Genomic DNA, 244,099 nt, shown 5'->3' with positions numbered 1-244,099 from the left:
TTCACGGTAATTTAAGCCATTATATAAATGGTCCACATACCTTAAGAGCACTGAGAACCTCAACTGTAAAATGTCACGCTCATTAAGTTTTTTCGTAATTATTGCTTGAAAACCCAATTCAAGAAATTCAACGTGTTTATGTAGAAATAAGTAGTTTATGGGCCGTATCAAACTCATGGTCATAGTAAAATAGGAGTTAGAGCGTCTTTAGATCCTTACAGTGACTGGATTCCCCAGTGAAACGGACCATTTGAGCGGTGACACAGGACTGGTGGTGTCACAATATTATATTATTGGTTTAAGGTCGTTGGTACTTGCTTATGTAAGCACACAAATATATTTTTGGTGTTTCTCTGCATATATTGTTATATTGTATATATGGCATTTTTCCATTTAATCTCGAGTTTAAAATCAAGTATCTGTTGGCCCCTACTGGCCGCTGACAAATATACACATACATGGTGTGGTCTGAAAAATAAAAGCCCAAACCAAATTATTTATGAATACCAAGGATGAAACAAACAAAACACTTTACAAAACACTTTTGTTTGCTTTAAAAAAAAAAAAAGTCTTCAGACCAGGAAAAACATCAAGCCCACACAAGGTTGAGTCTTTGATACTGTTCTATATGGATTCATTACTTCAACACTGATGTATTACACTCACCTGGACCAACACACGCTTGCAGAGCCCAGCTTTCACCAGAGATTTGGCCACCCAGCGGGAAGCATAGGCAGCAGAGCGATCTACCTTTGTGTAATCCTTCCCAGAAAAGGCTCCTCCTCCGTGAGCACCCCAGCCCCCGTAAGTATCCACAATGATCTTACGCCCAGTCAGACCAGCGTCACCCTGCAGGAAGAAACACACGACTTTGCGGTTAATGTGCATTGAAGACAAACACATTTTGCATGATCTTAATCGTAGTGACTGAAGCATTAAAGGACAGCCACTTATGTACCATAATGTGGTTATAAGATTTTAAGATTTGGACAAAATGTGTTCACTTCTGTCAATCATCCCGGTGTGACTGTGCAGGAGAATTAAGGGGGTCTCACCTGTGGTCCTCCAATGACAAAGCGTCCACTGGGCTGCAGGTGGTATACGGTTTCATCATCAAGGAAGCCACTGGGCACCACCGCTTTCACCACATGCTCCTTCAGACATTTGCGCATCTGATCCAAACATATATCCTCGTCATGCTGCACAGAGACCACAATGGTGTGGACACGCAACGGCACCATGGCTCCACGATCCTGTCTGTACTGAACGGTCACCTGAGGCGAAAACAAACAATAAGGAATCATTATTTAAATAAACAGGAATTACCGGGGAGGAATTACCGGGGAGAAATTACCGGGGAGGGATTACCGGGGAGGAACTACCGTCTGATTGTTTTTCCTAAAAGGGATTCTAAAATGCCCCCAAGCCTTACAGTGGTATCATATTTGATGCAAGGAAGTCATTAGCTTTATTTTATAACCTAATCAATTGACATCAACATTAAGCCATGAAAATTCAAACTACCAAAAGAAGTCATTCTGGGCTTGACTTTTACCATTTTCAAAATTAGTGTATTACAATCAACTTAAAAGTATCAAGAGATAATAATTAAATTAATAATTGTTAGAGCTCATCTTCAAGCAAGCAATGTGAAGAAACAAGAAAGAGAGAAAAAAGCTGTTATTTCCATTTCTGTGCAAGTAAATCGATTGAGATAAGAATCATATCTTGTAATGCACATGGACTGTGTGGAAGAGGAGGCACCCTTCTCTTTGTCCTACCTGAGTTTTGGAATCGGGTCGGAGCCAAGGCAGCGTTCCATTTCGGCGCAATTCCGCCATCTTGGCATTCAGCTTGTGAGCCAGGACAATAGTGAGGGGCATACACTCCTCGGTCTCATCAGTGGCATATCCAAACATCAGACCCTTTGAGAGGGGCGGCCACAAATCACAGCATGAACAGGGGTCAAAATAAAAGTTATCCAGCTGTGGATCAAACATAAATAGATACACCCTCCAACCTGGTCACCAGCTCCCACATCCTCTTCTTTGCGATCCAGGTGAACACCCTGAGCAATATCGGGGGACTGCTGCTCCAACGCCACCAGCACATTGCAGGTTTTGTAGTCAAAGCCTGCAGAACAAGACAACTGGGTGTCAGTAAACTGTCAATCGTCCTCAAGCCCCCTTCAAATATGCATTTTTATTCAAAACTGGCTTTTCATCAGTGTACCTTTGGAGGAGTCATCATAACCTATGTGTTTGATTGTGTCCCTGACAATCTTCTGGTAGTCAACATTGGCCCTGGAGGTGATCTCCCCCGCCAGCAGGATCATCCCCGTCTTAGCAGCAGTCTCTGAGGACACAATGACATGCAGTGTGAGGGATGAGGGTAAGACTAAGTATAATAGATCATTAAGAACATGGAGGTGAAAGGGAATTAAGGACGCATCAATCATCAAACTAATTGGTGATTACATTTTCTTTATTTCTTTTGATTAACTGACTAATTGTTCCATCATCGACATCTATACCAACCGAATGCTCCATGATGTCCAACACAAAACAACACTGTCGTTGGTAAAAACAGGTTTTCATAGCCAAAAGCAAAGTTGCCCTACCTAAAAGCCTTTTCAGCTAACAGTAAATACTCAGTAAACAACAGCCTAATAGTCTGTCTGCTTTGCTTTTTTAGTTATTCCCAAAGACTTACCACATGCTACTTTGGCATTCGGGTCTTGTCTGAGGTGTGCATCCAACACTGCATCACTGATTTGGTCACAAATCTTATCTGTGGAATAAAACAAGTATTTTTCAGAACTCTTAACACACATGAAAGCATGACAATGTCTCAGTTTTTCATTATTGATAAATATGCACACATTGCAGAAGAGTTATTGGTTTAACAATAGTCAGAAGTTGGTCTAAACGTACTATTGGACACCAGTAAACCTAAGAGTGGTGAGCTCAACCACACTGAAAATGTGTGATACGTTTTTTTTCCATACAATTTTTTCCCCTCTCAGTTCAAGAGCTAAAAGTGTGAATGAGCCTTCATCTCCGTCATCTCTCAAGTAATTGGAGGGTCTCTCTCCCTGGAATGTATCAGGACAGCAATTCAAAGTGTAGTGAAGTTTTTGGGACACCAAAGTATCTGACTTTGTTACACCCACAATTGAGCAACAGCCCCTGCAATACCTATATTCAGGATTAGCGGTAAAGCCTATTATCTGTTGCAATGGAGCTGCCCCTGCTGTCCCAATGCGAGACTTAAAACAGCAGCATATTGTACGACAAGCTGCTGAAAAGTTCTCCAACTACATTTTATCTTACCGTTTATTAGGTACACCTAGCTAAGACAATTACATTCAATAAAAGAGACCTGTAGTAAATCCTGCCCTTCGTGAATGTTCAGTTTCTACTGTTTTAGTGAGGCGTTTAAGGCTGTTCAGTGTTATAACATCACTGACTGCGAAATTACCCTAAAAGTTAAATCTACTCTCTAAAAAAACTGTATAAACAATGACTGAACATTGTATGAGATTAGGATTTATTGTCATATCAGAACTATTATTTCTCGAATGTTTGGTCCTTTCTATGTCAAAGTGCAGTTAAACTGAGATTAAGCAAGGTTTATTACTCACTTATGAACAGACTTTAAGGCATGTGGATTAGAAATTTTGACAGCAAGATTAAAGTATCTCATACAGATTTGCAGTCTGTGGGGCCAAAAGTAACATTTTTTCTCCCGGATCGCACAATAACAAACCCGCCACTCCTACAGCCACAGCGCACATGTCACATCCATCAGGGGATACAGAAATGATGCAACGCATGCAATAAATACAACAAGCACAGGCCGTGTTTGTGGTTCCGTTTGGTTTGATTTTTGTAGCCAAAAAAAACACCCCACCCCCGTGTTGTAAGAAAACAACGTGGAGCTACACGTGAGTGACAGGCACCAACGGACCAAACGCTGACGGGAACGAGCGTGTTAGCTCTGACAGTTAGCAGCAGTGTTGTTAGCATGCATGCTGCGACGGTCCAACTTCATTTTAACAACCGCAGCATCAACGTTACCCCCTAGCTTGTAAATACTACGCTGTTGTTTTTTGGGGGGGATGTGGCTTGAGTGAATTACACGTAGCCGTGCCCTTTTTTACACCAGACGGACCCCCTTGTTTAACCTTGTGTAACGGAGGTACAGAGGGGATGAACGGGGGTACTTAGTGGACAGCTGACACACAGCAGGCTGAGCTAACACAGTGACATACAACATGACCTTGTTTGACAGGCTAACACAATTACTATGTGGACATGGAGGGACTACTTCGCAGAAAGAAAGACAGTTAGAAAAGTTGAACAGTTACCGGGGTGTCCCTCTCCCACTGATTCAGACGTGAAGAGGAAGCAGTCTTCGTCGATGAGCGAGTTGTTATGGAAACCGTTCTGATGTCCGTTCATTTTAGCCAATAAACACGCTGTTAGCTAACGAGCTAGCTGGTATATACACCTCGGTTAGAGAAGCCGGACAGGTTTTTTTTTAAAGTCTTTCCCACACACAAATATGTGAGCACGGTGCCTCAAATTGTCAGCTCACCGGTAGAAGAGTAGGCAGAGAGGACCGGGACAGCTGTATTTATTTGACTGAATAACTTCTTCGGAGTCTTTGAGTCGTTTCTGCGCAGCCAATGATCATGCTGAGCACACACCATGTGGTGCAAATGGGCGTGCTCTAGTGTGCCACGATAGACACACATGTACAAATTTTATATGATCTTTAAGATTCACCGGAGGCTTGAGAAGATGAAAGTATCAGGTATTTCCAGTGGTGTGGTGGTAGTTGATGAGGTGGGTGTACTGCTAGGTAGATGGGTAGGTTACAGAGGAGGAAGTGGGTATACTCTCCCATATATTCCAATGGCTTTCTGGCTGATAGGTGGGTATACTGTAAACCACCAGAAAAAGAGGTGGGTATAACCCGTATACCTGCGTATACCCTCCACTACACCAATGGGTATTTCCCTTGTTTGAGGAATCTCATGCAGGAGCCTGGAGGCAAGGCGAGGCAGCTTTATTAACGGCAAGGTGCTGTGCATAGGCAAAGAAAAGTATTAGGATGGCAATTAAAACAATTAAGCAATAAAAAAAAGGACACAACACAATTTGTACAGAATACAATTTGATTTAAAAAGTGAGGAATCAAATACTTAATAATGAAATAAAAATAAAAAACAACACAATACAACTACAGTGTTGTTGTAAGTTGCCCAAAAAGCAAACAAAATGAAGAGGAGGAATAATTCCGAATTTTAAGGATTTATAAGTTCTGATGAGGTGAGACTTGAGTATTTCCTTATCTGAATGATTTTTAGTGAGAGGTGCAAGTATCAAGTATTTTACAGGAAACTGTATTCGCCTGAAGGCAAGGTAAACACACAATTCAATTTGCTCTACATAAGCAAAGATAAGGGTTGGAATAAAGGGTTGAAATTGAAATTTTAAGATGCCTAAAGAGTGTTTCACTTAATAAGTGTTTCACTTATTTTAAAGACTTTAAAGGGCACATAGAGGTTTAAATGTCTAGTATTTTGCTCGTGTAATGGTGTTGGTACCTCAAGGTTCGTGTCTATGAAACAATTCATGGATGCAGATTGAATTGTTTCTGAACATTGTGATTGGAGAGTCCTGTGAAAACACAGCTACACATCTCCACATGGGGTCTTCTGTGTAAAACCAGTCACACACAGGCAGTTCCCCTCCCCCATCTACCTGCAGGCACTTACCTGTGAACTTTAGATTCCATTGTGATTGGTCAACTGCAGTAGAAGGCTGCTCTTCAACTCGTGATCCTTCTCTTTCTCCACGGACCTCGACCTGACCAGAGGTCTCCTCTTTCTCCTGGGATTCCGCCCGGACAAGCGGTCTCCCCACCTCCCTCTTTCTCCTGGGATTTGGACCACAGGTTCTCAAGTCCCCAAGCAGCGCTCTCAAAACAGCCAAACAAGCTGGCTGTTGGAGCCTGCTTCTGCAACAAAGACAAGAATTCCTAGTCGAGACGCATCTCACTAGAAATTCCTCCATCCACAACTCCAAGGACAGCAACTTTCCTTCACAGGAACCTGAAGACAGCAACCTTTCTTCAGAGAAACAGCCAACCCTTCTTCAAGGACTGATAACAATCTGGGCATAGCTTAGGACAGAAACTGAATGCGATGACATTCATTTTTCCACATGATTTTCTATTTGATGTATTGTTGAGTTCATGTGTAACCTTAGTTCAGTTGTTAGTGATCTAGAACAGACGGTTTGCATGCTCACTAATCCAACTTTCCTAACGGCTCCACATATATTACATTAATTGTACACATATAGAAATCTGGTCTCAGGTCAGAGGCCCCCCACAGAGAACCCCCACTCCACACAGCCGACCTACAGAATGAATGATGTCAACCTTTTCTCTGCAAAGAATTCACAGTTCCTTCAACTGTTTGTACTCATATGCTTATAGTTATGAATTATTGGCATTTGAGTATAAACCCCTTTATATATAGACTGAGTCTATAGTCCAGGTTCGTTTATCTTTCCCTGATTTCAGGGTGGTGCCCCAATTTTTTAAATAATATTAATAATCCTATTAATATCAAAAAATGCATTGATGTGAATTATGATCTATTAACAACCAAATCTGCTCCTGCTAGTTCCCCGACAAAGGGTTTCGAGGTCTGAAGACGTACAAATATTTCACAATACATTTTTTTTTAAAGAAAAGTTCAATAATTTTCAATACATTTTTTACTTTGGACTGCAGATCTATCTCTGGTCCTAACCCCCCATAATGTGAGCCACTGACTTACTTGACTTAATTGACTTCACCTACGTTAACGTTACTTTTTTTTTTTTTGCTGAATATGTGTAGAGGAAAAAAACACTCAATGGCAGTCATTTGCAGGGATCTATAATGATGATTTAGGGTTGACCCCTTAACTTTTTGCATATAATGTCCATAATGCCATTGGGGTCAGATGTCATATTTTTGGCTGCCCCTCAGACGGCATGTAACACTCAGTGGATGATTCCTCTCTGCGTGCGCAGCTTATTTGTCTATTTCATTCTGGTCCTTTGATTTTACATTGTTTACTAATCCAAAAGGTGATTACCTTGAAAACGAATATCAGGGTAAACTCTGAGCTGTGCACATTTATCCACGCCTCTGTAAAAACATCAAGATCTCCTCGTCTCAACTCAGTGTATCGAAATTCCAATATATTGACATTTTCTTTCCCTGGGTCTCCTGCTCACACACAAAAATGTGAGCACGATGCCTCAAATTGTCAGCTCACCAGCAGAAGAGAGGAAAGAGAGGACCGGACAGCTGTATTTATTTGACTGAATAACTTCTTCAGAGTCTTTGAGTCGTTTCTGTGCAGCCAATGATCATGCTGAGCACACACCACGCGGTGCAAATGGGGGTGCTCTAGTTAAGAAGGAGAAAATAAAAAACTCCGTCAGATGACCACCCTCTGCTTTACATATACACACATGTACAACTTTATATGACCTTTAAGATTCACCGGAGGCTTGAGAAGATACAAGTATCAGGTATTTCCCTTGTTTGAGGAATCTCATGCAGGAGCCTGGAGGCAAGGCGAGGCAGCTTTATTAACGGCAACGTGCCAAGCATAGGCAGAGAAAAGTATTAGGATGGCAATAAAAACCATTAAGCAATAAAAAAGGACACAACACAATTTGTATAGAATACAATTTGATGTAAAAAGTGAGATCGAGTGGAATCAAATACTTAATAATGAAATAAAAATAAAAACCAACACAATACAATTACAGTGTTGTTGTAAGTTGCCCAAAAAGCAAACAAAATGAAGAGGAGGAATAATTCAGAATTTTAAAAGTTCTGGTGAGGTGAGACTATTGAGTATTTCCTTATCTGAATGATTTTTAGTGAGAGGTGTAAGTATCAAGTATTTAACAGGAAACTGTATTCGCCTGAAGGCAAGGTAAACACACGATTCAATGTGCTCTACATAAGCAAAGATAAGGGTTGGATTAACGTTCAAAACCAATAAGAAATAGTAAGCAGAATAAAATTAGATTAAAGAAATAGAATTAAACAAAATCTTCAAACCTTTACGCAAATTAAATGCTGCTTACCTGCTTTGTTTTTTCCCCATTTGCTTGTTTGAATGTTTGTATGCGTGTTGTCATGTATGGATGTTTGTGTTGATTATATACACAGATTATAAGATTATAAACTGTAACATAAAATGTTTAATGATGACTTAAACTATGAATACCTGGTGTTGGAAATAAGCTTTGGCTACAAACGTACACTTCATTGAATGCTGCTTCTGCAACGTTTCTGTACTTGTCCCTTATAATAATACATATTTTAGATTTGAGATACAGAGGCTTGCAAACATTAAAGTATCAATACTTATTTAAGATATTTCAAGATGCCTAAAGAGGTGAATGCATCAAGTGTTTCACTTATTTTAAAGATTTTAAAGGGCCCCAAATTTTAAAGAGGTATAAGTGTCTAGTATTTTACTTATTTAAAGGGTTTCGAGGTTTGAAGATGTACCATTATTTTACAAGAAATGTGTAGAGGGAAAAAACACTCAATGGCAGTCATTTGCAGGGATCTATTATGATGATTTAGGGTTGACCCCTTAACTTTTTGCATATAATGTAAATAATGCCATTGGGGTCAGATGTCATATTTTTGGCTGCCCCTCAGATGGCATGTAACACTCAGTGGATGATTCCTCTCTGCTTCATTCTGGTCCTCTAATTTTAGATTATTGACTAATCCAAAGGGTGATTACCTTGAAAACGAATATCAGGGTAAACTCTGAGCTGTGCTCATTTATCCACGCCTCTGTAAAAACATCAAGATCTCCTCGTCTCAACTCAGTGTATAGAAATTCCAATATATTGACATTTTCTTTTATTGATCTTTCTCTTTGAAAATGGTCTTTCCTGGCATTTGTCTGTGTGAAGTTCCACCAGCATGAACTCATCAATAAGCTGTTTCCGTTTTTTGCTATCTTAAATCTTATATTAATCATGTGTCATTATGTACCTTACGGTATATTTTGTGTATATGTACCGAAAGTCCATATGTACACACAAATATATAATTTCTCTTAACAGCGTGAAGTAGTGTTTGTCCAATGAAATGAATTATTTTCTTTGTTCTTGTTTTATTTGCACACTCACACAACTATGCAGACAACTACATTAGCCGAAACACACACTCACTGATCTCTATAGAACAGCTGCTAAGAAAAAAGAGCATTGTTCTAAGGTTATTGTTCATTGTTCACACGGACACATGTACATTTCAGACTGACTGAGGTGGTCAAATGCTCTACTTCTGTTCTTGGATACACTATATTCACTTTATGAATACAGACCAAGAACTGCAGTTAAAAGTTCAAATCATCATCCGGTCCAAAATGCATGTTTTCACACATTTGTTTTTAACACAGTGACCTACACAAACCCACATACACACACTCTCCCTCTGTCGGATGTGAACTATGATACCATCAATACTTCCGGTCCAGGGTCCTTGATATGAGACTGTTTACATGGATCCATATTTGCCGTCAGTAACGACTGGCCGCGTCCATCACAGGTTTACTCCGTGACTTTGGTTTCACATTCAATATGTTTTGTTTACGTATGATATAGCTTATGAGTCTATAAAAGCACTTGGCGTCGGGAGTCTGGACACATCTTTGACTCCGAGAAATACACATAGTGTATTAGATGATGGTAGACTCAGAGAGCTGCAGGGAAACAATGTGGAATGTTTGCAAACTACATAAGGAGTCACTGAATGCACCGCTTCTACGAGCCCAGTGGCTGAATGGGATCAGATCTGCTGCTGAATGCATGGATGCTTATTTTTGTGTTCTATGCAGTGTCCGTTTCTCCCATCTTCTGTATCTGTTTGACCCCCGTGGGGCTAACCTGAGCTGGTCTATGTTCCCCTAAGATGGCAGCGATCAGGGCCTCCGGCGCAGTCACCCCGCCGCCTGGAGACACAGGGCTGCGGGGGCTGAGCGGGCTGATGGTGGGGGACATGACAGTGTCGGGGGAGACCAGTCGCTCCTTCTTAGCAGCAGAGCAGGGAGAGCGGCTGCGAGTCGGGCCTTCTTTGGAGCGAGGACAGAGACTGAGGCCCTGCAGGGAGGGGAGGGGGTTGGAGGAAAGAGCAGGGACGGCGGGGCTGCGGCTGCGACGATGCCGATGGTGGTGTTTTCCGGTTTTAGGGCTCGGGCTGCGGGAGCTCGGAGCGAGGAGAACCAGAGTGCTGTCATCTTCTGAGCTGACGTCTGAGCTGTCAGAGCGATGCGCCGTTGGACTGTAGACCGGAATCCTGATCTGTTTAAGACGGAGAATTCAAGAGGGGATAAAGGAATGAGTGACGTTTCTTAAAAGAAAACTATATGACCACCGCACCATATCCCTTACTTTGGTAAAAGAAACACCACAAAAATACTCCACTACAAGTAAAAGTGATGCATTCAAATGTTTACTTGAATAAATGTACAGAAGTATTTCTAGCAACATTTACTAACAGTACTAAAAGTTAAAGTAGACATTGTGTAACAGAATGGCGTTATGTTATTGAAATAATTGTTTTTATTTTTAAGCAGCAATTTAGTGTTTCAGATAGTTGAGGTGGAGCTAGTTTTAACAGCTTTATATACTGTTTACAGGTTAACGTATAGCAATGCATCATATAGTACACACTGATTAAAGGTTTTGTAAGTACAATGTGAATCTGTAGATATGCTGTAGCATAAATGGGAAATAAGTACAGGAAGGGCTGAAACTTCTCGATTAAGCTATTAATCGTTTAGCCCATAAAATGTCAGAATATAATAAAAAAAACTGCCCATCGCAATTTCCAACCTAAATTGCCCCAAATTGACTGATCCACACGTCTTGTTCTGCCCGACCAACGAAAATCTGTTATTCATTCATCAGTTTATGAGATCGAGAAAATATTCACATTTTAGGAGCTGGAATTATACATTGTTGTAACTTTTATAATGATTGAAAACAAGTAATCAATCTGATTTATTTTTTTTTCCACTGACTTCTTGATGAATTCACTTATCCTTTCACCTCAAAGTACAAGTATCTTAAAATTGTAAGGTATTCCAATGTTCTTCAGGATACCTTTCCTGTTTCAGCATGACAATGCATGTTGACACACTGTTTTTTCCAGTTTCCCAGAAGAACTACTGGAATGCCGACTGAGTGGAGGGAGACTTGGATACTTGGACCAAATTACTTAAATCGCTCATCTTCTAGATGGTAACCCTAACCTCAGCCATCACACGAGAGTTTGCCAAACGAGGGTTACCATCTAGACATAAAAACCTTCCCAGAAGATTGGAAGTCACTAGTTACATATGACTGGAATGCTTGGGTGTTTTTGTTACCTGAATTGGTGTTGACAGTCCAACAATGCTGTTCATATTATTACTGTAGTAACCCAGGATGTATACACAGTCATCTCTTGGCAAGTCCTCCTCTGAAAATGTCACCTGGTGACGAAAACAAAATTAGAAATTAATGAACCCTGAATGCAGCTGTGGCCCAAGATAAATGAATAAAGATGAATAAAACACCTGTGTTGCATGCTCTCCCTTGGCCCAAATGTATGCCTGGTAATCTTTGTGATGTCTGAATCCGACCTGTGCACAAGTGACAAATGGACATCGACATTTGGCATCAAATTGTAAGAATGTATCCTGTGCTTTTGAGCAAAAAACAACCAGAAAACTACCTTGTATATTGCTACCCAGTCCCATGAGCTGCGCTGAAAAGTCGAGGCAACGGTGAATCTAACTGTAGCATCTGAGACTTTACACCACTCCTTGTTTACCTGCAGCTCCACCAGAGGCATATCCACCTTGAATGGGAACTGGGAGGGAAAAAAAGAGCACATGGCAGTAATAAATAAATAAAATAAATAAGGGAGCAAGGTAAAAAGAGAGAGGTCATCTATAAAATTGGTTACAGTGTATTTGAGGAAATCTTGTCTCACATGCAGCGAAAACACAGCAGAAACAGGTTTGTGGTCGCTGATGGTGTAGCCCATGTGACTCCGGTACACGTGCTGGGTTACTTTAGTCGCCCCGCCCAACCACGAGGTCAGGCCCCGCTGCAGGGCCGCGTTGTGAGTAGGAACTGGGGAGCCGGTACGACGATGGCGCCAGAGGATGCGATCTGTCCAGGCAGGTTTCCTCTTCTTTGTACTGACAGAAAAGAAGCACGGGTTACAGTTTAACAGGTCCGACTTTGAGAAAAATACAACATGGTGGAGTAAGCCTGTGACGGAGGCGACCGGACGAACCTGGTGTCATACGTGTGGGTGCCTACGTCAAACTTATAAGTGGGTGGGAACTTCAGCGGTCCCTCAATGAAGCCTTCAAGGATGGACTCTGTGTTTTTAGCCATGTTGAGCTGTAGACAAATGATGGGAGAGGCAGAGCCGGTCACATGACTGGATGAATTTCATTCAGCCTTGTTCACTTTGTGCTACAGCGCCCTCTGCTGGTTAGAGTTGGCGATCAAGACAAAACCAAACGGGGGGCTTCGAAGCCTTCCAGAGAAGTCTGTGAAGGGGCGAATGTTTGAAAAACGCCTCACCTGATCTCGCTCCCACAGAAGAGGCAGCTTATTGCTGTCGATGGCACATTTCACCACGTGGATGTCATAGTCCTCAATGCGGAAATTTAAATCGCCAAACCAAAACACGACACTGGGAACAGAAAAGAAACCAGCACAGAAAATTACATTTTAATTAAAAAAAAGAAAAAAATGTAACTTCTACGACACAATTATAAAGGCCCGGTTGAATATTCTACTTATTGCTATCCCAAGAAAGTTAACATGATGTTATATGGCCCCCTATAATGTATTTATTACTGGTGAATAACTGCTATTTACAGCTCTGGTCAGATTTAAATAATTTTGGTACAAATAAAAACAGAAGAATTTATGATTCTTTTTAACGGATGGTGAATCCTAGCTGGATTAATTAAAGTCATATATTTAAAAAAAAAAAAGTGATGTCACCCACTCGTGGTCCAGTACACCAGTGGCAGTGCCTCCATCAAACTGCTGCTGCTGCAGGATGCTTTCAAAGTCCTCCATCCGTTGCTCCAGGTTCCTCATGTGGGCTGGAAGGTGGCAGTTGAGAAAGCACACCGGGTGGCCAAACACTGTCATCCTCGCACTGACACCCCCTTTATTTCCCTTAGAGTGAGGAAAAATAGAAAAAGGGCAAAGAGAGGACACAGTGTGAAACAGGTCCCTGTTGGGCGGCTCTGGCTCAGGAGGTACAGCGGGTCGTCCACATGTTGGAGTGTCCTTTGGAAAGATACTAAAAGCTGTTCCATCGGCTGAATGAAGATTTAGATCAGATCCTGAAGGGCAGGTTAGCACCTAGTAAGGCAGTCACTATACATCAGCGTATGAATGTGTGTGTGAACCTTGACATGTCGTTTAAAGGGCTGTGAGAATTCGAAAGACTAGAAAGGCGTTCTATTATTGAAAGTCCGTTTGCATTAATAATTAAATAATGTATCAACCGTATTTATGTTCAGTCAGGATGTGTTTTTTTTTTTTCTGCCTCTGAGTCACAAAACCAGAAAGCCAGACAGCCTGCTGCTGCACTGACCTCAAAGAGAAGGAGACTGCACCAGCAGCAGCCAGGGGTGATGCTGACATCAACATGCACAGGAAGGTCACACTCTGACATATGCACCCACTCGTCGACCGGAGGGAGCACGCGCACACACGCTATTCAACACCCCCGTCCCATGAATCCCACCGACACAAACCCATAACTTAGCAACGTGACGAATCTCAGAAATCAGAGCGGCGCTCTTCAATACGTAACACGTACCCAATATCCCCCGAGTCCCGTGCGCGTGCTCTCGGTCTGCACACCTCTGAGGAACGGAAGATGGCAGAATTTAGAGAAAACCAGCAGCAGCACTCCCTGCATACGTTGGGACGCCACCTAAACGTATAGGATGAAAAAAACACAATATCAATACAGCAAACTGGATTTTATGATGGCAAAAAAAAGGAACAAAAATCAACATTATTGAGACAGATTTAACTCCTCACTGACCAAAACATATCCAAAAGGACTGAGTGTGTCCATGCAACGCTCACTCCATTGGTCTGAGAACAGAACATCCTTCAGCCGCTTGTTTATCATGGAGTTGACCTCCTGGAGTCTGTGCGGTACCAGAAAAGGAATGACGTCATCAAGTGACAATGAAACATGAGTAAAAAGGACAGTGATGGGTAACAGGCGGGGATGCGTCAAAGTGAACACAGACGGCTGAGTGGGCCCTCGCGGCTGTCTCCCTGGCACTGCTGAGCCCGGAAAAAAAATACTTGCTTACCCGATGATGAACATGTCAACGCTCCCATCTGAAACATTTGGTCCGAACAGAGAAGTGAAGTCATCTGGCGGGACGGCTGATCCCACGTTCCATGTGACAATGTACACCCTGTCAGAGGACGGAAACGGTGGGAATGCAGCATTAGATGTAGTACAGATTGGATACTGTCGGGTGAAAGAGGACATAATGCTGTAAGCCTCAAAGCAACCGCTTTTATCAGTGTTGCTGTATGTGTGTGTGTGTATATATATATATATATATATATAGATATAAAGATATAAAGATATGCACAATTAAGCACCCCTTTGTACCTAGATGATAAATAATGTAGGTGTGTGTGTGTGTTTGTTTGAAATTAAACTACCAGACATACTGCTTCATTATAGAAGCAACAAACAAAACTCATTAGAGCTACAGCTAATATTTATATAACAAATTAATAATTTTGATGATAAAAGAAGTCTCCAAAATCAAGGCGATGTCTCCTACCATCTTTTTTTGTCCAAAACCCAAAGAGAGTCCATTTATTATTATAGAAGACAAATGAAAGCAACCGATTCTCACATTTGAGGACCCTGAAGCAACAATTATTAGGCATTTTGCGAGAAGTATGATTCAAACGATTAATCAGCCAATTCATTTTCTACCCTTTTAATGTCAAAAATGACCTGATTCACATTTCTCTTTTCAAAATGTTCTCTTGTTGTTGCACACAGCATAGCTCATCACTGTGCTGCTTGCTGTCTCGCAAGCTGTCGTAGTAAAACACAAACGTTCACCAGTGCGGTCTATTAGAAAACGATCTGTGCGTTTGTGTGTGACAGCAGGACATCTGAACATCTTTAGACTTATTTTCTGCCTCCTATAAACACAGATGTTAACTGGGTTTGTACAGGCAGTCGAGGTTTATGAGTGAGGAACACAACAAAAGTCAGCCTCTGGGAAGTCTGCCAAGAAAATGTGGCTGTGTCACTCCGTCAGCTTCACAGAGCTCTTAGTGGAATTTGCAGCTTTGATTCATGTGACATGGTCTGGCACATGTAAGCTTTCTTGCGGCCGCCGGCTACAGGACCGTGTTCAGACGTAACAGACCCACGTGGGAATCACACAGGCTCCTATAAAACTGTTTCATAAAGGTGGTCTCACCTGAAGTCACTGTTCTCTTCTCCTGCCTTCTCCGACTGCACATGGCTCTGCGTGGAGCTCCCGGGGGAGGGGGTCCTCTGTGGCTGAGGATTGAGGCTGGGTTTGGGGCTGAGGCTGGAGGGCAGGCTGGGATTAGGACTCAGGTAAGGCTGGCTGGCGTGAGACAGAGGGCTGCGGGGACTCTGAGGACTGTGGCGGCTGAAGGAGGAGTCCGTCGGGGAATGTGACAGGACGTTGGCACTCTGAGGTCCTGGGATACAAACTGGGATTAAATCTATTTCCCTCGAGGGGTCCACAGACATTCTGGTCGACTTTGGAGCAGGTTTTGTTCCGAGCGCAGTCGGTCTTGGGCGGCTTATGCTCGCCAGTGCCGCTGAAGTGGACCCGGGCTTTGGCGGCCCTGACTGCATTTGGTCTGTCACTTTCACAGGTGCAACTGCAGCCTGTATGGGACTCAATCCCGACTGTTTCTTGAGTGTCTCTGAGGGGCTGATGAGAGGCGGTTCCTGGACTGCGAGCTGCGGGGGGAAACCTGGACCGGCTCCGAACGACGCACAGGGTCCAGGTTGCATTTTGGGCCCAATAGGGTCAGCGATGACTCGTTTCTGCTGCATGTGATCCATGAACCTAGAACAGGCGGCATGTGGACAATTATCACACATTTATCTTGGTAGTGCTTGAAGGAAAAGACAATTTAACATAGATCTCTATTACAGGTGCATTTTCAATTAAAGTATTAACATACTCAAAATGCTGACTGTGCAGAATCGCCCATTTAAAAATAATATTTATGTAACTGGATTATAAAGGATGCATTACATTAAATGAGATATCTATATTACATCAAACTTGATGAGTAGATTCTGTTTTGTATTAGTAGTTAGTTGAAGCACAACCAAGGGACCACTGTAACTTTGCACCTCCATCCTGGATGTATTGTTGCCGAGCAACATCAATTAGCCTCCTGCCCCATTTACAAACCCAAAGACAGAATTATTGGTGATCATTATGGGATGGCATCACATTGTCACAGCTCGCCGTGCGTCTCGGGCTCCCCCCACACACACACAGCAGCGGATAGCGGAGCACATCAGACAATGTCAGCAGACAGTGTAGGTCACAGGGAAGAGGACGCCTGACACCAGAGGAGGACAGGGGCCTCTCCTCCCACCATCTTGTTTGTGTTCCCTCCCACACAGAAATGATACACCCCCTTTTTAATCATTCACGAAATATGCAAATTAGGATATCATTGTCACAGAGCATCTCGTGTGACAGTGGTGGGCTAACGTGCAAAAACCAGACAGGGTTGTGATGAATTCACTTTAAAAGTGGAAAAGGCAACTTTTCAGAGCAGCACAGCACAAGTGGGCCCTTTATTTTTTTTTAAATCTCTCCACAAAGTCCACGAGCCCGCAGGTCTGAATGACAGCTCCGTCACCTATACAACCCGTGCAAACACCACAACGCACAGTTTTTACGCGCACAAACGACACAAACGTGCAGCTGCAGTGAAAACATCCCCGTAAGATCATCCGTCTTACCTTGTCGCGCGTTTTGCACTGGTTTTATTTCCAAGGTGAACCGCAAAGGTGATCTCACGGATTCTCAGAGGGGAGCAGCATCAGTCGGGCTTCTGTCTCGCGCGCCAATCAACGCGACGGGGGCTCTCAAAAAGGCGAAGATCGATCGGCGATACGGACACGGACGGACCGACACCGACACCGACACAGTGTGTCCTGCCCTGCGCGACGGACGCGAGCCGTCGGTAGCTCGAGCACCGAGGACGGCGGGCGTCTTCGTCACGGTGCGGCTGTCAGGACAGGAGGCGGTCACGGTCCACGCGTCCGGACTCCCGCATGTTGACGTTCACACGAAGACACAGCTGATTAGAGCTCATCCTACTTATCACCGAGCGGCGGAGCAGGTGTGCACTCTTCAGTCAGCATCCCGCCTGCACCTCCTGCACGCCGGCCGCGCAGCGACCCATCACGCGCAATCTCAGTGGTCCTCTATCTCTCTCTCTCCCCTTCTATCTCTCTCTCTCTCTCTCTCTCTCTCTCCGCACCCTGGGTAAAACCTATGGGCACCTGAGAGGTCGGTCAGAGCAGGAAAGGCAAAACAGAAATCAGCTGCCAAAGTGCATCCGGCCAGAAATAACTGAGCAGCTGTCCTCTCGGTGACGCATTAATCTGGCATTAGTGCGTCACTAGTGGGGAGAATTGATCAGCATGCCAATATTTGAATTTCGGTCTGGCAAAGCCGCCCATCTGTGATATGCAATCAATGAAGGAACGCTGCAATTAAAACGACTTTTGTGCTATAGCTTATAATTACATTTGTGTAGAGATAGTAAAAAAAAAGTTGGTTGATTTAATGTAAAATCCTTATTAAGTTGACATTTTCCTCAGTGGAGTCAGTGGTGGTGATAATAATAATACAACGTAATACTAATGATGATAATAATAATAATAATAATAATAATAATAATAATAATAATAATAATAATAATGTATTATTACTATAATTATTATATAACTGTTGTTGTTGTTAATTAAGTGATTTATAATTGGAGGAGCCCTTGAGCAAGACACCACACCCCCAAACGGCTCCCTGGGCTCTGTAGCGTCTTTAATGATAGCATGATAGCATTTCACCACATTGTGCTGCATATGTGTGACAATAAAAGTTGATTAATTTGAAGTCTCGAGCCCAAGATGAACACAAATCTAAATTATTTACAACAAAAGTCCTGGCCGATACTTTTACATAGAACATGAATAATGTGTCAGGCAAATAAAACACGTTTTACTGTTTAATCAACACACATATAGTTGGAGAGCAACAGCGTATAATAGAAAGGATATTTATAAAATGTGTCTAAGACTCACACGCTCAGGCCCTCATGATAACATTTGGTCTCGATGGGTCTGAGTGAGATTAATGCAGATGTGTCATCTCAGTGGAATGTACCGATCTTAAGCACCAGCTGTCCACTAAGAGCACGGACACCCGTAAATCCCCGCTAATACACAAACCAATACAAATTCTGCACATTTGGCACATTTACATTAACATGACGCATCAGCCGGATGCATTAAGTACTTAATATCAAGTCTCAGATCAAAATTGCAAATATTTGCTTGAAAAAGGTGCATAATGGTAACTTCTCAGCTCATGCTTATGGGTGAATTAATTGTATATATATAAAAAAAAAAAAAAAAAATCACTGCCAACAATGAAAGCAGTCAAACTCTACGGTCTCTTTTTGGTTTTGACGAGGCCTTTCTCCACCAGGCAGCGGTAAAACTCCTGGATGTACGTGTACACACACTTCCAGTCGGGCTCATGCATCCGGACTAAGTCATCAGCGTCCAGCAGAGGGGGGCAGCCGGCCAGCCTCCTGCAGACAGACAGGAGGGTCACTGACAAACACACTTGAGCTAAATTGTGTGACACAGACCTGTGAAGTCACTGCGATGCACTGCTGGGATTCCAGACGAGATGCATCTCCTGCTTCATATAAGGAATGACCGCTCACTCTGCCGTGTTGAAAGCCAGCTGGAAGTTTTCCCTCGGCTTGTTGGGGTTGAGGATCGAGTACTCAAACGCGTCAGGGTAAAAGCGGTGGACCAAGGCGCAGAAGGCGATGCCGTCTTTCCAACTTGAGGAGAAGTTACGGATGTCCACCCCCTGTTTCATAGCAGGGAGGACTCTGTTTAGAAGTATATAGTGGCATAAGATTGCACCATAAGGGGCAGAGCTATGTATAGCACCACTGGACAATAACTCACGAGGAAAAAAAGGAGAGTCAGGGCATGTTTACCTCATATGGCTCTGTTTTGGCCCTGCACCAGTCCAGAAGCATCTGTTTGACATTTTTAACATTGGGTGCTGCAGCAGCAGGAGGACATTTCGGTGCCGAGGCTAGAGCAGGACTGGCCTTGCTGGGGAGAAGAAACAGACACAAGGAGATATACACAGACTCATCTCATCTTTTTAACGTGGCAAATGTTTTACAATAGGAAAGTGTTTTCATTTAATTTTGGGTGGACTTACTAGATCTTAGAGTTTTGCAGCGATTAGTCTTAAATGGATTGCTGATAGGGTTCAGCAGTGGGATCAAATTCAATTAGTTACCAATAATTGTCATAAAAAGGTAATTAAAATGCAAGAAGAAGCAAATTACGTGGGCATGTCTGAGATGTGAAAGTTTATTTTTTAATCCTGTTTTTGTGTAGTTAAGCATGCAAATCTGACCATCCACTCACCTGCCTGCTGATGGAGAGGGCTGGACGGATGCTTCTGTAGAGATACAGAGTATCAAATCAATATCAAGAAGATAATATAATTTGAATGAAATCTAAAAATATCACAGGATGTCTGAGAGCATACTGTTGGTTGGTGGCCGCTGGTTCATGGATGCTGTTGACCCGCCTTTGCTGAGGCCCTGCTGCCTCAAGTCCTGCTGCCTTGACCCTCGGTCCTGCTCCCGTTTATCTGATGAGATGATGGATTAGTTAGAAATCAAGCAAAGGATCAGAGGAATAATGGAAATAGTATATAATGGATCTTACCTCTCTTTTTCTTGAGCAGGTTCCTTAATGCGGCACGTAAGATTCGCCTTTCTTCAAAATCTGTTGCATTATCCAACTAAAAAGACAAACCGCTGGTTAAACTTAATTACTGGGTTAAAGGTCACCTGATGTTCAAAAATAAGAAGTGAAAAAAAGGTCTCAGTGTCAGTTTGAGTATATTGAAAATCTATCTTCGACACAGCAAATATAAAGTAGGATGTCCAAACTCACCATCTTGTTGAGAACCTCTTCATCCTCAATAGCAGCCAAGTCTCCGATGGTCGCTGATACTGATCCAACATCAGTTTTTGACTCCATGTTCGATGAGCAAATCTACTGGATGGGGCAGAAACACAGACACTTATTGAAGATACATATATTTCCTGAGAATATGGACAAAACAGGACAGAAACACACAAAAAAATACGCAATTTCCCACGTAAAAATGCAACAACTTAGCCTGAATAATCATATTTGTTAACATTCATATAGAATTGAATTTTAAAAATGATTTACACAGAGCACACACACTGGATACGTTTAGTATTTAACATTAAGCAATGTGCAAATGTCCCAAACAGAGCATAAAATTGCATTGCAGTAAATCAAATATAAACAGTCGTGTGAGTCTTAACAGACACAAACGGGGCTGCCGTGCAAAGATATGTTTGTCTTACTGGAGTGACCCTCAGTGTCTCAGCAGCTGGCTGAGTGCAGCACAGATGGGGCAAACAAGTACAAATATAGTAATGTAGTGGAACGGGACCAATGCTAAAAGAATCTGATAACAGCGTGAAACTATGTGCTCGGACACAGGGAAAAAGGAGTTGCAGTGAAGCCGAGAGGCACAGGACAGCAAGAATATAAAATTATGAAAGTGTGTGAAAAACACACTCATAATAGTGATCAACGGTCGTTGATTTGCAGCGTCACTCACCTGGTTTCAGGATGGGGTCTTGTGTGTCTCGTGGAAGTCTTTGGGGCGTCTTACAAGTTTCCAGCCTCTCCTTGAACCTCCTTTAGACCGATCTGGAGAGCTGAGAGAGCTCAGCATTGACATCACACCTCATCACACCGCAGCGCTCCATAAGGATGGATGTTTGGAGAACGAGCGGAGGTTGCTTACACGAACCACCCAAGAAGGGAATGAGGCGGAGGGTAGAAGTCTCTGTCACCCTCAGCAGAGTCTCTCTTCCTCTTGGCGCTGCATCCTGGATGATGTCATGTGAAACTTTATGGCATCAAACTCTACTTTTTTTTTTTTTCTTAAATCACAACTCTCACTTGGTTACTCTTCATTTGGAGTCATTGGTCATTTGGCTGGAAAACAAAGAGTTAACAAGGGGGGGAAAGTGTGTAGCACTGCCTTATTCAGGCAAAAGGCAAGAGTAGCACCCTGTTCACAGAAAGTTCACACACACACGTACACACACACACACACACACACACACACACACACACACACACACACACACACACACACACAGAGACTCTCGCACACACACACACCTGGAAGACACCATCAGCAAAACACACTCTTCAATTTCAGCAGGGATTATTTCGTTTTTAATAGTTTAGGCAGATTTAGAGAAACATCTAATATATCAGAAAGTAGACAAACGGCTCCACCAAGTGGTGAACATTCGCAAATGCTTTGAAAGAGCCTCAATGACAACATACTGCGATGTGTCAAAACCCTTAGACACCATTAGTGGATTCATTGATCAGTAGATTGATAGAAAAATCTATTTAAATGTGTAACTTGGAGATCTGGGACTATCCTACTGTTTCTATAAACATAATGCCTAATTAATATGAAAATGATGCCCCGAAAGCAACATTAGCTGCAACATTCTCACCATCTCACTGTGTTATATATTCCTGAATGTTATCAAATAGTTTCACATGTAATAGGAAAATTACTGTTAACAATTATGTCAACAAAAAGTAATTGAAAACAACTAGCAAAAAGGTAAAGTATCCTTTTATATAATCAAAAAGATACCGTAAACATTCACACATTTTATCAGAAGAAGAAATTAAAAGAAATAAATGAGAAAAAACATTATTAAATATGCAGGATGGCGGTGAGAGTTACTTGATGACGGCAACGATCCCGGCTCAGTAATGAGGTGGTTGGTTTCGTTTGTTGTAGCAGTCCATTTATTTTTATTCAAGCAATTGCAGATCATGTGTATATGAATCAGCCATATGTTTGCCCCTAAACAGAAGCACCTGCAGTTGTTGTTGGCATTCAAAGTATGAATAAAAACAATTGGATAAAATGATGAATCTAATCACTCTTTTTCTTATCTACAGTATGTCCAAATAAGGCATGAGGCGAATGTTTCATTCTTAAACCAGCCATATATGACTATAAAATACACAATTTTCATAAAACTACTATTTACACCAAACTAGCTTCGCAAACAAATAAAAACCATGATGTACACAGGAATTGCAGCGACTTCCTACCTCTTAAGTGCAACAGTTTCTTTGCCCCCCACTCATAATAATATCCACGAGAACAAGCAGCCAAACTTCCACAAGCTTGTGATCATTCAAATGAGATAAAAACAAACAAAAAAAAGCGGTGTTCTGATCGTAATGATCAACAATGCGTTTTTAAAAATATTTTGACATATGTGATCTACTCAACAACAAAATCCAGAATTCACATGCTGCAGTTTTATTGTGGTTATCAAATAGCTGCTTGATCTCAATCCAATAGTTATAATCAATGAACACAAGGGCATAACAAGTCCTATTTAACAGCTGAGGTATTCAGTAATGTGAAACCAGTGAAATGATCTGCTGTACATCATCTTTTAAAGTCTTTTTAGGAATGGCTGACATAACCAGTCCAACACAGCTATTTATAAAACTGAAAAATAAAACCGTTTCAAATCTTTCTTCCACCATCTTCAACCGACTAGGGATTTATGAAATACATCTTCATATATAAATCAGTGACAACTTAAGTAAAATGCAGTATTATGGCAAACTATGCAGATATTGTGGCAGGTGTCATTAAAAAAATGGCTTTGTTACAGTCATCTTATGAGAAATTATCATGTCTGGACAGAACCAGTATTTTGACACTGTGTGACCAAAAAAAAAAAAAGAAGCTTTGGCACACCACACATAGGAGGGAGTGCACGGTTACAGACATCCTGGATCCTTTAAAATCCTTTCAGGAGTGACATGCAGTCTTCTGCATGGTATATATGACTCTTCTCTAAAGAGAGAGGACAGGAGAGACGAGTGTGCTGTCTAGTATTACATGTATGCATGTGCACACGAGGAACAAAATCTACAGCATTACCAAGCCAATGGCTGCTATGGTCATTCAGGTTAGAGAGATGAATTATGCACACGTGTGGTGCTAGGATATCAGTACAGCATCATTTAGAACAAATAACGCCTGCACACCACTCCATGCCACAATTTATTCAGGGATGACGTTTTGATCCTGCTTGGATCTTCGTCAGGTGGGAATATTTCTGTGGGCATTCAAAAAATAAATAGTTTCTTCTACATGAATATTAAAAATGGGAATAGAGTGTTTTTTTTCTAAATAATGTCAGTAAAATGCTTTTCAAACACAAGACAAACTCAACATTATCCAGCAGGTCAGTTTTTCAAGATGTGCGGCTAACCAGCTTAATTTGTTCTTTTTAAATGTCACCCCACAGAAAGGGAAACATTCATTCTAAAATATGACATTGGTGGGATTTAAGTAGCAGACTGTAAAGGACATCTCAATCTTCTTTCCCCCCCCTCATCTCTTCCGCAGGGAAAAGACAGCTAAAGTTGAGTGACACTCCTTAGAGAACTTGTGAACCTAATTATCGCGGAAAGCTGCAGTGAGTGCACTGGCGGAAATAATTGGACTAATTTCTCAGAGACTGCTCGAGAAGAAAAGCTAGGCCTTAAGTGGGAAGCCACACTGAGGTTCATAGAGGAGGACAAAAACACAGAGCTCAGGCCTCTTATTTAAAAATGTGCTTCGGTAGAGGACAAGAGCCATCTCACCCTCTAAATAAAAGTTTCCTTATTTAACAAGCTTCACATACCAACAAAAATAAAAAAGCTGCCAAAAACCCAGTCCCTTACCATGACAGGGCCAGGAGAATGTCAGGTAACAGTGCCACTAATATATATTCTTAATACAAATTGTGCCTGTTCAGATTTGAGTGCTTTCTAAGCCTCAACGTCACACGAGGCTCCTCAGGCACCCTGCAATATCCACGACGGCCACCCAAAACATCAGTTAGAGCCCTCAGTCAATGAGAACATGTTCACAGTGTAGTATGAGCGACAGTGTGAATACCTTATGAGGTATCAAAGAGTTTAGTGTGCTCGTGCATGCATATACCGCTAAAAGGCTTTGTATGAGTGATTCGGAGATGAAGGAGAGAATTTAACCATCATTGTGACAAATAAAGGGAACCTTTTCCTCTCCGCTGACTCCATTTTTGCGTGACCAGAGGAGAGATAAACTGGCACAGTGAGGAAGTTAAAAAATGATAACATTTAAAATAAAAAGATCCGTCCCATCATCAGTGATAATGGCCTTATAAGGCCACACTCCTCCCCACTTACTGGCACAAAGAACAGAACTATAGCCAGGATTCTGATCATTTTATTCTCTCCTTCATCCCTTCAGTTTAGTCCATCTTGTCTTCCTGTTTTCCGTACGTTCTCTGCTGACATGTTGGTTCAGATGCTCTAGTTTTGTCCACGTCCTCTCCACTTGCAGTGTGAAAATCCTCCCGTCTGGACATTTCCGCTTTGGCCCTGCGAGCATCCAGGAATCCGACGATGAACTCCGAGTTCTGATAAATGAGCATGCCAGACAACGTCAGCACCGCGCCGACGCAGCTGAGGGCGGACAGCTCGCTGCCGAAAAGCAGCTGAGACAACAGCAGGTTTCCCACCACGCTCAGGTTGCCGAGGACATGCAGAGTGACGGCAGAGGTGAGCGTGATGACGCAGCAGCTGGCCAGGTTGTACATGACTGAGCCCAGGCAGCTGAGCAAGATGAAGACCCACAGGTGGCAGTCGTAATAGAGTGGCGACTCCATCAGAGCCCAGTTTTCTAAGGCCAGCGCCGCGACGGCCAGGATGCAGAAACTAGGAATGGACATCAGGTAGAGCAGGAACACAGAGTTGATCTTCTCCTCCTGAAGTAAGATGCCTGAGGAAACAGAGAAGTTATGGCGTGATATTATGCAAATCTCCTATTTGGAAACTTGATGCCTGGACATGTAGGACGCAAAAACACATCTATCAAAACTCTTGATGTTTGCATAAGAGGTAAGGCGGCTTGAACACCCTTCCCTCATTGGAAACACTTCATAGTGTTGACATTCAGTAACAAACCTGTGAAAATGCTTTGAGTCCAGGCCTTAAACCAAAAACACGTGACAGAGAAAAGTTTGACAACAACAACAACAGCAGCGTGTGAGAGAGAAGATAAAAAATAGCGTGTTGAAACTTAAGACAACATAGTACAACTAATTTGGCAACTCGGGATGGACTTAAATGTTGAGTCATGATTAAAAATAAAAGTAATGTGCAGCAGCTTCTACCTGCTGGATCTTGTTTACAAATTCTGAATAAAACGCAAAAGCGATTAAATTACATTTGAATTCCTGTATATGTATTCACTCTAATTTAACACAGAAAACTAACTTTCTAAACAGTCTAGTACTGTATTCCTGCTGTAGGTATACTGGGGTATTTGAACTGATGACCCAGTAGTCACAAGCCTGCCACTGTAACCACGAGGTTCCCCTGCGCTCCTCCTGGTACAAAGTATGTAGCGTTACTGTATGTCTACTTTAGTGTTATGTAACAATTAAACACAGGGCCTCTATATATATTCCTCTATATTTCTTAGAAGCCTTCTTTTTTCTTCTTCGACAACTACAATGTTGTGGAGACTAATGACGTTATAGGACCTAATCCTCTGCCCACTGAATCTGCTTTAAAGAAATTCCTTTCACAAATGCATCCATGAGAGCACAGAACATTAGATCAATGAGTACATTGTATAAATTTGTTATGGCACTACTCGGTACATGTGACATCAGTTCAAGAAAAGGAATCCGTCTCTTTCCCAGGACGTGTTCACATAAACTACCGTCACTATAAGAAATCTAAAAATGAAATGTTACTATTTACCTATCCATTACTATCTGTCTCTAGTATACGTGGCAAATAAGTAGTATACGTGGCAAATAAGAATAACTTTTACAAGATCACAAAATAAACAATCTTAACTGCTGATTAAGATCTGCCTTTCTCTTAAAAACAAACTTTACCAGGCACACATAACATGTAGCCCATTCTAACAGACTGTTTATGTTTGTATCACGTTCCCTAAGAAACCAGAAACGTTCCACCTCAATGTGTGGGTGTGTCACCGGACTGAGGAGTGAATCACTAAACGTTTCCAGGGCTGCAGACTGCGGTGTCTCGGGGTGGGGGGTGGGGGACACTAAAATAACCTCTGACGACTGTTGCACGAGATGATATTTCCGGTAACAAAAAGCAAGTGAAACCTACAACGTGTACTTTCTCTTGGAACAACAAAACAAAAATGTCAACAGACAGAGAAACGGATGAGGAAAACACAGAAGGGGTACTTACTCTGCTGAATGGACTTGACCCCCCTCAACATGGTCGCTGCAAACACAAAGAAGCAGCCAGTCTGATCGAATTGTACCTCTCCCATGATGCTGAAGGAGGCTCCCAGGCAGATGGGCATCATGGCGGTGTATTTGAGGATGTGATGCTGTTTCCCCATGACCAGCGTGGAGATGGCCAACGTAAAGAGCGGAGTGGTGGTGTAGATCATTTGTGCAAACGACAGCTGGACATAGTTGAGACCCATGTTGCCAAAAGCGATGCTGGCGCAAAAGGTCAAACTCAACAGGAAAACCTTACATTTGGCGCTGGGGGTCAGGTCCTGTTCTCCGGCCCCTCTGTGGCGCACCACCTGCAGTTTGATCAGCCCATAGTCCACCACTATGGCCGTCAGCATGTGGAGCGCCGACAGCAGCAGGGGGTACCTGAAGTTGTAAACGGCAAATATCCACTTGTTGAGGCTGGAGATGGTGGTCCCCGTCACCAGCCAGACAATAACAGCCGACAGCAGATGGAGCATCTCTGCGGGTGGCCTCCTCCGGCCTCTCTCTCGCAGAGTCGCCTCGCGTTTTGAGAAGCCATCGGGGCTGATCATGTTCGTATCATTGTCCTCTCTAAAGGGAAAACACATGTCGAGTCCGTTACCTTCACCTCCAGTTGATACATGATCAAACCTCCATGCTTGTGGTCATAAAATGGCGAAAAATAACCTTCAACGCGGCGTTTTTCTTTAACTCCTTTGCTTCGTGAGCCGGTCTTTGTTGTTCAATAAAACGTCTTTTTCGGCACCGCCTACAGACACGTGTTTCTATTTGCACTACGGGCCGGTTGCGTAACTTAACCCCGCGCAGTCAAAATGACATACCGGTATGCCAACACAGAAAAACACAGAAAGAAAGAGGGAGGACCGAGAACTGTTTCAGGGCGGACTGGAAAACGGTCTGACGCCGAAGACTTCAGTGTGATGCACCAAAAACCTCATCCCTGTAACTAAATCTGATAAATATCAGGCGTGCAGGCAGCTCACATGAGTCGTGTTTTCCCTCTCCATGCTGGTGTAAAAATAGCAGCTTATATCATCACCTGTGGGGGATCTTATGATCCCTTTTCCGAGCACTGGAGCAGAGAGGAAACCCTCCTAGCTCGTAAACCGCACAACATGTAAACAGCTTTAGCTAGTCGAGACAGCTCGGTAACCGTTAACTGGGGAGCACGACCGTTCCCTTTGTCCGACAAAATAAGCAAAGGTAAAAGTGAGTTAAATTAGACGACCTTTGCTACGGACTTGTCACTTGACACCATCTGAACCTCTGCTAGTACTGTCAGAGCTAACGTTAGCTAACCCCTCTGTAACTAACGGCCGGGGGGGAGGAGCTAGCGCGCTGGTTAGCTAATGTTATGTTATCTAACGTCACTATGGCTTCGCGATGTCCTAGCTCATCTGTAAAGTGACCGTTAGCGACACAGAGACTGCAGTCAGCGGCATTTTCTCAGGACGAGTTTCGTCGTTATTGTTTTACCTTGTTCTTCAACGAGTAGCACCTTGACAGCATCGGCAGCATCCCTGGCTAAATGTCCCGTCAGTCGTTCACCGCGCTGTCAGACAAGCGGTGGCGGACGAGATTTACAGTCACTGGATGTGTGTTTTTTTTTTTTAAAGGGCAATGACACTCATTTAAGAGTTGTGTAACCTCTCTGCTGTGCAGGTTTTTAAAGCGTTGGAGCCTGCAGCCTCTTGCTCTCCTGTCATCATACTACGTGTTACAGCAAGTAACAGCAGGGTTTAAAGTAATAAATAGTTACCTATAAAAGATAAACCAAATATTGCCATATCGCTCTCTTCAATATCACATTTCCTATTATTTTCTTTGCTTAAATTGACTACAGAGGAAAAATACATCTAAAATATAATATTGTTTGTGTATGTGAGGCTCTGGGAAAGAAGCTTCAGCATAATGTCAGTTTAAAGTTTTTGGAAGGTCCAGAGAATCCATGTTTCTTTTAGCATATCTTAAATATGAGTCTGCACACCTTGCAGTTATTGTCAAATGAGACATTACTGTTGTCCTTGAGGCCTGACGACAGACAAGGTTTCTCTGGACGTCTCCTGTATCATCTCGTGAGTTAAAACACACAAACGGCAGTGGTCCGACAGTAAACAACAGCACGCGATAGCTTTATGTTTTTAATCGAGCTCAAAAATATAACATTTTTGAGGTCGCTGGGCACAAAAGGTGAGTTCACATCATGTTTCAGTAAGAGTTCACAAAACTATTGGCTAGGTGAAGAGGCGTTCCACTACAGAAGTGCTTGAGCACTCTAAAACCATGCACAGCTATACCAGGCAAAACCTGATGAGTCATCACCAGTCATGTGTCCGTGTCATTACCTGCAGGGAAACATAACATTGTGCTTTATTTAAACAACACCTTATTTGCATCATGAATATTATATATCTAATGAACTTATATTTATAATTTGATTTCCCCAACATCTCGATAACTGGTATAGAATCTTGACTCCATTTAAGATTATGTATACACAGATAGAGTTTAAGTTCCGCCCACGATGTGAATGTTGAAGTAATGTGAAACAATACTTTCTTACAGGGATTATACATGAGGCAATTCTATTTCTATTATATTTATGCTATATACAGGCCAAAAGCAAGCAGGCAATTATACATGTGCATCAGGTCCTATTATAATACATAGTAAGCTAAAAAAACATAAATAAATGTGTTTATTGGTTATAGTATGTATATTTAATACTACAGCAACATGTAATGCCAAGCCTCCTTTAATTGTTTTCTGGTCCTTGACTGATGTGTATAAATGTGATTTATTTTAATAACTATCATTCAGCTAATGGGATACTGTTACTAGCACATATATTTTGGGCTGCATAAAAAAACATTTCTGACCTGGGGGTATTTTCTTCTCAAGTGCAATTGTGTTATTGCTGGCAATTAAGCAATAGAGCTAGCGATGTCTACTGTTTTTTACTAGGGGAAACACGTTTGTTGCTGCTCATAGTATCGGGATAAGGAAGCCTGATATCCATCCATCCATCCATTTTCTACCGCTTATCCTGTATTCAGGGTCGCGGGGGGGCTGGAGCCAATCCCAGCTGTCATTGGGCGAAGGCAGGGTACACCCTGGACAGGACGCCAGTCTATCACAGGGCCGAAGGAAGCCTGATATGTTGAGTAAAATTCAAACAAAATAAAAATCACCCTGAAATATACACGTAAATCCCCTCAAAAGAAAAATGCCCAGCCAGATGTCTACTCTGAGTCTCATAGTTTTGTTGTGGTTAGTACTTTACTTTATGGCATAATTAAGGCTACAATTGAGATGCAACATAATTCCTTGCTGATGTATATCCCCCAGGCTAAGCAGATTTGTACTCACTGTTAATTTTGGGGACTTGTTAGAGAGAAATGTAAAAGACAGTGGTCAAAATAGATGCAGTGGAGATCGAGATATCCTGATTTTTATTCCTCAGTATTGGTGAAGATCCAAAATGCTGCATACTATGTTTCCCACAATGCAACTAAACAGTGTCTTTAGTTAGAACCTCCAAGCTTGGTGAACTTTCCGAAGTGCACCCGAGGATAGTCAAGTGACATCACTTTCATAACTTTGACTCGACAAAGCTCTTCCATAGCTTGAAAACATTACACAACTGTTTTCACAGACTATGTAGTAATCCTCCGTACTAGGAAAAAAGTGCAGTGTCCTTTTGATGCAAATGGAGACAAAATTGCAAGATCATGTGTGAAGCAGCGGTTGACTATAAAACAGCATGGTGTTTTCAGTCAGTTGTCCATCCAAAGAGAATGAAATCTGCTCAGTCCTGCTACGATCCTTTAAAATCTCAGGGTCTCTGTCAGAGTGCAGCACGAGGAACATGTTGTTCCGACTTTAGAAGAGAACAAGACATTCCGTCATTTTTGCCAAAACCTCCACTGCACACCTTGTCCCCAGGTTATCCCCATACACACCCACTGAATCATGTATTTTAGTGCAGAAATCATTTCTTTTCCAAGCAAATGTCAATTTTTCAGCACCTTCCACGCCCCGCGCACACAAAGAACTATATGCATTCATGAAGCAGGTCTTTAGGGTGCTGAATGAGCATTCACACAACACACACTAAATGAGGCCGTGCATTCTGGTAACACAAGTTATAATTGAGCAGAAGAGACTAGACTAGTAAGTGCAAGCAGGAGCTTGTTTTGTATTTGAAATTCCTGGAGCGACGGCTACCCTCAATCCTGGTTTGCTCACTCACACACACGCAACTGTCCACATGTCAAAGAGTATCCTTACATCAGGGGGAACCACTCAGCTTGTTGTCCTATGCAACGGTGTAAGGGCAACTTTTGTCCTAGAAGATGTCAGGGCATTGGCTCCAGTCCTGTCTTTCTTTGGCCTCCCAGTAGCCGCCCCGGTAGATGTAGATGCTTTCTCCTGTTGAATCATCTGCCCTCTTCTCAAACCACAGTGGCTGGTAACACTCGATGTCTTGCCCTAATGAAACAGTATCGTATTTAAAATCAGAAAAAAAGATTGAAGAAGATTGGTAACATCTATTTTCTGTCAGATCTAATATCTAAATATAATCATTCAACACAGTGAAGCTCAAAGATTCAAGTGAAGTATCAATGTATTTCTGAATGGAAGGGAACTTGCCTTCCTCCAGAGCCTGATTGGCTTGTGCCTCCTTTCTTTTCCTCTCCAGCCTCTGACACTCCTCCAGACGCTGTTTGTGGGTGTTTGCTTCGTCCCACACGCCTGCTTCCATGAGCCGCTGGTCTGGCCGCAGACGACTGTCCGTGGGTGCAATACCATCTTCTGGCTCGTTGAGCGTCAGAGCCAAGGAGGAGAAAAAGTGCATGTTCTCTGCATTATCTCTGAAGAGTGAAAGATAGAAGAGGAAAAGAAATAGGACAGGGCAGATCACAGAGGGGAGCAGGCTGCCACATTCAATTTCAAAGTAAATGTGTTGGATAGATAAACGTACGGGAGAGGATATTTTTTCCACAACAGTTTGGGCTGGAGCGTCTGATAAACTGTCTTTTGTTTGCCTTCAGAGCCTCCGCATCCTTTGCTGCTGTCCACTATTTTGGCACTCTCCATCTTGTCATCCCAGGTTCCTGACAGGATGTAACGCGCCGTGCCCCCTCCGTCCTCTATCACACCTGTCACCTACAGACACCAGAGAAGATGACACACAGCAAGAGATCAGTTACATGTATGCTCTGACTGGCATATTCACAGTAGGTACTACTTTGGGATATTCCTCTGCTCATCGCAACTAGATTTTGAGTGTTTGAGTGTTGAGTGACTATATTAAAAAGTTTAAGAGATAATATGAACTCCTGCTTCTCACTAGCTGGTGAGTCGGTGACTTCTTTCTGGGTAGATGATGATATTATGACAAAACCATTTGTCGGGAATAAGACATCTCTTAAACAAGGTTTGGTACAAGGTTAAACATATTAAGAGGCAATATATAGGCAATAGCGATGCTAACAGTGTTTCTTGACACAGGCCTGTGTAGCAGCAGCAGTGGGAATGTACAACAGACTTACTTTACGTGGGACGTCTCTGGAGAAGTAGCTGTAGGGGGAGAATTTGAGACGGCAAGTGTCCTTGGTAGTGTTGTTTACAATGCCAATGTCTCCAGACTGCCAACAGCAACAGGAAAACAGCAAAAAAACAATAGATGTGACTTAAAAGTGTATTATGACCTAACGGACTTTCTTCAGTAACACACGGACACACACTATACAATTTATGTTTGTCAATTATATCTTTCTGAACAGCAACTGCCTCTCTGTTGCCTGATTGAGTAAATTCTTCATTATAGTATGATTTACTGGTCTAAGGGGCACACCTGATCAATCCAAAGTTTCCCCACAATAATGTTGTGGACAGTTGAAGTCACTTTGCTCCACACGTAGCGTTGTCCGCTTGAGTGGAACTGCAGGTGAATGTTTCCTATAGTGAAGAGAAGGAAGAGACCAAACCTAACAAATTATGAATAACATTACAGTTATATAATTATTTGCATTATAGTATAAAGTTTGCGTGTATTTACAGATCAAATATGGCTTGAAAATATAATACTGTATACTGATTGTCAGCATCAATTTACTTGTTTCTTACCTAATGGCATGACAGAAATATATTTCCCACGGAACTTGCTATCAATGGTAATGTGCTGCCACAGGGTCCATCCTCGCTGTGAGGTCACATGGTGGGCAGCAGCTGGTGGGTGATGACTGACCTGAGGGTGAATGATAGCAGTGAAGTTGTATCCGTGTGTTCAGACTACACCATTACAGTCCCATTCTCGCCCCTGCATCTTTGATTTTTCCTTGAGGGACTATCACAACAGTGTGAACGTTGAAAAAAGCTGACCAGTAATAGCAGAGGTACGTCAGCAACCCAGTGAGTCGGCTACTGTCATTAGCAAATCATTTTTCATAGTGAAGGCTTGGATAGACACACTGCTGACATCACACGTGTCGTGAAAGACAACCAGCGATGATCGTGCTGTTTGGATAACTGTTTGATGGTCTCCTCCAGATGGTGACGCTGCTCTCTCTCTCTCATACTGCAAGGTCTTTCATCCCCTCCAGCTGTGAGTTTCTAAAGCGATGTTGGGGACTGACGTCTAGTCCGTCATCTCTTTCCACCAAGCTACGACAAGACTTCACGACTCTGTAATTGCCAAATCTGACATAGCGACCATTGTACCCGACACAAACATTGTGTGGTCTGAATCAGGCATGAAGCCATGTGTTCGCCTTTGTCTCACCTGCTCCGAGATGGAGCGATAGCCATACTCCTCCAGTCGGTCCAGCTCGTAAGTCTCTCCCAGCAGAGGGTTGAAGGGCTTCGCTGTGCGATGGACTGTGGTGGAGTACGAGGAGACAGAAAAGGCCGCCACCAGGCACATCTGCTCCACGGAGGATTCGCAGCGAGCTGCCCGGTCCAGAAGCTCGCTGTACTCCAAATCCTCTGTCAGACGCTGCAGCATCGACAACGGCTCGTTGAAGTTTACCTCCAATCACACACAGACAGAACAGTTTTCTTGTAAGACACTCAAATTCAAAAAACTATATTGGAGCCAATTTGCACCGTATGATTTTCATTTACAGGCATGGGTATCTTGGACAGGTCTTTGCCGATACAGTTCTTCATGATGCTCCACAGGTTAAGGGAGTAATTTGGTTTGTCAGGAATACGGCTGCGTCTCGGTCTTCGAAGCTGCATGTGGTTTGTGCCCGAGGTGTCCTGAAAAAAATATGCGAAACATTTTGAAATTGAAAGTAAGTGCATATGCAGGGTGTATAGCAACAACTAGTAAGACAACTGATCATGCTTGGGGCCTACATCCTCATTGTGAGTCCAGTCATTGGCCATGCCTCCGCTCATCATACTCTGGTTACTCCCTGAGCGCCTGAGAGAAAGCAACATCATTAAAATACAGATCAAAGTAACTGAGAACACAGCTCTGAGATTGATATTAAGACGATGATATGAAGATGATGTCTCACTTGTGCTGAATGTTGCCACTGGCAGTCACAGTTATGAATGCAGGGGAGTCCTCCATGGCATCGAAGAACTCTGCCTCGTCATTCTCATCGCTTGCGTCCCCCTCTTGAGACCGCTCCACACCTACAGCAACAAATACAGGACAAAGGGATGGTTTATCTGTCTGTCTTCAATCTATAAGTATAAACATCACACATACTGCAGCGCTGTTTTACAAGAGGTGGGCAAATAACAGAGACACTTTACCATCAAACACAATGGCTGAAAGAATCATTGTTTGCCAATAAATTATGAGAATATGTGCCAAACAAAAAACTGTACAGACCAGTTGTTATAAGAAGACCATCCAAAACAGCAGTTTGAAGACAATTAATGGTATATTTGCATCACATGATAATAACTATGACCACTAAATTCATGTTCAATTATCACACATCTGAAAAAAAAAAAAAAAAAACATTATACTTCTCATTAACTGTGTGTAAATGCTATGCTAATGCTATTTTGTTGTTAGGTTTTTCTTTGACTTCCCATGTTGGTAAATAGTACTAAGAGTGATAGAGTAATAGTACTAAAACTTGAGATATGATAAGTTTTACTGAGCCACATCTCTGTGATAGACATGCATCACTACTACTGGCCAGGAGAGGGCCATATTCTCTCTTTGTGAGACCATACTCTGCCTTTTGCACTAAAAAGAATGATGTGTCTCACCTGTATATGAGGTGGGGTTCTCCTTCCAGGCTCGCTCTAAGCTATTGTGCTGTTTGGCTAACTGTTCGATGGTCTCCTCCAGGTGGTGACGCTGCTCTCTCTCATACTGCAAGGTCTTCTGCCACCTCCGGCTGTGAGATTCTGCTACATCCAGAAAGTCCCGACAAGCCTGAGGTGTGAACAAAAACACACATCGAAAAGATGAGCCCTCAAGCCACATTCCCTCATTAAAAGAGACAACTGATCATGTCTCGCATTTACAGTAGTTTTACTGGATGAAGTTCGCATGGCGAAAACTCACATTGATCATAGCATTGGAGGTGATGCGGAAAAGGGTGGCTCGCTCATTAACAGCTTTTACTCTGTCTGTGCTGTCAACGGATCCGCGCAGTTCCTCGAGTTCGCTGAGGGAGCGCTGGAGGGCGGCGCCGTGCTTTCCTATCAGCTCATTACAGGTGCTCAGGTCATCTAGCTTGCTGGCCAGAGTCTTGAGCACCCCTTGGGTTAGGGCTCGATCCTCCTGAGGTACGGGGCCTTCATCTCCTGAGTCATCTTCAAAGACAAAAAGGGGCACAAATTGCATAATTTACCAAAGAAAGGCTGGTTATTACTAGAGGTTTAACATCTGAATAAAGTGGGAGCTTATGGTGGTGAAACTGTAAACAGTACATGTCTCATCAGACATCGGAAAATCTATTTAAATAATTAATGTTTGTGGGGAACGGATGGAGGAAGATAATAACACTTCACACCCTGGTCCTCCACACCTCTTCCTCTACAAGATGGGAAAGCTGTGAATGAACACTGTTGCCCTGGAAACCCAGGCTCATGCAATCAGGAGGCTAGGCTATTTTTAGAAGAAGAGGGAGAAAAAAAGATGACGCACTACCCCTTTCCTCCTCTCTTTCTCACTCTCTACCTCTCTACCCCTCTAAGGCATGAGCTGAGCCATCAGTCTCAGATCTTTATGAAGGAGAGCAGGGAGTTATAAATTATGACATTAACTCAAAAAAGCATTCACTACTTGAACCCTAGAGTATTTCTCTCATATTGACTCTTTAAGCATAAACAATTTTTTACTACTTGGTCCACTTACTTATAGCAAAATCACTATTATATACCTTTCTTTGTATGGCTCCAGCATCACATCAAACAGAAACTCTAGATGTCAAGACACATTTGGTACTAAAGCTTGGGATTTTGACAAGATTTAACACATTCCGAGGCTTTGAATAATGCTTGTGATAATGGAGCAGGGAAAGAATCTAGGTATGAGAGGGTAATAGAGCAAAATGGGCTCTGTGAGTACCAAAGCTGGGAGACAAACTACTACTGCCCTATATGCAGGGAAAGGAAAGGGGGGGAAATCAGGGCAAACAGGAATTACAAAGTCTCAGGAGGAGAAGATTAAAAATTAGAGGGTAAAAAAACAAACCTTTAGGCATCTGTTATGGTTTCATGACCCATATGCAGGAGAGGAAAAGGATGTAATTTGACTTATCGTGCTCAAGCTATTAAAAAACTATATTGTGAATTTAATTTGTTTATATGGAAGTGAAATTCTTCTTGCAGCCATAAAACACAGCCCTGGAATAATACCAAACATGCAGGAGAGACGCTTACTGGTCTGCTCTGTGTACTAATGGGCTATTTTTCCACGCAGGACACAAATTGGTGACTCATCGTTGAACCATGAAAACACCCCCACAGGTGATAGAGAGAGCACCAGTATGAAAAGAGTCTGGGAAGAGAGGATATTATATTTTATATTTATGTGCCTCCTAAAACTGGTGCTCAAGTAGAGGTTATAGCTATTACAACTTCCACAACAACCACTTCATTTCAGCTATTCTAATCCACTTCTAGACAATTAATTAGCTCTGATATAATTGCCACTAAGCTAATAACCAAGGGCTCTTGTAATAATAATCTCTAATCACATCACATTACACACACACACACACACACACACACAAACTTCACCAAAACACACACACACACACACACACACAAAAACTTCCCCAAAACACACACACACACACACACACACACACACACACACACACACACACACACACACACACACACACACACACACACACACACACACACACACACACACACACACACACACACACACACACACACAAACTTCACCAAAACACACACACACACACACACACACACACACACAAAAACTTCCCCAAAACACACAAGGATCTGTGTGGGAATTTACACATGCATACAAATACATGTCCGAAATTATGTGAAGCATTCAGACAGTGTAACAAAGGTTTGTTCAAGAATATTATATTATATTCGCCGCATATTAATAAACACAGCTGTGGTCGGATTATAAATCTATGAGGAAAATAAATAATGGAACTACAATCAAGACAAAACAGTAATAACACTGTAAAACACAATTTCTGAACCGTGGGAAATCTCAGAGAGTAAGTAAGGGTGTGTGAAATCTCACTCTCAGTGATCCAATGTTATGCAACGGTAGATACAGCATTAACGCCTCACATTAACCCACATTAACACATCCTCCATGGTCTCCATAGGCTGATGTAGCCAGATAAACAGAAAACATTGATCTTGCTGGTGCAAAACCTTTTACTCAGCAGTAAAAAAGTGCTTAAATGCACACATCACTTATGAAGGAATCCTCTAGCAGCTGTCTTCTCTTTACAGTAATAATCTGAGGAAAAGTAGTAGGATTCAAGTCAGTCAAATACCACACATTTGACTGATTGTTAAATACTGTTGTCCTGCAGTGACTTTGAAAAATTACGGTGCCATTTGATCAACTTTAAAGCAAATTCAATCCTGTGAGAAATCCAATGGACATGTTTACACAGACATTTTCACAAAATACAGCTAAACTAGCCGGACTCCATAATCAGACACACAACAATTACAAGCCCACATGCAAGCAGAAAGCTTCTATCTTAATTCTTATACTGCTCTTGGTAAAATAATTAAAAGGTTACTTACAAGGTGACACTCATAGAAAAGGCTACACTCGTGTATCCCTATTGTCCACAGAGTGTACGGTGAAAAAATATTCTCAATGAAAATCCTCACACCATCTCTCTTTTTACTCCTCCTGCTACCAGAACAGGAGGAGGAGTCTCGAGGAAGGTCATTTCATTCAGCTCTGACTGTCGTCATACTGATGGAGACAGGGAGGGAAAAAGGGAGACGGAGTGGGAGGGAGCTGGTAGCTGCATGTGTGTTTGAGCACATTTGTGCAGGAGAACGAGAGAGGAAAAATCTGTGCATCCTGGTTCTCCATTCCTCCAATTTTGTTTCTTTCATACAAATAAGGCTAGACAGCAGCAAACTGAAAATGTCTCCAGAAACGTAGAATAGGATACATATCATATTACAAATTTGTCATAACATATTGTGTGCAGGTATCCCAAGGTAAAAAGTGATGAATTAGTATTTTGAAATGACATGATTAAATGGAGATTTTGTGTTAACAAACATGATAATTTACCCTGCTGAATGTGAACATGTGGAAAACATTGCCCTCTTGTGGCTTGATGTTTACATAACAAATAAATAAAAATATGCATTGAGGTTGGTTGTGTGAACCTGCGACATTAACCTTCAGCTAAAATTAGTTTGTCTGCCTTCGATTTTCCCAGGTTAACGTTGTTGTTTCTTTAAAGTGCACATTAGGGATATTCTGCAAGTTATTTATTACAAGGATACCAAATACCAATAAAAAAATAGACATTGGCTAGTTTGTCTGCATGGGCTGACCATTTAAAAAATCATATTTCTTTGCACACATTCTGAACACTGACACTCATATGGGTCTCAGGATATAAAACATCTCACCTGAGTGATGCATCAGCAGAGTGGAATTGGCCCTAGCTTGCTGCAGGGCTGAGACCCATCGCTGACACTCTCCGTCAGAGGTGGCCTTCAGGTGGTAGCTTCGACCTCCGCTGGTCAACACCAAGTGACAGGTGTCGCCCACCTCGATGTGTGCCGTTGCCATGGGAATGGTGCCCCTGCAGGTGTGTGCCATCTCTGCCTGAGTCCTGAGGGAAACAGAGGAGCAAAATGGGGCTTGTTCTGTGTCTGGTTGATTTCAAAGCAGTTTTCAGTTAGAATAGTAAAGCTTCTCACTTAGTCTGTCAAACATGATGCAACCTTTGATTTGATTCAATAGGAAGCCTATATTTCTCTGCAGGCCTTAGACAGTATGTAGGCCTACTGTAGCGTAACACTTTCACTTTCATATATTATTTTACTTGCACGGTAGATTAGCATTATCTTATACGGCATGTAACATACAATAAAAAAACGACATTTTATTTTTAGATTATAACTGTCAAAGAATATTTAGTTGTGTCCTCTTCTTACATGCCCCCCACAGTATTAATCACTGTCATAACAATATGTCACAGTTGATACTATGCAGTTTGTTTCTTTGTCGCTTGGTTTCTACTTGTACAAACAAATAACAACTCAAATTTGAGTAGGGTTAGCTTAAACTAGCTAGTTAGTTAGCTAGTTAACCTGGCTAACGTTATACATCTTGGAGCATCTTTTATGAAATCCGCATTTAACATACCGAAGGACACCGAGGTTAGCCGTTAATTTAACGTACGTATAATTCACAACTCATAAATCAACATTCTCCATCTGATGTCATTGACTTTTGTTAGTCAACGTTAACATGCAGGGTGCTCGTTCTTTGGCCAGGTAACGTTAACGTTAAAAAGTTGTATTCCGCATTTAAAAAAAAACGTTTTTACCACAAATCAACTCTGCCAGCAAATGTAATAATTATACATTTTTTTATTGTTCATCGAATAAATGCTAGCTATAAAACCGTGTGATGTGGAGATGAGGTTACGTCCGGCTACCTGTAGTAGGACAGCATGCCGTTACTGAGGACGAACCACCGCCGCTGGTAGCCCTTCAGGTAGTTGGTCCATTTATAGAGCCAGCCCTTGTAGGTGCCGGTATCCAAACACGGCAGCTGGAGCCCCGGGAGGGTCGGGGAGGGCATGCTCTTCACCAGCTCGTTCATTTGCTCCTCTCGGCCGGTTACGTTACCCCAGTGGGATGGACGAAGAGTCGGTGCCGTTTTTGGTCGCGTTGCCGGCCGCCTGTCAACAGCTGTACCGTTAGCTAGCTCAGTGAGCCAGCTGCACTGTACTGTAGCCTCCGCTAACGCTACTGTTAGCTTGCAGCTGTTTAGCGAAGCTACGAGTGCCCCCCCTCCCTCCTCCTCCTCCCTTTTACCTGTAATAGTTTGACAAAGATCTACGTAGTTACGCTGCATAACAACCACATTATTGTATGGAACTAACGCTGCAAACCGGCTGGGCCCTGCACTTTGACTGCGTGTATTAATAGAGCCAGTGGATGTGAGAGAGGGGAGATGATGACGTCCTTATCACAGGATTGTAGCATATGGGTGCAGGACCGCGTGTGTGCGCGCGCGTGTGTGCGCGCGTGTGTACGTGCGCGTGTGTGTGTGGGACACATGGCATCCACTGCAGCTTCCTACATCATATAAGGAGAGTACAGGGTAGGAGGATGAATACTGAAAACGGGTTTCAATATGCCATGACAAGATTAAATACTATAAATATATGAAAAAAATAATGATTTGCATTTTTTAAAATCTAGAAATAATTATATTATTATTATTATTATAGAAATAATATTTATTTCTGCCACCGTCAGAAATAAATAGAAGCTTTCTCAAAATAACGACTTATATTTAGTTATTTATATTTTTTTAATGGTTAATTCAGAATTTTCAAAGAAGTCATGATTCATAGATTATTGTTAGATATTCTAAGAATATGTGTAAGTAAGATTTTAGAAAACATAAACGTCAACAAAATATCACAAACTTAATTTATCAGCAAAAAATTAAATCAGGCTTAGGATGATGCCTCATCCAAACACAATATTGTCTGTGTAATTGCTCAGGATAAACACCAGAAATTAGGCCAATAAGAGTGATTATGATTATTGAAGTCATTTCTTGCCTTCAACTAACAACTTCCCTCCAAAGTCAATTAATAAAAAAAAAACACACTGAAAATGAATGGTGAATTTGCTTGCATTTCTTGAAACCTTTATTCAACACATCAAAATGGTAAAATATTAGACATTTGTACAGACAATAATTTAAATAAATACCTAGATTAATTATCATTAACAAACGCAACAAGCAGTATAATCAAAGAAAGGCCTAAGGCTTCTTGACTTTTTCTGGAATATTTGATTTTTTTTTCTCTATCGATTACAGGGGAGGTTACGCTTAAATAAATGCATTAATAAGTAAATGAGCAAACAGCGAACAGTTGAATATTATTTTCATTTGGCATCATCACAGTCATCAGTGAAATCTTTTCATTGTACAATCATTCCTGCAAAGTGCTTTGTGACAATATGCCTCACAAAAAAAGGGTTGTAATGTTTTACATTTTTTAGATGCCTACAGGTTTTCTCTCATCATGTGGAGGAGCAGTTCTAAAAGACCCGAAGGCATCCCCATATCATCATCGGAAATAAATCTCTATGGCACTACATCAGGATGCTTGATATGGTCTCGGATAGATATTTGCATTGCATTGTATAACTGTTTGTTTTAAATACCACCGATACAAACCAGTTTACACAGCACAATGTAAATAAATAATTTAAATTCCCCCGACAGGTGTGGCAAGTGTGAGCGTTATCTCACCAACAAAATTAAATCATTAACAGAAGAATTTCGAACCTCTGTATGTTCAGAGTTCTGCTGGGTACAGTAGTAAGGCAGTCAGCACAGCCGATAACATTTTAAAAATCGTCATGGTGAAAAAAGTTGCTACAAGAGTGAGTTTCAGTCCATTGTCTTGAATGTTTGTTGTCGTCACAGTGTGAATTGTTCCAGCTTCCTTCCCAATTGTAATGTCCACTTCCACTCATATGCAATACTTCAGAGTCCATATTTTTCAAAGCAAGCCATCTTGTTCAAAAACAGTGGGCAGCAGGGAGAAGTCAAAGGGCACGAACTTGACACCGGTCCCGTGGTAGAATTTGTTTTGAAACTCCACCCTGAAATCAAATATCCAAGTGAGCGATTTATAAATGAATTAAAAAAAGATGAATGCAAATAGGAAACTGAACAGAGCTATAGGTCACACTGAAATAATTAATAACAATCCAATCACATTTATAACTCCATGTCAAAAAGGGCATTCGGTCTATTTAATTAATCTAGAACAGTCAACTATATACTACCATTATATTATGATTAGAACTGGAATGATCAGTGAAGAGATGCTGTTGTGTTGTTGTGATGATCAATCAGTTGTTTGAGTAATTTTATTTATTTAAATATTAGGTTTTTTTGCTTTTCTGACATTGCACAGACCAAATGATTCATCAACTAATCAATAAAACAATCAGCAAATTACTATTGCTAAAATCTTATCCAAAGTTAAGTCTCATCTGGCGCAGCAAGACTCACCAGTGAAGTCGGAGAGCGTGGAGGAACGCTGATAAGCCCTCCATGACTAGTAGGATGGACACGGTGAGCACGGCGAAGAGGCCAAACACAGGAACTAAGAGCACCACCCCCACCCTCGTGGTGATCCTCAGACCCAGACGCATCACCATGCCCCACAACACCTCCGACAGCTCTGGAAACACAAACTAGAATCAGCGCCTCTGCACGCCTCCGCCAACCAAAAGGATACACAATATAAACAAAAGCACACAAAAATGAATTCATATCTAAGGTATAGTATGGAGATGCAATGTAACAGTTGGGCTGCACTTACGGGCGTGAGCCAAGCTGAGCGCCCAGAGACGCAGGTAGGATGCAGTGTTGGAAATGCAGCCCAGGCAGTACTCTATGGTGTGAATGGCCTGGTACAGCAGCACATCCCCAAAGTCAAACTGCAAAACAGGTCACATTATATATAAGAGAATACACTTCATTCATACACAATGTGGCCCTCCGTATTCTATGATTTACAAAAAGACATAGCTGGTGTTCACACTTTAAGTAGCGCCACAATTTTCTGAGAAATCACACAAAAGCACCACTTTTAATCTTGTGTTTACCAGAGATGTACTCATAAGTTTAATGGACATAAATCATCCAGCATGAAAAAAATGGCTAATCGACTAAATAAATCTTAAAGGACGACGGGGGCAGCCCGATTTGCAAAATGTTCTAAAACCAAAGACATGGCAGGTCAGGAAACACAAACATCATGACGCATGCCGAAGCACAGACGGAGACAGACCGACGGTGTTTAATGTCAGGCCATTTAAAGTTACATAACGCAGTATGAAATGTAACATTGGGTTCTGCCCTCTGACCTCTTTGGGGAGCGCTTCTCTGCTTGGCATTTCATCCAGGCCCTCCTCTTCCTCGTCTTCATAGGAGGGTGCGGTGGAATTGTCATCCTCACTTACACGCCTCACTCTCTCATAACCCTGAGGTGACACAACATTTTACTGACAAATTAACCAAAAATTCGATTGAACACATGAAAACCATATGATGTCCGATCACACATACTCTGCGTCTGCGCAGGCCTTTGCCTCCACGGTACAGCCAGTACAAGTAAAGGGGTTTTCCTAACAGCATCACCGGAACTGACAGCATAGCTATCACAACTAAGAAAATTTGCAGCCCAGTCTGTGGAGTAAAGACAACGATAAATATAATCATTAACAAGGATTAAAATACATCCAGAGCTGATAATGTCTCAGAGTCGACACATGCCTGTCCCGGGTAGAGGGGAGCGATATCCTTCCCCTGCATGACGAACATGTTGATGAAGTGGATGAGGATGCTGGGGGCCTGACTGGAGTCCCGCGCACCAAACGCCAACCACTTGTAGAGAATCATAAAGACCAGGTAGCCGAAGAGACAGAGCAGGAAGAGCAGCTCAGGAAGAAACAGCAGATAGACGTTAAACTTCTGTCCGAAGTGCCTGAAGGGAGAGAACAAAGTACGGCGATAAAGAAAGGGATATGAGAGTCGCTTCAGTGATTTGACCTCTAAATGTTTAAAACAATTTAAGCAGTAATTCATAAACAGTGTGGCTTCCTATGGTCCTCTTTACCTCCTAAATGCCTTTCTCTGAATTATTTGTTATTTAAGATTCATGTATTTATTATTTTCTACATTCTTTTATTTATTTTTTGGGTGCGTGGGCAAGATCAATGTGAAAAAAATATAAAATTAAAACATTTCTACCAGGGACTTATATCTCCAGCCACTCACAAGTGATTGAAGACGCTCAGCACCACTCCAAAGCTCATGTGGATGACCCCGATAACAACCGACATCTTCATCTTGTAGGAGTTGAGGAAGGACAGCCGGTTCACTGCCATGTTCCATATCTAATGGGATATTAAAAACACATCTCAGTGAAAAAATGAAAAGAAAATGAGTCGGTTACATCCCGACCGTAATGTCTGAGTGGATTTACTCACAGGATCAATGCCAAAGGGGTACGGCCCACTGAAAACGCCAGTGATGTTCGGGTCCAACGTAAGCAGAGCATTTGTTTGGAGGGTTTTATTTCTGCAATCCAAAAAAATGTATCAATTAGAAGAAATGCATTAAATCACATGTACTGACAGATTTCACTGCTCACTCACGTCCACTGTTGATTTGCGAACATAGCCTTGACGCTCCACCCAGAGCCAAATATATTGAGGGACTTGGAGAAACAGTCATTGTAAATCAGCCCGGTGTAGATCGAAAAAAGACCCATCATGAGGATGATGTAACGTCCATTGAAGAATGTCGTCCATATCTGACATCGACAGAAACACAGCGATCAGCTCAAAGTGATGTACGATCATCAGATTGTATTGAGTTAGGGTTATGGATGGGAGGAACGACTCATTCCTACCTCATTGCTGGATCGTTTCTTCTTCTGCTTTTTTTCCGTCAGCACCATCCACAAGGCAAAGAAGCTCATGACCATCCCGTGCCCGAGGTCGCCGAACATCACAGCAAACAGGAACGGGAAGGTGATGATGGTGTAGGGCGCTGCCAACGAGCCACACGATCTTTAATCTACTTACTTAGAACTTCGTCAAAGCAAATGCAGACACTTTAAAGTTGTTTTATTTTTTTTAAAGACGCAGTGCGAGTTCTTACCTGGGCTTACCTCGCGGTAGTCCCCCACCCCGTACGCCTCCACGATGCTCTGGAAGCCGGATGTGAACTTGTTGGTTCTCAACAAGGTGGGTGGGGTGTCGGTACTCGGGATGCGGTTCACGAAGGATGGAACGGTGGCGTCACCTTTTCTCTGTTTCATGGGAAAGAATCAAAAATGTAGTGCCGATTCCTATAAGCAAGGCCAAAACTGTGTTTGTTTCTTTTGGGCTTTATAAGTAGAATAGTAAACAAATTAAATTAATCTGTATTAAATATAATAATATATTAATATAATAATAATAATATGTTAAAGGTGTATTAAGCATTGTGGCAGTTTTCTGTCATCGTATCAGTCATAGTACTTCTTTTTCCTCACCGCGCCCTCCTCTAGCGCCCCCCGGAGGTTCGCCAGGTCACTGACGGGACACCACACCTCAGCAATGAGACACTTGTTGGTGACGTCAAAGCTGCAAAGGTTCAAGATGTGGTAGATTGCCTTCATCTTCTTCACGTGCACAACCCAGGTAAAGGCCGACTCCGAGGCCTTCTGCAGAACCTGCCTCAGGTAGTCCTCGGTGCGGTGCAGCACCTGGAGGACCACAGCGGTTACTACAACGCTAATGAAAATGCCTGTACGTGTTAAACGTTTGTCTTGATCAGTCCTACGTTGTTGAGGTCTTGGATGCGAGTCCTCAAGCTGTCCAACACATCCGCCCGCTCCTCGTCGTTCTCAGGGTGCGGGTAAAGGTGGCAGTGGTAACTAAGGACAACAGAGACAGACACGCTGATAAAGAAGCAGAATGCGACAGGAATTTGAAGTTAAAAGTCGCGCGATAACAGCATTCTTACCAATCGCAGATCTTTTGGACTTTCTGTCCGATCTGGTCGCCCCAGAAAGAGAGGAGAAACACAACACTTTTGCTGATCTCACCCTGAAACGACACCGGAACCAGGCAAATTATCACACCGGAAAAATGACTTTTACAATCTTTACTGTATATGTTTTCCATTTCTTTTAAGAATAAGGACATTTGTAGACCTTCTAAACTCCAAAATGAGACCAGCTCTTCAAACATATATCTCTAGTATGAATGTGATTTGATCAGATTTACATTCACAACATTAGCACAATAAGCCACCAACCCCACAACCATCATCTTATTTTGATAGAAATGATTCTAAGCTCTGATTGGTGCAACGAAATGTGACATCACCTTTTCGCCAACTGAGCCTCTCCGACTTCAAACCAGTGAGAAAAGCCTTGAGCAGATAATTGTTTTGCTCAGAGTTTGAGCCTTAAATAACAAATTCAAAATAGCAATTCCTGTTTGATTTTGACAGGCAAAACAAACGGAACAACATCTCTCTCGGCACGCCATTGTGAAATGTGCAATGTGACTCACAGTGTCGAGATCGGTGAGGTTCTCGTCCACTTCTGCATAGCTGAGGATGGTGTAACCTTTACACACTCTCCACAACATGCGCTCAAAGGCCTCTACCTTCACCCGCTGGATGAGACCGGACACAAACCTGCAGCCGGGAGACATCAGGTTACGTTTAGGGTTTCATTTCTTAGTGAAAGCGCACATTATGGCGACACGTATTGGCACTCACCCCAGCTTGGCTCCCAGTCTTTGCATACTGGTGCATCCTGTCACCGAGTCCGTCTCCATGGTGGGGAATTCTTCATACTGGGGACCAAGAGCCTCATGCTAATTATAAAAGGGAACACGTTTCATTCATGACAGCTTACGGTAACGGCTTGTGATCCTAATATACATAAAGCCTATGTGGCGTTCACACGCCGTCTGGGAAAGACACCATTGTTTTGCTGTATCCCTTTTTTTCAACACAGCAGCCGGGATGAGTCAGGGGCGCTGCTCGTAACGGCTGCGTTGTGACTACGTCTTTCATTAAAGTTGGCTCTAGCTCCACCTCCGTCACCCGGGGAAACAAAACATGTCAAGGACAAGATAACGAGACGCTGCTGGCGAGGCAGGGGAAGCGCTTTGCCTGATATGCAAACACTGGTTGGTCACACACTTACTCTGGAGCGGCTGTGTATGAAGGTGCGGGTGATCTTCAGCATGTGTGTGTACTCTGTGAGCTCCAGGAGGTTCCTCTGCAGCTTCTCTTTGTTTCGGGCCACCTCGCTGAGCTCCATCTCCAGCCTCTGGAGCTGCTCCTGCACACCACCAGATAGATATTGATTGATTGATTTACATAAAAAATCACTGCCAAAGATGGGTCATCTTTGGTGGAATCCCAATTCGTCATCTATCAATAACTTTTTAACATATACAGGGAGATGACAAATGCTGCGCATTGACATGTTACCTATATTACCTGGATTTTAAAACCGAATAACATTTTTCATTCTGTGTTTTTATATTATTTTGTCATCCCTCCATAGGGAGATGCCTCATAATCCTCGAATGACCAGTAGCCAGACTATAATAAAAGACTATACTGTAAAAACTATAATAATGTGAAATAAAATACAAAAGTGAATAGTAAAAAAAGGAGCAGTAAAACCAGGATATTGTAGCGCAGGTGAGTCATCAACTCTGGTTTTGTGGCAGTAAATCTAAAAATATGATGCAATGACATAAAGGTAGGCTACATGAAAATGAAAGTCTGACATCATCCGGATCAATTTTATTGTTTCATCTTCCCTTACTGACGATCACAGCCGGAGGTTTTATCTCGTAGAGATCCCAACGTTTGAGTGAGGCTTAATTTGGGGGGGAAATATGAAATATCCAACATATTTCCATTTGTTTGATTGGTGCAGAAGAGCAGAAACAAGATGCTACATATAAGCATGACTCTGCCACATAGTGTGGAATAATGCATGCTTTTTCCAACAATAAACCTACTTTTAAATGGAAAGTGGAGATTAACAGACCTATAGGATACGAGTATGCGTGTGAATATACTTAATTAAACTGGTTATTTTTTACAGTAAAATGATGTTTAAGTGACACTCACCATGATCTCAAGGACTTGTCTGGGGGGAGGTGCAAGCGGGCTCTCCTCCTCCTCTGGAACTGCTATGTTAGCCTTTTGAATCTCCCTCAGGAGGTAGCCTGCCCACAGAATAGGAAACAGTTTGTTTCATGGTAATTATCTCAGAAGCAAGCTTGCTAAATCTAAACCTCTGAGGGACTATTTTTTTTAATTTTTAACAAAACACAACCGGCCATGAGTTGCTGCCTATGCATCACCCAGGTGCATGCTCAAAGCTGCACCCACATCACACACACTGCAGGTGCTCTCTTACCCAGAATCCTCTCCATCTCCTCGCATCTCTTGATTTCGCTGACGAAGCGCCTCTGGAACGAGCTGACACTTGGGTTGAGCTGAAACCAGAGGAAGCATCGCGGGTCAGGTGAGCTGCAAGTTGCTGCTGCATCAGTCAGTGCTTGTGTGATGTAGCAGGGCATTGTCATTGCACCTTTACACTATTGTTTAAATACTGTAATAAGGTTCCTCTCCCAAAGTCAAGTGCAGTGTGGAGTCATTTGACTTATTAAAAAATGAAACACATTTTTACATGAAGTGTCATTCACATACAGATGGAGAGATGGACAGATAGACTGAACATTTGGGTCTATTTATAGGAGGCCGGGCACCCAGAGGAAAGGAGAGGTGAGGTAGAATTCATTTAAAGTCTGTATTAAAAAAGATGGGCTCACTAAAATAACACCGACACGCACAAAGACTTTGAAACTGCTTGGATGAGGTTCCATGAAAAATAAAAAAGAAGTGTCTTCATGTGCATTATTTCTACTTACATCTCGAAACTCGACCAGACCCAGCTCCCCGAGCTCACTGATGCAGTCATATTCAGAGCCGGACTGCAGGAACAATTGCGCCAAGCACATCTCCTCGCTCCGAAACACCATCTTTATCCGCCAGACAGACCACCTCCTCCTCCTCCGCCTCCGCCGCCGCTTTACGAGCCGTCTGTCGCCTACCGACGCTGGACAACGAGCCGTTTACAACAAGCGAATATAGGACATCACGAAACTCGACGAGTCGGATGCGAGGCTTTAAACCCCTGAACCAATTAACATCAACTCGAGGATTAATTATCGCCTATTAATAACGACTATTCTCACAAGGGGCCCGTTTTCTCATTGTGAGTCTGGGTTGTCGCGCCGTTTTATGCGTCGTCCTCCACAGCCGCCTGGCGTCTATAAAATAAACAACATGAAAACAAAGACGGAAACCTCGCTAATGCAAATGTCCCATCGAGCGCACCCGGAGAGAGGCGTCATCCTGTGGGCTCTTTACCTTGAACACCTGTCATCATCACGCGGCGCAGAAAACACGGCGACGACGACGCAGCGGCGGCCGCGCAGCAGCAGCAGCAACAGGCCGACTAGAAGACGGACCGACGACACGCCGAGCAGACAAACGGGGCCGGCGGCAGCGCCATCATCACACCTTATAAATAAAACGCCAGTCAGAAATAGGCTACGGCCGTTATTCCCGCTAGGTCGCGCGGCAATTGACACGGATTGCGTCTCCCGGGGTTGCCAGATAATGTCGAATCCGCTGAAATAATGGTCGTTTCTTGAATGCCAAAATGACAGGTGTTTAAGAGGTTTGACTTGACGGTTGACAGTAATGAATATATCTATAAATGTAGATTGACCGACACACATTTATACCGTCACATCACCCTTTTTCCGCAGCAGTGAATTTATGCACGCAAACCTATTTGCTTTACATAATGGAGACAAATGTGTCTGCGGCTCACATCAAATGATTTATTTCTTAGATATATATTAATTACTAAATATTTTGAGGGTAAAACTATGACCTAGATTATCCTTACTTTATCAAACTACATTTTCTCCTAGCCTATATATTTGTTATGTTGTAAATAAGGGGGTATTCTTGTAATTTATTCACATTTAGCTCTTTCTGGGCCACAGAATAAACCTTTGGTTGTATACAATTCAGTTTATTCTTTTGTCTTGTTTAAAAATGTGCTCGCAAATGGCATGTTTTATTAAGAAGGGGGTTAGGTCACAAACCTGGCAACCAGCGCATCTTCTTATTCTGTTCCATCACCGAAAGCGTACCGACCATCTGCTCTTCTTTATCTGTGAAATCCTTTATCTAGGGTGTTAGAGGATATGTTAATTTTTGCTTTTCTAGAGGAGATTTTCGCTTTCACATTAATTATGACGTCATAGTTGAACAGACCTGCTGATCGGGCATCTTTTCGTGCTTTAAGAGTTCAAAAATACGGTAGGATGCCCACACGACTCCACACAAATGACACAGGGTTAGAGGAAACTGAACGATGTTATATTTTATTTTCCTTCAAAATCAGGCTTATAACAGAAGCATGTTTATCCTCAGTGTTCAATCTGGGGCACCATTTATTCACAATAATAGGGGAGGCTTTTGTCTCCAGTTACTATTGAGCAATAGTCTGGTGAGACTGGATTGCACTGGGCAGGCTCCAGGTTCGTGTGAAATTTGAAACCATCTAAAATAGTCTTTGAATTTCCTTTAGGATCAATAAAGTATGTATCCATCTATCTATCTAAAATAGTCTTTGAATTTCCTTCAGGATCAATAAAGTATGTATGTATCCATCCATCCATCTATCTAAAATAGTCTTTGAATTTAGGATCAATAAAGTATCTATCTAAAATAGTCTTTGAATTTCCTTGAGGATCAACAAAGTATGTATCCATCTAAAATAGTCTTTGAATTTCCTTTACATTTAGCTCATTTAGCAGACGCTTTTGTCCAAAGCGACTTACAATAAGTAGCCTACATTTGTCAAAAGAAGGAAACAAAGAAACCACAACATATCATTGCTGATAAAGTAAGAGCTAAAAAATAGAACAAGTGTTCGGTCCTCATCTGAATAAACTAGTACTTCAAGAGCAACAGAGCTACGATCAGAGTGCTATAGGTAAGGTTTTTTTTAATTTTCTTTAGGATCAATAAAGTATGTATCCATCTATCTATCTAAAAAAGTCTTTGAATTTCCTTCAGAAATCAATAAAGTATCTACCTAGCTACTTAATTTGTATAAATGCTAAAAGGCAACCACCTAATTTGTGTTTTCCCTCCAGGCTTAACATTTACATCCTGGTGCTCTGTGTTAGTATGGATTTGATGAAAGCTTTTGGGGGTTTGCAGTCATAGAATCAGTTTGTTTTCCAGAAAAGCACAGAACATAAATGACATTATTTGCTACACTTTTAAGTCCTTAGACTCTGGGCCAGCCTGTTGAGCTCCTGCGACAGAGCGGTGACTGTATCCAGGATCCGCTTCTTGTCCTTCTCCTCTAACCGAGCTTCACATTGCTGAGCAAATTTATCGGGATGCCACAGCGCTTGCTGCTTCCGGAGCATTTTACGAAACACCGGCACGTCCTTCCTGTCCACGCCGTGCAGCATCACGTCCAGCATCTCCAGGACTGTACCTTGCGGAGCTGGCCAGGAGATGTCACTGTAGCTCAGCTTTGCGCCACCAGATGAAGAGGCGCAGGCGACGGTGGCGGCACACATTTCATCGTACATGCGCTTCCTACCCTGCAGGGTCTCTTCCTCTCTACGTGCAGCTCGTGCCAGAAACTCTTTACGCTCCCTCTGCAGCCTCGCGCGCTGCTCCTTGTTGCTTAGCGCGTTCAGCTCTCTCTCTAGCTTACTCTTCCATCCACGCTGTCTTCTAACACGATCAGCCGAGTCCCTAAAGTGTTTCTTGCATTCAGCTGTGAAACGAATACAGCAGTGTTGTTATGAAGTGTGACTTAAAATATAAATTCTTCATTAAAGAATTTACCAATTTAATTTACCATTGCGTTGTCCAAACGTGTCCAATAATTTATCCACGAGTTCACCAAACCGCTTTTCCATCAACTCCATCTCGGGGTCACTTTCAGATGACGAGCTCATGTCTCCTTCCGTCTGAAGAATATAAAAAGGAAATTATAAGTAAATTTGATCCAACACTTACATACAGAACAAACTGAGCTCTGCTGACACGTCACACACTTCTTAATAGTCTGGACCAGTCTTTCTACAAATCACAAACATGTTTTCCCACCTTCGAGGGAGTCATTGCTTTCAATGCATTTCTGTATGGTATGAAAATCAACGTGCATAGAAACAACACATGCTAAATCACTGGTAAGATAACCAATTATAAGGCCACCAATAAGACAAACGGAAGTCGTCAGATTCTGTGACGGTTGCAGGTTTACTGTGGGAAAAAGATAATGATAGAACAACCTAGGGCTGAACGATATGGACAATTTCATATCTCGATATTCATGCCAGATATCTCGATATCGATACGATATGACTACGGGTTCGGTGAAAACCAAATATTTTTCAGAAAAATAAAAACATCATAACACAAAAGAATGTGGAAACTGCATCGGGTTGAAAAGTTGAAGTCGAATCTACTTTATGCTAATCAGAGGCGCCGGGCTCGACTCGCAGCCTCGGGAACGCTCGCGAAAATCTTCTAAACTGAATGTTGTCGATCTAAAATAAAGACAGATCCAGCAACTGCATAGCTTATTTCTCGCTTAAAATGTTTTCAGAAACACCTTTCGGTGAACTATTTTCGTAAAATAAGAGAAAGTTTCCAAACGATCCGCCATGTTGGTCTGCGTGAACTCCGGAGCAGACAGGACAGCTGTGAAAGTGATAGTCCAATCAGGTGCAGCCATGAAGAGTGCGCGTGATTGTATGAAGGAGAGGATGCCACGAGAGGATGATTGACAGGTCGCTCTCCTTCATACAATCACGCGCACACTTCATGGCTGCACCTGATTGGACGAACGCTTTCACCGGTGGCCTGTCTGCTCCCGGATTTCAAATCCCAACATGGCGGCTCGTTTGGAAACTCTCTTATTTTACGAAAATACACCGAAATGTGTTTCTGAAAACATTTAAAGCGAGAAATAAGCTACGCAGCATCATTTGGTTTAGAAGATTTTCGCGAGCGCTCGCGAGCGTTCCTGAGGCGAGTCGAGCCCGGCGCCTCTGATTACTAGCATAAAGTAGATTCGCCTTCAACTTTATGCAAATGAGGAGCGGCCAACTCGCGCGCCGTCTCTCGACATTCGCCGCGACGCTACCAGAATGCATTGCGCGGCTTTTCACGAATGGGACGCGGGAAAACGCCGCTACCTGTGGACACGTACCGTTATACTATAAATTTCTATTTTGTAATCACAATACTAACCTTTTCCAGTATTTCCCCTCTTTACTTTCACCATGTTTATTGTGACCTTATGCACCAACATATGTATATTTTTCCAGTTTTGCTTGGACACAAAGTCAAACAATAAATCATTAATCCAAATATGATGCCGATGATTTTCCGACGGACTACCTGATTAATATAATACCCGATTCATTAACTGTTAGTTTCAGCTCTGTCACTGGAAATGATCATGAAAAAATGTTTGTTTAAAGCGAGCAAGTTGACACAGATTGCTCTTCAATGAAATTAGCTGCCATTAGTAGACATACTTTTTTTTAAATAACAGCTATCAAATTGCAGCATCTTTAAGCATTGCTTGTTATATTAATGTATAACCGACCTGTGTTTGTTTCCTCCCGTTCAGCAGGTCTTGAGGTGAGAGTCCAGCCCTGTTGGGAGCGTTCAAAGCTTCTGGGCAGGTCTTTGTGAGAGGCAAAACCAGGCCATTATACACTGAAGAAAACAAACAAATAAATAAACACCAGGATGTAAATAATGACGGTTAACGTTTCTAACTCAAAACCCCCGTCCGCCTCACCCTTTTTCCCGTGTTTAAGAGCCCTTTTGACCGCGATATGTAACGCCGTGTCTCCTTCCCGGTCCTTCTGGAGAACATCGGCTCCGTGTTGGAGCAGCAGCCACAGCGCGGCGTCGTCTCGCAGGGAGCAGGCCAGCTGCAGCGGGCTCCTCTCCCTCCTGCCCCGGGAGAAGTTCACATCCAGTTCCCGGTGCTTCCGCAGATACGACTTCAGTTTGAGAAAACTGCCCTCATCCACGTATTTCCACACACGTCTCTGTTTGCAAGACACCATGCTGACTAAAACCAGAGCAGGCTGTGGAAGAAAGAGCTTTGTTCTGAGACAAGCTTGTGTTGGATTCAAAAGACCACCGGCTTTTTAGTGCGGTCCTCCTTTTTATACAACTCCGGAGGGAGCATCAGCTCGGACAACAAAGTTCCGGGGCCAGAATGGTTCCGGCGTTGTCACTAGGTGTCAGTATTTACTAACTTTCCAAACCAAGTATTAATTGATAGAGTAAACAAGGACGAAATTTTGATTTCAGAGGTGGGGGGGACACAAGTATTTTTAATAAAACTCTAACTCTTTCAGTTCACTGTGTTTTCTAGTAGTTCTAGTTTTCTATTGCTACTTTTAAGTCTACTGTTCCCTTTTTTGGTTTGACTGGTTGCAAATCATGTAGCAAAACATCATCACCCAATTCTAATCCAATAGTAATATTAATAACAATAATAATAATAATAATAATAATACATTTTATATATCAGATTATTGAGAGCTTTGTAAATGATGAGGAGGATCTTGAAGTGGATATGCCGTTTATTGGGAGCCAGTGAATGTGTTGCAGGATGGGTGTAACGCATTTCTTTGAGTAACTTACACTTTGACTTCTAAAGAAGTCTCTTATGTCCACTTTTCTTTTTTTAGACATCCTGGCTGCGTCTAATTACCAAACACACATACGCACGCACATACGCACACGGACACCGATTCAAACGTAAATGTAAATGAAACCTCTGATATTACAATCCTTCTAGCTGACGTGAACCAGGCAGAACAAACTCCCAACTAGTAGCGGACTCCTGTAGGACTCCTGACCGCAGACTAGCAGACCGGTGTGCAAGCAAGATGGAGTGACAGCGGGGACGGCCAATCACAAGAAACGGCAGAGCCAATCGGTTAGAGGAAACTGAACGATGTTCAATTTTATTTTCCTTCAAAATCAGGCTTATAACAGAAGCATGTTTATGCTCAGTGTTCAATCCGGGGATGGGCCCTCTGTGGGGAGCATCTCTACTTTTTCCAATGATATTTCAGGAAAAAGTCCGCAGCAAATATTCACAATAATAGGAGAGGCTTTTGTCCCCAGTGACTTAGAATTTGCCCACATTTCAACGAGCACGGTGATGGTCTCTATTGCTCACTGGTGGGACTGGATTGTACTGGGCAGGCTCCAGGTGTGTGTGAAATTTGAAACCATCTGAAATCGTCTACTTAATTTGTATAAATGCTAAGAGGCAACCATCTAATTTGTGTTTTTCCTCCAGGCTTAACATTTACATCCTGGTGCTCTGTGTTAGTGTGGATTTGATGAAAGCTTTTTGGGGTTTGCAGTCATAGAATCAGTTTGTTTTCCAGAAAAGCACAGAACATAAATGACATTATTTGCTACGCTTTTAAGTCCTTAGACTCTGGGCCAGCCTGTTGAGCTCCTGCGACAAAGCGGTGACTGTATCCAGGATCCGCTTCTTGTCCTTCTCCTCTAACCGAGCTTCACATCGCTGAGCAAATTTATCAGGATGCCACAGCGCTTGCTGCTTCCGGAGCATTTTACGAAACACCGGCACGTCCTTCCTGTCCACGCCGTGCAGCATCACGTCCAGCATCTCCAGGACTGTACCTCGCGGAGCTGGCCAGGGGATGTCGCTGTAGCTCAGCTTTGAGCCACCAGATGAAGAGGCGCTGTCGAAGGTGGCGGCACACCTTTCGTCGTACATGCGCTTCCTACCCTGCCGGGTCTCTTCCTCTTTACGTGCAGCTCGTGCCAGATACTCTTCATGCTCCCTCTGCAGCCTCGCGTGCAGCTCCTTGTTGCTTTGCGCGTCCTGCTCTCTCTCTTGCTTACTCTTCTTGCTTTTCCATCCAGAAGACGACGCCGCCAGTCTTTGAGCTTCGGCGTGCTTTTGATCGAAATACTCTCTTCTAATACGATCAGCCCAGTCCCCGAAGTCTTCCTCGTCGTCATCGACGGGAAGGAAATCATCAGCTGTGAAACGAATACAGCAGTGTTGTTATGAAGTGTAAGTTAAAATATAAATTCTTCATTAAAGAATTGACCAATTTAATTTACCATCGTATACTCCAAACGTTTCAGAGAATTCATCCTCGCATTCACCAAACAGCTTTTCCAGCCACTCCTTCTCGGGGTCTCTATCAGATGGGCGGCTCATGTTTCCTGCCGTCTGAAGAATATAAAGGAAATTATATGTAAATTTGATCCAACACCAACATACAGAACATGATAGAATGATAATGATAGAACGTCCCACATTCATATTTTGCACACAAATAACATTTAGTCATTAACGTTGAGCTGAAACAGCATTTCAAGAGAATCTATCTTCTGAAACGTGGTGTATTTCTAAGTGAAACAGGATAGGTAGGGGGACATAACGTTTGGAAGGTTAGGAATTTGATTTGCGTGTTGAAAACATCAGCCTCTCTAGCTCTGATATGATTGGTTGAAATTAGGTCAACATTCTGACCTGAAGAAGATCTAAGCAGGATTGAAACATTGTCAATTAATAAATTGTGACACAGTGTGAGCCAAAACCATTCACCAAGTCGTCAATCGACAGCAAATAAATCTGCAATTCCTGCAAAACTGACAAACATCCCCCCCCCCCCCTTTCCAGCTTCTCACACGCAATCATTATTTTTCATTGTCGGTTAACCTGCCTCGATTGATCAAACAGTGCAATGAATTAACACACCTTTTTACAAATCTATTATTTCAACAAGATGAGAAATTGCACAGTCTTTAGTCAATATTTTGTAAAACATAATATTTTTTACCATAAATTTCTATTTTGTAATTACAATACTAACTTTTTGCAGTATTCCCTCCTTTACTTTTACCATGTTTATTGTGACCTTATGCACCAACATGTGTGTATTTTTAAGTAAGTTTTGCTTGGACACAAAGTGAAACAAATCATTAATCCAAATATGATGCCAATGATTTTTCCATCGACAGACTACCTGATTAATATAATACCTGATTAATGAACTAATAGTTTAAGCTCTGTCACTGTAAATTATCATGAAAAAATATCTGTGTTTGTTTAAAGCGAGCAATTTGAACCACATTTTCACTTCACAGTTGTACAGACATATTTACTCTTTAGGATCACAGATTGCGCTTCAATGAAATTAGCTGCCATTAGTAGACATACTTTTTTAAATAACCGCTATCAAAATGCAGCATCTTTAAGCATTGCTTGTTATATTAATGTATAACAGACCTGTGTTTGTTTCCTCCAGTTCAGCAGGTCTTGAGGTGAGACTCCAGCCCTGTTGGGAGCGTTCAGAGCTTCTGGGCAGCTCTTTCTGAGAGGCACAACCAGGTCATCATACACTGAAGAAAACAAAACAATAAACGCCAGGGTGTGAATAATGACGGTTAACGTTTCTAACTCAAAACCAGCTGCCTTTCCCCCGTCCTCCTCACCCGCTCTCCCGTGTTTAAGAGCCCTGTTGACCGCGATATGTAACGCCGTGTCTCCTTTCCGGTCCTTCTGGAGAACATCGGCTCCTCGTTGGAGCAGCAGCCGCAGCGAGGCGTCGTCTCGCAGGGAGCAGGCCAGCTGCAGCGGGCTCCTCTCCCTCTTGCCCCGGGAGAAGTTCACATCCAAGTCCCGGTGCTTCCGCAGATACGACTTCAGTTTGAGAAAACTGCCCTCTTCCACGTATTTCCATACACGTTTCTGTTTGCGAGACACCATGCGGACTAAAACCAGAGCAGGCTGTGAAAGAAAGGGGTTTGTTTTGAGGCTAGCTTGTGTTAGCTTCAAAAGGCCATCGGCTACTTCTTCTTCTTCTTCTTCTGTGGTTTCCGGCAGGCTGTGCGACAGAGCGCAATGCTGCCCTCCACCGGTCGCCGGGGTCACATTAAATCCTCACATACAGGCCCGTGGAACGGAGATAACCATCGGCTACTTAGTGCGGTCCTCCTTTTTATACATCTCCGGAGGGAGCATCGGCTCGGACAACAAAGTTCCGGGGACAGAATGCTTCCGGCGTTGTCACTAGGTGTCAGTATTTACTAACTTTCCAAACCAAGTATTAATTGATAGAGTAAACCAACGTTAACGCCACTTTTATTATTATCAACAGTACACTGCGCCCTGACATGCAACACATATTCCATCTTTCTCTTTATAATGGGAAAAAAGTGTAAAGAAGTTAACTGTGACAGTTCTCTTGAATCTGAATGACGATGTCTCACTGTTGACTAGGGCTTAAGGAATTAGCAAACCCACTGTGACCAGTTTAATTGTGCATATAGACGGGTCATAAGACTTTACCTGTGATTTTACTGTCGGCTACAGTTTGAAAAGTGTTTTTGAGAGTGTGTGTGTGTGTGTGTGTGTGTGTGAGAGAGAGAGATAGAGAGAGAGACTGGCTGTGGATTGTTGCTACAGAGACCTTCAAGATGCTGCTGCTATAACAGAGGACAGTTTGCGACATGTTTGCATCATTTAAGGCCCTGATTTGACATCGTCATCTGCGCTGCAGTACGTGCCTAAATCAGTGAAAAGTGGTGTTGTTCTTACATAATTACTGGCTTACTCATGCAGCCATCTTTACCTGTGATGCTTAATTCGGTGCAGCTGTTCTCTCTGGGTCCTGCAGCAGATGACAGGGCATCCATTTAGGAGGGAAGGGTGCACAATGGAGAGGATAGATGAGGGAATGAAGGGACACTTTGTGCCACGTGAAGAGGATGATCTTCCCTGAGACTCACATAGCCCAGGATCCGGAGTCACCCAAAGCTTGGCCACTTCCTCTCCTTTCTTCAGTCGGAAACGACGTGTCTCCACTAACGATGGCTGTCTTGTGTGTACGCCTTTGAAATGTCTGCCTCGCAGGAGAGACGGAGTGAGAGCAGAGAGTGAGGGAGACAGAAGAGACTTCTGATTTGTCACCTCAGGTGTTTGTGTCACGTTTGCCACTATGTGTGCTTTAAGCTTTATCGTCCGTTTTTCTACAGCTTCCCCTTGTCTTAATCAAGCACCCTTGTCCTCCAAGACCTCAGGAGGAGCATGCATCTTTATCTCACAGAGGGCCCTAAACGCAGAGGGATGCCTCTGAAAGACAGGATATCCCGGTCAGGAACCCCTACCTCTGCTTTCCTGCCTGGCCTGCTGAGTCCTATCCTGTCCGTGAGGTCTGTCGTCCTCCTGGGACGGTGCAAGGGAGGAGCACTGCAAGACTGGGTGGCAGGAAGCTGAGGGTACTCCAAGACGCTCCAGGGGTCAGCATCTCATCCTACCGCCTACTGTGGTTGGAACAGGGTCGAGGTCCGGTCTGCCGGCTCAGCGGCTCAGCCTCCATTGTTAGGACGGAGGAGAAATGAGTGCACACTTCCTCTGTCTATTTTCTGCATGACCTGGTTTATTGGTTCTGATTTATGACGGTTAAACGTGTGCTGCTGACTGCAGGGGGCCTGGCTGCAAGCCTGATTTAAAACAGGACAAAGGCTATTTGTCACTCATTGATATGACAATCGATGATTTAATGCGGGGGCCCCCCCCCCCCCATAGAAACTCTGTCCTCTTACTTTTGCTTCTGGTCAGCAAACATTGGCCCATCTGGTGAAGGTTTCGGGTTTGGCATCCTCACAGTCTGCATTGTTCTGTGTTTATACCTCCAAAGGCATAGGCCGACCCATCCGTCCAGACCTAAAGGGTCAGTTCAGGCAGTAAAAAACCCCATAAAAGCAAACATATTTAATAACATACCCCCTGATGTATCTGCCTCTTTGCATTACATTAACGTACATCTCTTAGATTATTATCCGTATACATTGGACATATTCTTTCACGTCACCCTCTTCCTTTTTAACACAGTGCAGCTCCTCACTCAAAAAAACATACATATTTTCCACATTTTGAACTGTTTTTTGTTGCAATATTTTCTAGTCTCTTGTTTTCTGATTATTTACTGGTGCAGTACTTGCTTTTTATTTTTAATTGTAGGCCAATTCCTTGTATATGAAAATATACTTAGCAATAAACCTAATTCCGATTTGGTTTTGTGCATTAATACATATGTCAATAGTTTGAATTAAACAATTCACACAGAAAAATACTGCTGTGAGTGTTATATTACGTAATATAACCGAAGTAGCTTTATTTGTAAGCATCACTTTATTGTTGTGTGTAAAGCATCCATGGGTTCCTTGAAAGTTATTATTATTGTTAAATGATTGAAATGAGGTACATTGTATTGTTTGAACTGATCAAATGTTTTGTTTGTAAAATCTTACTGTAACCTGAAAAGAAGCAACAAATGTTAATTACATGTAGTGAAATGAAAATAAGTGTATTTCCCTCTGTCGTGTGGTGGAGGGATCAAAGAGAAAATCCACTTGGTTACAGTTTCAGTTGAAACTCTAATACTTCTCATGGAAATGGTTGCCTGATGGTTGACCTTTTAACTGGTTTCTTGCCACTGGAGACGAAATAATGAGGCTTTAGGTCAGTATATTATATATGATATAATTAATAAACTTTTAGTTCAGAATAAGGCAAATTAATGTTGTGAGAAGCACTTAAAAAGACTCTTCTATCAGGTTTAAACTGTGGTGTATAAGATAATATGGATATAATTAGTGGTTTGAGTTTCTTTTTAATCTTTTGATGTTATGGATCTTTGATGTTTCTTCTTTCAGACAACAGTGGTACTCATCTTTTCCCAGTCAGAACCGCAACCTTTCAGTCACATTATTAATATATAGACAACAATGTTATTTTTTGAGTATTTGGCTGTAGGGGTTAAATAATTAACGATGAATACTGTTTTCAAGAAAGCTAGCTGCCATTTCTTAGAGAGGGAGAATGAAGGCTGTTTATACTCCTGGGATTCCCCGCGGCAGACCGGCCTGCAGTGGAGACACATTCAATTTTCACACTCTGTTATTACAAAGGAATGAAAACATTTGTGTAATAATTTCCCAACAGTCCTCTCAGACAAACACCCAGCCTATAGAGGATCAGAGGGCGTTAGTCCCTTTTTTAGCACTTTGTTTTCTAGCTTTGGCCAAGTTCGCGCCATGAAATCTTGGTAATATGATCACATTAGCGTCATAAAACTTAAAAACCCATGTCAATAATCTGTCAGGATTATCTTTCACTGGGGGGGCTTTGATTGTGATGCTGACAGGTGGAGGATAATGTGAAAAGTTGTCCTGTAAAAATAGCTGCTGCATGGAATTTAAAATTAAGAGATTGCATGGATTGTGCCACTATTTAATTTACTGTTCAATCAGTTTTGTTTCCAGCAAGTTGCTGAGTGCAACTAGTTTCCAGGAAAAATCCTTGTCTTCTGTATACTTAAAAATTCAGACATCTATTTAATAACGATTTTGTGTCTCGGCTCAGATGAGGTTATGGAGCTGAGACGGCGATGAAGGAGACGGAGTGAGTGTCGCTGCAGCTGTTGGATTTATTTTTCTCTTTCATTGACAAGGAACTTTTCACCTGTGAAACTCAAGACTCAGATTACTTTTTCCTTCAGCCTTTGTCCCTCTTAGTAAGACTTTACTCGCCCTAACTAAAAGGCACACTGTAGCGAACAGTAATTGGAGGTGATTTTCAACTAAGCCACTCTCCGCCACAGGTATTACACAGGAACAGATAGCCGAATCCCTCTACAAATCGGTAACCAAGGATTAGTTCAATCCTTCTGTCTCCCTGCTGTTACTGATTACATCCTGGAAAAAAGCTCTTTACCATCAAAATGGTTGAATTCTAATTTAAGGCTCAGCAACCTGTTGTGGTGCCTTTTTTTTTTGCATCAAACAATACAATCAACTCTACCTTATCATGATAAACTAACAACACTTTTAGGAGAGGAAAAGCACCCTGAAGTTAAGTAATCAACCATTTGGCTTTATCTGGGAAAAAGCCAAATGTCCTGCGGTTGATCCAATTTAGAGACTTTTGTACTCGCTGATTGTTTGCATGAGCAGATTGTAAGGAGGAGAAGAGGCAAACGTGCTGGAAGAGGGAAACAGAAGTCGAACTTGCATTTCCTGCAGACACATGCTTTGATTTCGGCCCAGTGAAACACAATGGGAGGGAGACTGCCTCCCCTCAGCAATGCACTAACAGGAAGACGCACATTCACTGGATGGGAGAAAAAACATTCCAGCAGGATTTAACAAGCTATCACAAGTGACATAGTGACTGAGACAGAACCTGTTTTTTTTTTTTTTGTCCAAAGCACTTTTGTTTTTGTTTTTATTACAAACCATAAACAATCAATTCCAAAAAAATAGTGTATTCACAAAATGCTTGTTTGTCAGGAACAAATTCATAGTCAACCTGAAGCTCAATAAACAAACTCATTCCTTCACTCACACACACACACACACACACACACACACACACACACACACACACACACACACACACACACACACACACACACACACACACACACACACACACACGTTACCGCAGACTGTCAAAGCAGTCACCTCCAGCAGCCTGAAAACATTTGTCAGCTGCCATCTGTCTGTCTGTCTGGGACTCCCTCCCCTCTCTCCCCGTATCCCCGTCTCTCCTTACAACACCCTTATCAGACTTCAACACCGATTATTACTGACTGGCACACCCATTCTAGACACACACACACACGCACACACACATACGTAACACTGCCGGCTGTGAGACAGATACTACAGTTTGAGATGGAGAGCGTGGCAGTCTGCTAGGTATCACACCTCAAGTGCTTACAAATTAAAACAAGGACAGCAGGGGCAAATGCATGGGTGATACATTTCACCGGGACTCTTCAGAATACAAAAGCTCATGTATTTCACATAAACATGAGCATGTGGTCCTTTTGAAATACATTCCTCTTTTAAAAAGTCGTTCAGGTTTGCTGCCCCTTGCTCCTGAAAGTGAGGCTGGAGGTTGAGCGCGGTCGGACCCTGAAACCACAAGCCTGACCGTCGTCTTCAGGCAAACGCGGTAGTCCTCAGAGTCAGAGAGGAGCAACGGTGTGTCTCTGAAGGACTGACCGTCAATCCGTGAGCAAGCACCCAGTGCTGTACAGTTTTTGATTTACCTGCAATGTTCTGCATTGTTCACCTCTTCCCCAGCATGCAACTGGGCCCTCAGCTGCCGTCACACCTTTGTGGCCAGGGACTGAGCCTCTGTCTTCTGAGAGGACAGGGAGCTGGCGGGGCTCGCGTGCAAGGCCTTCTTCAGGTTGAGCAGACACAGGCACTGGGATCTGAAGCGCAGGTCGAAGAAGGCGTAGAGAAAGGGGTTGAGGCAGCTGTTGAGGTAGGCCAGGCAGGTGGCGTAGGGGTGAGCCACCAGCAGGAAACGCAGGAAAGTGCAGGTGGCGGGAAACAGCTCCAGGTAGGAGAGGGCGTCAGCGCTCTTCACGATGTGGAAGGGCATCCAGCAGGCGGCGAACACCACCACCAGCAGGGTGATGATCTTCAGCAGCCGCCTCTTACGCTGGTCCTCTTTGCGCAGGGTGTTGAAGTGGCGGGTGACGGTGCAGCCGATGAAGCCGTAGCACACCATCATCGCCAAGAAAGGTAGGAGAAAGCCCAGAGTCGTGGAGGAGATGCTGAGGCCGGCGATCCACAGGTTCTCCTGCTCTTTCCTCGTCATCACCAGGCTGAAGTCCATGGCGCAGGACGTGCGGTTGCTGGTCGGCTCGTATATGGTGGTGCGGAAGAGCAGAGTCGGGGCGGCCAGGAGACCGGACAGCAGCCAGATGGCGGCCAGGCAGGCCTGCATGTGTCCACGGGTGCGCAGCTGGGTGCTGGACAAGGAGTGGACGATGGCCAGGTAGCGGTCGAAGCTCATGCAGGTGAGGCAGAAGACACTGGCGTACATGTTGAGCAGCACCATGTAGCTGCTGATCTTGCACAGGGCCACGCCGAAGGGCCAGTGGTAGCCCATGGCGGTGTAAACAGCCCACAGGGGCAGAGTGCCCACGAAGGCGAGGTCAGCCAGGGCCAGGTTGCAGATGTAGACGTCGGCAGCCCGCCGCTTACCCTGGGCCCTCCACACGGTGAAGATGACCACCCCGTTTCCAGAGAGGCCGAGGATGAAAATGAGCATGTACAGCACCGGGATGACGGAGTACGACGGCATCCACTCATCATAGTCACACATGGTGGCGTTTTCTGTCTCCTCGTAGTCGTAGTACTCATAAGGACCGTCGGTTGGCTCCATGTCCATTTCCTCTTCTTATTGTCTTTTAAAAAAGGAAAGATCTGTTTGGTGCAGATAAATCCCCAATAGCTATCAGCACTCTGACTGTTGCAGAATGTGGAATCTGCCCACCCTTATATACCCCTCCAGACTTGTACCCTCCCATGTCGCCCCTCCTCCCACCACCCTCCTCCTCCTCCTCCTCCAGAAGAACATGCTCTTTCTCTGCACACACGCCCACCTCTCTCTCCATTCATTGGATTTGTATACAACATAATGTATAGAGGAAACACTTTAATGCAATGCAAAACGTTTTGCTGGTAATTCCAGTAGTTAGTTAAGGATATCCTTGCTTTTCCCCTTACATTTCATACACATGTTTTTTGAAGGCGTTTGGCCTCTCATCCAAGAGGCTTCTTCAGTCCATCTGAATGTGAATGTGTTTACATCTCTATGTTTTTCTCAAGTCTATGTGCCCATACAAGTAAAACCCACAAACTGAAGACAAAATAAAGATGTGTTGAGCTTTAATGAACTGAAGAATCCTCTTGGATGAGAGGCCAAACATCTTTAAAAACAACCTAAAGCCAGTGCAGTTTCAGCCAAACTTCTATCGGAGTTAAATTCAAACAAAGTATAAATCACGAATCCACAGTTTTAATTGCAACAATTTGTTTTTCCTTTAGGGAATGAAAGTTAAGTAGACATGTTTGGACGGCAGCCCATGAGTCACGTCTGGGCATGACAAGTTTCATAGTAGTCAATTTCAATATCAATCGAGTCCTTGTGGCAGCTGAGCACTCTGCTGAAATCCCAATGGGCTGCACTATTTACATGTCTATGTCTGTTTTTCTAGTGTGTGTATGTGCCCATACAAGTGAAACCACAAACTGAAGCCAAAATACAGATGTGTTTAGCTTTAATTAATTGCAGGTTAAACAAAAACTTTAACCTCAGACCTTTAATTGAAAATATACGATGAAACCAAATGAGCACAAAGACACAATGCTTAGAAACCGATGAAGTCATTTATTTCCATTCTATTTAAACTTTTAAAAGACAAATTGGCGAGATTCAATAGTATTCAAATTTAGGTGAGACACATTGCCTCCTGAACAACTAAATTGATAAATGACAGCCAGTGTACTCAACAAAATGAGTATAAGTGCAGGGTCGCAATTGATAATAAACAAAGAAATACATCAATAGATACTATTTTTTTTGGGGGGGGGGGAGGATTGTTTTAATGTTGCAAAACTTTAAAATAAATTGTTTTCAAAGATGCTAAATATGCCTTGTCAATGATTGTCAATGTAGAGTTGTAACAAGTCGGTACAGAATATGTGTGATAATAAATGTGGAATAAAGTGATTTCCCCCCCAACTTTAAAGCAACTTAAGAGAAAACAAAAAGGGGGGGAGGCCATGTTAAGAGGTCATACTAGTCAAACTACTCTTCTTTGCCTTCTCTTGGTATTTGTGGGCCCAGGTGGGTCGGCTCAGTCTTCAGTCTGCTCCGTCTCTCAGCAGAGAGGCAGCGGTGGCGCCGGGGCACCGACCTTTAGACACAACTACTGTATCACTCAACAATCTTTTCCTCCACTGATCCCTTCCTCCGCCCCTCCATCCTCCTCCTCTCATCTCCGCCTTCCTCTGATTATGAAGATGAGGATTGATTCCCGCCTTCCCCTGCTTTCACCAGCGTCATTTACTCTCAGAGATCTGTTTGTTTTCGCCAATTATTGTGATGCGATCTTGTGTCATCTGTTTGTCCAACTGACGTGATTGTGTTTGTGTGCCTCCTCCCCAACCCTGTCCTCTCTCACTGCGCTTGATTGTCCATCCAGCCCTTTGTCCGTCTGGCTGAACAGGAAAAAAAGCATAAAGCAAGCTTCCTATCTGTGGCGCTGGTGGGGCCGAGGTCTGTTTTTAGCCGAGTCCGTTGACAGGGATGTGAGTGTACGGCTAAATAAAACATCAGGCCTTGATGAATGAAACAAGCCACCCACTCACTTTTTTCTTCTTTTAAAAATCCCCTCATTAGCCTCTTTGGATCATTTTACAATGATAAGAAAAGTAGAAAAACAATCTAAATCTTCCTCTTCTTGGCATTCAGGAGTGACAAGTTCCGAGTGGAGTTTAAATCTTGTCGCAGAGCCTCCATCTTTTTCTTCAGCGTGTCAGAGACCCTGTTTCCAGCTCATGTTTTTCCTCTTCAATAGTCCACCTGTGTCTCAAATTGATTGTTGTTGTTATTGTTGGTGTTGTCCTCTCATGTGTGGCCCCCTGTAAACCACACACCGTGAAGGCACCAGAACATTCCTCGTGTTTATGCACTCTTATTTAACCACACCGGTGGCGTTTCATCCATCCTCCATCTGTCATTCCAACATCATCCGTCAGCATCGAGTCAGTAACAGATATATCCGGGAATATGGAAAAAGGATGTTGTTTTCCAAATGTACACAAAGGCAGAGAGACGCACACTACAGTGTCTCTCTTTGATCTTTTTATTGTGACCTTGTGCGTTTGTCTGTTTTTCGGTGATACCCGCGGCGTCAAAAGGTGCGTGAGGTGTGTGTTCTTGTTGTTTAGGTGTGTGTGTGAGTTGGCGGGGGTCTCGCAGTTGTTTGATGTGTGTGTTAAGCTGTCACAGACCACATGCACGGACGCCCCCCCCCCCCCCCCCCCCCCCCCCCCCCTTAGCGCTGAGACAGCTGGTTCCTTGAGGCTTTGTTTGCAACTCTGACCAACTCTGACTCTTCTCAGGCTCTTCGGAAAATTCATGATATCACACGTCTGACCTGATAGCAGCTTGACAGCGCCGGTGATAGACAGAGCCCTCGGGCAAACACCTGAGCCATCAGCACCATTTACATTACCAATCACATCAACAGTCTGATCTGCTCTTTTAATTACCTGAATGCTGTCAAAGCTAACACCTCCAGCAGGCTGGCTGGAAAGCTCCAACATTTGGGCGTCATTACCGCCTGCTCAACTTTTCTCCCTTTACTTTTTTTTTTTTTTTTTTTTGCTTCAGCAGAGACGTCGAGGTGATTGACACCAGCTCGTTAAAAGGCACAAAGGCCACCAGGACGGGAGATGTTCGCGCCTTTTCCTTACCATTCCAGTAAAGACTAATGTGGCTTCGGCTCGAGTTTTACAGCCTTTTTGCACGGATGAAACACTTCTGAAATAGTCTTTGAAGCATCTGCAGCTGAAACGCCAGTAACTTACTGGCACGTCAGACAGAAATGTTGTGTGTCTGCTGAACGTGGTGCATGGATAGGATTGGGTATCATCGGGCATGACGGGACGGAAAACAATGCTATACGATACAGTACACCTTTTATTTATGGATGTACAAGGGCTGTTGTTACAGCTCCAGGTACTGCTAAGGCAATCTACCAGGCGAGTGCAGATTTTGTCATGTTTTGGGTGACAGAAAATGTGTTTTTCTGGAAGATTTTGCTGAAGCTCCTGCGTTGCCGACAGACTGAACTCATTCAAATGAGCCGGTTGTCTGGGTTTCAGTCATGGATTGATGCCAGATTGGATGAATGGTGCAACATAATTGTCCTGTGTTAACTAATTTCATTTTCTGGGTCCTGGAACTGGCCATGCACAGATTCTCAGTAGTCCAGTCCCGACATGTTGCTCCTTAGGAAACAGTCGCTGCAGTCTTCTTGCTGAGTTTGTATCTGTACGATAACACGCGACTTGACCTCATTCAGCAAACACACGAGATGTTTTCATGACCTCGCGGCCCCGGCGACCCCGCGGCACTCCCTCAGACTTCCAGGGCAGCGACAGTTACGCTGAATTAGCAGCTAACACACAAATGGATGTCCAATTTCTGTTTTTAGGTCAGGCTACCGGAGGACTCTGTTGATATGAATCTTCCTGTTTTCGAGACGCAGTTGTCTTCTTGTGCCAGTGCAGCAGCTGAGCAGAAATGTTTATCAAATATAAATGTGAGGACGGGAGAGGGAAATCACAAATAGGTATATATAGTTCAAACTTCAGGGTCATCGGTGAAAATATAACGAATAGATAAGACGGGACGCCTCCGCGTCTCTCACGCAGGACGTCAAGTCAAGAGGAACAAAAGTGAGAGGTTCATTTATCACGTAGAGAAGCGGCGAGGTAGCACTGCTGCTGCAAGTCATCATGACAACCGTGGTTTGTTTGTTAACATGGACAAAGTTGGATCAGTGTTTGCTTCCACTTCCTGTCTGACACAGGATAAGGACTGATAAGGTGGTTTGTTTGTTGGGTGATGGTCGCAGTTTAGAAAGATAAATACGGATTACATACAACATGTTTGACCACTACGGTTAAAGGGAAGCAAATGGATGTACAGTCAGCTAGTCGGCTAAACCAACTAGTGCCTTTTCATAAATTTCACAGTTATTATAAAACAGAACGCTGCAGTGAAACCTATACCCACATTTCCCCTTTCCTGTGAAAACCTTCCTGCACTGCTACTCCTGCATGTAAGACTGATATTGCTCAAAACAAAAAAACGTGTGAAACAGCGATGGGTCAGAGAACAAGAGGTAGTCTAGAAACGGTGTGAATTATTCTAAATGCACTGGAGGATTTACAAAGTCTTTTATCCTTCACATGTAACACGAACTGTTTTATAGATTTTTATGGCTGTCCGAACTTCACAGAGTTTTGAAACACAAGCCTGCAGTTTAGTTTCAAGGCTGAGAAATGTACACACCCACACACACACACACACACACACACATGCACAAAATGCACTCCACACACACACCATGTAAAACCCATGACTACACTGGACGCACTACAATAAGCTATTGTAACCTCAAACCAAAGGTCTTGAGGTCCATATGTTTTTGTCATTAGTCTCAATTATAACAGGTTATGAGGTCACTCGCTGATGTTAAAACATACATCCCTTAACTCTCCCTCTCTAGTGCGCACACACAAACACACACACACACACACAAACAAACACACACACACACACACTGCAAATACAAAAATTAATGCAAAAGTTAGTTTGGGTGCGGCTATTTTGTTGCAGCTTAAGCTCTAAGTTGTAATTACCCACATGATCCTATTTTTTTTTCTTTTTGATGGAAACTTTAATGTTCAGTATCTGTGGAGTTCTCCTCACACACACACACACACACACACACACACACACACACACACACACACACACACACACACACACACACACACACACACACACACACCCCTACTCCTGTGCATCCTTTCTCAGCTGCCAGCTTCCTTGATGGGGAAAGACGGGACTGGATGGATGGGAAGACACGAGACAGTGGGGATGTGACACAACAATGGCAGGAAGTGACTTCAGATCAATAGAGATTAGTGCAAACGCACCAATAGCAGGCTAACAAACATCCCCAAGTGAAGAGATAAACATGCACAACACAAACGGTGCCAAATAAATGTGGCAATGCCCCAAAAAAACCTTTAAGACAGCAGCATTAAGCGACATTTTTTTTTTTTTTTGGTTTAAATTCTGAGAACATTTGCTGGTTATCTGATTTACTTTGTACTATTGTTAAACATACACTTGGTAAATACCTTCAATTACAGAAAATGTAAATCCTTATTAAACACGAATTACCATGCTTCAATTAAACATTTAAAACATGCATCAACACAAAGTTGAATCAGGAATCCTCCAAAAAATAAAAGCAAAGAGTTTGCAGGTAGTTGAAAGAGTCAACAGTGGGTGCGGTTGGAGAGGGGGGGGGGGGGGGGGGGGGGGGTGTTCAGCAGTTCAGAGGTCACAACAAGGTCCCTAAAACAGAAAACCTGATAGGTCTGGAGGTTGTATAAGCCTAATGGAGCCTGCCCAACTTCAAACATAGTGAAATCAAGAGGAAAGAAGTTTATCTGGAGTATTCTGGATCAGAGACTTTGATATGATATTGTAAATAAATGCAACAGAAGTCGACCTTTAGTGACCAAAGTGACAAAGGTTCTTCACACAACATACAATGCACAAAACACACAATATTATATTGCAAAAACCAGCTATGCATGATTTATATTTTTCTTATTATATAAAAATGACTTCATTTCTAGCAGAAACAATGGAAATTGTGTTACTTTGCAGCCGAAAATTACCTTTTCCCAGACTACACAGGAACTTGGATGTGGATCTGAAGTTGCTAAGCAATAGCTACAAATCATGGAGCAGATCTGGGAGATCCCTGGCTGGAGCCAAACAGGTGTGCGTTATCATTTCCTATTACAAATCATAACCCAGTGTCAGAAACGCTGATGGATTTGAGATCATTAGTGCTGCGTGTCCAGCTACTGTTACTCTGAGGAGAACCATAAATGGAGAAACACACATCCTGCCCACTGTCCATTGAACGAGCATCTGTCTGACCCCCGACACCTCCCGTTCCCACTCCGCATCCTGTCCCACACGTGCAGGTCTGCTGCCTGAAACTTATCATCCAAACCTTTCCCCCAAAACATGGAAAATTCCAACACAGGAATGCTCATTAGGTCTCTGTTCACTCACATATAAAAGTGTATATTATGCTTTTACTAATTTGACCTAAAACCAAATTATTTGACAAAAATCACATCTTGCATTAGAGAGACACAAGCTGCAGATGAGGCATGGCAGCTGCAAACCAATTTACCAATTCAAACTATTATCAACAGCCACAGTTGCGTTTTTTTTTTGTTTTGTACCCATGACCTCTACCCTCTTCTAATCCTTCTTTGGGCAGAGTGCATGATGGGGGATGGCAGGCCGGGGATAAAGGTGCAGACCCTCGGTCCTTGTTACCAAAAAGCTTTAGAGGAGCTTTACAGCTCATGAAGCCAGACTTTAATCTCCCAGACGCTTCACACATATGTTCTCATGAGATCATCCACCTCACTATACCCAGCCACCCCCCATAAACAGCTACGGTGTATAAGCGGACATCATATGGGTGGGGTATCTGTTTACACACACATTCACTCTATGAGCATTGGATATAGTTTTACACTCAAACAAATAGAGGTACGCAATCAGAACTAGATCAACTTCTCAATATTTTTGGGGGTAAAACCAACCTTTAGCTGGACATTGCGGTTCATGGCCGGCTAACCCCTACACCGCTTCAGCTGCAGAATGCGATGTCACCTGACAACGGAGTGCATAGGTCAATCAAATATGTGCAGGGGCACTTTTTCCTGGCAGATTACTTTGTAATGTGAAGCGTGCAATCGGCGAGACGGAGGGATAAAATGATTGCTGCGTGACGATTTTCCAGAGTTGTAAAATCCTGTCTCACAGTATAATAAAGTGTTTCTGTGTCTGATGAGTCTTAAAGCTCGTGGTAGCGCTCGAGTATCACTCAAACTGGACTTCCTGGATCATATTTCATCTTCTCACCAGTACTCGCAGCAATACGTCCACACTGACATAGACCCTTGTGGGGGGCGGGGGAGACCTGTTCAGTCTGAACGTGGCTTCAGCAGTAACACAGCTGCTTCAAACTGGAAGAAAATGCACCAAAACATGAGCACACTCCATTTTTTTTTTATTTTGTGAGAATGCAGCATGGTGCTCTAGTATCCAACACCGCTCAAGTCACAAGTTACTGCGCTATGAAAGATGGCTCTTCCCTGAGAGTGCGGTTATGGGGGCCACGTCTGGGTCACGTCATGCAGACTAGCCATAAAGCCGGTCTCCCATTACACCCTCTCTGGTCTCGTCTCCACTCTACGAGCACAAGCACAGGGTGTAACGGACAGGGTGGGGTGGGGTCTGCTCGGGTGGGGTCGGATTGAGGTGAAGGGAGGAGTCGGGGTGAGAAGCGAGCATTGTTTACAGGCAGCGAAAGGCACAAAAGAGATGATGAGTGGAGGCTGAAATTCAAACACGCTTTAATGACAGGCATCGTCACGACAAGCGACACACAGCAAATCCTTCACAGAAATGTAAGAAGGCCACTGTGAGGGCGGACGACCATCATCTCATCTGATTGTTGGGTGCGATGAATTTAAATCTTTCATCTTTGCCATCGAGTATATTCTCAAATGACTCCATTCAAAAGTGAGGAGGCCAAAGAATTCCCCGATGGAACCCATCACACTTAAATAAATTGAGACAGTGTTTTCGTCGGTTCGGTAAATTGAAATGTAGAGGAGAGCGTTCTTAGCTGTCATGTTCTTGGACTGCAGCCGATAGTTGTCGAGGAGGAAGAAGAAGGAGGCCTGTATACACGCAGAAGACTCCTTTTCAGAGACCAAAGGCAAATGGCTGGGTGAGACCCTCTGGACGGTGCTATGGGAATTCGCCCTGTTTGAGATGCAAATTCCTCAAAGAGCTGAAAGAGCCGGAGAAACAGGTGTCCGAGGAAGTGTGCTGCGGCGTGGGTGAGGGCGGGCGGGTGGGTGTGAGGGCGCTGAATGATAACACAGGGTGTATTGAAATGGCGTTTGTTCAGACCGGTCTGTGTGGCAATCTCATTTTCTTTGTTCCATATTAAATGCAGTAAAAACAGAAGAAGGGGGGAATGTGACGAATAAAATAGAGAAGTGCACGATGGCTATGGATTTACAATTTTATTGATCTAAATGTATTTGGGTATAAAACAGCTTGATATGAGAAGTAAGCAGATCCAAAATAAAGTCCTATAAACTGATGCAAAAAACAGGCAGCACGTTTACAAGCCCAAGGCTGAAACAATGTTCTCTTTGATCACAATAACTGCAGTGATTAGGAACAAGGAGCTTCCTCATTTTATATATTTCTTTAATGGATATTGAAAAGAAAAAAATCAATCAAAATCAGTGTTTTTAAATGCCAAACCACCTCCTGTATATCCTGTATATCATCTGAATCCCTGGGTGAAGCTCAGTAGCATCGCTGTCTATGTGACCGAACAGAAAACTCCAGATAGAAACTCAACAGCTGGACTGCGTTGGTTCCATGAGATCTCCGCTCTCGCCGATTAGAACATTTGATCTGGATATTAAACGCATCAGATGACACGGCAGGTAAACAGTGCTTCCTAAAAAGACAGAAAACAAACCCGTAGCATATACTTACAAAAGATTCTCCACAGTGTTTAAAATAAAATCAACATACACCCACAATGATTTTACATTTTTGAAAACATTCATGGCAAAGATTCTGGCTTACAGTTACACATGTAACTGCTGATATAGGAATTTCCTCGACTGGGATTAAATGTCGATTAATCCTGACTTCATTCAGAGATTTTTCAAACACTTTCTTCATTTAAACATAAAAGAAGAAGAAAAAGTAGTATCAACTCATACTGTTTGGTCATTATCAAAGGTTTATGGGGTTCCTGATGTTGGAGAACAAATATCCTAATGCTGCCCTTTTTCAATTACAATCACATTAGAGACATTTAAGTCTGGACCCACAAACCTTTAAGCATGATTGTTTTTTGTATTAGAGTTCTTCAAAATGGCATTTTCCCATGTCTCATTCACGACATAAATATAAACCCGATCCTCTCCCAAATACTGTATCACAATACGATTGAATAAACTGCTTGGACAACATATATCTTAAAAATATTCATTACAAATCTTTGGCTTAGTGGCACAAAAATGTCCCTTCACACTTGTTCCTTCATTGTGTCAGTTTTCGCTCTCACAAACACTGCTGCCGGTCAGAGATAATCTCAGGACGCCCTCAAGTGTTCAACAACAGCAAAGACAACTTCCTGACTCCGGATGCAGCATAACAGTCAAGAGGACTGTGCTTCACAGGCACACTGATCAACTGTGTGTCTGCAGTTTAGTGCGAGTCTAGCAAAGCGGGATAAATAGGAATCCCTGCGTTGGCATTGGCAACGTAGCGACTAACATAGACAAAAGAGGAAGACTTTAAAGGCAAAAGTGCGCTACGATGGACCTCATCAATTAAGACAAAATCAGACTTCATTTACAACAAAAGGAAATAATCTAAATTTGTTAAAGTAAGAGGTAAATAGCAGCAGCTGTTAACAGTGAGTTAGCTTGTGTATCCCCACATGTTCAGTCATATGAAACGAATAGCTCCATAGCCACACAGGCTAAAACCAACAGGGCACATGGTCGCCATCTGTTGTTGCTCCCTGGCAATTACACATCGCTGAATTCAACATATTGTTATGCTAAATATCCACAACAGTATTTAATGGAAAGAAGCGTAAACAGCAACATGTTTAAGAGAAATAACACGGAGAATGTGTTGAGAATGACAGTGACTGCTTGGTAGTCTGAGCAACAGCATTGAAAATGTGATTACTTTTTTCTTCCTGGATTGTATCATGGAGAGGTTTGTCATGTCACTGTGATATGTGAGGATTTTTTTACAGAAAACTGATGAGCGTAAGTTTGGAAAGGCTTTAAGGAAGGATTTCCATGAGTGAACTGGTGACACTTACCCTGCTACAGGTACGTGTCATGCTCTGCACTGCTCAGACTCTCTTTGGACCCTTGTACAGTCATGTGTTTGAGGGGAGGTGAGGGGTCACGTGGAGGGAGGTAAGGATTAACAGTCTCTTGAGGCGGTAGGATGATTTTCTTCCGTTTTTCCTCTTTAGTTTTTCCACTTTCCTTGGCGTCCTGTGCTCTCTCCCCATCCGTCTGCGGCGCCAGGGGAGAGTGCACGATGATGGTGGGCCTCTGTCTCAGGTCCTGTCGGCTGGGCGGCTCGGCGGCCATGATGGCCTTAGCGCCGTGCATCCTGGGAGGGGACTTGCAGTGTAGATCCCCATGAGTCTCCTTCCAGCGTCGCAGCTGAGCGTGGTGTTCTTTCTCAATGTCTTTCTCAGACACCACTAACTCAATAATCTGAAATGCGAGGCGAGAATGAGTGTGGATGCCATGAGAGGAACGCTTGTCTTTTGTGGTTCAAGTATTCCTGCACATTATAAGTTAAGCATTTTTTATAGTGCTCTTTGCACAATCGCAGGAGGGCAAAGTCACAGAGAAGTGGTGTAGTAGCTGCCGGGTCAGGACAATAAAATGGATAACACAGACAACCATGTGAGAGTTTAACTTTACCTCATGCACCAGGAAGCCTTCTTGCATGTATTGTGGCTGTATGGCTCGGAGCAGCTCCATTGTTTCATAGAGACCTTGACGGGCCTTCAGTTTCTCTTGGGACCCCAACATGCATTTAAGGAGAACCAGGCCCACTCGAAACAGGATCTTCACTCCTGAGAACAGTATCACATCAGACAACATGCAGGAGAGCACACTATTTATCCCAAACTAAACAACAGATACGCATCATTTATTCAACATTTGCCTTGCTGATATATTATGATTTAAAAAGTGATCATGCTCTGGTGTTTTACAGGCCAAATTAAACAGGATGATTATAAGCACAAGACAGGACCTGGTGGAAAAAGTCAATACTGCTATTGTTTATTTAACCCTGGAGTTATCCTTGATTCTACCGCATCAAACAAAGCTGCTGTGTATGAAAGTAATTAAGTTATTTGCTTAATAATAATAATCTCCGTCTTGTCAGGTCATGAGAACCCACTTTGATATAATGCGTTTTCATGCACCATATAATAATATTGAATTAGTGATTTTTTTTTATAAGGGCGGTGTCTCACCCTCACAAAGGAACATGTCCCAGACACGCAGCACCGAGGCCCACGGCAGAGTCCGAGAGAAGGCACACATGAACCACTCGGTCATGTACAGGATGGGCTCCAGCTTGTGCTTCTTCAGGTGACGGTGGGCCACAGGGGACACCCGCCGCAGCAAGGCATACAGGATCTCCCCGTCCAGCTGGATCGCCTCCTGGGGAGACAACATGGAACAGCAGTCAGTGGAGAGAGAGAGGGAGAGGGAGAGACAGACACCTATCTCTTTGCCTAATCTGATTTTCGGATTATCTCATACCTTTTTAGCCTGATCACCACCTCGTGTTATTAGGTTGTTAACATATCAGTGTCAAGTTGGAGACACTGGCTGAGAGATCTCACACCAACACCAGCCACAGTTACATTTAGCGACTCTGAAAACTGACTATTTTATCTTGGGGACTTCAATTTGGCTGGTTAAATTGTCCAAGCGCTCAATACGCTTAAATACTAAGGTAGAATATATAAGGGCACTGTGTAATTTAAGTATTCTACAGTATTAAGTGTATATTTGCTTACAACTGACGACAGAATCATTTTAGCAATCATTTATAAGGTTTGCAAGGACAATAATTGACATGCTCAACACTGTTAATAGGTGATCCTGTTACAGGTTGTACTCAAGATGATCTCAAGCTATACTTATGCTATTAAAGTTCAAAATGATGCTAGTCTGTTTGGACCCTTACCAGCCCTGTACTGTAGTATCCAGGAAGGTACTTCTCACAAATCTGGACAAGAACCCAGAATGCATCCTGACGACAAAGAAAACAAACAAGGGTTAGCATTTATTATGGTAAAATTATTTATACAGTGATTTTTCTTTTAAAAGTTATCACTGTATGATGTCATGCAGGGCAATGAGTACCTAGTATGAACTATATATCGTTTTGTAAAACATGTGTAACGGTTAAATGTGTGTTCACCTCTGCTGGCATATGCATCAGGAGTACAGCAGCAATGGGAGCCTGAGCCTGACAGTAACCCTCTTCAGGGCGATGCAGAGTATAAGCCTTCAACACACGGAACAGGTCCTGCTGCCTGAAATCAAGAACACATATAAATCGTATTCAGAAACTATGTTCGGCCACATCAACGCGTCTCATGTTAGAGGGCATCGCTTACCCATGACCTCCTCTCGCTGCAAACATTTCATGGAAGGGGAACTGTCGATGGAGGTCCCTCTCAATAATATCTACCCATTTAGGATCTCCTGGCTGATTGTCCAGTTCCTTAGAAGAAAACATCATTTTGTCAGCTTTTACAAGATTAAACCTCACAGTTTTGAGTCTTTTCCCACCGTCCGCTATTTAATAACAGTTAAATAATGCAGGCAAGTGTGGAACTTAAAGCTTCAGTGCACCTCTGAAGGAGACTGGGAGACTTTGAGTGACTTCACAGCAAGCAAAGTCGAATAACAGCAGGGATCACAAATGTACGACTTACCTCGAATCTGCCCTGGTTTTGCTCCCTTCTCACTTTGCCCCCGGTGAGGTAGAGCCAGGCCCTGCCACGCAGGGATGGAGGGATCCCCTTCTGACAGCGCTCTTTCATCTGTTATTCAACACACGCACAGTTACTCAAGAGGCCGCAGAAGAACAGGAGAAAGGAACGCAGACCATAGAAGACAGCACTGTAAATACTGCAGCATGACGTTCAACTTCAAACCTGCCACCACAACAAACGTGCCAGTGCACATTGGATAAACTTTGCAAAGAAAGAAAGAAACTGAAGATTCAATCAGATTTAATTACGGTTCACCTTCTTGTGTTTTTTGGCCATCCACTTGTCCCAGCTGTTGAGCATCTCCAGCCATTTTGCCTCCCGCTGCCTCAGCACCTCTGTGGGGATTTCTTCGGCACTGTGTAGATGGAAGACTATGTCACTGAAAAATGATTTTCAGAATGATAGACAATGGCTATGCTGTACTGTGTCACCAAGGGAATCCTGCAATCAGAGGGGGCGGGACAGTGGCTCATCTCTTCCTTGTCCACACAGGAAACCTAACATGGGAGCGCGTTGCACATTGGAGTACAAGAAAAACAGGAAGCTGTGGGAGAACTTTCCCCTAGTTCAGTTCCCTACAACCTCCTATGTTAACTCTTACTTCCCCATTGTCTTATCAAAGAATGGAGCTGTCATATTGTTCGGCACGCACTTTCCCATCCTGATCTACTAAACACATGCCTGGTCATTGTGCCAAACAATTTAGACACATTTAAAACAAAACCAACTACAGAAAGTTCACAAGTTGTCATTGACTAACCTCTATAAAGATACCACAGGGACTAAGACCAACCATTAGAAAAGTTCCCTTTATGTCTATTCATGACAGAACACAACTAGTAAATATCTCATGGCAGATAAAGGGTCTGAGCGGACTGGTTTGCTCGGCTCCACCATTTGGTCAAATTCAAGTCAAGCCAAAGTGCTGTACATTTCTCAAAGAAATGTTAAAAGCAACACTTAATAATCCCCCTCACACTTAAACAAAGACTCCGAACTTTTTGTTAGAGGACCTCAGAGAGAGCGACTGGAGATTTGACGCTTCAAAACAGGGGTGTTAAACATATGGCCAGAGGGTCCATAGGGGCCCACTGGACGACTATGCAAATTATGGCAATTGGAGACTTCTTTACATCCAATTTTTCAATAAAATTGAAAAGTAAACCCAATGAAGTCCTACAAACAACCATGACTGGAAGTCAGTGAAGCAAGTCTCTCTGTTTAGTGGCAGATGGGAAGGACTACTGACTAATTTATATGTATTTACAGTGGTCTATGTCAGTGATTCCCAACCTGGGGGGCTCACAAGTTAATTAACAGTACTGGAAATTAATAAGGAAATTAATAAAAATAAAGGAGAAGGCCAAGGGGTCACGAGGAGAGATAACTTTCGATTTCAAACGTGCAGGTGACAAACAAGTCAGCTATGGATGATTACCCAAATGGCAGCAGGTATCTCTACGTAGATATAATGTATTCTCCCAGCAGGTATCTGGTGACTCCAGCGATCACAATCCCGTGACAGAGAAGTTACGTCTGCTCACCTTAGCTGAGGTCAGGTACAGTTACCTGTCCTCAGCCAAGTGCAAGAAGAAGAAGAAAAAGACTCTACGAGGCATTATATTTGGCATTATGAAGCTCCACTTACGAGGACTGCTGCTGGGCCCCCCCTGTGAATCCGTACTTGTCCACCGACGTGTCCCCGGGGACGTTGCCGTTCACCTCTGGGTCGGATCCATGCGAGCCGCCTTTCCCATTATCTGTCAGCTTCTCTGTGCTGCCCCGCGACTCAAGCCCATTGCCCTGCTCAACTTTAGCCATTTAATCAACATTTACCTCAGAGTGAGCCGCCGGTCTACAGTGTGTTCACATAACTCACCCTTCCGACCAATCTTGAAAGCTTAGCTAACGCGTTAAAGCTCTCCATGAAGACGCCCGTGGGGTTATAGCTAATCCGCTGTCACTGCTAGCTAGCTACGGTTGCCATGAAGATTTAGCTCCCTAGCTGCTAGCTCGCTAAGTGCTATAAAAGCAAAGTTACATCGTTTGTTTCGTGGTAAACCTGTTCGCTGTTGGTCACGTGGTCAACGTTCAGCTCAAACGGAGCAAAGAGAGCAAATACAGCTGACAATATCCTCTTGCTACCTCGGAAGCTAACATGCTAGCATCACATCACTGTCAGCTGACACACACACACCTATTTAAAAACACAATCGCTGCTGCTGTCAGCAGGAATGTAGGTTAGCTGGTGGCTACAGGAAGGGAAGCTGGAACAGATGAGTACTCAAAACATCCATGGCATCCTATTAACTCCACACTGCCCCCTGCTGCTGGAATCAGTCATATTCAGGCGCAGGCTGTTATTAATTGTGGACGTTAATAGATGTGGATCTCAGAATAAAGTGGTTTTACTGTACTTTATTCTGTTATTTTAAGTTTGTGGTTCTAAAAAAGACATGCAGTAGTTCATATCTAAAACATAACTAGGTTTAATAACGTGCTGATGTTTTGAAGGAAAGACTAAAGTGCAATGTACACCTACAAAATAGACATTATAGAAAATGAACATGTCTACTGTTAGTACAGACATTTAATCATCCGATATTGAGGTGATGAAACTGGTTCATATTTTCTCCACCCAGCAGGAGTACACACTCACTTTGAAAGATTAGCTGGGTCTTTTGTGGACAGTGCATCCGTTTTTGAAGATGACACATGGGACGACGTCACAGAAAACACTGAAGTGAATTTTATATAAATACTAGATTCTTTATTTAAATATTGTACATATTTTAAAACATATTTACATAAATTAGACCTGCATTGTTACACAGTAGACATAGGTGTATCTCTCATACACGCACACACAAACATCGCTTGCTGAAAACAGGACATTCATACCAGACAGACTGCAGAAGCACCTTTGAGAAACAACTTTACAGGAGAGAACGACGGGGGGCCAGACTTTCATTTACATCAAACACTGGGCAACATGACCAAGACAAGACAAGCTTGCAATGACAGGAAAGGCCTCTTGATTACAGGTCTAGCTATATGTTAAGGCTGAAACAGTGCTCACCCCCATGCTGTTAGTTCACAGCACCCGTACCTAGCTCACCAACCCGCCTTCTGCATAAGTATAACATCTCTGTCAAATATAGGGCTATCTTTGAAGTACGTACAAGTTCAGATCCGTTATACACCATTTATAAACCACTAAGACGTGAACAGACAACTGTGTGAAAACAACATTGTTAATATGGTGCCAATAGCTGAGACAGAAATCATGCAGAAAAGAAGAGTGCAGACAGTAGGAAAGATACTATTCTAATAACTGTGTCCGTTATGTGTATGAGGAAGAAACACAATGTTATCTTTACAGCAGGGCTTACAGAGCAATGCCCTAATCATGTGTATATATGGCTTTCCCTCTTTGGTTTCATAAACCTGCCTTATACTTGCAACCAGTCACATATAACTTAAACAAAGAATATAATAGAGCACACAAGATTCAGAGCACAAGGACTTTACAGTATTGCTGTGTGATGTTTGTAACAACAAAGCGTTGTGTACAACGTACACAAAGAAAATGCGTCTTTGGTGCACCTGCTTTTAAACTGTAAAGACATTGTTCAAACCACTCTGGCGAGCTGCGAGACAAAAAAGGGACAGACTATAATGAGCAGAACAGCATTATCGATGTCTTTGATTATTGTCGTTTGATGCAGCACACAAATTCACACGCGCTCGTTACAATCATGGTGACCATGTTCACACAAATCAAGTCATGTACGGATGTCCGGATTACAAAAGAGAAGCAGCAAACAAATGTAAAAGGAAATGAGGAACGGAGAAATAAAAACAAATTGACACGCACGCACACCTGATTCTTGTTAAGATAGCTGGATCTTTGTCACATATTTCATCTCAGACCTCAAACCCTTGCTTTTAAAACTAAATACCATTACAAAAATACATATTTTTCTTTAAACTCACGCCTGACCTATCATTGCAGTTGTAAGCATTCCCAGCTAGCTTTAGCTTTGCGAGATTACAAATATTGACATTAAAATACACCACACATTCCAATAATGACTTCTCACGTGTACACCGCACTCACACATCTAACATCCTTCCAACCGCACGTCAGTTGCCGCGATCAATTTCTGCTTCTTGTTCATTGCAGCGATTGGAAGTGTGGGATTGATAGAAATCCATTCAAGATTAACATCTATACAACAAAATATATTTATGAACGCACGTGTGCATCATCCACAATAAGTAACGAAATACCTCTTTGCTTTAAGAACCAAAAGCGAAAACAACAGAAAGGCCAGAACGAAGCCCCCCAAAAATACAAAAAATATTTACAAATTATCAGGATGTGCGCACCGACAGATCACCCAAACCAAGTGACAAAAAAGGATCAGATGTGAGCTCTAACAAGCATTATGGTTTCCCTTTACAGCTTTCTTTGATCTGAGCGATTACTAGTTGGCTCTTCCATTGTTCACATTCCCAAATCCAAGATACTGATTCCCACCTCTTAAATGCCATTCCAGAATAAACACCTATCCGTTCCCAGAACAAACCCATCTATATGCTTTGTTCAAACACATTTACAAGGAAAAGATTAACAACTGCAACAGCAGAGACAGCTGGCCTGGTTCAAGAGTGAACTCTCTCACTACTTGCCCAAGAATCAGAAATCTTGTCTCACTCCTCTTATAATATCACTTTTCAGCATCGATGCCACACAATGAGACTGAAAGGCATCCCTCAGTCCGCTGTACCCTGCTCCTCCTGCATCATGATCAACATGAAAACGTCCTAGCTGCCTGCTTCCCCTCAACTGTTCAAGCACCAAAACAAAAACAAAAAAGGAGGAAGAAAACTAAAAAGAAAAAAAAAGGTAGACGGGTGGACGTCCTGCAGCGAGGAGTGTGTCTCGTGTTGGTGGACCTCCCCTGCCGGCCAACAGGATGCAGTGCATTTTTGGGAGGGCTGCAGGTGGAAGACTCAGGCAGACGGGAAGGGAGGATCAGCCCCAGAGAAATGCACACACTCTCAGACATGCACTTTTTAGTCTGTATATTCAGCCACAATGGACAGCAGCACTGTGATATCGTCTGGCTTCCCTCCTGCAGAACAAGACAGAAGAGTGTGAGGAACCGTGGTATGAATGCAGCTAAAAATAAAAATACCTCTAAACATGTGTATTTTACATCTAAATATTGTAAATTGTAAGCATTTTTTATTTTTTTTAAAAAAGGATGGCAAAAATATTTGCAACATGCATCCTCTTCATTCACAATCAAATATAATGATTATATGGTGTATCATATATTTTAGAATAATATATATACACTTGTAAATATGTGTACTACTTAACTAAACATTGGGAATTACTGTCAAAATCCACAAGAGATAATAACAGCTGTCTTGTGTCGAATTTTCCTTTGATAAGGAAAAAGGCCATTTAAAGCCCATAACAACAGAGCATCAGAAGCACAGCGTACTTACCTCTAACATTCAGGCCATTGTCACAGGCAAACTGTGCAAAAGGGGACATATAATTGGGGTCGTAGGCAAGGTCATGAGCTTGCTTTGCAATACTCTGTGCAGTCTGCAGGATGCTGTCATAGTTGGTAGTCTGAAATGATCGAAAGTAAAGCGTTACATTTGAAAGAACTGAAATGTCAGCACATGTTTACTAGATGCAACTAGATGCAGGTTGTGTGAACGCTTTGCTAAACTTGTATTCCAAAAGTGATACCTTGAGTTTCTTTAGCTCCTGAAGAATCATGTAGTCTGGCATGTTGTCAAACAGGCCGTCGGTTGCCGTCAGGATGATGTCACCGAGCTGCACGTCGAAGGAGGAGTTGTCGGCTGCTTCGGGACTAGACAGACACGGAAAGATCAGTCACAAGTGTAACAGGAGCATGTGGCATCTTAGTGGCTGTCAACAGTTTCCAGTATGGAATTACGCAGGTCAGGGGCCACTCTGCCAAATCCTGGATGCAGCGTGGGTGTGTAATCCAACAGCTAACTTGGTGGCAGACCACCCACTGTGTCCTTGCAGAGGCAATGTTCCTTGCTGAAGCCGTATACAAGACTAATGGCTGAGAGTCTTTAACCGTATGTTCATGTCTTTAGGTTTTTTTTTTTATTTTAAAAAGTGTAACAAATCCAGGTTGACTGGGTTGCATAAACAATTGTTTGGACTCAAATATGAACATGTATCTGTATTTGAATCCTTTGATTTGCAAAATGGGATAAAGGCCCAACTATGGCACGTGCAGAGTAGCTCAGCAAGACCACTGAAGTTTAAAAAGGACAATCTCACTCTCACCTGTCTCTGATCAACTTGTATAAATATGTCCTGCATAGAGTCTTGTAATTAATCTTGTCTTTGTATTATTTATTTAAAAGTGACTTGCGAGGATGCATCCAACACTGAGCTACTGACCTGTCACTGAGCACCACCCCTTCAGCTCCAGGGGGAGCGATGGACAGCTGGAAGGGTGTGTTAAAATAGTGCTGTTGCTCGTCTGAGCGATGAACCACCTCTCCTTCCCGAACCACCAAGAAGCCCGAGTCGCCGAGGTTACACGTGTGTAGTCGGTGACTCTTTCCATCCAGGACCACGATGCAGGCTGTGCTGCTCCCTGCAGGAGAGCAAAGAATAAAGTTATGAAAACGATCACATAGTTAGGGATATTATACATAGAGTGTCAATATTAAAAAAAGAAACTGGTGTCAGTTGTGAAAATGCAAACATTTCTATTTGGACAGACAGGCAGAAAAGACTGGCTGAAAGTGTATTTTTCTAGACAGGGAAATCCATCCATTTGTGTGCACCTTCCTCTTGAATGTCCTACTTCCATAGTAGAAACCAAACACAGGGGTCATGGACTGTGTCCCAGATCCCCAGTGACTGCAGCTTTAAGTGCCAAAAGTCCAACTAATCTTGAGCAGGGAAGGTCAGGCAAAGACCTTGTAACAGCTTCACAAATATAAAAGTAGGCCTTCTGACAAACATTGTGTCAAGGGGGGAGGTGGTTAACATTTAGTTTATGTATTCGCTGTACGTCAGGGATACAGAGTCTCAGAGTCTCAGAAGAAATGTGACCTTGGTCACATGTTTGTCTCGTGGACGGTTTTAAAAACTGTTCAACCCTCCTGCAGTCTCAGTTACAGATGGATTTTTGACCTTTCGGAGCGGTGGTATGAGATAAAATGCTCACCCCTCATGGAAGGAAAGCTGCTTATCCCCACAAGTGGAACGCGTCTCAACTTGCAAGCGGCGACATAACAAAATACAGCCTGATTAAATAATGTAGTTATCTCACAGGCAAAAACATGACTCCGGAAGCCTGAATCAATGAGAACTATTCACCCTCACACAAAGTTATACAATGGGTGAAGCTGACATCATTATCGGTCTTATTTCAATATTCCTTTCATGCAGTTTTCTGGCAGGTTGGTTGGAAAAAGAAATTTGACATGCAATTTCAATGAAAACACGCTCTGTCATGACTTAATGGGAGTAATGCGTTAATATATCTTGCCAAGTAAGGCCACCACTGAGTCAGACTCCTCCTTTGTTATGCATTTCTCAGAGTATGGCTGATCCCATGGGAAGCACGTCTCACACTGTGTGTGTACTCACCTAGAAGGGGAATCTTGTTCTGTAAAAGCTCATAGTAGCCAGAGGTCAGGATGCCCACTGGATTACTGGGAGTGAAGCGTCCCTCCTTCACCAGGCGCTCACATGTTCTCATTAATGTGGCGGAGAACTGAGACGGGTCAACGCCGTAGTCACGCCAGCCGCCCACACCGTCTGCAACTCCTGGTGGACAAAATGGAAACACAAATTAAATCCAATTGGTGATTTGGCGCTCATCCGTCTGTAATCAAATACCATCATTATAGCAGCATCAGAGATTAAGCAATTTGTTCATGGACATTAAATGAATTAGCAACAATTTTGATAATCGACTAGTTGTTTGCTTCATTTTTCACATGGGAAAAAAGGCAAACATTTAGTTTTGTAAACGTGGAGACTGCTTTTATTTGTCTTGTGTGATGAACATCCATCTCAGACAAAACATTTACAACTTTACATCTGCTCAGTAAATACAATTGAGTTGAAGAGCAAACAGTCCTCTGTTGAAATGCAGCTCTGCGTCATCCAAGATCCAAACCAGCACTTTGCTTTTTAAATAGAGAGCTTTAGAACAAGTAAAACATGCTTTCAACGAGTGCCATAGCATTCATCTTTAAAGCACATCTTTATAGTATCCCGTTATTTCATATCGATGTGCATTGTTCACTCATAAATGACAGCTCGTTTTAAAAGCAGAAAGAAAAATATGTTGCTATGTGAAACCATCAATATTGATCATTTGAAAACAAGTATTATTCCCATGCTCTAACTTAAGTTTAATGTGATTTTGTACTGCAGGGGGAATTTCCCCTAAAATAAGAAACTAAAAATACACTAATTACTGAAAGCTCCCTCTACATTGGTGGAGGAAATGTGCTTGAAAACAACACCCATTACTGTTATCAAGCAAAAAAAGTCATGGTGACCAACCCCAGTCAACAGAGGGGTATACTACGGATATTTAATTACATGCCATTCCTGCTTTTCGTGTGCAACACGCGACGCACTGGTGGGGTTTTGTTCCTCGGAGCACGTAAATTGCACATTGTTTTAGAATGATATAACACGCCGTGCGAGCGTCGACCAAACCATGTGGTGAGTCGAGTATTTCCCTGTGTTTCCTGTCAGCTGGCCAGCGAGAGAACAAAGCGACTACACTCGGCTAAGCTAGCAGGCTACCGACGCTGCTAGCAACATGGCTGCCTCCATGCTCAACCATTCTGACCTTTGCTAAGACATTGTGGTGCCAAGTCTGAGACGTTGTAATACGGGCTTTTTTCAGTCCTGTCCACCTTTAACGAAGTGTATCTACGACTCCCAATGCGACGCGTCTAATATCGTGTATTAGCGCCGTGTATTCGTCAGTTGGTGCTTATCTAGGTGAAAGGTCATCCGGTGGTTCACCTCAAAACTACCCGTAAACGGCAAACACTCACGGTTTCTGCACATAATGCCACACTTGCAAATGCCTTTTACTTCTGTAAGCTTGAGCCCGGGTTCGAATAGGCAACATAGTCTACATAATAGTGGCGCAAGGGGTGCAGACTAGTAACGGCTATGTTTTTGTTGGGGGTGGGGGCGGTTGTGTTTTCATCCGAGGGGCCAGCGCACGTGCAAGGCTAGCTAACTGAAGGTCACCTGAGCGAGAGAGACACGAGAGCTTACCCAAAACATCTGCGTTCTTGTTCCGTGCAATAAAGCAGGCATCGTCCCCGTAGCACATCCCCTTCTTCAGGATCCCCTTTCGAAAGTCTTTGCCGAAGCCATAGCTGGCGGTGATCAGGCTGTAGTCCCGACCGTCCGTCTGAGCGAGTCCGCCAAGGACAGCCCTGGCTACCAGTCTGCCATACGACAGTACGGATAACATCCCCTACCAAGCAGCGACCCCGTCTCGTTTTGAGCACACACACCTCTCTCTCTCTCGCTACCCGGCCCGGCCGCCTGCCCGCTAGGCTACTTCTTCTGATCAGTCCCCGGCTGTCTTTTCTTTATCCGTCCATTCGCTCCAGACCGGCCCGCTTCCGTGAAATGATAACGCGGCTCCCGCAGCTGCTAACTCGGCTACAACGCCACCGACCGTCCGGACTGAATTAGCTTTCAATTTATGTCTCAGGTGAACACTTCACGAACGCAGTTCCTCCGCTCGGCTCTCTCCTCCCCGACATGTTTCCACTGTGTGTACTACCGGGACGGAAAGCTGCGAGAACATACGGGTGTTACGACCGTTTACAACAGCGACGTCACTGCTTCCTGGTTCCTTCCGAGAGCTCTGATGCGCCACTGCGCAGGTGTCAGATGTGCACTCGTTCTACGTAACTGGTCCTAGCGGCCGAGCCATCGTTAACACCGCTTGCTATAAATTATTTTATAGTTTAACATGGACTCCAGAAAGTGTAAAACCACTAAAATGTACACCAATAAATTAAGATAATGTCAGTTGATCCAACAGACACTCAACAGTTGGGCCAAGATAGCCTAACTGCAGACTACACCAAATATAATCTGTTTTAAAGCATTCATTTAATTCTGAAAAAAAAAAAAAAACTATCACACACCATCAGGAGGTGGGGTAGGCTACTCGTTTTGATAGAGACAGAAAGATAGAGATATTTTCTTTACACAATATGCAATTTAAGTGTAACTTTCATGTTATAATAATATTTTATCCAGATGGCATTAATAACATAAATGAAAATGTTTTGTGGAGAAGTTAACATTTAGTTATGTTTGTTTTTGAGTGTATATTAAATAGAAAAAACAGTAATAAATGGAGCTACGCTATTCTAGTTCCAGTTGACGTCGTGACGTCCATAAAAGTGGTATATGCCTCTTAAAAGTAAAACCCATGATGAAAGAATAATATTTTTGTTTTTTATCTCGTGACCATGCGACGCGTCGTCACAGCGGACTGTCCCCACCTCTATTCCCTGCGCGGTGGCACTTGGCGGTACTACGAATCGAGCGCACCCCAGCCAGATCAAGCCACCATCAGTCGGAGCGCATAACGGGGCCGAGAGGGAAGACAACAACACATTAACGCAGAATTACCATCGAGCCACGCAGACACAGCGTCAGTTCACGGTGAGAAATAATTCACTTATACGGTGGTCGGTAAAAATGTATGTTTGCGGTTTGACTCAACGAGAGGACAGAGTATTATAAAGATGAAGCGTTGTTCTGTTCAACAGAGGAGATGGGCAGGGTGGCACTGACGTTACTAGCTACTTGCCGTTTAATAAAATAAAAACAGCTCATCGATTACTCATCGTGGCTATGGCTGGCACATTGATGTGTATTTATTTAGGCCTATTTCTTTTTTTTTAGATGAACCACGACGAATCGTGGAGGGAGTGCTCCGATTAAATATCTCCGACATTTAATTACGATTCTGTCTTTCGGATTGAATAAGGGATTTCCCATTACATTTGCTACATTCTCTATAGGCTATGGAAGAATAGAAATGGTTGTAAAACGATCCATTGTGGCTCTTTTTTTTAAATGAAAACGTCGCACCGGAGCGTTTTGGATGTCAGCCAAAAGAACACGGCAAGCTATGTTTGTTTTTATGTTTATAAAAATGTGTTTTTTTATGATCAATACTTTGAAACACTTTTCTCTTTAGCGCCATGATGGGGAGGATGAGTGAGGTGGCTCTTCTGTCCCTTCTTATTGTGCTTCTCTTGAACACCGAATCAACATGGGCCAAAAGAGGAGGAGGCAGCAGCAGCAGCAGCAGCAGCAGCAGCAGCAAGAAAACCTCATGGTCTTCCAACAACAGGGGTGGGACAAAACCATCCTCTAAGCCTGGAAACTACCCACGACAGCCGCAGAATCCCAATCGCAACAGCAATCCATATCCTGGTGGTGGAAGTTATCCAGCAGCCGGTGTGCCGAAGCAGTCTCCTGGTCAAGCCAACCCTGTAGGTTATCCAAACCAGAACCCTGCAGGTGGATATCCCAACCAGAACCCAGCTAGAGGTAATTATCCAAATCAACCTGCAGGAGGCTACCCAGCAGGAGGTGGATATCCCAACCAAAACCCAGGCAGAGCTGGCAACCCAGGAGGATACCCTGCTGCAGGAGGCTACCCAGCTGCAGGAGGCTACCCACCTGCAGGAGGCTACCCAGCAGGAGGTGGATACCCCAACCAATACCCAGGCAGAGCTGGCAACCCAGGAGGCTACCCTGCAGCAGGAGGCTATCCCAACCAATACCCTGGCAGAGCTGGCAACCCAGGAGGCTACCCTGCAGCAGGTGGTTACCCAGCAGGTGGTTACCCAGCAGGTGGTTACCCAGCAGGTGGTTACCCTGCAGGTGGTTACCCAGTCAGAGGGGGGAATACAGGACAGGGTTGGGGTCAGCCTGGTGCGTATCCAGGAGGTTACCCTGGTGGAGGGGTTGGTGGATACCCAAACTGGAACCCAAATAACAAGATCCTCAGTCCCCGCTTTGGTGGAGGAGGCTACGGATACGGTGGCCATGGGATGGGAGGGTCTCCTTTCTCTCGTTCCGTGCAGAGTATGGGTTACCAACCGAAGTCTTCAGGTTTTGCCAAAAAAGCCATGATGGCAGCAGGCGTTGGCGCTGTGGCTGGAATGGCCGTCGGCTATGGGCTAGGGCGCTTCCCGCGACCGCACTTCAATTTCCGAAACCCAGAAGAAGAGCAATACTACAACAACTACATGTACCGGCGTTATGGCACCCAGTCCACCGATCAAAAAGACTTTGGCCGAGACTACGAGTACAAGCCTCCGCCACGGGCAGAGTCTTATGACAAGTTCATGGAACGCTGTATGAACAGGACGGACCTTCTTAAAGATCAGAAGAGAAGCTCGACCATGCCCGAAAGTCAGGGAGGAGGCGAAGAGGATGATGACACCGTCGGCATCGAGGAGATCGGATACCCGGCCCTAATTGACCAACAGAAGTCCCGACGCTGTGTTGAGATGTACATGGAGTACTCGGAGAGTTTTCTGCAGGAACGAAAAGCTGAGCAACAGAAGATGCCACCGCCACACGTGCCAAGTGGCAGCAGCCCGCCGATCTACGGGGTGACTCAACTTTTCACCTCCGTCCTCATGCTGCTGTCCAGCATGCTCCTTCTCCAGTGAGAACAATCTTCCTTTAACCACACCCCAAATGGATTTCTACTTCCTTTATTATATCTGCACGCCCACATCCTGCTAATGTATTCTATCTCCATAGCAAGCTCTCTGGGTCACGTAGTCGATCTTTTATTATCACTGCAGACAACTAGTGGAAGGTAACAACATGCTGATGTGTATATAGTAACTATAAGAATCAAATGTAAGAGGCAGCAGTCATTTTAACATTTTACCATGGTACCGTTAGCGTGATGTAAAGCTGCACTAATCTTTTCCTGTTTACTCTTACTGTTACCTTGAACTTTTGCACTCTCCATGATGAAGCACTGAATGCGTAGAAAACAGATTCATGGTATGTAACTTCAGTTTTTGTGACAAGTGATCGTGACAGTATATCTGCTACTGTATGAAATAGGAATGTGACATTAAGGGTTTTATATATGTACACAAAACAAACAATCTGCCGCCCATACAACTGACATCATGACATCATCCATTTAACATTTTTACACCTGCAATGGACAACTCAGCGGACTTTCAATTAGTTAAATATGCATAATAAAATGTATTGTTCATGCCACTTTGACCCGTTTAAAAACTGGACTTTCAGGGTAAGAGGGTTAAAGATGAAGAACATATTTTATAAAGGAGAAATAAAGTTCTCCAGTCCACAATGTGATTTGCTGGCGGATTGCAACAAAACATTCCGACGATCAGCGTTTTTGTGTAATGGCCGAGGAGGGGCCATTTAATGGTAATAAAATAAAGTACGTGCACATTTTGATCCCACAAACACTATTATTAGTAACACTTGCCCCTATTACGTCAAACTTCCCTCATGACCAACAAATTGATGAACATCAGTTTACCGTAATGGAAAACGCTGGAGGCCACTTCTCCCCCGGACAAATGCTTTACTATCCCACAATAAACCATTAAATACTAACATGGCAGGATGCTCAATAACACTAAAGGTGTCCTCGGCGTAGAGGACAGCTCCACTCATTCTCAGGTACATGATGCTCATACATTGCTGCCTGTTATTGCATGTAACAACACTTGACAGTAGGCTTCAGCGACGACGTGTCTTTTGATGTGCTTCTTTGCCTGCAGCTGTCGAGAACAATATACGTTTGTTGACGAATCCGCGGCTCTTTTATTAAAACAGATGAGGTCAGACAATTCAGGACATTCTGGTTTCCCAGAAGTAACTCTAAGCAGTACTTCTATACCTTCACCTTTCTCATCACACACTATGTCGTGTCTATCATCAGCAGGACGAGATCAACAGTCGTCAGCTGTTTGCCGGTCTGTAAATACTTGAGTTTGCTTGTCACAAACACTAAATTTGCTCTCCTTTTTTTTCTTTTTCCTAATGGGTTTGTATCTATTTGTGTATAGTGAGATTTATCTGTATTTCTGTGTTTGTGATTCTTTTACTGTTCCATCTTGTTTTCTATCGGCCGTCTGTTTTGATGACTTCTTTGCTGTCGACATCTCTAAGTGACCATGCATTGCTTTACAGTGCTGGATCACTTTTATTCTTTTCATCTCAAAGTTAAGTTTAATTTCTCCCGTTCATTGTTGATTCTGGCCACATGTCCCCAATCGTTTTGAGATGACATGTTTGTTACCATCTAGGCTGTAGCCTGTCTGTCAAGTGCACTTATCTCCCCTTGAGTTTAGATATTCTGTAACTGCGTCATCGGGCTCATATCGGGATTATAGACATCTGTGTAAATCTGACCTGCAGTTGTACGCTTTGTGTCTCAATATGGTTTGTCAGTGATGTTTGTATTAAATCAAAAATAAACGGTACACAAAAAGGGTTTCGCTGCCTAAATGATGTAATTTCACAAGCATATTCTTATTGACAATCTCCTTTAAACTAACTGACTATTTAAATGAAACAGGTTTCCTAACCAGCATCACAACATACAGTTAAACTCTCGTGGGTATTTGGACATTTTTTCATTAGAAAACTTTTCTTTAGACATCAGACTGTTTTTGTTTTAGGTAAAGTTTTTAATTTAACATTGATGAATTTGATACATTTTGTTAAATGAAAAAAAAAGGTAAAAACTGTAGCTGTAATAATTAATTGCTAGACAGAACTGTTAATAATTGTTTTTCAAACAAACATTTGGTTCCAGCTTCTCAAAAGGCAGAATTGGCTGTATTTCCTCATATTATAAGAGATTCAATGTTTTTAAGATTTGGAGTTTTACTCAAGCAGAACAAGACATTGGATAATGTTAAACATATTATTGTCTACAATATTTTGTAGACCAAATTATTAATTGGTTGAAGAAAATCATTAGTTGCAGTGCTATAGTCAAACATGTTTATATTCCCCAAAGGAAGTTGCCATATAGTCATTATATTGATACCCAGCTCAAGTTTCTCATTCATTTATTTTTTAAATAAAAAGCGTTTAAAATCCCAGAAGAAAATATAATACCCTGCACTCTTATACGGTTTGTAATATTACCATACTCCCCCTATATTAAAGAACAAAACACAGGAAGGATCTTTTTTTCCAAAGGAGCTTTTATTTAGTTTGATTGCTTTCCCAGTGATCAGATGTTAAATGTCTCTAATCCAGGCAGCTATTAGGAAAGACACCACATGTCCGAGTGTGAGGAAGATGTTGGTCATGGGAGCGGGGGCATCAGCCCGAACAAAGGCTCTCCAGAGAGACTGATTGCGAAATCTTTGGCCTTCATTTTGGTGGAGCCGGTGGTCTTGGTCGGAGTGGGACGTCTTATGGCTGTGATGATTCCCGGATCCGTGCTTCGGCCGCCCAAATAAGCCCAGACCGTATCCGGTGCCGGTGCCTCCCAGCATCCCGGCTGCTGCTGCTCCGGCCCACTTCAGGCCCTTCTTGGGGAGGCCTCCCTTCTGAGAGGGAGGCGCTTTGTCGCCATCGCTCTTTCCTTTACTCTTGAAGATGCCACCACGCTTACTGTGTGCACCTGGGCACAGAGCTGCCATAAGCAACAGCCAAACCCACAGTGAGAGAAGCTTCTGCTGGCCCGTCATCGCTGGTGATCTGCACCCTGTAAAACACACAAACAAAGCCTTGCATTTTTGCATGGTGTAATTATTCTTTTATTTGAGGGACAAAGAGAGAGAGGGAGGTTTGTAAAGTCTGTTGGCTGTAGTTCAAACTGGCATTAAAGCTTTTGATTAGGTCACCGCACATCCAAAGTCACATGCTCACCAGCACCAACACAACAGACATCCAGAACTATCCACGCTGTCAACACTGGGATTAGCTGCCTATTATGTGTGTGATGCATAATTCCCCCTTTTCACGATGGATTCCCTTTTTCCTGGCTCTGATAAGCAATGCACCATTTCATAAGCAGTTACAAAACGTAGAAATGATACATGGATATGCAACTCTGTGTCTGGCTGGAGATGAATCCCAAATCATAGGTAAAATGTGCTAAAACCATTCACTTTGCAGGTAAAAACAACAACAAAAAATAATAGTTGTAAAGCAGTATTCGTTTAATGTTTTTACCTTTCTGGTGGGTCCCCCGAGAGGTCGTGATGCTGGAGCCAGAGGTCCTTTGTCAAACATTTTGGTATCGGTATAATTTCCACACCAACAGCTCCTCCCCAAAACAAACCCTGCTCTGCTATTGGTTCAAGATCAATAATAAAGTACAGGTTGAATGATTTTGGCTGACAGCGGCATTTCACATACAGTTGGTCGCAACACCTGGTTTTCACCCATTATTCACCAAGCGCAAAGGCTGGTGCAGAAACACACACATTACCGTCTACATTGGCTGGTTTTCTATGACAGGTTTGTATGTTTTACACGTTTAAAAGGGGAATATCCATTTTTAGGAGTCATTCACATGGTTGCTTTCTATTTCATGGCTAATATGTACAATTACAACCAGAAATCTTAATTATGAGATTGAGGCTTGGGTTTACAGATTTAATTTCTCTCTTCATTTAAAAAAAATGCAAACTCAAATCTACCCAAATCTTCAAAGTTCTACAAAGTTTCTGAACATCTCCATTCGAAAAAGAGCACAGCAATAATAATACAGAGTTGGACCTCTTACAAGTGTGAAACTTTGAAATGGATGAATAACTTTTTAACCTAATGAACAATTGCTATAAATAAGATGAAGACCATAAGAGAGTATTAAGGGTCGTTGTTCCTTTGATGAGAAAAATCTGATAGAAAACGTGGTTCTGTTTTTGCTGCTACTTATTCAAGATGTTCAAGATATTTCATCCAGACAGACAAGTTATCAATATGAAGAAAACACTTTGGGTTGTTATTGGAAATATTCATCATGCATAACAAAAAAATGAAGTCTAATTGTAAACTTGATTCCTGGCCAGGCATTCCTCCGTGGTGTCTGGCTTTAAACAGTCTGAATCTTCTTGTTTGAAGTATCAAGTCTGTGAAAAGTTAGAGAGCCCAGAGGATGTAGAACAAGTGAGGATTGTTCAGAGAAACAAATGCTACGCATCGGGGGAAAAATTCCTTTGGACATCATGGAAGAGCTGATCATTTTGCTTTGCAGCCCTCGTCCACAAGATCTGCTCGAGGCCATATTTTTGACAAGTAACGGTTTGTTCAGATCACTTCCACAATGGCTTAACACACTGCAGTTTTCCATGCACGCATGTGGCCGTTTTATAGCTCTACAGTTACATTAACGTCAAATATACCCGTTTGAAAGATGTTAAACATCTGTGTTGTTGATGAAGAGAATATATCAGAGTTATCGGCATGTGAAGGTATCCGTTTATTTCAGCAGGTTCTGGGTCAACATGACAGTGACAGGTTATCACGTTTACACAAAAAATCTGAAGAACCTAGGAACATAATTATCTTTTTCTTTTTTTTACAGTATAATACAGTAACAAAGTATTCTCATTGGTCCAAGTGGTCAAAGATGAAACCCCCTCTTTGTGCTCACTGTGGTTTGAATCGCATGCTCTTAAATGTCGGGCAAGCACTCGTTCTCATCTGGTGCATGATCATGTGCAAAAAAACAAAGATCGACATGCAAAGAAACATTTCTTCTTCAAGTGCTTTGGTGAATTTCTCTGCACAGAACAGCTTCACAGGGAAAGTGTTTCGCCCTCCTTTGTATTAAAATGACAAATGTGTTGCACAACCCGCCCTTCTTCCTTCTCAGAACACATGAGGTTAGTCAAGGCTCTCACGCTTGCAGCTGGAAGCGCTACGCAGCATTACAGTTAAACTAGATGACGTTCTCAAAGAGCTGCATGGAAGCCATTATATTCTCATCCTGTTGAGACAAGAAAGCAGACGCGAGAGAAAGTGTGTCGTTTTGTGCACAAAGCCGCATCGACTCACCGTTAATGACCATTCAAGTTTGATGATGGGATTACCTTTTGACAGGTTTCTATGAACTCATCAATAGTCACCACTCCATCTCTGTTCCGATCCATTTTCTGAAAAAACGTGGGGAAAAAAAGAGAGATGAAGGCACAATGATAAACTGTGGGTTTAGAAGACGTCCGGCCTTCTGATGGGTCTGAAAATGAGGATTCAAAGGGGCTTTTTCTGTTACATGAGATTTTAGTTTTCTTTGAGAGTGTGTGATGGATGTGATTTCTGATCAGGATGCAATAATACACAATATATTTAGATACCAGGGCCTCGGCTGCGTGGTTCTCTGGTTGCAGCTAAAACATACCTGGAAGAATCTCTCCACGTGCTCGTAGGGCGAGTCGTCCCGTACACTGGGTAAGGTGTACCTGCCCATCATGTCATAAATGGACGTCATTATTGACATCATTTCCTGCAGGTAACCAGAGATACAGTGGATCTGCATCAGAGTCTGTCATGTTTCCTTGAAAATGAGAGCAGCTTGTTAAATATACCTCTTTAGTGACGTAGCCGTCTTTGTTGATGTCGTACAGGTTGAACGCCCATCGGAGTTTCTCTGTAACGGAGCCTCTAAGCAACACAGACAGCCCTATCACAAAGTCCTGGAAAAAAATATGTGAGAAGGTTCATTATTAGCTTTCTTTATTGTCTCCATCACAAACATGCCGCCGGTTTTGGTGAACTCACCTCAAACCGGATGGAGCCACTTCTGTCCATGTCAAATGCGTTGAACAAGAAATGGGCATACGTGGTTGCATCTGAGGACATTGAATGGATATGCAATCAGTCATTTTACCATTCCAAACAGTAGCAAGATTAGCTGTGATCAGGGAAGGCAGTCCTTTACATGCTGCATGTGTATCTGTTGATGTACCTCCTTGAGGGAAGAACTGTGAGTAAATTGTCTTGAAAGTTTCCTCATCCACCAGCCCACTGGGACATTCCTATTGAATGAAAAAAAAACAGTTTACAAACATTAGTTGGTACTTATTAGATTTGTAATAATACAAATAGCAACAACAACAGAGTATTAAAGTTCGTATTGCTGATATTCTGCTGCGCAGGTTTGTGGCCACTAGGGGGCAACACAAAGCAGGATATCCAGAAGCTTCATCAATGGCAAATTGAAAATCCAGACCTTTTGTGCTTTATCTGTAGGAATCCTTACAATGCAGTTATCCCACAACAGCCTCATGGCACAGGTGCACAAGCTGATGTAACATCATCATCAGATGTCACTAAAGAGAGTGACCCGTCACCAAGAGCAAGGCACCCTGTGGACATTTCATTACAGTTCTTAAGTGATCAGAAACCTCATAAAACATTTAAAAGTTTAGTTTTAGTTTACGTGTCAAGAGGGTCACAACATAAATCTGAGCGCTCACAAAAAACAAAATATTACAGATGAATAAGATTAGATTTTCTTCTTATCTTCACTTTTCCCTGTGAATTACTGGATGTTTGATGATGATGTCTTCAAGCATCAGAACACATTTAAAGAAAATGTGCTGAGAAGATACACACCCATATACTTGCATGTGCATGTATCCATGCACAATGCTGTGTGGTCACGCCTCAAGCCATGTGCCAACATCTCGTGGGAAGCCTTCACATTGTGGGCTGTTTTAGCAGCAGATCAATGCCTGTGGCTTTAGAAAATGACGTTCAACAATAGCACGGACATTTCCAGGGAGCCACATAGTGTTGCCCCCGTGCTGAAGAGCGTGTACAATGAATAGTAAAACTCCTGTTCATTTGGACAAGCAACTACCACGGCTGTTTTCCTACATTTTTGAAGCCCCTGTAAAGCGACTGAAGCTCCTTCCTGGTGAACTGTGTCTGGGCTTGGAGCTGATCCAGGCCCTCGGGTTGGTGACGCACCGTTGAGAGCTCAAATTCGCCGTCACAGCTGTCTGTCAGTGGGAAACGGGGATGGGTGGGAAAGAGGAGGGAGGAAGAAAAGTGGCAAGAAATATCGGTAAAACAAGGAAGAAAGAAATAAAATCAAAGGAAGAGTTGAAAATACTATAAAATCAAAATAATCGGGAGGCAAAAAAAGATTTGAAATGCTCACCATCTTTACGGGAACAAAAATAAAAATTTGAAAACAAAATGGGGAGGTTAAAGAAGGAAAGGTGAGACAAGGGTGGGAGATAAGAAGAATGGACAGTGTTGGTTAAACATGATCAAAGCAGATGAGAAAGAAGGAAAGAGGAATTATTACTGGTGGTTAGAGGAAATAAGCAGATATATGATATAGGTGTCTCCTTGACCTTTCTAATAGTGCACACATTGGCTTTGTTTGAAATAACTCCCTCTTTGACTCATTCTCTTTTCCCCATATCATTCACATACAAAAATGTCCTCAGTAGTAAGGAAAAACTCAGATTTTTTACACAAATAATTATCATTTTCACATTTCTTTATTAGCAAAGGTGTTCTAAACCTGGGATCAATCCAAAGAGGAAATTGGAAAGTATGGTATGATATTATGGTTTAATATACGGAGGGTTCATTTCACACAGAGGTCTGACATTTATAGAAAATTATGGAAATGAAAGCGTGATTTTAGACACAGCCTTCGACTTGTCATATAATCACTTTTACCATCGATGAAGTTGAGCACCAGTGGGCACAAAATCCCACTTGAATTCAATGCAGCCATAATTCAACTTTTTGTGTAATTTTTCCAATAAAAAAAAGATAAAGAAAATGAAGGGGGAAGAAGTTCAAAGCTGGGATGAAATCAAACTTAATGCAAATGCCCAGAGGAATACCACTGGAGGTACTCACCATCTTTACAAGAGCAAAAACACAAATGGGAAGTTGAAAAAGACCAGACCAGGAAGAGATGGTGATGAAGGAATGAGAGGGGAAGAAGAAAGAACTGTTAAAATATTTGGTTTGCTGTCTGAAAGTTACCAACATAATGAGTTATTTAAAAACAACATTAACATGGCAATATGTACACCGAGAGAGTTTCTGGTTGCTGTGAATGTTTCTGGCCAGGAGCAACAATCCCAGCAACCAAAAACCCAAACAGATTTCAAACACCTCTTCATGTCTTACCTTCGAGTGACAAGGGCTCCCAAACCCCAAACTGTTTGAGCACGACGTAAAACAGTCCGATAACAACAGCAATGGCAATTACTTCCATGCCATCCACTTCCATTGTTGCCTTGCATTAGATATCGCTTTTGCAAAAGCCCTTTTATAAATCTTAACTTTCTCCTGCCTCCTTGTTTATAAGTGTTTCAACACACATTAGCAGTCACTGAAAATTAAAAGCCCCAACTTACACCACTGACCATTCAGACAGAGAAGACGGCCCGCAGAGCATTCTCCTTTAAGTAAACGGTTCAAAAGTCCACCATGTGTAAAGAAATATCAAATTCATAGAGTGTCAATTCCCCAAAATGATCCAAAGCTCTCTCCGCTCGCAAACGATCCATCTCTGTTGCTACTTGCCGGCATTTTACCTCCCGGCCTTTTCGGTTGAGGATCTCCACTACAACTCCATCAAACCAGGGGCTCCACCCTCCACTCAGCACTCCATCTCCTCTCACTGCCCTGAGCGGTGTGTATCTGTGTGTGTGTGTGTGGGTTTGAGGTCGGTGGGGGGGGGGAGCACTGAAGGAATTTCTTTACTAATAGTCCCTGATTGACAGTCTGAGCTGTCTTTATTTGCTCAGTCATTTCAAGGATGCAAAGTTGTAAAACCAAGCATTGATCCACATCCGCTGATGGCTGGGATATGAACAGCACTTAGGATGGAGGAGCCGGCCCTGCCCTGCCCTGTGTGGCGCTGCTTGTGTCTATGTCGTTCAGCAATCACTCAGGAGGTTTCACTCAGGGGTGGAAAAACACTGCGACAGTGGCGACTGTAAAAAAATAAATAAAACGGTGCTCCGTTTAAGGCTGCGTAGTTCAGAATAGTTAAGAATTACATTAAAAAGGTGAGCCGACGCCTCGGAGGTCAATCTGTAGCCATCTCCAGGTGACACACTCACGCGGTAACGGTGGTCTAAAAGTACTTTTCTAAAAGTACTTTTCCCACTTGTTTGAGATGAGAGTGAAAAATAAGAGTGAAGAAGACTATGAGTCCAGTTCACAGCTGATGACTCTGCACAGAATAATGGACTCGTTTTAAAGTGCGAAGGGGGGGCGGAGGGCAAATCAATTGTTGAGAGGTAAAATCTCATCTTAGAAGAGGGAGACAGGAATGCATTTTGATAGCCGGGGAGGATTTATGTAAACAATAAAAGCTGTCTATTGTATATAATAAGATTTTATCTAAAAACCTTTCATGTCGCACCTGTGGAGCTCTGATAAATGCCCAAAATGCATCATAATTTGAAATAAAATGGTAAACTGAGGCCATAGCATTACATCTGTTTTATAATAGTACACGCTGTCATTCTAACAGAGCACCCAGTTCACTCAGAGGAAGTGCACCTCATCTAATAATAACTTTACCTAATGAGTCAGCAGAGTGTAAACCATGGGATCAGGGGTGACTAATGAAATACCACAACTAGTTACCCTTTGCATTCCAATATGGATTTTTGTTTTGTTGCCGTGTTTTTGATGTGTCGGTTGATCCGACCTCTCTGGACGGAGACACACTCAGCCATTACAGAACATGCAAGATGTATGAGCTGACGTGGGAACACCCTTGCCATAAAAATAATGCAGCATTATACTGTTTAATGCACCCTAAGTGCTGATCCATCCCCCTTCTTCTATTAAATACAGACAAGAGTGAGGTGGCTTAAGCATGCAGAGATGCAGACAGTGCAGCCCTCAGCCTCACCATCAGGATCTAATGACTGCAGTGAGAGCAGCATTACAGTTCAGAGCCTGAGATCATCCATCATCAACAGCAAACACGTCACAGGTTCTCGTCACACAATTTAACACCCCGAGCTTCAACTCTCTCTCAGCCCTTTTTTTTTTTGTGGTGCATGCTTTTAGCTCTTACATTGATTTTTATTTATTTTTGGCGTCACATTCACTTTCTGGGGAGGTTTCACACACACAAAGGGGGATTCCACCTGCCCCTTGGTAGGATTTCTGTTCAGGTTTCACCAAATTTTGAATTTGATTTTCAAACATAGTTTTAAAATACAGAAAACAGCAAAAACACATACAAAACAAAAGAACCTTCACACAATGACACACAATGCTGTACAATACAAAAACAACTTCTGGATGAGTGTGGTGCAGGATTGTCTCAATATCAGATGTTCACTACACGATTATCATAAAGAATTGATGAAAATACTCTATAGAAATTAAATGAAAATACATTAGAATAATGCTTTCAGTCAAATCTTTATCTATTTATTCTGCTGTTTTGTCTCTTTAAAAAAAATTATACTCAAAATAGAAGTGTAGGGACATGGACACACAGTCTGTGATCAGAAATGTATGTATATAAAATGATTTATATAAGAGGCGCTGGATTATTTTAGCAATATCAATATGGCAGATGCTATTTGCAATTAGGAGTGGCTCAGAGGTAGTCCTCGGCAGTTCCCATACCCAAATGTAAAGATACTGAACCCCAAATTGAGTGTGAACGTGCGTTAGATTAGATCCTGATGGGCAGATGGCCATCGTTGCCGTTTGGAAATGGATTTCCTTTTAACAATGTTAGGTCTTATCATAACCAAACTGTGACTGGAAACTAAAAAACATGAAGCCCGGTCAACCAAGTGTAGAAATAAGCTTCTCACAGGACTCAAAACGCAAGTACAATTACTGTCGAACAGACATCTAATCGCTTTTCAGAATACACATCCTTTGCCGATGTTGTGTGATGATGACTGCATTATTCTTACGTTCCTAACTAGTAGACACAGTAATGTATCAATCATGTAGTGCACATTGCATCACGGGGAAACAACATCGTTGGCATCATTAAAACAGCAATTCCACTGTTTCCACTGCATGAGGTACAGCCGTGTGAGAGTGACTTCTACTGTACAGAGACAGCAGGAGACACTCCGGTGCTATACTGTTCACACACCAGGAGGTGGCGATCACGCTGTTATAAAGTGGAGTAGTTCTGCTTCACGCCTCAACAAATACTTCCATTATAACTGATGGTCCATATTGATACTTTTTATAGGAAGTGAGAGTAATGATGTATTTGAGCTCATTGAATGCAATGCTGACAAAGCATTTCTGTACATGGTTATCGTGGGTATACACATTTTCAAACTGATTATTTGTCAGCCATCTCTGTCTGTTGGCAGAGTAAGAAGTCAGCAGTTATATAATATAATAATCAACTTTTATATATTAGTTGAAATATGTGCGTTATGAGATATGACGGAGACAGATTACAGATGTCTGTCCTGCCTGTGAAGTGCAACGCCTGCCTGCGCTGAAGGAGGATAATGTCAATAATTTAGATAAAGCAAGTAAAAGGAGGTCTGTGGGGGCAGTCAGAGGAAGACAGTGTGCTCTTCATCCCTAAAAGTGTGACATGTCTTCTTTTGTGATACAAAACTCTATATTCTGTCTTCTTCATTAAGTTAATCAATTATGTTATATGAATTAAGATCTTTTTATTAACTTAACTTATATAATTTTGGAGGCGAAGCTGTCAGACAAATGCAACAATGGTTGGGTGAGAGAGTGAGAGAAAGTGAGAGAGAGAGAGTGAGAGAGAGAGAGAGAGAGAGAGAGAGAGAGAGAGAGAGAGAGAGAGGGAGATGTAGTAGAACCAATTTCATTCTTTGAAGCTAATATAATATAATTAGTAAGCATCATATGAGGGGATAATTACTTATTAATTAAGGCGTATTACAGAGATCTTGATACAAAGATTTTAAATCATCATAAATATTTTTTTCCCAACACATATCAATGAGGGTGGACTAAACAAAAAAAGAAATTATATATGACATCATTCCATTCCATCCATTCCACCCCCCCTCCCTGTGTCAAGACAACACATGATATCTTAATCATAATTCTAATGCAAAGACATGTCACCTACTTTTTTAATTACTACTCATTACTACTCATTGCACAACCAAGGCAATGGTTCCTATTTAAACAGGGAATCTTTGTTTCCACAACTAAAGTCACATTTCCATCCCATGCACATTATTTAAGGTGGAGACACGAGAGAACAAGAAGCACCAAACATCAGGCTAAACCTGGGGTTTGGAGATCGAAGGTTTTTGTTGTTTGCAACAAAAGACAGGAAAACGTTTATAAATGTTTTTTTTTTTGAAGTCTCCCCTTAATTAAATTGCATGCGATCCTCTGAATTAGTCATGGAATCCATTTCTGTACTTTTTGCTTTTTAATATTTTCAAATACATGATCTGACAGGAGCCGACCACTTTATATATGTAATGAAGTACGTATTACATATATAAATATGTACCCATATGTCTTTCTCCTGCTATAAACCAGATACAAGTCTCAAACCAGGACATCACAGAACATTACAGCCACTCTGTTAAAAATGCTCTGACGTTAGTTCATGACGTAAGTGAAAGCGGTCCATTTATTGATCGATTAGCTACTGAGATAAAGTGGCGTTTGGTGATGAGAGAAAAGGCCGAGAACATACAGGAGATATATACAGTAGATGGGCTGGATGCTTTAAAATGCATGTATTCTGTGGAGCAGCAGATTGGAGGCCTGCCCTCAAACTGTATCAGCCTCCTGCTTTGCTTCCAGTCCCACTGTCACACACAATCATGCTAAATATTCGACACACTGCGTCGCTGCCGAGGGTGATAGTCTGGTGGCGCGTGGCGCTATGTGCCCGTACCTGGCCCTTGTTGCGTGGTGCTGGCGATGATCCACTTGACGAGACAACACTTCATCAGAGATTTGCGCGTGAGCCGGGGTTTTTGCCACTTGGAGCCGTCCGTCTGTCCACCCGGGTTGGGATCTTTCCCATTGGCATCGGGCAGCAGGCCGCCGTCCGCCGCCTTCTCATCCGCCTGGGGAAGAGGGAAAACAAACTGAAGAAGAGAAGCTCTCTGCAGACAGAAGACAGCCAGAGGGTTCACATGAACACAGCAAAGGAACTAAAGGGAGCCACCCTGCCTGGAAAAGCAGACACGCCACGCAGATACCATTCCTTTAATGTTAAAGCAGCCATTTTTCCAATGCAAAGAAAGGTCATTTTTAATGTCCTTTAATACACATCATCCTCCTCTCCCTGTCAATTCTCTTGGAGTCCAGTGGATCTCTCAAGCCCACGAACAGGTTTGAACTTATGATCCACTGTCTACAGCTTTAATGTAGGATCCTGAAACAGAGACGTATCACGTCTGAGAGGGCAGAATCTCACACAGAACTCAGTAAACACACTTTCCTCCAGTAAAACCTTTCCATAAATACCTTTGAGGAAGGGCAGGTTATACATTTTTAATCATATGTATGAAATAACAGTAAAAGGCTCAGGCGAGGAAGATCTGCTTACATGGCTTCCTATGGTGAACGGTACTGCAGCGAGGAGTTAGACCAGACATCGAGCCGACTGGTGAGTGAGGATGAACAGATCGATTCCACACTGATCAATACGCCAAAACTCAAACTGACAAAAGGAAGTGTTGATTATCTTAATGTGGTTGCAGGGCTCTGGTAGAATCCTCCAGACTCTTTGCTGCATTTGTGTCAAGCGTATTTAAACACTGCAGTTAGGAAAGGATTCGTTTAAACAGTTCTGTATAATGGTGGGATTATAGGGAGTAAGACATATTAAAGATGTTTTAAATGGGTCAGTTTCCAGAACAAGAGAGAAAGAATAAGGAAAAAAATCTAATATTCTTGTAACATGAGCACTTCTGAGAATAGGGACATGCAAGCTCTCGTTTCCAGTTATTTTCACGACCACGTAACATCTCATCTCACACTGGATGCACACTCTATACTCTATTTAATATTTCAGTGACAACAAAGCTTTACATTTATGAATTTCTGAGTCTTCTGCTTTTGTGTGACTCATTTTATTTCCGTAGTTTTCTATTTTGTTGTCTCAGGCACCATCTTTCTTGTTTTTTCCAATCCCATACATGGATTCATAGCTCCTGTCAGTGTTACTGATCATGTATACCTAGTACATGTTAAGCCTTTCAGAGGCTTCTTCCTTCCTTGAGTTGCTTGGTTCTTCTTTTTTTAATCCCTTTTCTTTGCCTCTGCAGTCTTTTACTTGCCTGTGATAAAGGTTGTAATGAGTGAAGTAGAGAAAATAGATAGGACTGCTACCAGGGGAGTTTCTCTGTCCTCCTGGTCCCCTATTTGAATATGAAGAGATGCCAAAGCATAGAGAACATCAAGAACGTCGCTCAATAATTCACACTCCTTAAAACCGTATCAATAAAAGATCAGGGATGGCTGCCACGGTGAGGCGGAAGAAGACGACAATGAGTGAAGGACTGAGACTCTTAACGGACACAAAATAATACACAAACGAATGGACACATAATATACACATGCACAAGATCACCAAATTCATTCTACGGGTTCAGGTGAACCCGATAATAAATCAAGCATGGTAAAACATCGGTCAACAAACTGGTGGAGAAGATGTGAGGAAGAAGGTGATTTGGGGTTTTAGCATCCAGAGGGCTGCATTATTCAAAGTGATGAAGCCGAGTAGCGAGATGCTCCCTGTCATCATCGTCTAAGTCATCATGAATATGCGGGCGACCATCCTCCACAGATCATCACGTGTTACGTTTGAGAGCACACAATCCGACGCACGCATGCACACGACGCTAGGACTAATTCCACATAGACAACCAGATATCTGTAAGGTTGTTTGTTTCTTCCAGTACGGCTTAAAAGGACACTGACACCGGTTGGTAGCGTCACCCAGTCGCTGCAGATCAATGATGGGAATCTCCCGTTCCACCACAACCTGAAGGTGCTCTATTGGATGGAGATCTGGTGATTGTGGAGCACAGTGAGCTCGTGAGGTCATAGAGGCATGGACGTGGTCAGCAGCAATACTCAGGTCGACTGAGGTCTTAAAATCGACCCAAAGTGTGCCAAGAAAATCTCCCCCACACCATTACACCTCCACCACCAGTCTGAGCTGGTCCAAGTCAGGATGCTTTCAGGCTCGCTATCTAAATTTTGCAGCAGAAATCAAGACTCATCAGACTAGCTGATGTTCTCCAGTGTCCTGTTCTCCAACTTTTGAGAGCCTGTGCATCTGTTTCCTGTTCTTAGTGGACAGGAGGAGCACCTGGTGGGGTCTTCTGCTGCTGTAGCCCGTCCACACATCTGGACAACAACACAACGCACTCTCTGTGAACACTGGAGATGGTTGCGTGTGAAAATGCTAGAAGATCAGCGGTTTGTGAAATACTCAAACCAGGCATCAATGACCATGCCACGTTCGGAAAAAGTGTGGGTATTTATGTAATAAACTAGTTAAAGTTATCAACCAGCCAACATAAAATGATGCTTATATTAATGCAATAATACTAATGGCAGAGTATTTTTATATAACTTTAGTATAAACTATGCCAGAGAAGGTTACTTCTTCCACCACTGGAAACAATGCATGCCTCACTTTGCCTCGGTTACAACTTGCAGCTGCTGTTAGATTAGAAAGTACAAATATCACAGTACATTAGCTCAAAAAGTACCAGGTACAGCATAAGCACATAAAAGGAACATCATCCTGAATGCTACTCTATGCCTGCAATAAGTGCATGTATAGCAATAATGAATGTTATTTGTACCTGCATTGCTTCTGGAAGTGTGTTGCTGTTTTGCAGGATGAAAACCGCTGCACTCCTCCTCTGCTCGCGTTCCTCAGACGACACTGGAGTGATCTGCAGCGTGCAGAGAGAAAACAGCTATCTGAAGGAGGAGCAGAGCTGCTCAGAGTGCTGAGCTCACACACACACAGCGTGTCGAGGACAAACGCCGTGACACAATCGTCACAGCGAGAGATTAACGAAAGCAAACCTGACGAGTCAGAGGATTAGAAAACACAGAGTCGTGATCCTCGTCGGCATCACAAGCCTGAGCTGCTCTCAACAAGTGAAGAGGAGGCAAAGCATTTATAGAGCGACAGAGGGAGCGAGGTGCGGATGAGGTGTTCACGTCGTGACGCTTATTATTAGAAAACGCCAGACATATCATAACCTGCGGTGATCGTGTATGAGCCCAAACTCAGACAGTCGCCAACAGTGTGACACTCTGAGGAAATTAAAAAAGGATTGCTGTGTTTCAAAGTGTGCTCCACATATTGTCTTAATAGATTTGCTGATTTTGTAGCTCGGGGTACTGGGCTCTCAGTGTGATCCTGCTCAGTCATAATATATAAAAATAATACCTTATTATTATTATAGGAAGAGCGTTATCTTATTAGATTTACAGTGTTTAGGTGCGTAGAAAGAGAAAAAACAATCATTATGTACCATTCAGAGACAATCTTACTTCATCTTTAGTTATTTCAGTGTTTAAAAACATAAATATTACAGTATTTATTGTGTTATGTTCTCCTTAAAACATTCAAGAGTCAAAAAGACTTTGATTTGACTTTGAAATGTGACATTATGTCCCATTTGGAGCACATTTTGTACCGCGCACCTGCTCCCGTCCAAGGTTCCACATTGACTTGGACGGTAAACGGATACGAGAACAGGAAGCTGTTCCTCCTGTGCCCAAAATATGTTCCGACATTGCCTCTGCTTCTGCTAAGTGCCTCTTCTCAAATTCTACGAAAAGTCATGAGGAGGAGGGGGGCGTTTTATTGTGTGACAAAAAAACAGAGATGAAGATCTGCAGGGAGGGAGAGAAAGGGGAGGAAGATGTGTCGGGTAATGGAAAGAATGTTGTTCACTGTCTGGACTTTTATTCCAGAAAAGCAATCTGCACTGCATTGTGTTTGTCAGGATGTGTGCAGTAATTTGTAAAAGGAACACAAACAAAATGCCTGGTTACTATGACAACCTGCTAGCAGCTATTACATTTATATCTATTCATTAAACTAACATTTTCTAATTAGCAATTGGACAAATAAAATGTATAATATTTAATTTGCTTAATATAATTAGATGTCAGAGAACATATTCATTGAAAATAATATCTTTACCACCGTAACCACCAACATCATAACTGGAGAAATTCAACATTTTCTATCTGTTCTTGTGCCTCTTATCTCATACAGGTTATACAAAGAGGTTATTTTTAGCCTCACAAGTTCCAGAGAGCCTCCAGTTTCCCCGGTGCCTTACACACCAGCTCAGAGTGTAATTGAGGGTGTGTGTGTGTGTGTGTGTGTTCAGTGCAGATGCCTCCTGTGTGCGTATGTGTGTCCGCAAAAGGCAGCATCTTTTATTTTCTCTACGTCCTCATCAATGTTGCATTTCCTTTCGGAATTTGCCACACTCACATGCATGGCCGCACACATTTGTGCACATAATCACACTTTGTATCACACTGTGCCACAAAAAACCCACAGCCTCTCCTCCCTTTGTATGATAAGAGACGACGCTCAAAGCCTGAAAACGTAACACAACATCCTGTTTATGACTTATAGAAAATAGAGAACATTAAAGGTTTCTTGTAGTTTAGACTCGTTATATAATGCTTTCCCCAAATGTCCAAACACATGAAAGGAACTAAAATTAAAAAATCTCCACAGCTATTCCAATAAACAAAACTACACAATAAAAGTGTGTCGTGTTTCCTCAAAGCTGACTTTCTAAGAAGCAATAAACAAACAGGAGTAAGAGTCGTGCTAAAGGGACCGAGAGGCTGAGCTCGGAGCTGAATGCTAACACGTGCTAACAGTGAAACTAACCATGTTCCCCGTCTAATCTATCTAATTCGCTGCACCGCACTAACATTTCCCTGACCCATGAGGTTAGCAGGAATTATAATGCCAAAGCATGTCAACGTTTTAATTAACTCAACAACCCTAATCTGTCTAATGCGTTAATTATGAGCGTGCAGGCCTGGGCAGCCCTGAAGATGGTCCTTTTTATGAGGGGCCGCTGAAGGTTACAAGTTAATTACGCAGCATGCCACCAATTAACTTATTTTACGCTTAAACCTCCGGGGACGTGGAAGACAGCAGATAAAGGTTTCATATCTGCTGTGATTGACTGCAGGGTTTGCAGGAAGCTATAAACATCTACATGGCTGGGAAACTCCTGACTTTTGTCTTAGTTTGCGAAACATGAATCCGTCAAAATGTTTCATGATTGTGAAACACATTAAGACGCCGTACCTGGAACAGTCCAGCACCACAGACAGCTCCAGCAGCCCTTTTCAGCACCACGGACAGAGGCTGAGTTCAGAGGTCACATGTCCAGCACATCTGCGATGGTCCTGGTGGTCCACTAAACCAGACAAGAGGTGAGCTGCAACCATTACAGCTGTCACACCTGTCATCTCTTCACAGACACCAGCATACCTGCTTCCTCATCAGCTCCTCATCGCTCCGTCAGCCTGCTCACACACTTGGCCTTATAGTGTGTCTGTTTGAAACTAACTTGTGGGGGTTTCTGGTTGGAGAATGATAGCAAGATACACACAGAGCAGAATGTTCCTTTCTCAATCCATTATTCACCACTTGCACACTCAATTTCCTCCCTGCTATCTGAATCCCAAGACCTCTGTGCGACTACATCTTATTAAACGTCTACCTGATCCTTGATCTACAAGGCAGAACAAAGTATAATTTTTTAGAAATTTGACTGTAGTCAATTTGTCTTTCTACTTGTGCCTCCCTGCATTTAAAAAAAAAAACGGATAATAACAAATATTTTAAGATTTTTCACTGACAGAAAGTAGAACTATGAGCATAGATTTCCAACACTTTTTACACACCTGATCTTGTACTGCATAATAATAATTCATCTTTGTTGAATAATGAGTTTGGACACCAGATGTCACCATTGTCCAACATGCCAACCTAGCTGCTGACCTGCTCCCTTTATGCATTTCATGGACTCAAAACTCTGATACAGTCTGATGTTAAACGTTCGATACTTCTTCTCTCTCTAACCGTAGTTTCTCTCTCCTGACTAATCACAGGTGTTGACTTTGCCCCCCCGCTGTAACAGCCTGTAATATTTAAACAGCTCACACGCTGATATACGGCGGGACTCTTTTCCTTTGAAGCAAGTCACATAAAAGCGTTCAACTAGCATGTTGTAAAGAGCCTCCAGTTTACTGGACAGATGTTCCTGCCCTCAGGGACCAAGCTGTAAACATCTGTTATGATAACTGGATGGGGGAAAGAAACTTCCCGTCGTGGAACTTTTTTTTCCCTGCAGGATGATTTTCTTTCTTTGTGTAAATCTTCTTATGATCATGTTTCAGCAACAACAATTACTAACTGGGCCGAGAGCAGAAATGTTTCCGTTTTCTCTCTCTCCGTCTCACACTCACTTGAAATGGATTTACATTTTTCTGGAGTTACTCGACAGCAGATTAAGAGTGTAGTGAAGCAGGGCTTGCTTGCACTTACGGGCCAGACTTCACTAAACAAACAAGCCAAGGATAGAATATCCACGGCCCGCCTCGGTTTCCTGACTAAGATGTGACGTCGGTCTGGAGGGAAAAAAGGGGGGCTCATTGACATCCACTCACTATCTGCTGGAAGGATGTGAGAGGCTGTGGCTGCTTCTGCACCACCCACTTCCCCCACAATCAACAGGAAGACCGGAGGCCGAAGAGAGCAGCTCAACTCTGCAGGAGAGGAAGGACGTGAAGGTCCAGCTGTACAGTCAGGACAAAGGGAAACAATCAAGGCAAAGGAATGAGCAAGAATCAGAAAGAAGTGAAGAAAATCCAGACAGTGTATCTGCAGAACGTGGAAAAACTAAACCAGGGGACAAAGGCAGACAAGAAGATTTGGAAACCAAAGGAAGGAGACTTTTCTGCAGCGATGGAAAAGCTGCGACCGCCTCCCATAGCTGGGAAAGTAACCAAAAGCTCGGCGCACAGGATCAGCAGAGACCTCACCTGCTCCATCTGCTTGGATCTTTTCAAGCAGCCGGTGTCCTTGCCCTGTGATCACACCTTCTGCCAGGGATGCATCGAGGGCTACTGGACCGGTCCCCGGGGCCCCAGTCAGGGAAACACAGGTTCCTGCCCCCAGTGCAGGAAGATGTTTTCCCCCGGGCAAAGCTACAGGCCCAACCGCATCGTCGCCAACATAGTGGAGAGCTACTGTCACGGTCTGGAGGAGAGCGGGCCCGGACCACGCCTGGCGGAGGTCCCCGTGCCAGAGAGGGTTCCCGCTCCGGTCCCACGCTGCAGCCGACACAGAGAGGAGCTGAAGCTGTACTGCGAGGAGGACCAGGAGCTGGTGTGCCTGGTGTGCGGTCTCTCCCAGGAGCACAGGAACCACACCATGGTGTGTGTCCAGGAGGCTGAACACAAGTACAGGGTGAGTTACGCTTTACATGATTTCGGTTTATTTTCAGAAATTCTACCTTATTGGGCTTCATAGTGGAGTGTGTATATTTTACTCACTGCATGGACAAGTACATACGGTCATTGTAATGGTGATAAGTTTACTGCATCCCATCTGAATGACATCACTGCGGATGAGTCTATTTTTGAGCTATTGTTTTTGTGTCTTTCCTGCCAGGCGTCTCTGAACAGCTCCATGGATTCCCTGAAAACTGAACTCAACACGGCGCTGCAGTGTGACAGGGAAGCCGAGGACGAGGTTAAAAAGCTCAAGGTGAGAGGAAAACACGTCCAAAACATATATGCACATCATAACGCATCACTATGTTAGAGGACGAAAGAGAAAAACCATCGCCTCCCGTCTGCTTAGGAGCACACTGCCGACCTGAAGCAGCGCATCGAGGCCCAGTTCAGCGACCTGCACCAGTTCCTGTACCAGGAGGAGAAGCTGCTGCAGGTGAAGCTGAAGACGGAGGAGCGCAGGGAGCTGATCCGGCTGGACGAGCACAAGGCCCTGCTCTGCGTGGAGATCTCCCGTCTGCAGGGGGCCGTCCACGAGATCGAGGACAAGCTGAGGGAGCAGGACGCCTTCACTCTGCTCCGGGTGAGTTCAGCTCATGGGACTCACACACACACTAACACACACAGAACACGGCCCATCTGGAAATTATTAACAGCATGATGAGTCAGCTCTGGGGACGATTACAGCCAGAATATGCTGACCTCTTCAAAACCCATGTGTTTCCGGGAACTATTTATACCACAATGAAACAAGACAAAAGTATTTGGGATGAAATTAAGTTTCTTTGTGTATTTCCGTGCCAACGATTCAAGACTTAAACCAGCAGGTGTGGCCACTTTAGCATTACTGTTTGTACACTATTCTTTTAAAAAGGCCCTAAAAATGTCAGTTTGCATTTATTTGAAGAATCACATTTTACATGGTGGTAAAAGTGTTCACACTGTGGCTATTTTTACTAATAACAAAAGGACCGAGCGGAGTGAGCGGAGACAGGATGTAGGCCAGTGATCTCACTCTCTGATCTGGAGGATAAGGAGTTTAGCTCAGGCACGGGGCCATGCACTCGGCCACAGCAGTGGGACTTTCCCCCGGCCACAGGGAGATCCCACAGGGTGGGATAGCGTGAGCTCAGACGTTGATGTAATGTGGAAAAAAGCTTTCTCTCCTTTCAGACACAACAAAACTAATCACCAGTGTGTGTGTGCCTCTCTCTCTCTCTCTCTCTCTCTCTCTCTCTCTCTCATCCTGTGTGAATTCCCGTGTTTGGTTTCAGAGCATCAAAGTCCTCCTCCACAGGTGAGTGTGGGAAACTATTTCTATCCTGGACGGGGTTTTTTTATACAAATCTTTATTCTCTTTACTGTTCTGACTCTGCCTCTGTTAGCAGGCCTTCACTGAAGTTTGAGAAACCTACGTTTACGCCGCCCAGCCTGTGCGAGGGCCGCTTTGCAGGGCCCCTGCAGTACAGAGTGTGGAAATCCATGAAAGGAAGCATTTATCCAGGTACCAGATGTAAACTAAAAAGCACAGAATTACCCAGAAACCAACACGGCTCACATGCGTACCAGAATCATTTAAACCCTTTGTTATTTCCCCCCCCCCCACCCTCTATTTAGTCCCAGCAGCCATCACCTTCAACTCCAGCACGGCCAACCCTTGGCTCAGCTTGACCTCCTCCCTCACCTGTGTTCGCTACCAGACCTTTAACCACACGGTGCAGGACAACCCCTACAGGTTCAACGCCGCCCTGTCACTGCTGGGGAGCCAGGGCTTCACCCACGGGCGCCACTACTGGGAGATCGAAGTCTACAGCAGCACAGTGTGGACTGTGGGGGTGGCCCGGGAGTCGGTGCCTAGAAAGGGAGTCATCAAGGCCCTCCCAGCCAACGGCTTCTGGACTCTCTCCCTCTCTTACGGGATACAGTACATGGCAGGTACGTCACCCCCCACAGTCCTGTCCCTGGAGGAGCCACTGGCCAGGATCGGAGTGTACCTGGACTACAAGAGGGGCCTGGTGTCCTTCTACAATGCAGAGTGCATGACGCACCTGTACACCTTCGGGGAGACCTTCACTGAGACGCTGTACCCGTACTTCAACCTGGGCTTTCTGGATAAAGTGCATGAAAATGAGCCTCTCAAAGTTTTCCTGCCAAAGATTTAAAAGAAATACAACAGGAAGGGGAACACAGGGGTCAACAGTTACCAAACTATCATTCTAGAGCAGTAGATTTGTACTTATGCAATGCACATGATCAAAACTACTCACCAGAATAAATCATTTTCTTCCTCATAAAACATGAACTAAGCTGATTTTCAGCATTGCTCATCTCCAGGTTTGCTCATGTGTTGGCTTTCGCTGTCTTCTTCTTCTTCTCTGTCTTTGCTGGCGGATTGCAGCTTGTATTAGTTTCTTACCGCCACCTGTTGATCAGTGGTCGGACTGTGCACACACATTCACACCATATGGACAAAACATGGACCGACTCGCTGTGAAGCGCTATTAGAGGACTTTTTGTTTGTTTGTCGTTTTAATAACATATTGTTGGTAGACTGGATCTACCGCCACACGTTACATTTTAGTGGAGCTGTGCTTCAGTGAAGAAGGTGAAACTGTCACCTGACTGTTGTGGTTCACTATCATGTTTTTTTAATGATCCAATAACCTTTTTTTCTGCATTATACACTATTACGTTCAATAAACTATCTGTATCACTTTTACTGTGATTTTAGGGACATGCTGAATACATTATGTTCAATACATTGATTATAAGGTGCCACATAATATGATGTATTTGGTGCTTTCAGGGACCGTAGGAGATGTTCTCTTTGATTGGAACTGGTGACAGAATATGACATATATTAACCTGGTTTAATGTTTTTTTTTTTATGTGAACAAATGGTTTTAACTCTGGATATAGAAGCTTACTTGTTACGTTAGAAGCCATGACCGATCCAACAGTTTACCCAGGCTGATCCAAGGAATTATGTGTGACTTTAATAAAAACATTTCTTGAAACTTCTTCTTTTTCCCAACTGCTTATTCCAACATTTATGATAGAACCTCTTTGTCATTTGATTACATGCTGTCCTATCCATCACTGTTTTAATAGTAACAAGAGGTCACAAGCTCTCACTCTCAAATACCGATGCTCAGTCAGCGCCCCTTAGCATCAGCGATCCCCTCACTAAACCTCTCGCCTTAGTTTCAGACCTGTAAGGAATGTGTGTCAATATATGCCAAGGAGGAAGAGTGCTTTGTTTTGAAGCAAATTTTACATAATGGCCAAACGAATTACAATTCCTGGTTCTGTTATGTGATGGGGCCCAAAAACACTTTTCTCTGGAATAGTAGTAGATAATAGTGGAATCCAGCGTTATTTTCCTTCCTCCATATGGGAGGCGGGGTTAAAGGAAGCACTAGTGAGCTTGCACTATGGTTGCTGGAAGATCCAGGTAATTTTTATACTTGGAGGTCAAATTTCTTTTTCCTTTTTTTTCGATGCCAAACGGTATATGACGAGTTGGGAATGACGGGTTTCAATCACTTTGCTTTCAATGAGGCTGCACCTGCCGACCTAATCCCTATGATCTTTCTGTGAACCCGGTCATGTTGTGTTGTGAGTGTGTGATGTTTCCCTTTAATACCAGGCTGAAACGCAGTGTTTCACTGTCCGCTCTGGTTTCAAGTTGCTCGCCTGACCACATCCTGTATGATGTGTGTTCTGTTGCACCTGCATTCACGCCCACCGCTGATGTCACGGCGTACTGACGCCCTCCGCGGTACACTTCTTCATCACCAGAAAGAAATACAAAAAAATCAACGGGGGGTGAAGCAAAATCGAGATTTTCAGCTGCTGTTAAGTTGTTTGTTTAAGGTCAGTATACAAACTGTTTAGTGAAGAGCCCGTAGTCGGAGATTTAAAGAGAAAATATTGCAAATGTTAAATGTTAAAGTAAATGAAAAAATATTAAAGAACATACCAGGTCTGATTTTAGGAAAAAATTGCGCTTTCGACATACCCGATTTTATTCATCCCCCATACTTATTATTATTATTATTATAGTAAGTAGAAGTAAATGTATTAATTAGAAGTAACTGTTCAACCCCAAGACCAAAAAGTGACATCATGATTGAAAAAAACAAGAAACCTCTATCACAATATATACATTTTATATCTCAACACTGTGCTACGACGAATCAGCTCATTACAGACCGTTTACTCGGAATAATCACTGCAAACTAGCCCTCGCCTTTTCGCCCTCTACAGCTACTTAACGAAGAAGAGTAAAGATGCAATTCGTTTGCACGGCTTCACTCTGTCTAACAGATGTGAATGTAAAGTATGTGGGCTGGTGTTTGTGGTATCAATCCATGCATTCGCTCCCCGCCTGGAGATGGGTGTGTCCCACCAAATGCTAGGGGTGAAGTCTCCATTTAGGTTTGGGGGTAGAGTCACTTGCTCGCGTGTAACGTGTCTTGGAACTTTGTGCTCGTGTAGCGTGCATGAAAGCCTTTTTTATTGATGCTGTCATCCGAGTGAAACTTCAAAACTATAGCGTCTCCGGCTGAGTAGACTTCCTCTGGGGCCTGAGGAGAAGAAAGGGGCAAAAAGCAGGTTTTTGAAAAATAATAATAAGAAAACAGTGTTTACTACACAAGACTGATATTTTTTAGCCTTACCCCAGATCCACAATACCGTCCCAGCCTCGGAGACTTGATGTCGGCGCCGTCGTACAGCTCCACGTAATCGTACCCGCAATCCGCCTCTTCCTCGATCTCGAACACCTGGAAGATGATCTCCACTCCGTAGCCCTTCTCAGCAGAGACCACCCACAGACAGTCGGAGCCGCCGGGGTAGTTGTTATCTCCAAACTGGGCATGAGAGTAGAGATCCTTTGTCTTGACCTCGGCTTTCAGACTTCCTCCACATTCTGGGAATTCACAACCACAAAATTAGAGGGTCAAAAAGGAGGATCTCGTAAAAGTGGGGGAAAAGAATGCAACTTTTTAAACACAGCAGAAAACAAACCCATGGTTGTCACATTTTGGGTATTCTATTCTTTCTTCAAAGTGCCATTTTACTAATTTTCCAGGCTTTTTTTTCCAGAAAGGTTATGTCTGCTTTCCCCACCTGCTCTGTATGAAGCTTCAAAGCCTCTCTTCTGCACCGAGTTGTCAGAGAAAAAACGCAGGAACATTTTGTTGCCACTGGAGACGACCGGGGAAGGCTTCTTGGTGCCACAGAAGCGCCCGAGACTCGGGGCGCGGGCGTCCCGCCCGTCGTAGATCTCCAGATGGTCGTAAGTGCACTCCAGATGAGCCTCCATGTCGATCTCGTTGAACACCTGCGAGACATTTTAAAAAAGGTATTAATTACCTCGATAAGCTGCCTTGTGATGGTAAGTTTAAATGAAAAAACACTTACAAGTTTGATACGATGGCCCGGGGTGGTGGACAGAGACCAGGTGCAGGCCTTCTTGCTGGGATACTTATCAGGCCAGTTGGGGCTGCTCATGGTGCCTGACACAGTGTTTACAGCATGATCACAGCCCGCTGAAAGACACAGCAAAGTGACACGCCGTCACATCACACGTGCTGGTGTGTTCCTTTGAATAGGCAGTCGTAACCAAAAGTCAGTTGTAAGTAGTTCCTAAGAAAACCATCCACACTGATGTTTTCTATACATGTAAAACTAAGATCTAACAAAGTTAGAGGGTCGGACGGCCCGGCCTCATGACTTTAAATGGTTCCAGTCAGGGTGGAGTGATGCACTCAAAGGACCGGATGGACGAGGTGAAGAATCAAACACTCTTATCCAAATAACAAGTTTCATCTGGACTTTCTGTAATGTGACAGCGGAAAACACTGTACCTTCCTTGCAGTCGTGCTTATTATCGTGCAGCATGAAGCCGCTGCGGCACTGACAGCTGTAGCTCCCGAAGGTGTTCACACATTCGTGCTGGCAGCCTCCGTTTTCTTTGGAGCACTCGTCTATATCTGTTGAGACGTTTAAAGAATTTCAATTTTCAAACTCAATTCCACTGAGCAACATGTGACTGTCACAATAGGCCGCAGAACACAATCGAGTTAACATTTTTTAGACGGACGTCTGCTGAGCGCGGACACAAAGGCTTCCTGTCTTCACTCTCGAGGAGGAAGAATCTGCAGTATGGAACACGTAAGACCCACAAGCATTTTCTCTCAGAAAAACATCTCTTGGGCTCCAAACTTATGTTCGAATTTTGAGGAAATTAATGTGGATGTGGTTCGATAAATGTTCCCAGTGAATAAATAACATCTGATGTTAAAATAATGTTAAAATAAGAAGTAAATTACATGCTCCTATGTGGATTTTTAGATGGGGTATAAATAGTGGTTGTAATTATGTAATTAAGTGCAGTGCAGCAGGAATTTTATTGGACAAGAAATAGAATTAATTCTATAGCTGTCCGCAGTCTGATTAAGCAGAACACATTTATTATGATGGTATGACATTAAGCACTCTCTATATAATTAACATACAACTTAAAATAAGAATAAATGTGAATAATGTAAACGTGATTGTGCATCTGAATGTGGATTTAATGTATTTACTTAAACCATTCTGCTAAATCATTGAATTAAATCTAATATAAGCTTTCTTAAGAGTCAGACTGAAACTGAAGAACGCGGCCTGCATTGTTATTGGTGTGAGGTGATGGTTCTTACTGCACCACATCCTGGACATTAGGGAAAAGCATTACCTTCCTCATGACTTACCAGAGAAGAAGTGAGCCTTGAAGCCCCTCTTGGCGACGGTGTTGTCGGACTTGAACTCAATCCTCATGTTGTTTTGATGGGAGGTGATGACCTCCGGCTTCTCCGCTCCACAGAACTTCCCGTGAAGCTCCGAGTCTGAACTCAACCCACTGCGCACCTCCACATAATCATATTTACACACCTGATGGTAAACACTGGAACATTTTACTCACTACAGAGGAAAAAAAGCGATTTGCCTGTAAAATGATCATGATTTGAGCAGGTTATGCGACACATGAACTCACATCGTTCCCTTCTGTCTCAAACACATCGAACACCAGAGTGATGCGATACTGAATGGGTGCCACCAGCTGCCACACACAGTTCTTGTTGGGAGGGTATTCTTTGGGCCACCCGGGGGTGGTGAGGGAGCCATTCAGCTTGGTGATGAACCCGCCACAGGCAGCTGCTGGTGGGAGAAAACACTGATTTTAGTGGATGTGTGAGAAAAACATTAGCAACCCATGAATTGCACCCATTTGGATGCATTTGGGAATAATCAACTGCTAATAATATACAGTTATCGATGTAATAGGAAAAAGAGTGATCAAAGGTTGCAGAAAAACATTTGATTTCAGTTCTAATAATCAAGCAAAACACCAAATTGTGCTGAAGGGAAATGTAGTTCCTATTTGAACTGGTTTGGTAAATCAAATCAGTGCTGGAAAAGGCTCAAAAAGAAGTTCCAGCAAGGGAGTGCTGCCCTCTGGTGGTAGAAGAGAGACTATCAGGGAATCGTGTCTCAACTGTGCAAATGAAATAAGATCTCCTTCTGCCTGCGTTTTCATTATAAACACTCGTAGAAGCAGCAGTTTTCAAATCCGATTAACAGGAAATATAGATGATTCATCTATCTATCTGACGACAAAAATATTTTTGATTTATCTAAGTCGATACTTCCCAGCTGAGGTCAAGGCCTGTGTGAGTTTTTTTGTTATTCTAGGAAAAACTCAAGTGGAAACAAATGTCACCTGTAGGTAGTTAGCTTTGCTTAACACAAAGAATGGAAACAAGTGCTGATAGGCAGGTTTTATGACATTTGGACAGTCAGGTTGTTTCCAGTCTTTAAGAAACTATCCTGTTGCAGGATGTCCTATTACATTTAACAGAACGATAGCAGGGAGGTATTGATCTTCTCAATTTACTCTCCTCCAGAGAGAAAGTATATTCCATGAAATGTAAAACCCTCATTTGAAATAAGCTTAGCTTCCACTCAGTCAGACTCAAGTTGGACTAGCCTGCAGGCTCAGTGTGTTGAGTTGTGCTCTACACTCACTCTCACAGCTGCGTCTGTCAGCTGCCAGCTCATATCCGGGGTCACAAGCACATCTGTAGCTGCCCAGCGTGTTCAGACAGCGCTGCTCACAGTGACCGTTGTTAGGTCTGGAGCACTCGTCCATCTCTGACAAATAAAAAAAAAAGACCAGAAGTTGTTTTTTGTTTCATTGCTGGCAGTTTTGCAACTAAAAGGACTGTCTGACCTTTAAAAAAGCTGGCTGCGAACCCGGCTTTGTTGACCGAGCCATCAGACACGAACTTGAGCCAGAGCTGGTTGGAGCTGCTCTTCATGTCGTCGGGTTTGTCGTAGCCGCAGAAACGCCCGAGCAGCGGGCTGCTCTCCGAGCCGCCGTCCCTCACCTCCACGTAGTCGTAGGCACAGCTGTCATGTCTCTCGATCTGCAGTGGAACGGCCAGCACAGAGACATTATAGCAGGTGACAGCGGCGTTTTAACAGACCTCTGCTTGCCTTTTTGTAACAAAAGCAAGGGCTAACAAAAAAAAATCTAGTTCCAAGGTACCTGAGGGAATGTGAGGTTAGGTCCAGTTTTGCCATTTCTACAGGAAATAGCTCCTTGTGAAAGTGATTTTACCTCGAACGACTGAAAGGAAAGGCCAACGTCGAAGCCCTCTGCTACTGTGATTTTCCACACACACACTTTGTTGGACTGGTAGTCATCAGGGTAATTGGGAGACTGGATCTGGCCGCTGTCACGCTTCACCTCTCCCCCACACATGGCTGCACAGGAGGTGAGAAGTGATTTGTTACATCCTCCATTTCTACCCTCAGTTTTCTACGATAGTACAGTTAAAAAAGGACACATAAAATAAAAAAAAATACATATTAAAATCCACATATTGTCAGTGTTGTACCTTCGTAGACTGCTGAAAAGCCTTTGCCCACCCAGCTGCTGCTGCTCCTGAATTCAATCCACAGTCGACTGTCGGTTGAGATGATTGGCTCTGGAAGTGTGTCTCCACAAAAACGGCCTGCCAAAGTACACGGAAATCATTCACGGTGCTCTATGACACAGGAATGACACTGCATCACATTTATGGATGATGCTTGGCTGAGAGAGAGAGAGAGAGTAAATCCCAGCTGAAGACCTTTCAGAGGAGCTTTTCTCCAGAAGCCGTCTCGGACCTCCACGTGGTCGTACCAACACAAGTGACTCCTGAAGAGATCCATGGAGGTGAAATTCAGAACAATCTAAGAGACAGAAGACACACATGGAGGAAAAAATAAATCTTAAAAAATAGATTAATTAGATTAAACATCCATCCAGTTCAAAGGGTGTGTTTTCCTGTTATTATTATTTGTAGGTTTGAATAAGCTGATTAATTCCCCTGCTGACTAATGTAGCAGCTGGACAGTATGACTAAAGTGGAAAGATGATTTGTCACGCTGACCTTGAAAATGATTACAATTAATGACTTTTTTTCCATACACATCTGTGGATCACATTAATGCACTAATTTGTCATAATTAATTGCAGTTAAAGCATCTGCAGTGGACTCATTCATTTATTGAACATTCAGATACTAGTAAACACCAACATTCATTAAGTTACGTGATATATTTGGTTATATATATATATTAAATTGTCTATCCCTTATTGAATGAATGCTTCCACTTGTTTACCATCCCTCACCTTCTCTCCGGGAGTAACAGAAATCCTCCAGACACAGTGAGCGTAAGCCGAGTAGCCGTTGGGAAAGCCGGGAGAAGAGAAGTTTCCAGAGCTCTCCTGCAGGCTGTCCCCACACTCTTTAACCACCACACACACCATAACACACACATGGTTGGATTACAGCAGACCGGAGAAATCACTCAGAAGTCCCAGAATGAATAGAACAGAGGAGATTTTATAACGCATTCAGTCATGAAGTGTAATATCTATTTTTGGCTTTGAAAATGGTAGAAGCTGAAAATCAAGGTGTTGTCATTTGGGTGATCATTTTCTATACATGCAGCTTACTTGCACACTTGTAGAGTTTGAGGGCTTGTGCGATATCCCCTTTGCTCAGCTGAGTCCTCTGTCCGATAGGTGGCCTGACTCCGTTGACATCGTAACGGGGCAAGATGGTGTCTAAGAAGATGCCTCTGTTTCAGACGGATCACAAGATTAAAAACTAATATCAAAAATGAATCACAGCACACAAATCTTGAGGAATATATATCGTTTTACTACAGCTGATGTGCAGGAAAATGTGTTCACAATGTGAGATGGAATTTTTTTGTTTTGTTTTAGATCCGACCCCTAGTTCAACACCTTGATACTTTATTGATTGTGATAATCTCTCGGTGGGTTTGGAGCTTGCCCTTGCACGGTTCCCATGGTGATGCACCCATGAATGACAGGCATGTGCAAACAGAGCACTCTGAATGGGGGCCTTTCGACGGTGCCAGGCGGCTCAGTGGAGCCCACTCCTGAATGCCAGAGAAAAAGGCCACTCCAGCCCAAATTGTTCAACAAAGCCTGAACTGCCAGGCCTTTATTTAGCTTGGCTCGCCTCCATGACCCAGAGCAGCAAAGCACCGATGGAGGTAAAAAACCAAAGCACAGAGAAAAGCAACAACATGCACGAGACAGAAATGAAAAGGAGACCAGTGTGAAACCATTTCTGTAACAATGAAGGATCAAATCCCCTGAGGTTTCCTATGGAGCCTGTTTAGCAGAACTGAATGAAGGGACCGATGCCAGGTCGGTGTGGCTCAGCTGATAATACAGCATGATATTAGGGCCAGTGAGGGAGGTCAACAACTACAACATGTAGTAAATACTGTAAGTAACACGTCATAATATTTAGGCAATTCAAACTCTAAACTGGAGTAATGTAAAGGATTACAATCCATGATGGTATTAAAGTAAGGTGGTGGGGATGATGGCCTGGTTAGAGAAGCAGGCTGGTGCTGTACGATGCCAGTTAAAATATACAGGCAGGGTGGACAGAGTGAATCACCAAACGCTCTGCAGTCAAAACTGTCCCGGTAGAGATGTTTAATGGCCTGTTAATATGAACCAGGGCCAAGCTGAAAACAAAGTGCACCTGGGAAATAAAAGTGGTGAAATCCTTGCAGTCACTTTAACACAAAAACGAAAGAAAAGCATCACAATGCCAACCTGGAAAACGTATTCCTTGCATAATGCATGATGCTGCCAAAGTCGTATACCTCCCCAAGTGAGTCGACCTCGCCTGGCTCCATCTTCAGGAAGTTATACTCCTGTCCTATTCGGATAAAAGAGAATCAGAGGACTGAATGCAAAGAGAAAAACCCCGGTGTATGCAGGGATTTTCACCCTTTCTTCAGGTCGACACGTGAGCATTACCTGGTTGGATGTTGTCTCTGATGATGCTCACGTGCTCGTCCCGGTCAGGGCGCGTGTGTTCGTGCCAGAAGCCGATCACGTGGCCGAGTTCGTGCACCACGATGCCAAACTTATCACAGTTCTTTCCTATGGAGATGGCCTGAGGGCCACCGCCTCTCCTCCCCACGTAGGAGCAACACCTGCAGGGGGCGACACTGTTTAGGCAGGGGGCGACACTGTTTAGGCAGCCATTGTCTTCCATTTACTGACCCTATTTTTTAAATATTTTACATAGAAACTGTTGTCTGCTATAGCTGAAAATAAGTGATAATATAGTGATAGCGATATCTCTGGGCCAGAAAAACCAAAACAACGAGCTGAAAAGAGATAAAACGCTCTGTGACTTTCACATCTTATGAAAATGAAGGGAAATTAATGGGCGGCTTGAGCAGTAGAAACAAAAACTGTTTACATTTGTAAAAACACAACAGTTTGGTTGGCTTTGGAGTGGGTGAAGACACTAGCCCCCAGGGTGAGGCTTTATCTATGTACACCTCTGCTAACAAATCCAACTCAACAAAATAAATGATTTAAAAATGGGTTTGTGAGCTCCCGACTCACCCACAAGGTCGGTAGGTGAACACAATGTAGCTTTCTTCGGTCATCCTCTCGGTGAACGTTACACAAGTGTGTTTCTCCCAGTGACGCATTGCCTGACGGAAAATGGCTCTCTGACTGCCTGAAAGGAATTAGAGTTTGACAGCTTCAGCTTGTCAAAACCACACGAGGCAACGACCGCATGCTGGCCGTGTATAGGGGACAACTCCCTGTAGGAATATATGAATGGTCCGCGGTTTTTCATTCAGAACTCACCAGTGAAATTCCCACTGATCACATACGGGATGATGCCATCCGGCCAAACTCGCTCCGGTCTGGAGGTGGCTGCCCTCCTCCTCCGACGGAGGCTCTGTCTGTCTGATGCTCTCTTACGTCTGGCGCTTTTATTTGAAGTAGAACCTTTAACTGTAAAAAACAAGAAAATCTGCATCCCTTTGTTTGAACTCGCTAATCATCAAGTCAACATTATTCACAGACTCGTAGATGTATTTCTTTGTAAATACCTGAGTCTGTGTGGTTGGCTCTGTCGCGGGCTTCTTTGAACATGCGGAGGTCATCTTCATCGAGGGCGATATCTCCCCAAAAGGCAGCTGGGACAAACAGATGAACGCACAGATATGCAATGCACAATAAAGTAAAACAATACTAAAACAATAAAATGAAGCGTCTGTTAAATATGAAGCTGCAGACAGTTAGCATAGCATAGCTTAAAGACTGAAAACAGGGTTTTTTGCTTACCAGCACCTCTAAAGCTCACTAATTAACATGTTATCGAAGATGTTTTACATATAAAACCCAGAGTGTAAAACCACGCTGTGACTTTGTGGAGGGTTAGGTGCAGAAGGAAAGTTAATATGATAGAAATATGTGAATTAGTGAGCTTTAGAGGGTTTTTACCTTTGGACAGTTAGGCTAGCTTGTTTCCAGTCTTCACTAAATTAAGCTAAGCTAAACTAAACTAAGCTAAGCTAAATTAAACCAAGCTAGACTAAGCTAAACTAAGCTAAACTAACCATACCATCTGCTGACTGTAGCTACACATTTAATGAACTGATATAAGAGTCTAAGGTCGACAAGAAAAAGCATATTTAGCAGAAACCTTAATCTTAGGACAACCACACTAAAAAGAAATTGTAGAATTTTAAAGTTTTACAGTTTCCTATTGTAAACCTGGAACCAAAAACCACACACATTAGCTCACTAGCTCACACTCCCCTGCTTTTATGCTGTTTGACTTTTTCCTTTTTCTCCTGCAAACAGGAGCCAAAACTCACTGCAAGCTTAAGGGTGTCTGTAGGTGCTGTTTCCTAAAAAGAGGCCTGAACGGGGCTCCGTGGGTCTGTTTGATCAGCAAACGCTCCTCCTGAGCACACAATCTCATTGGAGGACTGTCCGGCTGCTTTGTCATTTTAAAGAATGAACATGTGAACTGAAGCCTTCACAGCACTGTGATCACACTGGGCTGGACTTCTGGTGGCAAAGAAGCTTAAAACCACCACAAAGAACTACAGTATAGGAGCTTCATACTAATGGCATATAGATGGTGCACAGATGTGTGTTGACCAAATGTACACAACTCTGTTGTAAAGTTTCTTGTCCAACAAGCAGGAATAGCTTTTCATATTCAAGTTCAGCAACTCATTAACCGGGGAGTGAAGTCCTCCATATCGGAGCAAAGACCTTCACATGCCTGATAAGGTGAAGTACTGAATCGTTCAACAGCTTTGCTATAAAGCAGATTTCTCTACCTGTTAAATTATTATGGGAGGAAACTCACTGTCCTCTAAAATAAATCACTCGTGACCAACCATCTGGATATTATCCCTATCTTTTGTAGGAGGCCTGGATTTGTTCTTGATCATATTTAAAACGATTAGATAGTCAGCAGGCTTCGTCTTTTCTACAGCAGAGAATTGCAATATGATGACAACTGATTTTGCCTTTTGACACCAAATGGGTCATCTTCATCCAAGATCATTATTGGTATCATTAAGCACAGATTTGCTCTTTTCAAATGATGCATTATTGCCAGTGGTGGAAAGAAATTAAGCATTCAATATCTGATATCTATAGCTAATAGTCACATTCCAGACCAAGATGTCACAAAACACCCCGACTTCTAAATTTGACTTTTTAGATTGTCTGTCACATTAAAATGCTGCTTATGTTTCTTTATGCTATCACTGTAGCCAGATGATATATGAAATCAATATCGTCACGTGTCACCATATGGTAAATAACCAAAATGTTGTTCAGTGTAACAAACCGAGTTCCTCTGTTATACATCGCAGCAAAACTTCAGTAAGTAATTTTGATTTTTGTAATTAAAATATGTTCGTATTCCTACAAAAGATTGAATTATATGAAGGGTCATTCTGCATAATGAGTACTTTTAATACTTAGTACATTTGACTGATAATATTGTTTAATTACATTTGAATGCAGGACCTTTACTTGAGTATTATTACAGTGTTGTGTTATCACCACTGAATAGGAGATCTGAGTCATTCTTCCACCACTGATTACTGAAGGTTCAATGTGTTCTTACGTTGCAGCGTAGCACAGAGAGCAGGAGATCACAGCAGAGGAAGGACCGAAGAATTGCAACTAAAAGGGTTAATTAGGTTTGCTGAAAAAGACGCTTCCTTTCAGGTAATTCAACTTTAGTAGCCGAAGATCAGAAAACAGAGGAGAGCATATACGATATCAAACGAGTCAAAAGCAGGAATGTAATCAAAGTTGTTGTGGGAGAACCTTCAACCTTTGCCTTAAAACACAAAGTCAAAAGACACAAAACATTAGAATTTCAATAGCTAAATCCTGAAAGCCAATTAGATGTTCTGTCTCCTTTAACTGAGTGGTAAATCTTACTCCAGCCTTCAAAATGTCTATTCTGAAACGTATAAGTGACATCACATGTTTTCTGTTCCCTCTGTTAACGTTTAGTCTCCTCCTGAATCAGAATCTCATGTTGTACTAGCCGAGCACAACAGCTCGCTAGAGTCGCTCCCATTAAATACCTCATTTAGCCGTGTGATGTAACAACCTTTGAAAGTCCAAATGAAAAGACTTAGCAGGCCCTGTGTCCGCCTTTGAAGTGAATTCACTCATGCAAAGGGTGACTGTAAATGACTGTCACCCCTGCAGTGTGCACCCCATGCCCTGAAGCCAGAGGGATTTCACCAGCGTCCAGTCGAGGACTGCACTGGCACAGCCTCAATGACCTCTAGTCTCCAGGCAACTGCCTCTGAGAAGAAGAGTGGTGTGTTTTGGAAGTTTCAGAAGTCACCAGTGAAAAGGGACGCCGAGCAGCTGGAGGCCCCCCTAATAACCAAAGTAATTGTTTGGCGTGTTAGATGATGGAGAAAAACAAGTTGTATATTCTTTAAAGCTGCAGAATGCTTGTAGTCAGAGCACTTTGAAGATTTATGTTGCTCGTAAAATGGGATTCTTTGCTCTAGATGAGTCCACCACCTTAACAAAAACACTAGAAAACAATAGAATGCACCGACACGCATTAGTAATATAGATCTAGTAATATAATATATAAAAGGGGCCATTCTGTCACCTAATGATTTATCAATACTTCTGCTTCACTAAAATTGCAGTACGTTTTCTTGTAATGGAGTATTTTCATAATGTGATTTGACTTCTTCCACCATATCTAGAACATGAACATTACTGGGGAACAGCTGGATAACTCTGTTTTACTTTAAGCTTTAATATTCAGATTAATCAGAAACCCACGTGGGTACATAACATATGTAGAAATACACGTTTGACTGTTAAAAGTACCTTTTGCAATAACACCTCATACCGAATAACCCTTAATTAATTGCGTTAATTAACTAATTTGTTTTACCATGTAAATAGGCTACTGCATAGCTCACATGGATATTGTCTCCATGCACATTATATACACTAAAAGGAAACGAACAGGGTGAATACATTCGCAGAGGAGGTAAATGCCACTGTACCAGCTTTACAGGGATCCTTGTAGTCGATTGCATCACCGAGGTAGGTAAAATGAGTGTCCACAGATTCCCAATCAGCCGCCAGAGAAACGCGCAGACTGGAGAGCAGGAGCAGAAACGTGGGAGCGACTTCCATTACTTGTGATTAAATATCTACAAGAGGCAAAGTTGGTGATTGGAGGCAGAGAAAATAGCGCGAAGAAGAGTTCCTCGAGAGCGGCGGTGGGATTTTAGCAACACGGCGTCTCCATTCTGCTGCAGTGATCCGCTGCCATGCAGGACGGAGAGCGGAGCGCGCACAGTTCACAGGGAAACGCACACATCCATAGATGTGAAGCCAGAGGGGCTCTTCACCTGCAGCCACATGGCTTATGCACATTTACACAACGCGGGAGCAGATGTCAAACCTCCACCCTTCATTTTTCTTCCTTTCTTTATGTTTTAACTGATTTTAGTTCTCATTTTGGGATGAAAAATAATTTGTTTTTAAGATCATTCATCATGCTGCTGGCTCTAATTCCCACATGCAGGCTCTTTCTAGAAAGCTGCTTCAAAGACATTCTGAATAGGTGTTGATTTTTGACCGGATACACCACCTGCAGGTTACAGGGTCCAGTACACACACACACACACACACACACACACACACACGCACGCACGCACGCACACGCACGCACGCACGCACACGCACGCACGCACGCACGCACGCACGCACGCACGCACGCACACACACACACACACACACACACACACACACACACACACACACACACACACACACACAATTGGAGAACTGAGCTAATGAACATCTACTTACCTGCCCCTCAAACTCATTCGTCCCCGTGGATGTCACATTTATACCTAAATAAAAACTGTTGCATTTAGTTTTCCTTACTTACATTTTGCGAACACGTCAACATCTACAAGAGGTAAATCCTGTTTTCTGCTCCTCGGCTGAGCTCGGGCTGCAGTGCCATGCAGTGATGGCAAGAGAAGATCCAGTCTCCTCTATGAACTGTTTTATGTTGGCACAGACAGAAAGGCCTACTGCCATGTTTTTTTTTTTATCTGGGTGAAAGGCCCAACTACTGTCACTTCGATTTAGTTGGTTTGGTGTCAAAGGATATCTCTATTGCAGCTTAGCACAGCTAGAGCTCTGTTGCACTTCTAAAACTGACAAATTAATAGATCACAGCTTGTTGGTTTGCACTTCTACATAACACGAAGCAGCTTGACTAAAAGCTCACGATAACCACGTTTACCTACTCAAAACTCACTTCCAATACCAAGAATCTAACTGAGCACACATCAAAAACATGTTGCATGCACACATAGTGGTGCTAGCGATTTCACTACGACCCGCACAGCATATTGTCATTATAAAAGCAGAGACTCCATGATTCCAAAATCCTTACTCCCCCTTTATACAGCCTCAACCATACATTTTCTCTTACTTTGCTGTTTGTGTTCGAGGGCATATCATGCTGGAGGAGCATTTGCAATCATCCATTCTAGCTATATACAAGCTATATGTCTCCATCTACTGGACGAATCGTGATACTGCACTCATCCTAAAGGATGAAGGTCTGATTGTTTTTTTTAAAACAAAGCCAAAAACAGTTGTAATTAGATAGAATTAATACCTTTAGCAACGTATAAATGAAATCAAGCGTTTTACAGTTACCTGAGATAATTTCAAGTGGCACAGATCGTACCCAAATATACCCAAATGACCAATCTGAATATTCCGCCTTAACATGTCTCTACTTAAACATCTCCATTATTTTTATTAGCATAATTCTGTGCACAAATGATACTTTTCCATTTATGATTTTTCAATATATTATATAAAGTGCTCCTCCTCTCACAGTTGATCATATATCTTTCATATCTCCATGCTTTCCTTGTATCTAGAAATTCTGTGGATGTATTTGAGAGTAAATTAATTTCATTTCTGAATGTATGACCCAGCTTTTGTCATCTTGTCTTTTGTGAATCCATTTTTGTGTTTATCATTTGAAGTTAATCTTGAAAAGATTACTTTAGGAGAGACACAACGTCTCTAATAATGTCATTATTTCAGTTATATTAAGTTCTTCCTTTTAAGTAAACTAAACTGAATGAGCACTCCAGTGACTTGCATACACTTACCACTAGGTGGCACTGATGGGTAGGCTGTTGAATTTAGTGAACCTGCAAGATAAGTGTAAGAACAAAAACAAAACAAAAGTTAAGCAAGAATAAATATGTGGGGAATGCAGAAAGGTCATTCAGACAGACAGATGGAAACAACAGTGAATCTCCACTAAGACTCTTTTTTAGGGGAGTTTCAATGTTGTTGATGTGAATTCATGGCACCGTGTGTAAAAATGATTTAGTGTGGAGAGAGAGGGAGCCCAACGCTCAGTCGCACCAGCTTCACTCCTCTGTTAGCACACATCTGCTGCTGAGGAGATGGGACTCTGAGTCGGAGAGGAGCCTTTAATGCCTTGGAGATTGGTCTGCGCAGCATGGCTGACAACATCAGTGCACTTTGAAAGGGAAAGTGCACAGAAATCTCCAACCAGAGAGTATTTATGTTGACCTACTCTTTGGCTGAGCTGGTGCTTTCTCTTAAACCCGAGGTGATGTCCCAGTGCTGGTGCAGGCCGGTCCTGCTCGGTGTGGAACTGGGCATGCTGGTGGCGGTGCTGGTGGCCGGCAGTGCCGGACAAATCCATGACAGGAGGGAGGCAGGGTCGTCCTGCTACGGAGGATTTGACCTGTACTTTGTTTTGGACAAGTGAGTACTACTATTGTTAATAGAGACGGATGCAAACATCATTCAAATTGATCTCCAGGCGTTAATGGGGTACTTGCATGAAAAAAAAAGTGCTACTGTTCTGGAATTAGCAGCTTTAAAAGTAAAAGCAGCTTTAGGCGGAATGAAAGGTTTGGGGGAAAACAGTGTGCCACTATTTTGAGTTATTACCTGGGTCTTTCTGCTAAAGTTTAAGTCATCAGATCTGATTTTTTCTTGTGGTCCAGGATGTGGCATTTAGCTACCGCAACTTTTTCCAGTTTTTGAAACTGAGGAGTAAACCAATCACTAGCGTTGCAATACATCGTCATTCTGCCCTGCAACTAGTACTTTTTCCATGATTATTGATTAGGGATTTTGTCTTATTGTTACACAACAATGAAACATGCCGTTCGCAGGTCTTGTCAGGTTTCCAAATGCCTTTTTTGTCAAGTCAAAAATATTCAGTTTACAATCCCATAAATAAATACACAGATGGAGAAGCTGGAACTAGAGAATCATTAATGATGTTTATTAATTTCTCTATCAGTCAATATATTTGTTGACTATTTGCAATTCTGTCATTTTATTTACCAAACTCAGGAGCAGATTTCTCATGAGGGTTAAATTACACTGCATTAAACTGTCACAAAGCTAACGTGATGCTCCTGAACAGGTCAAAGGCATGTCACAATGTGTTGTTTTATAAGCAGCTATCATTCTCCTCCTTTGATCAACTTTCCCTCACACATTCATGAAAAACAAACGCAGGAGTTGACAGAAAGTGTGCTCACGCAATGATGAATCATTTGCAAAGTGCTGATGCATGGACTTCAATGACAAAGTGCACTGCAGGGACTCCTGTTGTCGACACACGGCCACGTTTCACTGACTAGAACTCACATTTATGCCCAGACTTCAGTCTGCAGAACCCTGTCTCCATTAGAGCCAGATGTTCCAAAGATCCAGAGTTTTTGGCGTTCTCTGCAACGGGACTCACATCACAGGATAAATGAAAACATAAGACGGGGAGAAGAAAGGAGGCAGCTCAGCGTGAGAAGAGATATTCGCCCGACGATTCTCTTTTATTGCTGACTTCCGCTTCAAAAAAAGCGGCGTTCTTCTTCTTATTGTTGGACATGTTGTACCTGATTCCACAGTTTTTGTTTGGCATTTTGAAAATGATCAGCGAAGCCACATGAGAAACTGTGGAAATATTAAACATCAGCAGTCTGATGGAAATACAAAGGTTTGAAACTCACCAGATTCTATGTGTGTTTCACTATGATGAACACATAGATGGGCTCATTAATTACGCATGAACAATAGATTTCAAATGCTGATAGTAAATAATTTTAATGTGTAAAGTCCAACAACTTAAAAACTACAAGTCTGTGTCTTAAATCCTGCTGTCTTTGTCATATATGACAGCTATAGATAGATATTTGGACAGGCAATTAAAATATCCCACTTTGTCATAATCTATTCATTCAGCAGATGAATTAATAATGAAAATAATCACAGTATCAGAAGCCAATCAATGCTTGAAATGGTGCGATCGACCTTTTCATGCATGATCAGTTCACTCAACGTATTACACCGTCTGCATGTACCTTAAGCGTTTATCTCATTATTACTCATGTAGTGCTGAGTCATTGTTTGTGTTCAACATCGACGTGAATCATAGAATTTAACTTACTCACTGAAACGACATAGAAACCTAGAATCTGTCGGCATTGAGGACTTCTGGTTAATTTGTCTGCCTGGAATCTTCTCCTCAGGTCTGGCAGTGTGCAACATTACTGGAATGAAATATATTACTTTGTTGACCACCTGGCTCACAAGTTCATCAGGTAGGTCCACACAGAGAGACAGCTGACTTACAGAGGGAAAGAATGTAAAAGGTGACGGTGGTCTGCTCTTCTTTTTTCCAGTCCTCAGCTGCGGATGTCTTTTATTGTGTTTTCGACAGATGGAAGGATCCTAATGGCACTAACAGAAGACAGGTACACACGTGCACAGCCTCATATTTGCATGTCTGTATTTTTTTTACATTTTTTCTTGAATGTAATGATCTGTGTCATCTCATCTTTTTCAATCATTATATATTTTGATTTGCTGGAATACGTCAATGATCAGAGATAAGATCCGGGCTGGACTGGAGGAACTAAGCACGGTGCAGCCAGGTGGAGACACCTACATGCACAGAGGTTTTCAGAGAGTAAGCCATCTGTTAAGTCCACTTACCCGGCAATATTATAATCTTCAAATTAGGCCCATTTCAATTTAAAGTCACCGACGCCTCTAAACTTCTCTCTCAGGCCAGCGAGCAAATATACTACGGGACTGGAGATGGTGAGTAGAACGTTTTACCTTTTTTAACACTTAATCATTCCTTCTACTAGTGGACTCTTATTTTTTTTAATCCATTCATCACAACTCATGTGGTGCAACCATCATATGGTGACATTAAAAAACCAACAATGTGACAATTGTGTTGTATTTTGAAATATACAATTAAAAAATGGATTTCACTGGACGAGACAGATTTTGTATATTTATTTAAACAGCTGTTTTTTTGGTCTCTTTCAGGTTACCGGACAGCCAGTGTCATCATCGCTCTGACGGACGGGGAACTGAGGGAAAATCAGTTTGACCTGGCACAAAGAGAGGTGACTGGAAACCCAGTTAGCCCTATTTAACTTCATATGAATGCTCTATTATGAGAGAACAGAAAGGGTAAATCCACATGTGGAATCCACATGGCAGAGATGCTGCTGTGTTGTCCTCTTTGGGTTAAAAAACTTTCCAGCCTTGTTGTGCTTGTGGCCACATGACTCTCAGTGACATCACAGCAGATGTGTTCCTGCAGCTGTGACATAACAACTTCAGCAGCAACAACGGGGGCGTGTCCACGAGTGGAAAAAAAAGCTATTTTGGTCCCATAAAGAACAGTGGAGCCGCACTTCTCTCCCCATTGTGATTTACTGTGCCTTTGTTTTACTGAAGCTTGTTGTTGATGTGTCCAACGTCTCAGGCCGGCAGAGCACGGCAGCTGGGCGCCACTGTGTACTGTGTCGGAGTAAAAGACTTCAATGAAACCCAGGTGAATGAAATCTAGTCGACCGATTAAAGAGTTCAGCAGATGATGAATGAATCCATCAAACTGTAGGACGTGTAATCATCCAGTCCTATCATATGTCCTGACAGCTCTCAACCATAGCTGACAGCAAGGACCACGTCTTCCCGGTGAATGACGGATTTGACGCGCTCCAAGGGGTCATCGACTCGGTACAAGCACTTTCACGTCACGGCAAGATGATTAAATACCTCATTGCATGATTTAATCTGCTGTACCTCCATCTTTTTGGTGTTATTTCCCCTTCAGATCCTGAAGAGATCGTGCATTGAGATCCTGGCTGTGGAGCCCTCCAGCATCTGTGAAGGAGGTGAAGAGACACAATATTTATATTACATCATATTTAGTTTAGATGCAAGGAATGATGATTATAAAATATAAAAATATGGTGCGTTTGATCCCACTCCAGAATCTTTCCAGGTGGTCATCAAAGGAAATGGTTTCCTTCACGCCCGAGACGTACAGAAAGTTCTCTGCAGCTTTCGCATCAATGACACAGTTACTTTCAGTAAGTATGCTCCAAGGTTTAAAAAAAAAAAAATCTAAATTAAGATAAAAAATATTTTAAGGATGTATTTTATGACTTCTAAACTGCATTTATCCATATATTAAAAATATATAGGTTAAATCAATATGTGTATGTGAAAAAAGTCTCGTAGTTGCAAACAGGTGGAGACCAAAACAGAGCTAAAAGGAGAGTATTGGACATTTATCAGTTCAACACATGACTTCAGATGAATGCTTATGTTGCTGGGTGTGTAAATAGGCAAAATAACAAATAACAAGTGCATCACATCAACTTTACACAACAGAAATACATGAAACACATGAAGTCAGACCTTGTAGTTTTTGCCCCCAAGAGCATAAAGACTGCAAACAAAGGGGAAACTGCTAGTCTGGCTCTGTCCAAAGGTAACACTGACTGTAAATACGTCAATAAAACATGCATCACCTCATCCTCTCTGTCCACGCTTCATTGGGAAACGATCAGACAACAAGAGGTGTGTAGGTGTGTGAATCCCAACTATTAATAGACAGAACAGAATAGATTTGAATCATTGTTCCATGTTGGTTTTGGCCACACAGATGGCGACGGGCGGAGGGAGAGCAGCTCTTTGCGGTCAGGGTTTTAAATCCCCCGTCCTCCCTCCAAAAACCATCAACACCATCTTCCCCTTCTTTTTGATCAGCTGGTATAACGCTCAGCCCTTCTCAGATGTCTGAAGAGGGAATGTGGATCTCATCAGGGACGCTGCACTGTCTTTGCACACACTAGACACTCACTCAGCCAGGGTAAATAAACCGCAGCCCTCCCTCATTTGCTTCATTTTCCATAAAGAGAGGAAGTCCAGGGATTTAATAAGAATACGAATATTTTGAGGTTTGAATCTTAAGTTTCAGGAGTGGTAGAGAAACGTTTTCCTTTGCATCACTTTCACTACTTTCACCAGTGATCCTGACTTATCAGGTCAGCTACTCTCAAATCACATCGTTATAGCAAACTGTGCTACAAATCCTCATCCTTATTCCATTTCCACAGTGAAAAGACCGTTGGTGGTGAGAGATACCTACCTTTTGTGTCCGGCTCCTGTTCTGGAAAAAGAGGGAACGTGAGTTCTTCCCGTTGCTGTCCACACACACACCTGGGCGTCTGGATCGTATTAGACCGGGCGTTACATGTCAGCAAATCATCATCACTCTCTCTTCCTCTCCTACCGTTTCTACAGGTCTGCCACTCTCCATGTCAGCATGAATAACGGCCTGAGCTTCATATCAAGCTCTGTCACAATTACTGCGGTCACTTGTGTAAGTAAAGCGGAACTCGAGCTGATGCTTTTAGTTTATCTTTAAAGAAACGTCCCCCCGTCACCGATGCTCGCAGCTGCAGCAGCTTGAGCCTCTGACTCAGTTTCCTGCATTACATTAGTGGCGTTGAAACTGATAACATGTCATAAAATGTGTTAAAGTAATTCATAATGCAAGTATTTCTCACCCTGATAAATGCTGCTGAAGACATACAACATATAACACGAGGTTCAGTACAATTGCGTGCTGGTTTGGACTCACCCTGGTTATGTTTCCCCCTTCTAGTCTGATGGGACCTTTGTGGCCATAGCTCTGCTCATCCTGCTGCTCCTGCTCACCATACTTCTGCTGTGGTGGTTCTGGCCTCTCTGCTGCACCGTGGTACGACGGCCATCTTGGATATAATACGTTAATATGTTTATGTTAGGACACAGAAAAATACATCCTTTTTTCCATCCTTGCAGGTGATTCATGAGCCACCTCCTCCAGTCATAGAGGACAGCTCTGTAAGTTCCCTTCACCTTTCTGCACCCGTATTCATGCCTTTACAGTAATAATGATTGTATATCTATTTGGTAACTGTTTCCTTCTTCATTAGGATGATGAAGATGGTTTTCCCAAGAAAAGGTGGCCCACAGTGGATGCCTCGTACTACGGAGGCCGTGGAGTCGGAGGCATCAAGAGAATGGAGGTAGAAAAGAAAGAATGGCAACCCAGATAGCAAATAAATCAATATATACCAAAACTTTTAAAAGCCGAAAAGATCAGTCAAGTCATTTTCACAGTATATATGTATGTTGCACAGAATCAACATCAAGGCTTTTACAGGCTTTAATAGTGTAACTAAATTCTGCTTCTTTCAACATCAAAAAACAAAATCTGTAAAATATCCAAATGAAATGTACTGCATCTCTGTATCTATCAGCCGGCTCAGGTTCATACGTGGCGGCCTTGAATCCCTTGCTTTGAGAGATCAGACCCAAATGCGGCGGGAACACAAAGAGAAACAGGAAGTGACTCATTCCTCAAAAGAGATGAGTACGCATGACTGTCCCTGCTGGAAGCCACAGAGTCACTTTGTTGTCGTGACGACTTGGAACGGCGAGTCAGAGTCGAGATGAGGCCATCTGGCCGTTAAACTGCGACGGTTACACCAATTACCTGGAGGCTATGTGCACTCTGTTAGCAGGCATACGTGATCCGTTTTGTGGTCGTTACACAACAGGCCAGTGATTTTGTTTTTTGGCAGAAATGAAGGTGCATGGTAGATTTTGCAGCTTGAAGTGGTAAAAAGAAGGAATCCACTCAATTTATGTGAGGAAAAGAGGGAAAAGGTAAACAGAAGAAGGCAAAGATCAAGAGTCTTGTGGGATAAGAAGAGGCAGACATCTGAGCCTCATGAGCACGTGATCCAATAGAAAGAGACGTCCGCAGGTCAAGAGATGAAGGAAGAAGGTCGAGGAGACAGAAATCACCACAAGGGCTTTACAGACTGAGGAGTCTTGAAGCCGTGAAACGGCACCGCTTCCAAACAGAGCAACGGAAAATATGCACAGCTTCATTTAAGTGCTTTCTCTGCCAAGTGAAAGCCTTCATGGCTTTTCTGTGGCAGCGGCGAGGGAGTAAATCTGAGTAATGAACTTCAAAGGTCCTTCTGACAGAACTGGTTTCACTCTGGATGTGACGGATTGTTCTCGACGTTTACATTATTTCAGTGGTTCTCTGAGCATTGTGGTCATTATTGCTTGAAAAAAAAAACGAACATTCTTTACATTTGAGAGGCAGACTTCCTGTGGTCTATGGCTGCATTATTAGCTGTTATGCTATAAAACAGGTTGAAAAGTAATTGCCACTCTCAGAGGTTTAGGGAAATTCCCGAATCTGAAGCTGGAAAATATATTGGGGCAATAACATTTTGAGGCAAGGGTGACAACTTCTGATTCCTTGTGGATTTCAGAGGATTGGGTTTAAGACATGCTTCGAGTATTTATATTGCAAGGAGAGAATTTTTTTTTTTTTGTACAAATAAAGCAGCAAGTTGTCGCCAAGATTGACATCAACTTTGAAAATATGTTGATGGCACTGGAAAAGAGTAATAAACAGTGATTATCCCTTCAGTTATGGTTTGAGATATTTCTCTTAAAAGATGAAAATGTCAAATTGTATCTGGAGTAAAAATCAGTGGATCGCCAAAATCAGAATCCATCACCTGGGAAGAATTAACGTTTGGACGAAATTTCACGGTGATCCATCCAACATTTGTTGACATTATTTCAAATCGGTGGACAATTACCAATTATTTTGCTAACATGCAAAAAATAATGGAAACACTGCCGCTCTCTGAACTGATTTTGAACTCCGAGTTAATGCCTCCTATTTGTCACAGTGCTGAAAGCTTTTGGTCCTGTTCAGGTCCGATGGGGAGATAAAGGCTCGACTGAGGAAGGAGCCAAACTGGAAAAAGCTAAAAATGCTCGAGTTGTGATGCCTGCAGAGGAGTTCGATCCGCCACGGCCGTACTACAACATGCAGAAATCTCTCCGCCCCCAGAAGTGGTACTCTCCCATCAAGGTGACTTTTTATTATTGTGTTGTGTATTCATTCATTCACCTGAATGCAAATTACTCTGATCTAGTTGATTGTGTGGCCAGATGTCTGTTCATTTTTTATGAATGTATTATGAAATGTTAGTCTTAGATTAGGGTCTTCAGCTTGCTCAGTTGTCATAAAGATGTACTAAAACTGTCAGCATGTATTTCATTGATCGAATTATGTCAACACATGTAACATACAGAATGATATGAATTCCAGATGTCTAAAACATAAAGAGCTCCTCCGTTACGATGGCGTCCACTCACCATCATCTAAAAATATAACATCTGAGTGTTTCCGGGAATGATGTGTGACCAGGAAATAGTTAATAAAAACGTGTTTCCTAACATATTAGTCAGCTGAATGGAGGGGAATGAGAACCAGACATGAACTCAGCTCACCCCTGAATATCGAATCTGTTGACTGAGGGTTATTTCTAACAAAATACATACTTTGTGTATCTGTCGGTCTACCATATAAAGCTGCATATGCAAAAAAGACATCTGGAGCAGATACAGTCGGAGCAGACAGGATCACAAATAAACAGACAAACTCTGCTCGATAGTTAGGTCAGCTTTTAAGGGACAGTTTTTTTGTTTTTTTTAACGATGTGTCATCCGTGGTCATCTTTCTGCAGGGCAAACTGGATGCTCTGTGTGTGTTCCTGAGAAAAGGCTATGACAGAGTTTCTGTGATGCGACCTCATCCCGGAGACAAGGTGAGAGACATCGACACGCCGGCGATTAATCGAAAGTCGCGGCGTGAAGAAGCGACTCCCTCGATGCAATAATGAAAGGCAACGTCAGCTGTTTAACAGCTGCAAGATAAGAACACAAAACATTGTGAACCGACTATGTCAACTTTTGGTGGCCAGATGTGTAATACATTTGGAAGAGCTCAAATTCATGACCTCTGGAAATGAGGGATAAGGGATCAGAGGACAGAGTAGGAACCAAGATAATATGTTATCTGTGACGTTTTGAAAGCTGCATCAAAGTGACTTCAAGCAACAAACCCTCAAGCGGCCGAGAGAGTAGACAAATGGTATAAAAACAACTGCAGAATTGTCTGGAGGAATGCTGCCGTCTGCAGAAGTCATTTAGAGTAGATGCTGCCTGCCTCCTCCAGCTCCCGGCGTCAGCTCCACCCGGCTGGCAGGAATGCTGTTTCTTCCATGACATCTACTAACGGAGGCATTTCCTCTTTCCATCGGTTGAAAGCTGTACCCTTCCAAGCCTGCCAGTCGCTGTGCCACAGTACATTCACTAATTGCAGTTTTCTTGAAGCCTCTACAATGACCTGTGATTCCTTTTCTCTTCATCACAGGGCAAGTGCATCACCTTCACCCGAAGCAAACCCTACCCTTCTCCTCGCTACCCCATCTACAACCACCCCTCCACGCCCATCTACACTCTGCCCCTAAGCTGCCAGCGGCGTCCTTCAGAGGGCAGCCATGTCTTCCATTTGCCCCCCTCGCCAACTTCCACGCTCCCCCCTCTCCCGTCCACTCCTCCCCCATCGTGCACCACCCCTCCCATGTACACGCCACCTCCAGACAGAGCCCCGCCCCCTTCCGGCATGGGCTCAGTCTCCGCGCCCCCGTCTCCAACTGGCTCCCTACCGCCTCCTCCTCAGGGTCCACCCCCATGCAGAGCGCCTCCTCCGTCCCGCCCCCCTCCACGCCCCAACCACGAGAACCACTAATGATTCTAAAACCTCAGGATGGACTTCTCACTGTGCCTCTGTCCAAACTGATTGTATAACGTTGCCTTTGAGGTCCGATTTCCTCGACACGCATGAACTATGACTTTTGTTTTAAGTCTAGAAGGTGAATATTTAGTAAAGCGAGCACAGCGTTAAATGCGGCTATTAAATGCTATTGCAATGTATTCAATTTTTAAGAACAATTCTTCCTAATATCAAGTCAGATTGGTCATGCATTGCGATGTGCTATAAAGTCATATAAACCTGCATTTGAGGCTTTGCCTGATGTGACTCTTTTGATATAAAATTAATCTTTGCGCAGTGAAAAAGAACGATCATCGAGTTCTAACGGCAGAAAATCCAGTCACTCAGCAACTGTGTCATGTGTTTTATACATGCGAGTCGGTATGGCGTCTGTATGTTTTGTGAATGACCATTCATTAAATCACAGGAAGTCATGTCAAAAAGCAGTTATGGAATGGTTCAACATTTTGGGAAATACATTGTTAGATGAGATTGATATCACTTTAACGTTTATATGTTAAATAAAGAAGCAGAGCCAGCAGGTGAACCATCAAACTACACTCACAAGAGACCGTTAGACTCACAAGAGTCCCCAGCAGACAGACGAGCCCAATGAATGCCCTTAAATCATAAAGTTAGAAATCAGAGACTTTAATCTGTATACATGTCTGCAAGGAGCTCTTAAAAGACAGGAGTTACATATTTGGCTGACTGTCAGGATCTAAATTACGTAACACTGACAAAAGTGACCTCTGGAAAAAACACCCTGCAACCGATCCAGCAGCCAGAATGACTGAGTGCGGTTTTTAAGTCTTGTCCTTAGCTGTGTTCATACCGATATGACGTGTGATAGATCATTAAAAACTCCACTCACATCTTTATGAGAACTCAAACTCAACCCCAGGTGTTCAGCATCCAACTGATGCTGGTTAGCGTTCCAACAACCATAGCTTGAAATGCTCGACGTACCTCGGTTCACCTCAGCAGGTGGTCTTCTGGCCCTCGCTCCCTGTGAAGGTTGAAGACATCAGGTGGTCTCTGAGGTTTTTACTGGAAGCAGAGAGTAAGAGTAAAATGAGTCAAACACACATTAGGACTTGACTGGTTAGAATGATGAATTACAGCTAACAAGGGCTAGCTTGATTAGCAGTAAGCTGATGATGGAAGCACTCACTTAAAGGTGCAGCATCTGGTGGCTGAGGTTGCAGGTTACAACAAACTGAAACTTCTCTCTTGCGTCGGGCATGGAACGGCCCTTTCTAGATTGTTGGGGTTGTCCATTCTGGGCTACTGGAGAAAAATGGTGCATTGAACGATCCAGGTGATGATACACCAAAGAAAACATACCTAATATTATATTCCACTAATGCCAATAGATCCCATACTGTACCATTCATCACAAAAACATACGGATAATCGGCTTTAATAAATAGATATAAGATGCTGGCTCACTATCACACTTAAATATACCTCTGTTTTTCCTGCTTTGACAAGTCAAACTGTCTCCTGGGCCCAGATTTTACACCATTTTCAATTGAATACATTCCAAAGGGGATTTTTACGAATTGTAAGTTATCTTTTATTTCTTAAGTGCTTTCAGAAAAAGAAAAAAAAAATGGGGGGGTGGGGGGGTGTTCAAGAGGAGTTGAACTGCGGTTGAGATGTTCTTACACCTTGTAAAGATGCCCCCAGATGTCTCCATATAAAGGATATTCTGGTCGCCGCTAGATGCTTATGGAAAAACTGGAAGAATTTGCTGGGAAAAGCACATCTGCGCTGCTCTGCTTTCCTGGCTGCCACTGCAGGAAAAGTGCACGCAGGCTGGATTAACAGAAGGATGAACAATGATCAACTTATTTACTTTATTTCTAACTCAACAGTTTTTAAGTAAATAGTTTCCATTTGGGGGAAGATGTGTCAAGACTCTTTTAATTAATTTTCTTAGAGATTATGCAAAAAGCCAATGGAGCTTTATTCCTACTTTAGATCTACTAAAATAAGTGCAAATGTATCTTTTCCATGTGTTATCCTTGTAGTTTTTTTTCCTCCATTTGTAAACGCTTTCACAGATGTATGCAGACGGACGGTCCTGTGGGCTGTGAGCTCATGGAGGCGTGTCTGAGAAAACTGCCAGAAGCCGAGGCAGCGGGATTCAAGGCAGACAATTAAATCTAAATTCTACTAGGATGCCATGATATGGAAGAGGTATTTAACACTTTAGCAACTCCACCTGCGAGCAGCGAAGAGAGAGCTGAAGTCAACAAAATGTTTGACCTTCCTGTTGAAGAGCGTAAGTACCTGGAGCATAAAGACGGGTCAAGTTAAGCCCTTTGGGGCCACTTAAAGTTGTTTTTTGTGGTTTATTTATATTCCTGTTTCCAGCTTGGTCGACCATCGAACATAATAAATTCTCTTTTCCCCAAAGGACAACAAAACATTCTCAATAAACCATATAAATCAAATCACCCTTTGTTTGTAGTGCCATTTGTGACATCAGAAAATAAACCAACAGCACATGAGGAAACATGATGAGCCGTGGCCTCAACTTGGCCAGTGGCATCAGTCTACCTTGGCTGCACAAACGGACGGCAATCACCGTCGTCACAACACCAATCAGCTCCACGGTTAAATGACTTCACGGTGTGGCTCACACAGCCCTGAACTAATTTGCAGGAAAGCCTCAGACTTATCTATTTCCATTTACGTATACAAATGCTGACATGTTTACGCAGATGAAATCGGCTCATGACCTGGTTCGCTCTCCTCTTTTTTCCGTAAACGCTTTATCTCTTTCGCTCCTAAATCTAAACTCACCCGACAGAAAAAAAACAGATTGCACATCTTTCACACAAACTCAACGTACCTTTTTCTCCCTCGACCAGACAGAGGTTTAAGATATAAAAATTTAGTGCTGGATTATTGGTGGCTCAACCTGACATGAAATTACTCAGGGAAAGCAGACACTCGTGTTTATGATTATTTCCATTTTACCTATTTTATCTGTACAATCTTGTAAAAAAAAAAAAGACCTTCCTGGAAAGACTATCCCTTTGGCCTCCCTGCCTCAGATACAGGGACAACAGGGCAACATTCATTCATTCAACCTTTATTTATACTCGAGAGATCATTGAGGGGCAGCCCTCAGTTACAATGACATCGAGTTACAAAGACGAAGAAAACAACACAGAAAAGGAAGCGACACTATCATAAGAACATAGACAGGCACTAAAACTTTCCGAAATGGAAAAACAATTTGATAAAGAGATCAGGACAACCAGAATGCACAAGTAATACAACTATGTAAAGAAATTTCCAGTTTGGCGGTCCAAAATCGGTTTCTAAAATGTCAAAAAGGCACAAGTGAGTTGATTTGAAGAAAGTGTCGTATTTTGTTCCACGAGTCAGCTGCACTACAACTAAAAGCAGTTTTTCCATGTTCAGACCCAGCTCGTGGAACATGCAGTAAAAGCCAGTCAGCATAAAGAGTCTGATAATGTCCCTCTGAATGACAAAGTAGTTCTGTAAGGTTAGCTGGTAGTTTTCCAACCAGGGCCTTATAGACATTAGCGGGTATAAATCTCAAGGCGGACTGAGAGACAGAGTCTAGAGATTGATGAGTTGAAGAGGATGTAAGGGTTTCAATTGCCATATGAACAGAATGAGCAACATAATACAGCACTGTGTCATCTGCATACAGATGGGCATGAGATTTTACCAAAGATGAAACAATATTATTGATGTTAATAGTGAAAAGGACTGGACCCAAAATTGAGCCCTGTGGAATGCCTTTTGTTACTGATAAAATTGTAGCTTCCTAGTTCAACCGATTATTGTCTCTCTGAAAGGTAGTTCCTGAACCAGTTACATTATGCTAACATCAACTCCATTATGTTGTAGCCTTTGTAAGTGCAGGAAATTATCTACAGTGTCAACAAACCTTTAACAAAATCTGTTTAATTCTCACTGACAACAGTTCCTGACCTCCAGTATTAATAGCCAGGTAATATAAAATATGCTAATGCTGTTAGCATGGCAAGGCAGCAAGGTTTACAAAAAGCAAAATTTGAAGCATTATTCAAAATCTTATCACTTCAAGAGTTTCTACTTTCTAAAAAGTCAGAGATTATGCTTTTTTTTCTTGAGAATTCCTTCTAACCCGTCACCTCATGCTGTAAATCATGAGTGAATTCAAACCACAGACGTGATGTATTTCATTGCAAATATCAACACGAAAGAGAAACCACATGAGTAGGTTAGAAATCTCTCTAAGTCAATGAACGCTGGAGCAGTCTGTTGGAAAATGGCAGCATCAAACTGCAAACAGCTATTGAGCAGGTAAATTGAGCTGGAAATCATAAAAGCCCTCCAAACCGTAACATCATACTGGTTCCAGTACAGCTGTATAGTGACAAGCCATTTGCACGTCTTTTCTGAAAATCTCTATAACGAGTTTACAGTACTTTCACTCCTTAATATGAAAGAAATTGCATGAATATATTCGTCCTTCAGCTTTATGAAAAAAAATACACTTCTTTGGCATGCAGCAGAAAGTTGAGACTCTTTTGCAGCATTTAAGCTGAATACTGACCAGAGGCCTGCAGCCATTTTGGAAAAAATAATATCACTGGTGTTAAAAGGCGCAATCCATAATCTAAATGTAAACAACTAGAAAGGTTCAGAACCTGCAGCCACTGCCAAATCAATTGACATGTTTGATTCGACATGAATACAACGAATTAATCTCTAAACTATTTTTATCTGATGCTGTTATTATAACAGCAAAGACTCAATCAAACCCTAAATATTTTTGACTTGTTATTTAGATGGTCAAAATGATGGATTGGGCCTTTAACAAAACCCTTTTTGATATCCTATAAATTCATAAATCGAGTCCACGATCAATCCTTCAAGTTCATCTTTACGTCTCAGTCCAAGTCCACATGGTTTGTAAAGGAAGGAAATCACATGACTGAGGTAGAACATTACGTTTAAGCAAGTACATAACTGGTAAGAGGGTCATTTGCTCGTTTTAATACTGCAGTAACAATAGAACAAAAGAGTTGAACTACGTTAGAAATTTGGGCAATAATGTGACTCATCTCCAATTTGGCTCACAGAAAAAAAGCACTCGCTTGGCAGATTTTCGAAGATGATTATACAATCAAGGTTTCCCCTGAGAGCATCTCGGCTGGAAAGGTGCTGCAGTGAAGGGGTCATCCAGAGGTCTTCCCCCGATGCTCCAGGAATGCAGAGGCCCCACGGCTACTGAACCCACCGCCGCCTGCTGACCAATCCTGGAGACGACCCGGTGCACCGCCACCGGCTGCTGGGGCAGAGGCGCCTCCGTGTGCAGCAGTGGGGCCCGAATACCGAGCGCCTGAGGACCGGGAGCAGATGATAGGGGGACCAGGTGACACCGTCTGCTGGTTTGAATCTGCTGTGGACCAGACTCAAATATGTGAGTGTTAGCAGGATCGCGTTTGGTGCTTCCCTGCCTCTTTCCAAACGGCGCCTGGAGGAAAACATCCGACGTCTCAGCAGGTTTATGAGATGTAGAAAAGGACGAGCTGCTGAATGCCATCTTGCTTTCCTTTCCTGGCGTTTTAAAAGGGGCCAGCTGGAAGACATCGGAGGACCCTGGGCTGTTTGGGGGCTGGAACTGGGGTACTTGGTTGAGGGGCATAAAGGGCAGGCAGGTGGTAGTAGCTGGTATCGTATAGTGTTGTATGCTCCTCTCATCTGATGGCGACACGTCTTTATTATAGACACATGCAGCAGTCTCCTGCTGGATCGTCAGCCTTTGATCGTCCTCAGTGAGCAGCACGGTAGCCACGGCCTGAGCAGCTGGAAGTACATTACTGTTGAGCTCCCTCTGCAGGTCTGTATGTGGAAAAGATGGGAGAAGGTTCAGATATGAAGATACACGAAAGCTTTGCTGACCTCCGACTCTCTTGCATATTATATAAAATGTTATATTTTTCCATCTGATCATGATATTGACCTCAGATATTATTGTTAAGGGATGTAATTTTTCTTTACATCTAGATTTCCGTAACTGTTCTATATGATACATGTTTACTGCACTAAAGTTGTATTCTATATCTTTCTCAAGTAGATCGAAACCAATAACATAATAATAATAATAAAATACCATAAATAGCCTGGACCTGATAGATATTTCAGATGTCCAGCGATGTATCTGTCAATGTTATTTTTACCTCGACACACCATTAACACATTTGTGATGAAGACCTTTTGAAAGTTGTGACCGAGATATGTACCGAGTGGGACATTTTATGGTTGACAAGCAAACTTGTCGGAGCCCTCTGGAGATAAACAACAAATAGTATTGGCCAATAATACTGGATTTGTCTGTTGGGCTCCAGAAAAGGTAAGGCCATTGGCACAAATACGTAAAAAAGTGGATTGACATTTTAATGGGGCATGAAGGTCTTACCTGAGTAGAAATAACCTGCTATCAGAGTAAGAATTCCATTAGTGCATCACACAATTAAATCTCCCCTATAATGTTATACTTCAAATAACAAAAAAACTGATAATTTAACCACTTAATATCTCACCCAAAGTGCTTCATGCAGATATCTTTACACACAAGTCTGATGAGAAGAATTTAATGTATCCCCGCACTCCTTTAACATCGTCAAAAAAAAGGTATAAAAGTTGATGCAGGCAGAACCAGGAGTACTGTCTTCTTCGTTGGGACCTACATTACCCACAATTCAACTTCACCACCGTCAGTTTGGTTGGAAATTTCGATTGGATCACTTTTTTCTAATTCTACCCAGATTTGTATCATTTTCAGCCTGACTAAATCAGGATTTGTGCAGACTGCAAACAGCTCTCTCTGAAACCATAAAAAGCTTTAACGTCGTCTATACAGTCGTAGGCCACTCCCCAAAACACGGAAGCACACCGTGCGAAATAGTGACATTTTGAACCCAGTAATTTGGTGCTTTATACCGGATCGTGTACTTTTGTTGAGCTACATCAACCAATATTCTGAACAAAAGAAAATCTTATAATCAATACTCAACACGTGGACATTCACATTTGTATTTTATTTGCCATCCCTTTATAATTCTTTAATTATTTCACAAAAATAGAAGGAGCACACGATAACACAGCTCTGACGTGGGTTTGGGCCATAAAGACGAGAGGTGTCTCGAAACACTCAATAGTATCAGATAATTCACATGATTTCATGTTTGGCAAAACAATAGAGAAAACAAGGGGCTTCTGTTTCACACCAAGGACTAGTCTCACTATCTGCTTGGCTTTAACCGATTACAACAGCACACTGGCGGCTACAGGGAGAAAGCTCGGGAGTTGCATAGGTTCAAACAGTTAACTGCACATGACTGTTGCTCAGAGGAGGGGGTCGTAAAGAGGATGATGAAAACAACATAAGCCTTCAGTTGCACATGCAGTAGTGTGTAAACACACCGAGGAGACTGTTGCTTTGAAACCGGCCACTCCTTGAAGTTTTCGCAGATTTATTTAAAAGAAAAAAGATAAATCAGGAGTTTTACTCAAAATACTCTCCATCTTGGGGGGTTAATGAATTACACTGAAATAGGACAGAAAAAAAAGGTTTCGATGCATTATTTTGACCTTTTATAATGAAACACGTGCATATGCTTTTCAGCCAATCTCAGATTCCGAATTTGAACATTCAGTTTTGAGGGGTTTTATTTTATACTGCTGGACTTCACTCAGTCAGTCAGGTAACTACATACAATCACATGTATGCAACAGTAATATATCTACCTAGCGTGTGGAAATCTATGAGGATTTGTTCACTATGCCAGCATCAAACCACAATATTTCTTGTTAAACCCCAATAAATCCAGATTATTTCTTTTAAATGTCAACTCCAGAAGGGACTATTTTATGTAGATCTCACAAAATCAATCACTTTCTAAAAAAAGAAAAAAAAGAGATGGAGGTAGCCTCCCACTGTTCTCATTGTGGGAAGCCAGATCATTTAGTTTGATTCTACAGAAACATTTCTATTGCTGATTACTGATGTTTTCATAACCTGGACGGCTGATTTAATGCTGTGTTGTATCTCCACTAAGACGGGCAGAGTCGACCGTTTCACACTTCACAGAGCCCCTCACACATGAATCTATCGGACTATTTGTCTTACAGTGAGACAGTGAGACTGGGGAGCAGTGGCCAATAGGTATCCAACTCTCAGATGTGGCTCTGACTTCCTGAGAGAATTTAGGGGGGGGGCACTGTGCTTTCAGAAGAGTTTTTAATGACAACATGACCGTCGCCATGTTTGCAGCAAACAACAACGCAAGAAGGCTGGAAAACACATCCAACAATTCACACACACACACACACACATACATACACACACACACACATACACACGCACACACACACACACATACATACTTATCATAACACTGTATACCAACACACATGAACATAACATTCAACAACACTGCCATGCTTTTTGATATGAATCCTGTGATCACTGAAGCCGGTAAAGCAAAACAAAAACTTTACGAAGCACAATTTTCAGAAAAAGGAAAAAAAAAAAAAAGGTCTAGTTTAGCAATGAAACAGGACATAAGAGTCAAGGTTAAGCTCCCACTTTCCAGAAAAAAACGTCAACCGTTTTGAATAAAAATATAATCCTTCATCATGTATGTCAACAAATAGAACACAGGCTCACTTTTTCACAAAGGTAAAGGAGGTGCAATAAGACATTGTAGGGATTGAGCCTAATCTCCAGGTTGAACAAAGACGAGCATTTTAATTTACTGACAATAACTGAGTAGATATAACCAAGAAAAAAAAGACCTTCTCAACATACAATTCCACAGACAGGAATGAAATATTTATATAGAGTATTCTTCAACATTATTCAGTGATTATGGTGTCAGAATCATAGATATTTTTTTTATTATTATTATTATAGACTAATATTTATTTCTTACATTCATTCTCTAACACTCTATTCATATTAACATTTATTAACAGGAAAACAATGTCATTTTCAGTTCATATATATCTATCATTCATATATATATATATATATATATATATATATATATATATATGATAGATTTCACAAGTAAAGCAATATGTTTTCCACAAGTAAAGCTTTATGACAATGACTTAATATATACACGGGAAGAATAACCAATTCTATGGTCTGGATAAGAGGCTGCAGGGGTCGCAGATATCTATTTACATAAATTAGGAGTGAACAAACGGCAGGAATGTAGGAAGGATTGCACAATGCGGAATGAATGCTTGTGTTGATATCTTAACAAAAAAAAAAAAGTGCTAGTGAGTGGAAATCATTTTTAAAATGCCATATTGGATTGTTTCCGTTAGTGCCAAGAATTACCTGAATATTCATGAGTCTCTAGATAAAAACTACTATATTTCTACTATTTACTATTACTGCTTATTATTCAAATTATTATCGTGATTTCATGCATTTTCTACTGATATGGCACACCGCTATAAACACTGTTAAATGACACCGACTTGTCAGTTAATTCCAAAAACAACCTATTGACTTCCTGGAGGATAAAATGAAAAATAAGATCAAAGTCATAGCAAATGAGAACGGCTCCTCATTTGAAAAGAACAGTTTGTCTGTTATATTTATAGAGTTGAGCTGATACACTTCCTCCACTGCTCCGCAGTTTATACACAGATTCTTTTATGGCACTTCACTGGTTAGTCTAATCGGGGAAACGCTTAGTTTCCTGCTCTTCTCTTCATCACAACAACCATAACCACAGTACGGTGATTATAGTTGTATTGTTTGTTGTAATTTTCAGTCTAATCTATTAAGTTTTAAAATGTGAACATTATTCCATCCAACAGCCCTGAAAGAGGTAACTTATATGCTACTGTGCAAATCAGGCTACACGACTAAGTTTCCCTTTTATAGAAGACATAAACTGACCTCGTTTGAACAAAATTTTGCTCATTTAGCTCATTTAGCTTTGCCCACGGTGTCTACTTTAAAATGTGCAAATAAATCTGGGGAGGAGAATTTAAAAAAGGCAAACAACGACAATTTCACTTGTGCACGATAATAACTACAGCCACTTATAACTATGCCTATTGCACATTACAACAATGATCTTCTATTGTTTGCTATTAGACATTATGCAATATTGCTCAAACAAACTAGATAGCAAGAATATATCCTGATGGACAGAAAGATATCATGGTTAATGTTCAGAAATGACGATGTTAGTGTGCGGGGCCACTCTTTAAACGGATGGACAACACGTGATGTGTACAACGAAGAGAAAATGTGAGTGAGAGGGTGAAAGGTGAGAGGTGAATACAAGCCAGATGATGCAATTGATACAGCGGAGAAGACAGGTATGAAGAAGCAGTGAGAGGCGGAGGACGTTTCTACTGCAGGAACTAGAGTGGAGATGACAGCTGGGGGGTTGGGGGGGTGCAGGAAGCTAGCTATGACAACAGTGTTGATTGCCGTTATGCTATGCCAGTCTATAATCCAGTGTTACAGCTTCTACGAGGGGGGGGGAGCCGCCTACAAGTCGATGAGCTGGTCCACCAGCAGTAGGGAGCGGGTCAAGCTGGGCAGGCTGGATTCAGAGCCGCCACTGTTACTGCGCGAGTGGCCTCCTGAAACTGGCCGGAGAGACAAGGAGGGGAGGCGGGGGAGGAGACGAATACAGGCAAACAGAGGGAGGGGGGGGGGGGGCAAAGAAGCGAACAGATACAATAAGCAAACAGAGCAGTCCAGGAGGGGGAGAAAGGTCCAGAGAGAGAGGGAGAGCCAGAGAGAGAGAGAGAAAGAAGAGGGCAGAGTTTACCCATTTACCTCTACTGGTTTTTAAAACATTCTGAGGATGCAAAAATCGTGCACACACCTGATCCTGTTATCAGTACGTTTGATTATTTCAGTTATTACTTCGGAAATCAGCATGCAACCGAGGGAAACCCAATAGAGAGCCAATCACTGCATCTAATCCCAGAGACCCACGTGTTCTTCAGTGTGGAGGATGGAAGGACTTACCTTGGGAATTCTTGCGGCCCGTGACGGGAATAGGATCAAACTCGTCCTCTGTGCCCGCCTCCGCGGTGGCCTGCTGGGGCTCAAAGTCTGAGATCAGGAGAGACGAGTCTGCAGAGGATGAAAGAAAGGTGGGTTGTTGATGGAAGATTAGGAAAACAGATGATAACAAAGATGATTCTTTTCATTAGAGCACTGTAGCGTAGATGCATCATCCACACATCACCATGATACTTCAGCAGTTAATGCAAAAACACACCGGAAGCTCTCCACTGGTACGAAGTTAGAGGAGATATTTTGCGGCGAGATCAGCAGTAATTGGGTTCATGCAGCTGGTGCACACAGTCAGGCTGTGATTCAGAGTTGGCACCGTCAACGACAGTCCAATGCCTTCTTTCATTAGCCAAGAACCAGCAAATAAACCACAGCTGTGGAGCTCTTAATTTGGGACATGTGTGCACAATTAAAAAATACATTTCTATTATTAATGGGAATCAGATGCTATTTAAGCAGATCCATCAATTTATTGTACACGGGAAAACGATTATAGTGGATAGAAGTTTTGAATTTCATTTCATTTCCTTTAATGTCAAAACGGTAATAAGTATTAAGATGAATTTGTTAAGATCCTAAATATGCTTCTGCTGACGGCCAGTGGTGGAAAAGGTTTAAATTGCTGCACAAAATGTCAGTAATGTTAGATTGTACTGTGCCAATCAACAGCGTAAGAAGTTTGTAAGTTGATGTTGTTTATGAAGGCTCTATGCTTGGAGTTTGTTTTGTTTTTTCTGCCCTCTAGTGTTGACAATAGCTCCGATTCATCAGAATACCGTTCGGTATATGTCAATGAAAACCTTGTTTCTATACAGAACAATTAAATCTTTGCATAAAGCAGTAACATCAGTGTTCTGTCGGACAGAGGAGACAGCCTGCCTGCTACACAACACAAGAGCCACAGAGAGAAAACAACCCACCTTAGCTTTCCTGCTAAAGGATTTCTTTATATTGTTGCAGCTCAGACGCCCCATTGATTGAAATACTTATTAAAGAAAAATCAAGATCCCTTCAACAGAGCTGTCCTAAATCTCAGGACTATTTCTATTCCATACAAGGGCCTTCAAGAGCTAAGTGGGGTGAAGACATCCTACATAAAAGCAGTCGTTAGATTCTTACAGCATACCTGCTATAGGCTGTGCACAGTCCCCAGACAACAGACTGAAATCATCCAAAGCAGAGGCAGCGGAGGTGGGAGCAGAAGAGACGGAGGAGGCGGCGCTGCTCACTGCCGGAGGGGCGGACGGACCAGAGATCAGAGAGCAGCCCAGGAGGGACTCGTCTGTGGTGAGAGGGACTGAGGCGGGACAGCAGAAGCCAAAGGCAGACGGAGTAGAGGGTGAAGTTTAGTTCAAGTACAACAAGGACAAGGACACATGGCTACAATCTACGACGATTCTAAGCAACATGCCCTCACCCTCTTATGTTATTTTGACTATTTACAAAGCTATACAATTTGACCTTTTAGGAGCACACACACACACACATACACACACACCTTTTGCAGACTCTTCCACAGAGCCACCAAAGGGATCAGACAATGACAAGAGGTCGGGAAGCATCAGTGAAGATGTGTCTGGAGATTTGAGTCCTTCAATAAGCTTCTCTGAGGGCAAAGACAGAATTAAGAGACAATAAAGGAGACATACTTGAGCAATGTGCAATAACAATATCAGCTGTAGCAAAAACTGTAAAAGGTCCAAAGAAAAATACAAACATCATAGCAGACAGACTGATGGCTACGGGCTAAAAGACACACACAGACACAAAAAATAAGATGCTGCTGATCATGTACCTAATGTTTAGATCATGTACATCCATACCATTTTTTATTATTAATTCATTTTAATAAGGGTAAATTTTGACAATCTGCACATGCTTTTACAGGTATTGAAGATGTAAGATTAGTGAAATAACCCAAACGAATACTTGTGGACACTATAAATTTGACCGCAGCTGAGAAAAACAAAAAGGCATATTTGTTATGGATCCACATATTTACCTGGTGCATCCGACAGTTCAAGGATACCGAAAGGATCCGGGACGATCAACAGCGAGGCTCCTGAATCTACATCAAGAAGGCTCGATGGTCTTTCAACTAGGACACAGAAGCAGTGTTTTACAGCAAAGATTTACATTACAAAGCCTAAAAATACACGGCAGGAAGAAGTGAAACATCATGAGACTGTGTGAGATGAAGCTACAGTGCTACCTGATACAGTATATCAGCAAATCAATTATTAAACTGTTCTCTCTCTCATTTAAAGAAACATTAAAATAAAATCAGTGGCTGCATTTGCTAAGTACAACAGCAGTACTACTTTTTACATCAACATCATTCGAGTAATGCCATTTAAACGTTGGCCTTTCCTTCATTCAGACTAAACCCTTAATTGTATCTGTGTGATGCACATTGGCAGCTCGCTGTTTAAAAAGCTTCTTAGAGCAATTAGATTGATGGGTCAGGTGCATTAACAGGTTTGCATTATATTCCTTGAGACTCATACAGTGCGATGCATTATGTTGCATCAGTACAACAATGAGGCATCGAGGCGGGGAACAACGTATCGAGATATCTTTATCGTAAATCTACCTCAAGCGTGCAGTGCTGTGAAGCACAAGCTTAAAAAAAAGCAAAAGTTATGTCAGATTGAAATGTGTTTGTGGAGACATCTGATGACGTTGCAAAAAGGACTTTAGAGTTTCAGAAGCAAGAAAAGAAGAAAAACACAGATTCTGTAAATGACCTAAAGGATAAGAATGTGCCATACCAGTATCTTGGGGTGTATTATCCACAGCTGAGGCCTGCAGGCCCGGTATCAAGTCCTCAGAGGTTGGTGTCTCAATTTCTGAGGCTAGGTCTGAAAAAAGGAAACTCAAAGTTAGAACAGATTAAAAATACTATGCATATCCACATAGTACTACACACAGAAGTACTAATGGTAGTACCAGAAGGCTTTTTGTCCTCAGTTTTGAATTCCTCTGCAGAGAGGTTGGAAAAGTTGTCATCATCAAAAGGGTTCCATGCAGGCTGGGTGGAGGTGTTGGTGGCATCGCCGGACGCGATGGATCCACCTTTGTTTTGGTCCTGGCCTGCATCACCAAGCTCAACGAGCTGGATGGTGATTGGTTGAGATGTAATTGATCTAGGGGTAAAAAAAACACACACACACACACACACAAAATATAATAAATAACACAAACATATGACTTCAATTTGAACTATTCTTCAGGGTTATTTCTGTACGGGTGCAACTTACTGATTGAGGGCGGCGTCTCCGTTAGCTCCTTGTGGCGGCAGCGAGGAGTCACTCACTGGAGCTCCAGCGACGCTGCTCGCCGTGGCGTCACTCGGTGTGCGTTGGTGACCTCGTTCTTCAGCCGTCTTTGGAGAAGCAGGTGGAGTCTGATCAAAAAGGGGCATGGAGGGAAAGCAAGGATATGAAGACATAGTCCATTCAGTATCTCATAGCATCTCTTCACTGAGACCAAAGAAACACAAAAAGGAGCAAAATTATTTAGAAAGTAACAGGGATAGTAAACATTATTACAATATTTTATATATATATATATATTTTAGAATAGAAGCTGGATGGAGAACAGAAGGCCACTTACCGTCTCAGCTGCTTTTATGCTGATCTCTGCAGAGTCCGCTGATGGCGGACTTATCTGCTGCTGCTGCTGAGGAACAAGCGGCTGACCAGAGGCCGGCTTGCTGGGTGAAGGCGGAGCTGCCGGCTGCTGAACCTGCTTGCGCCGGGCAGGGCGTTGAGGTGGAGCCGGGCTCGACGGGGTCTGAGCTGCCTGCACGGAGGTGGCGCCGACCACGGGGGGAGGTGTGGTCTGTTGCTGAACTACTGGCTGTGCTTGCGGTTGGACATCAGCCTTGGTCACTGGTGACACGACTGCTGCTGCTGCTGTAGTCTCTGCTCCTGTAGCGGCGGCTGGCTGCACTGGCTGTCACACAAGGATATATGACAGAATCTGTTGCCACTCATAAGGTTACAAGCGTTACAAAATGGATTAAACAAACAGCACTCATGTGAAGACACATGCACGCCCCACCCTGACACAAACAGCCAAACATGCATCATGTTTTACTGAAATGTCCGCTTCCGTCTTTGTACCTGCTTCTGTGGAGCCGCGGCCTGACTCGAATTGTTCTGCGACTGGATGAGCGGCAGAACTGACGGCTGTGCCTTCTGTGACTGCAGAGCTGCAGCTGGCTGAGAGAGGTTTAAGCTGACTCCTGTGGGATGTTAAAAGCACACTCTGCAAATTACTCAACAGCATGGAAACGGTTTTAATCTTAATACTTATACGGACGCTCAACAACGCAAAAAATCAAGCAACAGAAACAGGTTTATCAGAGTGTCATAATCTGTTAAATGCTGATAGGCATCAAAGTGGCTTATAACAGGTACAAAGGCTGCTATCAACTGAGGCAGTGTATCAGAGTGTGGAGGAAACCATTACATAATCACTTTGGGGCTGTGGTTAGATTGCTTTAATTTGCTCGAGTCGTAACCTGCATACTCGATCTGTTCCTGTTGAGGGTTGCGGTATTCAATAACGGTGCACAAAAGGATTAGAGGGAGTCATTTCTCCATGCAAATCTTTATTTAAAAGGTTTCTTTTTCCTATGACGGATTGGAGAATAAGCAGTGCTGTACATACCCACAGGCTGAGCTGCACCACCAGGGAGATTAGCTCGCTTGCGAGGGGTGAGAGCAGCAGGCTGGATGGGTAGGATGCCAGCCGCGGGCTGGGTATGGGCTGCTTTGGGCCTCTGGCGAGGGGTGATGGAGGTTTCAGTGGTGGGAATTGGATCCGTCAGTCTGGCAACAAAGGGAGCATGTTGGCTCTCTTGTTAATCATGGCAAATAGCGTTAACATTCTTATTTAATGAGTATCAATACTGACTGTAACTAATTGAAAATGTGTGACTTCAGCTTTAATAGTGAGACAATGAAAGCAGGTCACGCTTGCCTGGGTTTAGTCTGGCTCTTCTTTGCTGCAGCAGCCTCACTCGCTTTGATTGGCTCAGGAAGTTTAGAAGGAATTTGAGCATTCTGGATTATGGAAGGAAAAATGCAAACTGAATTTCTTCCAGTTGGCAGGAATAATGGAGAATATCACAATATAACAAGCATTTTCTACTGTTTGCAACTGATGAATTAGTGCAGATTTGTCTCCCTGGTTGGAAGGCAGACGGCCCATTGCAGATTCTACTGAATACAACATGAAAATCAATTTGTGATGAGAGGAAGGCAAGCATTCCCAAATATGTCATCTGATCTTAACGCGGAGTGAGACTGACCTTCACATTCTGAACAGGGCAGGTCCGCTGAGCTAGTTTAAAAGCAAAGTAGGACACCTGGTAGATATCTGGCCTCTTGTCTGGGTCTGGCTCCAGCATGTAGCCTGAAAAAAACACCATGAAGAAACAAGTGTAACCGAGTCAGTAAGGATTCACACACAGCAGCAAGCCTTTGTGAAAACGTGAATTTGATGCTTAAGAAGGACTAACGAATGAGGCAGTGAAGATCATAAGAGTAGCGGGAGTTGTCTGGAATGGTGAAGCTGCCATCACAGATGGCCACCTGGCTTTCACCAAAGGGCAGAGTGAAGAAGCACACTTTGTACAGCAAACAGCCCAGCGCCTGGAGAAGACAATCACAGGCACGACACAAACAAACCCCGGAGGAGAGGATTCATATCAAATATCAATAATACGCAGAAAGTCACAGCAAAACCCTTTCTTCTCTAAAATACCAGCTGCTGTCATGTTAAAAAACATGTATTCAGCCAGCAAATTCTCTTTTTAATAACAAACAATCACTATCTATCTATTTTTGAATATGTGTCACTGTCCAATGAGCAGTCTGTCCTCCTCACTCACCCAGACATCTGCTTTTGTGGTGATAATCTTATTATTGTAGAGATTCACCATCTCGGGGGCTCGATATGATAAAGTGGTGTACCTGAAAGGAAGCAGGAATTAGTTATTAAGAATAAAACAGGGCAACATTAGTAACAGTCAACTGATTTGCATACACCGTGCAGAACCCTGCAGTCCATAAGACGATGAGATGATACATTCAATTAATATATAAAATGACAACAATCTGCTCATGAATGAAAAACTGAAGTCTCTTTGCAGCTGTAAATAAAAGGAGTGAGCACTGACAAAAAAAAAAAAGGCACAAACTTTTTGATCTCTTCCTCAACGGTGGCCACCCCTTCAATCTGTGGGCTCTGGAACTTGTTGGTGGCGCTGCCAAAGTCACACAGCACATAATGACCCTTGTCATGAAGGAGGATGTTCTCCACCTGTAGATATGAAAGATACGACACTCACACATGAGTTATACATGAAAGGATCCTGTGAGGACGTGGTGCAGTAATTGACCTGTTCTGCATCCTGCAACATGGACACTTAAGACAGTGATGAAAATAAATATTGAGGCCAAATTTAAGTTTCCAGATTCAAGTCATTATCAAACTTGGCATGCTCCTTTTAGTATGCATCAACACACTGACACACACACTTTTTAATTTTGTTGATGTAAATCAAGAAATCTGCACTCCAATAAAAAAAAGTGTGTTTGCATATGAATCATATCTACTTAGTGACATTGACCTAAAATTAATGCGGCAACCACACTGAAGTTGACTGCGCTCTGCAGAAATGGAAAGGTATTTGAAGTATTATTTTTGACAACTGACTATCTCCTCTCCCCTCCAATTAGGGCTATCCATAATCAAAGACGGCGTCAACTCCCACAAACATATCAATCATGGCTCCTCAAACACACAGCATGGTGATCCGCAGAACGGGCTGCAGAGCTGAGCATTTCACAGAGGAAAAACGGCAAAATGTGTCACCTTCAGGTCTCTGTGGATGATGGGTGTCTTGCGCTGGTGCAGGCGAGAAACGGCATCACAGGTGTCGCAGAAGATCTGCAGCACCTCGGCCTCAGTGAAGCCGGTCTGCAGCCTCTGATTCATCAAATTGACCACCTGCCCCCCTGCAAAACCATATCCAGTTATACAGACGGCACAAACAACGAATTAACTCACAGGTTTCTGATTAAAACCTTAACGTGAGTGTGCGTTATTCTTTTAAAACATCGATATCTTTCAAATCATTTGTAAACAGCGACCGAAACTCAAATTCTTTCAGTAATCAAAGCATGTGTGGCTGCTGCCAAAGCACATTCCCCTTTCAGCACTCACCCTTGCAGTAGTCCATAAGTATGAGGACCTCCCATACATCCCTTGATCCCATAGCTGTGATACTGGAGTCCAGATAACCAACAATATTCTTGTGGCCGACAAGGTCTTTCTGCAAGAAGACAAACGCCCATTCAGAAGCATTAACAAACCACTACATATAGTGAATACCAAAAACCACATCAATTGGTAAACTGTTGCATAGTGTGGACATACAACAGGACCAGTGGAGCATTTCATAATGACTTGATTTTCTACGTTAAATTCATCATTCAAACGACATGCTACAGCAGTGATACAATTATTTGTGAAAAAAAACAATGCAATAGGAAGGAAATATGTCCATAATTTGTTATAAAGATGTAAATAAGAAATGAAAATACCAGAACCCTAAATCTATCTGGTCATTGTTTTGTGACGTAGTTTGAGGCCATCACCTGCAGAGGGAGCTGTAAATTTGAAATCAGGAACCAATTAGGTAATGAAAACATGTCAAGTACTGTGCCTGAGGGGAAGCTCTGTCTGTCTGTCTGTCTGTCTGTCTGTCTGTCTGTCTGTCTGTCTGTAAATGTGTGTGTGTGTGTGTGTGTGTGTGTGTGTGTGTGTGTGTGTGTGTGTGTGTGTGTGTGTGTGTGTGTAAATGAAAGGGTAAGAGGTAAAGAAAACACGTCATGTAGTGAAGAAGAATGGCACCCGACATCGTCTACAAGCCAGATTTTAGGGTTCATTAGTGTTGGTTTCAAAAGCAAAACTATGAGCTTTGTTGTGATGAATGTATGCATGAATGTATGCAACTGTGTTGAATGTTTATACAATCAGCCTTTTCTTGCAATTTGGCCATCCATTGCTTCCTTCCTTCCTTCCTGAGTGGTCCTTCACACAGAAAAGAAGTACTGTGTGTGAACCCAGTGAATGTAGGAGTCCAGCTCCAAAAAAAATGCTTTAGAACTAGGTAATAACCACTTTAAGATTTGGTGATAGGCTACAATGACGTACATGTCTATACACACTAAATACAGCTGAACGATGAATGCTTTAAAATAAATAACATCTCATCATGAACTCGATGGTCCTTAAGGATTGGTGTTCGAACAAATAAATCCTTGGACAATACATCTCAAGGGGCGAGCAGAACATGCAAGACAATACTATGAAAACAAAAACAAAGCACACTAAGAACCAGATGAATAAATACAGCACAACCATCCAAACATCCCTGCTGTCGGCTGAATGTGTACTCGGCACGTTCCCTTCGTCACTCCTGACAGAATAGAGAACTCGCATGTGTGGATTTATTGGAAGTCTTAGGCCCCAATGTGCATTTGACTTTTGTTTTGTAGCTGCTTTCGTACAGTAAAAATCACATGAGCTCAGTGTGTGAACAAGCAGAATCTCAGCAACTCACCATTATTTGAATCTCGCATTTGCACACCTGCAGATCGTGCTCATTGTTGACATACATCCTCTTCAGGGCGCAACGGACACCTTGATTTGTTCGCACGAGGAACACGATTGCAAAGCCGCCTGCGGGGAAAAAGAGAAAATTAAACTGTCGATACTACAAGATTATTACCAGTTTTAATTACAATCAATGCAAACATGTAGAAGACAAGAGGTGAAATTCTAGCATCACCTCACAAGTTTCCTCAGGGCATCGTGATTTTGGAAATGCGGCGGACAAACTAATTTTTACGCCCAATTACTTCCATGACTGTTGCAATCTGTCTCCTTACATCAATACAGACGATCAGGAACAAATGGAGCAGCCTTATAGCGTTATGTATTAGTCATGCCATTGCTGCGGGGTTTACGTAGAGGCCTACATTGAGGCCTAACCATCTGGTATAGCTCAGACCACAAATTCACTTTGCCGAGTTTAGTTGTTACAGAGTCATCAATTTCAGGCAGGCATTGTGGTTTATGCTGCATCCTCAACTTGACATGAGTGAAACGGTATTGCATGGCAGACAGTAGCACTATAAATCTGCAAGAGATGAACATGAGCGCAGGTTGTAGGCTGAGGGTTTGCATCGATACGAATAATACTGTTAAGGGGACGTAATTACCACAGCCTATGCGGTTAATAGGATTATTAGCCCATGTTCGATCAAAAGTCAATAGAGTTAAGGAATGTCTGAGTATTTTACCAGAAGCAAGTACATCACAGCAATATTGTCTCATATTATCTTTATACCATACTCGCATCAGGCACGTTTGGCTTGCATGACGTTCAAAGAAACTGCTTTACTTATTTAAAACGCGTATAAATATAGGAATAACAGATTTTCTTTCCAGGTTGAAAATTATTAATAAAATGACTTTGGGGCTAAGTCTGCTTCCATTATGCATAGAGAAATCCAGCAATCATGTGTTATCTACAGCTTGCACTACAAACTAACCCTTCATATATAAATATATATATGAATATATGCTGTCTGGCACCAGGTAGGCCTTCATCTCCTTGAATCACACATCTGAATCCTAAAACAGCTAAATGTGTTAGTCAGGGCACAGTTTAGAGCAGGAGACCTCTTCTTTGCATCCACGTATCCAAGATACATAGATGCAAAGCTGCATAATTACTGTGGGGATGGCATAACGTCCCTGCTCAGTCACGTGACTCGTGCATGTGGCTTGCGGGACACACATCACACTCCCACTTAAAAATAAATAAACAAAAACAAATAAGCATGAATATATATATGGAGGAAAGACAAACAAATGTGCAACTCCCTGTCTCACCTTCAGCAATGATTTCCTCAACGGTGACTTGGTGCCGTCCGACTGTGAAGGCTCTGCCAATGAAATTTCCGCCTGCATGACTGGACCCGGAGCTGCTGCCCCCCCCTCCAGAACCGGGCCCGGAGCTCACCAACTCCCGACGAGAATCGAAGAACTTCCTCATGTTGTCCAAATGACAGGGAGTATTTATGACTCCAGTCACACACACACAACCACACACACACAGATGGAGCGCTTGTTTTCTACGCACTGATAGATGATGCAGGTCAGATTGTAAATCTATTTGGAGTCTCAAAACATGCAGCGGTGCCTTCGTCACTTATGATGTTGAGACAACCCGGATTTTTGGTGGCGAATCTCCCATTCGCTCGCCAACGACGAGCCCGTTGGTGATAGCCGGAGCGGCTGCGACTATAGCTGTTACGTAAGTGAAGTATCCCACCGCCCAGGAGGCTAAAGTGTTTCTTTAGCTATCCATCCAGCAGATCGTGGTCGGCTGCTGCTAACATTAGGTCCTTCTCCATCTCGTCCAGCCGTTGCCGAGCTAGCTGGGTGCTAGCTACTTACGCGCTATGACATTTCGCGTAAGGTTATCCAGGTTATCCTCTGAAGATAACGTCTTCGAGTGCGATGTGTCCGACGTGTAACTTGTGAGATAACGTTACCTTAAAAAATATTTCCATCCTCAGTCAAGCGAAGCAGCCGCGAGATGGCACATAGCTGCCGTCGAGCTATTTAATCGCTCCCATTTACATCAAAACTGTGATTTTTTTTTTTTTTTTTTTACTAAGCTAGCGCATTAGCGCGATGCAGCCGTTCATCAACACAAACAAGCGCAGAGTCGACGGGGAACTACAGCCTCCGTCCGTCGCAACTGTAGCTGCAGATGAGGAAACTACACAATTTGACATCCACCAAACCGTTAGGGCAGATGTTTCAACCCGGCAGCCTAATCTCTGCAACCACAGCAATCTTTGGCTGCCAGCGATATCGCAACATCCTAGCTGTTGCTGTTGACGCGCGGACGGAATTGTGGGTAGTGTAGTTCAGAGCACAGCTGCAGCTTCCCCTCCGCGTATGTGGTCATACGATGCGTTCAAGGCATGCAGATAAATCACGTATGCGAGCACTGAGGAAAACCGTTCACCTCAGCCTACATTCAGCTCGGATATATAGCCTAATATACATTTCTTTCATACACATATGCAAAACAATAAGATAAAGCTGATTTAGGCTGTTTAATGGGAGGTGGTAGACCTACTACTAATGTAAAAGTACTAATATCACAGTGTAAAAATACTTAAAGTAGGCTAGGTCTAATTATACTTGTGGTATTAAAATAAATGAAAATAACTCAATGCAGAAAATACCATTTTAGTTGGTTGAGGTGAACCATTTTATACTATTTTCATAGGTCTGCAACTAGTGATTATATTCATTATGGATTTATCTGGTAGCATTTTTTGCAGATTGTTTGGTTTGTACATTATTGACAATAATGGGAAATGCCACCACAATTACGCCTTCATGATGCTTGTTTTGTCCTACCAATATTATAGCCTACAATTAAAAACTGTGAAGCTTGAACCAAATCATTTTCTGTCAACTGACTAATTAATCAAGTCGTTCCAGCCCTACTTTCACGTGGGTTGCTTGATGTAATAATAAATCATATGTTATAGCTATTGTATGTTGTGTGTGCGAGCGGTGAAGCATCAAAATCTGTCACATACTCATAGCTAAGTGGAAAGTACAATACTTTTCTATAAAAGGCTGTTTGTAGTGCCGGCAGTCCATGAACGCAACGCGGAAGGAGTGTTCTGTGCATGAAAAGGGTGGGACGTGAAGGCAGCTGTATGTTATAAAGGTGTAGTTCTCCGCTACGTTGACGCTTTAACCTCCTGTCGGGCTTCACACGGAGTAATTCGTCTTCAGCACAGGTAAGCTGTCGTCCAGGACCAGCTTGGTCCTGGTTCCAGGTGTTTCGTGGGGCTTGATCCGGCAAAGCAGGGCTTTAGACCGAGGCGGTTCCTCCGTCTGCAGGGTGTTGCCGACCAACTTCGTGCCAAGTTAATAGTTCGTTGCTCCGCTTCCTGAATCTCTTTGGATCACGCGACTTTCCCGCTATAATTAACCTAATGAAGCTGTCATGAACTATACTTAAGTTTATTTGTACGGTTTTTAGAGAATGGGCTTCATTTTTGGAAACATTATTGTAGGGTAAAGCCTGTTCAGTCTTTGCTTTTAACGTAGGGTAGAGTGGATTAACCTCTCCTGCTGTTGCCCAATTGTCAGTGAACTCGCTGACAACTTAAAATAAAATAAACACTATTCACTTGTTGTGATCCAGTAAATAATTAACTTCAGATGAATCCCCACAAACTGTTGCATCCAGGATGCTTATCCCGGGTATAGCATTGGCAGGTTAATTTAAATGACATTCAAGCTTTGAGATATGTAATAAACACATTTACACAACTAATGTGAATACACCGATGTGGTTAATAACAATCATTGTGTTTGTTCAGAAGAGGATTTCATAACACGCTGTGAGCCACTTTGTATTTATTTACACCTGTGGTCCACACACATGGTGTTGAGTGTTTCCTGCCCTGTATTTACATCATAAACTACTACCAGGTGTGGCTGTTGACCCAGCAGAGCTCCAGGCCACTATGTTTGATGAGTAAACGTCTTCACTGATCCCGGGACCGGCTCTTGGTTTAGTCTGAATCTTTCATTGTGCCCGTGTGTAAATGGGAAGTCTTGTCAATGTAAAACCTTAGGATTATGCACACGCACTTTCTCATCAACTAAATTGGTAATCTCAATAGGTTTTTAACTAAATGGCTTTTGACAGATATATGATAAGTAACCGGGAGGGTAAGTAGATCCCCAGGTATGAGTGTAACAGTAATTACAGGTGTGTCCAAACAAACGCCGGTTAAGTGAGATAAGCTGCTCCTCCTGGGACGCCGGCACAGACGTGGGACACAGGAGAGCCCCTGACCAAACATGTGTGACGGAAACCCTCTTTGAGATGATGAACCGCATACAATATTGATCAGAGGTCAATGGGGGTCACGTCTGAACCGGTTTACTGCCCCTAAAAGCTGATTTTGCTCTTTATTCCTTCTTTTTGTGTTGTAAACGGATCCTGGTGGCAAATATCTTAATGCGTTTATTCTTTTGTAGCTTTCTGACCTCCAGTTTGGGAATCCTCACTCTTCCTACGATGGCAGCGGTAAGTCCATCCCTTAGCTGCTGTCACACCTGTGCAGAACAAACAGTCATCATAATAATAATCAACCACATTTACATATATTTGCATCACCCGTAGAGATTGTGTTCACTGGTCTTTGGATGATTTTATTGTGCTTCGTTTTGAATAGGGCTGGGCCACAGAAAAATATTGCCATTTTCACATTTTATTATAATTCTATGATAATGATGTGGTAATGTTGTATTTCATGAATGCCATAGCAACCGGTGTTAAAAATCTTAGCTGTTGTTAAAAAAATGTTTGTTACTCAATATGGACACGAAATGTGTTTTGAAATCAAGAGTCAATATTAATTTAAAAGTTCAACCTTAATGTTAAACTTAATTCCACTGTGCAGTTCAATGCATTTGCCAGCATTTTGGAGGATTTAATAAACATTAAGTCATAAATTAAACACATTTTTGAGCAAAAAGGGGACTTTAAGCTTTGTGTCTGCTTATTTTATTGATGTTTAATAGATAACACTTTGGCATTTTCCCCCCCAATTATGATCAGATTGGAAACCGTGGAGTAGTGACTGAGGCGGCTGGTTTTAATGCAGAGACCGATGCCCAGACTCTTAGAGGAGCCATGAAAGGAACCGGTGAGTGATCCAGCCACTTTATCCAGACACCATCATTAGTTAAAGATATGTTTGACTGTGTCATTAAGGCTAAGCCTCCATTTCCGTCTCTCTCCTTCTCTCCAGGAAAGTTTAAAAACTAAATTCAGTACGTTACCATGGCAGCTTTAAGGTTTCTATTTCCATAGCTCATTTCGGCCTTTGCCTCCTTGACCTTTGCCTCACCTCTTGTTGTAAAGCTTCCTCTTCACTCCTAATATGGAGGAAAGATGAATCGTCACTCTACTGATCAAGCAGGAAGTCTTAGTAAACTAGTAAACTCAGTCTTGGTTGCAGGTTTGCACCACTCAAACTGCTACACCCTAACAAACATTCTGGAGCACACAACAATGCCATTTCTTTCACCGGCAGCCAATTTAGAGCGTGGCATGTTGACGCTGATTAGGTTTGCCGATATAATTATCTTCCCCTGACTCTAGTTTGCGCACCGTTGAAAACAAATGGTTTCTCTGTTGATGGCAACAAACAACAAACAAACTGGGAGAATCTCCAGGGCTGCAGTGCTGGTGCCTGATTCTACGTCCTACACGTCGGGGCTGCTCTCAAATTGTGTTAATGTTATATGATTCTATAGTGTCCCATTTCTTGCAGGCACTGATGAGGCAGCTATCATCCAGGTCCTAGCACACCGCACTATTGCCCAGAGGCAGCGCATCAAAGAGGCCTACAAACAATCGGTGGGGAAGGTGAGCATTGTCACTGAGCTGTACTCAAAGGCAGCGAACAAACATGCGCTTTTCAACATAAGTCGACATGCATGAAGCAGGCAGCAGCAATGGATGTGCTGTCTATTTGCCTCTTATTCCATTGTGCACACCCTCATCCCTCTTTCACAGTGCTGATAATGTGCAAGTTAACTATTAACTTTAAAGCAGAAGTGATTACCCGCTGTAAACGAACACCAGGACAAAGAAGTTCTTCTCCTCCGTGGGAAAGGAACAGTCTCCCTTCCATAAAATAATAACCCTGAACCCACAGAGGCCTGCTTCCCACTGACTGTCCCTTTGTTTCACGTGTATGTGGATCAATATAGTAACTGAAAGGGAAGTCGGATGTTTATTTTATTGACAAAATGAGATGATAACCAGCCCACTGTGTGCAGTGTCCGGTAAGAGGTCGATAAAGTCATCTGAAAGTTCCAGTGAAGGAGCTGCAGGACAGAAAAAGCAAAGATTGTTAGAGGAATCCTCGCAGGCAGAAAGAGTGAGTCATGTCGCACATGGCAACGCCCGCGTGTGGAACACACAGAGGAGTTGTGTTGAACAGCTTTCCGAAGCGGAGTCCAGAAACCACGCCCTCTAGTGGGGACACGTGTCCTGCTGCTGGAATGTGTGAAGTCATGTCTCACGTCCACGCTGGCAGCACAAAACCCCAACATCCAAGATTTACAAAATAATCTAAGATTATAAGATTTAATCCCAGACGCCCCTCGTGATTCAATTATTGAAGTATAGGAAAGGACTGGTGTGCTGTTTTCCTGTTAATCCATCTGCTCCCATCCTCCTGCAGGACCTGGCTGATGATCTGTCCTCAGAGCTGAGTGGGAACTTCGAAAGTGTCGTTCTAGGTCTGCTGATGTTGGCGCCTGTGTACGACGCCTTCGAGCTGAGAAGTGCAATGAAGGTCAGAGTTCAGAACAAGACTGTGTAATGTCCAGAGCCTAATTTAACGTATTATTCTCAGCCGTAGAGCTTCATTGTGGTCCAAAAACACATTGTTGCACTAAGTCACACATTCTGTCATGAAAGTGAACCTGAGCACTCAATCTCACATACAGCTTTTTGAGTCTGTAAATGCTAATCACTGCATCAAATGACTATTAATCCTCGACTGAAAATAGTAAATACACAATTTACTACTGTTTGGGTAATATTTGCTAAATAATACAGTGCCCATCCATTTTAAGGAAATTATTAAGCCTTTTTTTTTTTAAAGCAACAGTTTGCAATGGTGACATGTCTTTAATATGTGTAGGAACAAATGGGCTTGGGGCTGAGAGTCAGACGGAGTAGGGAGGGACATTTTATGGTATTTGTTGACCGTAACAAAAAATGTAGAATATTACCAAAACGTCTTACCCCATGTCCATTCATCAACAGGGGGCTGGAACCGAAGAGGCCTGTCTCGTCGATATTCTGGCTTCAAGGACGAATGCTGAAATAAAAACCATCAATGCGTTCTACAAGAAAGGCAAGTGTGTAATTTCTAACTGAATAGAATTTATGACATGAGGTGTGTCTTGGTGTCTCCTGGTTCCTAAAGGTTTCGAACGATATCCGATATTGTGTATCAGTGACCGAGCCTCTGTTCTTCATATGGCGATGCAACGAAATCTGTCATTAGAAAACAGTGGACGGCATCAATTATTCATAAAAGCTATTGATGCTATGTGGCGGTTCATCGTTTGCTTATTTGTTCCACTGTGGTTGCAATGACAGTAGACAGCTAGTAGTTTTCAAATTTCTTTCAATGTGCATCACTTATTTTTTTGGGGGTGTTTTGTTTTGTTAGCACAATTGCGTCACTACACAATGTAACTATATGTTTTTGCTCCATAGTCATTCAAATTGAACAGGTATTTGATTCCATGGTCTGTATTTTCAATTCTTTTCCCTTTTCATGGCAGAATATGGAAAGGATTTGGAAGACGCTGTGTGCGGAGACACCTCAGGGATGTTTCAGAGGGTTCTGGTCTCTTTACTGACGGTGAGCAAACGTCAGCCAAATACCTCTCCAGGCTTGTGCAAATGTGATAGTTTTAATGGCATATTATTAGAGATCAGTGATATTTAATTAAACAAAATGCAGCTGAAGTAAAAACAAAGTAAAGCTTCTTAAAGTAGAGTATTCAGCATTCACTTCTTTGCTGGAAAACTTCCGCATTTCGTGACATCAATATCCTTTTCACTAGAGTTCACAATGGAAGTAAAATGATATTCTTTGGAGACACAAGATGGCTTATAAAATGTCATGAGGAAGTTGGGGTGAAAACCTCATTGTTTTGAATAGAGGAAGCAGAAGTCACTTCTGCGTCATAAAAACAAATTTCTCCATTTTTCAATCTTGTGTAATCCTACATGTTTTTTCTCATACGCTGCTGCCTCTCCTGTTTTTTCAGGCTGGACGGGATGAAAGCGACAGAGTGGACGATGCCCAGGCTGCTCTGGACGCAAAGGCAAGGAATCGGGTTCTCTAGATGAAAGTACATGTTTCAATTGTGACTCATTTTTTGTTTGTTTTAAACATTTGTGATTTACAGGAAATCTTCGAGGCTGGCGAGGCTCGATGGGGCACGGACGAGGTTAAATTCCTCACGGTGCTTTGTGTGAGGAACCAAAAGCATCTGCTGCGAGGTAGTTTTACAGCATATTCACAAACATCATGTTATAATCTACACACTTAATATCCGTGTGCAAATACTACCTTTTACTTAAACTGGCTATGGAATAAAACTGCCCCAAAAGGGTCAGTTAAAATCCACAAATGCTCGCTCTCTTTAGGACAATACACCCACTAACATCTGGCTTTTGCCTTGGGAATTTGCAATCGTCTATCATTCCATTGTGCAAACGTGATGTTGAATGTGACACCGCAGGGAAAATAGCCCAGTGCAACATGTGTTTGATAATGAAAATGAGTGTGCGACGGTCAATGTTTTCTGTCTTCAGTGTTCGACGAGTATCAGAAGATTTCTGGGAGAGACATTGAGGACAGCATTAAGAGGGAGATGTCTGGCTGTCTGGAGGACGTCTTTCTGGCCATTGGTCTGTTTCTTCTATAACACGCTCCATCAAATAGACATCTATTACCATTCACAAAGATTTGACCATGTGGGTCAAGGTGGAAGTAGCTTTAAAACACTTCGCTTATACACACTTACTGACCGGAGTGTATTGTTTTGAAGTTGTGAGAGTATGGAACCTCATGACCTGGGATTTGTTTTTGCTTTATAGTGAAATGCATAAGGAACAAGCCGGCCTTCTTTGCAGAGCGATTATACAAATCGATGAAGGTAAATATTTCATGCTTATAATGGGGCTACTGTACTAAAATGTGATGTCATAAAAAGAAATGTATATATAGTACATAGATACACTGGCCATAAAAAAAAGCAGACTGATGTTACAATAATATAAACGATGTCCATCTCTCGTCAGGGGCTGGGGACTACAGATAGTATCCTCATGAGAATAATGGTGGCAAGGGCAGAGATTGACATGTTGGACATTAAGGCGCAGTTCCTGAAGATGTATGGCAAGACTCTCCACTCTTTCATCAAGGTGAGGCTCTAAAAACTAAGAGGTGATAAATACTCAAAAGCTCTGCAATGCATTAGCTGTGATATTAGAATAATAGCAATTCTGATTAAATGAATTGGCTTAATGTAGTTTTGAACTGTGAATGCAATCCCCCTCCCATTTAATTATATTAGCTAAAGTCATATAATTTGTATTATTATCTGTTTTTTGTTGGTAATGTGAGTAAGAATATCAGTGTTTGGCTTCATGAGACTAATTAGTTATTCACCACACTGGTACTTTGATGTCTCATAGACCTTTCTCTTACTGTGTAGGGTGACACATCTGGTGACTACCGCAAAATCATGCTGGAGCTGTGCGGAGAGTAAAAATAAACATCATCACAACATTAAGCTCACTTTATCCACGTGATGGGCTTTTATTCTGTGCATGTCTTCCTGTATCTTGCCTTCTCTTCTTCAATGGCCTTCACATTTCACTGACTGTGGCTTCTTTTACGTTTGTATCTTTATACCAATTAAACCAAAGACCAGTGACCTCTTACACATAAGTCTGTTCTCGTTATTGATCCCATGTTAAGGGTTAATTAATGGTATTGGAGATGTTTATGCTTCTCACATCTCTAAGAACATAAAAGATTACTGTTATTGGCCTCCAGCTCCCGGTCTTGTTACAGCCCAACATTTTCATCATTGTCCAGTCACCGAAGTCCATTTGTTTAATTGGTAGCAATTACTCATTTGTTGAGTCAGCCCCTCGTCATTTGACTCAATTACATTAACAGTATGCTAGCTTGATTTGGGAGGCAGTAAAGTGTGTTCTAATCAAGTTAAGGAGAATGTCCCATAGCTCATACATCAGGGCAATACACCTGGGAAATAATGTGCTGTGGCTGTACTCAAGGTGATCACTAGGTGGAACCAAACTAACTTCGCAGTCAGAAGCAGCTGGGAGCCCAGCAGTGCAGGAGAATGTATAAGCATCCTTTGTTTCCATCCATCCCTCATCTGTAACCACTTATCCTGTTTAGCGTTGGAGAGGGGCAGCAGCTGATCCCAGCTGGGATAAGATCAAGGCTGATTGAGAAAAATGCAGCGCTCGATGTCAATGTTTTTAGTTGCAAAATATGATTCATCTACTATCGTTTCTCAGTAAAACTCATGTAGAATGTTCTTTCACTGTCCTTGGGCAACAGGAGTCTGACTCATCTCTTTACCCTGGCATGTGCTGCATACAGAGTTTGATACAGAACCCGTTAACCACCAATTTACAGCAAAACACTCCAATCACTCTGAGGAGCCAACAGGGAGAAGAAACATCACTACACCAGAACGGTTTCTCGCCAGTCACCGTATCAGACAGCCAGAACGACTGCATCCATTTACGTCTTCCTCTGAGGGGCTGCCACCCTCTGTGGCTATCTGCTAAAAGCCCCATTTAGTCATTTCAGAGTGTTCGGAGGTTTTCAAGGAAAAAATTGAAAACACCGTCCCAGTGGTACACTTTTGTGTGAGGTTTTTGTAATTATATCATCAGGTGCAGCAACAACAGATGCTGTTGTGCAAATGTGAAATATGGCATAATAACGGGAATAGTATTGGAATATCATTTGAATGAAATGCTCGCAGGTTTCTGTTTTATGATGTTCAATATAAATCCATTTTACGAGCCTTCAGTTAATTTAATTCGTGGCATGAGATCTATTCATTAGACAAAAATAGTCTTTAATTTCATTGTGTCGAATACATGATCGAATGAAAGAAAACACTTAAAATTACCACGTTAAAAAGTATTTCAACAGGACGCCCAGAGAAAGTACTTAATCAGCTATTCTTGATAATAATGTGAAGACAGCATCACAGCCCGAATGGTAAGGGTTTTATTTTATATGTCTGTACACTCTCTCTGATTAAAAATAACAAGTTGTTCTGAGGTTTGAAGCGTGCAGGAAATCGTTAATGAATTTAGAAAAGTGTCATCAGACGTGATAAACAAGTGAGACAAAGTGGATACACCCAACAAGAACATGAACACTTCACGACTGAAGAAATGTACTGAACACAAGGTCACACAGGATGTTTGTTCATATCCAACGTCACAGCATTATGAATATCTATTAATAACCCTTATAGGAAGGATACTGCAAATATTACCATGGGAACAGACGTAACAAGCCTGGTCACAGCAGCCATCCAAATGCACATGGTACACTTGACCCTCTGGCTGGTAAGAGGAGCATAACAGATGACACTTAGTGTTGTTAATGTCAAGTCAAAGGGATGCAACTGACGCTCCAACCCTGGTGTGTGACTTGGAGAAAGAAAGCGCTGTCAGATTGAGAGGCCATTATGACTAATTTCATTTAAGCCAATTAAGCAAAGACACTTGTTTATTTGAGTCTTTAAATGTCTCCTATATTCATTACAATCTAACATAAGACTGTGCCGTATTTGCATATTTAAACACAAAATGGCAAAAGTTGCAGTTTCGACGGTTAAAATTGTTTACATTTTGCAACAGTTTCATGCATTCTCATTCCTTCAAATATTGTAGAATGTTTGTGGGGCCAAGCAAACCCTATAAGAATCAAAGCCTTCCATATATGTGATCAAATTAAAATATGTATTATTATTTATATTCTATACAGGAGGGAACATGATTGGCATTTTAGATGCGTTTCCCATGAGATATTAAGTTTTTATAATGACTTTGGTGCTGTCAACATTACTGTTGATGCTCAAGAAGTTATAGTTATCCGGTTCTGAATTTTAAGAGTGGCTGACACAAAAAAATGTAAACTTCAACATTTATGTATTGCAATTAATATTGTCATCGCAAGATTTAACTTATTTTTTTTTAACTATACATTTTTTAACTATAAATATTACAATCATCAGTTTCCATACTCACTCAGAAACAAAAGCATGCACTCAGGACGCTCTTAGTTAGCTAATTAGCAACAGTCAACATGTGGCTATGGTGGTTGTGTCAGTTTAGTAGAATTAGTGTGTGAAAACAGCTCCAAACACGTGGCTTGTTCTCACGTTTTAATGGGTTAGACACTGATATACAACTCCTGGCTCTTAACTTTGATGACCAGCGGTAAATTAACAGATTGTCAAGAACAATCATTGCTTAATATTCCTGGATTTCATATGCTTCTCTTGCTCTCCATCTAAGGATCATCAAAAAAGAAAAAGGACCCGAGAGGTTCAAAGGTTCCCCAAAACGGAGGATATTTCAACATCTTGCCAAATAACATATTTCTCCATAGTATGCCGATGCAAACGTAACACACCGGCAATAATTCAACCAGATCATATTTTGGGACACATGTTAGTTCATGTAAATGCATATCAAAGAAACAATCTTTATCCTTGACAAAATCCTATATCGCCCATCCCTAATGTTTACAGTTACGCAAACCATGGATGTCCTGTTGTGTCCAACTTAGTTGTGGTTAGGACATATGTTAATAGTTATCTGTGTGGACAAACTCAAACTTACTCCACAGGAGGTAATCATGCATATAGCCATCCAGTTATGGGCTTAAAACTCCCCTGCATTCAGACATACCCTTATTTCACATGAATCAGACATTAAATACATAACCACAGTGATTGGCTGCAATAGTTAAGAATATTTATTACACAACCAGGTGATTCACATCTCTAAAACTAAATTTATCACATAAAATATGTATATATAATCCAATGTAGTGGTTTGCTACTACCACAACATTGGCGCGCTTGTTGGAGCTCATTTGAAACTGTCAAGCAATCTATTGTCTGTACTCACCGTTGCTAGGAGCTCAAAGCCTCCGTCCAGCGGTGGCGGCCGGTGCTCTCTCGGGTTGCTATGGCCGGTGCTCTCTCGGGTTGCTATGGCAAGCAGTTACGAGTCCCGAGTCTCTCCTTCAGCAGCACCAGACACAAACTCTAATCTATCTTTAGCTGGTCGTGTGGTACACATGTCTCGGTGTCCACACATACTCAGAAACTTGATTGGAAAAAGTTTATCTCGCCCCAGCGAGAGAGGGCGCTAGCTAGCGTTAGCCAATTAGCAACAGGTCACCTGCGCTGCGGCTGTGGCGGTTTGCCAGTTAAGCATAATTACTGGATGAAAACAGCTCCACACACGCGGCTAACTCTCCCGTTTCAACAGGTTACGCACTTATATAAAACGGTTTATTATTAACATGTAGCAACCAGCATTTCTATTGCTCTCAATTTGTTTCTCACTAAGAAGAACTCATCAGACTCACCGGGGAACATACTGTGATGCTGATTGGCTAATAACAAATTGACACCTTCTTCTTCTATTGGTGATTTGTGTCGGTTGGAAACCATCGTTATGGCACATTACCGCCACCAATTGGTAATGCGTGTGGATTATCATTCACTAACTTCAATAATAACGAAAGGAATACAGGAATATACATTGAAATAAAGACACATATAAATATATATAATATTATATAATATATATATATATATATATATATATATATATATATATATATATATATATATATATATATATATAATATATATATATATATATATATATATATATATATATATATATATATATATATATAATATATATATACTGAATTAAACATGTTACAATACGTTATCATTCATGAATTAGATTCTCTCTATCAAATCTGTTCCCTTAAGATTAACACTTCCCCCCCCCCAAAACTTCGCTTTAAGAGATCACATAAATCTTATCAGTTCAGACAGCAAAGCACAACACGTTCCAAAGTTTCTCTTCCGATTTCGAATAACGTACTGTCTAATTGAGTATACAATATATGTTATACGATGTATATCTTATATCTAATCCCATCATTTGAATTATATATAGTGTTTGCTGCATCTCTATTAAACATCTGGTCTGCTCTCTGAATTACTGTACTTCAAGCTCAATAATAAACTCCTTATCTTTGTTCCTTTAACATAGCAGCGTGAGATCTACAATAGCGTCAGAAAGTAGGGTTGTATTACTGAGAGTGGCACCATTAGACTAATGTCTATTTCTAGTTCTTGTGGCTCAATTATTCATCTAAAACCTTGTCCTTCTCTTCTCTCTTTTAAGGGTTGTGTTGTGTTGGATGATGTTCATTATGTCCTTTTAAATGAACCCTGTAATTTAAAGATAGCTGTATTCTCCATAATTCAAGTGGCATTCCTCTAAATTCTTATTGTAATGGTTGTTTTCTGGTATTGAATATTATTTGATATCTGAAATCTTGTTTGTTTGAGAGCCAGATTAAATTCTGCCTTTGTAAATGGTATATTTGTTAAATCATTGGCACCTTCATCTTGCTGTAACATTTCCTTAGCCTCAGTTATTGTAGCTTCCCTTCCTCTTCATCATCCTCATGAATATTATTACATCTGTTAACTTCAACACAAGCTTTCGGCAACATCTCTGTTTTCTCCTCATTCGTCACAGCCTATTCATTCTTTTTATCAGTCCCCAGCAAATTATAAAATGTTATCAAAACCCTCCTTTTTTCTCTTTTTCTTCCCATTAGCCTGTGACCTCTTTTTCACATTTAATAAGACTCTGAAGGTCGTGATTTCATTTTAATATTTTAAATTCTTTATTCCTCATTTGTAAATGGGGTGGACAAAACATTAGAAAAACCTCTCAAGATAATGCAATCGAGTTCAACGCCAGTGCACACTACAACCACAATAAAAGGGCATTCAGACTATTCAGAAAAGAACATCCATCAAGTCATCAGGGGGGGAGTGCATACGGGAGACGGAAAAACAACCAGGAAGATAATGTCAGATGGAGGATGGGCTTTTGTTCTAATCACAGGGGACAGCAGAAAACAAAGACAAGTCCTGAGTCAGTAGTATTCCCAGAAATGAACACATGAATCCGTTTTCTCACATTAATTTGTTTCAATACGTAAGTCCTGGTGAACCACTACTGCTGCTGGATTCAAGCTGGGGAACATTAAAAGTCAAAGCCATTGAAAAGCAGGTGTTAACCTTCACCACCGACAGCAGCAGCAACTCTACAGGTGAATGTGAGAAATGATGAGCCAAGGGCAAGATGTCTTCGACAATGATTATGAAAACATGCGTGGGATGATGAGCATAAACACAAGTGAGAAAGGTGAACAAGCTTTTTTTCCCTCCACATAAGGCCAGCCAGAGTGTTCTTGTTGTGTTATGTTCAGTGCAGAGTACAGTGAGAACATTATGTCTAACGCGTGTAAACAAAGACACATGAAGCTCAGACTTCACATTTAGAGCAAAGTAACAAACAGCTCTTGTGTTGTAAACCAAAGTTTTTTCAGTAGAAACTATTATAATACTTTCCTGTCGTGTCCATCAGAGCCTGAGGGGAAAACTACAAATATAAAATATAATCAGTTGGAATTAATCATCATTGAAATCAGCAGAGGGCCTTGGGTGAATAGTGGCAGGATAGCCTTTAGCAATACAGAGCGATGAAAAGCTGTCATCAACTTGAGAGGTTTACTGACATTAGTACACAAGACATTAATGATGGATCAGTTCTATTCATGTCTGCCGGTAAGTTATGACAGTTTGACAGTGAGATAGCACGCACAGCACCAGGACCCGAAACCTGAAGCAGCTAAATGGAATCCAGCCATCAGGGATTGGAAGTGTGAAGGCAAAAGACTAGACGGGGCTGCTGGTGATCCCAGTTATGGCACATCACTTTAAGAGCGCTTTAATCCTGCAGTATCTTTTTGGCCACTTGAGGGCAGCAGAAGCTGTCGAAGCGTTGCACATCCAGCGCAGCAACAGCGTTTATTTGGCACTGGAACTCTCCTCTTAGCTCGGTCTTTGGTTTAAACTCACTCCAGGGGAAATATGGGGCTCTTTTGCTGCCAAATGCTAAATGTGCCTGTGATGACATGCTGCCTGAGCAGGTTGCTAAGGTCGGGTTTTAGAGCTTTTATTTCCTGAAAACAGCTACGGGGGAGGGGGAACTGCAGAGTTGAGTGATAATTAAATAAATGAATAAAACACATTTTGCATACAAACAGTGAAATGGTCTATTGTTTATAGAAATACATTTTGTTAACAGCAATGTAAAGGACGTTGTGTCTTCACTTTAAGGGGCACTTTAATCATTTTAAAGTGGGCTAGTTACAAAATGGAAATTTAAGGGAGATTTAATAGGCTTCAATTCTAACTGCGTAGGCAAACTTTGATATTCTCTCAGTGTTTTAGGCTTCAGTGGAGGGAGGAAAAAAAGTAATGCCATCACCACAAGTACAGCAGCTACCTCATCCACTGAGAATTTCTTCCCCTCTTCAGAGTTAATTGTGATTGAGACGACTGATCTACAGATATGGATGCTGCTCTGAGAGCATTCATGAAGAGTAATCAGCTTTGTGGAAGACGAAACAGACCACTTTAAAAAGGGCCAAGTTTAGCTCCTGCATTCGAGAATTATGATTGCGATTATAATAATATATAATTGCCAGTATTATGTTATCTATATATTATTTCAAGTGCTGCGCCATTATTCAGTGTCTTCCTCCTCCATAATGATCTGTACTTTAATCTGATCATATGTTTTTGAGGTAATTTCTACAAAGCCCTTCATTTCCCTAACTTCCCTTACTCAACTCAGGCAATCACAAAATCCATTTTAAGGGTGCATTTCTTCATAATACCTCGGAGAAAATAACTCATACAATCTCATGCTCATAATTTACACAAACAAACATCAAAATGCTTATCATGCTTGACGGCTGCAGAACTATGCACAATCAGTAGCAGGTCAGTGACACGGGCAGGTAGAGGGGAGTTCCAAAGGAAACTTAAGATGACAGATGGGAATTTAAAAGGCATGGAGATTGGAGCGACAGCCATTACTGTTGAAACATTCTTTGCTTTGAAATTGCAACTCATTTTATGTAAATGAGACCCCGTCAGCAGCTCAGATTCTGTCCTTGTTTGTAGAACAAGGACATCAAGGACACAAGGAAGTCATCTTCAGATGCAGACTGCAATACTTCATACGTTAAATCAGTGAAGCGCACCTTTAATATGGATCTTCACAAGATACCATATAGATTTTTCTTTTTTTGTCCTTATTGGTATTCTTGGTATTCCTTCCACAAGTCAGCCGCCACATACAGTGCTTCTACAACAGTGTTGCTCAGTGAGACACTCTCAAATGTTGTTATTTTAAAGTACAAATGACAGTGGAGCCTAGTGGGGCCCCTGGCAGTAGGTGGTCCATCTCTTTGATTATTGATCTCTTAATTGGCATTGGCTTTAAGTGGGAAACACTCCCTCTAATGCCACTAACTCCATCTGGTTTGTGTGTCGCTGCCTTTCCGGATAGAAGCATTTCACTGGTAGCTAAATGTGTTGCTTAGTAATCAAGCCGCTCTCAGATAACAGATCTCCCATGAACAGATCAATAATCACAGCTACTGTCATTATTGACAGTCCATCAGTCCTCACCGCCAACTAATCAGTTCAAGATCAAACGTCATCGTCAAGTCCAACCCAGACATTAATCTTTTTCGGGGGCCTCTGCCATCTTATTGGCTTCCTGTCGTTTCCACAGACATCTCCCTCTCCCTCTCCCTCCCTCCCTCTCTAAAAAAGCAGCAGCTTCAGCTCACTCCCTGTGGAGAAGCACACAAGAAACGTCCACTCTTCACTCTCACACTCTCAACTCATCTTTACACCGAGACACGCCGCGACAGGTGAGCTGCTCTGTCATTTCCTTTATCTGCATTTATATGAAAGGTTGTTCGGTGTTCCTTCAAATGTCAAAAGTCACACTGCTTATGAATGTTTGGATGCAATCCAGACACATTTGTTATGGCTCGTTTATGTATTTACACACACTGGATTATATTAGAAAATGCCATGTGTGTTGAGAGATATATTGGTAGGTGCTTAAAGCATGTGCCAGAGCTACAACATATCTAGATTTGGACTTTGCAAATAATGTGGGAAATTAAAGTAAAAGAGTAAAGCTTTGATTTTTTATTGACATTCAAATAATTGAGGACCATGAACACGTCTACATCTCAAAGGACTAAAACAAGGGATAACACAAATATGTTGTGCAAATTGGTACCTACAGACATGCAGTTGGAGACATGTTTAGAGGTAGCATTAAGGGGTTTGGTGCCCTTGCTCAACGGCACCTCGGCAGTGACCAGGAGGTGAACTTGCACCTCTCCAGCTATCCGTCCACTCCGTACTTGATTCGTGTGGCAACCCTCCTGTTCCCTGAGCTGCTGCCGCCCCATTTGATATTATCATAAAATGGAAGTACTAATTTTGCTTATGAAGCTGAATATTCTGCAGTTATGATCTTTTGAACTGGATTTACGACAGAATTGTTCCACTGGCAAATAGCAGGTGTATTAGATATAAGTCATTCATGCATGAAAGATATTCTCTAGACAGAATCTCTAATTATTTTTCAGTGAAATCGCTGTTCATAAAGTGATATGTCTTTTTATCTGCTGTGGCATAAATTAATTTAGGAAAAACTCCCATGATCCTCAGTCTCATGCTCATCAGCTGTAACACGAATAGCTACAACAATCACGCTGCATTTGAAACTTAGGCAAATAAAAACAAAACAAACGGTGATGAAATTATGCACAAAGCATAGAAACCAGATTAGCAAAGAGACCCTAAAGAAAGTAGTAGAAAGTAGACCCTCACCAACGCTAAATTAATGACTGATTTAAAAAAGCCAAAGCTTAAAAAAAGCCCTTCAAGATGAATCCTGAGAAAAAACAATCACACATTCTAAACAATCTGCTTCATGAAACAGTCACTGCAGAGTATTATTTTATATGGCCTTTTTAGGACTTTTGACTAAATCAGCTAGTAAGTATTCCATTAGCTTTGATTGGTAAAAGGTTTTATTTCTTTATTGCACACTTAGGAATGTCTCCTCATTGCCAGCCGGGATAATATGACGTTTAAAAAGCAGTTCTTCTCTTGTTGCTCAGCCTTCAATTTTCCGTCTCTGCATCAGCAAACTGACTTTGAAGTGATTTTGCACCAGAGATATTAAGAAATCGCATGCCAAATGGAATATTGTGTTATAATTTTACGTTCTTTTATCTTCCCCATGTGATTCATTCTCCACTTAGTGATTGTGAACAATAATAATCAGCAGAGTAACAACAGTTTTTACTGTTCTGGAAAATCTATCACACTTATACGCTAATAAATGTCATGTGTGACATTTTCCATATGCACGTTTCAGCACAGGAACTGTGAACATGTGTTGGTAATGGTTCCTAAATAATGGTCTGTAAATGTCATGAATAGAATACGTTCTGCATGCATCCTTAAATCGAATATATGACATTTGGAGAAGTTGTCAATGTTCATAACAGCTACACACAGCTGCGTTTGACAGTGCAGGTGCTGCCACATCGAGCTCTGCTGCCATGGAGGCCAACGCCACGAGGCCACCTGCGTCCGCGGAGCAGACGGACGGACACGTGTACGAGGTGGCGGTGCGGAACGGCTCCACCAACCGCACCTCCCAGTTCGCGGACGTCGCCCTGCTGCAGACGTTCAAGCCTCTCATCATCCCCTGCTATGTGCTGGTGGTGGCGGTGGGCGTCTTTGGGAATTACCTGCTCCTCTACGTCATCTGCCGAACCCGCAAAATGCACAACGTCACCAACTTCTTCATCGGAAACCTGGCCTTCTCCGACATGCTCATGTGCGTGACCTGCGTCCCCTTCACGCTCGCCTACGCCTTCAACCCACACGGTTGGGTCTTCGGCCGCGCCATGTGCTACCTGGTGTTCCTCATCCAGCCCGTCACCGTCTACGTCTCGGTTTTCACACTCACTGCTATTGCTGTGGACAGGTGGGTGGATCTCTCTGCATGGGAGGAATAAAAACTAACCTGCAAGTGACATTTTGAATGATTCTAACAGGTTTCTTTTTCCTCTTCCTTTCTCTGCCGCTTTGTGTAACATGATTGTGCTGCCATTCAGAGGCGGTACACGCGGAGTGTAATTGAGGAGCCGGAAATGACTACCGGGAAATTCTACCAGTGTCTGTAATCACTTGCATTCATATGCATTTAGAAATTATAGAGCCTGAAGACAGACTTTAACAATGAGGGCTCACAATTTGTGCGTCGACAAATTCCTAAAATATGACTAATTATGATTCAGTGTATGCTATAATACATGATGTAACAAAGTCTCCTCTGGCTATAATATAGATGATAAATGTAACAGTTTAGTCATAAATGTATCCACTATACATATAGCTGCATGAGACAAACTCATGCAAAAACAAGCTTGTCCTTCAATTTGTGAATTAAAAAACAAAGATCACATGCAAAATAAATTAGTATGTGCCTGATGAGCAAAGAGCAAAATCCAATTACCCAGCTTTGTGCACAGACAGAACAGTATGCTGCAATGACACATCCCACAGTGGACCGATATCCACCTACTCTACCGCTCTCTCGTACTAAACATTCAAATGGTTAAAGTCATCTTCTTTCTGCAATTTTGCCCTCAAATTGTTCATTTCCCTCCTGAGGACCTCAAGATCAAAGGGAGGCTTTTAAACACCAGTCAATAACCTGCAGTAGCTTATTACAACTGTTTATTATTCACACCTCTGCTCAATCTTTAAATCCAACTGATTTTCCTCATTGTTATGATTCTCCTTTACAGGAGAAATGTTAAAGCTTCGTCTTTGTTCTTGCTTTTGGTTGTCTTGATATATCCTCATCAAAGGAAATACATGTATTTATATTTTGAAAAGGTAAATTAAATCCACAGTTCTGAGATTCTGTGCAGTAACTTCTAAAGCCAATGAGCAAATTCAACATGAGCTAAAGATAAATGTTTAGCGGTTCATGACAAATAATTAATATATTGGATCCTGTCAGACAATGTCAGTTAAACATTGAGTGCTGTACACTTATTCCTGCAGGTATTATGCAACAGTGCATCCCCTGAAGAAGCGTACCTCCGTGGCTACCTGTGCCTCCGTCCTCGCCGGCATCTGGCTGCTGTCCTGCGGGCTGGTGGCGCCGGCGGTCTCCCACACGTATTACGTCGAGTTCAGAGAGGAAGGCTTCTCCATCTGCGAGGAGTTCTGGTTGGGTCAAGACAAAGAGAGACGCGCGTACGCGTACAGCACCCTGCTGGTCACGTATGTGCTGCCGCTGTCGGCCGTCTTCGTGTCTTACCTCTGCATCACCGTCAAGCTGAGGAAGTGCGTGGCGCCGGGGCAAAGGTCAAAGGTGCAGGCGGGCGCTCAGCAGGCGCGCAAGAGGAAGATCTTCCGCCTGGTCGCCCTCCTGGTGTCCGCCTTCGCGGCCTGTTGGCTTCCCATCCACGTGTTCAACGTGCTGCGCGACATCGACATCCACCTCATCAACAAGCGCTGCTTTCTCCTCATCCAGCTGCTGTGCCACCTGTGCGCCATGAGCTCGTCCTGCTGTAACCCCTTCCTCTACGCGTGGCTCCACGACCGCTTCCGCGCCGAGTTACGGAAGATGTTCAAGTGCCGCCATCGCGTCGGAGCGCGCGCGAACCACTGCGCGGCCAGCGTGGCCTTGTGACTGTGAAGAGGGTCTTTCTTTGACGTTATTTCAGTGCACTTTGCCAGTTCATCTCGGACGTTTGGTGTCAAACTAATGCAGTTCATCCTCGGGCCACTAGGGGAAATCCACGGAAACGTTCAGGAAATCCGGCCGTTGCTTTAAAATGTGTTGTGTGCAAAGACAATCTATTGGTTATTCAATCTATTGGGCAATCTAAAGGTCCATATGTGTAAAAAAAAAAAAAAGTTTGGCAAGGTTCAATTGGTGTTCATCCTCTGTGGACCATGAATATCCATACATTGTAATCCCTATGTTATGTACATTGTTATGACTTATGTTATGGGCAGATTAAATGAAAACCAGGCCATTAGTTTGCCATATGAAAAAAAAGCCTGGCTAAAAGTATTAAATATAAATATTTACAACACATTTTCTATTAAACATGACATAACAACAAACAAAGAGAAAAAAAAGTGGGAAAAAAACAATAGTGAAGATTAGAGTTGACAGTGATGAACAAGGCAGAGCTGTATATGAATAACATGAGATAATTGTGTTTGTCAGGTGTAATCATTTCCACTGATGTCACAACTAATCCCAGTGTGTTGCTCTTTCCTGTGTAGTAAATTAAATTTATTAGCATGTCCCCCTGGGCATTCATTTTCTTATAACATGAACCTGAACGTTATAATTCATTCAATTCAATTACATCTGAAAGCATTGTATATGCTGTAAAGAAATTAATGCTCGTAGTGTGATGGTGGCTTCTGTGTTGCTTTGCGTTCTCTGTTTTTGTTTCTATTACTACTTGAGATTTTACACAAAATGTGCTTTCTCTGTCTTCTTTCCACGTCCATTATTTAATTTGCATCGGCGCCGTCGTGTCACCTTTTCTGTATTCGTATGCATTTCCATCTCCTTCCTGCAGACAGACGGGACAGATTTATCGGTGCAGCAGTGATAACTCAACAAAGTCAACAAGTCTCAACTGCCACTAACATTATTAAACCTCCTTCACAGTGGCGTGCATGTGAAAACATGTGCCTTTCTTTTTGCTCTTTTCCCGTCCATATTAACTCGAACGAGGGGAATCCTGTGATTGAACGTGTGAATGTGTATGCCGTGTTGTGACTTTTGGTGTGACATGCACAAAACGTATTGTTTGATCTGTGGCCTGTACTAACAATAGACTGTGGAAGTGTGAATAAAATTAGAGCTCAAATGACCTCTCTGCTTCAGAAGTGCATGACGAAATTAAATTCTACCCAACGTGCCGAGTGCATTTCCCTCACTGAATTTACTAATTAGATAATGGGGAGGATAAATTGTTTTATGCAAATCAACCCAACCCGTTTACGACATTGAAAGAATGTGAGAACTGATTGATTGTTTCAGAATGCTTGCTGCTTGCAAATGATGATAATGCTAGTTTGTAACCCTGTGAAAGAAGCCCAATTGAGCACGTTCTGTTTTCTGTTAATCACATTTGAAGTTCTGATCATTGATCAAGTGAAAGGCTGCAGAGAGATGAGTTCTGTAACGGCCAAAAAAATAACACACAACACACTGTGGAGCTTTTACTGGTGGAGGGTTTTCTCCAACATCTCTTTTTCCATTAAAAAAACATTTTGTGTCAGAGCATCCAAGAGAATGTCAGCTAAGGAACCGTGGCAAAACGAGTTTGTCTCTATGCAGTGTCATGATTGGGGTGGTGACGTTTAAACCAAACTGGTCATTATGCTTTGCTTTTGTAATTATTGAGCACATTTAGATATAAAATAATAATATAGAAAGAAAGAAAAAATATTCAAATAATTTTTTTACGATATTGCCTTGAAAAGAAAAGCATTTCTCTGTTTTTTTTATGATGCAGGGTGTCTTCAACACAACTTTATTTGAAAGTGAAAGTATAAGCAGCCAAAACAAAAACTGATGATCTGTTAATGTGTAAAACTTAATTATATATATATAAAAAAAAAAAAGGTTGGAGCATCTCCCATCATGAACAAAATGTTTTGTAAATTATAATACCTCTTGTCCTTATTAGAGTCCGCTCTTGAGCTGATTTGTCGCTGTCAAAAAAAGCCTCTTCTGTGCCCGAGCAAACTCCTGAGCTTCACGAGGAGTTCGGATGTACGACTCGATTTCACTGTCAGAAATGTCTTCGTCGCCGGTAACGTCTCTGACCTCGGGCTGCTCTGTTCTCCTCTTCTTGGGGTGAATCACGCACGGGGGAGCAAACAGCACCCTCTTCCCCCAGTTCGGTTCTGGATCTGGGCTCTTCTGAGCGTCACTGTGAGGCTCGGGCGCCGAGCACGGATTATCATCTCCATCTGCTGGTCGCTGAGCCATTCCAGCATCCAGTTCGGAGACTTTGGGGGGAGGAGTCTCCTCAGTAAGAGAGTCCTCACCGCTGGCCTGACACTCTGCCAGCAGGGCGTCTTCGTGGATTCGGAGAGCCTTCCTTAGAAGGGCGTACCTGTTCTTTAGAATATCGTCCATCCAAAGAACAACATTGTCCGGCGTCACCGTTGCCCCGACCCAGGGAATCTCGTTGCCCAGCTTACACAGCACCTTCTTCATCTCGAGTACTCTCTTCAAAGCCGGTTTGTGCTTGTTCACTTTGGACACGTGACAGAATTTGTCCAGAGAGAATTTCAGGCGCTGCCTGTTGGGTTTCAAGGACTGCCAGGAGAGATAGATTGCCGCCATCATGATGGGGACGGGCGTCCGGCCGGTCACGATCCAGGCATCTGCCGCCAGCTCCACCAGCTCCACGGCACGTTTGCTCAAGTCCTTGGAGCTCTCGGACAGTTCTTCAGGAACGTGGAGTGAGCTAAGCTTGTACCTGAGGGATAAAATATGCATTTTCATTCAAATTAGGCGACAATTCAACAAGAATTTCAGACAGAATAATATATACAGGTTGGTTTTCTAAAATGTAAAATAATAAGTCTTGAATGTTTATCTATCAGCATTCAAATGTCCCCCTCAAACTGGACCCTGTAGACCCCAATGCTTCACTCACTCTTGACAGTGGCTCTCTATCACATCTGTGATGTTAAGGAGCGGAGCCTTTATGTCGAGAGCCTTGACCATCTCTTGGTAGACCCCTCCCACCGACACCGGGTCGGCGTCCAGCAGGCAGCAGAGGGTTTGAATGGTTATGGGCCAGTTGAGCATCCTGCAGCTTATAAGCACACAGCAGCCGGCGAGAATCTCTTTCTTCTCGAGGCTGACTTTGATGAAGCGTTCGTGCTGATAGGCCTGGTTGAAATAGGTCTGTGAGAGATCCTCAATGTCACAGTTGAGCCGGAAAATCCGACATATGTCTTTCACGCGCTGCACACCTAAAAGGAGGTGTAAGGAAGACACGTCAGCATGCGTACATACAGAGGAGCTACTGTCTAACAAGCACGGCTCCCCTCGGAGAGGAATTCTCACCTTTTATTTGGTTCAAACATGGCTTTTTGGCACAAGCTGTGGTCCGGCTGTAGCTGACATCTGTATAAAAACAAAAACAAAGAATTAAAGAAAACAGTCAAAGTATAAAACCTGTGTTTTATGGAGGGTTGTGCACCTATCTCCACGCTATTGAAACAATATGGCATGAACTGTGAACTGCGCTGAGTGGACAGAATGATAGCATTGAACAAGCTCTAGGTGCACGTAGAGGCGTGTTTTTTTCTTAAACCGGATGATTTATGTAGTTCTATCAGAGCAATGTCGGTTTCAGTGAATATGATCAAAGAAATGTTGCCGACTGCGACTTTAACTATGGTGCAGTAGACACAGAGCTGTTTCTTGCCTTTGGGGGACCCAAGCTTCTGTTTGGGGGCCCCTATGATGGGGAAGATTCCAAACCTTTAAGATGATCCATGAAGATGCATAAATCTGTTACACTTTAAGATGAAAACAGCTTATATTTTTTGGTTTGCATTTGTAACATTATAGTACAACATATCAACTCAAAGAGTGGGTCCTGTAGTTTTTGCAACAACAAAAAACTCCTATTTTCTCAATTATCTTACTGGTGTCTAGTAGTGAGCGGGCTGATCTGACTCGGGGCCCAGCCTCAAGTGGCCATTTGAAGAATTGCAATTGTTTTTGGCACTTCCATGCTCGCTTTATTTCTGAGCACTGTAGGTTGCTGCTTGGTGTAATTCTGCTGCGAGATGCTCGATCGTTTTGTTTCTAACTGAGACAGAGAGACTATGATTGGATCTCTAAAAACACCCAAATACCGATATCAGCATCAGCTCAAAAACATCGGTGCTGCGCAGCTTTTTTAACTGTGGACGTATACGCCTCGTCGCAGGTCTCTCTGTTTGAGGACCACAAACAACAAAGTACACCAAACCAAGGTGGAACTCCAGCTCGGGTCACTGTCACGTCACATACCTGAGCCTCCTAAGTATGTCAGCTCATTGGTCAGAGCTCCCTCGGACACCACGGAGCCGCAGTCCACGCATACCCGCTGCACCTGGCAGTACAGATTGTCGTCCACGACGTTGGAGGAGCCGCAGTCCGGGCAGCTCACACCCGCGTGAGACATCGTGCAAATAACACGCCGCGTGCACAACAGGACGCGGACAAAACACCTGCAGCACACCGGTGGGCCTGATGAATGTAAACAGCAGCGTTACGACCGACCAATGAACGCTACTTACCACCGGGGGGCGCGTAGTATGTGTCCGGGTAGATACAAACACGCTGCGGTCGATAGTTCCGCTTGGTCCTCATACTTTGACCAGTATACCGACACTGACATTTCTCTAGATAACCTCATTCCTCACTGATGATAAAAACGACATTATTCAACTCGACAACGTGAAGACTAGACGAAATATATGGCTTTAACGAGGCAGTCTCTTTTTGACAATCCTAGCCCTGAAATCCTAAATCAGTCAGGAAGCTCTCAATTTATGATTTTGTTAGATGTTAAAAACGGTTAAAATACGAAATTAGGACATTGATTTGGAGTAAAACATTAAATCGCACACACAATCCACATTATTGTATTTAAAAAAATAACTACAGAGAGCTATACTTTATTGATCAGGAAAGGAACATGTCTTGTTGATCAGAAGAAGAAATATATTTATTTTATCTTAGTACAATAACAGTGCAATAATTCAGTGTACATCATGATATTTGACTGTTCAATTTTAAGATGAGTAAAGTGCGTTTGGGGGTTAGTAAATTCATGTAAACATTCAGAGCAAGAAACTTTATCTATATAACCAGTGCATCATTTTAACAGTCAGGTAAGGCTCTTCTTCATACTGAAGATATCTCCAGGGGACAGGAAGCTAACAGTCAATAGAAAAAAATTGCTTTATTATAATAATCATCATAAAATACAGTAATTAAGTCTGTTATGTTGGCAACATTTGATATTTAAGTATTTTCTGGAAATAATGTTATACTCAACATGAAAAAAAATCAGAACAAATACACAAAACATCACACATGAAACAGCAAATGCTTCAATATTTCTTTTACAAAATATATTTAAACTGTATTCATTTGCCAATACGGTTAAACCATGTAAACCCAAACTTTTACACCAGCTACCATTTCTAATACAATCCACAAGTATTTCAAACTTTCTGTTGCTGTACTGTCAGGTTACTGGGTCTGAACTGATCAGGGACAGATGGGATAAAGTGTTGTAAATCCACCTAGGCAGCTTTCTTCAGAGCATTCAAGGACATGAGAATACTTGGTTTCTCTTCCATGACCCGCACAAGCAAGTTGTCGATGTACCGCTCCAGCTCCGACATCTTCCTGTCTCTCTCCGACAGCTGCTTTTCCTGTTTGAGCACCAGAGCGATGAGTTCCCCTTGAGTCAGCTGAGAGTAGGGCCCTTTCAAACTCGTGTCATTGACCTGTGAGAGTACATCAAATGTGGAGAACAAGTTCAAACACACATAACTCAACATTCTCAATGGAGTATTCAAATGTGAAGCTTTTTAGTGAACAAGCATGTAGATATAAACACTTTCCTACAGCGACACTTTAAATGCCATAAAAGCCTTGGCTATTAAAAAAAAGAAAACATACCATTGTTTTATTCTGAACTTCACAAAGGATTCCTGTGGATTTTCCCCCTTGAATAACGGAAACAGACTGCTGTTCCAAAGGATTAAGGGGTTTTACAGGTTGAAGCCTGCAATGAGAGAGAGAGAGAGAGAGAGAGAGAGAGAGAGAGAGAGAGAGAGAGAGAGAGAGAGAGAGAGAGAGAGACTGGATTTAGCCATCGCTAGTCATTCATCCACACCAACCTTATCAGCTGGAACAGCATTAATAATAGCAAAGATGAAGGAGTATAAATGATAATCACCTGCGTAACGTTACAGGAGGCACCAACTTCTTCCTGACGGCCTCCTCCCCAGCTGCTGCAGCCTGGGACTCCTGTAGCGGAGCCTCCTGGACCTGCACAGGACGTACGACCTTTGACTCAGGGTCACACACGTGGGTTACACCGTCATCAGTCACTGCACTGGCTTTCTTTGCAGGAAGCGGCGGAGCGCGGGCCTTTGAGGATTTGATCTTTGTTTGAGAGGCATCTTCATCTTCGTCGTCTTCAAACGGATTCAAACTGTAAACGATCGGGACTTGTTTTGCCTCCGAGCTACGTCGTTGGGAAATATTGCCTTTGGAGGACGCGGCTGTCTTGTGTTCAGGTGACAGCCCTTCTTCCACAGAACCAGGTCTAGTAGGCGCAGGGCGTTTACTGTGTTTGGCTACATTTGATGTTTCTTCAGTGGCACAACTCGAGCTCTGGGTGTTCTTCGTATCCGCGGGAGTCCTACTCAGAGGAGTGATCATTTGCACCGAGCGCTGAGGGAGAACGCTGACGGTTTTGGTGTCTCTGTCGTTACTCTTCTTATCGATTTGTCCCAGATGACGTGTAGTTCCGTCCTGCTCCTTCGGACTCTCCGCTTGATTCCTTCCCGGAGGCTGAGGAGCCGGTCGCCTCTCGCGTTCTGTGGAAACAGGCTTGCTTGCTATTGAGGATGCAGCAGCTTCAACCCTGGAAATGAAAGACAAACTACATAAATATTCAAGCATACTTGAGTGTTAAAAGGGACTCAGGGGTCACAGATGTTTAAAATTAGATTTAAGAAATATATTAAAATCCTGTAAAACATTGCGCAATTACAAAACAAGACAACAAACAAAGCAGAAGATAGAATATTCATTTGTATATTTTAGGAAATGCAATGTAGTAATATAAAGGATAAAAGCTTTAAAAATAAATCTCATCCTGACCAAGCAACCTTCAGAGTCAAATTAATTACATCTTCCCTCCCTGTTCATTTGACACCTGCTTTAATGGGGTAAGACTGGGCAATGAGTCCCCAATCTCAGTTGACAAAAGAAACCTATCCTGTGTGTGTGTGTGTGTGTGTGTGTGTGTGTGTGTGTGTGTGTGTGTAAAGCTATGAAAGTTTCATGACGGTGTCAGCTTTAGGTCACTTTTAAAAGAGAAGTGCCGAGGAGAACTGTTGCTGTTGTGGCTGACTGAAAAAAACAGAAGATGAACTCCATTTAGATAACTCTTCTGCACGTATTAATGACTACCTTTATATAATGTTCATCTGGTATTTGAATTTAACTTCATTACCTCCTCTGGTATTCCGTTGATGGTCCTTGCTGCCTATAAGTAAGGCAGCTTTACTAAACTAAAGTTTAACCCACAACCTTTCCTGCCTCCCACGGGTGGATTTCATGTAGATTCTAACCTTTTCGGGACAGTCGACCCTCGGGCTGTGTTGCTGTCGGGAATCTCCTCAGACGGATTAAAGTTTTCATCAAATGGATTAGTAGAAGGGACTTCTGAAGGACTCTCCACAGCCACTTTGGGTTTCTTCCCTGCAGCTTTGGGTTTTGTTTTATTGTCCTTCTGTTCTTCTGCTTCCCTCACTATCTTCTCTTTCTCCAGCATTCTGGCCTCCTCTTCCTTCCTCTCATTTTCAGCTTTCTCCTTCCTCCTAATGTTCTCCTCTTCTTCTATCCTTCTCTCTTCTTCCTGTTGTCTCATTTTTTCTTCTACCAATCTCTCATATTCTTCCTTTTCCTTTCTAGCCCTCTCCTCTTCCTCCTCTTTTCTAATCGCTTCCTCTTCCTCCCTTTGCTTTCTTTCTTCTTTCTCAATCCTCCTCCTTTCTTGCTCTTCTAGCATCCTCTTTTCCTCCTCCAACTGCTCACGCTCTTCCTCTTGTTTCCTAACCCTCTCCTCTTCATCCACCCTTATCCTTTCTTTTTCCTCCCTTCTAATCCTCTCTTCTGCCTCAATCCTTTTTCTTTTTTCATCCTCTAGTTTTCTCTTTTCTTCTACCAATCGCTCAAATTCTTCCTTTTCCCTCCTAGCCTTCTCCTCCTCCTCCTCCCTAATCTTTTCTTCTTCCTCCCTTCGCCTTCTTTCTTGTTCCTTAAGCTCCTCCTCTTGTCTTCTCACCAGCTCCTCTTCCTCTCGTCGTCTCCTCTCTTCCTCGACCCTTTCCTTTTCTTCCTTTCTATACTTCTCTTCTTCAATCTTTCTTCGTTCTTCTGCCTCCAGGCTTACCCTTTCCTCTGCTAATGTCTGCTCCTCTTCCCTTCTCACCTTCTCCTCTTCCTCTTGTCTTCTCACCTTCTCCTCTTCCTCTTGTCTTCTCACCTTCTCCTCTTCCTCTCGTCTTCTCATTTCCCCTGCCCTCACCTCCTCCATCCTAATCCTTTCCTCTTCCTCCTTCTGCCTCCTTTCTTCTTCCTCTTGTCTCCTCTTTTCCTCACACTCCCTTTCTTGTCTTTTAACCTTCTCCTCTTCCTCTTGTCTCCTCTTTTCCTCAGCCCTCTCTTCATCCATCCTAATCCTTTCCTCTTCCTCCTTCTGCCTCCTTTCTTCTTCCTCTTGTCTCCTCTTTTCCTCACACTCCCTTTCTTGTCTTTTAACCTTCTCCTCTTCCCCTTGTCTCCTCTTTTCCTCAGCCCTCTCTTCATCCATCCTAATTCTTTCCTCTTCCTCCCTTTGCCTCCTTTCTTCTTCCTCAAGCCTCCTCTTTTCCTCACGCTCCTCTTCTTGTCTTCTCACCATCTCTTCTTCCTCTCGTCTCCTCCTCTCTTTCTCAATCCTCTCCTCCTGCCTCCTGATCCTCTCCTCTTCCTCCTGTCTAACTCTCTCGTCTTCAATCCTTTTCTGTTCTAGTCTCCTCTTTTCCTCTGCTAATTTTTCACACTCTTCTTCCTCTCTCCTTACCCTCTCTTCCTCCTCCCTCCTAACCATTTCCTCCTTCTCCCTTTCAACATTCTTTTCTTCCTCTTGTCTTCTCTTTTCCTCAGCCAGCCTCTCAAGCTCTTCTTCTCGTCTCCTAACCATCTCCTCTTCCTTTCTCCTTCTTTCATTCTCCATTTTAATCTTTTCCTCTTCCTCCCGTCTCAGTTCACCCACATCATCCTCCTCCGTGTTTTCCACTTCCTCCTCCTCTTCCTCTGTCCATGGTGAATATTGCCTCATCGCCCTTAGTGAGTCCACAGATGGAGTGGAGCTTTCTGGACCGTCCTCCATGGATCCGTGGCCTGAACTGGCCAGACTGAAGTTGGAGCCGATGCGAGCGGTCCGGGGCGGCGGCTCTTCACGGTAAACATGACTGCCGTTGATGCACAGGTTACTCTGCTCTGCGGCGCCGTGCTTCTGGGGGCCAGAGGAGGAGTCTTTGCTCTCCGAGCTGTCTGAAAGTTTACGTATCCGGAACTTGAACTTCTTTTTACCTGGAAGGAAGGGGAAGTGATCATGCACATAGCAACAAAAAGGACAAGAGAAAATAAATTATATATAACCATGGTTCAATTAAAAAACTGCTGACCTTCAGAGGAATCCACATTTAGACCAGACGACTGGCTGCCGCTCAGCGAGGAGTTCTTCGCAGGCAGAACAGACATGGACTGAGACATGTTCCTCTGCAGGTTAGACTTGGGGGAAAACAAAGACTTCATCTTATTTTTCTTCTTTTTCTCAACCTTGCTCGCAGCCACCTCGCCGTCCCCGTTCCCCTCCTCCTCGCTGTCCGTCAGAACCTGGGCGAAGGACGGCACCACATTCGAGGTGGTGTCCGATTCCTTCTTCTTGCCACGAACTTTGTCCTTGAACTTGCCCAGGCGAGATCTGGATTTGCCGGCAGCAGAGAGGTCAAACATGCTGGAGGTCATGTTGTTCCTCATGAACTGGATGTCCACAAGCACCTCACCTCTGTCTTTGTCTGCCTTGCCATTCTTGTCCAGCAACTTAAACCATCTGTTGAAGAATGAACATTTGTTTAATGCACGTTAAATACACATCGTCTTCTTGTTTCAGTCGGTTAAAAACTTAAAGGTTAAAAACATGTTTAGACCTGCAATAGCTGATTTTTGGGGAAATGAGACATAAATCTTTTGTTAAAAAGTCTGTAGAGTTTTGGTCCCCTGATTAATGTATGTCCAGTATTCATACTCGCTTTTAGCTCAGTTTTTGGTCTCTACCAACTCCAAGAAAGTTGGCCTTTTTTTTTGCTGCTAGCAGGTAGAGTACAGGCCGTTTTTAGAGTTTTAAACTAAAAAAGAAAATGAAGATCGAACCATAATTCAGCGTATTGTGATCGGGTTTAAAAGAATCAGACACTTAAAGACAGAGTCGTGTACAGTTTGCCTTGTCAGCGTTTTTGTGGAAACTATGATCCATCCCAAAGAAAATGGAGGGTGACTCAGCAGCCACTTGAATGTTTTTGGAAAGTCTGTGAGGCTCAAAGCACAAGCAGCAAACTGACCATGAAGAAACGCTTTTTAAAAATAATCATAATAATACTGTTCTGTCTGTGGCCGACTCTAATGTGGGGAAGTTAGAATGTTTGTACTGGATGAATGTTCCCTTTTCCTCCACAGTCTCTGATAAAAAGGTCCCACTTTAGGATCAGACTTGTAGCGTAATTCTTAGCAGGTTCTCCGATGAGCTGCCATTCTTCGGGGATAAGCATCACGCTCGATCTTGTGAAGATACCGCACGTTCCCAGACATCTAACCAGACAGACAGTCAACAGACCAGACGTCCCCTTCAAGGACAGTTTTAATCCGACAAGATTAGGCTCCGCTCTTCGTGAAACTAAAACTGGTCAAGATCACAGGACACGAATCTGCTATGAACCTCATTCCCCTCATGTAGCCTGACAATAACACACCAACTCAAACAACAAACAAGCGACTTCAAATGTCGGTCTTTCACATGCAGAGCAGCATAAACTCAGTAAGTCGTCCACTGAGACCGGGTTGTGTCAACTTTGCTCTGCTTCTGCACCTGCGTCGCGGCCCGATACGGACAGAAGGGGCACAGAATAAGCAGAGTATTTTCACAAGAACAACAAAAAGGCACAGTCAGCGCAAAAAAAGTGCCCATCAGGCAGATATCTAAGGTCAGCTCACCACTGAACAAACAACTCCAACTGAAATCTGGATTCCTGGGGAAATGAGGAAGGGGCCGTGGTTTTCTGTGTGTGTGTGTGTGTGTGTGTGTGTGTGTGTGTGTGTGTGTGTGTGTGTGTGTGTGTGTGTGTGCGTCTGTTCTTGCAATGTGTGGAAAAAAAGAAAGTTACCTTCAAAAATAACATATGCAGTTAAAAAAGGCAGTTTTAAAAACAGAAAAAAACATTCCGTACCGTCCAAATGTATCATGCTTGGTGCGTTTATGGGCCATAAACAGTATTTTTTGAGACCTAATATTTTTCCGTTGCTGGTACTGAATCAGACCCTCCTCCCCCACAGATGTGTTGCACAAACAATTTAAGAAGGAAAACTTCTTTTCCTGCACGTTGGCGGGTGAGACTACAATCCCGGCTCGCCTACAGCCTCCTACACCGCTGATGAGTAACGGGACGTGATCTGCACATTTCAGGCCTCGACCTTATACATATTCCACTGAGGGGTTTGCCTGATGCACGTCCTTCAACAAAACACTGCTAGATAGCCGATTGGATTCATTCATCATGAAAAAATGTAGACTATGTTCTGTAGCTGTTACATGCCTAGTCTCATGCACGTGTGACATTTTTGGTACAAAGTTATGGAAAATAATATTTAATTCCTTCTGTGGCATCATATGATCCTTTTGAATAGTCTCATTGTCGTAGTAGAACTGTTCTCCAATCCATCAATATGGCCTATAATATAAATAATATAAAAAGGATAGCTCACAGCATACTGTCGTGTAAGGAGGATGAGCTACACATTACAGTAAGTCAGTGTTATTATTTTTAGACCTTCAGCTAAATCCAAATAAATAAATGATGATCTTGAACCTGCATTTGCTAATTCAGTGTAGACAAAACAAGCTGTGAACTGATCATAGCCTCTTTTAAAAAGGCTTTTCTTGTCCCCAGCAGCTGGTCTGAAGCCTTCGATATTGCTATAAAACTGATATTTCATTTCAGCTTCACTTTAAGGGAGACTTTAATCGCCTTAATCCATTTTTAAGGGAGAGATTTTAACATCATGAAACGTCATAGAGCTGAGAGGAACTGCCGAGTCGGCTATTAACTCTCTGGGTTTGTTCTATATGAGCAACTGCTCCATTGTTAATATAAAAACAACAACGCATAAAATAAAGTATAATCACAACCCTGACCTTTGAACTACTTAACTTGGTTGATGTCGACAGATGCCACCAGCACCATATCATGCCACATGAACTTTAAAAAAGGAGAAGAAGTAGGCTAGTTCACTCAGAACGGACGGGAAGTTACAAAAGTGTGTTGGGCGTTTGCTGGTTGGGGTAGTTAGCAACCAGGAGGAGGAATTAAGTCACTTTCTCTCAACATTGACTAATAATAATAATGATGCCGATGCCCTACAAGTCATCTCACAACCTTGTGAAGAGTAGACAGTACACGCTGAACCCAAAGGAGAATGCATGACTCAACATTTTGCAAAATGTATTCTAGTCTCTGCACACACACACACACACACACACATCCTTCCTTGTGAAGCCTGAACTACTGATAAGACAATGCGTGGCTCAAGCCTTTCTTATCATCGAGAACAGCTGTGCGAGTGAGTAAAACAACTCAACAGTGACAATGTCCAAGGACCCAAACTGTCCGGGGCTCAGCGTGCCAAAATGAAAGCCTGTGCAAAAGGGACCAGAGACCAGAAACTCCCATTCCAACCAAAATCACATCACAATACTCTATGTCGGGGAAAGATAAAGTTACACTGAAGCCGTTTATACAACTTGGTTCCCATTTTTCTGTAGGTTTCATAGCACGTGTGCTCTCAGACCAGATTTTGGTGACGATAAATGTCATGCTGCTCATTAGCATGTGTTTCATTGATGTGGGCACTATAAAGCATAAACATCTGTAATGTCTACAAGCTTCTGAAGACTTCTCTAGCAACACACGTTCAAGGAGTAGAACGTAGTGGAATAATTGCGTTCCCTGAACACAACACACAGTAGAGCCGTTGTAGGCGGCTGGCAGCTCGTGCAGCATGTTTGTCAGGGTTCAGCACAAAGGAATGTGAGGCTGAAGCTGGACTTAAACCTCGGAGTCAAGGTGCATTCACCGAGCGCACAGAGGGCTACAGGGAAAGATCAACAGAAAACTAAGCTGAGCATTTATTCAACACCAGCTAGACAAAAACAATGTTTATATCCTCATAAAAACAAATGCATGTATAAAAAATGCAAAGCTCAAGGAAAACAAATCTCTAGCTTTTAAACAGACATGTTGACGCACAAAAGCATCATACATGGTAGGCATGGGACGATATAAACATTTCAGAGAGCTCATTTTATGCTCTTGTATCACATGGGATTTTTCAATTTGTCACAAAAAAAAGTGTGTGTGTGTGTGTGTGTGTAATACTGGTCACAAGGCGGGGGACTAAAATACTCAGAAACGGCTTTGCACAACAAAACAATTGCAATTCTTACTGGACTACGGACATGGCTGACGGCTCTTGTATCTGAAATGTAACAAGGATGTCTTGAATTTAAATGTTAAAACTTTCCTTTAACACACTGAAGCGTGTCTAATTGCCGTTACTGAGACCACACAGCGCACAAGCAAGGCCTGTAAACCCCACCACTGAAATTAACTCCTTCACCTACTCTGCGGGGCATAAATTAAGCATAAAGAGTATCCGAATGCTTGACATTTCATCTTGGCATGCGTACGAAAGTGGGCTTCATTGGGTACAGCGAGGTGAAGTCTGTGTCTTCTTTGGCGAATCTGTCCATTGTTGACAAGTTCAGTCAATGAAAGAGTAAATCCTTTGACTCACGTCTTTGCCTGAGTAAGTAATGCTGATTGGCATCCTTGAAAGCTGCTGCCAGGGGGACAAATCCCTTGAGCTGCACTGGAGCGAGTGGGCAACATTCAGAAGTCATACCCACATGGTGTGTGTAGTGATGCGTGGCTGTGTGTGTGTGTGTGTGTGTGTGTGTGTGTGAGATCTCAAATACCTCACCTCAGTGGGAAAAAAAGGTGCAAATATCAGAGGTTCCTCAACCACAAAGAGTCTTTTCAGGTATGTCTCAACAGAAACATATTCATAAGGCCCCACTAATCCAGATTTTCACAAATGCTGCATATTTTTTGTATCTTTACAACAAAAACATGGTTTGTAATTATAAACGGATTTAATAGGGATTAGAGAGTTTTGGCGTGTTAAGACCAAAATGCTGGAGTATGACTGACAAAACCAGCGACCAGGAGTTGTTCCCCTGTGACACAGATGAAAATCACAGTAGCTCAGACTTCATTTCCTCCCATAATTTCCCCATTTACATGCAGCTAAGAGCCAAGAGGAACATCTGCCTAAACCTGCATATTACATAGAACACACTCTTGTATTATTAAGAGGACTGAGGGGAAAAGAACAAGACATAATAGTGTTTGATGCGCAAACTCTTTCAAAACAGATTTTTGACGTTGGTCATGTTTTTAATATAAATATATTTGTTATATAATATAACACTTTTCTGTCTTCAGGGTCAGCTGCAGAGGCATATAATGGCTCAAAGAAAATCGTTATTCATGTGGTAGAGGCTAATTAATGGATTGATTAATTGGTTGATTGCCTGGAAAAGTTTCTGGACTTTCTGGGTCATTGTGAGGAAGGTTTTGGCTGCTTACAACTGTAGACCACACACTCATTCAAGAAGCTTTGAGCACTTACTCGGTCTTGTTGCGGGTCTTGTCCTCACTGAGCTGCAGCAGGTTGATGACAGCCTGTCCCAGCAGTTTGTCTGGACCCACCAGGGCCCGGTGCAGGACGTGGACCTGCAGCGTACCTCCACCACCTCCACCCTGCGGCGGCGGCGGCGGCAGGTCGAAGGCGGCCTCCTCCTTCCACACCGGGGCCACACTCTTCTCCACCACCGAGGTCTGGAACTTCTCCTTGCCCACTTGCATGAGCGCGTACGCGTCGTTCGTGCCGCCCTTGCCCTTCGTGCGGAGGCCTCTGGCTTGCTGTACCGTTACCTGGACGCTGGTGGGACACCACTGCTGAGCCGCCAGAGACATGCTGACACCGCTGCTTGCTGGACGAAGCCCGCACACAGACTAAAACCCGGGAACCAGAGCGACGTGACTCCCAACCATCGGCTCACCGCCGGACTGGACAGACAAGCGAGGAAAAGTTTTTTTCTTTTTTTTTTCCCCCCCGTGAGTTTGAGGAAACGACTCGTTGGGCGTGGCTACACCGAGAGAGGTCCTCGGTCCACACGAGACACTCCCCCGGATTAACAGATTACACGTTGATGACACGCTGCTCGGCCCGTTCACACCGCGACAACAACCGGGTGGAGCCGGCGGGCCACACTTGATCCTCGCCGACACCTGCCACAGTGCGTCAGCGTCATATCAGCTGCATCCACATCACTGATTGACTTGGGAACTTACTGACACTGACAGTTTCTAATCGTCTAGTCCCTTGGCCGGTTTAGTCTTTTCATAAAATAATAACATGATTTCTGCCAATTGCAGTATGTTCTATATTAATGTACAGTGCCGTCTACTTTAACACCTTTCTGGAGCAGGTGAGAACACATGAGAACCTCGGCTCTAATTGGAGAGAGAAGGCCAGATACCTGACACGCCTGTGACAGCTGATAGGGTTCACATTGGATTCAGTTTCACTGCTCCGGTTTGAATCTTAATCAGCCTGTAGTGCCAGTGTCTGCATGGATTTTAGATGGATTGAATGCTCTTAAACCCATCGATGAACCGGCCAATTTTGTTGAGTTGGTTTACCATAATGCATGCTGGGATAACCCCACCCCTCTAATTCCCATGAACCTGAGCAGGATTTGGTGCATATAGAAAATGAATGTATTTTAGACAGTTATAAAGCTGCTTCATATGTTGTTACTCATGTCACAAATATGCAAACATCGATGTCACACTGACTCCTGCTGTTGAAGAAAGGCAACAACGTTTTTCTTCATGGTCGAATTTCTTTGTGTCACTCGAAAACCTCAAATCCTTCAGAGACTAACTAATTGGAAACCTACACGATCACAGCTTCCACGTTGAACATGTTTGATCTCACGCTCGCTGCTTCCTGGTGCCCAGCAACGATTAAACCAGAGACACATATAGAGCCTTGAGCCAATTAGCAGGATGACGCACAGGAGTGTTGGCACTGCCACTGTCTGACTGTGACGTAACGGCAGTAGTAGTAGGCACTTAAATGGTCGCAGCTATCTCGATGGACGTGACCCTGTCAAACGCATCTTTGAAATCATTTAGAATCCTTTGCAAAGATGAGGTAATTGTTTTTTAATACAGCAAGCTCGCATGGCGGTAAAAGGGAGGCAACAATTTTAACAATTAGTTAAAACACAATGACCTATTAACATTGGTATGTCTCAATGTTTGACAACATACAAACAATAAAATACATATTTTACATCAATAAAAACATAAACATCAAAACTTAGAAAGTAATATTTAGTAAGTCATGTTCTCGTTGTCCTTTTTGTCCATCTTGTCACCTGCGAGAACTTTACTGTAAAGTTTCTGTTGCTCTTCTTTATAAGCCTCTTTCACTTTTGCTCGTTTCAGCCCTCCGTCCCTGAGAGGAAAACACGAAACAGAGGGAAAGAGGATCACACACAGACTCGACACAGTGTCATTAACTCAGAGTGTAACCTTATGAATTACCTTCAGGTGCAATACCGGACAGTTTCTGTCAAAGCTAAAAGCCACCAACGAAACGTCTCTTTTGAACAGCCATTAACACTACATTTTTATTGATCGATAAGTCTGAAGAAAACCATTAGCTTGAAACATGCGGAGAATCCATTGCTGTTAAGGGAGCTACAGTGTGCAGACCGTTGGTTTATGTTTTCATCGCTGGCTCCTGATGGTCCGGCACCTGCATTCAGATAACTTGGCTGGCATTCTCTAAATCACATCATCTTCTTCCACTCTCTTTTTCTGCACTGGTGTAATGGCAGTGGGACATGTTTTTTTTTTAACTTGACGAACGTAACGTTAGTAAATGCTATAAACTCACCAAATGAGATCCACTAGTCCTCCTTGGGCAGCTATGGCTGCTTTCACTCTGTTTGCAAACTGTACGGCATCCTCCCCTTCCTACACGAGGAGAATAAAAAAGAACCGGTGAAGAAAAGATGGAAAAGGTGGTCCAGTAGATAAAGTGAACAACAGATGATCTGGGTTTTCATAATACAACATATTCCCTTGTAAGGTTGCAGCAAAGTTTCACCTCTCTGTTCATAGGCGGAAGGTACCAAACGCTGCAGACAATGGCCCAACTGCTCATCATCCTCAGCAGATAAGTCACCATGCCAAACTTACTGCTGTTCCAGAAAGCATCCCCAAACCGAGGATCGTACTGCAAGATGGACATAAAGCCACATTAAGCCAATGTAAGAGCAAAATGAGCAGAAAGGAGGACAAAAGAGAAAAAGTTCCTACCTTAATGGCAACTGGATAGACCGTGCAGTCGATTTCAAAGCTGCCCTTTTTGAACATCATGACTGATGTGTTGTTAATGCACGTACCTGTAAAAGACACATGGTGGCGCTCTTATCGAAGCTAAACCACAAATGTTTCGGGCTCTTCTCCACACACGTGTTTTGAAGAGATATATCATCATACACACCCTCAGGAAAGATCAGGATGGGCTGTTTGGTTTTGTCAGCAACATGATCGCTGAGCCTGAAATGACAAAGCAGAATTCACCAATATATATGCATGTATATATTAAAGAAGCTTGCCATAAGACTCACTTCTAGAGCTCAAAACAAATAAATTAACTTAAATGATATCTTGCTGCACAGCAGTGGGGCTGACCATACTGCAGAGCAACACTGACAAGATGCATTGTTACCTTTTGGCCACTAGGTGTCTGTCTTTGACTTCTGATCTTTCGAACCAGATATGAGGAGTGGATTTGGCCATGGCTCGCTGGATCATCCCCATCAATCCTCTATGCACCTGGCCAATCTGAGAGACGAGTTACACCCAAGTTCAGCTCAAAAACATTCATATTCATTAATTCTTATGAACACACTCTCTCCAGGAAACACACAGAGACAGACACACTCTTCTACCAAGGAGTAGCAGCCGTCATTGGCCAAGATGATGACATCTATGGGCGTCGTGTGATTGGACACACAGATGCCGCCGTTCTTTGGTTTGTTCTCTCTGAAATCAAACAAGTCGGTTTTAGACACGGACACACAACTTGACACGCAACATCTGCCTTTATGTTCTTTGAGATGGAGACATAAAAGCAGTTGACTTATGAATTACATCAATCGGTCAATTCAAAATGTCTCTGAGGCAGGTGATGTTGTTCCTGAATATTAGATATGTTGTACCTGTTATGATAGGTGATGATTGCTGTGAGAGATCTCACACAGATGCGGTAACACATCAGATGAACCTTCTCACTCAGGTAGATCCTTAACCTGAACACGTACAGCATAAAGGTTAAATTTAGGCTAAAATTCATGTGGTTGCACGGTTTTGATCATCTTTCTGCTTTTGTTATAGGGACATAACTTCACGCGCATGCTTAAAGTGTTATGAGAATTGTGGGAAACTTACATTCTATTTGGTAAAAATCCCACCAAAGTAGTCAGTACTAGAAGCAGACTAATGCCTGTGACTGCCAGAGTAACCCTGTAGAAAGAAGAACACGACTAAACCAGTTGTTCACCCGATGAGATGAATCTGTCTCCACATAGCCTGTCTGAGTGCAGCTCTGACCTGAGAGGCAGCAGGACGCCGTAGCGGATGAGGACACCCAGGCACCACAGGACAGCAAGTCTCATGCTGATATGACGGAAGTTGTAGCTGCTTCGAGTCAGTAAGTTCCAGCTCTCCAGTTCCTGGGCCGAAAAGCGCTTAGTCACCTCGTCGTCCAAGATGCTCTCCACGCCTCTCCGGCAGAAGTAGGAGATGTCGGCCAAGTCAAACTCAGGCTCTGAGTGGAGACAGCTGGCAGAACCTCGAAGCTCCTGGATCTCCTGCTGCAAGGAGGATGGCGGTTCTTTGGCTATGATTCCTACGAACACAAGGAAAAGAAGAAAGACATGGATTTGAGTTAATGGTCAAAATGATCAACAGTAAGAATTTCTAACTGAGAAATATGAACTTGTTTACCATTGCTATATGGTTTATAGAGGTGCCGATTCTTTTCCTTCGCTCCCATCTCTATTTGTGAGGTTGCCCACTAATTCAAGAGAAAAAACATTAAGATAGCTAGATTAGAAAACGATATTACTATCATCTAGACCTGGAGAGAGGACATTTAAAGAACCATCTGTTGTGTTAATAAAACACCAGTGTTAGCTTTAGGCTGTAGCCTGTGAAAACACACCAACAAGTCTCCCAGACCTGCTGCATGAATCCAAGATGATTGATGCCTGGAGCTAAATTAAGATGGTAGAACCATGTGGATGGGCCAGACTAAATAGCAATATCACATATGATGCCATGTCATCATTCTGCCATGTCACAGGTAGAGGTATTTGACCACACAGGAAGGCAGTGGAATACCAGCTCCTTATTGGTGTGCTGTAATACATCTAGGGTCCAGCGGGAAAGCCTGGACATAACGTTCTCTGAGTTGAAACCAACATCTTGTAGGTCTGCTCTTTTGCTGGGTTCAATGCCAGACAGCTGACTGGACAAAGCAGAGAGAAAAGAAAGAGAGGATGTTTTGAGCAAAGTCAGATTTGGCTGCACAACTACCTCTTTCATGAATAAGAATCCTGCACAATGCAGGGTTTATGATTGACTGAGACAGCCTGCAGCTTATCCCACTCTCCATAAAGACATTCTTGATTGACAGCTACCAGATCCAGGGGGTCAAACGGTTGCTTCCTCACACCAGCAACAGTCAACTGAAGTACAACCTTCAAGAAACTGGTGAAGCAGTTACCAATCCTGCTCAGAAGCTAGTTATCTCATTGTCCCTTATTGTTCGTCTTGAATCAGACCATTATCCTGAGTGTAGAAGGGGAGTTCTACACAGCTACAGTGGCTTAGTTAGTGAGGAAAACTGCCTTGTGTCCTCTACATATCTAGAAAATCCTCCAACTATCCCGGTAGATAAACTTCATCCCAGGAGTCTAAGCTCCCTGCAGTATCTCCAACACCTCAGATGGTAGTCCCATGGCTAAAAGCTTGTTCCTCCCCGGGGTCTGTCCCCAAAGCTAAGTCCCCAAGGAAAGGCAGGCAGCAACATGACCTGTGCCTCTATCAGTTTCCCCGAGCCGAGAGAACACGGGGGTCCCATCTGACAGGAAAAGCTTTTTTTTTAATTATACAATCTGTGAGATTAAATAATATATTACTGCAGCAGTTCAGAGGGCGGATATATACCATGTGTATAAATAACACATAATAAATAAACCAACAACAATACAAATATGTTGCTGGCTTCCATTAATATTGTGCATTACAGCAACACAAAGCTCACCTCAAAAACCTTGAGGAGTGTCCTCATGTAGAGTCTGCGGATACTAAAAGAGTCTCCGAGTACAGCTGGCAGGATTATGAAGACGACCAGGAGAGTCAACCAGACGGTGATGGAGATGCCGAGACACCCGTACAGCAGGTCGGCAGCAGGAAACGTCAACCAAGTCATGCTGCTCAACGGAGAACGAAGAGGCTGCACAGCCAGGTTTAAACCCACTGATCCAGGGTCAGTCTTCTGGTCCGTTTGAGACCTGGATCTGGTCTGAAGAGACAGTTAAAAGGGCAACATCACAAATAAGGGATGAGTTCTTGATTGATCAAAATAACTCAAATAGTTATTCACCCACAGTTTACCAGATAGCTGGCTAGTTTACATGAACACAATAACTTGCTGTGCCACCTTAGAGTATATATATATATATATATATTATAGTAGATACCATTTAAAGTTAAGGGACAACAAGCACTTTATTCAGAGTTAGCTAATATGCAGTAAGTGGCCAATATGTATAGCTTGGCTGTCAAACAGCCATCATTTCACTTGTATCAATTTTGATAAACAGCGAATTTGAATTAACAGCCATTATAATTATTTCCACTAACAGCAGCTGGTAGCGTCAATAGGAAACGTTGCTTTGATTATGAGGAAGTTTCCATTGGTTTGGTTCGTAACATGCTAGCTTACAAGGAAGCTGCTATGTTAATAATAATAATAAAGCTGACCTTGACCCACAGCTAACGGCTAATAGTGTGTTAGCTAGCGAGCAACGGCTCTTACCGTCCTCCGGATTCGACGCTCGTCGTGCCAAAGGAGGGTTGAGATGACAGGCGGTCAGGTAGACCTCCATCTGGACAGTCCGGGTTTAAGTACGGGGATCTCACTGTGCCGGCGGCTTTACAAGCTGTTAGCAACACACTAACTACAACTGTAGACGGCGTTGTAAGCAGTCGTCATGGCAACAGGTGGCCAATTAGGGCCTCTGTCACTGCACCGTGAGCAGGACAGGTGGTTCAGACTGCAATGTGGTGGGCCAAAATAAAGATGTCGAACTGTGTTTAATACGTTCACACTGGAAAATGACAACATGTGGAAAAAATGTAATTTGTTTACCAATGTAAACACTTTATTGGCTGGTGAAATGAAAAAATTAAAATGAAAAAATAAATGTCCTCACCTTAATGAAGTATGAAGTTTTCTTTGAAAGGATGTTATAATGTGGCTTTCTAGATAAATGTTCTCACAACATTGTGCGTACACGCCAACACACCCACACTAGTCTACAGAAATGGCTTCTGGGCTCAAGTTAACAATAAAAACCTTTATTTTTTTTATATATTCTGCTACAAATGTCAGTTGTTTGCTTGCATGCATAGTTTCACACACTTAAGACAAGTAAGAGCACAAAGTAAGATTTCCCTTTAGAAGAATATCTCAGCTTTATAGCATGCATAAATCCATGTCCATTTATGAACAGTCAACCAATAATTTAGCTGCCCCGGTAAGAATGAAGGGCATTTCAAGCAGCCGTTTTGAAAATATGATCCAACGGATCATATCTCTAAAACACACCACATATACTTACCACACTAAATAAGACTCAAATAATATTTTTGTAAACTTTCTTTGGCTTTTTTTCATAAAGAAGCATATGCTCTTTACAAATACAGATAGTGAAGGTAAGAGAGGGTTAAGAAATAGTTATTAGAGCCTATATGGTGGGGGCAGTTTATGAAAACGGTTGATTGTTCAGTACATTTTGAGGTATTAAAGTCAAAAGTAAATGTTGCACCAAAGTGAAAAATCACTTCAGGACTGTTATGCAGACTCACAAAACCTCAATAAACAAGTACATTAATCAAAGTTCTCTGGTAAAGATTAAAGCATAAGCAGAATATCTCCTTCATGTATAGTTTTAGCATTCTGTTGATCACCAACCAGTGTGTATTTATCCCGAGTGATATTCAGAATTAATTAAACATACATGTAATTAAAAAAAAAAAGGCCTACTGCAGTGAGGATTAGCAACTCACTGTAACAAGAACATGTCAAGTATTTTTTTTTTTGCAGTTGAAGGAGTAATGCACACTGAAAAATCACATATATGTATATATCACAGTAAAATGGGCATAATCATGTTATTTAAGTCAGAAGACATCAGTGCTACATTACATATAACAAATATGGGCTCGCCTTAACTGGGGTTGTCTTAAGGGACATAATAAACCTACAGTAGGATGGAGAGAAACACCAATATACACAAAACACAAACACACAGCTTTGACAGAATTACATGAAATATTTTCCATATTGCCATATTATATTTGTGCTTAAGATGTCCTCAGAGGAATGTGCTGTATTTTAATTGTGACAGTTATTAACATTAATGTGTTTGAGCAAACTAACTCAAACACTCCGTTACCATTTACCCATGGATTCAACAGCATTAGAAATATTGTTATTACTAAAGGAAAAATAGGCTTTTATGTTTTTTTAAAATATACTTTGTAAAAGTCATAAATGCAGCCGTCGGTTCTGTTTATGTTCTAAGAAACAGCAGCAGCATATAATCAACAGTGTTGCTCCCGGCTGTAGTCGTCAGCCGTTGTGCTTCAGCGTGGCAGTTTCAGGGCGGGTTGATATGTTTTTGTTTTCTTGTCCGTCGACAGTTCAGAAGTTCAGGACTCTCTTATATCAACAGAGACTCCATGTTGTGTTTTAACATGTCGACTCTGGTCAGGAACTCACCGAGACATCATCCGCACAAACTCTGGGAAGTAAGGAAACATCATCAATGAAAGTTCTAAATACAAGTTTCCAATACAAGGATGTTTATGATCATGAGGGATTGTGCTGCTGGACTCAATTAAGGAATTTATTTCCATTCAGTTACCTAAAGGGGAGCTTAATTTACTTGGTGGAACCTAAACGGGGCTCCAGGTCAACAGTCGAGATGACAAAACAACAACAAAATATTCTCCATGTAAATGGATTCTAATCTGTTTAGGTAACCTAAAAGCCATCATTTACATCATATTGTGTGTGCAGGTATAAAAAGATCTGTACTTTATACAAAAAGATCTGCTCATAGTTACAAAAACTACAGGGAATCATCACTCGACTCAACACATTTCAGTGACTTTTAGCTCATTGTTTTGGTTTTACAGCTTGCAACTTCACTCTCAAAGCATTTTATTTTCAGTGAAAAAGCTCTAAAAACACCACTGTATGCTGCCCTGCACCAAACAATGAAGCTAAGCTCTCAGAAGTTAGTTGGAGGGCAGAAACTGAGCTAAAATGAGAGTAACTATTGGACTAACTGTATATTACATTTGTCAGGTGGACACAACATAACCAAGGTCAAGGTCACAAACCCGTTATTGATGGATGCCATATAGATTTCAGGTGAATGTATGTGTTGATGTACGGCCATTTCTGATATTTTCATCCCTGACAGCCTGCATGCATCTTTTTCCTCTATGGGTAATCTATGAGGTGCCATAATCCCTTGGTATGGAGATAATCTGACAGGCAGACCTGCAGCCTTCATCCCCGTCGCCTCACTATCAGCGTGGTATTGGAATATCAGCACAAATGTCGGGATTTGACTTTGAAAATGTGCGTTTTGAAAGAGAAAGAGTGACAGATATAGAAAGACACCGACAGACAAAGGGACGGCGTATGACGTCACACACCTTCAAAGTCTACGTGGCCGTCTCCGTTGAGGTCGATGTCTCTCAGGATGTCTTCCAGGTCTCTGTGTCCGACCTGAAACAGTCAAGTTGCGGTGAAGGTGTGAACATCACAAGATACACAAGTCGAGTAAACAGACAGTGATGGAAGAGGACAGACTCTCCCAGCAGCTCCGTACCTGTTGTCCCAAAAGTTTCTTCATTGCTTCTCTAAGTTCGGCTGTGCTGATCTGGCCGTCGCCGTTAGTGTCAAACTGAGAAGGACGAGAGAGAGATGAATAAAACCCGGTAATTAGATCATAAAGTAACATCCTAGACCCAATGCTTCTCTCAACATCTCTCCTCACCTCCTTGAATGCATCCCTCAGCTCTTTCACCCCGATCATGTCTGCCGTTTCAGCCAGAAGTTTGGGCCCCATGAGTTCAACAAAGTCTTCAAAGTCAACGTGTCCTCCCACTGTTGGACGGATTGAAAGAGGACGTTGGGTTAACCTTCGGCGTATTCGTAGAGACCAAACATGACAACGTGTTTTGCTTTATTTGTACTCTATAAGATGAATCGTGATGCTGCAGCCTGAGCGTGGTTTTAAAGTGTGTGTAAAAGTATTGAACTCAAACATCCAGCACATGCTTTGCACACTTAGATGCAGTTTTGCTTACAATTCATGTTGATCTGCTGGCTCAGTTCTATTAGCTCCATCTCCGTCGGCATGTAGCCCATCGTTCTCATGCAGTTCCCCAAGTCTTTACAGCCGATAAACCCATCTTTGTCTTTGTCGAACTCCTTGAATGCCTCGCGCAACTCTGAGAGAGATGGGGAAAGAGAGACGTGAAAATGATGAGAGCATATTCCAGAAAGACAATTACAGTTTTATTTCCACTTGAAATGTGACGTACCATCCATTTCTTCGGGTCTCAGCTCTCGGTCCTGTGAAGGATCACACCGTAAAGGTTAGGATCCAAACTCTGTTGATATCATAAAATCATGCCAATACGCAGCATTCCTCACACAATACGATGTCTTTAAAAACAAAAACTGCAGGGTGCTCAAGAGTCTGCATGATTGCTTGCAGCCATAGAGAAGGAGCTTATCAGTGAGATCGCCTGCTGAAGAAAACATGCAGCCTCCTGGCACTCTGCGACACCCTGTCCAAGAATAACAGGATAGAAGTCCATTTTAAAAAAACAACATGGAGATGCAGAGATAATGGAAAGACGCAAAGGACGCAACGGTTCCTTTATTTGACGGTACACTGAATTAAAAAAAAACCCTGCATCCATTATGAACAGACACGTGACAGCTTGACGTCGGAACAACGTAAAACATCGTCTACAGTGAGGGTTTCTTTCATAACAAGACCTTGACGCGTGTTGTTGTCAGTACTGGAAACGCAAGAAGACAGAAGAGAGATAATCGTGTTGTAAGGAGCGTTTCTGCCATCGTCATCATAAACTGGCATTAATGAAATTCTCCGTCCTGGGACAAATGTCCACACACACACACACACACACACACACACACCCTTGCATTCAGCATTCTTGCCATCAAGAGGAAAGATTACACATCCTTTAATCCCATCATGTCATTCCCCCTGCGTTTATTTACATGCTGTGAGTGCTGGCGTTAGTTACTACTCTCATTCATCACACGTCTCTGTTTGTTGTGCGTGCACTGGGCTGCGTGCTGATCTCTTGGCAAGCATGCACATGATATTGTCTGGACTTACGTACAGCCTGCCGGCTCTCAGCGAAGCCCTTGCGTAGAAAGATGCACGCAGGCCCCAGTACGTTGTGCATGTTGGCTCCGTTCTGGGCCAGGGCCACTAGCGGCTCAAGATAGGCCCCCCCAGATCCCCCCTCCTCACAGGACTGCACTGCTTTGTAGTTCTTCTTTTGGTCCTGGAGCAGCATCCGAGGCGGGGGGCCAGACATGGGAGCAGGGGGCAAAGACAGGGGTAGAGACCGTGACTCAGACTGTGGTGTAGCATGGAGTCAACAAGGAGCCGGTGAGGAGGCGGGATGAAAGGGGGGGGTGTGACGGGCATATGTCTGTCGGTTGTAGAAAAGTGTGTCGTCAGGTCGGTGGCAGAGAAGTGTGGAGTCAGGTCGGTCACAGTTTAGCAAAGCACAGTCGGAGTGAAGAGGTTGTAATTTGTCATGACAAGAGCAACTGATGCCATCCATGAATCTGTCCAGCAGGTCACAATTCTTCACAACAGAACACTACCGAGCCCTGCATCACATGTCACGGACAGCGCCAATGGTGGAGTTGATTGCAGAGCAAAACTACATAGACTGTACATAAGAGGGGATCGTAGTCAGTAGTCCTAACTCTGAATAAGGCATTTTTTTAGTTGACTGAAAAGTTATAATTAACTTTCATGAACTGAAAATACAGCGTGAAAGATGCACACAGCAGAGCCCTGTCCATCAGGAAGCACGACTTTATCATCTATTTACTGAATGGAAATCACACTGTATCAAAGGAGTAGAACGAGTCAACTCATGTTCACTGAGATAATAAATCAAGTGAGAAGTAGGGTTAATTTCTCATAGAAGTCTATACAATCAGATTTTGCTTGTAAAAGGGAGGAGTCGCCCCCTGCTGGCTATTAGTAAGAACGCAAGTTTAAGGCACTTTCATATAGGCTTCACTTTTCAAACTCACAGGCAGCATTTACTTGTCTTTAAGGATAATTACGATTTCTCTAAACATTTGGTAATTTTTTTAGTTTTGCACTTTTGAGCATTCTTAAAAAATGTATTTCAATCATCACATGCATGAACTTTGACCTCTGTATTCAACCCATCCTAAGCATTGTCGGAGCAGTGGGCTGCTGTTGAGTGCCTGGGGAGCAACTGTATGTTGTAAAGATTAATCCCAGTTTACAGACTAACTGTGATGTAATTACCGTAGTTTCCTGTGCAACGAGCACTCACTTGCGGTCGGACAGCATCGTGATTCTAAGAAATGACACATGTGTCTAAACAGTGGATTTACAATCAACAAGACTGATTTTGTTTTTTGTCCACATGAAGAATAATGGTGTTGTCCAGAAGACGCTAATGTTCAGCCAACCATTTCATTATAATCACCCATTAGCCGACCAACCAAGGGGCAAATGTCCTTCTCACAGCAGTCATCCTAATTACAGAGAGAGCTACAGGTTAATTAGAAACGGGCAATCACTGTGCGCCAGTGGACAAAATAAATAAAACACTTCTAAATAAAGCCAAATAAGGTCCAAACATTGCTCTGGCTAATATTTGAATTAGAGAGAGCAGCTGCTTAAGGCTTACATACTGTGACTATCTACTCCAGCAGTTACATCTCTTCTTACTTATAACACATAATGTCGGTCAAGTCTGCTGTGACCGCCGTGTGACATCCAACTAGAGGACAATCCAGCTAAAAGTGAGTGGACTCACTGTCACAGCAAATTACCAAGGGACCATCTTAGCTGCTGCTTTAAATCTCACAGACGTGAGCTAGTAACCGACTACAAATGCTTTTACAGCAAATGTGAGACATCTACATGGAAACGCAATGAAAAATGTATAAGCATACATGCTAATAGACACCATATATACAAATGACCTTCACACTTCATCTGCTACCATGCCAGTCCTACTCATGCATTCCTACTATCCCCCACCACAGGAACGGATGCCCACTGGGTAATCTGAACAAGTGATGCATGGAGCAGGGCTGTCCGTGGGTATATCGTGCCAGAAATGTACTATGAAGCCACGCGTTTGCAGTTATATAACTACAACAAAACAAAAAAAAAAAGAGGGGAAGAAAAAGGCTGAAGTCAGGCAAGAACTTCTCCAGCACTCCAACCCATTTTGCACAGATGGCATCAACAGTTGCTCGTCATATAATGCTTCCTCAAGGATGTGCAGCTGCTTAAATGAAGGAGAATCTATTTGTGGCGCCGTCTGCCTGCTACACTGAGGAGCCCATTCAAGCATACACTGATACAATGAGGACGGCAGATGAAAGAGAATGGTACAGACAAAGGTTATCTTCTTTAAGCCTTCACACATATGGTCTTCTGAATGTTCCTCTGCGGTTCCTCATATGCTGTAAGCTTCAATGCCAGTGGTACATTTGAGTTAATAGAATCGGACGGAGTTAAAAGAGCACACCTGTTTACATCATTTCCACCGACTGGACGCATCCCGCAGGTGCAGGTTCAACAGGGTAGAAATCGTCGCTCGCTGGTAAAGTGGCAAAACCGTGCAGTTTGACTAACTCTAATGTCTGGCGACATGATCCAAATTCAGCAACTTCACCAACAGGTTGAGCATCGTCAACGGCGACCGACTCTGAGCTTTGTCTAAAAGGCTAAAATGAGTTCCTGCAAAGCGCAACAAAAATACACAAGATAAGCTGTGAATATTTTCAACAAAGTCCTAATCAATAATAAAGACTATAAATTCCTAACATTGTCTGAAACCTCTTCGCTGTCCTTGGTCCCCGACAACACAAAACACAGGAAAACAGTTCAACACAGCTGGTTAGTGAGCATCCAGTCAGACGGCACACAGGGTCCAGTCAGCGCAGGTCCAGTCACATAGCCTTTGGTCAGGTGAGGGACACGCCATGAACATGCATCAGGGGGATTCAGGGAGACCGCAGCAGAGCGGACCTTACCTTCTTGGTGAAAATTTTAAGCGACTTTACAGAGTTGCCCATTGCAAAAAAGAAAATCCTTCTTGTTTTATGTATTCTCTCTAACAGTGTCTGTGTCAGTGAGGCTGTGTGTGAGTGTATGCATGTGTGTTTGCATATGTTTTCGGGCATGCATGGGGAAAAAGGAGTGATTAGAAAAGGGAAAGAGGGTTCAGTGGGTCATTGACTGATACAAGAGGACATTTGGGGAAAGAGGCAGGCAGAGGATCAGACGCATCATAGGGGGTAGAGGAGGCAGGAGGGAGAGGACGAAGGAGTGTATCGGGGGGGGGTGGGGAGGGGCACCTAGAGGCGAGGACGCCAGGAGGTACGAGGGGAGGGACACTGAGACAAAGGAGGAAATATGTAAACAAGGACGAAGGACGGAGCAGAACAACACAACGATAAGCGAGGGAGAGGAAGCATGCATGTGATCAGAGCGAGATGCAAGCGGCAGGAGTAGAAAAAGCAAGATTGCTTATTCATTCCATCCTCTCTCCGACAGTGTCTTTCCTCCCTCCCCTCTCTCTCTCTCTCTCTCTCTCTCTCTCTCTCTCTCTCTCTCTCTCCCCCCCCCCCTCTCTCTCTCTCTCTCTACGTCCGTCTGTCTCTTGCCCTTTTTTACCCTCGCTCTCTCCACAGTTTTAAACCATCTACGCGAATGTGACAGAAGAAGCTCATACGGACTAGCATATTACCTTCCCCTGAGCGAGACGCTGGAGACACTAATCCAAACATGCATACACACATACACACACACACACACACACAAACAAATATACACTCATTCACACACACACACACACACACACACACACTCGATTAAACACACAGGGATGTGGGGCTGTGGAGCTAAAAATACTACGCACGCTCTCCCTTCACCCCCTACTCTCCCACATTTCTCCCCACTCTTCCTCAAGCATCCATCCCCCTCTCCCACACACACACGCACACACACACACACACAATGTCATGTTAAGCCTGAAGGGCAGATCAAAGCCAAAATGTGAAAAAAAAGGACAAATGGATTGTGAACCACCAAGGATGCAAACCAACACGCGCAAATGCAAACACACACACACACACACACACGGTCAGACAAAGAAATGCTCTCTTGCAGCCTCTCTCATCCACACACACACACACACACACACACACACACACACACACACGCACACACACACACACACACACACACACACACGCACTGAGTGTTATTCTTGCTTCACTGCATTTCAGGGGGAAATATTGTAATTTCATTTATTTTACACTAATATTTACTTTACAGATTTGGATTTTACATCCCAAAAAAATATGACCCGCTTATAAAATATGATGCCTTGATGACTGGTAAATAAAATAGTTTGAATTATCAGCATTTCAACCAGCTACAATTTTAAAATGGAGTCCACATCGATGCATTAGTAAAACAAAACAAACATACATGTAAATAAGTGTTTAAGACTCAGTTTTACCTTCAGTACATTTAGCTGATAATATTGTGAATCCATTACTTGTAGTGGAGTATTTTCACATTGTAGTGTTGGTACTTTTACTTAGGCTTAAGACTTGAGAATTGAAACTAAAAAGTATCTACGTTGAATCATAATTTCCACTCTGAGTGTGTGTGTGTGTGTGTGTGTGTGTGTGTGTGTGTGTGTGTGTGTGTGTGTGTGTGTGCACTCGAGGCTTCACCTTTCTACATCACACGTGTGCATATTGATGATTGGCTGCCAAACAAGCTGTGATGTGCTTGTTGCACGTCTTAAGTTTAGCAGAGAGAAACTTCGTCCCTCCAGGAGACAAACAGCCTTCTGCACGGTGAAGATCAAACATCCACGTGAGAAGGATCTTCCACCACCGTCTAAATCTACAAATCACAACCCAGGACAAAAATCATCATTTTAAGGTATTTACCAGCAGCATTCACTCCCGAGGTCCTTTCAGCGAATTTAATACACATCCTCATTTCTCCTGCTCGACCTTGTCTATTGTCTGCTATTTTAATAAACGCGTTCACGCCAGAGTCGCCTCAGATCTCGCTCCCATTCAATATCTCGGCGGCTCCTCGTGTTGTTCGGCGGATGATTCACCCGGCCTCTCACCGGAGGCTCATTGTGAACTTCAGAACACATCAGACGTCAGACACAGGAGCCGTCAGCTCCGATAATGTCAGGCCATAATGTGCACGAGCATGAGATCCACCCCCCCCTCCCTCCCTCCTCCCTCCCTGGCTGTATCCTTCACACTCACGTATTTACTTTACATAACTACTTACAAACTACAACAACGTTTCACAAACATCTCAGGAGAACAATCATCTGAATGTCTGAGGAGCGATTTCCGGAAATCTCACACGGATTCACAATGACTTCTGCAAAAAATATTCCGTGTGCACCCAATGCAAAGAAATCACTTTTTTCTTTTAATGAAGATTTTGAGGTCAAACATCATCCTGTTTCATCCGTTCATCAGTTATCCTGCAGCAATCTGACCATTCCTCTTTGGCTATAACACTTTTTTGCATCTTTCAATAAATTTGCAGAGTTAAATGATATGCAACTCTGTCTTGGTCAACCACAGTCTTTTCCCTAAAGCTAACGTTTCCCTCACAGTGGATTCTGACGCAAAGACGAATGCATAAATAGAGCGACTGTGAGATTTATTCTGTGTATGTACATTTGCCATCATCACAGGATGTCTAGGCAGTGAAAAAACACACAATGCACGCCGTCATCTTCTTGAGCTAGAGCCGGGACGTCGCAGCTCCATCCTACAGTTGATTAATAAGACTAATCAGATTTAATGCAGATTATTCTGGTGTTTCAGCGTCATTTCAGACGTAAAATCCTTCTGGTTAAACGTCTCGTGCGTCAGCGGCGGCAAAATATAGACGCGTCTCATTTCAGTCAATTAAAACTCTGCTGTGTCTCCTCTGACTTTTATCCTGTCCTCTGTCTCATTGCCCCGTCTCTCAATGACTTCCCTCTAAGCCCCAGGTTCCATGAATATTTAGCATCACCATCACCCAACACACACACACACACACACACACAGTACTCACGTGTGTGTGTGTTATTCTTACTCCACTGCATTTCAGAGGGAAATATTGTAATTTAATTTATTTTACACTTATATCTACTTTGCAGATTTAGATTTTACATACCAAAAAAATACATGACCGGCCTATAAAATATGATGCATTGATGACTGGTAAACACACACACACACACACACACACACACACACACACACACACACACACACACACACACACACACACACACACACACACACACACACACACACACACACACACACACACACACACACACACACACACACACACACACACACACGTGCGTAAAATTGCAGCATATACATACAGTTGTGTGCGCAGGCTTTTACATTTCGCTGCCTAATCCTCATCTGAAAAAGGGGATTTAACCAAAGAGTGCATTTTCTACCCTCCTTCTTTGCCAGCAGATATAAAAATATCCATCTGTGTCTAAAAATAGCTAGACATGCCAGAGGCATATGCTGAGGTGAATTCAATGAGCTCTCTCCTCTCATTTCCTCCCAGCTCTTTCTCCTCACTATGGTCATGTTTTCTTCCGTTGTGAAGCACTCTCTCTTTTTTTCCCCGCTCTTCGGACATCATCAAGGTCAGTGCGACCCCGGCGAAGGAACAGGCAGAGAGATTTTGTTAGAAAAAAAAGGGAAAGGAAGGAACGACAGGAAACGTCAGTGGGTGCAAAACGCGAGATGACTAACAGGGGAAACGGGCGAGAAGTGAAGGGCTAATCTGTGCTTTAAGACCTTTCTTCACATTGTGTTTGGAGCTGTCGGATTGGAGCAGGGAAGTGAGAGTTGATGAGTGTTTTGTCTTATATAACAATCAGCAGGTCTACCAGCACTTTCTTTTTTATTCCTCCAATTGCCTCGCTTCCCTCTCTGTCTTTCCCTGCCCTTCCACTTCTCCCGTCTCACTGATGTGACACACAGTGGACTATTAATCCCTCTCACTCACTCACTCACTCTTGGAATTCAGAGCCATAATTCAAACAGTACGTGCTCCCTCTGCTGGTTAACACACACATTCTTTCATCTCATTTTCATTCGAAGGGGAAGTAATCTCCTCAATAATACATCTCTCTGCAGTATAGATAATAGACCTGTTTCAATACCGGGTCTGTACCACACTGAGAAAATAACAGTGAGATTCTTTTTTTCCAGATCAAGGTCACTGAAGGTCACACAAGCTGAGACGTGATTATCTCTTGAAATGGAAACAGAATACTCCTGAATGTTGGCCTGAATGTTGACTATGGTGCTACAGAATATGCTAAAATATGTGAACTTCAAAACAATAAAAATGCTTTAATCTAATGAATCATTATATCACAACCAATCTGTAACTATCAAGCTGCAACACTCATTCCAGCAGCTAACATCTGTCCTTACCCCCCCATATCATGATTCATCTTATGAATATGGAACAGCGGATTGTATTTTCTCCATACGGCTCCCTCAGGTAACACGCTTGCCAAAGGATTTGAATATTTTTACCAAGATGAACAAAAAAAATGAATAAAATAAAACCACAAACTGCCTCCTCCAGTCTCTGGTAATCAGGTCTTGACGGGCTATTTTTAGCTCCTTCCGCTGGTAGCGAATGAGTTTTGTTGAGGTTGTATGCAGATCTTGGTGTTACGTAAGAAAATATGAAATAAAAGAATTTGTAGAGTGTTCACGCTGCATTCAGCATTTCACTGTCTGTACACGGAGCATTAAAGGTTAATATGACTAAAATGACCCCAAACAGCTCTTCTGTCATTTTCAGTCTCACACACATCTTTCACCTTCTCTCACTCAATGTGCACAACTGAGAGGCGTGAACTCACAAACCCACTACTGACTGCTGACAGCCGACGTGACTTCACAGTGACAAAGAAAAAACAAACTTGATGATTCAGTTCCAAAATATTCATTCATCATAGCTGAGTTGCTCAACTTTGTGATGTTTCGATTGATGATTTGATGAGTAATTCTGAGCTCAGTCTTCAAATATACAATAACACTATAGAAAAATGCCCAAAACCTCCAAGAATTTCATATGAAAAACAGATATGATAGAAGGGACGAAGCATCTGCCGTTTCACATGCGTCAGCAGAGACTTTATATATAGCACACCGCTGCATGGATTTTGCCTCACTGGAACCCCTAAGACTGATTGAAGCTCTGGCCTGGATTGAGAGGAGATATTTCTGGAACACATTAGCGTTCGGGGAGGTAATTGTCTCCTCTTGAGCTTTTTTTTTTTTTTAATCATCAACACAGAGAGAAGGATTTCATTGAAACAAGGGAAATGATGGGAGGGAATATATGGCCTGCTGCACCGTGCGACTGACACGATGTGTCAGAGTGACGGGAGGAAGTGTAGCAGAATTGTTATTATTAGTAGACAGGTGATGTAGGGCTGGACGACATGACTTCATAACTCCATAAAGATATACATCACGATACAGCATGTTATACAATAAATGTATGCTCTTCTGTGAATTAAATACAAATGAAAAGTGAGTTATTAACTTGCAAAAATGATCTGAGTTATTGTGTGCTTGTTATTACATCCTTTATTGGCTGTTGATCCTCTCTCACCACAGTGTCGGTAAACAGAGGTGAAGGATTTAACATAAATTGTCATATCAATTTGTAGCAGTATAAAAATGTTTAACCTGTGTGTGTGTGTGTGTGTGTGTGTGTGTGTGTGTGTGTGTGTGTGTGTGTGTGTGTGTGTGTGTGTGTGTGTGTGTGTCAAGCTCTCGTCACTGAACACTTTTCCACACAGCGGGAAAGCGGATCCTCCTGCTGTTGCTCAGGTGACAGGCACCATGAAAGCGGCTGTATTGATATTGGGATGCATGACTGCGTGAAACCGATGGATACCAGAGACATATGGGAGCCAGATTTGGAGTGAATGCATGCATCCATTTTTAATCAACTGGAGGTCCAATCACACACGGCTTCCAGCTTCACCTGCACCTCACCTATGAACCTCCATCTGCTGTTGACCAATTAGAATTGCAGCTGAGGGACTTTTAATATGCAGCCAAGACTACAGTGAATTTGGCAACAACAGAAAAGGAGAAGAATATCAAACCGTGTTCAAAATATGGACAAAATGCTGACCGAGCGCATCTAATATCAATAGTCCGTCTATATAGAATTAGGTTGAAGATTGGATGTCGAACTGGATTATTTCTGTCACAAATGATGGATATTTATACTCTCATTGATGGACTTTGTAAATGGCAATGTTTACTTGCTTTGCACCCTCAGCTGTCTCTCTGAATAGTCTCCCAAATGTGCATTGTTAAACATTGCACAGTGAAATAAATTAAAATGCATCTAAAAGAAAAGTGAAGGCAGAATTCTCTGTGTTAACCTTAAATTAAGCTTAACAGGTGATTTGCTACTATTTTATTTATTTTTTACCTTTTTCCAGTTCTGAGTCTGGATTCTTGATTCATGATTTACTCACAGTGTCCTTTTCATTGTGTAACATGACATCAGTGATCAATAATCTTTTTTTTTTTTTTTTTACATTGGCAAACAAACGCATATAATCTGCAGTGCAACTGTTTCGAGAGTTCCCTTCCTCCCCGTGCCCTCTTACCTGCCCAAAGACGGACTTCACTATGGGGTGCAGACTCGAGTCGTACTCGGACGCGGTCGCGCTCAGTCTTTTGGACGTGCGGCTGGTTGCGGGCTTGACAGGTGCGCTGGTCGCGGGTGCGTCAGAGCTGAGGCTGGAGGAGGACCCGGAGACGACTCTCTCCCTGGGCTCGAAGAAGAAAGCCGCGTCGTCCGCTTGCTTCGGGTAAGATGGAGTTGGAGAGGTCCTCCTGTGATGCGCTGCCGGGGGCGGCTCACCTCCAGAGGAGTCTTGGTGGTGCTGATGGGAGGGCTTGGACCGGGACGACTTGCTGCGCTCTATCTGATGCCGACTCGTCCTGTGTCTCACCTCCTCCTGAGCGTAACCGTCATCCAGGAGGCTCGCCTGCCGGTGCTGCGGGTGACTCTTCTGCGCCCGGTGGTCGTACCGGGGGTCGGCGTGTCTCGGTTGGCAGAGAGGTCTCCGCGCACTCGTCTCGCAGTCCTCCGTCCAGCCCGCGTAATCGCTGTCTCCGGCGGGATGGTGCTGGTGGTGAGCCCGGTGGCTCCGGTGATCGCGTGGACCGCTACCCGAGTGCTCAGACCTGCGGTTCGATCGCAGCAGAGAAGTAGAGGACTCGCTTTTGGGGAGAGAGGAGCTCATCGTTCGCCTTCTCTCGCGTTGACGGGCGGAGTGAAAGTGCTGCAGGCTGGAGGTCGAGCAGAGGAAAAGGAGGCAGTCCTCCGCCACGTGCAGGTGTTCAGCATCAGCCAGTTGGACCCCGCGATCCCTCACCCACATCCACACACACTGGAGCACCACCGCCGGGTCCGGGGGTGAAGTTTCAACAGCAGCTACCTGAACGTGAAGCCGGATCTGGCAACCCGACGCTTCTCAGGGGGCTCCGCCAACTTTGGGTGACACGGTGTTGCGCGGCCGCTTGTCACGCGCAATCCACGCGCAAAGTTCATCAAGAAGACCCACGTCACTGCGGATCATTTCTCGCATAATGAGCTGCTTGATTAAGATCCCCTCCTTCCGGCGTTCGTGTAGAAGCCCCGTTTGAACGTTTATCCTGCTTTTCAAAGGAACACATTAAACATTTCACAAAGATCAATAGACAGATGATAAACAGATTCACTCTAAACTCAACAAGTGGCTGCTTTGATATTCATAGACATGAATAAACATGTCAAACACACACATTTCATTGGACCAATTTAAGATAGACTCACAAAAAAGCAAATTAATGAAGAGGAATATAAAAGAGCAAACCAGGATTAAAGGTAATACACAAATAGGTGATGGTGGAATTATTTTTACACCCTTATCAGTTAGTAGGTTTTTCGAGCTATGAATAGTATCATACATTAATGCTGAAGCCCTTTAGCTATTAAGTTAAATGTGATACAAACAGAAGAATGTAGAAAATATCCCAAAGTACATGAAAACAACACAGTTGCAATTTATTTTAGACGTCACTCTCTGCTAAATCACTTATGTTGCCGCCTGTATGGTGAACATCAGCATGAATTAAAAATAAATCAGAAAGAAAAGCCGTAAATCAGTTAATATCATATCTCTTCAAATAAAATCAATTCACTCTGTCAACCAAAAAGTCTTCATCTTCCCAAATATCTCATTATGAGATGTCAATTTATTCATACACACACATGATTTCTTAACCTGGGAATAAAAATGAAGTGGAATCTTTGACTGTGGGTTTCTCAAAATAGTTACAGTTAAAATGGGAAAATAAAAGCCTGACAATCAGCCTCATCCCATCTGCACACCTACAGTCATAATTCTCACAGCAGCTGTCCGGGGACGCAGGGCAAAAGTGTATAATGATGTCAATACGTGGAGCCAATTAGACACTCGAGCTCTCACGAACTGGGTTTCACAGCGCAGAGCTGAGAAATGAACAGATTTTTTTGCCTCCTCTCTCTGGGGATTTTTTGTTCTCTGACATCTGTGTCTCTGTCTCCTCTGCTCCGGGGACGGGTGAAGCATCTTCACTCCATCGCTCCCACCCTCCCCCCTCTTCAGCATTGGCCCGTTTTAGCTCCTATGCTGGATTTTTTTGTGTATCCTCTGCACATCTCATCAAGTGCTGCTGAGCTACTGGGACTCTGCACAGTCACCTCATCAGTTACACTGGTCACGCTATGCACATCCTCTCTTTGTTCACGACAAGCAATAGACATTTTGATCTCAATTAACATGTGATTCCTATAAGATGTGTGAATCTTGATTATTAAAAAAAACCTTTAAATCTCATCTCTTAAATCTCTTTATATGTCTCTCTCTCTCCCCTTCTGTAGACACTGGGCTGCAGCGCGGGACGTACAAGCCTCAGGGTGTTGAATGGCCCATTTAATGTCCGCAGAGACAAAGAGAGTGAAAAAAACAACAGGAATGTACAGTCACAAACAAAATAATCACCTATTTGAAGAGAGCAACAACATAACACCAGTCAAAAAGAGAAATAATAATAAAAAAAGATGATATTGGGAAATTCATCGCTTTAAAATTTGACCAAAACCAAAGTTGCATGGGGGTTATTTTAAACAGTTTTTGGGGGCATGTCACATTCTATTTTTGCGTTTAACCCCCAGTCCGCCTCGACATCACCCGCTCCAACTCTCAGCAGGGTCACATGGCAAAGCAAACTTTCATGGCAAGAGCTGTAAAGCACACAGCTGCTGCTCTGCATTCACATACAACTATACTGTTTCAGATCAAGGATTACCTGCCAAAGTGAATACACGTCTTGTTGGGTGAAATATCATGTCCAGCTGATAGACGGGCCCTGAAGTAAAAACAGCAATGTGAAGACAGAGAAAAATATCATATAGTTAAAAATGCATGAAGTAATTCAGAGAAACGTTAAAAACAAATAGGCTGATATATTCTAGGAGAAAAGATACAAACAAATTAATTACATTTCCTTTGATTTTTGTAGCATTCTCATAATTTTCAGATTTCATATCAATATGATATATAAGCAATTTTAAAGTATCACTGCAAACTAAGCTGTCTTGTTATACAGCTTGTGCTTTTCTGCAGTGATGCACTTGACCTGAACCGAGTCCCCAGGCAAAGTTTGGTATTACTGAGAGATTAATCAGCGGGTGAATTATTAAGCACACAGCAGCTTGAGGCCTACAAGGTGAAGAAAGAGCTCCCTCATCTGAAACATCACAACGTTTCGCCCACTCATCTAACGAGCACTTTCTTTCTTTCAACAATCAGGAAGCAGCACGACCCTAGAAACGGATACTTTGACGATGTTCAGAATAAAGCCTTGCTGTCATCAATAGAATGATGCATAATTTAATTTAACACAACTCATTTAGTGATCAAATAATTCATGAAGTCCTTCTCGAACCTCTTGAAAATTAAACATTTCTATGATCAAGAATGTCTCGCAAGTTTCCGATGTAGCTCCTGGAAGCTTAGATCCTCCAAACCAATGAACATTTTCATCACGCATAATGAAAAATTCATAATCACGCAAAATCATCATAATCAGTTTACAAAAACTTCTTGCAGAATACTTAAATATAATCTTGTGGCCAACAACTAGTTCAATAGGACATATGTAATTTAATACATTAATTTATTTATTCTTTATGTAGAAAATTAGTCATCTCAAATTCACTTGATTACATAGTGCTTGTTGTCGTGTCATCTTGCAGGCCTGTTGAAATGAAATAACCAGATTTCATTGTCAGTCATTTTTAAATACTGAATTACTTCAAGAAGAGCACGTGTGACTCTCGTATCTGCGTACTTTATAAGTATCAACTCTAGTTGAAAGACAAACCCAACACTGGTTATTATGCTCATAGTTTTGCACTCAAGGAACAAAAGGAAATCAAGTCTGAGTGCCATCAACTGTTCTTATTTCAAGTGAACCGTGTTCCTTCAGGATAATCAACTCCAAATTTCTCCATTCTAAACCCAACTGTTGTCATTCACTCCTCTTATGGTGTTCCCAAATTAAGTTTCTAGATTTTTTAGGCGATTAAATTACGTTATGGGTTTATCATAAAAAAATAAATAAATAAAAACCACACACACACTTAACTCAAGCCCATGAGGACCTGCTAACCCGGTAAAGATGTTCTTCTTCTTCTGTAATTTTGGTCGAAATGTAATGTTTTTGTTTGGCAAATGTTTGAATTAAAACGGTCACTTGACTATAGTTTCCATTTTCTTGAATGGCTCTTTGCATAAGGACATTATGACGTGCTCGTGAGCTTATTTCCGATCAGCCACCGCTGTATGAGGTAGGTGTTAATTCCTTTGAGCTTAAACTGCTTAATTTCCACCCACTCCCATAATGATTTCATCGCTGTAAATGGAGGGCTGGTGCAAGTGCAATCAGTGTGACTGTTACCAGACACAGCAGGTGTGTTTCAATGTAATGGATAAAAGGAGTGAAATAAAGACCGCGCCGCAAACCCCACTGGTGAATTTCTCTTTATGAAGAACAAATATATGCAGCTCTACTTCAAAAGTTACCAGACAAACAATGTTAGTTGCAAATGTAGCGCAACAAAATACAGTTACATAAATGTTCTGCACTGAAGTGATGGGAGTGTATTTTTAGGGATTATGCATTATTCAGTGTGTAACCCAAATCATCTTGAATGTACTTTCTTCACCAAGTTGCTGTGCTACATTTTGCTTTTCGGGGGTGACTCAGTGGAAAATTGTTTTGGAACTATTTATGCCTCACGGAAAGGAAATATTTTGGTCACCCATTTGGTCCATCAGTCTCCGAGTGCATTGTAACCAAGGTTAGCAATTATATAACCCAATCTACGCATTAACAATGACAAGACAGGGCGCTCAGATAGCTCACTCAGTAGAAGGTTGAGTCCTGACTGCAGCGGCACAGGGTCCGAGTCCGACCTTTGCCCTTCGCTGCGTCATCCCTCGTACTCTCTCTCCCCCCGTTCCACTCTGTCCCCAACAAAAGGCAAAATCATAATGCTTTTGGGATCATGAATCATTCTCCTGAATAATGAAAAGGTTACACACTGCAAAAAGAAGGGGGGGAAAATGCATGTGACTGAAAGAGCCCAGGGACCAAGAGCCGTGAAGGTGCCGTATCAACACATGGCATGGGTGTGGCCCCCGAGGGCTCGACACTGGGAGGGCACAATAATAACTCTGCACTATTTATAGGAACACAACGACCTACAGGATGGCATCCTTGCAAAAAAAATATGCATCTCTCTGTCCTTTTCAACTATGAAGATAAAACTGATGACAAAATGTCTTCAATTTTATTAAGATTCATTGCTTCATAATTGAAACTCATCTAAATGATCAAACTCTGTGTGGTTACAATGCAGTGCTGTGGTCATGATGAAAAAAGTTTATTTTTATTTTAAAAGTTGGGCGTTTAAGAAGCTAAACTAATGCTAATAGTTAACATTTACATGCTGCCTGAGCCATGTGACCAAACAATCTTCTACAACCACCCTTAGCAAGCAGCAGCCTGTCATGCTAATTAGCATGCAGCTTCTAGCTGGTCAATCCACCAACCAGCCCAGGCAGGTCTCCATCATCCTAACAAGCAACACACCATAGACTCCATCTGTCTATAGCGACACATTAGCATTAATAGGACTCACCTGGCTTTGCCCCAGTCACTCACCCACAGTCATTTACTGGAACTGGCTGCAGTGTCGGCCATGTTGTTCACCCTTAACAGATAAAACGCTGGTCTGCCAACAAAACCCCCATAGCCAACCTCCACTGGGCCACGCTCTCTTGCCTCTGCTCACACTGTATCAAAGCTTTTTCCTTCAGGCGTTTCTATTGCATCCTCCCATGGTACTGTCACAAAACACACAACACACTTGTGAAATACAGTATTTAGATTAGACTTAGATTAGTGGGAGCCGGTTCCTGAGGGACTATGAGCTAATAATCTTCTCATTTCCAGTCCCTCTCTGTCTTTAGCTGCCTTACATCATGCCTTCTTCTTCTTCTTCTACTTCTTCTGTGTTTTACGCAGTTGGCATCCTATAAATTGCATTACTGCCTCCTTCTGGTCTCATCCGGTGACTATTTCTCTACCCCTTCACAGTCTTGTAATAAGTCCAGTGTCTTTCAAATAATTAAATAGCAACTTTCTTCCTTCCACAGTCAGCCCACTATAAAGCACATCTTTGATCCTGCTTTCTTACATCATGCCTGTTCACCATTACCTGACTTGCAGGTTTGTGCAGGACACTCGAGCGCGTGCCGAGGCGTATCGCCCCAAGAGAGACTTATTTAACACCCTTTTCTCCACTTTCACAACTCGTCCTGATTTGTCTGAGAGAGCGCTCTTGCACATCCAGCATACTCTTCCTGCCCCTAAATCTACTCTGCAACCAGTTTCCTCCCGTCAACTGCTTTGCTCAGTCCAAACCAACCATAGCAAGGCTCTACCTGCTCTACAATATCCCCCAAATCAAGCCTGAGCCTGTAAAACTGCTCCCTCGGGTTCCACTTCCTGCCTACTCAGTTAACGCTGTATACCTAAACTCTGACGGCATCATCTTCAGCCTGGTTTTTGCACAATAAACTCCTCTGTTGATGAGCTCCAAAAATACCTTTTCACCAAACTGCTTCTGTCTGAATGAGGCGAGAATCAAAGGTACCGAACAAGACAAAGAAAGACTGGGGATGATGTTTCATTGCAGGAGCCAAAAGATTTCCTTCTGAAAATATGCACACAGTCTCCCCCTTGTGTTGAAGTTGTAACTGCAAAGGCAGGAGTGGACAACATGCATTTAACTCTTATCAACAAACTCTCTTTCAGTAAAAAGATTTAACCTCCTAAGACCTGAGCTATTTTATGGTATGCATTTTTTATTTCTCTTTGCTATTTGGGCTTATTGGGACATGATAATTATAAAAATAATAAGCATCATCTTTTGACATGATGTTTTTTTTTTTTAACGGGCCCCCGTTAAGCAGAATTGAGTATTAGACAACCCAAAATGTGATGTCCACGCATGTGGACGTCAGGTCTTGTTGCTGGTAATATTATTTAAATACATTTTTTTTATCCACCTACAGGTTATTTACTTTCTCTCATTGTTGAGCTGTATTTAATCTGAGTAATAGGTCATTTAATAAATTAATCAATGCCATCATATTTGATCCCCCTTTATCTCTCTGATTTCATTGATGTGTTGATTTAGGAAAGTACATCTGAAGTGATAGATTTATTGTTTTATGATATTCTCTGCAAACTTGCTTCCATTCTTCTTCATTCAGCTAATTTCAGAAATTAATTCTTGTTCAATTAAATGTTATTATTGGTGCCGTTGTTGTTCTCAATAGAGAAGTTTCTCTAGTTTTTATTTTGAAACATAAGTCCTTATTTGCTATTGATAAAAATGACTTTGCCAAGTTGTATCGGCTATAACAGGAAAGAGTTTGTCAGCATTAAAGGCTGTTATTAATCCGTTTGAAGCCCATACTAACATGTTGACTGTTATGTTTCATTGGTGCAGAGACACATGTTGAATTGTCTTCTGAACCAGAGACTCTTCTCCAACAAACACTGACACATGGGGCCATAGCAGCACCCACGTCATACAAAGAGATCACATTTAGTATTCCTCCCTGTGGCCATGTGTGATCGTGTGCAATTAATTTTTGGATTATCAGATTGGCTTTCTTCCATCCTGGCTGGTAATCTACCAGCCTGCATGCTCAGCCTTGTTGCCCTGCTGTTGTGGTTTCAACTTTATTGAATCAGCTTCCAGTTGAAGTTAAAATGAGTCACGTTGGAGGTAGATCGTCTGAGGTGTTGACATTTGTGCTCCCGGGAGCGATGTTGAGCTCCTGCCACTTTACACAGCTTTAGGGTAGACCACCATCTGGACAATGTGAAGGAATATAATCAGGAATATGTGCTGCGATATCAAAAACACAAAGATCTGTCCGTTAGCACAACCAGCCCAGCGGAGGTTTATGATGAGTCGCTCATTCATCATCACCAACTCTCCTTTTTACATTTGCCTGTTACTCACCTGTCGTACAATGACGTCAACGTGTACTGTCATGCTTTCAGAGGTGAGGAGTATGACAGGGACGGACGATTAAAAACAACAATAGTGTGGCTCGGATTTCTTTATTGCCATTTTAACACTCCGGCTTCACCTCTTTAAGTCCACACCGACAGTTCATCTATAACTGAATAATGTTTGATAATGTAAAAAGAGATGGAAATCTTTTGAAAGTCAGGAAACAGTCAAAACAATACAAGGAAATGACTCTGATATCCAAGAAAATGCCTGACTCAAACTGAGTCATTCTAAACATGAATGTGATTAACTTCAGACTCAATCCCTTGAATGAGAGTCTCAAACTGAAATGGAAACTTCTCATGTCCACATTTAGTATTTGCCGACTTAAAATGCACATCTAAAAAGTGTTATAATGTAAAAATACTTTAAAGAAATGATTAAAAAATGATTTTCATTACATCATTATCATTTACATATTTTTTTTGGTGTGGAATGTTTCGTGTATTAACGTGTTGACGCCACTGAACAACACTTTAAACCCGCGCACAAAGCGGCCTGGAGAGCTCCCTGTTTGGCCTCTGAAGAATCACAGAGGTCACGTCCGCTGCGTAATGCCACGGCAGAGAGTTGGCATGCGTTTCCTGATGATGCGGAGCTGCCAAGTTGCCGGGAACTCATTAAAACATGGATACACTGATTCACAGCGTTTGACAAACTCACTGGGATGACATGAATCAGTGGGAATACCCGGAGTCACGGTTTTCTGGGGAAGAGAGAGTGGGATATGAATGGTCGTCCGGTTACTCCGTCCCATCCGCACTTCTTTCACTTCGGCGGAGTGGCTGATGGAGGGGAGGGGTAAAGCCAGGTTCGGGATTATTAGGCAGCGTTCACGTGAAGTGTGCGCGCACTGAGCGTCAGCAGCAGCAGCAGCAGCAGCAGCAACAGTTCCCCTTCAACACAAAGTTTCTTGAATGGCTAAATACAAGCCCTGGCTGGTGTGCTGCTGCGTCTCGGCCGCTTTCATCACCGCGGCTGCTCTCGTCTTTCTGGGCGTCGTCTCGCTGCTGGACCGACGGTGTCCCGACGGCCGACACACGCACGCGGCCGTGGCCGCGGACTCGCGACGTTGCTCCGAGATTGGCAGGTGAGTCGAAGTCATGGGAAAGAATTCATACTAAGCATGTAAAACCTTGAAATTAAAATGTAAATATATAATAAGTGAATTGGTGTTCTTATAACATGTTTCTTTATTAATATAAATGACTTGAGATATTCAGAACTCACCTCCCTGCTCCTCTGGTGAGATAAAAAAAACTGAGCTGAGCAATGGGATAAGCAGTTTAAGAGATTTGATAGGATCTGTTTGAAGAGTAGAGATAATAGGAGGTGTGTGTGTGTGCAGACATGACATCACCTCTTGTTGATTTACCTCGACCCTGTCCTGTTAGGTTTAGGTGACTGTAAGAGGAAACCAGGTTTCCAAACCCTGGTGTTAATCATTCCTATATGAAGGGTAATAGTCTCTGGTGGTGTGCAGTCTTTAATTCAGCCATTTGATCAGCGGTGAGCCATAAATATGGACTCCTGTTAATCTGTCATCATCGTAACATCAGAGGATCTTATGTTGTCATCACCGGCTTGTGCATGCAGATCTGACTGCTTTTGTTTTCAGTGCAAGTAAATGTTTTTGGAGCTCGTTTCCAGAATCCAGTTAATATAAGATAAGATGATTTATCCCAATGGACATGTTTGTGCAGCAAACACTGCAAAGAGTGCTTATACAATCTCAGGTATTGAGAAATCGACAAACATGGCTCCTTTGATTACATTTTAGTCTTTTATACCTCCCGCTGAGACTTTTCCCTCTGTTAAACCCAAACTACAAGGCCCTAAGTCGGCCTGACCTTAATGGAGCCAAAGCATTCTTTAAACTGTCCTGTCTTGTCGCTCAGTGAACACATCAAACCCGATGCCAACCTCTCTGTGAAAAGACCCATTCAGAGCTTCCAGAGACATTCAGAGACAAGCTTGCGTGCTTTGATGCGGTGCCTAATGACGTTGGATGAGCCTTGTGAAAACAGCCGAGTTGTCATTTCCACCGTTTGTTAGAATAAAGTTTATCAGATAAAATACATTAACAGCTACTGAATGTTTTTTCCCTGGGTTCGAAATGCGTTTTTTTTCTGGGTTGACTCGTGCATAATGACACGACTGCTCACCTCCGTGTGTGTTCTGTGATACACATTTGTTTACAATTTGCAAAATCACCACTTGGACAAATACTGTACAATATATTGATTTTGATCGAGTTTACAGTTTTTCTCGATTGCTTTGGCACAAATATATAATGATTCTCAATATTTACAAAACAACACGTGTTAACCTGTTGCTGTTTCACAACAGATTTGAATTCATCAGTCTTTCAAACAAATTGCAAATGTTTTAGCACATATTATGCAAATTAATACATTAGTACAATGATCTACAATTTGCATAATGACCAATTGAATGTATCTTGCTGATCAAAACTGATTATGTAACTTTGCACAATAGTCTATTCAGTTGTCAAAATCTAAGGTGTCAAAATCTAAGGTGTCAAAATCTAAGGTAAGCTAGGTAAATAATGATCAGGGACAACTTCCCATTAAGGAGGAGGAAGAGGAGTAAGTTGTTGTGTCATTTGTCTGTTCGCTGTGGTGTAACAGCTTGTAAATAAAAATGGAGTAACAATTTGAAATGTGAGTGCGATACTGCAGAAAAAAAACTTGTTGAAAATCAGCATCTGGATACCATTCAGTAACATTCAGTTCCCTGATAAATACAACATTCTAGTACAGGAAACATTCAGGGGCAATTAAAAAGGATGGTTTCCAGGGTTCACTGTCATACTGAAAAAACATGGGGGCATTGACTTTTTATATGAGAGAATAACTTTGTTTTGAAGGATTCGTACTGAATGAGTTATGGTGTCGTGTCAGACCATAGAAGCTATTTTGATAAATGCACCTCAGACTTTAAATTTAACACGGTTTCAAGAAATGGGCCAAAGCAATTGAGAAAAACTTCTTAACGTTGGGTTTTTACATCATTCTTGGTGTACCTGAGCGACTTTGAGGCAATGCTTACTCTGCAGAGAAATATGAATGTTGTGCATTGACTTAGTATCTAGTCTCATTGAACGGCTGAAGCCGACAAGCAGCAGCACATAGTTTAAACTTGCCTCTTGGCAGCACTCCAATACTTTGACACCCTGAAACAATGCGCCCCCATGACCGTGCTACAGAATGCACATGTGTTTGTCCATGGGAAGATGAGTAGTCATGCCAGTTAGTGACTGTTTGGTTACACATTTCCAAACGCAGTGAAAATGTTTTCCAGGAACATCCTCCAGCAGGGGGGGTCGGCAGTAGATGGCGCCATTGCAGCTCTTCTGTGCACAAGCTTGGTCAACCCTCAGAGCATGGGCATCGGAGGAGGATCCATAATCACCATAAGGAACAGAGAAGGTGGGTCATCTCTTTCATTTATGTGACCTCCAATGGTAATGATTGATTAGGCCATGCGTTGTAATTGCTGCTCTCTCTGTTCTCAGGCGTTGTTAAGGTCTACAACTTCAGAGAGACCGTCCCACAGACTTTCAAAACTAACTTGTTGAATGACTGTCGCACCACATTCGGACTGACCACAGGTAGGCAAACTTATTAACCGGTGTAAGAGTAGCTTTTAATAAACATTTCCATACTGCCTCTAATATCATTCCAGTAACCCGAACAAATGATTTCCCAAAGAATCATCTAGAGTTGATTGCAGTCCAGTAGAAGACTGAACACCAATGTAGTTGTAAGCAAATACACATTCAAAATCATATCAAAATTAAATTAGAAAAATGACTATTTCTGAGAGTGGATGTGGTATTCTAGCATTAAACATCTTACATTGTTATATTTCTCGACATGAATATATATAAAAAAAAATCCCCACCAAGAGTCAAAAGCGTGTTCTTGCATTCTTTTCCACATCAGTTCACCAGAAGGGTTTTATCTTTGGTTCCCATCATCCGTTCAATGCAGCTGCACCGTTTCCTCCCCGTCCACTGTAGGCAGCCAGTGGATCGGCGTTCCCGGAGAGCTGCGTGGCTATGAGGCGGTTCACAGACAGTACGGGAAGCTGCCCTGGGCCAAGCTGTTCGAGCCCACCATCCGACTGGCCAGGGAGGGCATCCCTCTGCCGGCGTTTCTGGGAAGACTTATGAGCCACAACATTGTGAAAGCTCACGTGGAAGACTCATCTCTCTGGTACGCCGTTTCACTATCTGCTTATAGCGACTAAACTTTCAAAGGTCTCCAAAAAGTGACTAAGAATATCTACTTTCACTGATGAACTAGCACTGAGGCCTTTTGTCATCCGTGTGTCACTGCAGAAAGCCTGGAGCAAATGTCTTCCCTATTAAACCCGGGCTCAACTCGTGTAATGCCAGTTTTATGTAACCATGGGCCGACTCTTGCAGAGTTTCACATTTGCATTATAATCCCATCCAGTTGCTCATTTGAACACCTTCCGGATTAGTGAAGATGATTATTATAATAGCAGAAGGGTGCACACTGTTGGTCCTAGCATCACATTTCAGGAGCAGCGTTGACTGAACCAGAGATAAAAATCACTCCTGTTCAGAAACGTTTTCCCAAATGCAGGATTTAAAAAGGATCGCTGGGAGTTCTGTGTAGTGTTATGCATGAAAGAGTGCGATTGTTCCTCTTCTGCAAAAATGTGCACGCAGATGCCAAAATAAATACCAGCAGGACATTTGAGAAGACTGGTTGATGATTCTAGATGTATGTGACATGAATTGCATGACATGAATGTTGCCTCCCCCAGAGGCCAACAACCAGTCAAATGATGATTTGCGGCTTGAGTATCTCTGTGTGTACTTAATGTGTTATATTAACTTTCAATATGTTCTTTCACATCAATTCTTTTTTTCCAGTGAAGTTTTATGCAACAAAAACAAAACCGTTCTGAGCACAGGAGACATCCTGAAGTTCCCTAAACTTGCAGAAACCATGGAAACCATTGCAAAGCAAGGGGCAGATGCCTTCTACACGGGCAAGATCGGACACGACTTAATCAAAGACATAGAAGCCGCAGGTTGGTGCAATTTCAGTATAGTTAAGACAAGCTGACAAAAGATATTTGTGGGTAATGTAAAAAAAAAAAAAAGATTAAATCCTTCGTGTGCCCTTTAGGTGGGACTTTAAAAATGGAGGATCTAAAGTCCTACAAGGTGCAGGTGGAGGATGCATGGACAGTTCCTGTGGGAAACTCCAAGATGCACATCCCTCCACCACCTGCCGGGGGCCCCCTGCTTGCCTTCATTCTCGCAATTATGAAAGGTTTGATGAACCATGTGATGACTCCTGTAATCCCTCAAACTAACCTTCTGCAGCAGTTGAATTAAACCCTAGCCCCGTAATTCCAAAAGAGACATAATAGTTTCAACATTGGATGTTCTCCCTCTTCCCACAGACTTCTCTCTGACTCCAAACTCCCTGGTTGGTGACCAGAAAATGCAGACGTTCCATCGTTATATAGAGGCAGCTAAATTTGCTAATGGACAAAGGAAGAGCATTAATGACCCCGTCTTTAATAACGGAAAGGTAGGGAACTGAGTTTTTCATTATTCTTCAGACATATCAAATGGAAAATAAGTTTAAAATACCAAGAAAATATCTCACCTCATAACAGTTAAAGCTGCACCAGTCACATTCACATTTGCACATCACTCTATGCACTGTTTTAGTGTCTTACAGCTCATTGTTTTGATATGACGTATTGCTATTGTCATCGACCGGCTCAGCTCCAAATGGTAGACAGACACATTTAGCAAATAGCTGCTGAAAACAGTGGAGCATTAAGCTGCTAAAGAGCAGATATTTCACTCGGGGTTGATGGGAACAAAAAAACAGTGCTGGAAGGAGAGTGGATATTAGACTTATATTTGCCAGGTAGACAGACAGTATATTTATTTGTCTAGGAACATTTACAAAAACATTAATTTCATAAAAGATCCAGAATAAACTGGAACCAAAGACTGCTGTATCAGAAATATATAGCTTATTTTAAAACAATACAAACAAAGGGCCAAAAGGGAAACGGAAACAGAAGTTGGATTAAAAAGGACCAATGCTTTTGCATATCATAGCAATCTAAATCCCTCACGGAACAAGTCTTACAAATGACATATTTTACCACTATTTATTTACTTTCATTGAAACAAACAAAAAAATATATATCATTGTGCTACAAATTAACTTTAAAGACCACACTTTAAAATATGTTGAAAGAAGGGATCCTACCGATCAAGCACCAAGCAAAGGCTGGTCTCAGCTGCTCTCTCAGGTGTGTGAAAGGCCTGCATGAGCTTCTCACTCCCTTTTATAGACTTCCTGCTCAACTTCCTGTTTCCTCCCCTCTCACACAAGGATATTTATTTTACCAGATTTACAAGCTAATTTCCACATGCAGTTCACTAATACTACAAAAGAAATCAATGGATGCAGGTTTAATGAACAAAAAAGCAATGTCCGGTGTCCCAAGTGGTAAAGTTTGTAATTTTTGTAAAAGATTTTCTTTCTTGTCAGTTAATCAATTAAACAAAAGCAACCTTAAAAGCATAAGAAACAAAAGAAATCCCAGGACAGAAAGGAAGAAATATAATGTTCACCCCAGCCGTATACAGGATGTGATTATATCCTTTTCCAGTCTCATTTGGTTATTCTCCTTGCAGAGTGCAGATCATCTGATCGATCCCGCATTCATTAATCGCATCAGGGGCATGATCTTTTCCAATCGCACCCACGACAACGCCTACTACCACAACGTCAAGCCCCCCCGTGATCAGTTCGGGACAACCCATGTGTCCGTCCTGGATGAAGACGGACTGGCCGTCTCCGCCACCAGCACCATAAACCAATTGTGAGCAGGAAGTCCTCTTCAAGCAGAATATTTCTCCATCTCCTTTTTTTTATTGTATCAAATCTACTATGATGTAATCATGATCCGCTCAGTCTGCTAGGTTTTGTTTTTTGCAGATTTGGCGGCGGGATTTACTCCCCGCGAACGGGCATCATCCTCAACAATGAGCTGTCTGACTTCTGTGGGAGAGCATCCGCAGTGAGGGCAGGTAAAGTCATGGACATAAACATGGACTTTCAGCCCCAGACAACTGAATTAAAGGCATTATGTAATGTAGTTATTGAGTCTATTTCCAGTCTGATGCGGGGTGTAATTGTTGTCACAGGTGAAAAGCCTCCTTCCTCAATGATTCCAGTGATACTGGAGGGGGAGTCTGGCGGCATCCTTGTGATTGGTGGATCAGGAGGAAGCATGATTACCTCAGCAGTGGCCTTGGTAACTCCATTGAACTCTTGTCTGCTTCCTTGTTTGTCTGCTTCCTGCTTTGTTTACTGACATGATTCTCCCTTTATTCTCACAGTCTATAATAAACCGCCTGTGGCTGGGGATGAATCTGAAAGACGCCATCGCCGCGCCTATCGTCTTCGTGGATTCCAATAACAATGTGAATTTTGAGCTTGGTTTTGACCAGGTGAGACACTCACATTCTCGTCCCTCTCTGTCCGTTAATGACGCTCGAATTCACTGTGACTGTCGGTATAATGAACAACATTTCTATTCACGTTAATGGCTTCTGACCCGAGATTAATCCCGCACAGTTCACTTCAGTTTACCTGTAATCAACTCTGAAACCTGAAGTGGGAAGGATAAGTGGTATTAATGTGTGTGTGTGTGTGTGTGTGTGTGTGTGTGTGTGTGTGTGTGTGTGTGTGTGTGTGTGTGTGTGTGTGTGTGTGTGTGTGTGTCCTCAGTCTGTGAAAGATGGCCTCACAGCTCTCGGACACAAACCTGGGCACTGGCAGAACTTCTTCAATGTAGTCAATGCTGTGGAAAAGGAGAACGGATGCATCGCAGCCGTATCGGACAGCAGGAAGAATGGGATGTCGGCTGGATATTGACCACACAGACGCGTGAAATAAGCACCGCCTTCTCGCTAAAATACGCCCTAAAGACTCATTGAACCTTTAACCTTAAGAACGTGGAATGTGCCAACAACAACAAAAAAGGAATAACGTGGTGCTCGGGGTATTTCCCGACGAGCTACGCAATCGGTCAAGAAACGAGTAAACTTAAAGGATGATTCCGGGTTATATTTAACTTGAATCTTATTGTGGTAGACAACATTGCATTCACCATAACTGCAGAGATCTTCGACTTAAGACTCAAAAGAAGCCGAGGCAAGAAAAACAAATTATTATATGATCTAAATCACTTTATTTTAAGGCAAATTGAAAGTATGTTTCCATCCAACTTTAGAAAATTATTGCAATCACCTCCCCTCAAGTGTGAGCAACCACAGCGACTGTAAAATCTCATTGACTACTCAATCTGCTTCTGTTTGCTGCAGGATTACACACTCCTGAAACAAAGTGTGCATTTTGCAGCAGCGAGCCATAAAGGCAGATCTACTGTAGTCCAACAAAACACAACCAACTGCTGAGTCATACTGAGTCTAATATCAATTCCTGTTTATTTCCTGACTGAACTTTGTAACTGTGTATGAACCGTCTCATGTCCATGTATGACACGTGAGTGAAGAGTATGTGAAACAAAACCCATTCTGTTCTCTGAGTATGTTGTCGTCTGTTTAAAGATTGAGGAAAACGCTGTAGAATTTAATTTCACAAAAAATAAATACTAATTAAAAAGTTGATTCACAATGAACCCACAGCTGTATTTTAGCACCACTAACATGGAATTTAGTACTTTTATGTATATTTTAATGTGTCAAAAATGTTTTGTAATAATGACACCTTTTTAAAACTGTCATCATCTTTGTTGTAAAAATAAAACATGAATTCCAAACAAACGGGAGTGATCGCGTGAGCTCATACCTTCACCATGCCTTTCACTGCTCTTTAAACATTTATCCTTCATGGTTTGCCTCGTTTCAGAGCGGCCCCCTTTTTGCTCCGAGACAAAGGAAGCAGTAATGAGATACATTTCAGTGGAGAGACTTATGAATTAGTAATGATTCTTTAAGTGGATTCTGCTCCATTTTTTTCCTTTGAGGCACTTGATGTGAGTTATGAGAACATGCAAATTTGAGTCTGTGTGAAGCGCCACCGTCTTTGTTGTACGACAAATGAGTTAATCTGGATAAGTTGCGACTTGATAGCGTCGCAATATGACCCTCTTTGCATGAATAACAGCCATTTAAAGCAGCGTGTTTTGAGCAAATGCTCCATCTGAAACGGTTAAATAATCCAGTGATAATTTGTTAAGACACTTTTAGTCACAAAGTCCTTTGATGAAGGAAATGATCTCAACACTTAGTTATTTGACGTTTTTGTACATTCTGTTTGTGTTCATTATGCCGTGCAAGGCGGTGGGTTCAACTAAAACCACGTAGACGTTGATGTACTCTGGTTTTTAATGCCTAAAGGGTAAATAAATCGTCTGAGTTGCATAACTCTGAAGTTCATTATAGCTATGGAAGTGAAATTGTGCTTAATTGGGCCTTAAAGGGAAATTCTAGTGTGACTTGCTCATTTCTGCATTCATCATCTCCTTGAAAATTGCAACCACACCAGGTAATTCGACATATTAAGACATTTTAATATTAGTGCAGGGGACCCTGGTAGACTACAGGACCACTTTGGTCTGGACTATAACTCAGCAACTATTGGATAGATGATTTTTTGTAATGACATTCATAATCCCCAGAGGATGAATCCTGCAGACATAAGTAATCCCCAAATTGTATATTTAGCGTCACCATCATATGAAAAAGGTAAATTTGTCCAACACTTTAATGATCAAATAAACTACTGACATTACCATCAACCTCAGCTGTGCTTTGTATTTAGCATAAAGCACATCTTAGTCTTGTTAACTATTAGCTATATGAGGAGGACTCTACATCTGTCAATCAAGCTATAGTGAGTAAAGCTGTTCAAATGAAAGAGACCCAAGAACCAAAAGACTTTTATACAGTGGGTATGTTTTTAATAATTAGTTTCTTCATTTCTAGCGAAAGACTATCAAAATAATCTATTTACTTTATCAATTTGATAAAACATTAAAATCAAGAAACAAAGTATGCATTCACACTGAGCATGTCCTTCGTTTTGTTTTTAAATAAATACACATGTGTGCGTCGTGAATGTCAAACCACTTTCAAACAGTTTCTATCGCATACAAACCAGTCATTTGTTGCATAAAAGTTGATACAAGCATACATTTCAGTAATTGTGGAAGACATTAATATCCCAGCTGAGAAAAGAAGAGCCCTGAATCCCAGCGGTGACAGTGAGCAGCAACAGCTGTAACCTTGTTATGGGGTCATTACAGGCCGTTGTACTCTGGGCTGTGGGAAATGGCTGTTGTCACAAAGTAGGACTGTTTGTCGGGTCCCTGATGTGTTATAGTAATTTATTTTATTTTCAGCAACTAATTCCTGCCTGCCGTCTCCTCACATGAACCCTCTGTTGAAATATGTTAACTTTTTAAAGTCCGTTAGTTCTGGTAGATTTATTTTCCTTAATTAAGACTTTGCTTGTTAGTAATTACATCACATATATCTTTAACATGTGAACAAAAAACACAGATGAGGCCAAACATCCAGCGTCTTGTGCATTTCTTAATTACACAAACTGATGATGTGACATAGAAATCCATGAATTAATTAATTTCAGACAGAGGCACTTTATGGTCAAGGTGAAAAACTGGAAGAAAGCTCCATGTTCTGTTATCTGAGTTGCCTGTTATTTAACATAATGAGAGAACAAACGGTGTCTGCTGACGTTCCTGGTTCTCCATTATGTCTTTAATCTCTCATCTCTTACCTCCCGGGGTCAAGGTTCACGCGGATAGAGTCTTTCTGCTCGATCAGAGGCGTGTTTATGACCTCAGTAGCCTGCCGAGTACGCCCACTTGCGAGGATCGGACTGAGCGTGGAGTCCGTCCTCATAGCGAACCACTGCCTGCACCACAGCTCCGCTTGCTTTGAGGAACTCCGTCTCGTGGTTCTTTAACGCCAAACCTTCCAGGACGTTCTGCAAACAGGAGCATATATAACTCAGATTCCATGCAAATCAAGGGGCAACACAAGAAACACAAGCCCTAGGGTCTTCATGGATGTGTAAATCACACTTTTCTGAATTCACATTTAGAAACACGTCTGTGAAAACAACTTTCTCAAGAAATCAGAAAAGAACTTCCGTGGGTGTTAAAAATCCTGCCGAGTTGAGCTGCAAAATCGACAGCAAATGATTTTACATCCCAGTGAAATGATCAAATAAAGGGCATTTCTCCAGTTTCTGTTTTTCTCCTCATATTTGACCACAAATGAGATTTTCTCTTTGCAACATTCTGCACATCCCTGAAGGTAAATAGACCCGGGTGAGATACTGTAACACGCCGACCTGCTATCAGTCACACTCACCTCATCAAAGCCGGGCTCCGCTACAGTCGCGTTGGGACTCAGCTGGTTGTGGAGTCTCGGATCAGTCACGGCTTTATGCAGGTCGTAGTCAAAGAACAGCGCATTCAGAATCACCTGCAGAAATATCGAGGAGTCGACTTAGTTACGACGCTTCATCATTCATCATTTTGAATGCTACAGCTTGTGCAGCAGCTCGCGTCTCACCTGAGCGATAGAAGTGGTGATTTTTGTTCCTCCCGAGCCTCCGACCACCATCTTCACCTTGTTGTGTTTGTCAAACAGGATGGTCGGGCACATCGAAGACATTGGCCTTTTTCCTTTTGACATCATTTAATGGTAGTTTAAGTTAACAAAGTAGTCAAAGTGTCAAAAATCCCTACTAAATCTACTTTGATTCAATGTCGTAAAACAATGAAAGATGAAACCTTCTGAAGCTAAAGTATTTTTAGGGTCAATGCTCAAAAGATCATTCAAAAGGCAAAAACATAACGTAGTGAAAAAGGTCAGGTGAACTTTAATCAGCTGTTGAACAGCCAATCCATACAATGTTGTTTGGAGAACCCTTATATGGGCGTTTATCTCACCCGGCCTGATGAAGTTGTTGGGTGAAGGAGGCACTCCGAAGCCGTTTGTGATGAGCGGAGAGCTGAAGTCGTCCATTTCATTGTTGAGAAGTATCCCTGTTGACCCTGACATGACTTTGGAGCCCAAACTGCAGGAGAAAACGCTACCGTTAAGATACCAGAAGGAGCTGCAGGCACTGATTAACTGACTAGAGATGGGTTAGGAGGTCATACAAATGGTTGATGGTGCTTGTGGCGGCGACGGCGCTTCCATCTTCGGCCACCACGGAGATGTGCGAGGTGCCGTGGTTCTCAGGCAGGAAAAACTCCGGCTCGTAGTAGTTCATGTGATGTGTGGAGTCGTCTGTGATCTTATCGTGGAGGACATCGGCGTAGGAACTGGAAGTCATATTCTGGATGAGCTTCGGAAGAGAAAGTGGGACGTGAAATTAATTAATATGCCAAATATTCACGGGAACGCATTGTTAAGTGTAATAAGTAAATAAGCATTGAGTGATATTCTGTGGAATTTCATTATTACTAACCCAAGATGGGCAAAGTGTATGTTTTTAAATATGTCTCATGGATTGACCTGGACTGAAGTGGGGAATTACACATTAATCAAGAGATTAATTGCTTGTGCAACTAATTTATCTATCATAATGTACTCAATACAGCAGGCAAATATGAATACATGAAGGCCAAATCTCTTTCCTAGACACTGTTCACTTAGATATTTATATACTATAAATTTGTAAATTCTGGGAATAACATAATACCACTTAGATTCAATTTATCATGTGGAAACATTGTTAATGACAAAGTATTTTATTCATTTTTCCTGTTTTGCGTGGAAAGCCTGATTAAACTCTTCATTGTTGCATTTAGGCGCTCGCGGCTCTCTGATAATGTGAGGAAAAGATTGTGTTCTCGATTTAATACTGAAAAAAATCAGTGACTTGATGTGTTTTCTTTTTTTAAACATTTAACTGAACGCACAATGAACACTTTCCTTAACACTAAAGAGTAACTCGACACCGTCCGAAGGTCTTGTTTTTGCTAAGCACATAATTTAGGTGCACCCAAATGTTTTACATTTTTCAATAATACCCATTTTGCACCTTTTTCAATAAATTACTATCAACAGGAATAAATATTGAGTCTCATTCATCTGAGCTTATACATCTTGTATTCAAATTCTATAAAAAACATCATTTCTGAACATGCAATCTGTCCATCCATGGTCACAAACGTTGACACAGTCTGATAGTGATTTTACTTGCAACAATGCACCTGAGAACTCACCATTCGATTATCTAACAATTCTATTTTGGATTTAAATATAATGGGAATTGTTCCTTTAAATCTTTCAAACCAATTCCGATGTGTATGATACAGTTGATGTGCTACATTACGTGACTAATTCAGAGGATCGCATGCACTAGCAATTTCTGTTAAATGAATTTCTGTTGATGTAATCGAATCGATGAGTTAATTGGAGACGACAACTGTAGTCAGAGCACTTTCTCCAGTAAACTACATCTTCCAATCATTTGTAATACTATAAGAAAAAATCACCAGGTTCGAAGGCCAGAATCAGCGAGATTGTGTTGCAGTTTAAACCTCATTTAGTTCGTTCTGACCACACCCAGTTTTTTACGAAAGTTTACGAAAGTATTACGCCTACAGCTTTGGAGAAGTTTTTTTTTCGTACTCAGAAGAGCACAAGAGCTGCCTCTGGCTACGTAGCACAGAAATAGCACGATTCCCCAGAAACTAAAGCCGGCCCTTTAACTGCCCGTGACCTTACGTCTGTGATGTTGAGGAACGCCGGATCTCCGAGTAACGTCCTCTTTGCATAAGCGAAACGAAACGCCTCCACGATGCGATGGTAGGTTAGGATCTTTTTCTCAGTGCTCGCCATGCTGTCTGAGGTGAAGTTGTACCCTGTGGAAAAAACGGAACAATCATCAGTAACTCAATTTAAAGTGCAGCTTCGCTCGTCTTCATTCGGAACGGCTGTCCAGGTAGGAACGCAGACAGCTAGAAAAGGCACCTGACCCGGCCTGCTCCTGTGTTTTGATTCCGTCTCAAAGCTGCTGTGTCCAGACTGTGGGTATTAGCCTGAGCTGACAGCCACAGGGGGGAACAGGAGGAGAGGCTGGAGGAAGCGGAGAATTTTTGGTTTGATGGGTTTCAGCTGTCAGAGGCAGGAGCCACGGTAAATCAGGCAGGAAGGAGGGCAGTCAGTGAAATGCGGGCGCGAAGCCTCCACCACTCGACTGTGTCCAATTAGAGGTAAATTGGTGAGATTAGTGTTAACGTGTGACAGGGCCACAGTGAGTGGGTGGCCCGTCAGAGGAAAGCAAAAGGTTCGGAGGGATTCATTACTTTAGAAGGAAGTTTCTCATCTATTCCTCAGAGGCCGAACCCGAACGCAGAGACGGCGTCTTGAACGTGAACCGGTTTTCTTCGAGGACAATATCGGAGGATGTAAAATGCGGCAGATTATCACAATAATATCATGTGATCACATGACGAAAAGGATGCCAGACAATTATTCAATTAGCAACACGTTCATGCACTCTGCCGATCAGACTTGAGCGTCTCAGGTGTAAACACACAGACAGCAATTATCTTTGCATCTTAATAACTTAACAGAAGCTCCTTCCTGTCAGGGTTACAGAGTCGTTCCCTCAAGTGTTTTAAATTCATTCTCGCTACTCGCTATCCTTTCAGGAGCTTATTGCTTCATGTCATTTTGAGCCACCATCTGTTTTTCAGTGTCTTCTTCCATCGCAACAACAGTGATTCATGAGGCGTGTCTGTTCTTCCACTCACTCCCTTTCTTGCAGCATAGTGTACAAATGACAGTTTGCAGTTCTATCTATCTCCTCGGACACAACATGTAAATTAGGAAACTTTTGAGGTGCTGTATAAAACAAAACTAGACCATTTTGAGAAAAATCTGAAAACTTTTCCTTCCTTTTTCAAAAAGATGTTCTTGCATTTCTGCAGGATGTTCACAATCCCCCTGCAACATAGCTACTAAATCACCCAAATGCATTGCACCCAGACGGCATGCCCACATAAATGTCTCTACCCTTCATGGCAAACCATCGTTGTTGATAGATTTAATCCAAAACCATATTTCATGCAGCTGGAGCTGCTCGATGAAAGGCCTGGGAAGTCATAAAAGAATAGGTGTGATTCTCAGTGTCTTAACAGTGGTCAGGTTATGCACGTTGAAACAGGCTTTTGATATTGTTATCATTCAACCTGCTCATACTGGTTATTAAAAGATCCTTTTTTAATACTAATCCAGGAAAGGATTCAGGTCGTCGATAAAATACACCAACACTGACTGTTAGATGGAAGGTTGTGCAGTAAAACATCGCACTTTCCCTGCCTTGATGACATATTATCGTAGTGCGTGTCACTACTTGTTACTAAACACAGTACAAAGTACTTCAAGATACTCTTAGGTAACTTTAAGTCAACCAAGCTTTTTTTTTTTTTTTATTCTAAGAGTAGATTTACTGTGCAGGAGTTAAACACGCTGCTCACTGTGGAGTCTGAGAGAGCGACTGGCAGAGTGAAGGCAGCTCACATTAAAGCACTCCCACTCGGGATGTTTTTGGACAAAGCATAAAGGCTTACCATTCAAGATGTTTAATATCAGCGAGAGCACAGGGCCGCTAGCGGGGGCATTGGGAACAGCCATGGTGTACTCTCCCACGTTCACCCTTAAAGGGTTCTCATCCAAGACGGGCACATAATCCTTCAGATCCTCCATTGTGATGATACCGCCTAAACATGGATTGACACACACTGAATGCACACTTTGACAGAACTGGGAAAAAAAACACACATCCTTCCTAAATATGGAAATTAACCGTGCATAGATAGGTGCATGTGAGTGTATTTTATTAGTGTAGCAAATGACTGAAGTGGCAATAATGATGATAATGATAACGTCGCTGTGTGTGAGATGAACATGTTCGTGGCTACAAAAGAAAAGTATCTAATCTGCGGTAATAGCCGTTTGGATTGTAAAATAAAGTAAATAGATGACGCAATTTTGCAACTTGTTCACTATAAATTACGAAAGCATAAGCTTGAAATGCTGATTTTTTAATGAATATGATTAACAATAAATCAAACAATAAATTCAATATAAATAAAAAAATACCTGCTGCCTGAATATCAGTCACAAGGTTCTGAGCCAATTGCCCCTGGTAGAAAGCATCAGGACCCTCCTCTGCTATCTTCCTATAGGTTTCTGCAAGCTTGGTTAATGTGATTGTGTCATTTTCTTTCAGGACGTCGTCTTTTCCCCGACAAAACACTTCGCTGAAATAGAGGAAATAATAACAAATAATAACAGATTTTAATGAAGCATGCTTGCCAATAATCAGACCCTTTTGCTGACGCCTCTCACCAAAGGGCTTTGTCCTTGATGATTGTTGTCTTGTGTCTGGACAGAGCAGAGGCGAGCGCCCGGCCCAGCGGAAAGCCTTTTTCTGCAAGATCAATGCTCGGCCGAAACAGGTCTTTCCAAGGCAGTTTGCCATGTCGTCTGTGTGCCATCTCGTAACCTCGAATCTCCCCCGGTACAGCAATGGACAACCCTCCTACCAACCATGGAAGCCAGGGAAGCACACTTTAGACATTTTAAGGTGGAGATACACTTACTCCTGTGGGATTTGACTTCAGAAACACATCATCAACACACTCTCTTTTATCGCTATCACAAGGTCGGCCTCCTTCATAATAATCTTCATCAGATTATTTCCGTGACTGATAGCGCTGGTTAAACATTACCTTTCTGGGATAAATCTGTACTGTTCCCAAACATGTTCTCTGTGGCGTTGCGCGGCGCCGTCTCCCTGGCGTCAATGGTCTCAACCTCCCCTGTGTGTTCAGGAAATGGCATTTAGGAAGCAGAGGATCAGGAGGTTGAATGTGGGAAAGTGAACAAGTGAGGACTTTGTGGTGGTGATGCAGGTGCACGTACCGGTCGTGGCGTTGTAGATGGTGATGAAGAGTCCTCCTCCGATGCCCATGCTGTGAGCGTTCATGAGTCCAACACACAGTAAAGCAGCTATAGAGGCGTCCACTGCAGACCCCCCTTTCAGCAGTATGTCTCTATGAGGGAATTCATTAAAAACACACGATGAGAGACGGGCTGAAGGAAGACTACCACGTTAACAGAATAAAGCAAGCAAATGTTCAAGTCCTCACCTGCCGACCTCTGAACACGGCCCAGCATCCGCTGCCACGGCTGCCTTCAAGAACACGTGTTCCTTCGGTGGCTTCCTTCCCCCGCTGCCAAAGAAGACGCCCAGGAACGTGGCGATGGACGCCAACAGCAGCATCGCCACCGCCAAAATGATGGTCTTCTTCACCATTTTTGTAGCACAGGAACAATGAATGCCTTATTTAATCCCTGTCAAGAGAAACAAGACGCATTTGTATACATTTAAATGTGTATTTAGCAGAATCATTTCAGAAATTTGGAACAAAGGCCCCACCCAACAATTGAAATACTCTGAAATACCGATCGTATAATAGTAATAATAATAATAATAATAAATGGGTTTTAAATTGAGCTTTTCCAGGTGCTCAAAGACACTTTACAAAAAGCAAACTACATCAAAACAAAAGAGAACAGAACAAAGCAAGAAAGTAAAAAAAAAAAAAGTTTTAACAAGTTAAAGGTTAAATGCCGTAAAAGTGAAAAGGTGAGTTTTAGGGTTTTTTTTGAAGGATGGAAGACTGTTGGCGTTGCAGATATGGCTCTGCCGTCCCAGGTCCAGAGGGCTTTGAAGGTGGTCAGTTGTGTTTTGAACTCAATCCAGTATTTGATGGGGAGCCAGTGGAGGTCTGTCTTCGTAATTCTTTACCCACCCTTTTGTTAACACGGCTCCGTTGGATAAGAAAACAATTCGAACACAACAATTGTCTTTTATTTGAAGCTTCAACGGTACAAGTCATACAGAGTGTTGCACAGTCTGCAGGAGAGTACAAAGATGGCGAAAGAGCGGAGATGCTTTATAGTCTTGAGACAGGTGTGTGTGTGTCAGTGCTGTCTTTTGCTCACGTCGCTGTGTGTGTGAAGGAGTCAACTGTTTGTGCGAGTGAGTAATTATTTTTTTGCTCATAATATTCGAATGGCCTCACAAAAGCACACAGCGTCCAGGAACAGAAGACCGTTGCGATAAGGCAGCGCTTTGATGATGCAGCTCCTTGTTAGAGCTTTAAATTCAGATATGTAATACATCGTTATATGACACATGTTAAATGCCATTACAGGTCGTGGAGGACAAAACCTAAAGTATCTTATGTTTTATGTAGAACTCCATGTACTACTTTTTTCATTGTCATTACTCTCTGGTGTAAACAATTAAAGGATGTTTAAACAGAAGGAGTTTTAGCAGGACTGAATCTTAACATCAGCTTTTTAACAGGGAGCGGCTCTGTGTTACAGCATGTGGGTACAGGTGAGTCCTGTTAAAGGTAAGTAAGTAACTGCAATGGTCAGCGGACCGCGTCCAGTAGAGGTCAGTTGGAGACTCATTAGCTCACACAGTCGGGACGGGGGGAGGGGCATGACACCTGAAATCATCATGGTCCAACTGGACCCTTGAGACTCCAGTTCTCTTACCAGTACCAGTTCAGCATTGAACTCCTACAACAAGCAAAAAAAATGTATGCACCAGTGATATCGCCTTTAAATTTGTGCATTCTTCCCTCAAAATATGGCACCTGCATTACCCACAATGCCACTCTGACAGTTTATCAGAGAGTGGGTGAGTTAC

At 42.6% G+C, this 244,099-nt stretch overlaps 25 protein-coding genes across 45 annotated transcripts in view; 6 read left to right on the top strand and 19 right to left on the bottom strand.

The window, feature by feature from the left end:
- Positions 1 to 631: 631 nt before the first annotated feature.
- mat2aa (methionine adenosyltransferase 2Aa) lies at positions 632 to 4,605 on the bottom strand. Its single transcript, XM_084035279.1, has 7 exons — positions 4,370 to 4,605; positions 2,713 to 2,790; positions 2,233 to 2,355; positions 2,021 to 2,133; positions 1,782 to 1,925; positions 1,056 to 1,274; positions 632 to 849 (listed from the first exon to the last, which is right to left on the bottom strand). Exons 1-7 carry the CDS (start codon positions 4,461 to 4,463, stop codon positions 643 to 645), a joined length of 978 nt encoding a protein of 325 aa, XP_083891405.1. The 5' UTR covers positions 4,464 to 4,605; the 3' UTR covers positions 632 to 642.
- A 3,107-nt stretch (positions 4,606 to 7,712) lies between these two features.
- Positions 7,713 to 17,632, bottom strand: inpp5ja (inositol polyphosphate-5-phosphatase Ja). Of its 2 annotated transcripts, none has more exons than XM_084035484.1 (13): positions 17,155 to 17,632; positions 15,611 to 16,237; positions 14,465 to 14,572; positions 14,185 to 14,293; positions 13,954 to 14,070; positions 13,126 to 13,301; positions 12,693 to 12,804; positions 12,397 to 12,506; positions 12,061 to 12,298; positions 11,827 to 11,964; positions 11,669 to 11,734; positions 11,480 to 11,584; positions 7,713 to 10,409 (listed from the first exon to the last, which is right to left on the bottom strand). In XM_084035484.1, exons 2-13 carry the CDS (start codon positions 16,231 to 16,233, stop codon positions 9,939 to 9,941), a joined length of 2,373 nt encoding a protein of 790 aa, XP_083891610.1. In that variant the 5' UTR covers positions 16,234 to 16,237; positions 17,155 to 17,632; the 3' UTR covers positions 7,713 to 9,938. The 2 variants fall into 2 exon arrangements, with proteins under 2 accessions (XP_083891610.1, XP_083891611.1); XM_084035485.1 differs by having other exon boundaries at positions 7,714 to 10,409; positions 12,088 to 12,298.
- Positions 17,633 to 18,217: 585 nt separating this feature from the next.
- smtna (smoothelin a) lies at positions 18,218 to 21,326 on the bottom strand. Of its 2 annotated transcripts, none has more exons than XM_084035372.1 (8): positions 21,125 to 21,326; positions 20,419 to 20,523; positions 20,188 to 20,263; positions 20,006 to 20,110; positions 19,882 to 19,915; positions 19,437 to 19,557; positions 19,152 to 19,303; positions 18,218 to 19,013 (listed from the first exon to the last, which is right to left on the bottom strand). In XM_084035372.1, the coding sequence occupies exons 2-8, from the start codon at positions 20,503 to 20,505 to the stop codon at positions 18,866 to 18,868; spliced, it is 723 nt and encodes a 240-aa protein (XP_083891498.1). In that variant the 5' UTR covers positions 20,506 to 20,523; positions 21,125 to 21,326; the 3' UTR covers positions 18,218 to 18,865. The 2 variants fall into 2 exon arrangements, with proteins under 2 accessions (XP_083891498.1, XP_083891499.1); XM_084035373.1 differs by having other exon boundaries at positions 20,419 to 20,520.
- Positions 21,327 to 22,258: 932 nt separating this feature from the next.
- Positions 22,259 to 28,469, bottom strand: slc35e4 (solute carrier family 35 member E4). Of its 2 annotated transcripts, XM_084034467.1 has the most exons (3): positions 28,362 to 28,469; positions 26,845 to 27,455; positions 22,259 to 25,387 (listed from the first exon to the last, which is right to left on the bottom strand). In XM_084034467.1, the coding sequence occupies exons 2-3, from the start codon at positions 27,434 to 27,436 to the stop codon at positions 24,858 to 24,860; spliced, it is 1,122 nt and encodes a 373-aa protein (XP_083890593.1). In that variant the 5' UTR covers positions 27,437 to 27,455; positions 28,362 to 28,469; the 3' UTR covers positions 22,259 to 24,857. The 2 variants fall into 2 exon arrangements, with proteins under 2 accessions (XP_083890593.1, XP_083890592.1); XM_084034466.1 differs by lacking the exon at positions 28,362 to 28,469 and having other exon boundaries at positions 26,845 to 27,512.
- A 542-nt stretch (positions 28,470 to 29,011) lies between these two features.
- On the bottom strand, positions 29,012 to 40,332 carry osbp2a (oxysterol binding protein 2a). Its single transcript, XM_084035337.1, has 15 exons — positions 40,019 to 40,332; positions 38,982 to 39,187; positions 35,428 to 35,678; positions 35,127 to 35,295; positions 34,415 to 34,535; positions 34,251 to 34,317; positions 34,014 to 34,151; positions 33,673 to 33,918; positions 33,018 to 33,138; positions 32,746 to 32,849; positions 32,441 to 32,536; positions 31,870 to 32,054; positions 31,539 to 31,759; positions 30,038 to 31,376; positions 29,012 to 29,893 (listed from the first exon to the last, which is right to left on the bottom strand). The coding sequence occupies exons 1-14, from the start codon at positions 40,183 to 40,185 to the stop codon at positions 31,234 to 31,236; spliced, it is 2,235 nt and encodes a 744-aa protein (XP_083891463.1). The 5' UTR covers positions 40,186 to 40,332; the 3' UTR covers positions 29,012 to 29,893; positions 30,038 to 31,233.
- Positions 40,333 to 41,235: 903 nt separating this feature from the next.
- Positions 41,236 to 49,765, bottom strand: atp6v0a2a (ATPase H+ transporting V0 subunit a2a). Its single transcript, XM_084035313.1, has 20 exons — positions 49,089 to 49,765; positions 48,575 to 48,653; positions 48,283 to 48,380; positions 47,339 to 47,476; positions 46,906 to 47,003; positions 46,695 to 46,821; positions 46,141 to 46,223; positions 45,958 to 46,051; positions 45,668 to 45,880; positions 45,292 to 45,442; positions 45,041 to 45,180; positions 44,784 to 44,941; positions 44,616 to 44,706; positions 44,404 to 44,522; positions 43,900 to 44,110; positions 43,693 to 43,812; positions 43,491 to 43,607; positions 42,944 to 43,061; positions 42,631 to 42,802; positions 41,236 to 42,215 (listed from the first exon to the last, which is right to left on the bottom strand). The coding sequence occupies exons 1-20, from the start codon at positions 49,197 to 49,199 to the stop codon at positions 42,113 to 42,115; spliced, it is 2,541 nt and encodes an 846-aa protein (XP_083891439.1). The 5' UTR covers positions 49,200 to 49,765; the 3' UTR covers positions 41,236 to 42,112.
- Positions 49,766 to 50,381: 616 nt separating this feature from the next.
- LOC311029966 (NF-kappa-B inhibitor-like protein 1) lies at positions 50,382 to 54,432 on the bottom strand. Its single transcript, XM_084035390.1, has 4 exons — positions 54,083 to 54,432; positions 53,885 to 53,997; positions 52,124 to 52,235; positions 50,382 to 52,039 (listed from the first exon to the last, which is right to left on the bottom strand). The coding sequence occupies exons 1-4, from the start codon at positions 54,354 to 54,356 to the stop codon at positions 51,528 to 51,530; spliced, it is 1,011 nt and encodes a 336-aa protein (XP_083891516.1). The 5' UTR covers positions 54,357 to 54,432; the 3' UTR covers positions 50,382 to 51,527.
- Positions 54,433 to 54,973: 541 nt separating this feature from the next.
- LOC311029974 (NF-kappa-B inhibitor-like protein 1) lies at positions 54,974 to 58,150 on the bottom strand. The gene is made up of 4 exons (XM_084035410.1): positions 57,793 to 58,150; positions 57,587 to 57,699; positions 56,413 to 56,524; positions 54,974 to 56,328 (listed from the first exon to the last, which is right to left on the bottom strand). The coding sequence occupies exons 1-4, from the start codon at positions 58,064 to 58,066 to the stop codon at positions 55,739 to 55,741; spliced, it is 1,089 nt and encodes a 362-aa protein (XP_083891536.1). The 5' UTR covers positions 58,067 to 58,150; the 3' UTR covers positions 54,974 to 55,738.
- A 4,455-nt stretch (positions 58,151 to 62,605) lies between these two features.
- Positions 62,606 to 64,622, bottom strand: LOC311029833 (apelin receptor B-like). 2 transcript variants are annotated; one of them, XM_084035225.1, is made up of 2 exons: positions 62,748 to 64,622; positions 62,606 to 62,697 (listed from the first exon to the last, which is right to left on the bottom strand). In XM_084035225.1, exon 1 carries the CDS (start codon positions 64,553 to 64,555, stop codon positions 63,479 to 63,481), a length of 1,077 nt encoding a protein of 358 aa, XP_083891351.1. In that variant the 5' UTR covers positions 64,556 to 64,622; the 3' UTR covers positions 62,606 to 62,697; positions 62,748 to 63,478. The 2 variants fall into 2 exon arrangements, with proteins under 2 accessions (XP_083891351.1, XP_083891352.1); XM_084035226.1 differs by having other exon boundaries at positions 62,648 to 62,697; positions 62,740 to 64,622.
- Positions 64,623 to 73,121: 8,499 nt separating this feature from the next.
- LOC311029315 (TBC1 domain family member 10A-like) lies at positions 73,122 to 79,876 on the bottom strand. Of its 2 annotated transcripts, XM_084034405.1 has the most exons (10): positions 79,324 to 79,876; positions 77,931 to 78,030; positions 77,616 to 77,723; positions 77,295 to 77,401; positions 77,096 to 77,210; positions 76,859 to 76,924; positions 76,137 to 76,326; positions 75,574 to 75,728; positions 74,952 to 75,360; positions 73,122 to 73,559 (listed from the first exon to the last, which is right to left on the bottom strand). In XM_084034405.1, the coding sequence occupies exons 1-9, from the start codon at positions 79,494 to 79,496 to the stop codon at positions 74,956 to 74,958; spliced, it is 1,419 nt and encodes a 472-aa protein (XP_083890531.1). In that variant the 5' UTR covers positions 79,497 to 79,876; the 3' UTR covers positions 73,122 to 73,559; positions 74,952 to 74,955. The 2 variants fall into 2 exon arrangements, with proteins under 2 accessions (XP_083890531.1, XP_083890530.1); XM_084034404.1 differs by lacking the exon at positions 73,122 to 73,559 and having other exon boundaries at positions 73,577 to 75,360.
- A 547-nt stretch (positions 79,877 to 80,423) lies between these two features.
- LOC311030397 (protein phosphatase PTC7 homolog) lies at positions 80,424 to 87,553 on the bottom strand. Its single transcript, XM_084036127.1, has 6 exons — positions 87,010 to 87,553; positions 85,348 to 85,527; positions 84,145 to 84,343; positions 83,452 to 83,575; positions 83,199 to 83,328; positions 80,424 to 82,816 (listed from the first exon to the last, which is right to left on the bottom strand). The coding sequence occupies exons 1-6, from the start codon at positions 87,209 to 87,211 to the stop codon at positions 82,758 to 82,760; spliced, it is 894 nt and encodes a 297-aa protein (XP_083892253.1). The 5' UTR covers positions 87,212 to 87,553; the 3' UTR covers positions 80,424 to 82,757.
- A 713-nt stretch (positions 87,554 to 88,266) lies between these two features.
- On the top strand, positions 88,267 to 92,311 carry LOC311030396 (uncharacterized protein). 7 transcript variants are annotated; one of them, XM_084036123.1, is made up of 3 exons: positions 88,267 to 88,425; positions 88,967 to 89,349; positions 89,428 to 92,311. In XM_084036123.1, exons 2-3 carry the CDS (start codon positions 88,971 to 88,973, stop codon positions 90,453 to 90,455), a joined length of 1,407 nt encoding a protein of 468 aa, XP_083892249.1. In that variant the 5' UTR covers positions 88,267 to 88,425; positions 88,967 to 88,970; the 3' UTR covers positions 90,456 to 92,311. The 7 variants fall into 7 exon arrangements, with proteins under 7 accessions (XP_083892249.1, XP_083892250.1, XP_083892252.1 ...); XM_084036124.1 differs by having other exon boundaries at positions 88,967 to 89,364; positions 89,443 to 92,311; XM_084036126.1 differs by having other exon boundaries at positions 88,967 to 89,427; positions 89,542 to 92,311.
- A 2,920-nt stretch (positions 92,312 to 95,231) lies between these two features.
- Positions 95,232 to 106,821, bottom strand: LOC311030359 (calsenilin-like). 2 transcript variants are annotated; one of them, XM_084036060.1, is made up of 9 exons: positions 106,575 to 106,821; positions 103,643 to 103,817; positions 97,633 to 97,757; positions 96,719 to 96,788; positions 96,532 to 96,602; positions 96,339 to 96,446; positions 96,152 to 96,256; positions 95,844 to 95,906; positions 95,234 to 95,740 (listed from the first exon to the last, which is right to left on the bottom strand). In XM_084036060.1, exons 1-9 carry the CDS (start codon positions 106,578 to 106,580, stop codon positions 95,693 to 95,695), a joined length of 771 nt encoding a protein of 256 aa, XP_083892186.1. In that variant the 5' UTR covers positions 106,581 to 106,821; the 3' UTR covers positions 95,234 to 95,692. The 2 variants fall into 2 exon arrangements, with proteins under 2 accessions (XP_083892187.1, XP_083892186.1); XM_084036061.1 differs by lacking the exons at positions 103,643 to 103,817; positions 106,575 to 106,821 and adding an exon at positions 98,914 to 99,261 and having other exon boundaries at positions 95,232 to 95,740.
- Positions 106,822 to 110,338: 3,517 nt separating this feature from the next.
- trim69 (tripartite motif containing 69) lies at positions 110,339 to 113,459 on the top strand. 2 transcript variants are annotated; one of them, XM_084036043.1, is made up of 6 exons: positions 110,339 to 111,244; positions 111,449 to 111,544; positions 111,641 to 111,874; positions 112,566 to 112,588; positions 112,677 to 112,795; positions 112,909 to 113,459. In XM_084036043.1, exons 1-6 carry the CDS (start codon positions 110,612 to 110,614, stop codon positions 113,451 to 113,453), a joined length of 1,650 nt encoding a protein of 549 aa, XP_083892169.1. In that variant the 5' UTR covers positions 110,339 to 110,611; the 3' UTR covers positions 113,454 to 113,459. The 2 variants fall into 2 exon arrangements, with proteins under 2 accessions (XP_083892169.1, XP_083892170.1); XM_084036044.1 differs by having other exon boundaries at positions 110,340 to 111,244; positions 112,680 to 112,795.
- A 1,981-nt stretch (positions 113,460 to 115,440) lies between these two features.
- Positions 115,441 to 127,460, bottom strand: LOC311030344 (bone morphogenetic protein 1-like). Of its 3 annotated transcripts, none has more exons than XM_084036037.1 (20): positions 127,276 to 127,460; positions 123,802 to 123,888; positions 123,554 to 123,703; positions 123,302 to 123,419; positions 122,702 to 122,880; positions 122,495 to 122,600; positions 121,349 to 121,473; positions 121,022 to 121,137; positions 120,477 to 120,579; positions 120,243 to 120,359; positions 119,963 to 120,108; positions 119,573 to 119,768; positions 119,368 to 119,493; positions 118,337 to 118,497; positions 118,053 to 118,233; positions 117,165 to 117,290; positions 116,719 to 116,846; positions 116,425 to 116,638; positions 115,974 to 116,224; positions 115,441 to 115,880 (listed from the first exon to the last, which is right to left on the bottom strand). In XM_084036037.1, exons 1-20 carry the CDS (start codon positions 127,406 to 127,408, stop codon positions 115,746 to 115,748), a joined length of 2,898 nt encoding a protein of 965 aa, XP_083892163.1. In that variant the 5' UTR covers positions 127,409 to 127,460; the 3' UTR covers positions 115,441 to 115,745. The 3 variants fall into 3 exon arrangements, with proteins under 3 accessions (XP_083892163.1, XP_083892162.1, XP_083892164.1); XM_084036036.1 differs by having other exon boundaries at positions 115,442 to 115,880; positions 118,337 to 118,500; XM_084036038.1 differs by lacking the exons at positions 123,802 to 123,888; positions 127,276 to 127,460 and having other exon boundaries at positions 115,446 to 115,880; positions 118,337 to 118,500; positions 123,302 to 123,415; positions 123,554 to 123,673.
- A 2,217-nt stretch (positions 127,461 to 129,677) lies between these two features.
- Positions 129,678 to 139,753, top strand: antxr1b (ANTXR cell adhesion molecule 1b). The gene is made up of 18 exons (XM_084036039.1): positions 129,678 to 130,054; positions 131,833 to 131,904; positions 131,986 to 132,057; positions 132,191 to 132,272; positions 132,373 to 132,406; positions 132,644 to 132,723; positions 133,089 to 133,157; positions 133,262 to 133,342; positions 133,440 to 133,500; positions 133,600 to 133,698; positions 134,731 to 134,800; positions 134,918 to 134,996; positions 135,282 to 135,377; positions 135,461 to 135,502; positions 135,595 to 135,687; positions 137,409 to 137,567; positions 138,226 to 138,306; positions 138,915 to 139,753. The coding sequence occupies exons 1-18, from the start codon at positions 129,849 to 129,851 to the stop codon at positions 139,290 to 139,292; spliced, it is 1,854 nt and encodes a 617-aa protein (XP_083892165.1). The 5' UTR covers positions 129,678 to 129,848; the 3' UTR covers positions 139,293 to 139,753.
- A 2,653-nt stretch (positions 139,754 to 142,406) lies between these two features.
- Positions 142,407 to 161,421, bottom strand: aak1b (AP2 associated kinase 1b). Of its 2 annotated transcripts, none has more exons than XM_084036034.1 (20): positions 160,399 to 161,421; positions 159,062 to 159,180; positions 157,660 to 157,768; positions 157,309 to 157,451; positions 156,632 to 156,753; positions 156,323 to 156,404; positions 155,951 to 156,083; positions 155,741 to 155,844; positions 155,410 to 155,492; positions 155,098 to 155,258; positions 154,548 to 154,669; positions 154,036 to 154,377; positions 153,681 to 153,826; positions 153,370 to 153,566; positions 153,192 to 153,281; positions 152,423 to 152,518; positions 151,919 to 152,026; positions 151,547 to 151,717; positions 150,370 to 150,477; positions 142,407 to 145,196 (listed from the first exon to the last, which is right to left on the bottom strand). In XM_084036034.1, exons 1-20 carry the CDS (start codon positions 160,559 to 160,561, stop codon positions 144,478 to 144,480), a joined length of 3,318 nt encoding a protein of 1,105 aa, XP_083892160.1. In that variant the 5' UTR covers positions 160,562 to 161,421; the 3' UTR covers positions 142,407 to 144,477. The 2 variants fall into 2 exon arrangements, with proteins under 2 accessions (XP_083892160.1, XP_083892161.1); XM_084036035.1 differs by lacking the exon at positions 142,407 to 145,196 and adding an exon at positions 146,377 to 149,981 and having other exon boundaries at positions 160,399 to 161,413.
- Positions 161,422 to 162,198: 777 nt separating this feature from the next.
- On the top strand, positions 162,199 to 169,112 carry anxa4 (annexin A4). Its single transcript, XM_084036058.1, has 13 exons — positions 162,199 to 162,338; positions 163,594 to 163,642; positions 164,177 to 164,264; positions 164,895 to 164,989; positions 165,813 to 165,926; positions 166,403 to 166,493; positions 166,930 to 167,009; positions 167,422 to 167,478; positions 167,563 to 167,656; positions 167,972 to 168,067; positions 168,257 to 168,315; positions 168,461 to 168,583; positions 168,877 to 169,112. The coding sequence occupies exons 2-13, from the start codon at positions 163,634 to 163,636 to the stop codon at positions 168,928 to 168,930; spliced, it is 960 nt and encodes a 319-aa protein (XP_083892184.1). The 5' UTR covers positions 162,199 to 162,338; positions 163,594 to 163,633; the 3' UTR covers positions 168,931 to 169,112.
- A 9,867-nt stretch (positions 169,113 to 178,979) lies between these two features.
- Positions 178,980 to 181,373, top strand: LOC311030355 (prolactin-releasing peptide receptor-like). Its single transcript, XM_084036056.1, has 2 exons — positions 178,980 to 179,440; positions 180,529 to 181,373. Exons 1-2 carry the CDS (start codon positions 179,010 to 179,012, stop codon positions 181,160 to 181,162), a joined length of 1,065 nt encoding a protein of 354 aa, XP_083892182.1. The 5' UTR covers positions 178,980 to 179,009; the 3' UTR covers positions 181,163 to 181,373.
- A 1,343-nt stretch (positions 181,374 to 182,716) lies between these two features.
- On the bottom strand, positions 182,717 to 185,815 carry brf2 (BRF2 general transcription factor IIIB subunit). Its single transcript, XM_084036049.1, has 4 exons — positions 185,546 to 185,815; positions 184,589 to 184,648; positions 184,173 to 184,494; positions 182,717 to 183,992 (listed from the first exon to the last, which is right to left on the bottom strand). The coding sequence occupies exons 1-4, from the start codon at positions 185,697 to 185,699 to the stop codon at positions 183,188 to 183,190; spliced, it is 1,341 nt and encodes a 446-aa protein (XP_083892175.1). The 5' UTR covers positions 185,700 to 185,815; the 3' UTR covers positions 182,717 to 183,187.
- A 405-nt stretch (positions 185,816 to 186,220) lies between these two features.
- Positions 186,221 to 196,813, bottom strand: LOC311030342 (uncharacterized protein). Of its 3 annotated transcripts, none has more exons than XM_084036032.1 (7): positions 196,337 to 196,813; positions 190,999 to 191,426; positions 189,813 to 190,903; positions 188,896 to 189,758; positions 187,491 to 188,183; positions 187,211 to 187,316; positions 186,221 to 187,035 (listed from the first exon to the last, which is right to left on the bottom strand). In XM_084036032.1, exons 1-7 carry the CDS (start codon positions 196,681 to 196,683, stop codon positions 186,829 to 186,831), a joined length of 3,735 nt encoding a protein of 1,244 aa, XP_083892158.1. In that variant the 5' UTR covers positions 196,684 to 196,813; the 3' UTR covers positions 186,221 to 186,828. The 3 variants fall into 3 exon arrangements, with proteins under 3 accessions (XP_083892158.1, XP_083892159.1, XP_083892157.1); XM_084036033.1 differs by having other exon boundaries at positions 188,896 to 189,887; positions 189,951 to 190,903; XM_084036031.1 differs by having other exon boundaries at positions 188,896 to 190,903.
- A 1,298-nt stretch (positions 196,814 to 198,111) lies between these two features.
- Positions 198,112 to 202,376, bottom strand: gpat4 (glycerol-3-phosphate acyltransferase 4; the record flags this gene model as incomplete). Its single annotated transcript, XM_084034551.1, has 12 exons — positions 202,121 to 202,376; positions 200,800 to 200,869; positions 200,404 to 200,701; positions 200,242 to 200,316; positions 200,013 to 200,102; positions 199,743 to 199,836; positions 199,520 to 199,635; positions 199,292 to 199,347; positions 199,105 to 199,190; positions 198,893 to 199,021; positions 198,680 to 198,759; positions 198,112 to 198,235 (listed from the first exon to the last, which is right to left on the bottom strand). The coding sequence occupies exons 1-12, from the start codon at positions 202,286 to 202,288 to the stop codon at positions 198,112 to 198,114; spliced, it is 1,386 nt and encodes a 461-aa protein (XP_083890677.1). The 5' UTR covers positions 202,289 to 202,376.
- Positions 202,377 to 203,442: 1,066 nt separating this feature from the next.
- cabp1b (calcium binding protein 1b) lies at positions 203,443 to 218,036 on the bottom strand. 2 transcript variants are annotated; one of them, XM_084036047.1, is made up of 8 exons: positions 217,168 to 218,036; positions 207,541 to 207,708; positions 206,707 to 206,737; positions 206,470 to 206,613; positions 206,157 to 206,266; positions 205,989 to 206,063; positions 205,813 to 205,885; positions 203,443 to 204,887 (listed from the first exon to the last, which is right to left on the bottom strand). In XM_084036047.1, the coding sequence occupies exons 1-8, from the start codon at positions 217,945 to 217,947 to the stop codon at positions 204,862 to 204,864; spliced, it is 1,407 nt and encodes a 468-aa protein (XP_083892173.1). In that variant the 5' UTR covers positions 217,948 to 218,036; the 3' UTR covers positions 203,443 to 204,861. The 2 variants fall into 2 exon arrangements, with proteins under 2 accessions (XP_083892173.1, XP_083892174.1); XM_084036048.1 differs by lacking the exon at positions 207,541 to 207,708 and having other exon boundaries at positions 217,168 to 218,034.
- A 7,884-nt stretch (positions 218,037 to 225,920) lies between these two features.
- ggt5b (gamma-glutamyltransferase 5b) lies at positions 225,921 to 234,136 on the top strand. Its single transcript, XM_084036042.1, has 12 exons — positions 225,921 to 226,341; positions 228,576 to 228,703; positions 228,790 to 228,885; positions 229,297 to 229,492; positions 230,182 to 230,342; positions 230,441 to 230,587; positions 230,721 to 230,851; positions 231,982 to 232,169; positions 232,286 to 232,377; positions 232,495 to 232,604; positions 232,690 to 232,800; positions 233,081 to 234,136. Exons 1-12 carry the CDS (start codon positions 226,169 to 226,171, stop codon positions 233,225 to 233,227), a joined length of 1,680 nt encoding a protein of 559 aa, XP_083892168.1. The 5' UTR covers positions 225,921 to 226,168; the 3' UTR covers positions 233,228 to 234,136.
- Positions 234,137 to 235,237: 1,101 nt separating this feature from the next.
- Positions 235,238 to 244,099, bottom strand: part of ggt1b (gamma-glutamyltransferase 1b) — a 10,216-nt gene continuing 1,354 nt past the window's right edge. The window contains exons 2-13 of one of the 2 annotated variants that reach the window (XM_084036041.1): positions 242,523 to 242,715; positions 242,296 to 242,426; positions 242,103 to 242,192; positions 241,720 to 241,912; positions 241,471 to 241,631; positions 240,939 to 241,088; positions 239,089 to 239,225; positions 237,513 to 237,700; positions 237,300 to 237,427; positions 236,920 to 237,032; positions 236,716 to 236,829; positions 235,238 to 236,326 (exon numbers count right to left, since the gene is read on the bottom strand). In XM_084036041.1, the coding sequence (XP_083892167.1) occupies positions 236,180 to 236,326; positions 236,716 to 236,829; positions 236,920 to 237,032; positions 237,300 to 237,427; positions 237,513 to 237,700; positions 239,089 to 239,225; positions 240,939 to 241,088; positions 241,471 to 241,631; positions 241,720 to 241,912; positions 242,103 to 242,192; positions 242,296 to 242,426; positions 242,523 to 242,689 (1,719 nt within the window). In that variant the 5' untranslated portion in view covers positions 242,690 to 242,715 and the 3' untranslated portion in view covers positions 235,238 to 236,179. Of the gene's footprint in view, positions 236,327 to 236,715; positions 236,830 to 236,919; positions 237,033 to 237,299; positions 237,428 to 237,512; positions 237,701 to 239,088; positions 239,226 to 240,938; positions 241,089 to 241,470; positions 241,632 to 241,719; positions 241,913 to 242,102; positions 242,193 to 242,295; positions 242,427 to 242,522; positions 242,728 to 244,099 lie in introns of both variants that reach the window. The other variant, XM_084036040.1, reaches the window with a different exon arrangement.

The sequence above is a fragment of the Eutrigla gurnardus genome, assembly GCF_963514095.1.
Source record: "Eutrigla gurnardus genome assembly, chromosome: 19".
Taxonomy (NCBI): domain Eukaryota; kingdom Metazoa; phylum Chordata; class Actinopteri; order Perciformes; family Triglidae; genus Eutrigla; species Eutrigla gurnardus.
Note: the sequence above shows the minus strand (reverse complement) of the source record. Positions and strands in the feature narration are given on the sequence as shown.

Excerpts from the sequence above, each read along its gene's own strand:
- LOC311029833 (XM_084035225.1), bottom strand. The coding sequence starts at position 64,555 with ATGGACATGGAGCCAACCGACGGTCCTTATGAGTACTACGACTACGAG.
- LOC311030342 (XM_084036031.1), bottom strand. The coding sequence starts at position 196,683 with ATGTCTCTGGCGGCTCAGCAGTGGTGTCCCACCAGCGTCCAGGTAACG. Across the intron at positions 188,184-188,895 it reads GGGTCGACTGTCCCGAAAAG|GGTTGAAGCTGCTGCATCCT; the intron begins GTTAGAATCTAC and ends TTTCATTTCCAG. Across the intron at positions 187,036-187,210 it reads AAGTTCAGAATAAAACAATG|GTCAATGACACGAGTTTGAA; the intron begins GTATGTTTTCTT and ends GTACTCTCACAG.
- slc35e4 (XM_084034466.1), bottom strand. The coding sequence starts at position 27,472 with ATGTGTTTTCCCTTTAGAGAGGACAATGATACGAACATGATCAGCCCC. Across the intron at positions 25,388-26,844 it reads GGTCAAGTCCATTCAGCAGA|GCATCTTACTTCAGGAGGAG; the intron begins GTAAGTACCCCT and ends CTGTTTCCTCAG.
- inpp5ja (XM_084035484.1), bottom strand. The coding sequence starts at position 16,233 with ATGGATCACATGCAGCAGAAACGAGTCATCGCTGACCCTATTGGGCCC. Across the intron at positions 11,965-12,060 it reads AAGATTTCCTCAAATACACT|TTCCCATTCAAGGTGGATAT; the intron begins GTAACCAATTTT and ends TTTCCCTCCCAG. Across the intron at positions 11,735-11,826 it reads ACTGGGTAGCAATATACAAG|GTCGGATTCAGACATCACAA; the intron begins GTAGTTTTCTGG and ends ACTTGTGCACAG.
- trim69 (XM_084036043.1), top strand. The coding sequence starts at position 110,612 with ATGAGCAAGAATCAGAAAGAAGTGAAGAAAATCCAGACAGTGTATCTG. Across the intron at positions 111,545-111,640 it reads ACGAGGTTAAAAAGCTCAAG|GAGCACACTGCCGACCTGAA; the intron begins GTGAGAGGAAAA and ends CCGTCTGCTTAG. Across the intron at positions 112,796-112,908 it reads GAAAGGAAGCATTTATCCAG|TCCCAGCAGCCATCACCTTC; the intron begins GTACCAGATGTA and ends CCCTCTATTTAG.
- anxa4 (XM_084036058.1), top strand. Across the intron at positions 168,316-168,460 it reads GATTATACAAATCGATGAAG|GGGCTGGGGACTACAGATAG; the intron begins GTAAATATTTCA and ends ATCTCTCGTCAG. Across the intron at positions 168,584-168,876 it reads CTCTCCACTCTTTCATCAAG|GGTGACACATCTGGTGACTA; the intron begins GTGAGGCTCTAA and ends CTTACTGTGTAG.
- antxr1b (XM_084036039.1), top strand. The coding sequence starts at position 129,849 with ATGTTGACCTACTCTTTGGCTGAGCTGGTGCTTTCTCTTAAACCCGAG. Across the intron at positions 132,058-132,190 it reads ATGGCACTAACAGAAGACAG|AGATAAGATCCGGGCTGGAC; the intron begins GTACACACGTGC and ends GTCAATGATCAG. Across the intron at positions 135,378-135,460 it reads GGCCTCTCTGCTGCACCGTG|GTGATTCATGAGCCACCTCC; the intron begins GTACGACGGCCA and ends CCATCCTTGCAG.
- ggt5b (XM_084036042.1), top strand. The coding sequence starts at position 226,169 with ATGGCTAAATACAAGCCCTGGCTGGTGTGCTGCTGCGTCTCGGCCGCT. Across the intron at positions 230,588-230,720 it reads CATTCTCGCAATTATGAAAG|ACTTCTCTCTGACTCCAAAC; the intron begins GTTTGATGAACC and ends CTCTTCCCACAG. Across the intron at positions 232,605-232,689 it reads TTACCTCAGCAGTGGCCTTG|TCTATAATAAACCGCCTGTG; the intron begins GTAACTCCATTG and ends TTATTCTCACAG.
- LOC311030396 (XM_084036120.1), top strand. The coding sequence starts at position 88,971 with ATGATGGGGAGGATGAGTGAGGTGGCTCTTCTGTCCCTTCTTATTGTG.
- LOC311030397 (XM_084036127.1), bottom strand. The coding sequence starts at position 87,211 with ATGTTATCCGTACTGTCGTATGGCAGACTGGTAGCCAGGGCTGTCCTT. Across the intron at positions 83,329-83,451 it reads AGGAGCTAAAGAAACTCAAG|ACTACCAACTATGACAGCAT; the intron begins GTATCACTTTTG and ends CGATCATTTCAG. Across the intron at positions 82,817-83,198 it reads CAATGGCCTGAATGTTAGAG|GAGGGAAGCCAGACGATATC; the intron begins GTAAGTACGCTG and ends CTTGTTCTGCAG.
- LOC311030355 (XM_084036056.1), top strand. The coding sequence starts at position 179,010 with ATGGAGGCCAACGCCACGAGGCCACCTGCGTCCGCGGAGCAGACGGAC. Across the intron at positions 179,441-180,528 it reads ACTGCTATTGCTGTGGACAG|GTATTATGCAACAGTGCATC; the intron begins GTGGGTGGATCT and ends TTATTCCTGCAG.
- LOC311029315 (XM_084034405.1), bottom strand. The coding sequence starts at position 79,496 with ATGGCTAAAGTTGAGCAGGGCAATGGGCTTGAGTCGCGGGGCAGCACA. Across the intron at positions 77,402-77,615 it reads AAAACCAGGGCAGATTCGAG|GAACTGGACAATCAGCCAGG; the intron begins GTAAGTCGTACA and ends TTTTCTTCTAAG. Across the intron at positions 76,327-76,858 it reads GATACTACAGTACAGGGCTG|GAGGCGATCCAGCTGGACGG; the intron begins GTAAGGGTCCAA and ends TTGTCTCCCCAG.
- LOC311029966 (XM_084035390.1), bottom strand. The coding sequence starts at position 54,356 with ATGGTGTCTTGCAAACAGAGACGTGTGTGGAAATACGTGGATGAGGGC. Across the intron at positions 53,998-54,082 it reads TCTTAAACACGGGAAAAAGG|TGTATAATGGCCTGGTTTTG; the intron begins GTGAGGCGGACG and ends TGTTTTCTTCAG. Across the intron at positions 52,040-52,123 it reads CACGTTTGGACAACGCAATG|CTGAATGCAAGAAACACTTT; the intron begins GTAAATTAAATT and ends TTCGTTTCACAG.
- mat2aa (XM_084035279.1), bottom strand. The coding sequence starts at position 4,463 with ATGAACGGACATCAGAACGGTTTCCATAACAACTCGCTCATCGACGAA. Across the intron at positions 2,791-4,369 it reads AGTGGGAGAGGGACACCCCG|ATAAGATTTGTGACCAAATC; the intron begins GTAACTGTTCAA and ends TTTATTCCACAG. Across the intron at positions 2,134-2,232 it reads TTATGATGACTCCTCCAAAG|GCTTTGACTACAAAACCTGC; the intron begins GTACACTGATGA and ends CTTGTTCTGCAG.
- LOC311030344 (XM_084036036.1), bottom strand. The coding sequence starts at position 127,408 with ATGGAAGTCGCTCCCACGTTTCTGCTCCTGCTCTCCAGTCTGCGCGTT. Across the intron at positions 123,889-127,275 it reads CAAGGATCCCTGTAAAGCTG|CTGCCTTTTGGGGAGATATC; the intron begins GTACAGTGGCAT and ends TGTTTGTCCCAG. Across the intron at positions 115,881-115,973 it reads GACGGTATTGTGGATCTGGG|GCCCCAGAGGAAGTCTACTC; the intron begins GTAAGGCTAAAA and ends TCTTCTCCTCAG.
- aak1b (XM_084036034.1), bottom strand. The coding sequence starts at position 160,561 with ATGAGGAAGTTCTTCGATTCTCGTCGGGAGTTGGTGAGCTCCGGGCCC. Across the intron at positions 154,378-154,547 it reads CCGCGGCTCCACAGAAGCAG|CCAGTGCAGCCAGCCGCCGC; the intron begins GTACAAAGACGG and ends CTTGTGTGACAG. Across the intron at positions 153,827-154,035 it reads GCATAAAAGCAGCTGAGACG|ACTCCACCTGCTTCTCCAAA; the intron begins GTAAGTGGCCTT and ends CTTTTTGATCAG.
- brf2 (XM_084036049.1), bottom strand. The coding sequence starts at position 185,699 with ATGTCTCACGCGGGTGTGAGCTGCCCGGACTGCGGCTCCTCCAACGTC. Across the intron at positions 184,649-185,545 it reads GACATACTTAGGAGGCTCAG|ATGTCAGCTACAGCCGGACC; the intron begins GTATGTGACGTG and ends GTTTTTATACAG. Across the intron at positions 184,495-184,588 it reads ATGTTTGAACCAAATAAAAG|GTGTGCAGCGCGTGAAAGAC; the intron begins GTGAGAATTCCT and ends ACCTCCTTTTAG.
- LOC311030359 (XM_084036060.1), bottom strand. Across the intron at positions 96,603-96,718 it reads ACAGTTCTTCCCTCAAGGAG|ATGCAACCACGTATGCCCAT; the intron begins GTACATCAACAG and ends CAATGTCCTCAG. Across the intron at positions 96,447-96,531 it reads GTGGCTCCATCCGGTTTGAG|GACTTTGTGATAGGGCTGTC; the intron begins GTGAGTTCACCA and ends ATTTTTTTCCAG.
- smtna (XM_084035372.1), bottom strand. The coding sequence starts at position 20,505 with ATGGAGTCAAAAACTGATGTTGGATCAGTATCAGCGACCATCGGAGAC. Across the intron at positions 19,558-19,881 it reads CCCTCTCCATCAGCAGGCAG|CAAGGCCAGTCCTGCTCTAG; the intron begins GTGAGTGGATGG and ends TCTTCTCCCCAG. Across the intron at positions 19,014-19,151 it reads CTGGCTTTCAACACGGCAGA|GAGGCTGGCCGGCTGCCCCC; the intron begins GTGAGCGGTCAT and ends GTCTGTCTGCAG.
- cabp1b (XM_084036047.1), bottom strand. The coding sequence starts at position 217,947 with ATGTGGGTGAGGGATCGCGGGGTCCAACTGGCTGATGCTGAACACCTG. Across the intron at positions 206,614-206,706 it reads GAGACCCGAAGAAATGGATG|AGTTGCGCGAGGCATTCAAG; the intron begins GTACGTCACATT and ends CATCTCTCTCAG. Across the intron at positions 206,064-206,156 it reads TGAGGGATGCATTCAAGGAG|TTTGACACTAACGGCGACGG; the intron begins GTGAGGAGAGAT and ends CGTCCTTCTCAG.
- atp6v0a2a (XM_084035313.1), bottom strand. The coding sequence starts at position 49,199 with ATGGTGTTTCGGAGCGAGGAGATGTGCTTGGCGCAATTGTTCCTGCAG. Across the intron at positions 48,654-49,088 it reads GTCTGGTCGAGTTTCGAGAT|CTCAACCCAAGTGTCAGCTC; the intron begins GTAAGTAGAAAT and ends CTCTGGTTTCAG. Across the intron at positions 44,942-45,040 it reads AGAAACGATCCAGCAATGAG|ATATGGACGACATTCTTCAA; the intron begins GTAGGAATGAGT and ends TGTCGATGTCAG.
- LOC311029974 (XM_084035410.1), bottom strand. The coding sequence starts at position 58,066 with ATGGTGTCTCGCAAACAGAAACGTGTATGGAAATACGTGGAAGAGGGC. Across the intron at positions 57,700-57,792 it reads TCTTAAACACGGGAGAGCGG|TGTATGATGACCTGGTTGTG; the intron begins GTGAGGAGGACG and ends TGTTTTCTTCAG. Across the intron at positions 56,329-56,412 it reads AACGTTTGGAGTATACGATG|CTGATGATTTCCTTCCCGTC; the intron begins GTAAATTAAATT and ends TTCGTTTCACAG.
- osbp2a (XM_084035337.1), bottom strand. The coding sequence starts at position 40,185 with ATGAACGAGCTGGTGAAGAGCATGCCCTCCCCGACCCTCCCGGGGCTC. Across the intron at positions 32,850-33,017 it reads TATTTCTGTCATGCCATTAG|GAAACATTCACCTGCAGTTC; the intron begins GTAAGAAACAAG and ends TCTTCACTATAG. Across the intron at positions 31,760-31,869 it reads TGGAAAAAATATCCTCTCCC|AGATAATGCAGAGAACATGC; the intron begins GTACGTTTATCT and ends TTCACTCTTCAG.